This window comes from Podarcis cretensis (assembly GCF_951804945.1).
Source record: "Podarcis cretensis genome assembly, chromosome: 5".
In the NCBI taxonomy this organism is placed as follows: Eukaryota; Metazoa; Chordata; class Lepidosauria; order Squamata; family Lacertidae; genus Podarcis; species Podarcis cretensis.
In genome coordinates this window covers 20,439,070-20,689,351 of record NC_137174.1, presented here as the reverse complement: position 1 = coordinate 20,689,351, position 250,282 = coordinate 20,439,070, and the positions used below count along the sequence as shown (strand labels likewise).

General features: G+C 42.9%; 3 protein-coding genes and 3 long non-coding RNA genes across 14 annotated transcripts; 3 read left to right on the top strand and 3 right to left on the bottom strand.

Moving 5' to 3' along the window:
* Positions 1-6,871: 6,871 nt before the first annotated feature.
* LOC307215894 (heparan-alpha-glucosaminide N-acetyltransferase-like) lies at positions 6,872-187,801 on the bottom strand. Of its 5 annotated transcripts, XM_079975681.1 has the most exons (18): positions 187,183-187,398; positions 186,418-186,512; positions 184,698-184,834; positions 179,710-179,828; positions 144,110-144,179; positions 143,105-143,159; positions 123,763-123,845; positions 82,992-83,068; positions 80,259-80,289; positions 77,055-77,215; positions 66,243-66,355; positions 61,204-61,328; positions 55,814-55,940; positions 51,833-51,919; positions 28,866-28,943; positions 12,941-13,011; positions 10,147-10,259; positions 6,872-7,812 (listed from the first exon to the last, which is right to left on the bottom strand). In XM_079975681.1, the coding sequence occupies exons 1-18, from the start codon at positions 187,250-187,252 to the stop codon at positions 7,631-7,633; spliced, it is 1,794 nt and encodes a 597-aa protein (XP_079831807.1). In that variant the 5' UTR covers positions 187,253-187,398; the 3' UTR covers positions 6,872-7,630. The 5 variants fall into 5 exon arrangements, with proteins under 5 accessions (XP_079831807.1, XP_079831809.1, XP_079831808.1 ...); XM_079975683.1 differs by lacking the exons at positions 184,698-184,834; positions 187,183-187,398 and adding an exon at positions 187,506-187,801; XM_079975682.1 differs by lacking the exon at positions 184,698-184,834 and having other exon boundaries at positions 187,183-187,390.
* Positions 17,051-33,525, top strand: LOC307215950. Of its 3 annotated transcripts, XR_013838780.1 has the most exons (4): positions 17,051-17,456; positions 18,163-18,278; positions 19,044-19,159; positions 32,696-33,525. It is a non-coding gene; the product is annotated as an uncharacterized lncRNA (long non-coding RNA). The 3 variants fall into 3 exon arrangements; XR_013838781.1 differs by lacking the exons at positions 19,044-19,159; positions 32,696-33,525 and adding an exon at positions 25,933-27,203; XR_013838782.1 differs by lacking the exon at positions 32,696-33,525 and having other exon boundaries at positions 19,044-19,178.
* On the top strand, positions 99,875-125,858 carry LOC307215986. 2 transcript variants are annotated; one of them, XR_013838844.1, is made up of 4 exons: positions 99,875-99,955; positions 100,497-100,547; positions 120,685-121,010; positions 125,721-125,858. It is a non-coding gene; the product is annotated as an uncharacterized lncRNA (long non-coding RNA). The 2 variants fall into 2 exon arrangements; XR_013838845.1 differs by lacking the exon at positions 125,721-125,858 and having other exon boundaries at positions 120,685-121,140.
* Positions 187,802-189,215: 1,414 nt separating the features above from the next.
* BMS1 (BMS1 ribosome biogenesis factor) lies at positions 189,216-216,585 on the bottom strand. 2 transcript variants are annotated; one of them, XM_079975572.1, is made up of 23 exons: positions 216,458-216,585; positions 213,893-214,105; positions 211,820-212,010; positions 211,069-211,148; positions 210,117-210,305; positions 209,106-209,248; positions 208,883-209,004; positions 207,892-208,088; positions 207,541-207,677; positions 206,179-206,924; positions 205,236-205,337; positions 203,890-204,044; positions 203,021-203,102; positions 202,339-202,415; positions 201,475-201,660; positions 200,843-201,031; positions 199,695-199,875; positions 198,559-198,617; positions 197,862-197,984; positions 194,161-194,308; positions 192,779-192,954; positions 191,105-191,266; positions 189,216-189,673 (listed from the first exon to the last, which is right to left on the bottom strand). In XM_079975572.1, the coding sequence occupies exons 2-23, from the start codon at positions 214,066-214,068 to the stop codon at positions 189,443-189,445; spliced, it is 3,852 nt and encodes a 1,283-aa protein (XP_079831698.1). In that variant the 5' UTR covers positions 214,069-214,105; positions 216,458-216,585; the 3' UTR covers positions 189,216-189,442. The 2 variants fall into 2 exon arrangements, with proteins under 2 accessions (XP_079831698.1, XP_079831697.1); XM_079975571.1 differs by having other exon boundaries at positions 216,323-216,495.
* Positions 205,344-211,592, top strand: LOC307215963. The gene is made up of 2 exons (XR_013838804.1): positions 205,344-205,853; positions 211,401-211,592. It is a non-coding gene; the product is annotated as an uncharacterized lncRNA (long non-coding RNA).
* A 10,079-nt stretch (positions 216,586-226,664) lies between the features above and the next one.
* Positions 226,665-229,529, bottom strand: LOC307215923 (uncharacterized protein). The gene is made up of 3 exons (XM_079975753.1): positions 229,140-229,529; positions 228,400-228,563; positions 226,665-227,333 (listed from the first exon to the last, which is right to left on the bottom strand). Exons 1-3 carry the CDS (start codon positions 229,159-229,161, stop codon positions 226,770-226,772), a joined length of 750 nt encoding a protein of 249 aa, XP_079831879.1. The 5' UTR covers positions 229,162-229,529; the 3' UTR covers positions 226,665-226,769.
* Positions 229,530-250,282: the final 20,753 nt, after the last annotated feature.

Here is a 250,282-nt window from a genome sequence, read left to right as displayed (position 1 = left end):
GCAACCTGAGGGGTTCAGCACACGATCCTGCCTTTCCTGGGGAGACCAAGTGGAATGGAAGTGTTGGACAGCACTTCCGGAAGGCAAGCTGCCCTCTACCCACCTTTCCCTCCGGAAGAAAAAAAAGGTTCCCCACATCTGCTATTCATGATTACTTAGAAAATAAATCTGAGTTCAACAGGGCTTACACAGGGTTGCAGCAAGCCTTGGTATAGTTGTAACGGCAGTTTAAATATTTATTTAAACTGTTCTCTTGTCAATCAATGACCAACCAGTCATTGAAATAGTAAAATATTTTCTCATCGGCGGGAGTAAAAACCACATGCAGCCATCTTGCTAAAGCTTAAGGAGGTCTGGGACTGGTCTGGGAAACTCAGCATATGCTCCCTTGAGTGCTATGATGGAAAGAAAGGCTGTATGTTAATGTAATAAATATGGTAAAAGCTAGCAACTTAATTTCAAAGGTGCCCAAGGCAACTTTTAAGTACTGTAACTCTCCTATTGGTTTCTTTCCCTGATAATCTCCAAATAAGTTCCATAAGGGCAACTTTGTTGGTCTTTTTTTTAAAAAAAATCTTCTGGTACCTTAAAGACATTACCAGAATAATCTTCTGGTACCTTAAAGACTAACACACTCATTATGGCATAAGGAGGTGGATGTCAAAGATTTCTAAGGGTCCAGTGAAAAGCAATTGCTCAGTTTAGCAGTCATTGCCTTCCTTTTGTTACAACAGTTTTGGAAGATAATCAGCTTCCTGCTTCTGAAGGCAGGAATTTGAAAATATGCTTTTTGTTCTGCATCAATCAAGGTGGGGCACCATCATAAAGGAATATATGCACTAAGCAAAAATAGTGATCATTGAAACTCACCAACCATTGTCCATGGAAAGTTGGCCACAGTCCTCTTTCCTTCGCCAAATCCAATGGATGCAGCCAGTTTTGTGCCTCTGCCCTCAACCTGTCTTTGCATCTCTCTCCTAGCCCACCTATGCACAACATGGAAGAGTGAGGCCTTTGCATTTGTGTGTTCAGTTTGGAAGTTCCCCACTGAAACTTGGTAAGACCGCCATTTTGACTGCTTAGAGTAGGCTGTGTTTATAGGAAGCTTAGTGCTTTGTTTATTCCTGTTCCAATACAGGGGAATACAGGTGGAGAGCATCAGATCTTGGGACTCTCCCTAGGCTGTACCTTCTCTCTTGCCCACTTTCCATGCCAGCCCTGCTCCACAACCTTCCCTGAGTGTTTCTGTGTGGCTGAAATGTGATACTGAACAGTGATGATGCCTCTTGCTTGTCTGTATGGAAAATGTAACTGGGCTTACAGAAACCTGTTCTTTGCTGGAATATATAACCTACCATGCAAATATAGGAGTCATACCCATTGCCCTGTCCCCTTTCAACTACAGGCCCCTGGTTGACCATGAGGAAATGTGGTTCTTGATTTAAGATCCAAGCCTTGTCTAGATGATCAGCAGGATACATGGAGGAGAGGCTGGTTATCATGGTGACAGACCCTATTCCCAGCCTTTGTCCATTCAGCCAAATATATCTATGTGGAACCTATGAATATGCAACTTGTACAGACCACTGTGGTGTAGTACTGAGCATGTCAGATGAGGACTGAGGACACTAATGCAGGAGTGTCAACTTGGCCCTGTGACCATGGGTGCCCTACAGCATGTATGACACTGAAATTTGCAGGTGTCCAGTCCCTTCATGAAGAATTTTGTGGGTGCTTGGGCACCCAGGGCACCAGGAAGTTGGCACCTATGCCCTAATGTCTCACCCTGCCATTGCTGACCTTTTTCATTGGCTTCTGAGGAACCCCAGCATTGTCTGGAATGGAGCCTGAAAACCGCTCTTAAATTCACCATTAATCCATTGTGACTCTGCCCTTTGTACAGTTCAGTCCGTGCTAGTATACTAAACTCCATAATCCAGTCTACGGCTGACAAACCAGTAGACCTACAGCTTGCCCGGGTTCTTCAAGATGTGGATCCCTATATCACCCTACAGGTTGCTAAATTCCTAACAGCCGTCCTCTCGTACAAGAGACGGAATGGAATGTTAGCTGATTACTGATAGGTATAAGAATTTTCTATAATGACATCAGATATCGATTTTAGTGTAGTGCCAAAAATTTTTAAAATCCTAATTTTAATCCTAATTTTAAACTTTTCTTATGAATGGCTAATATCTGTCCTTATGAGTTGCGAACTGTGTTATACTATTTGTGGTTTGTACGAGTTCGCTGTTTTATTTGATTTGTTTTGTTGTATTGTATTGTGGTTTATGATGGGCGTAAAGCCGAATAAACAAACATTTCCATTTCCATTGTGACACTACATTGAGAGCAATGAGGAGAGATGAAAATGTTGGCTCCCTCTTTTGCTTGCTAGTCACCCAACTTTCCTTTCAGCGCTACTGCATATGCCCATACTACCACTACCATTGTCACCTGTCACCCTGTAAAGTCACCAGGCACTTTGTCCAGCCCCCAAAGCTGGATCCGTCAGCAGCTGCCTTTCCTAAGAGAAGCCTCCCCCTCTGCCACCTCCCCACCCAGAATCGTGAGCACCCTGAGAGTGTGATGGCAAGTGGCTTATGATTTCATTCCTGCCTTTGTCATTTGTATTTCTAATATTCTACTGTGTTTTTCTGGCTTCAGCTTGTAAAAGGGAGGTGGAATAGCCTTTATGGTTTCCCCACCTCTAAACTGTGAACTGTTAAAATAAAACGACTTTTAAAAAAACACTGTAAAATGAGCAAGCAGCCAGCTCTGCAAATAGGACCAAAAGCGGTATAACATAATCTTCCAGTATTTGCATATTAATCCAACACCTACAGATACATCTGATACACCATTATATGGTCATATAATCAAGTTCATGGCAAGCTGCTCCAGGGGATGGAAAATTTCTGCTCTGCATTGACCTCAGCTGTGGGTCTACGGAGAAACAGACTCCAGAAAACACATTTAATGTCTTTTATCCAGCACAGCCATTTCCCACTTTAGGAGGCTAGTGGCAACCAGATAATATATCATTGGTCAAGCACACATACTTTTTATACAAGTCTATATTAGATTCCCCCAAGGTTGTGCAATTTAAAAACATTGTGTTGCCAAAAATCTGCTCTGATGCTTTGCAAAAATCTAATGAATTTTAATTTATTTTAAACTTTATTTCAACAAAGTATGAAGGGACTTGGGACTTTTAATCTCCTGTCACACATATTGGCCCAGTGTTCAGGCAAAGATAATGGCACAGAAAAATAAGAAGTAAATCACAAAAAGAAGTTTTTAAATGTCAGTTGCCAGCAAGTTCATGTCTATTCTGACTGCTGATGAAGTTAGCTGTAATAATAATTTTAAAAATTCTACAGGAAGCTGAGATGCAGTTTGAATTTTAATAACTTGCCTTCATCCTTTGTCCCCTGATTGATTGGTCTGTCTGCAATTCAAAACCACAACGTCCCTTTTTATCAATGGCTTGTCTGGCCAGCAAAGTGCAGGAACTGAACAACTCAATGGCCATTCACAGGCCAACAGTTGCAGAAAAAGCAGACCACTGCAGCAAGTTAATGGCAAATCAGGCAGAATATGCTATAAGTGCCAGTTTTGTGTTATGAATGATCAATGTTTAGTTTTCAGCCCTTGATTGCTTCTTCCCTGCAATTAAAAGGGAACATATCAATTCAGATTAAAATCTGAATTGTATGCAGAATGATAAGGCTAAGTGAAGGTGGCATAAGCTGTTACAGAGAGTAGGGATTGTGTACTACTAGTATTTCATAAGTGGGTAACACAAGGGGCATCACAATATCAGTTGTTGTTTTCAAACAGAAATATTACATCAGTAGTGGGAAATCTGTAACACCCCCGATATGTTCTTAGACTCCAATTCCAAATCACTGGCCATACTGGAGTTGGAATCCAGCAACCTCTGGTGTCCCACAGATTCCCCACCCCTGAGAGAGAAATTGCTAGAATTTTGCAGAGCAAGCCAACACATTAAGAATTGAAATACATTTGTAGTATCTGGCATACCTTCCTGCGCTGCTTGCGAGTTTTCAGAAGTATCTGGATCTCTGCTTTTGGACTAAGATGAATTTGGTGTACTTTTGCTGCAGTGGTCAAACACAATTATCACCCAAACATACAGAAAACAGCTTCTCTTTTCACAGTTTAATTTCCCTGCCAAATTCTCTTCTGACACCCCTACCCCACAAATAATGCCTTTCCAAGCCAGGTCCTCAGAAATAATTTTCCCTTTCAGTATTAATTCTCCCCAATCAATATTTTACAATATTCCCTCAAAAAATAAGTTTCCCTTGATTATTTGACTGTTTTGATATGTTAGGAAAAAAGAAAAAAAAGCTATGTTAGAAGTACAGGGAATTCTTATAGCATCAGCCAGCTGTTTTTGAAATATTTGTGCTCTCTATTCACTGTCTTTTGCTCTTACTGAGTTTAAAAAAAATGAAAATAATATGATTTAGGATCCCAATTTTGTAAACCACTTTGATGTTTTTGTCACAATTAAGTGGTATATAAATTTAAACAAACAAACAAAAACTTCCATACAGCAGCAACTGGAGGGTTTAGGAAACATTGTTGATATCCCACTTACCTAGAGTCAAGTCCGGCTGATTTCCTCTTCAGAGGCACTTATACACTTCTTTTCTAATATCGCCAACCATATATTGCCTAGCTGTCATATTCACATTATAGCCTCTTCCAGGCTGGGTTGCCAGAGAGTACTCTTCATATGACTTTGGAATACAAACAGAAATTGGCCACTCGCCGACTCTTGGGATTTGGAGCTAGGACTCTGAGAACTCCAAATAAAAAAGAAACCTAGTATAAATCTGAATATAAAAGGTAAAGCCCTTATTTGAAAAAACAAGAAGAAGAAGAGTTTTCCATTAATTGAAAAAGTAATACTTGACATACAATTCCTTCTTTAGGATTCTGCTTAAGAAGTCCAGTGGGCAGATTAATCATGGGAGTTCTCCTCCATTGTGTGTTCATTCCAATGTACATGTAAGAGTCATCCAGGGCCAAAGACTCTGCTGCAGCCTTCGTTCCTGTAGATGATACTCTCCTAGTCATCCTCCAGTAAATAGCACAAGGGGCTAAGGGAGGATCCCATTCACAATGTTAAGGCCACAGCAGGATCAGGTAATTCCAAGTCCTTGTGCGTGGTAATGGCGCCAAGCTTGCTAAGAACTTCCACAAAAATGAGCTTCTGTACAGGTATAACCCAGTGGTCTTCCAACAGTGTTTCAGGGAATCCTGGTATTCCTTGGAAACATATAAGGCAGTAATGGCAGACATACAACTCACTTGTAACTCCTGATTTTCCCCCTGCAATGTGCAGCCATGAGCAACGTTTGGCATAGGATACACTCTCAGATCACACTAGCTTATTCTCTGTTCATGTTAGATGAGGCTCATCAGGCAAGGCCAAATACATGCTCCATAACACACACCCCCCCATACAATATACAGTGATATCCAGGGGGTTTTGAGTAGAGAGGTTCGTATGAAAATATTCCTGGATAGCTTGAAAAACACTAGTATAAGCACATAAATTTCTTTTAAAAAAATAACATTTAATTATCTTTTATTATTAATGCACACCCCAAGACAATATTAAGATATAACTTAACAAGTCTGCTGAGAGAAAGTTCCCTATTTTGAAATATATTAATATTACCCTGTAGTCTTAGTTAGTGGCGACATTCTGGAGGCCTCACAATGCTGAAACAAAGTGACTCACTATTTTCCCTAGCTCAGATTAAATATAAATGGTTGAAAATTTTAAAATTAAATAAATCCCATGGAGTACCATAACCCTGACCTATGCGAGGCACTTAAGATCCTGCAGTTTCAGCACTGATTGAAGGACAGCGCAATTAGGTTCTCACCAGTGCTGGAGATCAATGTAGTGATGTGATGCTAGCCATGCTTAACTGAAGAGCAAAATAAAAAAACAAGGCCCTGCCTTCAACCATAGAAAGAACTGTAGCACATCAAATGATGGGAGAGGACCAGAGGGCGGCAACATGACAGCGGAGCCTTTTCTGCGGTGGCTCCCTGCATGTAGAATACTCTGCCCAGAAGGGCTTATCTGGTGCCTTTGTTACATATCTTTTGGTGCCAGACAAAAACATTCCTCTTCTCCAGGCCTTTGGCTAATTAAACAACCTATGGTCTTCAAACTGTATGTGTGGGGGGGGGTATTGTTTTGGTTTGTTATTATAGTGTGCAGTTTTGTGTTTTTCTATTGTAAACAGCCCTATGATCATTGGAGAAAGGGTGGTATAGAAATTTAATTAATAATAATAATACTTATTTCTTGTCATGGATGGAGAAAAATGGTGGCTTCCTGGGTAGGGGAATCAGTTTTAGGCAGTGATAGATTTGGGTAACCAGTGAATAAAAACAGTTTATTAGCTTCTGTTTTCTGGTCAGAGAAGTAGGCTGCTGACATAGGATTGTAGCAAGGAGAATAAAGATTTCTGCCTCAAGTACCAGATACACTAGACTAGTAAATGTAACACCACTAGAACACTTGTGGGGGATACTGCAGCCCCAAGCTGTATTAACATAAAGTTATCAAAAGCATCACTCCCTAAAGGTAGCAGATATCAGATGTCCGCGGTCTGGTTGATACTGCAACAACAACATAAAGGAAGAGTCCTCACTTTTAAGAAGTGAGGTGACAACATGCTGTCCTTACATTAACCCTGTTTCCTAGGGAAGTATGTCTTCACGTTTCACATGACTTGAGATTTGCTAAACACAAATGTGCAACTATATGGCTTTTTACGTACATCTGTGAATGAGGGAAACGACATCTTGAATCAACAGTTTAAGCTGCTTGTTTATTTATTTTGTACCTTTGAGACACACATTTGATAAAAGGGAGCAAGTACACAAAGAATCAGTGAAACCAGCTAAACTTCAGTACCAACGTATTTGGTTCATGGCAGAAGTTCATACCATTGTTGATATTTGGGGCCAGCTCCAATACAACATTTTGCATCATGTGGAGAACATGTGGATTCTGGATGTTGATGAACTGCAGCTCCTATCATCCTTAACCTTTGGCCATGTTGGCTGGGGCTGATAGGAGTTTGAATTTATCTAACACCTGCAGGGCCACAAGTTCCCTATCCCCCATCTTTGGAATGGATTCATTGTCAATTCCAATGGGTGTCCATGAGAAACTGTTTTGGCAGAATACTTCCTTACCTGTCTTGCTGCTTGGTGCTGAGACTGGATTCCTGGGACTGATTTGGGAGTGAGCCAGATGCTATATGAGACAAAGAGCTGCTGCTCTCTATATATTCTGCATCTTTGCCTTGTAATGTTTAAACAAAGTGAGATGTAATGGCATTGTGACTGAAGTCTCCCCACTCCAGCCTCATATTATTGTGATGCAGGGATGGTGCTGTTGCATCACACATTTTTATGTCACATGTTGCAAGAAGTGATGGAGAAGAGACATGGAGCGGCAGCACCACCATATCTTGTGTAGGATTCAGGTTTTGAGATTGTCAGTTATCATAATCATATTACAAGAGCTGGGGGCAGGGAAATTACGTTCCTGAATCCCAGGATGTCATATTTTTAAAAAGAACTTCTTCCTATAGAGGAGATAAGCAACTAATACCCAAAGTGAAGTGCCTAGTAGATTCTGAAACAAGGGTTCGGCATGGGAGTTCGGAAACTTCATTTCCCAGTTGAAAGGGAAGTATGTGCTCAGGAGGGAGCTTGCAACGTAGATGAGAATTGAATTCATCCCTGTAAATTCATAGGAAGAAACATAGTTTAGGATATACCATTATGAAGAAGAAGAAGAAGAGGAGGAGGAGGAGGAGTTTGGATTTGATATCCTGCTTTATCACTACCTGAAGGAGTCTCAAAGCGGCTAACATTCTCCTTTCCCTTCCTCCCCCACAACAAACACTCTGTGAGGTGAGTGGGGCTGAGAGACTTCAAAGAAGTGTGACTAGCCCCAGGTCACCCAGCAGCTGCATGTGGAGGAGCAGAGATGCAAACCCAGTTCCCCAGATTATGAGTCTACCGCTCTTAACCATTACACCACTGTAGCTTGCATAACCTCTGTGTGACAATCTGTATATTAAAAATCACTGCATTGCAATTCTGAAGGATAGCTAGTTATTTTGCCCATACATTTCCTTGTGGGGTGTGAATCATTATTGTAATTGGCCTTTTCGCCTTACCCAAAGTTTAAGGGTGAGGATGCTAGCGGTGATTCATTTTGCCACCTCCAACATGATCATGTGACAGAGCCACTTTATTCTTCCACTTCCACACCAGGTCAGGTGATATTTCGTTTTATGGGTCTTAGAATTTCTAAACCTGCCTTTTGACCTTATTGGGCCCTTTAGACAGCTTACAAGAAACAAAACCATTAGAACCACAGTCAATAACAATTGCAAAAGGGGCAGATTTATTATTATTATTATTATTTAAAAAGTTTTAAATTGAAGCATGGTCATTGTGACTACCATCATTCACACTATATGAAGCAGCAGTGGATACGAACACTAACATGGGCTACACTTCAGATAAGCTGCACCTAACAGAGTAGGGCTTAAGCCCACTTCTGCAGCATTCTGATGTTGTGCACCTATAGAGGCAGAAAGGGGACACTGCAGGGGATGCTGCAATGTGATTTAGAATGGAGTGTGAGAGGTGGGGGAGCACCAAACTTTGGCATCACACAGGGCACTGCGGAAATCTGAGACGAACATTAAATTCCGGTGTTGACAAGTCCTTAGGATCTAGAATCTAGAGGCACTACTTGACAGAGGGCTGTAACCTGAAAGGTGGCAACTCTGACCATTCACATTAACAATGTTTTATAAAAGCATGCATGACATTGCCTCCAAAGGGAAGATGGAAATAAAACAGGGACACTGTTTTACAAAGGACAGCTGTCAGGGGCAACTGCAGCCTACACTCTAATGAGGCTATGTGCAGTGAGAAATTGTCTGGGAGAACCTTACTCTAACTTGCATTGTCCAGCATGAGATCAGCAATGTATAGCTAAGCAGCATTAGAGGGACTGCTGAGAGCAAAAGTCTAGCTGCTTAGAGACTTGAGTTATGACCTATGATAGACATAAGCCATTTGGCATAACAGCTTCATAAATTACTAGTCTGTATTCCTGAACAAACACATAATTAAGTAGAGATTGCCAAGTGGCTCCAGAGGAAGTCTTAAGACTGAGCAAAATACAGAATGATTTATCCTTGGCTTCCACCAGGTACAGTCACTGCACTCTCAAAGTAGCATCACTTGTTAATGTCAATAAGCACTTAAATGAATCACAGAGCAGCCTTTTCATGTGTTTTGGAATTGACATTGCGCAATTCTCAGGCAAGGGTTTGTGGGGTGTCTATGTGTACCACCACCAAGCTTCATTAGTATTAATTCATTCATTAGTCATTTTTCTGCCCTTCTACAAAAAGCAGGCACAGCAACTTTCAACAGGCTATTAAAATCTAATAGTTAAGAACAAAAGCAAACCCACAACCACATAAAAACAATCTATAAAATAGATTCTCAATAAAACGTTAAAATGCACAACAGCCACAATCAAAACAGAGACTACACTGCTGGGTCAAAAGCCAAAGCAACATAAGTAGCCAGGAAAGGCTCTGGAAAATAAGAGAAATAAAAAAGAAAAATATTTCACTTGCTGTCAAAAGCAGAGGAGGGCTTTGTCCTTTTGGCTACTCTAACTGAAAAAGGTTCCTCAATAGTCCTGGGTTGATGTTTGATCCGTGCAAACCTGTACATATGCAAGGGAGTTGGGACTTGTCAAAATTCATAAGCTCTTTATGTGCAGATCTGTAACCTCCATTTTTACAAAGCACAGATTGCATGTCAGCAGTGTATGTGGACAGGTCCCTGTAGGGACAGACTCTTCCATGCATGGAGGCTATGGACAATGATGGGGCAGGACCAGCGGGTGTGACCCTGACCCCCTACGCCATGTCATTTTCAATGTAGATTAAATGTCTGCACAGGGCTACTCTTAGAAACTTACCTTGGTGTTAATGCCCCAATCAAATGTTATAATAGGCCACAGATGCAATATCTTACCTGGGAAAATGAAAGGTTGACCTCCCCACCAATTTTTCACATCGATAACATAGAACATGATTCCCAGCAGGACAAATGAGAAGCAGCTCAGGGTGGTGACAAAGGACAAAGACCTAGCAAACACAGAAAACAACCAGAAAGGCAGAACTTCACTGTGTGGGGCTATACTGGCCTATGAAACCCACCTAGCCAAGTGCTATGGAACAGAGAAGACACAGGAAAAGGGATTATCATGGTCCCATTTGAATTGCTCTTAATTTTATCTGTGTTATAGACTACTTTGGTGGAAAGGCAGCCTAGAAATTCATTCAGTTAGTCAATTAATGAAATAAAATTGCTCCCCTTCTCTAGCCATGAGCTAATGAGCCCACTCTCATATAAATGTGAGAGATAACACCATTGTTAGCTGGTCTATCTTAACCAGTCTTGTAGCTTTAACCATAAAATATTGAGGGACACTGAGTGTGGAATTCAATGTTGTGTTGATACAACTGTTCTATCAGTGCAAGCATTTTTGCTTGCCAGACGTAATGGTCTCACCACCCCAGTGTGCTGTTCTGGGGATTCTCCCAATCTCCCTGAGCTGATTTAGAGGTGAGCAGTGGATGAGCAGTGGCGTGAAAGCCCTGTTGCACTAGCGGGACTTGTAGCACAATGGCTCCCCTTAGTGCAGCCATTTTGTTGAATCTGCCCCCAAAAATTTGTAACGCTCCTGCACTGGAATACGTCAACACATGCAAAGAATGCATGAATGGCCATCATCACTCCCTGAGACAGATGCAACTAGGTTAGCCATGCCTGATTCTTAGTGGGCCTTACTCCCAAGGAAGCATACATGGGCTACATTTGTTAGTCACTAGGCTACATCACTTTAACAAGAACAGTCCTTTGCCATTATCTACCCCAGGATATCTTCAGAAACTGAAAACTCTCATTCATCACATTAATTTTTTTTTATAGTTAGGTCATGTCCTGTCAATTTCTGTGCAAGTTTCATTAAATCTCTTAATTTTGCTGCCACTGTAGTAAACAAAAACAGCAAGCAGATGTAGCAGTTTCACTTCAGTAAAGCTATACGTTTACTTGCGGCAGCATATTTTTCCTCTTGGCTCAGAAGTCCATTGTCCTACGTGATATTTTTTTTCCATGCCCTTCCTTAGACCCAGCCAGCTAGGCTGTTCATTTGCATACTGCAAGGGCTGTAAGTAGCTATTGATTTTTCACTTTCCCTTTAAAACCGTCAAGTGCTTCATCCAAGTGTTTCATCCTCTCTGATAAGCACCATAAAAAGGGCTGGAGATAATGGCCAGACTCATTTGAACCCCTATAGGTGTTCAAAACTAGTTAACTCTCCATTAGGAGTCACTGCATATTCTCAGTCTTTCTAGAAAACATGAAAGACGGGCACTGTGTCTTTGCTACAATTCCCTTGCGCTTATTTAGAAGGGGGGGGGAACAAGGCGTTTGAGAGCTACGGTATCAAGTCACACTACAGAATTGGTTTTTAAGATAAATATTATTATATGGATTTTCATGAGAGGATCGTCACTGTACCATAAATTTTCAGTCTAACCCACTAAAAAAGAGAATGCTCTGATTCTACCATCTGAGGTCTAGGCCAGCCTCCTCAATTGCTGGCAGCAGAATGGTAATTGCCACCAGCCTGTGTTTCCTGGTAATGAGTGCAATGTCTGCCTACACTGTCAGGGTGGATAGTGTGAATATATAGCACATTTGTGATCCTATCATAGCTGTCAACTTTTTCCTTTTTTAAAGGGAAATTCCCTTATTCCGAATAGGATTCCTCGCAAGAAAAGGGAAAAGTTGACAGCTATGGATCCTAGCCCCACCTTCCCCAGTGAGAACCAGCTCTAACCACATATTATTACCAGTTGAATGGATGCCACTACCAGATGGCCATCAGTAAATATGAAAACAGTAGCTGGTAGCAGAATTGCATGTTAACCAATGCCTGACACCCTTTGGGAGGGGGCTCTGTAGTGGAGAAGTGACAAATAGGGAAAAGGTTAAACAGACTCCCATGTACCACTGGTGTTGCTCTATATTCCCCCTTGGAGCAGCTTTTCTCCAGAGGAACAGAAAGCTGCCTTTATACTGTACCAAGTGAGGCTGGAAGGGACCACCAGGGTCATCTAGTCCACCCCCTGCCATTCAGGAATCTTTTGCCCTATACAGGGCTCAAATCCACAACCTTGGGTCAGTCAAGATTTATTGCTGCTACTACTCTCTCTTGCAAGAGGACCCAGACTAGAATCTGCCTCTGTTTTGGACATGAGCAAGGACAGGCAGTAGCTTTCCATGGATGCAGATAGAGGCCCTTCCTGCAGTGATGCCAGGAGTTCAACTTGGGACCTGTTACATGCATTGGCAATGTGTGGTTAGACCACTCAAAGGTGTGGCTCGTACATGCATGCTCATCAGCTGTTGCCTGTAACAGCAAATGAAGCCTTGCATGTGGGAATGAGCCAATGCAGATCAACCGCTGAAGCAATGCTTTCCAGTGGAGCCAATCTTCAAGCAGTGAGTCATTGTTCAATGGCAGGAGATCAGCTGATGAGCATCAGCATTTGTAATACAGCCCACATCACACCAGGGAATAACGTAAACCCAATGAAGGCGGGGGCAATACAACAGAAGCATCTTAATAGGGCAAACCAAGTGGTGTCTGGTATCTCACATCTTTCATCTTATTCTTGGCATGATGCAAACTATGAGCAAATTTTGCCGTGACTTGCATCAATCAAACTTATAAGGTAGACTTGAAAGCACTTACCAGAGATTTTTATTGATGGGGATGAATCCTTCATTTTGTGTACATTTGGTTAGGATGGCAGAGATAATTCCCTTAATAAGAAGGAAAAGAGAACAGGTCAATAGCAAGTGATAACATATCTAACTCAGGGAAAACAGAAAAGAGAGGGGAGGGGAGGCAAAGGAAGAGGAAGGAACAGATTGTGTGCCAAGTTCTAAGTGTTTCCATTGATTAACTAATCAAAAGATGCATTGCAGAGCAAAGAGAGAGGCACTGAACTGAATAGAAGACCTTGATTTGAAAGTGTGATTGTTTTTATTTTATTGTATGAGGTTTCCTAAAACAATGCCCTTTCCAGAAATTGGATCAGCCTGAGTCAAAGAACCTCAAGGATGCCAGAGAGGCTGAGCCCAATAGTAACATTATTTTGTACAGTTTGGTGGGAGAGATTGGTCAAGGGTACTGACAAATGACAGCTCAACAGAAGACAATCTTATTATTTTTAAGCATCATCTTGGATGAGGTTGTTGTGTTCCGACATCATGCCTACACTATGTTCTTAGCATAAAACTTTGCTATAGTGGCCAGCAACTGCTGGACTCTGGGACAAATCTGCCTTCAGAAATAGATGCCAAGGCCTGGTTCACATGAATCCCTTACTGCAAGCTGCTTAAATGAGCTGCCAGCCAGCGTTACTTGCTCTTTCTTGGACCTTATTATTGAAGACACATTCTAGAATTAAGCCATGGCTCAAATGAAGCCCTTTACTGGCCTGTTCATGAGAATAGAGACCTGGACATCTTTATCCGAAAGGCTCCCTATAGTCCTATATCCTGAACAAGATGGTAAGGAAGCAAGCTAAGTCTCCACTGCAGTAGCTTTGCTGTCTCTAAGCCTCAGGAACATTTGGCCTGGTTTTCTTCTTTTTCGACACCAAGCTGTTGGTGTTTGCACCACAACGAACAGCAAGGCCAGAAAGCTGCCTTCGGTATTTTTTCAAATAAATCCTGGCAGACAAAACTCAAATAAATCTATTGCTGAAGGAAATTGCTAATGCCACACTCTGTCACATACCCTCTGTGTGGTGTTAAAAACGCTAAATTAATTAAATAAATCAATTGATGAAATCACCCTATAAATGTGACAGTGCGTCATAATTCAAAGCGGCCGTAGGAGCAGCGAGTCAGATCCAGGGTGCGGGGAGAAAAAGAAATGATTTGCTGCTCTGGTTTGGTTTGGTTTGGTTCAGTTTGCTTTGCTTTGCTTTGCTTTGCTTTGAAGTGAGAGGGAATTTAACATGTGGAAGTCCCCATTTTGTGGTGCCTCCCTGTCCCTCATACCAAGGGGGGGGGACATTACTCCTTTCTTTTTTAAAAATTAAAAAAAGCAGCAGAGAGAGAAGTACAGAATTTTATACTATACCGGTCAAGTTCCCCTCCACCCCCTGTACTGGAATTGAACATTTAAGCTGAGACTGCAGTGATACCACCAGAGAAGTCTTATACAATATGAGACCCACTAACCAAACTCTGTCCATCAGCCATGTGCAGCATTGTGGCCTAACAGCTGCGTCTCTTTGAATCATATACTTTACTACAGGAACCTGGGACCCTCCATATGCTACAGCAGTCCCAGCCAGTATAATATAATATAATAATTTGAGTCCAACAATATCCGGATGACCATAAGTTCCCATTCCTGCTTTAATCCTGCACGCATGGACACAGACTCAGTAACTAGGCTGAAACATGAAATTGTGTGGCTATTCCCTCCCCCCCACAGGTGGAATAAATGAAGACAACGGACACAGAGTTTTAGGTTAATGGGCGAAAATGGCCACAACTTTATTGATTACAGGAAAGAAGGGTATTGGCTTTAGGCATTGGCCCTAACCGACTATCCGGTCTGACCGGGAAGGGTTAAACACCAACAGGGGGAGCCACCCGAGATGCATATCCCTGGGCGCTCCCCGAGGGGTTACCGCTCGGGGGCGCGCTTTAGGCCCTAGCCTCCGTAGGTTTCGGACGAGGCGTCGCCCCTCGGAGTCCTTTAACGAACTACCCTTCAAGCATTGGGGGAGGTGATGGCGTTCCTCCCCCCCAACCTCATCTGCATGATAATACCCCGGCCAATGCCTACCGCCAAAACCGAGGGAGTTGTGACGATTTGCTACGAGGTAGGCGAAAAAACCAAGTGGCTCACAAAACCAGCCAATTAGCCAAATGGAAAAACTCCTACCAGGCCCCTTGCGGCGACCAGCCGAAGCCCATAGCAAGGTCAGTGGCAAAACCTAAAGGGCGGGTGGGTGGGAAACTGCGTCGTCTCCAGGGAAGAAAGGGGGCGAGCCAGGGGCTGCCCTGACCTTAAGTGGCCCTAGGAAGGCCCGCCCCTGCCGCCAGCCAATTGGCTGGCGCCACAGGGTATGCTAATTGGGTGAATCCCAGTCTCCTGCGAGGCTGACGCCAGCCTCGCAGAGTGAGTGTGGGCGGGGTCGTGATCCCACAACCCCCCCTCCTCCTGAAGATCGGAAGGGGCATTGTGTGGCTATTCCCTCCCCCCCACAGGTGGAATAAATGAAGACAACGGACACAGAGTTTTAGGTTAATGGGCGAAAATGGCCACAACTTTATTGATTACAGGAAAGAAGGGTATTGGCTTTAGGCATTGGCCCTAACCGACTATCCGGTCTGACCGGGAAGGGTTAAACACCAACAGGGGGAGCCACCCGAGATGCATATCCCTGGGCGCTCCCCGAGGGGTTACCGCTCGGGGGCGCGCTTTAGGCCCTAGCCTCCGTAGGTTTCGGACGAGGCGTCGCCCCTCGGAGTCCTTTAACGAACTACCCTTCAAGCATTGGGGGAGGTGATGGCGTTCCTCCCCCCCAACCTCATCTGCATGATAATACCCCGGCCAATGCCTACCGCCACCGAGCCGCAAGCCGGCTCGCCGCCAATACCCGCAGACCTGTAACCAATCCCTAATGCCTTGAAAAATATCTGCCAACCAAATATCATTGCCAGCATCAGATAGATGCACGCCATCCCAGCGATAAAGCATTTCCTTGTCAAACCGTATGCATGGGTGCTGAATGACCCGACCGCCCCATGCGGCCACTCTACCAGCCACCGTGCGCTCCACAATCCTCCTGGCTTTATTCACAGCCACGGGTTTCTCTGCATCCCGCCAACATCGCCTTTCCAGCAAAGAAGACCAAATTATTGTAATGTTTTCATGGGATGCCCTCAACAATTCCAAGTCATTGATAATGTTCCATATCAAGTCCACCCCTTTCCTATACGCCAAGTCGTTCTCGCCCAGCTGGATGACCATGGCACTGGGTGGGCCCTCGGCAGCGATTTTTCTGGATACGACTGGGAAAAACTCTTCCCAACGCATACCCCTCCTAGTGATCCATGACAATTTGACCCTGCTGGGTAGCCATAGCTCCTTATCCCAGCCCCTTTGTTCGGCGCGCCGCTTAGCCCAATATACGATGCTGTGGCCGAGGATCCACAGTCGAACCACACCAGTACCTGAAAAGAGAGAATCGGAGAACCGGATCAGGAGGAGTGCCCGGGGAGAAAGCTGAGGGGAATTTAGAAGGGCTTACGGATATAACCCTGGTATGCGTTAGATTTCCATCGACCCATGTCCATAATTCTTTCCGCCGGTAAGCCCATATGGGCGGCGGTGGTCGCTGCTCCAATGCGAAAGGAGTGCGCGGCGTACTCCTCTTGGGGAAGCCCAATGGCGGCAATTGCTTTGCGCAAGACCCTGGTGAACTGCTGCTTTGAGAGGGAGGAACCGTCGGAATGCAAGAAAAAGGGGCCCCGAGATTCTGGTCTTACACACAGGTATTTTCTAGCATCCTTTACAGGGCAAGGGCCCGCCTTTTGAGTCGCCTGAAGTCGTCTCCAGGGAAGAAAGGGGGCGAGCCAGGGGCTGCCCTGACCTTAAGTGGCCCTAGGAAGGCCCGCCCCTGCCGCCAGCCAATTGGCTGGCGCCACAGGGTATGCTAATTGGGTGAATCCCAGTCTCCTGCGAGGCTGACGCCAGCCTCGCAGAGTGAGTGTGGGCGGGGTCGTGATCCCACAACCCCCCCTCCTCCTGAAGATCGGAAGGGGCATTTTCTTTTGTTAACCCTGGGTGTCAATAAATGACTCATCTAGCAGGTGTTTCTGTTAGTATTTGTATTATATTTGCATTGTAAATGTGTTTCACAAAGAATAAATGGTAATGGGGAAAGGAGGTGGCAGTTAGCAGTTGGCAGTTGGATGGTTATCCTGTTAGCTGATTCTTTGACTGAGAGTGTGGAAGTGTGGTGACTTCAAGCAGACCCTGTCTGGAGGATTTTTGTGAGATTTAAGCAAGCTATGGATTTATAACTTATGCACTGTTATGAAGGAGTTTTGAAAACAAACAAAGACTAAACCCTCTGTTGGGCTCAAGAGAGAAAAGCACATTGTATTCATGTGAATAATACTTGTTGTTCAACTGTTGCCAACCTGACATGTAAAGATTTATCTTCAAGTCTTGGGTAAGGCATCTATTTTATCACAAATAGCTAACAGTTTCCCTGTTGCATATAAGTATTATACTAATAGCTTAATGGATATAGTTCCAAACGTTTAATCTGTAGTGTGTGGGAAATTCAGGACTTTTACAAGCTGTATCAACTGCCTTAAAGTGTAATGGATTTGTGGTTAAATCAGCTTTGAGGTGGTTTAACGAATGCTTCAGGTTTCATGTTGTAACACAAGAATGGAGATGCTTTGAAATCAAACATCAGGGCAGTGGGAGGCAGGAGGAGATGGAAATAAAGAGAGATTTTCTGTGTAATTAGAAAATGATCATACACAACTGTTTTTGATAGTTTCCCCACGAGCCAATAATGAGCAGCTGAAAAAGCCAATGGCAAAATAGTCTACTTTCATGCATGGTTATAATCAGAAATGAAAATTAGTTCCTTTACCTACTCTTTCTTTTGCTCAGGCTGGCATAAATGACCAGATTTCAGGCATGGCAATGGCTCTGATGCTCTGTTCAGTCCCACTGCTCTCAGCTGGGAGTTAGGGTTGGTCCACTACTTTTTATGGACTTTCCAAACAAAGGCCTGGTGCAGATATAATATTGTTATCCCTTGACCACAGGTTAAGCATTTGAATGTGCTCTGCAGGCTCACAGACAGCTTCCTCCTCTTTCCCTTTTGCATGTGTGAACTCCCCTGTCCTTTCTCTTTGCAGAGAAAAATCTCTTGGTGATGAACTGTGCCAGCACCAATTTGAAAGACAATCACTTCTAGCTTCAAAACAGACATTGCAACGAGAGCCAGAAGCTTGCTTGCAGACCCTGATTAAAGGTAGCAAGTTTTGTGTTAATATTGGTAATTCAAAAAAAGGGAAAGGGAGAGGAGATTTCACATATGATTTTGCCTGTGCTTATTTTCTGAATGCCTGATTCCTGTTGAAGGCACAGTGGTCAGTAAATGGAGGTGGCAAGGCAACCCTATTTGCAGGGAAATTGCATTTTACTAGCACTTAAATATCACGTGTGTGCTACCACTGAGCTACTGTCCTTGAAAATCTTTTGTGGGTTGCTTCTGTAATAAAAGGTTGGGAAGAATCTCAGGATTAGATATATTACTGTGGTGTGTTCAAACGTACACAAGCCCACCTCAAACTCATTTAAAACTTAGTTAAAGATCACCAAAATCTATATTTGTTCAGTTTCTGTAGTTTAAAATCAGCAAAACAGAGCACTGCAATTTAGGTGGAAAGATGAGTGAGGAAATGGCATGTTACTAGCATGAAAATAAAAGCAGTGTGTGTGTGTGTGTGTGTGTGTGTGTGTGTGTGTGTGTGTGTGTGGAATGAGTTAGAAATGTACTCATGTTGCAAATTTGGGTGTGGGCTCCAAACATGATTGGATCCTGAAATATGTTTGAAATTCAAGAAGTTTGGGTGGGGAGGAATTGGCGTTCCCAGATTATACCCCTCTCTGGTCTAGTTTACAAGGTCTTGCAGAAGCTGCACAAATATGCAATGGCAAATTTCACTTCCCATCCCTCCTGCAGAGAAAAGTAGATTAAAAAATGCTGAAACACAATTTTATTTATTTGTTGCAGAGATGCTTTTCAACCTATGTGGTCCTTGAAAAGGCTTACAATGAGGAAAACAGAAAAGAGCCAAAAACATGCATAATAAAAGCCCTCATGCTGCAGTTAAAAGTGCAAAATTTAAGGTGCAAATACACAACCACATTACTGCAGCAATCATTGCTCGTGTCCAAGAAATAAATAAAAATCATGTGTGCAACAAATAGCACATGCAAAACTGGCTAATGTGCATTGACACACACGTTATCCAGTTCCACAAATGTTATTCACTGGCCAAAAAGTGGCTTAGCTGGGACATGCGATCCTGTACTGCACATTGACTGTCTTTTAAAAAGGGCAATATATTGAACTATCTCACAGTACTTCGAAGACTACATTGCAGTGGTCCCACTTAAATAACAGCTCCTCCATATGCCTGACCTTGAGAGATCCTCTGTTTAGTTGATAATATTAGCTTATGGTATATTCAGGAACTGAATAACAGGATAATGTCAGAAAAAAGAACCTGCCAATACCCCCAGTAAATATTTTGCGTGTGTCACCAATGCCAAAAGGCATGGAGTGTGTGTGTGTGTGTGTGTGTGTGTGTGGTTCCCTGAAACAGGTGCAGCCGAAAAAATGTATTACATAACCCAAAACTGAGGTGGAGGGAAGTCAAAAACTTACATGTTTGTCTTTGTCCTTGTCTTTTTGTTTTCTTATAATTAAGTTATGTTGTTCTTATTATTGGTTTTTTTTCCGTGAAGAATTTATTTTCTGTACATATATGTGTATATGTGTGTATGAAAATTAATAAAGAGAAATTAAAAAAAGAGAAAGAAACAGGTGCAGCCAACGTAGCCCCCTCCAAGGTTTTGGACTACAATTCCCATCATCCCTGACCATTGGCCATTATGACTGTGGCAGATGGGAGTTGTAGGTGAAAACATCTGGAGGGCACCACGTTGTTTTTTCCTGCTCGAAAAGCTCCAACTCACCAAAGAGGACACATTCCAGGCAAAAGCACTTAAGGAGAGTGCAGAGCAGATTCAGGGAGATGAGTGGTCTGATGAAGCAAGACTGGCCTGGAGAGAAGGCAGAATGGCCATGTGCACTACTGAACAGAGGAGAGTCCACTGTTTGAAGGGTTGTCCGGTCCAAGTGTAGTTTAAAAATAAAGAATGATAAGAAGGGAGAGGAGGAGTTGGCCTGCACTGTAAGAAGCTCACCTGCCCACAGTCTTGTTCCCCACCGTGGCAAGATTTACTATATTCTTGTTTAAATTGCAGTACTATTTCTACATCTATATGTAAATTAGCATATGCAAATCTTATGCAAATGATAAGTCCCTGTTCTTTTTGGTCCTCTCTTTTTTGATGATGCATGTTCTCTGGGGGCGGGGGGCGGCAATGTTCAACTGGCCAACCTAGGAGAGAAGGAGCAGCCCTAGAGATAGTCCTCAGGGCAGGATAGAGAGGCAAAGAGAAATTATGGGATGGAGGCTCCCCATCCTTGCCTTACATTCCTCCTTTAAGTCTGCAATTGTTATATAGCACTAGCATAAGGAAATGTTTCTTCCTGCCTTGAGCCTTAGAAAAATGACAAGCTTCTTTTAATGCCTTTTAAAAAATGGGCTTATTTCACATAGGCTTGTACTGACAAGTGATGGCAACATTTCTTAACAGTACATGCAGCTATCCATCACTGCAGCGTGCACACACCAAACCACAATAGGATCATATTTACAGCAAAAGTCACAGCTGTCCCTCACAAAATGAAATTAGGTTTGATTTTGTGTCATGGCAATGTTCATTAGTGCCATCTAGTCTGCAAGGGCAAGATCAGATAGCTGATGGCGGACCCATAATTCATTGCAAAGGCACAATCTGACTGGCTGTTTGAGGAAGAGACAATACTAGCTCTGACCTCTTTGCAAATAAAGTGTTACCCAGCACACATGAAGCTGAATTTCACTTAGGTGCTCTAGAAAACCAGAGGCACCATTTCATATTTTGTTAAGGGGAGCAAAAATTTCAAGAACTGCATTTGGATACATGCACGATTAAATTGTGAAACTCTGCCTATTTTAAGAGCAATGGTTATGGTTACTTTTTTATTAAAAAAAAACCTCAAGAGCAATTTCAGCCATGTTTCCAACACTGACCAAATAGTTTATCCTGTTTTGCTAAGCAAAGGGATCTGCATGTTTATAAGAATAGCCATTTGATGTGTGGAACCACTAATGAATTGGGTGGAAATATAGGTGATTCTAAAGGATAATCACATGTGGCATGAAACACAGGGCAGTAATCCCCCTCGCTAAATGGAGTTCCCTCTGTGGAACTGTGTTACTAGTGGAATTAAACATTCACTTTGGTCTTCTACATGCTGAGCAACTGGAATATCACAAAATAGGTGCCCAAGCTGAAAGGTTTGGCAAGGCTAACTGCACCACTGCGAATGTAAGTGACACCCAGAAAGAATCAGACCTGTTAAAAAAGCCATTCTAGATTGTGCTGTGTATGAACACTAGACATACTGCACATGCAAAGACAAATTCAAGGTGACATGAGTCATGTGCGCTGCCTATGTCAAGCCTTTGAGATTGACAAGAACACTTGTTAATTGACAAGAACACTTGCCCCCAAGAACAAAGGACAAGAACACAGAGGAGGAAATGTAAATAAGAAGAGTGCTTCACAGTTGGCCATTAAGAGTTAAATCTTGCATGGATATGGCCCATCTTCAATTTCTATCATTCCCTTCACCGGGCATAAGAAATAATGCTGACATGAAATTTTAGTTCATGAACAAGGCAATGCCACGTTCAGCTATGATGGCCAGCTTTCAATTTCAAGAATACTGGCCCCCTTAGCAGTTTTAGGTTAAGCCAGGTAAGTTGGAGCCATAGCTGAAAATGGAGTCTATTGCGATACAGTAGATCATGGGCAGAGGGAGGGTGTGGAGGAGCAGAGTCTGGGAGAATCTTAAGACTTTTTAGATCTTGATACTGACTACCTAACAAAACAGAGGGTTAGTAAAGGTAAAGGTACCCCTGCCTGTACGGGCCAGTAATGTCTGACTCTGGGGTTGCACGCCCATCTCGCTTAAGAGGCCGGGGACACTTCTGGGTCACGTGGTTACTGGTGAGTAAAATGCTGCCTGCTGGTAACCCAACGCTCAACCTAATTATTCTTTATTTTCTGCAAACCAAAACGCTTTCCAGTGTTGCAAAGATCAAGGCTAACAAGGACTGTAGGTGGAATCCAATGCAAAGCTAAGGAAACCATTTTGCCAGTGCAATGATTTTCACGGCACATGCTCTAAATCTGTTCTAGGGGTTCCCCCAACCACCTGGAGCAGATTTGGGAAGGGTGTGGGAATGTGCTTGGGTGTGGGAGAGGAGGAAAAGGCCCATTACAAAAATGGAACTGATGCTGCTTCAAGATGAATAACATCTATGTGTGCAACCGCTTTCCTTCTTTCTCCCACACAACTTGTCTGTTGTAAATGGATTATTACAGAAAGGCCTTACATTTCTACTCATAAGAAATCGACCCCATTAAGAACTGCATGGAAGATCCAACCATGTAACTAGAGGAACTGTGAAACAACATAAGAACCGATGAAGCAAACCTGTTTCCAAACACTGGTACTCATCTTTAGAAATCAAGGCCCCCTGCTGAGCAAGGCCCAAGAACAGATCCTCAAGGAGGCAGCTTTACAAAAGCCATTGCTAACTGCCTCTGACAAGCTGCAGACTGGGTTTCCTGCATGGTGTGTGGAGCCTGGATCAATGGCTTGGAAATATTTCTGCTTGCTGCAGTCAATTGTGCCTTCCAGGCTTGTTATACCATGGCTGAGCAAACACATAATTTCCAACTTGTCACCTACAATGGTCTCTTTCTATTCCCTACCATTTTGTGCTGACAGCCAGAGAGAGAGAGAGAGAGAGAGAGAGAGAGAGAGAGAGAGAGAGAGAATGGCAGAAAGCAAGGAGCACCCATTCTGCACAGATTAAGGCATAGTTTTTTAAAGAAAAATAACCCAGTTGACCCACCATTTCCAATTAAAAGGCTTTCTTGTGAGATGGTTTGAAAAGACAATTGCCTGTGACCCACAAGAACCTGTTCTAGTCACAAATGCCAACACTGGACAAAATGGACCCAATGGCTAGACACAGTTTTGTAATTTAATATAACCGTATACTGAACTCATCAAAATGATCACAGAGGCAAATTCACTACAGTTCATGGTAGCAGATAATTTTATCTGCTATTTCAATTACCTTTAATGGTCCCCAACAGGACCGGTCTAAGAGGTTTTGCTGTGAAGTGAAATGTCAAGATGTCCCTCAATTCCATGTTCAGAAGCCAAATGAACTAGCAGTTGAAGCTTACTTCGCTATTGGCGATTGGACAGCTACAAAGCACCAGGCAGCCAATGTGGCACACACAGTTCTGTCCTCCATAATGTCAATGCTGCCCCCTGCCCTGCACCACCTGCCCCCCAAGACATCCACCTTGTTCTAATCTACCTAATGGTAGGGCCAGCCTTGGCACCTATGCGATCAGGGTAGTTAAATTTTCCTCCTGCTGTGCAAGAGCTGCTCATCAATAAATTGTTCCCACATGGCTGGGAGAATATCTAAAGGGCATCTACAGTCAACTGCAATTTAACAGCAGCTACACACTTTATGTAGTAACATTGTGTGAAGAGGGAGTTTGCAGCAGGCATGCACCCTTAAACATGTGTTTCAGCCTCCCGCACATCCATCAAGCCTCTCTTATATATGTATATATACTTGCTAAATGGATGGCATTTGTTTAATTGATAGTCCACTCTTCCTCTGAGGAGCTTGGAGCAGATTACAGCCGGTTCCCAAGTGTTCTCCCATCAAAGCAGTTTACAAAGCCAGGCCTGATTAGCTTAAGGTGGCCTATCAGCCTTCAGACCATTCACCAGGTCAAGTTCTGGTAGCCCAGGAGCAGTAATAAGCAATTCAAACCACATAACAACTACCACATGTGAAATATTCAATCCACTACTCCAAATAATTGAAATACTTTTGGTGAACAATGCAGGGGGGACAGAAACCAAAAGGTATAGAAGGAGAAACTGTTTTACTTCTTGATCAGCTTTTCCAGCATGTCTGATCCAAGTGCATTTCAGCACACTTGTTAGCTCATTTGCTGTCACTATTAATCAGGCATTTGCCTTTTATGTTGAAGCAAACAAGACTGCATTGAGAACTATGCTAACTGATTAATTTTTTGTAAATGAACATTCCATTGATTTTCTTAATTTGATGCATCAATCATCCAAGTCCTCATTCAAGTAAGTGACCAGGGAGGTACTCTTCCCACCTCGGAGTCAAGATTGGGGATCTTTGAGATTGGCATAATCAGTCTTGACAGACTTGAACCATCATCCTGTTCAGATGAACTGCAAGATCTGCCATTCAAAAAAGTGGGGGGGGGGTGTGGCAAAGATCTTTATCACTGTGCTTTGGAAAATGGAGAAATGCTTGCTGAATGGGCAGGATGTAATCGAAAGATGGTTGCTGGTGGTTCTATCTCAGTGTTCACTACATGGTGAATGTGGCTTATTAGGATTTTCAGAGATATTTAAGGTCAAGTCACAAAACTATCAGTCCAGGGAAGCCTGAAGGGAATCAAATCTGTGTTATAGATGGCAACATGCTGAAGCAGTCATTTGATATAAGCTTGTTGCATCTGAGCATGGAAACACAATTAGTGCCGCACGGTTTTCAACAGCAGTCAACCAGATGTCTATGGCATCTCATACAGAGGGCACGGAGCAATGTTCTTCTCTGCATCAGTGACTAGAAGGTGACTAGCTGTTGGAGGCATTAAAGGTCCTTTAAGTCCATATTTGATAGCGCAGGTCTCTGGGAAATCATGCTGCAGCATTCTGCACCAACTGCAGATTCCAGAACAAATGTGAGTGAAGTCCCACATAAAGTGCATTGTACTGCAGTAATCCAAACTTGAATTAACCAATGCATGATCTACAGCAGCCAAACAAATGGTCATGGTTGTTGTAACCATTGCAGTTGGTAAAAGGTGCTTCTAGTCACAGAAGCTACCTGGGCTTCCAGTGACAAAGATGGATTCAGAAGCACCTCCAGGCTGCAAATTTGCTCCTTCAGAGAGGGTGCAACCCCATCCAGGGTAGTAATCCATACGTTGGTAACCTCGGCTAGATTACTGCAATGTGCTCTGTGTGGGTCTGCCCTTGAACCTGGTTTGGGAGCACCAGCTGGTGCAGAATGCAGCAGTCAGACTGGTGGGGGTGGTGAAGGGGCTTCTGGCTGAGAACATGTGACTCCATTGTTACAAACATCTGCACTGGTGGCCCAACTACTACTGAGCCAGGTTCAAAGTGCCTGTATTAATTTACAAAGCCCTGAACAACTGAGTTCCAGCATACCACTGGGACCACCTGATCCCAGCTCAATCACTGCAGGAGCATTGTTGGCAAGGCTCATCTGACAGCAACAAGAATCAGAGCTGTAAATGTCATCAGCACAATATGATCTCTGCCAACAGAGATTCAGCGCATCTTTGGTTTCAACTTGCCTGCTAACCACCACCACCCCGCCAGACCTATGCAGGCAATTAAGAATATGTTTTCCCATAATAGTTGATTTCTGATTTTAACATTTCAATATGGGTTTTATTGCATAATGTTACATATAAGTGTTACAAACCACTCATATTTTTTTACAATGAAAAGTGGTGTATAAATATTTTTTATAAATAAATAAATGTTTGCAGCTTTAAAATGCAAGGGTGAAGACTGAACTCCAAATGAGTTTTAGCTGAAATAAGCTGACAACGGAAAATTACCCAAATTATTAAGAGCTGACATCTATGGTATTATTTTACTATCACAGATGTTCAGGAAGAATTGAGAAATTGTCCAGTAAATGCAAAGCCTAGCAGGAAATTTGGTGCACAAAGGGGATGATTCAAAGCTGTGGTTTTTGGACAGGACATGGAACATTTTATTTTGAGTTACCAGATGGAGGTAGGGGAGTTAACAGGCACAGTAAGGCATGAAAACAGGAGATGCTAGCTAGTTTCAGAGCATCAGATTCCAGGAGGCATTCATGAAAGGAGGGCTTACATAACTTCATAAATAGGAATTATCCAGTCATGAAGTTTTAAAGCTTGGCATCATAGAGGCTGGGTCTAAATCAGTTTTGAAACCCACAGACATGAAATATACAGTATATCGTTCTGAGTGTTTTGTCAGTTTTTCTTGCTAAATAATGAAATGTCTTAATCTACACTTGTGTTCCAGTTGATATATCTGCTATTCCTCACACCTACAGACTGGGGAAGTTGCTGGTTGTTTGGGAGATGTAGCCCATTGGCAGCTCTTGAATTATCAATAATTTTAACCCCTAGCACTTGGACGGATATCATCAGATGACTTTACTGTGACCATTTAGATTAGGTAAAAATCTAAGTGAAAGCACACACACACACACACACACACACACACACAGTTCCTAAAACATCCTTCATTGTTAAAAACATAGTACCAAAAGTGGATCACTAGCTTGTTGCAAAAGGTATTGGCTGTCTCAGAGACTTTCCTGTGTTTCACGGTCAATGATGTTAAACATTTGGCATGCCTACAGCTCCTGAGAGGAGCACATAGAAACCTGTCTGCGTCTTGGCAAACCATGCCTTTGGACCTGAAGCAGGCCTCAAAAATTATGTGCATAAGTTAGAAGGTGAATGGAAGGGAAAGGACATGAAGGAGAGATTTTCAGCATTCTAGCTAAGTGCTTTAATGAAATATGGTGAGAACTGATATAATTTTTTTTAAGTAAAATGTCGCAATGGGCCCCAAGCCAGGCGAAAACAAAAATAGAAAGGGAAGGAAGAGGATGAGTACTGTGTGTTCTCTACCCTTCCTGGGTTAATACCTCAGTCTGGCCTTTGAATTCAGACAACAGAGTTTTTCTTTCTCCAATAAAGTGACTTAATACATTAACTTATAAAAGGAGGGAAACTGTTATATGGAAAAGGACAATATGAGTTTGGGAGTGCCAGACCCCTTTAAATTCCTGGATCCCGTAAGTGTTAGAATTTAATCAAGTCTTGGTAGGTTAAACTGGGTGCAAGACACATAATTTCTGAACCCAGCAAGTGTTAAAAGGTTAAAAGCTAATCAAACCAGGCGCTTCCTATGTTCAGGTGATCACATTAAGAGAATAATGGGCCATTAAGAGAATAAAGGAAAGGTGATGGGGCACTGTGAAAGCAAAGGAGAGGGAGCTCTGTGCCAGACAGCAAATGGGTAGGTCCCCCTCCCTCAACTCATGAATAGTGAGTTCAGAGTTGTGTGTGAGAAAAAAAGCAGCAAGCTGGAGATAGGGTCAGAGAACAATCCTGGAGGTCTGTTTGAATCCAAGGCTGTGACTATGGGAGAAGTAAGACCCTTTGGGGGCGTTAATGCTGTGAACCCCTCCATCATAGGCTCAGGTTGTATATATAGGCTGTGACTGATTTACATGCGTCCAACTGACATGTGACCATGCACGCACACATCATGGCAATCCGACTGTGGCCGGAAAAGGGGCAGAATGTAGCGTAGCAGTCTTACGTGCACTTTGCAATCGCATGCGTTGACCCAGAATACAACACCCACACACATTGGGGGTTGCCTGGATATGTAAATAAACCCTATATTATAAAGACACCACAGTCTCCACTATGCCTCATTCCCAAAGGGAAACACAAACCAGTTTTCTGACAGGGTTCCATGTGCACAGCTACAGAGGGTGGTGGGAATCCAGGCAACCCACCCACTTGTTTCCAGGGTTCCTCTGCTGAATGTGGCTCTTTGCTGAATCAAGGCCTCTTTTCTTGAAATCATGAAATCCTGAATTCATGAAATCCTGACTTAAATAATGAGATCCTGAATTAAATCAAGAAATCATGAATTCATGAAAAATCATGAACCAAATCATGAATTCATGAAATCCTGAATTAAATCATGGAATAATGAAATCATGATTTGATTCATGAAATCCTGAATTTATGAAATCCTGAAATCATGAAATCATTTTCTAAGAAGGTGAACTGGGGTGGTCCTAGAAATGGCTACCATCAAGTCAAATAAGCCCTCTTCACTCTCTGGAAGCTACAGGGACATTAACAGCCCTGTGTCTTGTTTTCAGACTATGCTTGATATTCAGTAATTAATATTGATTCCATTAAAGCCAGCTAGCAGAATGATGATAAATAGGCTAATGGTAACTATTCGATCTCCAATGATGTGGGGGGAAATGGGAACTGAACTTTGAATTTTGAGGGGATTTTTTTAAAAATCCTGTCTGCTCGCACAACACTGCCCCTGCCAGAGAAGCAAGAAGAAGCACCTGGGGCTTCTGGTTTCTGTAGAGATCTAACAGACGTCTTGCAAGACCTTGCCAGAAGTTGAAGTTGTGTGAACCCAGTAAGCAAGGCTTTGGCGTGAGGCATGAGGTATGAGGTATGAGGCACCTACCCATTTTGCCTTGGGTGGCAAAACAGGATGGACCGCCCCTGACCCCACCAAGAAAGAGGGAAGAGCTGAACAAGGGTTATACCAGATTACTTCCAGTTTAGATACCTTATAGCAGAAGTAGATGTTTTGAAGAGCAGTTGGAGATAAGAAGATGGCATGCTGCAATACTTTGGGGCCCTGGACCATTTCCCTTCTTGTTAGATTATCTGCAGTTTGTGAGCAACTACTGTAATTAAAAATAACGAGGGCCTGGCAGCACCGCTAATGCTATTATCTTTAAAACATCAGGCTTCAACGACTCACCAGCAAAACAGCCCAGATGAGAAATCTCTTTAAAATGCTCAGTGGTTGCTGACGGTACATTAGGATAATCTTCCCCGCCTGGAAATCAGAAAAAACATAATGAAAATACAAACAAAAAATCAGGGAAGCAGTGATTATTTTCAGTAAGCTAATATGGTTTATTTTTCACCTTGTACTCAAAGAGGCAAGCTAACTCGCTAAAGTGGTGGCAAAGGGCAGCTTGAACACATACATTTTGCCACAGGCAGAAGCTGGCAGAGAGGAATGTAACTTGAACAAAGGCAGGGAAGTCTTCTAGATCAGACCGTCAGTTTTCTGTGCCTCAGACATGGCTCTCTGATGCTCCCACATTTTCCCCCAACCATTCCCCAACAATTACTGAGAGAAGAAACAGCATTCATAAATTATCAGAAGGAAGAGAAAATTGCAATGAAATCCTCAAGACAGAGCACAGGATTTTTCTTATGCTTGCCTTTCTTTTGAGGTAGGTCAAGATGTTTTGTGATTGCGCCTTCATTTCATTCTATAAATAATCACTGTGCTGGCTGGCATGGGAAGGTATCATGATCTAACTCTTCCTATGGGGCCTTTTCAAAGCAATAAGGTATGGGGAGTTGGGGGGCAGGATGCAGTGTACTGGAGAGACATTAATGACATGAAAAACAGACAGACCAGCCTCAGCCACCTCACAATGAGAAGTTAAGTTGAAACTTGCACCCACCAGAATTATGAATAAATTCTAAAGCACCCTGAGAGTGAGAGAGAAGAATCATAGACCCAAGGAATTGTAGAGTTGGAAGGGACCACAAGTCCAACCCCCTTTCGCCCAACGTGGGACTTGAACCCACTACCCTGAGATTAAGAGTCTCATGCTGTACTGACCTGATCTGTCCCATACACAGAAGTCCCGTTATTCTTATTCTTATTCTTACATTTCTATATTGCTTTATATTTTAAAGGAAAAAAATCTCAAAACTCTGTACAACACAGAATAAAACTTACAAGGAATTGGGAGGGCAAGTTTCAGCACAGCACTAATGCTGACCCACTTCAGCTTTCAGCCCAGAGTTGGTGTGATGGCCTGGGATTCGGACTCAGAGGCTGAACCTGAGGAATCCCAGCCTGCACAGGAGTCCCCGCCTCCAGAACCAGCTGAGCCGGGGCTGGGGATTGAGACTGAAGGGTCTTCACCTGTGCTGGATCCTCAGGTGCAGGCACCAGCTGTCTGCTCTGGCTCCGGAGATGATGGAGGACCCATTGCCTGCAGGCGCTCCACTCTCAGCCCCATCAGGGGAAGCTGAGGTTGCCTCTGGGTCCGGTAACCCTCCAGCCTCTCCTGAGCTGCAGAGGCTCAGGGCAGAGAGGCGGAGGGAACTAAGTTCCTGCAGGAGGAGTGCTCGCCTCCAGGCCAGGAGAGGCGAGTCACCTGTAGACCGGGACTGCCCTATGCCTCGGGGAAGATAAAAGCCAGTCAGCCCCAGTCCCAGGTTGTGGGAGCAACATTGTTGGTAGCCTGTTCCTGCCTGCACCCTGTCCTGCTCTTCTGCCAGAGTTCCTGACCTCATCCAACTCCCTGCCTTGGACCCCGCTTCAGCTTTGATGGACAGCCTCCATACCACACCCTTGACCTAGGACTGGACTCAGACCTTGCCACACGGTTAAGCCTCAGGACCAGCACAGTTGGGATGGGTAAAGTGGAGGATCAGGATTGAGAAGGGAAGCAGAACTGACAGAGGAATGAATGGGGGAATGAGGAACAGAGAGAAACTGACTGGGTGTGGGCTTGATGAAAAGGAAAGCATGTCTCTGGCAGTAAAAGTTAAAGGTAAAGGGACCCCTGACCATTAGGTCCAGTCGTGACCGACTCTGGGGTTGCGGCACTCATCTCACTTTATTGGCCGAGGGAGCCGGCATACAGCTTCCGAGTCATGTAGCCAGCATGACTAAGCCACTTCTGGCGAACCAGAGCAGCGCACAGAAACGCTGTTTACCTTCCCGCCAGAGCGGTACCTATTTATCTACTTGCACTTTGACGTGCTTTTGAACTTCTAGGTTGGCAGGAGCAGGGACCGAGCAACAGGAGCTCACCCTGTCACGGGGATTCGAACTGCTGACCTTCTGATTGGCAAGTCCTAGGCTCTGATACCCACAGCGCCACCCACGTCCCTACATCTCTGGCAGTAGCCGTTACTAAACATAAACTCAGCCAGGCGCTGCTCCCTGCAAACTTCTTCAGAAGAGCTGCTGAACATGGCTACTGCATATTAGTCAGGCCACAAGTCATGATGGCTACATTCTTGTTCCAAGGCAGCATAGCAGCTGCTGGGGCACAACAGTGGAGGCTATTGCACTTATGTCCTGCTTGTGGTGTTCTGTGGGCATTTGATTCCCTGGTTTAGGAAACAAGTGTGGTGGACTATGGAACTTTAGTCTGATCCAGCAGGGCTCTTCTTAAGGCTGTCTAAGTCAGGAATATTCACAATTCATATAATGCCTGCACTGCACCAGTGTACCCTGGCTGCTGTCTCTTCCCTAGACCTTTAAACACTTCCTCATGAGACCTGGGGAGGGAGTTCCAAACTCTGAAAGAGATAGTATTTAAATGTCTTTTTTTTTGGGGGGGGGGGGACAAACAACAACACCATGGTGGGCATTTTAAGACATGGTTAGGAAGCACATAGGTTGCCTTTGGCAACAAACAACACTTTAGCAACAAATAAAGGAGAAGCTGTATACCCCCCATGAGTATGCAAATAATGCACATTGCAAAACAATTTATGTATCTATCTATGTATAAATTGTGCATGCATTTAAAAAGTTAACTGTAGAGAACTAAGAAGAGCAGCTTTCCTGGCTAGAGTCCAATAGGTGTTGAAAAGGTGGAAGAAGGAAATTTGCTTGATAGTCCATTTTCACAGATTCCTCCAATGTCCCTATGGCTCTCTCCTTGTCCAGACATATGTTTATTCTAAAGTGCAAATGCAGCAGGAATCTAAAAACTCTTGAACTTCTTCTCACTATAACCTCTTCCCAGGATCCTATTCCTGAATCAGGCAGTGTCTCCATCCATATGTCAAAATTGCACTGTCATCACCTAATCGATTTATGAGCGATTTTGTGATTCAGGGCTAAGTTGTGTGGTGAGAAGTCTGTTTGCAGAGGAAGATTATTTGTTTTAAGTGAAATCAAATTCTCAGGCAGAAAGAGTCTGTGGCATTTTTCCATAACGCATCTTGAGTAGGGAGCCATTCAGGAAGATAAGCAGAAATCTTTGCCAGCCCTGCTAAAAGTTTCCAACTGGGACCATTAGAACCAACAATACCTTAAGCCAATGTAGGCATCAATATCCATTATTTGTGAAGGAAACTTGTTTCTTTCTAGTAATTAATGGTATGAACGTCCTGATCCTGCAAATGTAGTGATGAATGGAATATTTACCTCCCTGTAAGGCCAGACATGCAGAATGCCGCCATGTTCCAAAGGTAGGAAAAACACTTGCAAGATTCCAGAAATGAATGGAGGTAATAGGGACCTCTTTTAGTGTGGAGTCTTATTTTGCAAATTTCAATTCATCAATGTGCCACTAAAACACACACTGAGGATACTTTTTTTATACACTTGCATGTTCCTACATTTAGAGCTGGTTTGTGTATGGATGTCAGTTTTAATGTGTGTAATATTATTTATTTATTCAGATATTTTTATAACATCTTCCAGAGCCAAACCAGCAGCTTTTCAAAGCAGTTCATAACATAAAACCATTATAAACCAGGTCAAAAATCAACTATGTATCTCATAATAATAAACATATGAAAACAATCTCTTTCCAGATAGCAGCCGTGCTTAAAATCACATCACTAAGAAGCAGTGGAGCGAAGCTGAGTGGAGTGAATGAAGTTCACTGAACTAGTTCAAAAAATGCTGAACAGCATCCGAAAGTCATTCCCATAACTACAGGACAAACTAAAGGTGAATTAAGTTGATTTTCGGGTAGAACTCTTGTTCATCTTCACACTCAGTTTCTGCTCTCCAGCCAGAAGCTTGGACTCTTAAGATGGTATCCAACTAGCCCATCCTATCAGCACAAGGATTTATGCTTGAGCAATGGAATTGTCCTACTCTCCTGTCATGGACTGGCTGGATGCAGAGCACTGCTATGAGGTACCAGCTGGGGAACCCCTGAGAGAAGAAGGTTCAGAGCCAAAGGGATGGGTAGCAGGATGACTATGAGTGGTCAGAGGGGGGAGAGGGAGAAAACTGGGAAGAAGAGGTGTTGGAAGCTGAAGAGGTAACAGGGCTTAATGAGCAGGAAGAGTCTGTGACAGACAGCAGTCCAGCATCAGTGACTGGAGAGGAGGGAGGGGCAAGAGGCAGAGATGAGTCAGGCTGCTGAAGAAGCCAGGGGGTCTCCCCCTCCTGCTGCAACCAGCTTCCCTCCCTCCTGGTCTTCCAGAACCAGAAGAGGTATGAAGAGGGCAGAGAAAAGACAGGCAAGGCAACAAAGTTTCAGATTGCTTGGGGAGGAGACTTAAGGAAAAGGTGGGCACTTTCAGTCCCCACAACTGCCTCATAGGGGCAAGATCTACCGGGAAGCGGCGTTGTACTCACTAGGCCTGGCTTTCTGAGCTGTCCTGTTTCTTTGATTAAAGAGTTAACTTCACTGATTCTGTGTGAGTTATTGCTGACCTGCTCCTGACACCTGCTTGTAAAATCTCTCAAACCCCCCCCCCCCCACACACACAATACACACTCTGTGCACTCCCCAAATCTTCTCTGGAGGGTTGAGGAATCAGAACAGATTTAAGGGAGATGCAGAGGAGGAGAGGGGGCAGAGTTCTATGTACAAAGAGGCCATTGCAGCGTGACAAGGGAAATATCCTCATTGGACTTTGATGTCACAAGCACTATCCAATAGGAGCTCACAACACTTGGAATAGACAACATTCAGAATTGCTATGGGAGCAGTAGAAGGTGCAGGACAGAGGTTGCATTGTCTTAAACTAAGGAAAAGATGAGGCCTGTGTGGTTTTGAGTCTCTGAACCTCCTATCAAAACTCATTAAAACCAATGGCACTCCATAATCAGGCTTAAACATTTCATCCATAATTTTTACTTAACTTGTTAATGTACCATTACTAGAAACTGACAGATTTCTTCATGCTGAAATTTGCTCTTTGAGGCTCTGGAGCAAAATACTTGCAAGAGCCTTTAATGAGAAAAAGAATAGTATTGATTGCCTGGGTCCCATCAATCCAATACTTTAAGAAATAAGAAAAAGAGAGTCCTTTATTCAATATCTGGTCTTCTTTCGCTCAAGCTAATATCATGCCTTGGTATTTGCAAGTAGCGTTCAGTCTGAAAGAAAATGTGGCTGTCACAGTGATTAATAACTGAACGCATGCCACGAAGGCTAACTTCTTTGTGCTCCCTTCCATTTTTAAAAATACTGTTTTTCAAGTGCAGAGGGGGACTCTGAGGAGAACCAACTCAGAATTAAATGTCAGGGGTTGTAAATATAGTTTCAGAAAATTCAAGTTGTAAAAAATTCAGTTCTGCGAGAAACCTTGGGTTGTATTCTTCAAAAAGGAAGGCCAAGACACACTTTCATAGAATCATAGAATCATAGAGTTGGAAGAGACCACAAGGGCCATCGAGTCCACCCCCTTCCAAGCAGGAAACACCATCAGAGCACTCCTGACATATGGTTGTCAAGCCTCTGCTTAAAGACCTCCAAAGAAGGAGACTCCACCACACTCCTTGGCAGCAAATTCCACTGTCAAACAGCTCTTACTGTCAGGAAGTTCTTCCTAATGTTTAGGTGGAATCTTCTTTCTTGTAGTTTGGATCCATTGCTCCGTGTCCGCTTCTCTGGAGCAGCAGAAAACAACCTTTCTCCCTCCTCTATGTGACATCCTTTTATATATTTGAACATGGCTATCATATCACCCCTTAACCTCCTCTTCTCCAGGCTAAACATGCCCAGCTCCCTTAGCCGTTCCTCATAAGGCATCGTTTCCAGGCCTTTGACCATTTTGGTTGCCCTCCTCTGGACACGTTCCAGTTTGTCAGTGTCCTTCTTGAACTGTGGTGCCCAGAACTGGACACAGTACTCCAGGTGAGGTCTGACCAGAGCAGAATACAGTGGCACTATTACTTCCCTTGATCTAGATGCTATACTCCTATTGATGCAGCCCAGAATTGCATTGGCTTTTTTAGCTGCCGCGTCACACTGTTGGCTCATGTCAAGTTTGTGGTCAACCAAGACTCCTACATCCTTTTCACATGTACTGCTCTCAAGCCAGGTGTCACCCATCTTGTATTTGTGCCTCTCATTTTTTTTTTTTTGCCCAAGTGCAATACTTTACATTTCTCCCTGTTAAAATTCATCTTGTTTGTTTTGGCCCAGTTCTCTAATCTGTCAAGGTCATTTTGAAGTGTGATCCTGTCCTCTGGGGTGTTAGCCACCCCTCCCAGTTTGGTGTCATCTGCAAATTTGATCAGGGTGCCCTTGAGTCCATCATCCAAGTCGTTGATAAAGATGTTGAATAAGACTGGGCCCAAGACAGAACTTTGAAAAGGAAGAGGTCAGAACAAAGCTTTGGCCCAAGCCCAGCTTATCATTCCGAGTTTAAATCTCACCTCAGCTATGAACTCAGTAAGTAGTCTTAAGCAAGCCACTGTCTGTCAGGTCTGGCTCCTGCTTTAACCTGGTGAGAATAACTAGATCCAGCCTCAGTATCCAGAAAAGGTCCACTATTTCACTCACGCCTGACCTTGAGGGATGCTGAGGCTCGGAGCGTACATAACTTCAAGCAGAATGGCATTCTATCACTGCCAGGCCACTTCTACAGAGGCCCTGTTCTGTGTGCCCACCAGCCTAATTGTGTTTGTTGGTGGGCACCTGGGCAGGTTTGATGAGGGTGCAAGTGATTTATCATTATCACTGGGGCCAGAAATACACCTGCAACCAGTGCAACTGGTACAGTATAGATGTAATGTACTCCAACTGCCTGATCCCTGACATGGTGGTGCAAGTGCCATCTGTGGCAGCAGTGGCAGCATTATTGTGGCATTTCTTGACTACACTATGGGAAGAGGAGGTCAGAAGGAGAAGAAAGGGCAGAGCAATAGGCAGCTTTATGGAGAAGGAAAACTTAGCTGAAACAGAAACTGAAGAAAGCAAGAAATGAGGAAGAATAAAAAACCATTCCATTTTCAGTTCAATGGCAAATAACCCCAAATTCCTACCCTCTATTAATTTCTAGGGTTTAGTGTGGTCCCCCCACAAATCTATGAGATGTATTGTGTGTTATAGGGTAATTGACGTAATGCTATTAGAATTCCTAAGGGAAAGTCAAGCAGGGAGGGAGGGGGAAGAGAGAGAGAGTAGAATTCTGGTGGAGGGAGAAGATTGGTGGAGGCTTGGAAAGGGAATTTGAATGTTGCAGGGAGGAAGCAGTTGAGAGTCAGCTGAGAGTGGTGAGTTCTGGAGGGGGGCACTTAGTAGGGGACCTGAAGCTGGGTTGAGCAGCTCTTCAATGTGGGATCAGTAATTCAGTGGTCATTGCCCTTGTTTGACAGTGCCCGAAAAGGAACAGAGACGCAGAGAGGGACTGTGTGTCTCCTGTGGAGGTCAGGGCATGTGGCAGCCCCATGCCCAGCAAAGAGGGGTTCTGCTAGCTGCCCAGGAAAATAATTCTCTCTGTTTAGGTGGGCCACGGAGCCAGGGCTTGGCTAGCATTGCCAGTGCCCAGATGCCTTGCACCACCCCTCCAAGCAGCTGCAAAGCAGCTTTACAGACCTGGGCTATGCCTGATTGTCGTCTTCCCAAGCGACTTAAAAATGGAAAGCGTAATGCTGGTGGTCAACAAAAGAGGTTTAAAGACTCACTTTCTGCTCTCATGCCAGAAGGTTCTTCTCCCATTCTCTGTTTATGCTCAACTTGTAGGGTGTTCTCTCCGCCCCATGCAAATCTTTCCTTCCTCTTTCCTGTTCTTTTTTCAAGGGCAGCTTTGGCAGCAGCCACAGCAGTAATTACAGGAGATCATAGAAGAAAGAACGTATTCTTGAAGCATGGCAGAACTCTATGCCATGGGCTGCTCCGAGGGAAGAATCTTTGCACACGTGAATGGGCTATCACAGACCAAACATTCAGCTGTCTCTCTCTCTCTCTCTCTCTCTCTCTCTCTCTCTCTCTCTCTCACACACACACACACACACACACACACACCATGGAATTAAAGCAGGGTGCTGGCCGGCTGTGCCGCGGTTAAATCACCTGCGGCCACAACCACACTGACAACTGATTGGCTGGGGCTGTCCCACAAGGGTAGAACCCCAGCAGCAACAATGTGGTGAGAGTGCAATGAAAAGATGTCTCATTCCATCTGTATCATTACTATGTGAAATACGCTGCACTGCAAAATCCAAAAGTATAAGGATTTTTTCTACCAACTTTGAGAGTGTTTTTAAAGAAAAGATTGGTGCTTTTCTCTCCCCTGCTTCAGCAGCACAAGTGAACGTATCAACTCCAGGTCTTTCTAAAGGTTAGCCTTTTCTTTTTAAAACACAGTCTCGGCTATTTGGCCAGGTTTTGTTGACTGTGAAGAAATCATCAACAGGAAACTGGAGCGGCCATGAGTCACTGTTAATCGGCTTCTTAATACAGTGGTGCTGAGAGACATATTTTAGCCACCTGCCCTTCTAAGAAATTGGAGGCAACACCTGGTAGGTGATGCTCGGACTGACACCAAAAGGACTTCACAGCAATGTGATTACTTGTTCCCAGGGGGAGTACCGTTTAGCACTTGGCTGCCATGCAAAATTGCAGGGCAGAGCAATTAAGAAAGACCTGGAAGTTTTGGGAAACAATAACAACTGAATGGCCAGTTCAAAGTCTGAGGCAGCATCCAGTTCACACTTTCCTCCACTTCCATCCACACCCGCACACAAAGAGCAGAACATTTGACATGAAGTCCACATGCATAACTTGCCTGTTCTTAGGAACTGCCCTTGCCATGCAACTTTACCCCACCTCCTTTTCCAAGTATGGACACGTGGAGGAGGAAAATTGCACAAATTTGGCTCAGTGGGTCGGGGTCAAAACCTCCAGAACTGCACAAATGGAAAGGTGGGTTATTCTGTCTGGCAAGCTGATATGTTTGCACAAGTGGAGCATTTATAATAGTGCAATGTTGAAGTCTACCCATCATTTGGGCATGCGCATTAATGCTGCATGTGTAAGCCTGTGCACACATAAGCACAATACTTGCTCCTACACTTTACTGTGTGTAAGGTATTGATGCATGGTCTGTGCATGTGCCAGCCATGATTTTTCCCATACTGTGGATGATGTTTTGTGCACGCATCCTTTGCATTTCTCTCCTCACCCCCCCAAGAGATCATAACATAAGTTTGTAAAACATTGATCGATGATTCTGTGTCCTCAGAATAACGTTGTTACTTTGTAACCTGTCTGATCGTTTTTGAAGGCGATGCTACTGTAGCTTTGGGGAGATGTCTAGCAAGCTAATTTCTTATAAATTGGGGAAATGATACTCAGTCTCTAACCAGAGGGCATTTGGCCCGTGTTGTTTATGTTGTTAATGCATAAAGCTGTATTAACAGAGCTAAGGAACACCTGCAGTGACAGGAAAAAGATGGAAGCTTAAACAAGCGCGCAGCAAGAGCTCAACATCAGAGAGATGCTAAGACTTAAATTACTGCTCTAGAAGTGTGCTACTTCCAAACAAAGTACAGTGAAAGTTTGAGTCTGTCAGTTCCCCACATCATCTTATTTGTCCTCAAGTTTAGAAATGAATTCATCTCTACACATTTTGTTTCAGACAATCCTGACCTACTTCACAACTAAGTGCACAACCCATCTACTTATCTAAACATATCCACAGGGGCTTGCAAACTACAGGAGGTCCTATTAGTTCAGTGAAAATTACATATATTACATTTGCTTGGGATTGCAGTCTTGCAGTTCTAAGGTGCAGTTCTTACATATATGTTTGTCACTCACCAAATATGCCATTAAATTGCAATTTTTCCAGTCACCACATGTAGAGTTTTCATATTACTCAGAGTCAATTCAAAACACAATATTTTTCCATGGGGACATGGAGTTCACACGTTCGACTGAAATGTCCACTCCATGCTAAGTCACAAGTGATGAACATGCATGTGTGAACTGGCCCCATAAAATCACATAGGCTGCCCAGAAGTTACTCAGTGGCCGCAAATAGCTGGGCAGCTGAAGGTGAACCATTGCTGATCTGATGGCTTTGCTTACTAAATAGTGCCTTTATGCTTGAATTAGAAAATCCAAACAACACCCTCATCAGTACTAACTAACATTCACTGAGAAGTTCTCCTGTACAAGTCAGACTGAAGTGAAGCTATACAAGAAAATAATAATAATAATAATAATAATAATAATAATAATAATAATAATAATTTTATTTATACCCTGCCCATCTGGTTGGGTTTCCCCAGCCACTCTGGGCGGCTCCCAACCGAATATTAAAAACAAAATACAGCATTAAACATTAAAAAATTCCCTAAACAGGGCTGCCTTCAGACGTCTTTTAAAAGTAAGATAGTTGCTTATTGCCTTGAAATCTGATGGGAGGGCGTTCCACAGGGCGGGCACCACTACCAATATGGTTCAAGAAATGACTAGGAACAGTGTAATGTTGCATAATTAAAATGATAGTCCTCAATCAGCTATTTTAAAACCATATGCACCTGGTGGAGAGCCAAAGGAGGTTAACAATCTCTTTAAATACTTTTACTATGCATCTTAGTAAAATAGTACTATTTTATCATTTATCATCTTACTAGGTTCATAGGTTCATAGAAAGGCAGAGGTTATTTATAAACCATTGGAACTGAAGATTTCAAGACAATGCACAGTTGTATGTTTTATTTGATTTGATTGTGGAGAGATATCAAAGGTTGTATTCAGTGAAGTCATCCTTTTTGTCAGGGGCTTCTGCTATGGAAGTTCCCCCACCTCTCCTTTCCTCTGGGCTGCCCATGTCTGTTCTAGAGGTTCCCTAAAATCTCCAGAGCAGATGGGGGTGGGGCATGTGAAGAGATATGGGGTGAATTTCCATTCTATAACCAGGTTATTTTGTTGGCTACAACCCTAACATGATTATTGGCATTAATATTACAGTGGAATCTCAGTTGTCAAACATAATCCGTTCTGGAAGACCGTTCAACTTCCAAAATGTTCATCAAACCAAGACGCAATGGGCGGTCAGCAATTTCAATGGAGAAAATAGAGACCTGCACCTTGGAAGCCGTTCAACTTCCGAGGCGTGTTCAAAATTGGAAGCATTCACTTCCGGGTTTTTGGCATTTGGATTCCAAATCATTCAGCTTCTGAGACACTCAAAAAACGAGGTTCCGCTATATAAACATTATTTCCAATTACATCCCACTCCAAACCAAACATGATGCAGAGAATGTATACACACACACATTTTTACCTCTCCCTCTTTTTTCCTCTTTTCTTTCTTATTATTTTGCCCCTTTCTGGCTCTTTCTCTTCTATCTTTCTAAATAAATACGATTTCCTTGTTTTCTACTTTGTATTGTAATTGATTGTCTGTCACAGCTACACTTGTTTAGCATTGTAAACATATGACACATTTTTCTAAATAAATAATGTTTCCAATGCATACTAACATATTCTTAAACCTAAAGTGGCATCTGCAAATATGGGTGAAAATGAGAACATTGATGCATTCTTGCCTGAACGAAAGAAAAGTAACTAAAGCCATGTGGGAATGTATCATAAAATGTGTCTGACTCCTGAATTAAGTTTGCTAAGTCCTAAGCATATTCACTTCTTGTCACCCTTTACCACTAAAAACTTCAGCAAGAGAGCACAGATTTATGGGAAAGTAACCCTTTGAGATTCAGTATCTAACTTCCATTTCTAAGTAATCATTCCCATTTGTGGCTTTGTCAGAATTCATCTCTCTGTCAAATCTGAAATCAAACTCATGAGAACAGATGCCTTTGTAAGAGTTCCAATATTTATTTCTTCTGCTTGAGTCACCCTAGTGACATGTCATCACTTCTGCTTCTCAGTCTAATAAATGGATAGCCGTTACAGAAGAAAACCTACAGGGCAATAAGTACTAGCAAGAATGGCTTCCAACTTTGTGGTGCCCTGGTTTGGAGGATGCTGCCCAATTCTTGCCCATAATTTTGTTGACCGGGAGAAAGGAGAATAATAATATGGCAGTTTTTCTAACTCGGCTGCTAGGTACACACCACAGTACTACCAAAGTTGATATTCAGGGGAAAGCTGTACAAGAAATTCAATACACATTTAAAGTAAAATCTATCAAATTTGCACTTTCCACAACAATATGCGAACCAAAACACAACCTTTATTAAAAATCCACATCGGAATTCTGTGATACCGTTCTCCACCCAACCAATGCGTACAAAAATGCATATGTTAATGGAAAGTGTGCATTGAAAAGGAAGATAGTAGTGAAAACAACATTAAAATGTATTTATATTTGGAAAACTGCTTGCAGAAATATGTACTTTGGTCAAAAGTGCACATAAAAATTCATTAGGAGAAATCCAGACAAAATTTCACGAGTTGCTTTTTTAAAAGTGAATTGCTGCAAATTGGGAGAGCTGAATTAAAGATTGGGAAAATAAGAAAATAAAAGAACCGAAATTGACAAACCTGTGTCTGACTGGCACCACTGCAGACTGCGGGTGATTGGGCTCACTTGATTTTGGGATCCCTCATACAAAAAAATCCTGTACATAGAAAATAAGCACATCATGGTGAAAGGCTAGCTTTCTCCATGACATGCATTCAGTCACATAAGTCCTCCTCTGCAGTCTAAAGTTATTCAGAACTCACAATGCTGGAATTGCCACATATATTCAACAATTCTGATTCTAGCATTACACAATTGTTATGTATCAGGCACGTCCAACTCCCAAAAGGCTGTGATCTACCCATTGTCATTGCCAGGAGATGTTGAGCTTTCTTTAGGGAAGGATTGACCACTGACCAGTTATTGAGCTTTTTTTAGGGGGGAATTGAACAAAACTGTTGAGCTTTTTTTTGGGGGGGGGGGGGTTGCCCAGAGTGGGAACACAAAGCCTGGATCATGATCAGCCTGTTGGACATGCCTGCCTGTTATATATAAATTGTTGTCCAGACTCATAAAATGCCAATTTTTAAAAAAAGATCAACAAAAATAATCTCCTAGGGTTCCTTAAAATACAAGTGGAGAACCTCAAGAAATCCCAATTGAATTTGCAAGGTTTTTTATTATTAAGCAAATAGCTTATATTGCATTGTGGATTTTTATACCTGTCATTGTTAGGATAAATCCAGATGGAGGAAAATTAGAAACAAATGGAAAATATGGGTCATAAGTATTCAACTGAGACATAACTCAGTGTAAACATCCGAGAGGTTAAAAAGGAGGGAGCAGAAAACACAATTTCTGATGGAAAAAACAGAATGCTTTGAACACATAAATGCAGAATTAGTATTTCATGTCATTTATACAATTAAAGGTAAAGGTAAAGGTACCCCTGCCCGTACGGGCCAGTCTTGACAGACTCTGGGGTTGTGCGCCCATCTCACTTAAGAGGCCAGGGGCCAGCGCTGTCCGGAGACACTTCCGGGTCACGTGGCCAGCGTGACATCGCTGCTCTGGCGAGCCAGAGCCGCACACGGAAACGCCGTTTACCTTCCCGCTGGTAAGCGGTCCCTATTTATCTACTTGCACCCGGAGGTGCTTTCGAACTGCTAGGTTGGCAGGCGCTGGGACCGAGCAGCGGGAGCGCACCCCGCCGCAGGGATTCAAACCGCCGACCTTTCGATCGGCAAGTCCTAGGCGCTGAGGCTTTATACAATTAAATACATAAATAAGCCCAACCAACATGGAATGGGAAAGAATTCTTTCCAACCAAGCTCTACATCATGTTCCTCACATTTTTTCAAACATTAACTTTTAAAATTAGTGTTCTCATGGTGGAAGTAAAGTGGTCTAAGCAAATTGGTAGGCAGGGGAAGAATATATTCACTGTCCAAGTCCTGCTCCCAAATATTCTATCTTGGGACAAAACATTCCTCTGTCTGCATTTTTAAAATCCTGAATTGCAGTCTGACACTATCCATATTTGGGGGACCACCAGACACCCCACCCTCGGCATATAAACCTACTAATTTGGAAATGACTTTCCTTAATTGCCCCTGAAGCAGAAATTGATCCTTGGGAGCCATATTCTCACTGTGCGGGGAAAACCGTGCCTGCTTCAAACAGCCACTGGGGGCACTCTCTCTCTCTCTCTCTCTCTCTCTTTCTCATACACACACACACACACACACACACACACACACACACACAAAATTTCCTGTAGACAGAAAACTAGGATGTCAGGGTATAGAACTGAAGCCTAGCCTTATCTCTGGCATACTAATTTTCTGTCTGCAGGAAAATTGTTTGTGGAGGAGGATTCTGCCATGTGAATCCCCAGGTAGGGGAAGACTCATGAAGATCTACTCAGGTAGGCAACACTGCTTTCTGATTCAGAACTCCTTGAGATCCCTGTAAACAACCACCTGAACTGCCAAAAGATGCATCTGAAGTTTCCCAAGGGGCAAAAAGTGCAACTGATGAATGCTGTACTTAAATACCATAAACGTTATGAAGAATGTGCACAATGTTAACTTTTGCTTTGCTCTACATGTGCAAGTGTGCCGAGTTAGAAGAAAATAAAAGCAAATAAATACATGTAATGCTCTTTGCCAGAGCATAAGCCCCATGAGTTCCTTTCCATTCCCAGCAAGGCCTGGGCCATCATGAAGCCTGTGCCAGGATATAACAGCTCAGGTGAACTTAGCCCCTTATAGGAGCAATGTCGCCACTATCTTGGCTCTGTCCCTGGTCCTGTTGATCCTGAGCGCTGTGATCACTTACTTCTTTGCAACCTGTTACCTTGTTTACGAATACCAGCTATTCATTGCTACCATGTGCTACTACTGGGCACCTTTTCCTTCCAGGTTGGTCCGCTTGCCTAGCATGCCTCATGGGCTGCACCCCATTGGAATAGGTCAGGCCACTCAATAACTTGCCTACCAGAAATTTGAGTAAGAACAAGAATACGTGGTAATTATGTTCATAAAGGCAATGAATTCTAAAGCAATTTCCAAGGAAGGCTATTGGCTTTACCAATAGTCCTTCCTCATTGCAAGGAATATTCTTAGGACATGACTAAGTCCTCTGATTTTCTGAGGACAAGCACGTGAGCATTCAGGCTCACAGCTGTCTGAATGTTCTTTCATAAAATTACATGCCTATCTTTCCGTCAGAGTGCATTTGAAAGGCATTTGAAAGAGGAGTAAAGTTACTTTCAAAGGTGCCTGCCAGATTTCCCCCCCCCCTTTCCTCCTGTTTTATCAGATATAGTCCTTCTGTAAAAGGAGTTAGTGGTTGATGTAATTTCCTGCCAATGAGAACTTCGAATGAATACAATTAAAGAGACCACAAGAAGCATAGCTTATCATCTCCACTTCCCAATTCATCAAGGCTTTATCTCAATTTAGGAAATGTATTTGTTTTATTGTTCTGCAAAGGAAAAGAAAAAAAGGACTGATGTTGTCAGCCACTGCCTTTCAATAAAAATATTTTTTTTAAAAAAAAAAATCAAACCAATAATAATAATAATCTTTGTTTACTATGCATGTGTTTTAAAGATTATAACACATGAAATAAACATAAAGACTGTTTTTTAAAGAAACAAAGCTGAAAACCTATTGCCTCATAGTCGTTTCAGTCCACTCACATGAAAATTCTCCCTTATGCTTTAAGGGTGGGTCCTGTAGTTATTACATTTCCGATTTCCAATTATAACAAAACGTTATAAACATTAAATCATGTATCATGAAGTAAACCCACTGCTGAGGAATATTATATACTTTTCAAAACAGTTAAGATCTGAACCACACACTGCTTCACATTACCCCCATTATACCTCTGGATATAGAGTCACTTAAGAAAAGAGGAACTGTTTTGGTGGATGAGGCCAATGTCCATCCAGTCTGGGGGTTGGCAAACTTTTTTATGTCAAAAACCACATTGCCTCTGCAGTAATCTGTCAGGGGACATATATCAGTGGTGGGCTGAGATGAGGCCATCTGTGGATGAGCCCCAAACCAAACCAAACCAAACCAAACCAAACCAAACCTCCACCCCCTTCGTTAAACTACACATTCTATCCATTCCTTCATTTGCGCTTCCTTCTCCCATCACCCTTCTCTATCCATTTATTAATCCTCACGTTCCACACATCTTATATTCCAATACAGCATTCTGATCAAAGTCAAGAGGAACACACCTCACAGCAGATTGGGACTCCCTGGTCACTCTGAAGGCAACCAGAAGCCCCTTGAAGTTTGCAAGCAAGGCATAAAGGCGATGACTATCACCTGTGGCTTGTCCCCAGCACCTGGTACACATTAGTAAACTGAGGTGAAAAACGAAGGCTCAGTTTACGTAACATTCCGTATAGCTATTGACAGACCTATCCTTCGCATTCTGTTTTCCCAGTATATCAGCTGTGTGCGAATCATTCCTGTAACAAAAAGGAAAGGCAATATAGGCTCTGAGATTTCTTGGATAACCCATGACTTGGATCCAAAGATATTTCTGCTTGTGCACTATAGCTCTACTGAATCCCCCATCCCTCTACAGCTTCCCCCAGAAGGTGCATCAACTCTCAGGAGCAGCTTTTGGGGGTGTTGAAAGGGTATGTAGGGAAGTCAGGAGTCTGGAAAATACCACTGTACAAGTGGAGTTGCACAGGAGCACCTCTGCATCCAGCCCCACTGGCGGAGGAAGAGGGCGGCAGGGCCGTCTGCCCCGGGTGCCAACTCTGAGGGGGATGACAAAATGGCTCACCTGCTGCCCCTGGGTGTGGTGGCACTAGCCGCCGCCATCGCTAGCCAGCGCCATCGCACCGCCACAGCCTCATGCAGAAGATCCCATCACTGCTGCAGCTGTGGGCAGAGGATCCCGCCGCCACCACCACGAGTGAAGGATCCTGCCACCACAAGTGGAGGATCCCGCCACTGATGCAGCCGCGAGCGGAGGATCCCACCGCAAGCAGAGTATTGCACAAACACTGCTGCAGCGGAAGGTTGCCCCGCCCCCTGTGCGGCGGATCGGCCACCCCTGGGTGCACTGCATGGCTGCCGCTCTGGGCACCCATGCAGCTTACTCTGCCACTGTCCAGCCCAGTATGTTTCTCACTAGTAGAAACCTTTCCCCACAATTTATGACTTGCAGTAGGATTTGTAGAACTGAAAATCATCATTCAACTAGTTTGGGTATCAGAGGCAAAACTGATTAGATTGACTATTTTGTCCTGAGTGAATGATGTGATCCAGGCCTGGATTTGGACTGCCTTACTGTTTTTATGAAGGCAGATTTCTGCTTATTGAAGAGCACAGCATATGGGACCAAACATTGCCCTGGCTGTAGCTGATGGGAATTTTATTTTACTGTTGGTGGGAAGACAATATTACAGTCATGGCAATTGGCAAAGCTGAAGTGGCAATGAGGCTGTGTTCTGTTAATCAGCAGTTTTCACTCAACAGCTATTCAGAAGTGTGGGAAAATTCTCCTTTCCAAAACTAATTTTCCATATGCATTAATAACAACCCCAATTTTTATGCTTGGGGAGTGTGAGTGAAAGTTTCTGCCTGCTTAGTTGTCGAAAAATTATACCACCATCTAAATAATATTGGCAGAACAAATGCCACTTGACTGCAGCTGATGGGGGCATACATTTTTAAAAAAATATTTCCTAGAGGAACAAATTCATCCAACTTCATTATTCCTGAATATTTCCTACTGACATCAGGACAGCTTCTCTGGAAAAGAAATGGATTTGAAGGCTGCAGATTTAGCTAAAAATTGAGATTTCATCTCTCTGGAAACAACAAGGTATCAAATTAATACTAGCGTGCTGTAGTGAACTGAAAGTTGACTTGCATGATCACAATGCTGCTGAACCCATAAGTACTTCCCTATCAGCTAGTGAGGTTTTTAAAGAAGGTGCACGTGGGTGGTGCTGTGGCGTAAACCATAGAGCCTAGGGCTTGCCAATCAGAAGGTCAGCGGTTCGAATCCCCGTGATGGGGTGAGCTCCCATTGTTCAGTCCCTGCTCCTGCCCACCTAGCAGTTCAAAAGCACATCAAAGTGCAAATAGATAAATAGGTGTACCGCTCCGGTGGGAAGGTAAACGGCATTTCTGTGCACTGCTCTGGTTCACCAGAAGTGGCTTAGTCATGCTGGCCACATGACCCGGAAGCTGTCTGTGGACAAACGCTGGCTCCCTCGGCCTATAGAGCTAGATGAGCACGCAACCCCAGAGTCATCCGTGACTGGACCTAATGGTCAGGGGTCCCTTTACCTTTACCTTTACTCCTATTCATAGAGGTCACTTGGGCCCCTGGTTGTCAAAGATGGATCAAGGAGCATCCCCAAGCAACAGACCTGCTCCTTCAGAGGGAGTGCAATTGGCTTATTTCCCAGACATAGGAACCACCACCACAGGGCCTCCATCTTTCCAGGATTCAAGCTCAATTTACTCACCCTCATCCAGCCCACCATGGTACCCAGACTCCAGCCCAGGGCTTGCACAGCCTCACCTGCCTCAGATGTAATGGAGATGGTAAAGGTAAAGGGACCCCTGACCATTAGGTCCAGTCGTGACTGACTCTGGGGTTGTGGTGCTCATCTCGCTTTATTGGCCGAGGGAGCCGGCGTACAGCTTCCAGGTCATGTGGCCAGCATGACCAAGCCACTTCTGGTGAACCAGAGCAGCACACAGAAACGCTGTTTACCTTCCTGCCAGAGTGGTACCTATTTATCTACTTGCGCTCTGATGTGCTTTCGAACTGCTAGGTTGGCAGGAGCAGGGGCCGAGCAACGGGAGCTCACCCCGTCATGGGGATTTGAACTGCCAACCTTCTGATCGGCAAGTCCTAGGCTCTGTGGTTTAACCCACAGTGCCACCCGCATCCCGTAATGGAGATGGTACCCAACTCTATATCTCCATTACATCTGAGGCAGGTGAGACTGAGGCAGGTGACCCTACAAGTGGCAATGGAGATACCATAGAACAGCATCGCCAATACATGAATACTGTTGGGGTGGGGGCTAGTGGAACAGAATACTAACACCAACATACAAAGCACACATCTTGCCCCTCTAATGCAGCAGGGAAGCTGTTAAGAGAGCCCTAACGCTACATCTGTGCCTGCCCACAGTCTTCTGCTGGAATAGAGAGCAAATAACTGTGCTGCACTAGTAATGATTATCACCAGGAGGTGGTCTCTGTCATTAACAGTGAGGTTTGCTGCCACAGTAGGTCAGGACATGATCACCAACTGTGCAGCTGTTTCTTTAGGAATAAGAGGATTTAAGCAGTCAAAGTGAAGCTTATTTTACCTTACTGATTCCAGCAGGAGCTAAAACATTGGAAAGAAGGCATGACATGTAGGAGAACAAAAATAAAACACCTAAACTGGGATGTTTAATGCACATGTTTTCACCATTAACACTTTACAATGCTTTATAGAGGCCCAGCCAAAGCACAAAAAATATAAGCGTTACTATGGAATACTCCCCAGATAACTTAAACGGCTAAATAAGGGAAATGTCCCACAGAGCCACCCCACAAGCATTGGCTAAGTGAGTGCTATCCATTAGAGAGTTTTCAACACATCTCACCATCTTTATCACTGAATAGGGATTGCAGAAATTTGCTGCACTACAAAATTTGCAAATATCAAGAGCAGATTCTTAACAGTTCAGCCATAACAGTCAGAGAACTGAGTGCAGGCAGAATAAAAAGGGCCTAATTACCTTCAGAAAGAAGGAGAAATCAGTACAACCACCAAATGGAAAAAATCTCACCATTATTAGATAAAAAATATTCCTCAGGAGCACTAAATAAGCATTTGCACTGTATCAGTCATGCAGACCTAGAGACATCTATAGAGCGTGTGTAGTACAGAAGTAGGCAAAGGAGAAGCGTGAAACCAGTTACATGTAAGGTTTCTTTTCTGAACCAACTCTAATCAGAAAACTGGGGAGAGATTCAATAAGCTGTTTGAAAGTGGAGGCTTGGTTACTGTCACTCTGCCTGCTCCTTCCCTGAATTATTATTATTATTATTTATTAAATTTGTTAGTCATTTTATCTTGCCCTGGTCAACCCACAGTGACTTACAACCCTGAATAGCTGATCAGCACCATAACAATGATCTGTGAGTTACAGGCACACAACCTATTGTACACAAACATAGCAGGATCAGGGCAAAAGTTTGGCAGGCTCAGAATGACTCCAGAGAATGACTCTGTTTCAAACTCTGAAGAGCCACTGCCAGTCAGAGTAGAAATTACGAAGAGCCAAAAACAGACAAATGGTCCCACATTGTGTATGTCACTATTTTTCATTCCTGCAGATCTCATATGTACCTTTCCCTCACTTGACTCATGGAAGCTGATCAGCTTTGAAAAGCTCTTCCTTTAAGAGCAATAATTGGTTAAGACCGAAGTCTCAATACCCGGCTGGTTTCAAAAACCACTCTCAGCAAATTACACAGCAAACATCTGCAGGGAATTCTAGCCTGCACCATGATGTCAGGCAGCAGCTGTCCTGAAGGAGGACTCCGCTGAAAGGGTCCTGAGAGCCAGTGAGGAACATTGTGGGGGAACGAGCCTCTCAGACTTGTTTGGTAATCCTCCCTCTGCCTCTCCCAGCTGACAGACCTGACACCTCATAGAAGCCTGAGAATTAACTGTGCTCATAAAATTAGGAAACAAGAGTCCCATAAAGTTGTAATGAGCTTTGGGTTTCAAAATTCTACGGGTAACTATCCTCTGACCAAGGGAGCCATAAAAGACGCCTTTAAAAAGCAGCTTTTCCATGTATTTACGAAACACCCAATTTTCTTAAACATCTCATACAAAAGAGGCCGTGCTTTTTACTCGGTTTACTTCATGTTCTCATGATGTGCAGCATCTGCTAAACAAATTAATATCTTTTTTAAAAATGCTAAAAAGAAACAAGATTTCTTGCTCTCCTTTTTTAAAAAAACAAAACAAAAAAACAACTCTCTGTTATTGATCCATTATGGGCTTATACACAAAATGGCTGGGCCTCTTTTTTCTCATAAAGTCACTTCACAGGCAATATTAAGGGACAGGAGGGTCACAAAGTGAAAAGGTCCACACAAGCTGTTTCTGATGCAACTTTGTGTCTTACACAGAGAACTGGACATATAAAATATTTCTAGAGGGACTAATTGTGTTAGTCCATCGCAACAAAAGCAACCAAGAGTCTTGCAGCACCTTAGAGATGAACAAATTGATTGTGGCATCTGATGAAATGGACTCTGGTCCAGGAAAGCTTATGCCACCATCAATTGGTCGGTCTTTACAGAGCTGCAGGACTCTTGGTTGCTTTTGCCATATGGAAAATGTTGCCCTGCAGTGAAAAAATCCACAAGGATTATGCAGGAAAGACTCAAAAGCAGGATGCTAAATAATTGCAGATTCCTGCCTGCAGATCTTTCTTTCAACATCAACATTTCTGGACCCAAAGAATAACATGCGGTATTCCATTGTTGAAGTTCAACACCACAAGTCTGAATCTGGCTAGTAGTATACAGATGGGGGTCTACTAGGAAATTCCATGGGAGCTGCTCTCTATTTGAGGAAAGATGGGACAGAAAAACAAAGAAACATATTTAGGGTACATTAAAAAACACCACTCCTATAGAGGAAAAGTGTTGCCATCCTATCAGAAGTCAAGGAGATAAAGAACTACAAAACTTTCAGAACACATCTGAACACATCTGAAGGTATCTGTATCAGAAAGTTTTTAATGTTTGACGTTTTTATATGTGTTGGAAGCCACCGAGAGCGGCTGGGGCAACCCAGCTAGATGGGTAGGGTATTACTATTACTACTACTACTACTACTACTACTATTATTATTATTATTATTATTATTATTATTATTTCATAACTGTCCCCCACATAAAGTTCTACTGATGTGCCTGAGGATGATCCCCTTTCAGAACCACTTTCCGACATCAGACTAATAGATAAATCCCTTTGGCCTCTGGTCTGGTTCTGACACAACATTGAGACAGATTTCATTCCTAGGGAATGCAATAGCGGGAACAGAGTGTACCATCATCTCTTCACTGGGGGATATGCTTTTCAAGCGTCAAGCTACATATGATGCTCAGCCAAGTAATTGTTTTTTTCCCAAATGTATTTTTTTAAAAATACCCGAAGCAGCTGTGGGAAGTACATGAGTGTGGAGGGCTAGCAGGATGGTGGAATTTGTTACTTTCCCCCATCTGAATTGCCTTTTGCTCCATGCAGGGAAGAGATGAGTATCCATCCAATGGGGGGTGGGGGACAGTTCAAGACAGGATAATTTTAATGAGATCAAACACCCACAGGTAACGGGATAAGCAGCCCCTTCCTCTCAGCATGAACATCTGGAACAGACTGCTGCTTTTTACTGTGGCTATGAGTAAAAACGTAGGGGTCACATCCACCTGACTGCACATCCATCATGTGCAGTTTGTCTCTGGTGAACAATATTGTTCCATGTACCTGCCCTTCCTCCATTGTTCCATAACCAGCTGGTGGCTTCAAATAGCTCTGCAAACTGGTCCTATTACTGTCCCTTGCCCATCACACACACCAACAAAGCTAAGGGAGGCATCCATTCTACAGTGTAGAGTGTACCTTCTCACAACCCAGCTGCCCATGGCTGCTACTGTGTGAGATGAGGAAAATCTGGTCATGTGAATCCAAAAGAACCTCGTGTGTACAGTGCATTGACCACAGCACTTTTAACACGTCAAATTACCTGAAGTCCAAAGAAAGCCATCAGAATGGAGTTGATTGTACCCAAAATGCCTTCAGGATCAAAAGGTTGAGTGGTTTTGTACAGCTCCTAACAGGAAAGAAAACATTGCTTTGGTTACTCAAAACTCCCAAGATCTAAAACAGCAGGCAGCCTCTCAATTTACAATATTACAGGTCACAAAATAAATGTTGGCCACATAAGACAATGTGGCATACATCCAAATTGTCTCACTTCCTTAAATATGCATATCTATTCATTGAATCAAACACAGTCATTAATGCAAGAAGTTCAGAGGCAGCCGGCTCATTTGTTCATTTATCCTGTGCCAGAAAAATGTAACTCCCTTTTTAAAATAAATTACCATTTCTATACCAAAGACATCCAAACAGAGGCAGATTTAGGGAAGCGCAACCAGTTTGGTTGCACTGGGCCTGGGCCCTGGGGGGGGGGCTGCAAGGGACACCACAACTATGATTTAAAATGGGGTATGAGAGGTGGGCGGTGGATGAATTTTGGTGTGGCACAGCGCACCCCTGAAATTTGAGACCCCAATGTTCGCTGCTGATCCAAATCTTTTCTCTGAAGCGATTATACAAATACAGATGTTATATAATTGTTCACTTCATTTCATCCCCCCTCCCCCGATTTATTTTGAAGCAATAACAAAAACAATAACATTAGGAATAAGCAGGCATCACATAAATCTGTAACACTGATAGCAGTTCATATAGCATTGTGGTTAAGAACATAACATATAAAACGGTATAGAAATTATGTGAATAATAATAATAATAATAATCACAGAAGCCTCAACAAGTTGCCCATAGAAATGGCAGGCTAGTTACAGATTTGAGACATGTGGTGGTTACCAGTCAGCTTTTTTCACAAAGTGTTTTTAAACTCTTGGGAGGTTTACAGCAGCTATATGGGAAGCTGACAATCTGCAGCATCCATCCATCCATAATGAGGGAACACTCTACTATTATATATTTCAACTTCATTATATATTTATTGGACACAGCAAAATTTGCCTTATGCTACTGCTGGACACTACAGATCACCAGCTCGTAGAGATGCCATGAATATTCAGAATTCAGTAAGATTTCAAACTAAGATTGTGTATCTACTTTTGCAGAAATTTTGACAATACCAGTTATGGGGGGTTTTTGGCGGGGAGAAGTGTCAACTAAAAGCAGGGAATGAGGAAAAAGAGGTCCCCTCTCAAGTCTTTCCAGCTTTACTGATCTCAAATCATTGCACACATGCAAGTAACATGTATAAAAACACATGTACGCCAGAAAAGTGTGCATAAGATACATGTATTAGTGAAAATAACAGGGTGGGTGCACTATATTAGGGAAATTGCTTTGCAAAAATCTGCATATTAAGCAAAATTGCAAAGAGAGAGAAAAATTTTGCACTAAAATACTGATTGATTTTCACCAAGAGCACATCCTTGCCTGATATTGGGTCCTTGGCCAATTCTGTGGCACTGGCAGTTAAAGGATATCAGATGGGGGGGACAATTTTGGGACCCACTGCTAGCCAGGATTAATAAATATTCTGAACTAGATGGGCCACTGTTCTGATACAGGGTTGTGAAAAGTCAGCCCGCTTGGAGATTCAAGACCAACAAACTTCCCAGAGCTTCCTATTGCTCCCTGATCCTTATATACCTAGAATTTTACTGTACTTCGCTGCCTTTTAGTGCATAGCCATCTAAATCATTCCACAGAGCAATTGAGCAAAAATGTATACAGAACTAAAAATCTACAATTTTCTGACAGTAAGAACTGTTGAATAGCTGTCCTTGAGGCGAACCTAGCCTCTCTGACTTGCCAATCCAGAGGTTAAAAAGGAACATGGAGAGAGCAGCCAATGTAGTTTGTGAGAGTTGCCAGCATAGCATTGTCACCGGGTTAGGCTCTTAGTCCCACGCTGCCACTCAGCCTCCTTTCACTGCCTGCTTTCTTCCCACAACTGTCTTTACTTCTGTCCGTCTGCCACTCCTGTTCCTAGCATCACCGCAGCAACGGCGTTCCTTCAGCATTCCAGAAGCCAACTGCCTCATCAGAACGGCAGAGGAAGGGATGGGCTTACTGCAGCCACTTTATGGGAAAACTGGTAACTCATTAGCCTGCGCCCTGACCCTCTTAAGAAAACTAGTTGCTGTCTAAGGCCTCCAAAGTATCAGATAGAAAGCATTTTATTGCCAGTGCCAGTAGTTCTGTTTGTAGACAAGGCACCCAATGACAGATCTAAACACCACTGTGTTTGACATGCTAGTTTGCTTTCTTCTTCTGTCTATTCAAAAATGGCCAGCTGGTAGACTGCTAAGCCACATACAGCCATCAAGAGGATTTTAACGGGCCTCTAACAGTCCTCCTCCATGGGGGACGCAGGTGGCGCTGTGGGTTAAAGCCTCAGCGCCTAGGACTTGCCAATCGAAAGGTCGGCGGTTCGAATCCCTGCGGCGGGGTGCGCTCCCGCTGCTCGGTCCCAGTGCCTGCCAACCTAGCAGTTCGAAAGCACCTCCGGGTGCAAGTAGATAAATAGGGACCGCTTACCAGCGGGAAGGTAAACGGCGTTTCCGTGTGCGGCTCTGGCTTGCCAGAGCAGCGATGTCACACTGGCCACGTGACCCGGAAGTGTCTCCGGACAGCGCTGACACCTGGCCTCTTAAGTGAGATGGGCGCACAACCCCAGAGTCTGTCAAGACTGGCCCGTACGGGCAGGGGTACCTTTACCTTTACCTTTAACAGTCCTCCTAAATTCTAAGCAAGACATAGGAAACTGTCTTATACTGAGTTAGGCTATGGGTCCATCTAGCACACCATTACTTAAATTGAATGGCAGCAGCAATCCAGGGTTCAGACAGAGGACATTCTGACCACCACCTGGAGATGCCGCGGATTCAATCGAGGACATTCTGCATGCAAAGCAGATGTTCTATCACTGAAGGGGGGAAAGCAAAAAGCTCACGCACAACTTCACTTTTCAGAAAAAGATAAATGTTTGCAAGGCAGGTGCTCCACTTTTCAATGTCCCAGCTCCCTTTTGGATTTTGTATGTCATGTGCAAATGTATATAAAATGCTGAACACTGGAAGGTGCTAGATGATGCCAGCTTCTTACTATGGAGCACAGAACTGCTGTTAAGTATGGTAAGTTGCTTCGTGCAACAAAATACACTTTTAGACACTGGGTGACTCTCTGAAGATTACAGAGGCCCTTCAAGGATACAGAAATTAGAAACGCCTGATCTATATATCCAGCAACTTGAAAATTATACAGTGGTACCTCGGGTTACAGATGCTTCATGTTACAGACGCTTTAGGTTACAGACTTCACTAACCCAGAAATAGTACCTCGTGTTAAGAACTTTGCTTCAGGATGAGAACAGAAATCGCACAGCAGCAACGGGAGGCCCCATTAGCTAAAGTGGTACCTCAGGTTAAGAACTGTTTCAGGTTAAGAACAGACCTCCAGAACGAATTAAGTTCTTAACCCGAGGTACCAGTGTATTTAAAAGGAGATCCTTTTCTAGAAACCAGGAATTAATGCTCTGTCAAAATGTTCTTAATACACAGAGGTATTAACACTTCCTGAAACATCTGGATTAGAGACAGGACAGACTGAGAGCATTTGTCCAGCTAAATTGTGGTGTTTCTTATACTATTATATGCAAAGATAAATCCCAAAGAGCTGAGATTGCTTGTGAACTTGACTCTGAAACTCCTGGCTGTCAAACCTTAACACTGCTTTCACACTAGATTTCTTCTATCCTCTGGGGGTGAGGGGGGGAAATCAGTATGATAACGGTGCCACAATAAGTCTTCCTTTTGTTTGGCTGCACCTGGCTAATGTCTGACAGGAGAAGGAAGGCAATGGCTAAGCGATGTTATCATATAAAAGCCAAAGGCCAGATAAGCCCAGCACTTACAAACACTTCACCAAGCCAGCCCTGCAGATAATCAATTACCTTACATGTAGGGTAGCGATATATGTGGTCCTCTCCAAGCACCAACTTATCAATGTACCCTGCTGCACCGCCAGTACAGTTGGGGTATTTTCCATCATCTCCTATCCCCCCAGGGCCCAGGTAACCTCTGCAGAGAGAACACACAATATTAATTGCAGCTGTCAGTTTTCCAAGCACCGGAACTGATTTTATTTTTCGTCACAAGACCAGTCTGATATGACAAGAATTTGAAAACGAATTAGTGAGCTTATTTTCAACTCCTGAATAGCATTTACTACACATGCACCATTAAGTGTAATGATCCTTTTGATCTCTGAAAGCCAAAAAGCCCTGTTAATTCTGGCAATCACGGTTTTTGTTGCCTCTCTGATCTTCCCCCAGAATGGGATATAATTTTTAAAATGCATTAGAATACGGCAATCTGAAAACATGCTTCCCTAATTGAGATGTACCATCTGCCGCAAAATATCTACAAAACACATCTCTACTAATTCAAATGTTTGATGTGTCTTTGCTTTTTCCGTCTCTGAAAACAGTGGAGGATGATATCATGATTAGAATATAAAACCGGTTCTATTGTGTCAATATTTACTGTGCGGATTCATCCCCAACAAAGCTGCATTTTTCCACAAAACAAAATTTTAGCTTTTACTCACTGAAAGTATATACACTCAGAATGTAACCCTCAAATTTCAAATATTGCTTAGTAAGCAGAAAACAGGTATTGTTTACCTGTTGGCAGGGCTGCAACTGCACTATATAGCTGTGGGTGGCAATAGAGGTATAATAGCATTTTTAAAGACAAACTAAAACCCACATGGTAGTGAGCAGGCATTTGTGTTCATCTCTGGGTTTGCCATATTTTGAAGAGCAAAAAAAAGAGGAGACATTTGCCAACTTCTACTTTTAGCTATGGATTGTGATGATGACTCTGCCCATGATAAAGAGGATGTGTCCTGGAAGCAGAGGACGTATGGCAACCCTAATGTGAACCCATCCTCTAGCTGGTTCTTATGCAAGAAATGGTTAAGAAAAATGTGTTGCTGGGCAATGGGGAAGCCTAGCCTGCTGCTTCTAACACTCTTAAAATGGAACATGGGAGATTTTATGCTCACTTAACTAAATTAGACTCTGCCTGCAGCAAAACGATCTTGGGTTGCAGTAAGAAATACTAGAGCAAAGAGGCAATGGTTACTCACCCTTAGCAAACTGCAAACCAGCAGTTACTCAAATCTGTCTCCAGCATTACTTGGAAAATGCAGGACCTTGCCTTGTGAGGCACACAGTAGACTTAGCAAACATTATAGTTAGTATGTTTGCAAATTCTGCATGTTGTGTCTAAATTGCAGGTGCATTTCATAAAGTCATCAGGAGGATGAGCCACTCCTTAAGGCTCGCTGCAAAAAACCACTAATGTGGTTCACCAACTCTTGTGAGAATGAACACCCTCCCTAGAATCCTACAAACTTAACAAATCAACTTAATTCCATTTGCCTATGACTGGCGCTATAGAAAACTTAATCTGAAAACATGGAGCTAGTTTTTCACACATCTCCCCAGCTGCAGTTTCTGCACAGCTTCTAAGAGCGTGTAGAATGCATATTCCATCACTCACTTTATGCTAAGCTGATTCCACTAATACAACTGCACATATGTGCATGAAATTGGTACCAGATTGTCAGTGCTTAGAGTGGAAAACATAGGAGTTCTGGGTATTGAAAATTCATTCAGCTAGGCTTCTCCTAATTTAACTTTTTAAAAGGTGGCAGGTACACCATTTCAACAAATGATGCAAAATGAAGAATGGGTCAGGATCATAGCCTTAAATGAAGAATGAGTCACGGCCAACATGGCCATGTTAAACCTCTGTGTATGAAAGCATGCATTTCTTCTTAAATAGTTCAGGGTCGTGGTCCAATGTTCATTGGGAAAAAGAGTGTTTTATTCCTCGAGAAGTTGATGTGTGTGATTTATGGCCACATATTAGCTTCCACGGAGTGAAAGAGATTAAAGAATCACACTCTGTCATGAGCAATCTGAGATGGAGGAACAAGCTGCATCCATCTTTTTACACTTTCAAGAACACTTCTTTCTATCTATTGTATTTCTGTGGCATATCATTTCCTCCCAATCAACTGAAATCAAGGTGTCACAAGTCCTTTTTATTGCACTTCGGGTGCATCAGAAGAACCTGAACGCTAACTTCCTGTTGCAAGCAATTTTGCAAAAATTCTCTCTACCATTCATAGACAACCAATCACCACCAGCTTTAAATCAATTCTGCAGCAGAAGTATGGTGTGTACAATGAAATGTATAAACAAATAACTATTGACTTTCTCTGTATCTCATATTAAAAATCTTTGCTAACATGCAGGTGCAAGCAGTAGAGAAACTCTACAAAGTTTACCCAGAGAAAGAAGAAAAGTTTCAAAGAATCTAATGTGCTTCAAAATACTTCATTTTCTAATGGGGTAACTAGATAAAACAAAATAAAAAAATTCCTTCCAGTAGCACCTTAAAGACCAACAAAGTTAGTTCTTGGTATGAGCTTTCGTGTGCATGCACACTTCTTCAGATACCATGCATGCACACGAAAGCTCATACCAAGAACTAACTTAGTTGGTCTTTAAGGTGCTACTGGAAGGAATTTTTTTATTTTGTTTTGACTATGGCAGACCAACACGGCTACCTATCTGTAACTGGGGTAACTAGATGATGGTGTTGAGTAGAGAAAGATGAAATATGAGTTAAATTGGGAGGAACTTTGCATAATATGCAGGCAGGGAGTTCAGTCGATGTGAGGATGTGATCCTGCCTCCTTGCAAATGGGGAGGCAAAGAGCTGTGTTGATCTGGCAACATTTTGAAATCTACAGCATCGTCCAGTTTGCAGTGGTTAACTCAGGGTTTCCAAACATGGAAATAGGGGAAAGTGCAAATGGAGAGGATTGGTCAACCAGCAACTGATTTCTCCAGGACCCTTTGCTGTGTATTAGAGAGAACCTTTTCATTAGTTGTTCCTATGGTTAGGAAAGGCATATGGGAGCCCCACGCCCCACGCCCCACGCCCGTGTAAGATTCCTCAAGCACACACCATTGCTTTCTTCTCCTCTCGGGGACAGACTTTGGTCTTTCATAATTCTCAGTTCCAAGCTGCATCTTAGAAAGCTCAACGCCAGATGCAAAAAGTGGGATTGTTACAGAAATGTGTATGTCTTGGTATGATTAGTATAGGCACCTATAGTGCCCCTGAGTACCTATAACATGTTCTTTGTTTCCTTTCTCCTCTTCCTCCCCCCGCCCCGCCACCTCTATGCCTGGAGCAGTTTTGCATGTATTTTTAATTATCATTTCACTTTTTATTATGTAAATGGGCAGGTTCAAAGCCACATAATTGAAAGTGCTCTGGTAGACCTTTTTTTTAAAAAAATCCTTCCCTCTGAACTATTAGATAATTCCCCCCCCCCAAAAAAAAAAACAGCAAAATTTGTGTGAGACCTAATATTATTTCTAGCATAATCTAGTCAACTTTATCATTCCATTGACTTGTGTGGTACTAAGAAATGGGGAAACAACCCAAAGTTTCTTCAACCTCCCCTTAGTGCAAAACTTGTAAGATTCTGATGCAAAATCTAAATTACTGTCATAGTACCAGTAATGGCGTAGGGGGACGTTATTGTTTCCCATAAATAACTCTTCCTACACAGTTTTTTTCCTCTCTCTTCACATGCCACGAAAGAGAAGATTGGCTTCTTTTTCACTTCTGTTGTTTTAAGATAACAGCAGCATTTATCTGCAAGGGGGGAAAATTATTCTGCTTCGTTTTAAGTAACGGGAGGGGGAATTGTTAAGAGGTAGCAATATGTTGTTGTTTACTCGTTTAGTCATGTCCGACTCTTCGTGACCCCATGGACCAGAGAACGCCAGGCACTCCTGTCCTCCACTGCCCCCCGCAGCTTTGCCTTATTCACTAAGACATGCAAATGTTCCCATGCTAAAACACAAACTGATACATCTATTTCACACAGCTCTTCTGCAATCCCTTGCATGCACCTCAAGCTGTGTCTGCTGATGGCTAGATCATTATTTTAAATGATAAAACAGCAGGACACATAGCATATGACAGCCTTGCCTTGCCAGTGCCTTTTTAAAGGATGCATGTCCTGGGGTACATGAAAGAGCTTGGGAACCACAGCCAAAAAAACCCGACAGCGTATATTACTAGTTATGTATCAGTCACAGCAAGCCAGCCCTGTTCCCTCTTCTGCAATTCCCAAAGAATAGGGTTTTAAGGGGGCTAAATTCACTCATTTCCAAAATTGGGATTTGAAATTTAACACCACCGACACTGCCCTTCAATTTTCTGTCCAAAGAAATGAGAACTGACAGCACAACCCTAAGGACAGTGAGAGGTGAGATTCTGACTTGAATCTGGGACAGAAGAGCTCTCAAATGTTTTTTAACTGGACTTGGGGAAAGGGCTCAGTGTACTGGAGAATAATACACTTGGGCATTAAAAATGACTGCCTGGCAGGTGTCACTTAGAATGGGAGTGGAGGGTTCTTTAGGGTCCAATTATTTCCAACATGGATTGTAAATGGAAGCAAGTCTAATGCAAAGGTATGTTTCTACCAGGTCTGGCTGTCTGAACTCAAGTAGATATTGACCGAACAATCAAACTGGAAAGCAAATGGGCTTGGAAAGAGGAACATGGATAGTCAGGGGGCAGACACTCAGGGTGCAGTTTGCACTGAATCTGAGCAGCCCACTCAGAATTAAAAGCTTTTGAGCACCAGTTGCAACTCCATTGGCCCCCTTCTGTCACCTGACCAGTGGTCAGGGCTTGCTAACCAGCTGATATTTTCTCAATTGGAGATAATAACTGGAATATATTTCCTTAACGGAAGATCTACCTGACAAGTGGTGTTTGTGTGTGGCAGAAAATACAGCAATTGCCATTTAAACTGAGACAGATGGAAAGATGGGAGTTTTTTTGCTGGCGTTGGCAGAAGTAGGATGCAGATGTCACACTTTGGGATTCAGGATTGGCACTTGCTGCCCGCTCTCTGAATCTGCTTGTTTTCAATAAGCTATAATTGTGTGCTTGCAAATTAACAGATGTTACAAAGATGCTATGAGCCTCCGGTGCTTTCTCTCTCACTGCAAAGAAAAAGATCCTGTTGGGGGGGGGAGTACACAGAGAATATCCTATCACCTGGGAAATGGGTAAAACCATTGGCCTCTTTTTGGAGTTATGTACCCTTCATACAATAGGTTGTTTAGAAAATGACCTTTCATGATAGTGAATAAGACCTTTACAAATACATTTATAGAATGCCCTTTTTTCCATTACGAAAATTCTACTCTACTGTGCATTCAGACTTGCTTACCTGGGGCATCCAGGGACAGGTAGCAGGAATGTGAGGCACAGCCAAAGGGTCTCCAGGATCACCATGATTACCCACTCCGGCCAGTAGAGAACAATATCCCTTAGTGGAGCCCACCGGTTATCAAACTTAAAAGAGAAGGAAATTTACAAGATCAGAGATACGGTCAAGAAATTAAATATGGCCACTTCCAGAAGAATGTGGGTCAGAACCACTCTTTAACCCCCAAAGGTTTTCTTCCCCCACCTTTATATACATCAGTAGGAAATTGCTCTCTTAACTACATGAAAGTGAAAGCAGCAATTAGAATGTTAGCCACTTCCTGTCTCCGTCACTTGATTCACATGCAAAAAACCCTGAAGAAAATCCATCAAATCCTACGCATACCTACGGAGAGAGGGTGAGTGAGCATGCTGAGTGCTCATAAAAAGCCATAAGGTCATTTTTATCAAGCAGTTGTCCAGCTACTAGGTCAGTGATTTTGCATGTGTTCAGGCTGTGTGCAATATGCCCTCAAAAAAAGAGAGAAATTTATTCATCTCATCTCCCATGTGCTAACCAGGGGAAAGTTTGTTGTGCAGACAATAGGCAATGCAATCTACTATGCTCTCAGTATGTGTCATGGACTGGCTGGATGCAGATGAGTGGTGGGAAGCACCAGCAGGAGAACTCCCAGAGGAACTCCCAGAGGATGAAGGCTCAGAGCCAGGGGAGTGATGGGAGGCATGATGGTGAGTGGTCAGAGGGAGAAGAAGTAGTAGACCGGGAGGAGAAGGTGTTGGAAGATGAAAAGGCAACAGGGTTGAGTGAGCAGGAAGAGGCTGTAGCAGAGAGCAGCTCAAAAGCAGAAACAGAGGTGGGTCAAGAAGCAGAGTGGAGGCAGGCTGCTGAAGAAGCCAGAGATTCTCCCTCTCCTGCTGTGACCAGCTCCCTTGCCTGCTGGTCTCCCAGAACACAGAGAGGAATGAAGAGGGCAAAGCAATGAGAGACAATAAAAAGGTCCTTAGGCTGATAGGGAAGCAACCAGGGGAGGAGTCTTGGAGAGTGGTGGGATGTTGGGGACATCAGTCCTCACAACTGCCTCACAGAGGCAAGAAAGACCGATTGGGAACAGTTGCTGGGATCACTAGGCCTGCACTGTTTTGGTTTCTTTGAATAAAGAATTGACTTTACTGACACCAGGTGTTTTATAGTTACCTACTCCTGACTCCTGGGACACGGGTGGCACTGTGGGTGAAACCACAGAGCCTAGGGCTTGCCGATCAGAAGGTCGGCGGTTTGAATCCCCGCGACGGGGTGAGCTCCTATTGCTCGGTCCCAGCTCCTGTCAACCTCATAGCTGTCAACTTACTGATTTGAAAATAAGGGACCAGCAGCCAAAATAAGCGACCTGCAGCCTCACCTGTTCCAGGCACTCCAGTCTTCCTGTCCTCCTGCAGTCTGGTCAAACTCATGCTGGTAGCTTCGAGAACACTGTCCAACCAACTTTGTAATCAGAGGTTCAACTGAATAGAATCTGAATCACATGCACCACAAGGCCTATGCAGCCTCAACTTAAGATGGCTCCCCGGCCTGGCTTTGCACTGCAAAGTTTGCAGCAGCACGTGCAACAAAATGGCGTCCAGCATTCAAAAAAACCCTCAGCTTGCATTAACTAGCCACACACAAGGCATGCAAGCTCCACCCCCCAGTCGTTCTTAGACTTCTTATTGGGTGAGCAACACAGCGAAGCAACACAGTTGGAGCCTCCCTGGCCGGCAGGGAGGGAGGGAGAGGAGCTGCTTCCTTTGAAATTTAAGGGGCATCATTTAAGGGACATTTAAGGGACATCCATCAATAAGGAACAGCAGCGGGACATGGCGCTGGAATAAGGGACTGTCCCTTCAAATAAGGGACACTTGATAGCTATGGTCAACCTAGCAGTTTGAAAGCACATCAAAGTGCAAGTAGATAAATAGGTACTGCTCCGGCGGGAAGGTAAACGGAGTTTCCGTGCGCTGCTCTGGTTCGCCAGAAGTGGCTTAGTCATGCTGGCCACATGACCCAGAAGCTGTATGCCGGCACCCTCGGCCAATAAAGTGAGATGAGCGCCGCAACCCCAGAGTCGGCCACGACTGGACCTAATGGTCAGGGGTCCCTTTACCTTTACCTTTTACTCCTGACTCCAGCTCCTGACAATATAGCCCTGAGGATGGTGGGTACAGATGGGGGGGATTTAGTTCAGTCTGCATTTAAAGGTGGCCTTAGCTAACTGGCATTTTCTAAGAAGAAGATGCAAACCAAAACATACTTGCACTTTTTCCAAGTTATGCAATATATTTCTCTAGCCAACTAATGGTTCAATTCATTTTTTATGCCATCCTTTGTCACTGGATCTTTATTAGCTGAGTATTTTATGCTTGGTGTGGTCACCCAAATTCATTCCTGACACAGGAATTGGGAAACATAAATTGGGAATATATATATATATATATATATATATATATGCGCAGGAAAACTGCTAGGACTACTGAAGTGTTGCTTTGATGCTCACTTCCAAGGAGCCCTTTCCCCTGCTAAATGCTGAGAGATGTCTGGTCTGTGCATGAAATGGGACTGGAAGGCATCTTTTCAAACATGAATGTGCAAGAGAACAGCCATCTTTAAGTGTGTGCCTTTGGTGCCAGGTTTTCAAAGGTGGCTCCTGAGGGTTCTTGTGCAAGCATCTGATCCAAGAAGCATCAAATAAAACAGGAAGGATAAAATCTACCCCACGTTAATGCACGCATCGTTTTAATTTGGAGCCTGTGCCACGACACCCGTTGCCATCTCTAATGCAAACATATATGTAGGCAGTTATTAAAAGACAGTTACCCAGCAGCTTGTAAAAGCTCTATTGAGTGACTGCAGCCTGTTGTGTAATTACATACTTAGCTCATCAGCAAAGTATTTATCATTATTAGCTGATCATTATCACTAGGAGAAGACACTAGAGTCTGGTCTATAAATACGTATTTAAACCAAATTTAAAACAGGATCGTCCAAGTCAGAGATAAAAGGAAATGGAGGGAGGGAGGGAGGAATGAGGTCACTCAGTTCACTTGCTTGCCAATGAAGAAATATTATTTGTAACATTCCCTCTAATTTATGTCTTGATCTTGTCAGACTGGAAGCCAATGGAAGCATCCCCTTTTTTTAGAGGGTGAAGACAGAAACAAAACATCACAAATGGCCCTGCACCCCCAGTGCAATTCCAGATTTCTGATTTGCCTTACATACACATAAGCACAATACCAGAAAGTCAAACACTGGTTTAGCTCCTCCCCTCAGTCTCCGGGCAAGCTATCCATTTTAAATATATATATTTAAAATAAAATGCATATTGTATGTTCATTATTCACCTTTATTGAATGGAATTTGCAAAAACAGCTATTGGATTGGGCTGTGTGAGTTGGTAATGCAGAAGGTGCTAGCCAATACATTCCTTCCATTTTCTCCTAGTAATTCTTCACACTGAACTGCACTGAAAATATGCAGAGCTCATCCCGGGAAAGAAAATGTCTGTTTCTACTGAACATAGTGAGGGTGCTTTCAAAGTGGCCTCACTCGTCTTAACATGTTACTTCTGTCTTCAACCTGTGAAACCCAAACATGTACACAAGAAAACCTTGATAGAAGGTGCATGTAATAAAATCTTGATGTGTTTTTCCTAAGGAAAACAGCTTCAGTAGGGTGTGGGTGGGTGGGTGGGTGGGTGGGTGGTATACAAGAGAACAGGCCTTTTCTGTGGTGGCTCCCTGATTACGGAATGCTCCCCCCAGAGAAGCTCACCTGGTGCCATCACTACATGCCTACAGGTGCCAAGCAGAAGTATTCCTCTTTACCCAGGCCTATGGCCATTAAGTAATCTATGGCATGTGAAAGTGTGGGGGAGTGGAATGTCACTACGATGATTATTTTACTATTGGGCTGTCTGTCATTATGTTTTTTATTATGTTTTTATCACTGATGTTCTATAATGTGTTTTTAATGTTGTACACCATCCTAGAATCTTCTGGTAAAGGGTGGTATATGCCGTGGCAAAAGCTGCATGCTCTGCTACCAGGGGCAGAGAGCAGGTGGGGGTGTGGCTGGTGCCCCCTCAGGGGCATGACATGCATCCCGGTGGCATGGCACACTGCCCGCAGAGGGCGTGGTGTGCATCTGGGGGCATGATGCCCGGCGAGCAGGGGGTGCGCAGCACATGTCCAGGGAAGGCCACCGTGATGGCACCTTACTGGAATAGTGGTGCCAGGGGCGGTCCGTTCCCTCCGCACTCCCATTCCTCCTCCAGTGGGTATATGAATTGAATAAATAATAATAACAATAATATACTTGCATTATAGTGTTGTTGGGATTAATGTGAAGTCTCTCTCTTTCAACATTTTTCAAAATTACACCTTTAATGTTTCTCTGCTACCAAATTTGTTGATGCATTATCCATTTGCTTTTGATGCAGTGGATAGGTGCATATTAATTAGGTAAGTATTTAATTTGAAAACCTACTAAATACCAGACTCTTATAAGGGGCAGGGAACCCAACAGTAGCCAAGGCCTGGTATCTTACTTACTGTGCTACCAGTGTACTGCTTCTGCTGAAAACGTGACTGACTCAATGCAAGGGCATCAACAAGGCTGCAGTAATTTAATAATGATGATGATGGTATCCTGTTTTTAAGCTATTGTGAGAATGGTATTTATCTTACTTGTAAAACTTGTGTGGAGATTCAGTTTGTGAAACCTTTGAGCACAATATACCTCCCAAGAAAGGAGAGTAAGCAAGGGCATTGGTTACAGTGTAGCCAAGTAAAGGGACAATCGAGATTATTTCTGATTGAAATTTAGTGGTGCCAGAGAGTGAGATTATAGGTAAGAAAGTCAGCAGTCCTGGAAACTGGTAAAATATAAGACACCAATAACATGAGGCTAGCTGGATGCCACACACATACTACCAAATGGATCTGTTGGGGCCTAAAAAGTGAGCAAGGGTATGTTTTTCCAAGGTCAGTCCCATTGCATCTCACCTGATATCTGCCAAGGTCTTTTAAGCAAAAGAAGGTCTCCATCAAAGCCAAAATGAAGTAAGTAAATCCAAGACGCTGCAGAACACCTGGAATCCTTGCCCAGCTCCACGACACTGTAAGTACAAAGCAGAATGTTACATATAATACCTAATCTGAGAAAAAAATTCCAGTACATGATTTGCAATCATGCATGTTACATATTTTTCTATTTGGCCCAAAATTACTGAGTAATCAGATGCATCAAGGATTTGGTTCCAATACCAAGAAACTTATGGATTAAGGCTTGGAGTCCAGTAATTGTGTGCATTCAGGTCCCAGAAGCCTCTTCAGGCATAGTAAAGAATACATGGGTGCAAGAATAGCCTTTGCAGTTGACAGGCAGTATGAGACTTCTAGATCAGTATGCACCATCCTGGTGCCCTCCAGATGTTTTGGACTACCACTCACATCAGTCCCAGCCAGAACAGTCATAGAGTCATAGAACTGTGGGGTTGGACAGGACAGCAAGGGTCATCTAGTCCAACCCCTGCAATGCAGGAATCTTTTGCCCAACGTGGGCTCGAACCCACGACCCTGATATTAAGGAGTCTCATGCTCCACCAACTGAGCTATCATGTTGACTGAGGCTAGTGGGAGTGGCATTTTAAAATTTCCGGAGGGCACTAGGATGGTGAAGGCTATTCTAGATTCACCATAGATCCTAGGAGCTGACCTTTTGCCTTTCATTGACCAACTCTTTGAAGTAGCATTCTGAGCCTATTGCACATCAGGCTTCAACTCAACTCCCCAGTGTCGCCTCCAGCCAAGAACAGCAGAACCCCTGGATCCTGGATTGCAAAAAAAAAAAGGGTCTGGAATTGGGTATAGCTGTTCACATCAACAGCCTCACTTTGAAAATGCGCTCAATGAACTACAGAACATTTGGAGAAAGTTCCTCTATGCAACCTTCATTGCGCCCGTGCGCATCAATGTCTTTGCCTCCCTGTCAGCCCACCACTACCAAGAGATGAAAGTTAGCTAGTCTCCTTAGAGGTGCCCAGACATTTTGACAATTTCTGACAGTTTCAGATATGTCTCAACTCTCTCCCAATCAAGCTGTCTGTTCTCTATTCTAAAATACTGTCCTTTCCACAAAGCCACCCAGCAACTTAAAGTGCTTACATTTACAATTGTGAATCTGAGGATTAATCAGCAGGTTTCATACTTTTAAAGCTCTGGGCTCCATCCAGCTTGTGCTGTCCACTTAAAGGGGAAGTATTCCCATCAGTCCATTACTGCCATTTATTCTTAATGTACTGCTCTTTTGTTGTGCAAGCACAAAGGGGACAAAGACAGAAGAGGAGGCTGCTGAAGAGTGCTTGGCTTTCTCATTTGCTCTCAAGGAGGCGGAACTTGGCCATTCCGAACAAAAGGACAAGGAACTAAAGTCAAATTTTATGGGAATGTCATTTGTCTAAGGCAATCATTTTGTTTTATGCTCTCCATTTCAAGCTGTAGGATATTTTGGAGTAGGGGGCAGTATTTTACAGTCCATTTTCCTTGTGGTGAGTAAGCACTGGAGACTTATCTGATTATTTACATCAGGGGTTGCCAATGTGGTGACTTCCATATGTTGCTGGACTCAACACTAGCCGGGATGATGGGGCTCCCGGCTGGGGATGATGGGAACTATAGTCTAACAACTTCTGGAGGGCTTTACACTGGCTGCCCCCAATGGGGCTGGAAAAAAATCTCTGAGCCTGAAACTCTGGAGAGATACTGCCACTCAGGATAGACCATATTGGGACTGACAGACCAATAGGCTAGCTCACTATAAGATACTAGCAAATCTTGGCATTCTGTAAATTTAGCGAACTATTGCTAGCAGCTCCTCTTAGCCCTGCAGCTAAGCCTTACTCAATTGTGAAAAGATAACAGAGTCTGCACAGTCCTGACATTTTGTCCTGGATGTAGCTTGGCTTGCTAGTGCTGGAATGAGGAGATTTATAATTTTGACCTTTTGATATGAAGGTGTTCCTCCTTCAAAGGCTACTAGCTATGACACGACTATTGATGACTGCTAGCCACAGTGACTATGCTTTGCTGCCACAGTTGGAGGTAGCAACAGTTCTGAATACCAGTTGCTGGAAACCACAGAAGAGGAGAGGGCTGTTGTGCTCCCACCCTGCTTGCTGGTTTCCCACAGCCTTCTAGACATACCAATCTTTTTCTAACTTTTATGCTCTCACAGGTATTTGTGTGGAATCATTTCAGAGAGGACTGAAATTGCATATATATATATATATATATATATATATATATGAAATCGCTGTGTTGCTAAATATATAATCCTGTCTTGCCTTTCAAACACACAAATGTTGGCATGAATGGGGGTGGGCAACCAAAGACCCTTTGACTAATGGGATGAGTGTAAAGAATGCTAGAACTGAAACGTTGCTGAGAAAGTCCATTCTGATTCAGATAATGGAAAAGTGTGGTATAATATTACCCGTTTTCCATCACATTATGAAAAAATGTTAGATTGTACTGGGGTGTGATTGGGTTAGTATTAGGTTTTTTGATCATATGATACATGGTAGAAACCCTTCACATTACTCTTGGGAAACTACAAAGCCAGCTGGCAGATACTGAAAACTCAAGTCACAAATTCGCAACGTATCATTTAGCTCATTTTCAATCACATTTAGTTATTTATTAAATTATTATATTTTTGTATTTTCAGAACCCTAAAATAGTCAGGTATGATAAAATTTGCATCATGCCAATCAGCCAGGCATAGACTAAGGTACTGGTATTAAATATAATCTTTTATTACATTTCCTCTCTTCATTCCATATTTGAATATGAGACACAATCAGCCATATGAATTGGTTCAATTATTTCCAAGATTTCTTTTGGAGTCTCGGTACAAAACACATCTGAGCACAAAAGCCAATGAAAAAGGGAGGTAGTGGATCAGGAAGATAATAAAATATAATATGGAGGCTTAAAATTCATAATTCTAGATCTGTAGGGCTCAGATGCAAAGTTTTTCAAAAGAGAAACTTCCTACACTTAAGATTATTTTCCTGTTGCTCACGCTTAAAATTCTGAATTTGGCTCAGGTGAAGGCAAATTATGCTACTGCAGGGGTAGCTGCCTTGTTGTCTAGCATAAATAGCAATATCTGGAGCATATAATAAAGCTTATCCTGCAAATTCTTAACTGTTAAATGTTTTTCTTTACTAATGTTTTCGCTGCTTTCAAATTATTTTAAGTACTATAGCATACCCTCCAACATTCCTCAGATGAAAATAGGGACATTTCTCACTCCCCTCCAACTGGCCTTCATCAACTGCCCCCCCCAATTTTTTGGTCATTGTCCCCCACAGAGACTTTTCTGTCAGAAGAAGGGGCAAGATTAGACGCAGATGCACAAAGCTTTTTTAAAATAATAATAATAAATCAAGACTCCTTGCGCTGCGCTCCATTTCCTCTTTCTTCCCACCTGGGGCAGCCCTGCCCTCTGCCTGCACCTCACGGCCAACATATCACGCAGAGCTGGGTCTGAGCAGCCTTTTCTCCTGAATTGCTCCCCAGCAATTGCTGCAAACTGCCCAAGGGAGAAGGCTAGTTAGTGATGGCCACGGAGAGGCAATGGGATACGCCCTAGCAGACACCACTGCCATCACCACCGTTTCTTGGGACAAGGGCCAGCTCATCCTCCTCCTCGACCTCAGCAGTGGCAGCAGTGGCAGGGGAAATAGGGACATTCCAGGATCAAATCAGAAGCCAGGACAGCTTTCATAATTCCAGGACTGTGACTGAACAATAGGGGCACTTGGAGGATATGCTGTACAATCCATTATCCCTTTGAAGTAAGTCACAATGACATGAATTTTACAGGTAAGAAACTGAGATGTGGATACATCAAACCCTAGGCCCTATTCAGATGGAATAAGGCCTAGGGTCTGATGGAGGCAATTCCACACCCTGTTTCCTTGGCAACACAAATCATAAGGCAAGGTATTCATCCAAACACCCTTTTAAATGCTGTCTCAATGCTGTCTCAAACCCATTAGTGTCCTCTGCTAAAACTGCAAGCAGACAAAACTTTCCCAGGCCCAAGTATCTTTCTCAAACACTGAATTCATTGTTAGCTACAGTAAATTCTTTTTAACACTGGAACCTGCTGGTATGCCCAAATACTTTTACATTTCAGAAATGCAGTCCATTTATACTCTACTTAAGGTGATGTTCAACGTTGTTTGTTCTGCCAGAAATTATTCACGTCCCTTTCCTAATCTTATTCACTAGACTAAAGCTTCTTTTAGGTTTAGGACTGTCAGCTGTTGATAATCTTATTGAAGTAGGGTGCTTTTTAGAGCAATGGGAGTGACTTTCGTTATAGTCTTCTGCACACCTTTGGGAAACATAGTCCTCTAAACACCGTAGTACTTCTAAGCAAACAGGCCTGAGTTTGCTCTGTAAATCCTGTAAAAGGAACGCAAGGATGATGATGATGAAGAAGAAGAAGAAGAAGCATTGCAGTTAGCATTGCTATGGATGAAATGTCTATGCTAGAAGCTGAAGGAAAATATATTTAATTGAATATTTTGAGTTGGACTGGGGGTTTTAAGACAGCCATTGTCTCTTATATCCTGCCCTGCTATACAGAGGCGCGCTCCTCCCAAGACAGATGGATGCCAACACTCTGAAGAAAACCTATCTGAATACAGTACCACCCTCCCACAGTGCCGTCCTCTACAGAGGAAACCATACATCTATCCAGCTTCAGAATCCTGCAAATACAGAACTTTATTAAGGCTTCCATTATTAAGCTCTTCCTTTAAAGAAAGCAGAAACTCGTGGTTAGGAAGAAATATGTGTGACCCCAACTGCACTGCACTGTGGATTTAAAAGGGCAACTGTCAAGAACATAATGCATTTCGGGGGTGGAGATCGGATTTGAAAGCTGATACCACAATGGCTCCATAAGTACTCAGCACTTGGAACTGGCTATCCTGCAGTACTGAAGTGCAGAGATTTGCAAAAAAATAAAAATAAAAAAGTCACAAACATATCTAATCTAAGTGCCAAGTTCTTAGTTCCTTCTCATTTCTCTCCCTTCCCTTGGGCTGCCCAGGAGGACTCCCCTGAGTGAGTGCCTGAGGGCCCTGCTCTTGCCACTTACCATCTGGCCTGGGGCGGGGCCTGAAGCCTCACAAGGACTGCTTGCTGCTTGCTGCCTGCTGCCCAGGAGGACTCCCCTGAGTGAGTGCTTGAGGGCCCTGCTCTTGCCACTTACCATCTGGCCTGGGGTGGGGCCTGAAGCCTCACAAGGACTGCTTGCTGCTTGCTGCCTGCTGCCCAGGAGGACTCCCCTGAGTGAGTGCTTGAGGGCCCTGCTCTTGCCACTTACCATCTGGCCTGGGGCGGGGCCTGAAGCCTCACAAGGACTGCTTGCTGCTTGCTGCCTGCTGCCCAGGAGGACTCCCCTGAGTGAGTGCTTGAGGGCCCTGCTCTTGCCACTTACCATCTGGCCTGGGGTGGGGCCTGAAGCCTCACAAGGACTGCTTGCTGCTTGCTGCCTGCTGCCCAGGAGGACTCCCCTGAGTGAGTGCTTGAGGGCCCTGCTCTTGCCACTTACCATCTGGCCTGGGGTGGGGCCTGAAGCCTCACAAGGACTGCTTGCTGCTTGCTGCCTGCTGCCCAGGAGGACTCCCCTGAGTGAGTGCTTGAGGGCCCTGCTCTTGCCACTTACCATCTGGCCTGGGGCGGGGCCTGAAGCCTCACAAGGACTGCTTGCTGCTTGCTGCCTGCTGCCCAGGAGGACTCCCCTGAGTGCCTGAGGGTCCTGCTCCTTCCTGCCACTTACCACCTGGCCCAGGGCGGGGCCTGACAGGCCTCACTAGGACAGTTGTTGTTACTGCCGGAGGCGCAAAGTGTTTTTAAAATGTTTTTAAAAAAAATTTTACATGTGGGGGGTGGGGGTGGGATGGATGTTTGGTTGGGTTTGGGGATTATTATTTTTTAATTATTTTTTTGATGTTTTGTAATTTTTACATTTTTTGTTTGTATTGTTTTATTGGTTTTGTTTGTTTAAGGTGTTATTTTGTTCTTAGGGGGAGGGTTCAGGGCTGCCGGGGAGTGGGCCCCAGCCCACAAAATGGCTGGGGCATGTTCCACAGGGGGGGATGCACTGGGACAACCGATCTCAGTGATCACGGGTAGGAGGAGGAGTTACGCTAAGACCAGACCATGTCATTACAGAGGAGGCAGGTTTAATCGTTGTCTGAGGACTATCCCTGCCTCCGGGTCTGGTCCTGACCGGATGGATACTAGAATCAGCAAGGGATACCCACATGACCTGAAGGTGCTGCTGTGCAATGCCAGGTCAATGATTCATAAGACTACTGCCATCCATGACTTGATCATGGATGGAGGACTTGACCTGGCATGTGTAACAGAGACTTGGTTGGATGAAGCAGATGGGCCTGTCCTTGCCGCTGCTTGTCCACCAGGTTTCTCTTACGCACAGCAACCCAGGTCATGTGGGCGGGGAGGGGGGGTTGCAGTGATTTTTAGGAAGTCATTAGTTTGCACCAGGCGTCCTATTGGGAAGACCCAGTTTTCCGAGTGCATGTTCTGGAAGTTGGGCAATAGGGGCAGTACAGGATTCCTTTTGGTGTACCGACCTCCCCGCTGCACCAAGGATTCCCTGCCCGAGCTGCTTCAGGTCGTGGCGGATGTTCTCCTGGAGACACCTAGCTTGGTCGTCCTAGGGGATTTTAACATCCATGCCGACACGACCTTACAAGGGGCTGCTCGGGACTTCGTGGAAAGCATGGCCTCCATGGGGCTGTCCCTGAATAAGTCTGGCCCAACCCATAGTCGCGGACATGCCTTGGACCTGGTGTTTACCTCTATGGATGTTGGTGATCTGACACTAAGTAAAAGCGAAACGAAAGAAGTGCCATGGTCAGATCACTTCCTGGTGCAACTGGACTTCTCTGCGACCCATCCCCTCTGCAGGGAGGTGGGACCAATTCGGATGGTCCGCCCCCGCCACTTAATGGATCCAAATGGTTTCCAGAGAGTGGTAGGGGATGCTTTATCCCATGTTGATGGCCTTTCAGCCGATTCCCTGGTGGCCCGCTGGAATGTGGAGTTAACCAGGGCTATTGACTGTTTGGCTCCGAAGCGCCCTCTCCGATTGCATGGAGCCCGGACAGCCCCGTGGTTTTCCACGGATCTGAGGGCAATGAAACAATCGTTGAGACGGCTAGAGCGCCGGTGGCGGATAACTCATTCCGAATCTGACCGGACACAGGTTAGAGCTCAACGTCGAGCCTACCAAGTGGCGATAGCGACGGCGAAGAAGAATTTCTTCACCGCCTCTATTGCATCTGCAGAAAACAGCAGCAGGAGACTTTTTCAGGTGGTTCACAATTTAGTGGAACCACCTGCAACATCGGGGCCCAGTACGGGCCACATGTTCTCCTGCAATGATTTTGCAAAGTTTTTTGCAGATAAAATCGCTCAGATTCGGGAAGAAGTAGACTCCACCGTGGGAGCAGGGCCGGGGCGGGAGAGTGCTAGAGTTCTGTCTAGTCAAGTTGAGTGGGATCAATTCCAATCTGTTACCTCCGAGGATGTGGACAGGCTGCTTGGACGAGTGAAGCCAACCACCTGTCTCCTGGATCCTTGCCCATCCTGGCTTATAAAAGCTAGCCGGGAAGGACTGGGCGATGGGCTTCGTGGGGTGGTGAATGCTTCCCTCCGTGAGGGAGCCTTCCCAGACCCGCTGAAAGAGGCGGTTATTAAACCGCTTCTTAAAAAACCATCTTTAGATGCGGCCACGATGGCCAACTATCGCCCAGTTTCAAATCTTCCATTCTTGGGCAAGGTGATTGAGCGAGCGGTGGCCGAACAACTCCAGGCACGCCTGGAAGAAGCGGACCATTTGGATCCCTTCCAGTCGGGATTCAGGCCTCATCATGGGACTGAAACTGCCTTGGTCGCACTGGTTGATGATCTTCGGCGGGCTAGGGACAAAGGTGAGAGCTGTTTCCTAGTTCTGCTGGATCTCTCAGCGGCGTTTGATACCATCGACCATAACATCCTTCTGGACCGTCTTGAGGGGCTGGGAGCTAGGGGCACTGTCATACAGTGGTTCCGCTCCTTCCTCCTGGGCCGTGTTCAGAAAGTGGTGGTGGGGGATGAGTGTTCAGACCCCTGGGCTCTCACTTGTGGGGTGCCTCAGGGTTCTGTCCTCTCCCCCATGCTTTTCAACATTTACATGCAGCCGCTGGGAGAGATCATCAGGAGGTTTGGGCTGGGTGTTCATCAGTATGCGGATGATACCCAGCTCTACCTCTCCTTTAAATCAGAACCAGTGAAGGCGGTGGAGGTCCTGTGTGAGTGTCTGGAGACGGTTGGAGGATGGATGGCGGCTAACAGATTGAGGTTGAATCCTGACAAGACAGAAGTGCTGTTTTTGGGGGACAGGGGGCGGGCAGGTGTGGAGAATTCCCTGGTCCTGAATGGGGTAACTGTGCCCCTGAAGGACCAGGTGCGCAGCCTGGGAGTCATTTTGGACTCACAGCTGTCCATGGAGGCACAGATCAAATCTGTGTCCAGGGCAGCTGTTTACCAGCTCCATCTGGTACGTAGGCTGAGACCCTATCTGCCTGTGGACTGTCTCGCCAGAGTGGTGCATGCTCTGGTTATCTCCCGCTTGGACTACTGCAATGCACTCTACGTGGGGCTACCTTTGAAGGTGACTCGGAAACTACAACTAATCCAGAATGCGGCAGCTAGACTGGTGACTGGGAGCGGCCGCCGAGACCATATAACACCGGTCTTGAAAGACCTACATTGGCTCCCAGTACGTTTCCGAGCACAATTCAAAGTGTTGGTGCTGACCTTTAAAGCCCTAAACGGCCTCGGTCCAGTATACCTGAAGGAGCGTCTCCACCCCCATCATTCTGCCCGGACGCTGAGGTCTAGCGCCGAGGGCCTTCTGGCGGTTCCCTCACTGCGAGAAGTAAAGCTACAGGGAACCAGGCAGAGGGCCTTCTCGGTAGTGGCGCCCGCCCTGTGGAACGCCCTTCCAGCAGATGTCAAAGCGATTAACAACTACCTGACATTCAGAAGACATCTTAAGGCAGCCCTGTTCAGGGAAGTTTTTAACGTGTGATATTTTATTGTATTTTTGCTTTTTATGGAAGCCGCCCAGAGTGGCTGGGGAGGCCCAGCCAGATGGGCGGGGTATAAATAATAAATTATTATTATTATTATTATTATTATTATTATTATTATAAAAGAGCTGTCTTTGGTTTCTGCTGGAAAATGGATGCTGCATGTAACAGCCAAAAGAGAGAGGGAGGGAGGGAGGGAGGGAGGAGAAAGCATTCTGATAAATAAATGATCCACACAGGGTGTTATGCCACCATGACTGTTGCTGCCTTTCCCAAATACTTCCAGTGCTTACAGGATTTGCCATTGGGGGCAGCAGAAATGAGACACCTCCGGTCTGGTAATTGTTGTTTCTAAAAGTCTCCAGATCAGATTATTGTCACTAAAAGTACCTCTCTGTTTTGCCAAACTAAATTAGCAAGCCATTTTTGCTGAAAGCAGAAAAGTGTTAACAGTTGACATGCCCAGCACCAGCTGCTGGGACTTTAATAGGCAATAACTAGATATGTTCTGCTGGTGAATGCAAAGTTGTAATTTGCTGTTGCAGACTGTTGTGTATTTAGCAAAACAAGCAAATAAAACTATAGCAACTATTGCTCAAAAGGCCAAAAAAAAAAAAAAAACCACCAGGGACTTCTTTTTAGAAAGCATAGTAGGGTCCCCCACTCAATAAATGGTTTTAACCATTTGTTATTTTTAAAGCCTAGATCTTCTGTCTGCAGATGGAGATAATAATGCACCATTGGGGAAAATAATAGTCCTATTCGTGAATTCAAAAGGCCACATGGAGGCTCTTCACTTTCCCCTTCTGAGCAGGACGATCTGAAGTGGGTTGCAAACATGTTACAAGTCTCCTTGCTATGAGGAACTCAGTCATATGTGCTCATGAGGCCCCATAAACCTTCTCTCTAAACACAAGAAGATTGGGGAGGGAGCAGGCATCATAGGATTGTAGAGGTCATTTAGTCCACACACACACACACACACACACACACACACCCCGCGAAATGCAGGAATCTCAACTAAATCATCCATGACCATCCAACCTCTGCTTAAAAACCTCCAATGAAACAGAGTCTCCAAAACTTCCTGAGGGAGTCCGTTCCATTGCAAAGCATCACCTATTGTCAGAAAGTTCTTCCTGGTGTTTAGTTGGAATCTTCTTTATTGTAACTTGAAGCCATTGGTTCGGGTCCCACCCTCTGGAGCAGCAGAAATCAAGCATGTACCATCCTTCGTGTATCACTCCTTCAGATATTTGAAGATGGATATCTCCTCTCTGTCTCCTCTTTTCCAGGCTAAACGTACCCAGTTCCCTCAACCATTCCTTATAAGGTTTGGTTTCCAGACTCTTATCATCTTGGTGGCTCTCGTCTGCACATGTTGCAGCTTGTCAATATCCTTCTTAAATTGCAGCAACCAGAACTGGACAGAATATCCCAGAACTGCACAGAGACACTGGGGGCAGGGCCAGCAATGCCCCACAGCAAAAAAAGGGGGGAGCAGGGGGCACTTGGCCATAGAGATTTAAAGCACAAGCCATGCCTGGAAAGCACGGAGGAAAGATAAGTGTGGATATTGTACGTGATTGTATGATAAAAACACTAACGACCGAAAGGCAATTATACTTACATGGACCATCTCTTGGTCCATAGTTAAGGAAGCAGAGTCCCATCAAGAGTAAGATCACAGTCCTCCAGGTCAATTTACGCAAGAGCTGGATACGGCTCACTCCTCTTTTCATCATCACATGGAAAGCCAGTGCTACTGATGTGCCAATGATGAAAACAAACCTATAAACATCAAGGATTTGTCAACAACCCAACACCAACCATACATTCATTGATTTTCCTTTTGATTCAAATCTATTGGACTCCATTCGTCTAAGTAAAATCTCCATTGACAAGGAAGGTAAGGATGAATGGGCATTTGTTTGGGGATATATTTTCATCTCACACTTCCCAAATGAGTGTTCCTGAAGTAAATAAAATTATTTTCTAGAAAAGAAACCACCTTTCCTAGTAAATGAGACAAACTACAACTCAGATTTAAAAGCAGCTTGCCTTGTTGGCTAAGAGGGCTGTGGTAGAGGAAATGGCCCTTTTGGAAATGCCCTTAGATTGTCTCCTAGAGTTTGGGAGCTATAGTAACATGCTAGCAGCCTCCTGCTCTTTATGCAAGAGAAAGTCAGTATTAGGGCAAAGGATTCAGTGAAAGAACTGTTCCAACTAGTCTTCCTTGGGTATATCCATTTCAGCAACCAGTAACCCAACATTCATCAGTTGGAGAGTCATTCTTTTAAATTTACTTTTAATATCAGGAATGGCAAAGGGCCAAATCAGAGATGATGGCAGAAGACTAGGTCTAAACCAATCATGTATAAAGAGAAGAAGTCTGTTTTTGAGAGCTGTGGAGTGAATAGATGGGAGCAGCTGATGTGTCCAAAATAAAGGGACAGGTTTTGGTGCGTGGTAATGGTTTTATTGTAAACTAGTTATAAAACCAATACAAGTTTGCACATACAAAGAACAAAGGTTGCATTTAGTTCTAATGAATGGTAACTTTGCCATATTGATTTATGCTAGCTTTGTGTTTATTTTTACATTGTTGGTTACGTACTATTGTTTTTCATTGCTTTTAAATTTATTTTGCTTGCATTTTTTATTTTATTACTGAGTTTTGTAAACTGCCCAGAGGACAGAGGAAATGTTGTAAATAATCTATAAATTGATTTACATCTAATCAATTAATTCAGTCAAAACACAGATTAATCAACTAAAAGTTCTTTTTTAAATAGTTTGCAGTTTAATAGGCACAAAATTCCTAATAAACCAACTGGTAGAATTCAGTACTACAAGATGTGGAGATAACTACCGGCTTACATAGCTTTAAAAGTTGATTAGACAAATTATTGGAGAATTTATTTGAGTTTAAACTAAAACCTCAATATAGAGATTGAAACATGGTTGAAATCATAATTGAATACACTATTAAATTAAATACACCATTACTTTGAAGTGAACATGAAATGGAAATAATTAATGAAGTAATTGGTAACTATTTTCAATATAATGAAAAAGGGAAGTCACAGAGAGAATAGGATTGTATATAATTTGGGGTGCAGGGGAGCTATTTTAAGAGAACATTTAAACAAATACGGCAGCATTATCTAAACAAAAGTAAAGACACAGTTCAACTGAAAGGGGAAATAAAGAGCAAGAAGATGAACATAAGCAAAATGGCTCAAAGAGGATATATATTTTTAAAATGTGACTAATAACTTTGCCTTATAAAATAAGTATTCTGAACAATCAGCTATTGAACAGCATGAAAACCTGAGACGGATGTAAAGATGCTAATTCAGGATGTGGAGAGGAAAACAGTCTTCAGGGAAAGGACATTTTTTTAAAAAATGCCAAATGTGCAAATCTGTCATTCTTTGCCTTAATGGACACTTATAAATGTGCAACTTGCCAAAGATCTTCCTCCACAATATGATTGTGGTTATAAAACGAACAGCATGGTCAATAACATGATCTAATCTGATTGAAGGGGCCAGTAAGAAAATTATTACCCACTTTACAACCCATTAACATCAACCTTACATTACAGGAATGCACACGATAGATTTAAAACTTGCTTACTTAAAGCAAGGGGGTCTAAATAAACTCCATTACATTTGTTGGGGTTTGGTTGTTGTTTTTTTATTGCTGAAGCAAAAATGAATACCCCCCTGGTGACTGGACCAAAATGGGGAAGGGGATATGCTGCTGATAGGATGCTTGCTGAGTTAGGGTATTTTGACAGTCATATATAGATGTTGGAGAGAATGACTGTTTGGATAGCTTTTGCCTTGACAAACTGATACAGATGGGGAAAATATGGCACAGAGGAAGCTCAAATATCTCGAATGTCGTTACTAGGATTTAGGATACAGAGACTCTGACTTGGAACAGAATGCATCGCTTGGAATTTTTAATTGCATCTGTGTTGCCGAGAAAGCTCTATATGCACCCATCTTGGAACAAAGACTAACATTATATGTTATTATTAATCACAGAATTCAGAAGTATTAATAATTTGCCCATCATATATCTCTGGCTGTAATAGAAAGCAAAATTATGTAAGGTTACATTGACCGTTAACCTAAGAAACATGACCAAGATACTGTCATTCTATTCAGTGTTAAGTTTGAAGGCTGATTTGAACAGGAAAAAATAGTTTGAAAAGGAACTTTCATGTTAGAAAAAGGCTACTAGTCTGAGTGGGTTATTGATCAAGAAAATGGCTGTTATGAGGAAGTTAAGGGATTCTGTTCCATCACTTGTCAGGTCTATGCAGATTATGAGTGTCAAATTATAGTTTTGCCAATACAGTAAGTTCGTAATTTATGCACATTTAAGTTGTGTGCATTCAGTTTTATTTTTGTGTGGCAATATTATTATTTTAAGAAGTGGAAAGAGGGCAGGGTTCCAGGAAAAATGACTGGCAATTCCACCTGTCACTGAACCCAATGGGCTTTGATTGTACGTGGTTTTGGCTTTAGGCACGATCCCTGGATCATACTGGGTAAATTATGGGCTTACTGTTCAGTTTGGCAAAGTCCTAAGTGTGAGACTAAAGCAAATAGCAAAGCGAAATCCCTTAAGGTGACCAGGAAGGTAAGAAAGTTGGCCTTTTCACATAACCTGCTAGTCATTTAAATCCATTCATATATTTAACTACAAGGCATTAAGGTTAAAATAACCAAGTGATATCCATGCATGTGTGAACAAGTTCAAAGAATTTTTCAGAGCCGAAAGAAATGATATTGCTGAGCAGTTTTTGATAGCTTACCAGGGCATGACCAGATCGGCAACTGTCAGTCCTATGGATGAAAACACAACAATGATTTTAAAATGCTGATTGTTTAACAATACAGTTTACCAATTCATGTGGTAGATAAGAACAACAAAATGGATCTGATGTCTGACACAGCATCTTGCTACTCCTCATGGCCCTATGAATACATTTGGAAGCATACTAGAATTGTTTGCAAATACTACAGCATTTGTAAGTTTACACATCCTCCAGTCATTATGATTGCCTCCTGCTACCACAATAACCCTTGCAAAAATATTCTGACTCTTACACAAATTATTTTTGGTTTCTGAATAAGGCAAATATGCCACACCTTTTATGCAGAGTAAGCATATTTGTGTAAGTTTTCTTTACTTCTTTCATTTGTTCTGAGTTCCGAATTTGAATTTTCTTACTTCAAAGGGCAAGGGGATTTTTCACAGCAGAGTGTTGCTGAGTTGGCTCGTATAACCCAGATTCAGATATGGCAAAGCACTGAAAACCAAGATCAATGCCCAGATAAAAGCAGCATAATTTTCTTGCTGGGTCACACCCCAGTCATGGCTAGCCCTGCCATCTGCCATGATGAAGACCTGTTTCAAGAGGCACCATGAGGGGGTGGACAGATAGAGACATAAGATTAAATGGTACAGAAACTGGTTGTTATTTTTAAAGGTCTCCAATTCAGGTAGCAAAAAGTTTTGGGCTTTCACTGACCAGAGTTCATCTACTCCGTTATTTTACGTATTTAGTACTTTTGACTCAACATTTTGTTTCTAATAGAATTGTAGAGTTGGGAGGGACCCAAGGGCCATCTTGTCCACCCCCTGCAATGCAGAAATATCAACTAAAGCATCCATGACAGATAGTCATCCAACCTCTACTTAAAAACCTCCAAGGAAGGAGAGACCACAACCTGGTAAGGGAGACCATTCCACTAGTAGATATGAGTCAGAACCTCACAATCAGAGGTCAAATGTGATTCCCACCCTCTTATTGTTCCCAGAATGTGATATTGAGAGATATATTGCTGCTATAGAAGGAGGTACTATTTACCAGGCAGAGCTAATAAAACAGGTTGCTTATTTTTAAGTGTATGTCTTCAGGTTCTGTCCCCGCACATAGTAACTTCCTCCTTTGCTCCTCATATCTTTAATTTGCCTAATCATTTTTCAAAATAATGTGCAAAGAAACATTTCCGTGAAGGTCAATGCCTCACAACAGCACCGGATTTAGGGAAGTGCAGTTCTCTTAACAACTGTCAGTAGGCTTAACAACCCAAGAGTCTTTGGGGAAATCTTGTGATTGTTCAAAGTGATATAATCCTGCTTTAAATGTATAGTGCAGATGGGTCCCATGTCTTAAAACACAGACCCTGCCCAGGTTATGGCACACCAAGTCAAACACAGTAATGTATGGCAAGCAATCCAGAGCCTTATAACTCTAATTTTGCTGCCTGGACCTCAAAAACAGAAGAGTTGTCAAGGACTTGGCAAGCCACTATGAATGGCTGGTAGATTGTGCCTGGCTTGGAAGCTCCAGCTGGTCAGACTTTATGTAACATGTGAATGGCCATGCAAGTGTATACAGTGGTACCTCAGGTTAAGAACTTAATTCGTTCTGGAGGTCCGTTCTTAACCTGAAACTGTTCTTAACCTGAAGCACCACTTTAGCTAATGGGGTCTCCTGCTGCCCCTGCGCCGCTGCTGCACAATTTCTATTCTCATCCTGAAGCAAAGTTCTTAACCCAAGGTAATATTTCTGGGTTAGCGGAGTCTGTAACCTGAAGCGTATGTAACCTGAAGTGTATGTAACCCGAGGTACCACTGTACCACAGTCCACATACACATTAGTAAGTGAGGACAACATAATATGAAATGAATGACCCTTCATTTCTAGTATGCTCTTTTCCCTGTTCAGTAACTTCACAACACAAAAGTGATGAAGATATATCTAACTTTGTTTCACAGAGTCAGTGGGCCAGTGCCAATTGGCAGGGACAGAGGAATATTTCAAGAAACATTTGTTGAGCGTTGACAAGTTGTAAGAGGAGATCCACCAAACCAATACTCTCGTGACTGAAGCAGGACTGGAAAAGACGTGTGGTTTTCCCAGATTAAACTGTGCATGTAATTAAAGCCTGTGTTATGAAGATGGCAGTTCAGAAGTACCGCCAATTGATTTCTGAGCTAAAATACAGAGCGAGGCAATTATTGTACTTGGCATCATGCTAATCCATTTAACTGAGAGCCCAATAACAGGAAACCATTGTTACACAATATGTAACTCAGATTGGGGCTACTGTAACATGATCTTAAAAGCTTCTCTAGCTCTCAGAAGTCAATATACTCCTTGCAAAAAAGGAAGGGTCAGCAAAACGGAGCTGTTACAGACCTTGCTTAAACCTAAAGAAAATGGCCTCATAGACAATGCACTGAGACAATAAAATTAAAGGATGAACTCCAGCTAAATAAAGTAATGGTCCTCCAGTGGAAAGGCAAAATACAATTAGCATTCACATGCTTATTTTAAGATCAATATTTTTTCCTGCTGATTTGCTGAAGAGGCTTTTATGAAGTTTAAGCAGAGTTCATTGTTAAATACTCTTTACCTACAGAGGATATGGTAGGCCATATTAATTCCTGTTTCTTTTGGAGATCAATAATGAGTTTGCTGATTTGTATAAAGTGCTTAGGGATGCAGCAAATGCAATGGGAAGTTGTCCCCTACCATTCCACGCAGCATGCTCAAAGAACCAGTAGCCCCCGCCTCCACAGTTCAGAAAAACCATGATGGTGAGAGAAAATCTGAAAGGGGAAAAGGGTTAATGGGTTAGGAAACCAGGTAAAAAATTGCTGGTTTTGGGCAGTGACACTGTCATACCTAAAGGTTAGAAATAAGACTAAAAATCAGATTGACTAAACAGCTTAGAATGATAACATTCTTCTCTGCGAATGGGTAAGTTTGTGTTAAATAATTTGAACATAAGCTTACATTACATTAAAGAAAGACTCTTAGCATGCATTAAAAGAAAACAACAACAGGTAATCTATATATATTTTTACCATGGCAAGACAAAGGAATCTTAGCATGCTAATTTTCTATGTGCAGAAAGGATTGCTTCTCCTACCCATATCTCTGTTGGAAGCACATTCATATGTCCAACCCTAAAAATGCAGTCAGAAATGGTAAAGCCTGGAAAAGATTTGACAGGAGGTTGCCACCTTACTGAAGGTAAGCAGGTCTGTACTGTAGGTCTGGTCAGTGCTTCGATGGGTGAGTGCCTGGGAACTACATGTATGTTGCCTGAGGTTCGCTGGGATATAAACCCACTGCATATGTAGATTGCCTTAGAAATATGTGTATACCTCACTACACAACTGCAACTAAGCAATGGACCATTTGCCTACCTTAAAATTCTATTTAAACCAAGCGAATCAGGAAGAATACTCAACAAACAGGATACCTGGAGCAGCTCTTCAAAATACTCCTGTCCACACCTTAACCACAAGTTGCTGAGACTAAAATGTCAGGGCAGAATCAGTAGCTTTATCAGACCAGGTGGAATGCAATTGACCCCAGATCCCTGCTGAATTGTAGTATCACCCTTTGGCCATCCACAGTGGAGGTACATAATGAGGCCGGTAGCTGCCGCTTCCAGAAAACTACCATGTAGCGGTTAGGAGCCATATGTTTGGGTCTTGTTGACCAACTTCCGGGGCCGAGTCTGCTTGTGCCTTCCAGACTTTCTAGAGAGACACCTATGCTTCATTCAAGTTTGTGAAATTGCACGTCCGTTATTACTCTCATGAAGGTGCTGCACTAGGTTGCATGGCCAGCTTCAGGTTCTTGAATCTTCAAAAAGACACAGATCATACAGCAACCAAGGGCTGTTGTAACAAAATATTCGTATAAACAAAACATTCAGGTCATAATGAGCAGCAGCTTCCTCTGGTCCTAGATAAGGAGAGTTACGGAAATTGATAATTTGGCTCATTTTGTTTTGTAGGGAGCCATCAGCAGCTGCTGTTTTAGCCTAACCATACAAAAATATATTGCTTTTGGCATCATTTTTTTTTTTAAAGGAGACAGAGGAGATTAATTAGTTTCAGTTTAATGAATACTTTTCATGCTTGCCCTTGGGATGACAATGCACTTAGGTGCTAATAGAGAGAGCATTTTATGAAGAAGAAGAAGAAGAAGAAGAAGAAGAAGAAGAAGAAGAAGAAGAAGAAGAAGAAGGTAGAGAGGGACCCTGTTTTTGGTGTTGGTTTTGAACAATGGGAAAAATACTATTCAAACAGCTGGTTATTAAATATTCCACATTTTTCTCAATGTGAAATTGTAACCGAAAATTTTGGTTTGTGCATCATTTCAACTGTGTTGAAATTGTGCATCATTTCAACTGTGCAAGTTGCTGATGCTCTTTCTAGTCTTCCCATGTGCTGCCACCCCCAGCACTGTGCAGGTGTTATGGTGGTTCAGGAGCACAACCATTATGCATTTTCTTTTACTTAACAGCTCTTGCAGGAAATGGAAGGTTATATTACAGATCAATGAGTGGGAAAACGGAATATGACAACCTGAGGTCAGAAGCAGAAGGATAGATGGCATTAATTAATTCTTGCACTTGCTAGAAAAGCTATGAGAGATGCCTCATGCAGCCACCACAGCTGACTCCTGAAGGCTAGACTATTCTATCCATTTCTATACTCTTATTTTTCTGCCTAATATGCAAAATTTTGAAAAACAGAGCGCCTCTTAAATTGCTTTTTTAGTTATTTGAAAATATGCCAGACCATGTTTTTACAGAAATATCCAGCAAATCAGTTTTTAGTGTTAGATACATTTGGAATTTTATTCTTATTTTTGCCTAACAAAGGAGACCCAATATGGCAGTTTATTAATCATATATGAATTTTTTAAAAAATTATCTGCATCAACACATGCCTTTATGCATATTTGTGTTTGTTGTTAAAAAGAACTCTGCCACATTGCTCAACAAAGCCCTCAGGGCAGCTTGCACTATCAGAAGTATACTATAATAATAAAACCTCCCTTAATAAAATGAAGTACAATAACAGCTAAAATCATCAACTTCAGCCATCCTCTTAAATTTTCAATACAGATGTAGCTGTACTTAAAGAGAAGAGGAAACACTTAAAATCTAGCAATGGATTTGGACATCTACACAAAACTGTTTTCCCATTGGTAAGCTTTCATGTGAAAACATTGCTGCTTCATATTATTAAAAGAAAGAAACCCCGCAAGACTTCTTGTAAAGTTTAAATTTGCCCAACACTTCATAACAGTTTGTCCTGTCCCATTTGCAATGAGTCTATAAATCTTATTATTAAAATATTATTCAAAGTCTTTACTAAAACCTAGTGGGAGGCAAAATAAAGGAAAGTTGTAGTTATATTAGATATTTATTTCTCAGTAATACATTCATTTTGTATTCAGTAATGCGTACATATACAGTAAGTCATATGGTAATACATATATCTTTCAGTTATACAGAGATCTTATAGATCTCATGTGTACATCTGTTACTAGGTTCATTTTATCCATTTCTTTTTTCCTTTTGGATGGCAGGCCAACTATGGAGTGAAGTAGCCATCCAATTAAAATTCAGGAACTGTTTTCCTGATTTTCTGGTCCCATTTAACCTTGAAACCCTTAAGCAACAAATATTGAGAACTGGAATTAAGCCAAAACTTGGTCTTCTCGTAAGCAGCTGCTTCTTGTAACATGATGTTCATTTTCCAGACTATTCTGAGTCTGAATTACTTAATGATAGGTCCTTTCTCTGGGTGCTTTGCAGGCAGTATTGGGGTCTTTGTGGTATTTTACCTACCCTTTGTGTAGGGGGTGGCTTGTAAGTTGTGGCAGTATGGGATGGCTGTCATTTAACCCAGGAAGAAAAGTCCTGGAGCAACAGGTGTGCTTTAGCTCCATGAAATAGCATCAGCAGCTGCCATGATGCAAACAGCAGAATGCACCACTGACTCAAGCTTGTTTAAACTTACCCATGAAATCTTCATTGGACAGATTAATATAAATTAAATTTGGTGCATCTTTTTTTGAAAACTGAAAATGTCAAGGATACCAGCAAGAAGAAATTAAGATGAGCATTCATTCAAGTTGTTGCAGAAGCATTTAGTATTATTTATATTGCACCTTCAGTGTATATATGGTGCTTTACTGAGCAAGGTAAACTAAAGACAGGTCCCTGTCTTTAGACACTTACCATTGTAAGTGGTATATTTCACTTCCGCAGATTCTCGGGTACAATATTCCTCAAACTGTGGTCCACAGAACAGTTGGGATTTGCACCTGGTTTATTTCTTCTGACAATGAAGATCAAGTCTGTTTTGACCAGGGCTGGGGTTATGCAACAGAATAACACAGTGCTTCTGCAATCTACTATCTATTCCCTAAAAATGAATCAGTTAAAGGAACCTGCCTTAGTAGCCTAGGGACCAAGATACTCATAACATAGCCCTGGTTTTGATAATGGTGCTGGCAGTGAAGAAAATTAATTTATTAAGTGGTCCATCATCACTTACAGTAGTTTACGGGTGTGGGGCCAGTTAAGAACCATTGTTACCCATTCATCTGCTTGCCTCCTACATTTGTCCTCTTTCCTCTGTTACAGTGGTACCTCGGGTTAAGAACTTAATTCATTCTGGAGGTCTGTTCTTAACCTGAAGCACCACTTTAGCTAATGGGGCCTCCCGCTGCCGCCGCACCACTAAAGCATGATTTCTGTTCTCATCCTGAAGCAAAGTTCTTAACCCGAGGTACTATTTCTGGGTTAGCGGAGTCTGTAACCTGAAGCGTATGTAACCTGAGGTACCACTGTATATCCTACCTAACCCACTTCCTCATAAAAAAGCTATTGTTTTTAGCCTTTTGACAGGCCATGGGCCTGCTACTACTCATCTCATTTAACCACAGTGGCCTGGTACGTGGCTACTGTCCATTTACTCCAATAGCAAAGCGCACAACCATTAAGAAGAGCCCAGCTGCATCAAAGATGCACCTAGTCAAATCCTTCAAACTGGACATGTATGCAGTATTCCTTTCTAGCTCATGATCTGCAGCAATTGGTATTCAGAAGCCTCTGATAATAGAAGCATTACATAGCCATCATGACTAGCAACCATTGGCAGCCTGATCTGCCATGAAGCTGTCTGACTCCCCTCTAAATCGGTCCACATTAGCAGCCATCACTGTCCAGTGGGTGAAAAAGAACTTCTGTCTGTCCTGAATCCAACACCATTCAGCTTCAGTGGATGACCCCAAGTGCTGGCATTATGAGAGATGGAGAAAAAAATCTCTCCCCAACTACTGTCTCTACATTGTGCTTTATTTTATACATCTCTGTTTAGGGAAGCTTTTAATATTTGATGAATTATTGTATTTTAATATTTTGTTGGAAGCTGCCCAGAATGGCTGGGGAAACCCAGCCAGTATCATCATCATCATCATCATCATCATCTCCCTCTCGTTCATTTCCCCCTAAACTAAAATGTAGCCTTTCCTTATAAGGGAGTTGTTCCAGCCCCATGATCATTTTCTTAAGTATTTCTTAAGCATTTTCTTAACTATTTTCAGCTCTCTAATACCCTTTTTGAGGGGCAGCAACCAGAACTGTACACTGTGCTCCAAGAGCAATGCCACCATATATATTTTTAATGGCTTTATGATATGATTCTTACATGGTTTAAAGCAAGAAACCATACTAGCAACAACCCAACACACCAAACATATTGCCTACCAATGGCAAACATAGAAAACCATTCATTTCCTCTTTTATTCATTTGTACTGACCGTATCTGTGGGTGCTTTGACACACTTTGTAATATTACTTTTCCTACATTCTAATTTTTCACATTGTTTCCTCTCTCTCTCTCTTGTGGATTTTGCTTCAGCTTGCTCTGCAAACAAATTAGCACTTTTGTCTCATTTTCTAAGCCATTACATGCTTTTTATTATTCTTATTATAAAGGACTATTTTTGTGCTAGCCTGCTATCTCATATGATCCACCGCTATCAGCTGTATTTCTAGGGAGCGTGTCTTTGCTAGCCCAGAAAACATAAGAATATTTGTACCACTTATCTTTCCACGCTAATGCTCAGGTACAAGAAGTGATTTATTAACCATTCGGATACAAGTATTTCTCAGGCTAGGTAACAGAAAGAAGAGACACTGCTATTTTCCTTATCTGAATCCTGAAGGAAGCAGCAAAATATAGTGAGGGGAAAGTCTGCAGCAAAACTTCAAATCTACTGGCCAGCACCAGCACTCATAAATAAGCATTGCAAAATAAGCCTTCCATCAAAAAGATAGCCCTAGTCATCATTAATAGATCTGTTCACAAGTCACACTGGACTCAGGTACAAATATTTCTCCACAAATAAACAAGTGTTTGGTCAGTAATCCTAGGATCCCCAAATAAAACCCACAAACATGTCCTGGTACTGCTATCAAGTGACAAACAGCTAGATTAATGTTGGGGTGATAATGGGTAGGAAGAAACACTTTTCCTTAAGCGTTATTTAAGAGTAGTCAACATTTCAGATTTTGGCATGACTGGGACTGCAGACCAAAAACCTTTTTTTGAGATCTTCTTTCTCTTTTTACCGTTATATCTTTTCAAGAAATCCAACACAGCTTCATTGATTTCAGGTCAGTTAAATATCTTGAAACATAATGAACAGAGAGTCAAAGAAGGCATGATTGCCATGGACCCTGTCTAAAAATTCGATAGAGTTATATGGTATGATCTAATTCTTAACTCTTTTGTGGGTCAATATGAATCCATGTGAAAATGCCATTAGAGGCATTATTTTTAATCCCAGGAGAATGTGTTGCAATTTTCAGATTATATAGCAGGTTATTAAGCATTGCATTGGTGTGTTAAATGAACCTGTGTTTTTATAGGAACTTTTCAAGGAGTATTTATAAGCTTGAGATACAGGAGCAACAATTTGAGGGGGGAATGCAGGTTTGGGAGTTAAAATATGAAGTGATGAGGGAATACAATTTGGTCATATAGCATTTCAGTCCATTAATTTCATCATTATACCATAACACTTCAGAAATTCTTCAGCTCCTCTACTCATTCACACCCTGTGTCTCTTTAACATAGATTTTTCCAATTATATCCATTAGTTGTCCTAGCAACAGAGGCAGAGGTTAAGTCAATTTCGAAAAGCGGTACATCCCAAATAATGGTATTATACCAAATTCTTGCTGGTTTTTTGCCACCTTCCTTTCCATTCTGGTAGCAAGCAGCAGAGAAAGTAAACAGAGATGGTCAAATTTACAATATTTAAATCAGTCCCCTCCTCAGAGATGCACACAGTAGCTTAATTGTTGCAGGTCACTTCTGATAGAAAAGGGAAAGATTAAATTTTAATACTGATATAGTTCAATGCACAGTGAACTAAGAGTTCTCCAATGAGAAAACAATTGGGTAATTTCACAATAAGGTCATAAGCAATTCAGTTGTCTCCTAATTATTCACTTTATTCTAATGTCAAGGTATCAGTTAATGCCATGTGCCAATTAATACATTTTCAAGGTAGCCTCTGACAAAGAGGATTTTAATTGCTACCAAGTCCCAGTTTCAACTTGTAATCTCAGCTTAAAACTGTTTCAGAACTACTGATGTGTTTTCTGTGAAAGTATGCAAGAGCTTATGCTTCCAAATGACAAATATTTCACATCATTTTCAGAAAGGATCAGTTGGATTTCATTTTCACCAATTAGCAAGTTGAAGGCAGAAAACGATAATGCTTGCTGTCCTCGCCTCCTTTGCTCAATCAGCATAACTTCTGACACCAGAGGTACCCAATGTGGTGCAGTCAGTGATTGCTGTACCTCAGATAACCATCATGGATTGACTCCTGTTCCGCCTCCAGCCCATCTGACTGGAAGAAGACAGAAGAGGGACCAAGGGCAGGAAATCAAAGTTGATTATCATTCCCGATTCCTTTCACAGAAGAGTAGGAAGTCACACATTTTATCTGTATCAGGGATAGAGATATCATGGGATGGCTCTGAGTGTAGGGCTATTACTGTGTTGATGATATTTTACAACATGACAAACTGAGAAGAGGGTTGGATTAAAATATAAAGAAAACATCCGCTAAAGAAAAGCATTCATGCCTCAGCTAACTGCAAATGATAATCACTGGAATATTTAATGTAAGTGAAAGTGTCAAAGTATGTCCATTTCATAAGTTACAGTACATATTACAAGCAAGGGGGTGGGGAATTAAGAGGAACTACAAAGCTTTTCTGAGTCTCAGAGCAAAACATCAACAGTATTTGCAAGCCATTTGGATATCTGAAATTTAAAAAGGGATATAATTAGAGGAATACCATACAATCTGTTCACAAAAGTAGTGTGTTTATCTGTTAAATATAATGCTACTTCTGATCCTGATTATTTGCTTGACTGAATCACTTGAATTTTAGATTCTATCGACATTCAACTCAATATACAATTGCCTCGTTTTATAATGGATCGAATCTGCTCATGTCTTTTTAAACTTATGGAAGAGATTATTTTTAAACTGTATATTAGCTATGCACATAGGGTGACCTGGATCATCCCTGTTTCCTCTTCCCCCTAAGAAGTTGTCTCAATTCCATGACATTGTCTAAACTATCATAACATTTTAAACCTCTTAATTCTAAAATTTTCATTACAGTTCCATTTACCCTCTTTCAAAAGGCTTGCAAGTCTCATTGAGCAGATGGAATCAGCAGCTCCTGGCTTCTGAACCGCTTGCTGCAGGACACTGCTGGAAGCACTGAGGGAACAGTAAGGAAAAACAGTCCTCTTCCTCAGACTATTGTTGCTGTTGCTGCCTCCCCAAGCTCACGGTAGCCACAGGAGAACAGTGTCCCTCAAACCTTTACTGGAAGTTTACTACTACCAAACATCAGGCATGCGAAACACAATATATTAGTGTCCAAAGAGAGCAAAGGTTTCTCTTCACCTGGGCAAGTGGCAACAATGGCAAATCTCAGCAACAAACTCACCAACAATGCAATCAAATGGATATGGATAATATCTGAGAAGTCATCTCTCCCCCTGCACCCCTTCCTGGTCGCTGAGTTCTGTGGATGAAGATTTGTTGATGGTGCCATATGTTCCTCTGGGAAAGCACTGTGGCACCATTTCTCTGCAAGCCCAACATGGGTGTTTTTTTGGTTGAAGACTGTTATTTGCTCCCAAGCCCATCCAAATCAGTCTATTTTATTTCTGCAGTTTTAAATTCTTGTTGGTTCTCAGAATATAGAACAGTTTCTACTGTATAAAATAAATAAATGGGTACTCAGAAGTAAGTCCCATTTAATTCAATAAGAAATACCCCCAATAAAGCAAGTATGTTTGTAGTTTAAATGGCTTTAGGCAAGCCATTCTCTCTGTCTCTGTCTCTCTCTGTCTGTCTCTCTCTCACACCTGCAAACACAAAATAACCCCTAATGTAGTGATAATTGTACCAGTTTTAATTACATCGTAGTTGTAGGGATCGTGTTTGTGAAGCTCTTTGAGTACTTAACAAATAATGCTATCTATTAAGAAAGACAGGGCCATCATATTTGAAACCATTAAAAAGTTCATAATGCATTCTGTCTTCCATTTTGCTTAGTTATTCCTGTTTGACTGTACTGTGTTGAGTATTTTAATCCCCATTTATTTAACCCAATAAAAACAAAACTGACAAGAGATGAAGTTGTACAGTGCTTTTGATTAGGCACAACTTGAATTACATCTTGACACCTAGTGTGCTTGTATTGCTTGGAATGTATAATATTGCAGTATTCTTGAACAACCACCCAGACACATGTGCTCTGATCAAAGAGCCAGTGTTTTACTGGCTCATAATTCACCAGAGAACATGATTTTAAAGAAGCACAAATGAAAAAGCCAATGAAATTGGCCACATCGAAGCTCCTAATGAGAAAAGCAATATGCTGCTATGAGATGAGACACAACAAACTATCAGTGCTATAAAAGGCAGGAAGGTGATGCCCTATGTACCAAAATTTACTAACATTTCAGTAGCAGAAGGATTAATAGCTCCCTGGGGAATTTTATATCATCAATGAGTCAAAGTAACAACAAAAGGCATAGTGGAGTGAATAATGCCTACTTCTTTGAATCAAGAGCACTTCTAATGGACTGTAGACATTTCCCCAAGACAAATGGGGTGTTCTAAAATTGAACTTCATCTTATACAAGCACTGTTAAATCAGTCCAATGGCACAACCTCAGGTGCTAAATATGTCAGCCAGGCATACCTCCCAGTATAGCACTAGTATAGTGGCATATGCCAATGTGACCACACCAGCAAAACCTGGCATATATAATACACACAGATTTACAAAACAGCAGAGTAAAGGCCAGGGGTAGACCCTTAAAGAAGAAAACACAGGGCATAAGGCAGCAAAAGTTATGCAAAAAATATATATTCATTTTTGAGCATAACTTTTGAGCATGCTCACAATTTAGTTAGTTGTCCAGCCAGTTGTTTCAGACCTCAGACAAAGAAGATGACTTTTGTCCCATCAGCATTTCAGATTTTCCATGAAGCTAGTAAATGTACTTGGTTTTCAAATTGAAATTTATCCCCAGTTTGACAAAAGGTAAGCTGGTGCAGCAAAGGATGTATTTGATTATCTTCTATCCTGCACAAAACACTATCTTTGTTCTCCAAACGGCAGTCACCCACCCCCTCTGTTTTCATTGTATGCCTGCTGCTCATTTCATGCAATTGCTCCTTTGGGAAGATAGGCCTGTTAATTGAAATGGGCCCCCCATGCTACAGTCAGCAGCTGGGTCTGATTGCTCTGTTCCAATAAATAACTTGGCCATATTAATTCAGACAGAACAATTAACACCAGGCCAGACACTTTTGACTGTATATAGAAATTCCATGCTGAAATACTGGCTGTCATTGAAGATGAAATAAATTCAGCTGGAGCGTGATCCCTTCAAAATAATAACCTTTCCTTATTTCATACTGTCCTTTAACTCATTCACATAGGTGTCTTTTGTTGCAAATAGGCTTCATCACAATCTAAGTTGCAGCCATATCCGCTGATCATGTTGTGATTAAGAAATAATAAATTACATAATAAATTATCCACTCTCATTCAACCATCAAACTCACAAAACCAAAAACACAAACCAAAAGTGCCTGATCTATTCATCCGAATAGACTGGGAGCTTTCGATTTGTGTTTAACTCCAATGAGTAAGTCTTAAAAGCATTTTTAATAATTAACTCTTTGAAATACAAAGTTATATCTCATTGACTTCTTATCAAGTAAAACATAGGCCAAGAAACTTTTGTTACACTAGGAAAAGAGAAGGAAGAAGTCCATGAAAAGGGAGGTCTGAAGAATGCAATGGAGCCTAGAAAAGGAGGATTGGAAGAAAAGGTGGCACAGATGAATGCCAGAAAGGAGAAAATGCCAGAGGGTGGACTCTGATAGGGGGAGGAAAACTGGCAGAGAGAATGGTTGGAGAGGAGAGGTTCTCACACACAGCTAGAAACTGCAGTGATGAGGAAGGCTGGAGTTCACATATTGATCTGAAACAACCAGCCAAATCTTCAGCTTCAGACCATTACAAATGATCAGCTCTATAATCACCATCTCATTACATCTCTGTTGCAGCACAATTACTTAAAATAGTCTACGTCTGGAGCCTTTCCTTGATTGGTCCTTGCTCTCTCCTTGCAGAATTATTAACCTTTTGATTGGCACACAGTGTTTCTAGAGCACAATTACGTAAGACCTAGGAACAGCGATTGCTTGGAAGGCATGTGATAGGAATACCAAATGATAACCAACTATAAATAGAATTTGGTTATCTTAAATAGAATTTGGGGGGGGGGGTTTCCCCCTTAAATGACATTTTATAATGTATAGTTTTTGTACCAAGATCAACTGGACCATAATAAGGGCTTATCTCCAGTAATAAGCAGTGTGGACATGACTTTTAAGAATCTGTGCACTGGAAAGACTTGGTGCATAGAAGGAATATTCAAAGGGATAACCTGAGAGATCACAGGGACTGAGGGAAAGAAAACTGAAGCTTTTAGGGGAGCAGCACCATAATCTTAGGCATCTATATTGTGCTACACTTGCAGCAGTGAAGCCTTTGACAATGATCGGCAGACACTAGTACAGACAGACACAAAAGTACAGTACAGAATGTTGCTTGCCAGGAGAACTGCTCCTTGCTCCTGCCAGGGAAAAGCCAAAATGACCAGCAAAAAAATAACATGAAACCAGACAACAGCAACTCCATCCCACGCTACAGGGCACCTTTCAGGATTCACACACCCTTCAGCTAATGAACACATCCCAAATGCCCAGTTGCCCATAAAATGGCCTGTATATGTAATACAGTGTTTGTGGCTGCTTTTGTATGACCTCCAAAACCCTCTTTCTTCCCTCAAACACAAATATTGGGGGGAAACTGACTGGGTTGATTGCTTGTGCAGATGCACAACTTGGGTCCATTGAATATATATGCTCTTGACCCTGAGCAGCTGTCATGACTCTGACACAGAGGAGGAGGAACCCAGCCTGGTCAGGACTGGCTGAGATGTGCCAGAGGATTACGCCTTCAAGATTCTCCAGGAAAAGGATGAAGTTTCTGTGGGATAGCTTGGACTGATAGAAATAAAAGGCCTCAGTTGAGCTCTAGACCAAGCAAATTATCTGTTTGGAGCTGTCCAGGGTCCTGCAGCTCCTTCCTGAGTGTGCCACCCTCAGACATCCATCCAGATCCTGTGGACTCCCACTTGTGTCTATATCTAGCCTGTCATGCCCACGAGTGCTCAAAATACACTTTGTATTTATTTTAGAGCAAGCTTCCGAAACATGAGTGATCTGCAAAAGTATAATCGGGCAGCAGCCTTAGCTCTGCTATTAAAGCTATAATATAGAAATGGGAGATATTAATGATTATATTCTTCAGGGATTCAATATAAATTACATGTTTTCCTCTCATTAACAATGAGTGATTCCTATATCAATAAGCTGCAAAGCAGTTGCACAGAAAATTGTCGAACAAAAGGCCTAGCCTTTCAGGATAGGAAATTACTACTTCTGCTTCATTTATAGAATTGCTCGTCTCTGTATATATGTCACTAATTGCACAGTGACCCATTTCCTGATTGCTATAAATGATGATTGTACAAGGCGTACCACAGGGGCATCATTAAATTAATAAGCCTAGTTATATCACTCCAAATATTTAACCGCTCTCAAGAACTAAAGTTTAACCACAATAAGGTGCCAGTTATAACACCAGACCATTTATGTTAGTGTTTGGGCAAATGCTCTCAATTGTGCTATGACAACACAAAATGGCTTTTATGGAGACACTTAACCCAATCAACATTTAGATCCAAATCTATACATTATTCAGAATGAGGTGGTAGACTGTGATAGCAGAATCCTAGACTGTACGACTTAAAGATGCAGAAAGCAGGGGAGTTCATATTTTGCTCCCCCACATAAAAAGCTCCATGATGAAGTAAATTGGCAAATTGAGGAAAATGCTACAGTAAACCTCTCTCTCCCTGTCATGTGGTAGTATTTTTGACATGCAGGGATTTTGTTTCATTTCCCCCCCAAAAATAGGGCAAATTCACAGGGAGAGATGCACCCACTGATGTTTACATGTTCCATTATCTTGGGGTGAGAAGAGGTGAGCATCTTTTGTCAGAGATGTATGAGTTCTTCCTTCAGATGTTACACTGGAAGCACACACACAACCATCAAACCCAGTCCTCTGACTAATCTAATACATGCCTGCCTCAAAAAAAAAAAAAAATTCTTTATAGCTTTTTTCATCTACCAGGACCAGAACTTTACAAAAGGAAAATTGAGTTGCCCAGGCACACCTCTACCTGAAGCTAACCTTGGTAAACTGAAAAGGGTAAGTGGTTAGAGCAGCCCCCTACATATTACATATCTAAGAAGTACCTGTTGGATCAGGCCAATGCGCCATCTAGTCCAGCACTCTGTTCTTAAAAATTGGTTAAATGGATGCCTTTGGGAATCCTGCAAGCAGAATACAGGAGCATTCAGGAGCAGAAGCATGTTCGATGGTGTACTCCACCAGGGGGAAAGCATATTAAAGGAAGACGGAGTTCAAGACTGAAGCTGTTGCGGAGGGAGATAACTAGAGACGTTCGTTCGTTCATTCGTTAGTTAGTTATGTGCCACCCATCTGACTGAATTGCTCCACCCACTCTGGGTGGCTTCCAACAAATTATAAAACCTCAGTAAAAGATCAAAGATTAAAAACCTCCTCAGATAGTTTTTTCTTTCCTTGACATCTGACAGGAGGGCATTCCACAGGGCAGGCGTGAAGGCCCACTGCCTGGTTCCCTGTAACCTCACTTCTTGCAATGAGGGACTGCCAGAAGGCCCTCGGAGCTGGACCTCAGTGTCCGGGCTGAATGATGGGGGTGGAGATGCTCCTTCAGGCATACAGGGCCAAAGCCTTTAAACTGGAGGCTTGGAATGAAAAGGTGGAAGTGCAGATAGAGCAACCTGAATATTGCCAGGTTGGTGGCATGTTTACATATGCACCCCACCATCACCTTTGCATCAGTGTTTAGGCACACAACAAAAGCAATTTTTTTTCAGTCACAGACAGATTCGTGCATCTCCTGGTGGGACATTATATGTGAATAGTGAGTTACATTTAGCTTGGTGAATTCCACATTTTGCTGGCCTGTCTTAGCCATCACAAATCTGAACAGCAACAGATTTCCAGGGGAGAAGAGATTTCTAAAAGTCTCAGATTCTGATTTAGGAAGGAGTAGGTTATACTCAGTTATGGTCTTGAGTCTTTGGTGCTTTACTCCCAGATTAGATCAACAACTTAAAGTGTGTGTGCATATCACAGTTTGGGTGCATGCACTGTGTTAATATTTGACAAACTAGCCCCGGTCACAGGTCTACTACAGTTGATCTTGTTTGCTTTCCTCTGATTGTCTCTTTTCTCCTGACCCTACCAAAACTTTTTCAAACTTTCTCTAGCTTGCAACAACCAAACCCATGTCAAAAAATACCACAGCCAAGCCAACAGCACCATCACACTCTTGAGCTGTACTGCAAAGAAAATGCATGTTATAAATGATGGTTTAAAAGAAGTAAATAGAATCCATGAGCCACAGTTTGATTTGTAATCCACTCTGACAGGCAGTAGGCTGGCTTTGCTGGCCTATTAACCCTACCCACAGGCAAAGTGTGCCTCTTTGCCACAGCTAATTTTTCCAGTACTTCCCTGTCACTGGCGAAGTCCATTTCAAAACAGCTGAAAAGGTCAGCTGAACATCCCCTCCACTCTGAATGCACTCAGTTCACATCCTGGCATGAAAATTCACAGTAATTTGATATAGAAATCTTCTAGGCTTCCTCCCTCCTCTCTTCCTGGCTTATTACAGCTTTTCCCCTTGTTATATTCATGTATGATACTGATTATGGACGTCGGTTTTGCTTGGTTTAGAACTGCAGTTTGTGCAATCCATATAAGACCGAGCTTAATTCCTATCCAAAATGGCATATGGATTCACTTTAAAACGGTGTCAAGAGAGAATCTTGGGAAAGGTCTGCAGCTCTGTAACAGAGCATATTCTTCGCATGCATAAGGTTTTAGTTTCAATCCCCATCACCTCCGGTAAAAGAACTTTGGATAGCAGGCCTGGAAAGACCTATGCTTGAGACCTTGGAGAGCTCCCCTTGGAGAGCTAGGTAGGCCAACATTCTGACCCAGTGCAAGGCAGGATCATGTGTTCAGTCTTGACAGATGGTCAAGGAAAAGCAGATGGGATGGAAGGAACAAGGACCACTGATAAAGAAAATGGATAGAAACAAGTTGCAAAAAGTGATGCCTGATTGCTGCTGCTGCTGCTGCTGCTGCAAGAAAGAGGAAGTATTTATATTAATTAGAATCATGGGAACCAGGGAACAAAACAGGACATTCATTCACTTCTGTACGTGGAGGGAGAGGAAATGGTAATTCATAGCAGGCTACTGTTGTAGCGCAGTAAGGAGGCTAAGGAAGAAGCTATTCCTAGAGCATCCCTCAATACTGTTTTCAGATCAGGCTCAGTAGCACCCAACACAAGCACAAACCTAATACCAATACAGACATAGCACTAAGGTAAACTGAGTCTTTTAGACTGGCACCAAATGACTTTAAATAAATAAATACAATAAAATACAGTGTGTATGTAGGTTATTATTTTTGTTTGATTCTATGTTACGTATTTTTATGTTTTTAATACAGGCAATCCCTGATTTGCACAGCGGTTAAATTATGCCCCTGCCATGCTCCCACTCCCAATCTGCCCTCTTTTCTGGCCACTTCCAGATCACTACTATGCATGCGTGTGCAGTCGCGCACAAAACTAATGCACGTAAATCGGTCATTACCTGTATTGTAAACTGCCCTGTGATCTTCGAGTGAAGGGTGGCATAGAAAGTGAATAAATAAATGAAGTAATATCAGTTAATCCTTCTGCAATAATGGGAAGAATGAGCTGCAGAAATACTATTTTGGACTACTGGTATTCATGATTTTATGCAGCACTATCCATTAGCATGATGCATAAGTGTGGCCCCAAGGACTGACAGTGTAAAGTTTGATAATGAGGAGGAACAAAGGCAACAAGGTATGGATGTGAGCAAATAGTCTACTGATTTCTTTTAAGCAGTTTCTTCTACAGAAAAATGTTCATTTCCTTTTCAACAGCACATCTCTTGGGTTTTAGCTATAAATGCTGCAATTATTCCAAGGGGGGATATGATTCAAAATTACAGCACAGCATTCCAAAAGTACTTTGGTTCTCACCTCAAAGGGCAAAATGCAACAAAGCAGTGATACAGAGCAGGCCAACCAACCTGAGATAAATGTACTTTTCCCCAGAGCTGTGAAATAAAATTAACTCTTGAAAGGGAGTTCACTAACTGCGACCCAGTGCTAACAATTTATGGGTCAGATATTTAACTCCTGCAAAATTACAACCGCTCCTCTAAAGTGAGCACTTGATCCTTTTAGGAAAATCAAAACTTCTCGCTATGCAAACTCTAAGGATCCCATTTTAATAAAACAACTCTACCAGTTCAGAAAGTAATTTGATCCAGTGGGTGCCTCATCCCATTGTCCCTCATTTCCTTTGGAAGACAACAGGCAGGCAGAACCAGGCCAAAATATTCTGCTTCTTCATATGGCTATAGCACCAAAAACTAATTTCCAGAATCCCTTGCCAAGTCATGAAGTAGGATTGGAGAACCTATGGTTCACCAGATGCTGGACTCAAATGCCCATCAACTCCAGCCAGCATTGCAAATAGTCAGGATGATGGGAGTTGTAATCTAGAGGGCCTCAGGTTCCTCATCCCTGTCATAAAAGATGATGGGGATTAACCCTTGGACCAGACACACTTGCATGCATCTGAGAAGTGTCACCCATCAGTCTCTATGATGTCACAAGGCCTTCTGGGATACACTGATTCACTGACACTTGAAACCAACTGGCCTGCTTTCTCTTGACTACTAGAGACTAGTGCAAGGTCCAGACCCTCCCCATATTATGTGCTGGAAGACTGAAAGCATTGAATTATGGCATGTGAGTATGGAAATTAGAGATTGGGCAGTTATTGGCTCTTGGCTCCCTATTGTTTTCTGGACAAAATTTAAGATGCTCATGATTATCTATAAAACACTAAATGGCTCGAGTCCAGCATACCTAAAGCATCAACTCCTCCCCATTCTCCCACCACAATACATAAGACTGGCCTAGATCATGGGCGAGGTAATCTGTCGGGGACAGCATGCCAGTGGAGGTGGAGGTAAAAGTGGGCAGGGCCAGAGCTCAAATGGGTGGAGCCAACCTCTTTTCTCTTTCTGCACACCCACTTCCCCCCATTACTTCATGTAAGATCTTTTTGTTCAAAATGCCTTTAAGTGGCTAGGGAATGGGCAAGAAAATGTTTAAATCAATGCAAATTGGATTTTTTTTTTTATTAACATATTAACAGTGCAAATATTACTACTCAGTTACCCAGTGCACACTGCGCATATTATAATCCTGTGTAAATATGAGGGCAGAGGGAACCACTTCTACTCTGCACATCCTAATACAACTCTGTCTCTCTCTCTTCCTTGTTTCAGAGAGTTGATTCCTGAAGAGTTAACACACTCCAGCCATCATTCAGTCTGCTGGTGAGTGCCTCTGTTTGGTTCGGCAAATGAAATTTATTAAAACCATTACATGCACAACAATGCCACAAATACCCAGGCCAAAGTTACTGTATCTAAAACGTGCTTTCATTTAATCAGGAGACAGCGAGGAGATGTAATGAGCTGAGGCAGAACCTTGCTTTCTATGACTTCCCTGACAGTGCCTACATCCTTTAACATAGACCGCATCTACCTATTACCTAAGATTTGTTCTTGAAAAAGCAATCACTGCAGAATAATATTCCATTTAATACACCCAAGCTTTTGCTTCTTACAAGCCTGACAGGCATCACATTTTTCCTGTCTCCAGCTACTTCTCCTCAGCCATTTAAAAACAATGTGTAGTTCTATCTCCGCATCCATCTTGTCTACCCATACAGTGGAGATCCTGTAGCTGAATTCCAGAAAAATTATCCTCTGCAATGGGGCTGCATTAATCCCAAGATTCATTTCCTAGACAGGAATTCTCCCCCCTCTCTTTTGCAAAGATCACAGGCATAGATAACAGTAAGAGATCTGTCAAGCAGCTCTCAAAAAAGAAGAAAACAATACACAAATCGCAGAGAAATCTAAACAGTCCTAAAGAAGGATGAGGAGAGTTAAGCGAGTTTTGATCTCAACAGATGGTGCAACATGTCGTAATTATTATCAAGACACCTGGGGATTCGTTCATCCAAGGAAGATTACAATTCACTGGTGTATTGGATGCAGTGGTCCAGCAGAGGGAGAGAAAAATATATAATGTACATTGTTCTGCAAAGGCTTTCACCACAACAGAATTCCAAGGTTCAGAGAAACATTTTTCAATAATCTCTAGGTAATTTCTAAAATTTTATACATCTTAGCTTGGTCTGATACAGTACAATTAGAAATACTCACATTCTCTTCTATGACTGGAGAAAGAAGCCACACATACAAGGGATTTGCTGTTCAGTGGTTTATAAAAGAAAACAGGGAAGCTTTCTGAACACATGAAGTTTTGTGGAAACACTGGATCATCTGCCTGAAGGTTCTCACCATTGAAATGGGCCTCATGTTTTTTGCTTCTTTCTTCATCTTAGGTAATGTGTTATATAACCTATCCTCTAGGATAGCGTGAAATACAAACTCAAATAAAATAATAGACCATTGTACAGATTAAACCAAGACTGATGAAACATAGTGTAGAGTCGTAGCAAACCTTTTCTGCGCATGTCTCCTGTGCTGCAGCCTTCTTCAAAACACCCTAATCAACATTGCTTATTTACTAACTATTTTCACCCTACTTTAAGGCAATTGTTCCCTCCCAAAATGGCTAACATAAAAAAAGAGAGAGGTAACCTGCCAGGTTACCTCTCAGCAGGTAACCTGACAGCAGCCACGAAATTAAAAGACGCCTGCTTCTTGGGAGAAGGGCAATGACAGGCCTAGACAGCATCTTGAGAAGTAGAGACATCACCTTGCCAACAAAGGTCCATATAGTTAAAGCTATGGTTTTCCCAGTAGTGATGTATGGAAGTGAGAGCTGGACCATAAAGAAGGCTGATCGCCGAAGAATTGATGCTTTTGAATTATGGTGCCGGAAGAGACTCTTGAGAGTCCCATGGACTGCAAGAAGATCAAACCTCTCCATTCTGAAGGAAATCAGCCCTGAGTGCTCACTGGAAGGACAGATTGTGAAGCTGAGGCTCCAGTACTTTGGCCACCTCATGAGAAGAGAAGACTCCCTGGAGAAGACCCTGATGTTGGGAAAGATGGAGGGCACAAGGAGAAGGGGGCGACAGAGGACGAGATGGTTGGATAGTGTTTTCGAGGTTACCAGCATGAGTCTGACCAAGCTGCGGGGGGCAGTGGAGGACAGGAGTGCCTGGCGTTCTCTGGTCCATGGGGTCACGAAGAGTCGGACACGACTAAACGACTAAACAACAACAACAACAAACCTGCCATCAGGCTTATAAAGTAAAAAGGCAAGTGGCAGAAGGAAAGGGGAGTGGAAGGAAAGAGGCAGAGGAGGGAGATCGGTTCTTCAAGGCCAAAACAAAGTGGTCAACTACAAGTGGGTGATTATATTCCACTGCGGTGAGGCTGATCTTCCCTTGCTTAGTTCTTGCTTGAAGAGCAGTTGGAGGTTCTTATTCCGTTGGCATGTGGGTGGGGCCAGAGTGCCCCCCCCCACTGCCTTTGCTCCTGAATTTTCAAGGGAACTAGCAGTTGGAGCTGAACTCCTTCTTTGGCTGATGGATGAGGCCTGGTTGGTCGCCCACTTGCCTTATTGACATTTGTGGACAGCAGGGGATGTACAGCCTCCCAGTTGTCCTAGGTCGTCCTCATATTTCGTCCTCCAGTCTCAAATCAGGTATCTCAAATTACCCTAGCAGTGCAGCGAGGACTTCCCTATGGCTTCACAATATGCCACTCTTGTAATATCTCTGTCTGCTCCTGGAGCCATTTTAAAGCTGGGGTCATTCCCTCTGAGACCTACTGTGGCCCATGGATTCAGCAGCAGAGTGGCAGTTAGTACAAGAAAAGATTGTGGGGGAGGCTTATAAACTCTTTTGATCCTCCCTGTAACTCTTTTTTATTGTACTTTGAAACATACCACAAACCACCTTGAGTACAAGTTGGGAATACCAGTGAGGTCCAGTAGTGCCTTCTGGAAGCTGGTGGCACCCTAACTCTGGAATGCCCTCTCCAAGGAGGCCCACCTGGCACCCAAGCTTTTGATCTTACAGCGGGGTTTTTTCTAGAAAAAGAGGTGCCAGAACTCACCATGAATACCTGCCTTGTTCTCTTATAATAGGAATGGCACACACCTGAGAGTTGCCAGAACAGAGTTCGGGTGAGTTCCAACTGGGGGAAAAGCCCTGCTTTACAATATTTTAATGAGTTTCAGATCTTTGAGGTTTCCCTTGCATTTTAAGATCTATGATATTTGAGTGCTGCTATGAGCTTCATTGTTTTGGTTTCTATTGCTGGTTTTCTGATGTCAGATTTTATACTGCAGTTATGTATCAATTATCACTTTTTATACATATTTGTCTTACTTTTTATTAGAAGCTGTCCAAAGGACTTACGTTATTGGGTGGCATATAAATGTTGTAAATTGATTAAATAAATAAATGTTTGAGATAAATACAGTGGACGCTTGGGTTGCGAACATGATCCGTGCGGGATACACGTTCGCAACCCACAGCATTCGCAACCCGCGTCTGCGCACACATGGGTTGTGATTCAGTGCTTCTGCGCATGCACAAAGTTTAATTTAGTGCTTCTGCGCATGCGTGACCACCAAAACCCGGAAGTAACCCGTTCCGGTACTTTTGGGTTTCGGCGGTCCGCAATCCAAAAAGACACAACCTGAAGCGGCTGTAACCCGGGTATGACTGTAATCAAATGCACAGACTAGCAAAACTGTGTGGGGCATTGCCACCCAGCACAATCCCCTTGGTGGTGTGGGCAGCACCACTGGGCATGACAACGCAGTTCATCTACTTTATATGTTGCCAGATCATACCGCCTGAAGTGAGTCACTTCAGCCACAAATCTGACACCTGCTGATCCCCCGTTTCAGTTCTCGGTGGCTGTAAAACCCGCTAACATGAAAACCTCCTTGTTTGCCCTTGTCAAAGGCAACTGGTCTGAAACTCTTAATAGGACTAATACACAAATTCTGCATACCCTTAAGAAAATTACTGGGTTGTGCCCAAAGCACTTGGCAGCTCGCCGACTGCAGTCTGTAAGCCATCAGGGATGCTACAAGCTTTGCTAAAACTCAAGTTAATAAATAGGGAAAGGGGGGAGTTTATAAACAGGAAAAGATAGTCCAGCACCATTCTATGATAATATTTCTATTTGTGCAGTGGCATCAGTATTCATAGAACTTACTGAGTAACAACAACAGAGGACAGGCCCCTGCCCTGAGCAGCTTACAATCTAAACTGAGGTGTGTGGGAGGAGAGGGAAGCATATCAAATCACAGAGAAAGAGGAAACAGAAATGCAAAAATAAACCGGAAATTAAGTTTGATCAGATGGATACACAACTTTCTTTCAAGAGGAAAAGAAAGGGTGAACTGCACAGGTATTCTAGAAGGAAGTTCCAGGTACTAGTGGCAGAGCAGGACAAAATCCCATCAGGCAGCTTAGTGCTGTAGTGACAGAGGAATGAAGGTCAATGTCAAGGTGGGATATGCATTGTGGTCTCCGAGTCATGTTTTTAAAGATAATACAATTAAGAAGCCAGTCCTTTCTTGTTGGATTTCACATTCACAAGGTGCACTTTGGCTACTGCTCTTTAGCTTTCACTTGTACAGACTGCTTTCTTCACTTAGCGGCTGAAGCTCACAGAGAAGAATGAACATGGACAACGAGGAGCAGTAAATGCAAAACAAATAGCCCTACATACTTCAAAGCCTCACTGTACAGATGACAGCTTGTTTTTTGTGGCTCCTGTGAGACTCATTCTTTTTTTTTTCCAGGACCATAACGCTATAAAGCGTCAGGTTCTTTTTCACTCTTAGGGAAGCATTATTGGTTGTTTAAACTAGGAAAGATGGCTGCATACCCGTGGTTTTGCTGGGAACCACAAGTTTTTCATTCAGCAACTTCACAAACTATTGTGCAGGAGCTGAAGGTTGCTTGAATTTATTTCAAAGTCTTACATGGAACATATTTGGCACACATTTCCCACTAATGCATATGGCTTTTGCAAATACAATAAGTCAAAGTCTTTCACATAGTACCCTGTAATCTCTGCAGAGCAATGAATAGGTAATAAATTAGAGCAGAGGCCAAATGACCCGAATAGCACGTAATGCTCGGTGCCAGGTTGGGGGGCATGGAAGGTATTAACAATATGAGTTCTCATATCCACAAACAATGATGCCTCCAATACCCACTTTATAAAGGAACCCCACATTCTATTTTTCCTCTCTGCTGAGCTATGGACAGCCAGCTGTGCACACAATGTTGAAAGTATCAATGCTAGCAGGTCTGGAAGAGGAAGTGGGGCAGAATGCTGGAGCAGGAGAGAAAAGAGTCACAAAGCAAGGGGAGGAAATCTGGAGGCAAAAACCAACACAGGCCAGGGTCTAACCCAGGCATGGTGAACCTGTGGCTCTCTAGATGTTGCCAAACCACAGATCCCTAAACACTGGTCCTGATGGAGCTGGTGGGAGTATGAGTTCAACAGCAACAACTGGACAGCCACATGTTCTCCATCCATGGCCTAAGCTACTGAGGACTGTGGCCAGAAGAGGCTGGAACAGGATACAAGCACTCAGCAAGAACAAAGGCAGTCAAGGGAACAAAGGGACTGGGAGCCTGGGAGTGAAATCAGGGGGGGAAAGGAGAGGCAAAGCTTAAAATAGTGACTTATTAATACCTAAGACTTGCCTAGGGATGCAGGTGGCGCTGTGGTCTAAACCACTGAGCCTCTTGGGCTTGCCAATCAGAAGGTTGGTGGTTCGAATCCCCACAATGGGGTAAGCTCCCGTTGCTCGGTCCCTGCTCCTGCCAATCTAGCAGTTCGAAAGTGCACCAAAAAGTGCAAGTAGATAAATAGGTACCGCTCTGGCGGGAAGGTAAATGGCATTTCCGTGCGCTGCTCTGGTTTCAGTGTTCCATCGCACCAGAAGCGGCTTAGTCATGCTGGCCACATGACCAGGAAAAACTGTCTGCAGAGCGGACAAACACCAGCTCCCTCGGCCTGTAAAGCGAGATGTGTGCTGCAACCCCAAAGTCGTTTGCAACTGGACTTAACTGTTAAGAGTCCTTTGCCTTTTTTTTATCACTTGCCTAATGCATTTTGATTTTTTTTTAAAAAAAAAAAAAATCTTCAGGGGCATGTATAGATGAATAATGTAATGCTATTCACTCCCCAATTCCAAATGGCAAGAAGTTCCAAAGCAGATGCTACAGAGTTTGTTCCCTTTGGATGAGAGAGAGCTCTACAGACCTATAATATTTATTAAATTTTAGTTTAACAATAAAATACATAGATAATAACACAATCTTTTCCAATATCCACATTTCATATTCATCTTTGGACTTCCTCACAACCCTTGTTCCTGCCTTCTAAACTCATAAATTTTGCCAGCAAATTATTAACTTGGTTTAATTCATATAATATAATTTTCCAATATTAATATCTCAAATTTTGGGATTTAACATACTCTTATTGAAACTTAATCATAAAATGTTACTTATCCAAAATTTATCTTTTCGTCTTCCAATTAAATTTAAATTTATATTCTTTATACCTAGTTTGTTGAAGCCATGTTTTTGCTAATCTTACATCTTTCTTAACATTCATACAGTTTACAATGTTTTTGTAGATAGTCCTTAAATTTCTTCCAGTCTTAGCTCTACAGACCTATAGTCCCTTCGTAATATCTGCTTTGTTTAGAAAGAGACAATCAACAATGTTCCGAGAAGTTTCTTCTCAGATGCAAGAAGAGTCCACAGGGCTATGATGCACCTGACCTATATTCGCCACAATTTCCAATGTTTGCCCAGCTTGTCATAATAGCTTCCATTATGAAAAGGGCAAAGCTCCAGGGTGGAGTTGGTGGGGAAGAGTCAGCAACTCGTGTCTGTTCTAGTTATTGGATAGATTCCTTTGTCTGTTATGTAGACTACAGAAGCCTGTATCCCCATTCCCACCCCTTTCCATTTACTTTCAATTTGGGCAACCTGGACTGCTCTAGAGAATTTCTGAAACACCTGTTCCATGTCCCTCATAGCGATGTCAGGGTGACATTCTATCCTTTCGTTGACTCTCTGGTTCAGCTCTCAATCAGCATGTTACGCATCAGATGTTATCCAGCTGTAGTACATGTGGTTTACCTAGGTTTTTCTTCCAGGTCAGAGATCAGTTGAAACCAGGGTGGGGAACCTGTAAAACGCCCCCCTCCTCAATGTTTCAGGACTTCAACTCCCATCAGCCCCAGTCAGCAAAGTCAATGGTTGGGGATGAAGACAGCTGTAGTCCAGTAACAATTTGAAGGTTGTAGTTTCCACCAGACTTGGTTTAAGCTTTACAGCCTGGCTATCCAAAAACATTTCTCTAGCAGCCTCTCCTCTCACTTGTAAAATAATGGCTAGATTACATCAACAGGGTGGGTGGATAACCTTTGTGCAACTGTGAAGCATTTTAAGTATTAAGAAGGAGGTGGGCTCATAATCAGGTGGGGAAGGGGAACTCTCTCTTCGCATTTACTCTCCCAGTACCTTCTTAAAAGAAACATGCTGTGCTGGAGCTGTTCCAGGGAACATTCAGCCAAATCTATTTGGAAATGGCTTAAGGCAAAGGATGGAACCTGGATGTTTTGAGGCCCTGCTTAGTAATTCTATCCTAGCCACATAATGAAGAAGGGCAATCCACCTAAGTAATCTTGTATTTTGCTGTCTTGAGCTGTCTTTTGCCTGTTTCCTCTTTGTGTCACAGTTTTATCAGTCTGGGCCCAGGATTTATGAAATATCCTGCTTCGATTGTTTGGTTACACGCTTCTTTGAAAGAACTTAATGCCCAGATTAGAGAAGAGGGATTCAGAAATTATGGCTGGAACAGACAGATGGATCTCAGACCTTAAAGCCGTTCCTCCCTACAGCTTGAGTTTGCGTTGGACATCCAAGCTGACCTGGATAAATTTGGTGGTGGCAGTTATAAAATATTAGCAGTTGCCAATAAGTTAAAATACATATGGGCTAAGAGTGAATTATTTCCTTCCTGTGCAACCACAGGTTTGAAAGCAGTAAAAAGGAGGGTAGGAAACCTCCAACGTTGTATATACGTTGAATGTAGTAGATGTCATATCTGAAGTGCTTCTTATATATGGAAGTTACGGTCCTGAAGCATCTTTCTTTCTTAAGACATTCAGAAAGGCTATGTGACTAACGATAACATATGTACAAGTGGAGCCTTCAAGAAATGTTGCTGTATATCCTCACCCCCTAACACAGAAGCAGGGAATGTCAGTCCTCCTTTGGGTCAAATGCAGCCCTCCAGACCTCTACATCTGGTTATCAGAACTCTGTACAGGCTATACCTCTCACTGACCCTGCTGTATGCTTTTGTCTACCAATTTTACCAGGCTGGAATGTCTTCTTGACCTGTGATAATACCCTTCCCTATCTGAATGGAGGATGGAGAGTGGTATAAGTCTGACCACACCCCAGAAGAGTCCTCACAAAGGAATGTGACCCTTAGAGCATGGGTGGGGAATCTTTTTCAGCCTAACAGGAATGTTCCAGCCAGCCACCCAACCAACCAACCAGCTGTGTCTTCCTCCAGCTCAAGCATACTATAACCTGTTGAGGTGCAAGGAAATCAATTCACTCTTCCCCTCTTTGGGTTTCCATTTTCTTTTCCCTCTTAAATATTTTGATGCTCAACCTGAAACCCTTTGAAAGGATCTAACCTTCACATAGCAAAGTGCTTGAAGGCAGGCACCAAAAATCACTAGCTAGTATTACGGCGTTAGGACTTGAAAAAAGCCAGCCTTTGATCCGAGCACATACTTAACTCTCAACATCTGAGGAATCCCACTGGAGTTAAAAGTTTAAACACATATGCGGTGGTTAATTGCTTTAAAAGGTCAAGACCTTATTGTTTCACAGCAGGAGTACATCTCAGCCAACACACGGGTGTATTTCACACAGTGACATAAGCACAATACTCAACTTGCACGCTAGTCATAAAAATTGATCATTTTAAGCCTCCCCTCCCCATTCTACCCCTCAGTTAAACAAGTCTTATATCAACCAAGCCAGCTGTCATTGATATCCACTATCCAGTCCCAGTGGGAGCCTTTGAACATGAACCAAAGCAGCTGCCTTCTAGACAAAACTAGGTGATAATTGCCTATACCAGAATGAGGTTCTAGCCTTAGTTCCATCGTCAGTTCACGCATTTGTGAGTTTTTATATCTGAACTTAGGATTTTGGAAAAGTGTGCCTACTTTGAATGAGTCAAACGCAAACATGTATCAAGTGGCTACACTCTCTCAAGATTTTGCGGTGTGACTCAATTGTTTATCAAAACTTTAGGTTTGTGCATTTAAAGTGGATTAAAGCCCTCAGTTGCCATAGCACAACAAATCCACTTTATTAAAACAAAAAACAAAAAAACCCAGACTTTTTGCAGTTTGGAAAGTGACAAGGAAATGTATTGAACAAATGGCAAACAGAAGACATCTAAACACCCCACAAGCAAATTGGGATGAATGCTCATTGTTGTATAACCACCCCACAAACATCAGAACAAATGCTCAATAAATGTTAGAATTAGCTACAGCTCCCTTCCCTGTCAGCTAAACAGCTGGTTCCAAACCTAGTTTGTTGGCATGTAGTTTGTGAAGAGGTCTTGCACCCATTGTTTCTGAAACCTCAGTTGTTACATTGGTTAGCAACAATCCTCAGACTAGCACAAAAGAGCAATTGTGGCAACTGTAAAGTCTCCTGATTGGTCCTTTCTACCTCGCCACTTCTCAAGTTCCCTTACTACATCCTTAGACTGGAGTCTTAATCCTCAAGCCGCAATGAACCTCAGATCTTCTTTTCTGCCAGATCTCTTGTTACTTTCGGCTGTGCTAACACCTCCAGTTCCCCAACATTTGCTGCTGAATTAAACTGTCCCAATTTGCAGCAGCAAAGTGGTGGGGTTCAGTCTGCTTCCCTCCCTGTTGAATTCAATGGGAGTGCATGGAACGCTCTGAAGACTTAACCTGCTGGCCAAGCTCCATCAGTGTCCATGGAGGCTTCCACCATCAGCTTCCGAGAGGGGAATTATTGTCACAACCATGTTGTGGGGATATGGTTAAACCTCACTGTTATGAGTTTGTGGGGAGAGTAGGCTGTACGCTGAGACCTTTCTAATCCAGCAAGTGTTAAAATTTAATCAAGGATTCAAATTCCTGGAATAGCCATCAAGAGAACAAAGGAAAGGGGCTCTGTGCAAGGTGGAAAATGGGTGAGGTCCCCTCCTTCAACTTGTGGGCAGTTAGAAAGACAAAGGCAGAGCTGAGAGTTGAATGATGTGAGCTAGAAGCCGGCAGCAAAGCTGCTGGCTGAGAAGTCTGAGAGACAGAGCAATGCTCGATTTCTATTTGAATCCAAGTCTATGACCATGGGAGAAACAAGAGCCTTTGGGGGTGTTAATGCTGTGAACCCCTTCATCACTGGCTCAGATTGCATATATGTGTAAATAAACCATTTATCATAAAGACACTACAATCTCCGCTGTGACCTTGTGCCAAAGGAAATATGAACCCTGAGTAAGCGCCCAGAGATAGTTATTCCGCGGTTTTAGTAGCGTTTTAGCATTTTGCAGTTTGAGTTAATTTTTTCTTAATTGCAAACCACTCTTGATTTTCTTGGAACTGAAAAATAGAGTATCTGATTCCTCAAATCAATGCCAATATTGCTTACATATATAAAGCTGCTCATGTATATTTACATGTATTTTCCTAATTTTAATAGGTCCCATTCAAAAAGTAAATTAAAAGTAGAATGGCTGTTAGCCTCCAATTTTAGCAGCGGAACATTCTCACCTCACTGCATAACAGGGGTTTTTAATGGAATTACAGGAAAGTAGCAGAAGAGCGCTGCTTGGTCTAAGACCTCTATAGCTGCTTCTTTTGACACAGCTGAGTACGTTTCCATACCTCCTGCTGCACTTGGTCTCCCCCAATGGGAATAAAATAGATTGACTCTAATAGGTTTTAATGTACAATGATTAGCTCATTTATAAAAGATTTCTACCAAAGCCTCAATTATTTAGATGCAGATCAAGATCAAAAGAGATCAAAGCATATCCTGAACCTGTAGGAAAAATCAAGATGTTAATTAAATGAGGAGAAGATCAATGGACTCTAACCTCATCTATATGATGCAGGAGGAGGAATGTATTAAAATTCAGGGCAGCCAGGACACTAGCACACAGGAGAATGCCATGCTGGCTGTGCACACACTCAGTGCTGCTTTTTACTATATGAAAAGGCATTACATCAAGTCATGGACCTTGATTCATGATTCATTACCCGCCACAAACAGATGACTTCTGACCCACAAAGAAAGATTAATACAACTATTTCAGCCACATGTTTGTAAGTGCATCCTATGCTGAAAAAGTCAAAGTAGTAATGAATTATGACACGTATGTCACATGACATGTCAACAACCCAAGATTCATATACTGGGAAGCTTAAATAACATCGGTGCAATCTAGTCCTTAGGGTCATTCAAGCCCGGTGCTGGAAGTCAGTTTATCACTACCTGCCTCTTTCCAGCAGCACCATTTGCTATGGCTGAATAGCTGAATAGACGCAGCGCACTGCAGGGTTTTGGTTGTTTTGTTTCACCACTGGGGTTCATGTTGATGAAATCACCCCCAACTGTAAATACATTGGAAGTCAGCCTCTAAATCAGAGCTGAGTGGCAAGGAGTTGCACAGGTTACCCTTTTCAGCCTGAATTTGTTACACAGATGGCACACATCTGGCTAAAACTGCCTAGTCAGCATACAGGTTGCCAACTCCCTAAGTCAGTGAGAATGCTGATTATACTGCTTTGAGGTTTTTCCCTACAATTTATCAGTGTGTGCATTTTATGAGATAAATAAGCACAGCACTAGCAAAACAGCAGCCAATGCATATGGAAAGGGAAGGCTTGTTTAGTGCAGGGACTGGGGTGGGGGTGCAATGTGTCTCAATGTACAGTACTCTTTGCAAAGACACCTGAGCCTCTTACTCCCACAGAAGCCACACCAGCAGGAGTCAGCCCATCAAGACTGCTTTGACCACTCTGAGGAAACACTGTTTGACATTTACCATCTAGCTCAGGGCTAGGGACTCTTTTTCTGCCCCAAAGCTGCATTCCTTGCTGGGCAGTCTTCTAGAGGTCACATACCAAAGATGACCAGGGTCAGGGGCAAAAGCAGACATAGTAATAAATGCAAATTTTACCTCTGCACAGTGCCTGATTTCTGCAGATGTTCACAACCCCCTCCCTAACCTCCATCTATGGGGCATTGTCAGAGCTCAAGGACACATTCCAGGGTGGCTCAGAAATGTCCCCAGGGCTAGATACTGTTTGGCCCCAGGCCCAAGGTTCCCCCATCCCTGAGCTACAACATCTGGATTGAGCTGGAAAGCTCAGTTGGTTAGAGTGTCTGTCTTGAACCATAGGGTACACCCATCACCAGGATCCTCTTCCTCCTCCCCATTGTCCTGCCAGTTTATGACAACATGGTGCTCATAATGCCAAGGTTGCAGGTTCAATCCCAGTGAGGGACAGCTGCATGGTTCTGCATTGCAGGGTGTTGGACTAGATGATCCTCAGGTCCCTTCCAACTCCATGATTCAAAATGGAGGACAGACTGAGGAGTTTGTGGCAACATTTGAGGGAGCTGAGATGCAGAAATTCTGCCCACCTTCCATGCCTGCCTTTCAATGCTGCTATGTTCATTTCTAATGCCTGATGATCCTACAGCAATTTATATTCTTAGCATCCACGGTCACTGTTAGGAACTAAAGCATCAGTGCCAGGCCCAAATATCACAACCTATCCTTTAGGTCTCCATTAGGTCCTTAGATAGTTCCCCACCCTAAGCCATCTGAGATGGTTTCGGATGCTGCAACATTTCTAAGGTAGGAACCTTCACTCTTGCAGAGGTCCAGTGGCTTGGTTTAGTCTGAACTTTATTATCCCAGACACACACAAAAGGCAAAGTGGGAAGATCAGGGGAAAGCTCACATTTCTACTGGACAGTGTTTGCAGCTCAGTAAGGAAGCCAACATCACAGAGTGTGCAGCATGCCACTTACTGGCATTTTAGCAAAGCAAGCCAAAGAACTGATGGCAGTTACACAAATCTTGGAACCATAAAAAGGGCAACAGATAAAGGGAGGGGAAATGATTTGTTGAGAAATAGAGAGAGGTTCCAGAGGGAAAGAAGGCCTCGGGGAGAAAATGAAAGATCTAATTATTTGGTGAAGCAAGGAATATTAACACATCACTCATGTTTAGCATTAGCAATCATGAGAGTTCCACATCACTGCATTGTACAGCACGAAGCCGGAACCTGTTGAGAATGATAGATATATTCGGTCCTAGACAATGACAGTGTAGAAAACAGATTTTCATTAAGCAAGTGGGAATATCTGTAGATTGCCAGCTATACATCTGTCTCATCAACATAATGCATAGAGTGGGATGGGAGACTCTAGTTGATCAATGTGCTCAACTAGGTCAGTTGCCCTAAGAAGATCTTTATGGATCACATTTAAAGCATTTTAAATATATGTTTGTAAGTGTTTTAGAATGAGAACCAGGCTAGTACAATCCATAGTCTTATATGACTGATAAAGTTGCCCACTAATTAAATAATTTTAGTTGATTAATCATCTGCCTTGTAACCAAGCAACAGAGGAATTGATTCAGCATTGACTCGTTGTACCTATAAGGCTATTCAAATGCAGCTACATTGAGCATCAAATATGTCCTTGAAGAAAGGCTGAATAGCCCCAAATATTTTTGGATTTGGGTTATTATAGAAAAGTATGTATTGTGCCTACTTTTTTTTAGTTGTGTTTACATGAGGTTTTGGTGATACTGCTCTATTTTATGGGTTAGGATCAAGTCAAGTCTGCCATTTGTAACATTAAAATCCAAATGGGAGCTAGACCTGGATATTATTATATGAAGTGCCCTATAGGATTCAGATTTGACCAAAGGAATTTTTGTATATTTGGATGCCAAATGTACTAGTTGAGTATTTGGCAGCCTGAAAGTGAGAGCCTTGAAATAATGGGAAAGATACAGTGTTGAGGACTTTTACCTGGACTGTTACATATTTGTAACTAGGAAAAAAGTGCTGGAACTGGGGACTTTTTCCCCTTTAAAGAGACAGGGGGGGACTTTGAGACAATATATCTGTTGTAAGAACTGTGAACTGTGAATGCAAGTTGGGAATTCCCCCCCTAGAGGAGACTTTGTTACATTGTGAGAAACAACTAAGCAACTAGAAGCTGAGCCACTGGAAATTTACTAGTAAAAACAAATCTAGGAGTGTGGGACTGACCTTGGCCTGGCTGATAGTGGCATGGCAGATGGCAAAGGAAAGATAGATCAGACTCAGGAGAAAAACCTCAGATCCGGCAAAACTTACAGCACTACACAGCCAAGAAGGGCCTCAGTGATAGGAGCAGCTGCGGCCTCACAAACAAAACCTAAAGCTATGTCTGCAGAAGATGCTTTGGCGAAAGCTCTTGGAAAAATAAATGAATCTCTGGAATTTTTAACGAAACAAGGGACTGATACAAGTAAGCAAGTAGCTGAGATCTCAAAAAAACTTGATCTGAATACTTCCAGTCTAAAAGAATTGGGAACTCAAGTTACTGCTAATGCTCAGAATATTGGGAGACTCCTAGAGGAATCAGCTACTACTCGAAAGATTGCTGAGGAGGCAAGGGAGATTGCAACTGAAGTTCAGGGAAAAATACCACCGGTTGTAAAGAAACTGGCGGACCATGATTTATCCTTTGCTATGATAGATCTTCAAAGGAGGGATCGCAACTTAAGATTAAGATTTGTCCCAGAAAGTGAACAGGATAACCTGGTGGATTTTATTACAAAAGAATTTTATGACTTTTGGCAAGAAGGCCTGCAGGGGGAGGAGGTTAAGATTGTCAGTGCATTTAGACTTGGAATAAGACAAAAAAAGAACAAGCCAAGAGACTGCTTGATTACTTTGGGATCAAAGGAGGAAAGAGATAAAATTTTAAATTTGCACTATCAAAATACACTGCAAATTGAGCATTCTTTCGTGGAGATCTTCAAAGATATCCCAAAGCCCATTCTAGATGCAAGAGAGGACTACAAAGAGCTGGTTGTACTACTGAAAAAAAACAGAATCTTCTTTAGGTGGGAATTCCCCCAAGGCCTATCTTTCAAATACAGAGGAAAGAAAGTTAGACTAAGGACACTGAGTGACAAAGACAAATTCTTGAGAGATCACGAAGAAGACTTAGTGAAGGAAGCAGAACTTGGAGAAGAGCCAACAATACCAGGAAAAGGAATATTGGACTTGGCAAATTTATCGTTTGGACTACAGCCACCAACAGAAGAAGAGCAACAATTGGGAGCAGTAGGAGGAGTAAGTAAATAATCCCATCATGGCCCTGCGATTATTGAGCTGGAACTGTAATGGACTTAATATTCCTCGGAAGAGGAAGAACGTTTTTCATATTCTACAGAAACAACAATTGGACTTGATTTGCCTGCAAGAGACACATGTGACAAGAACACATAGAAAACTACTTATCAATAAAAAACTAGGACATGAATTTATATCATCTGACAGAGTGAAAAAAAGAGGAGTGGTTATATATGCAAAGGATAGATTGATGCCGAAACAAATATTTAAAGATGAACAAGGAAGATATCTGGCAATTGAAATCCAAGTACAAGGCCAGAAATTTTTGATTCTAGGAATCTACGCACCAAATGAAGGCAAATCTGAATTTTTTAAAAAGTTGCATGAGATTTTGCTGGACTACATGGACTCAAATATAATTTTGATGGGACATATGAATGGAGTTGTCTCTACAAACATGGATAAAGCACAAAGACAAGTAATTTCTAAAGACGGAAGGCTACCAAAAACATTTTTTGAAATGACTGACAATATGGACTTAGTTGATATTTGGAGATTAAAAAATCCTCTTGAAAGAGAAGGAACCTTCTTTTCTGAAGCCAAAATGACCTGGACTAGAATTGACCAAATATGGGTTACTAGAGGACTGGCATCAAAGATAAAAAAAGTGGAAATCTGCCCAAAGACTTGCTCCGACCATAACGCTGTGAAGATGGAGATGAATCAAACAACAGCTGGCACTTTCAGATGGAGGATGAATGACTCATTATTCAGAGATAAAGAATTTTGTAAAAAGGCCCAAAAAAACATTAAGAGACTATTTTGAAATTAACATGAGGATTAATGTGGAAAAAAGAGTAATCTGGGACGCAAGCAAAGTGGTTATGAGAGGTTTCTTGATACAACAAAATGCAATAAAGAAGAAAAGCCAAAACGAGAAAAAGGATAAGATATTAGAAAAAATTAAAGAAGGAGAAAAGAAATTGAGATCAAAACCAAAGTCTCAGGAGATCTTGAGAGAAATTAAATTATGCCAAATGCAATACATGGAACTGATGAACCAAGAAATAGAATGGAAAATTAAACAAATGAGACAGAAAACGTTTGAATCCGCTGATAAATGCGGGAAATTGTTGGCTTGGCAATTGAAGAAGAGACAAAAACTAAATACAGTGACAAATTTAGAAGTGGATGGAAAGAACATAAACAATCCAACTGAAATTAGAAGCTGCTTCCAGAGATATTTTAAACAACCATATACACAAGGGCCAGAAAAAGAGATTGATATAGAACAATTTTTGAAGAAAAATGGGATGAAGGAAATTTCATGTCAAGACAAAGTGCTTCTGAATCAGAAAATAACTGAACAAGAAATAGAAGATGCCATTCAAAACATGAAACTGGGCAAATCTCCGGGACCTGACGGACTGACTTCCAAATATTACAAGGCTTTAAAAGAATGGTTAATACAACCTTTGAAGGAAGTCTGTAATGAAATCCTTGAGGGGAAAGAAGCACCTGATACGTGGAAAGAGGCTTATATCATGCTTATACCAAAGACAGAGACTGAAAAGACCCAACTTAACAACTATCGTCCAATCTCTTTATTAAATGTGGATTACAAAATTTTTGCCGACATTTTAGCTAAGAGATTGAAAAAAGTTTTGATGGGGGAGATTCATAGGGATCAATCGGGCTTCCTCCCGAGAAGACATTTATCAGATAATGTAAGGAATATAATAGACATTTTGGAAATGCTAGAAGTTAACATAAACACAAAAGCTGTTCTGATATTTGTGGATGCGGAGAAAGCCTTTGCCAATATTTCCTGGACCTTTTTAAAGAAGAATCTCCATGGGATGGGGGTAGGCCAAGGTTTTGAAAACGGTATAGGCGCAATATATTCTGAACAAAAAGCAAAGTTAATTGTAAATAATGTAGTCACAGAAGAATTTAAGATAGAAAAGGGGACACGTCAGGGGTGCCCAATTTCCCCATTACTTTTTATTTCGGTCCTGGAGGTTTTGCTCAACATGATAAGAAAAGACCAGCTGGTTAAAGGGGTTCAGGTCGGAGCGAGACAATATAAATTGAGAGCATTTGCAGATGACTTGGTACTTACATTACAAGAGCCAGAATCTAGCACCAAAAGGGTTTTGGAATTAATTCAAGAGTTTGGTCAAGTGGCAGGATTTAAATTAAACAAATCAAAGACTAAGGTATTAGAGAAAAACTTAACAGTAGGGGAGAAGGAGAGGTTTCAGAATGAAACAGGTTTAACTGTGGTTAAAAGGTAAAGGTAAAGGTACCCCTGCCCGTACGGGCCAGTCTTGACAGACTCTGGGGTTGTGCGCCCATCTCACTTAAGAGGCCAAGGGCCAGCGCTGTCCGGAGACACTTCCGGGTCACGTGGCCAGCGTGACATCGCTGCTCTGGCGAGCCAGAGCCGCACACGGAAACGCCATTTACCTTCCCGCTGGTAAGCGGTCCCTATTTATCTACTTGCACCTGGAGGTGCTTTCGAACTAAATATTTGGGGATTAATATGACAGCTAAAAACATGAATCTATTTAAAGATAATTATGAGAAATGTTGGAATCAAGTGAAAAAAGATCTAGAAATTTGGTCAAACATGAAGCTTTCCTTGTCTGGTCGAATTGCAGCTATTAAGATGAATGTATTGCCTAGAATGTTATTTTTGTTCCAAACATTGCAAATTGTTGATAAGATGGAGTGTTTTAAGAGATGGCAGCGAGATATCTCTAAATTTATCTGGCAGGGCAAAAAACCCAGAATAAAATTTAAGATTTTAACTGATGCAAAGGAAAGGGGGGGATTTGCCCTGCCAGACTTGAAACTTTACTATGAATCAGCAGCTTTCTGCTGGTTGAAGGATTGGCTGCTTCTTGAGAACACAGACACCTTAGATTTGGAGGGTTTTAATAACTTTTTTGGGTGGCATGCATATTTGTGGTATGACAAGGTTAAGGCTCATAAAGGCTTTAAAAACCATATTGTCAGGAAAGCATTGTATAATGTCTGGATTAAATATAAAGATTTGTTGGAGAATAAAACTCCAAGGTGGCTGTCACCAATGGAGGCAAAGGCATTGAAAAAACTTAATACGGAGTCTAAATGGCCAAAATATTGTGAAATCCTAGAACAGGAGGGTAATAAGTGGAAATTGCAGAGTTTTGAGAATCTAAAAGACAAAGTGCGAGATTGGCTTCACTATTATCAAATAATGGAGGTTTACAAGCTGGGTAGAAAAATTGGTTTCCAGGTGGAAAAGTCAAAATTGGAAACAGAACTGTTAGAATCCAATACTAAGAATTTGTCAAAAATGTATAACTTGCTGTTGAAATGGAACACGCAAGATGAAACGGTTAAATCAGCTATGATTAAGTGGGCGCAAGATATTGGACACAATATTATGTTTGCTGACTGGGAAAAGTTGTGGACCACCGGTATGAAATTCACGGCGTGCAACGCCTTGAGAGAAAATATTATGAAAATGATTTATAGGTGGTACATGACCCCAGTCAAGCTTGCTAGACTTTACCACTTATCAGATAATAAATGTTGGAAGTGTAAAGAAAATGAAGGTTCATTCTTTCACCTCTGGTGGACGTGCCCAAGGATCAAGGCTTTCTGGGAAATGATATATAATGAAATGAAAAAGGTATTTAAATATACCTTCTTGAAGAAACCAGAGGCCTTTCTCCTGGGTATGGTTAGCCATGTGGTGTTAAAGAAGGATAGAACTTTGTTTCTGTATGCCACAACAGCAGCAAGAATCCTTATTGCCAAGTATTGGAAGAAACTAGATCTACCCACTCTGGAAGAATGGCAGATGAAAATGACAGACTATATGGGACTGGCAGAGATGACGGGCAGAATCCGGGACCAGGAGAAGGAGACAGTGGAAGAAGATTGGAAGAAATTTAAAGACTACCTTAATAAATACTATAAGATTAGTGAATGTTAGATTGACAGGGGTTTAAAAATAATGTGGTTTTCAGAGACCTTGATTAAGAAAAGGAATGGAATTAGTAAAAAACTTTTGGGAAACAAGGGAATGGATTTGTTGATTGGATAATGAAATTAGAATACAAAACGGGGAGGTATGAGGAAGTCGGGGAAAATAGGTTGAGAAAATTAAGGTTTGAAATTATACTTGTTGTTTTTTTTGTTTGTTTTGTTTTTATTGTTGCTGTTTGTATTTGTATGTTTTTATTGGAAATGTTAATAAATATTATTTTTTTAAAAAAAGAGTATTTGGCAGCCTGTTATACCAAAAGGGGGGGGAGTTATGCAGCAAACGTTTATAGAACATTCAGTTTTTGCATCAATTTAAATCAGGGCCTGCTCAATATTTTTTGATACCAGAAGGGAAAATTCAAATGACCTCCCTAATGCTTAACTGAAATGGAGCAGAATCTACTGGAAAGGAAGGACAAGACAAAGAGGTTGATAAAATTATGCTTTGTGAAGAAAATGGGTAGAGATAAATATTCCCCCTTACTCATCTAAAATGACAAAATGGCAGGGGCTTCAGAACAGGCAATGTGAACTCTTACATTCTGTAGCTTTAGATTGGAATATCCTACCCTGGGATGTGATGATGGCTGCCAACTTGGATGGTTTTAAAAGGGGATTAGACATATTCGCACAATGGCAGTATATGACCTACACGATCAGAGGTACCATGCCTCTGAATACCAGTTACTGGGGGAGCAATAGCAGAAAGAGTCTAATGCCTTCTTACCCTGTTTATAATCTTTCAAAAGGCAGCTGGCTGGCCACTTTGGGTAACAGGATGCTAAACTAGAGAGGAATCACCAAATCATAGAACTGTAGAGTTGGAAGGGTCCCTGCAATGCAGGAATCTCAACAGTCTGATCCATTCACAGGGCTCTTAAGTTCTCCAGAAGTTCTTCTAGCTCAAGGCTCATTGATATGCAACTGCTATGTTTTTGTTCATTTCAGTGGCGCCTGAGCAAGAAACCTTGGTGACTCACACAACATGGCAAGATCTGTCTTCTACTCTGCTGCCCTTACCCAAAATCCACACCAGAGGAAGTTGCTTCCCTTTGCCTGAAGAAGAATATGACCACCTTTGCTTTACATACTGTTATGCCTTATTAAGAACTGCCATGGACATGGCAAGGGAGAAGGTTAATTCCATCCAGACCCCACCTGGAAGGCATCTAACTGTCATCAACGTAGTTCTATCAAGTCTGATGGAATAATGCAGACATTATCACCAGCTCCGCTACTGCAGCAGCTGATCTGGGAGAAAGACTGCTTCTGGGGTGAGACTCCTTTTTATCAATGGCAAGGCAGCCAGAACCACCACTGACATTGACAGGGAGTTGTTGCTCTTGTAAAGACAGAATCTGCATAAGCAAAACTATATAACTGCATTATAAGAACTGTAACTTTTTTTAAAAAAACTTAGCTTGCTTTTCCTTTCTCCCTCCCATTCCTTTTACCTCATGTGCCATGTCTAGATTGCGAGCTGGAGGGCAAGGACCATCTTAGCACAGAGTTCTGTAAGCTGCTCTGAGAGCCTTTTTGGCTAAAGGGCAGGATATAAATGCCATAAATTAATAAGACCCTTTTGCTATCCCTTTGGGAAAAATATGTCCTAAAGCCTCATTTCTTTCCTGAGTACATGTTTGCTTAAATCTTGTTTTCCAAATGGCATAACATTATCTCTCACCTTAATTACAATACATGGTGGTGACAGCATTAGCTTTGCACCATCTCCTCCCTGGAAGAGCATGCAGCATCAGATGCCATGAAATGCAATTAAGTGTCGCTCAGGCAGCCAGACTGGGCTATATTGGCTTGCTTTTCCTTCAGAATCCACAAGCAGCTCATTGTAGTAGCTGCTCAGCCAGAGCAGGCTGATATCTTTGGTGACCTGGCAGGCATGCGGGAAGGGAACCAAATTGCCTCCTAACCAGTTCATGACCTCTGTGCCTTTTCATTATATAGGATCCCAGTTAGCAGCTACTTAGTAGGAAACCACCTAGGAGAAACTGTACATTTGCTTGCATGCATGCAGACTAAACAGAAGCAAAACAAGCATGTCACATCACTGCTAGTAAAGGTAAAAGGTCAATGACCCCTGGACAATTAAGTCCAGTCAAAGACGACTATGGGGTGCAGCACTCATCTCGCTTCAGGCCGAGGGAGCCAACGTTTTTCCGCAGACATCTTTCCGGGTCAGCATCCAGCATAACTAAACTGTTTCTGGTGCAACAGAACACCGTGACGGAAGCCAGAGCACACGGAAATGCTGTTTACCTTCCCGCCGCAGCAGTATCTATCTACTTGCATGGTGTGCTTTCGAACTGCTAGGTTGGCAAGAGCTGGGACAGAGCAATGGGAGCTCCCTCCTCCTCATGTGCACAGATTCAAATGGCCAACCTTCCAATCACCAAACCCAAGAGGCTCAGTGGTGTAGATCACAGCCTCACCCGTGTCCCCATCACTGCTAGTACTGAGGTAGGGTAGCATGGCATTGAAGAGAGTGGACTGTGAGCCTGAAGTCCTTGGTTCAAATCTTGCCTCGCTATGAACTCCCTTGATTGCCTTAGACAAGCAGCAGTCTCACCCTACCATATATTTAAAGCACTCTTTTACCACACTTCAACAGCCATGGCTTCCCCAAAGGAATCCTGGGAACTGGCTCGTTCAATATATGCTTGATCACACAAGCATGCATTGTGCCAAACCTGGAAGTAACCTGAAAACGTCACAAAAATATCACAAAAGGGCTTTTCCAATGGTGTTTCAAATATATGTGATTTCACTGACACACACAATGCCTCAGAATATAATCCCTCCATATAAATGGGGGTGTTGCCTGTACCCAATGTACCTCTAATGAATTCTGCACCTTCTTAACAGCATAACTAGCTAAGTAGTTAATGTACTCACAAGCTCCCTCTGCCAGCTACTAGACGTTAACTCTGTCCTTTAAAAATGGCAGTGTAGAACAGACACAATGGAAAATATCACTGTATCTAAAATGCCAATGGTTTGATTCTTGGCTTGGCTCCATTTCCTATTGTTGTTTACGTATTGCCTATAACAGTAATGTCTCGCTCTGAATGTAACTGACCTGTATGAAGGACTCAGTGATTTGAAAACAGAATCATATGTACCTTTGCTACCTAAGAAAAATCTTTTAATAAAGGAGAGAGAGAGAGACTTACTAGCTCATCAGGCAGTAGGGTAGGGGAAAATCCACTGCAGTAACAATGTTAACCTTTTACTTCCAGTGGGATTGTAACAACTACAGTAATAAGAAAATGAAGTTGCAGAAGCACATGGAAAAGATCTGGTCAACTGCTTATCTCTCATGTCTTTATGAATCCGAGTAATCCACCATTTTTCTCAAAATGGCATTAACATTACTGCTCTCTTACTATTTATATTATAGCAGTATCTAGGGTATTGCTCTGAAAACTGTTTTCCTCATTTAGTTACATGAGCACAAACCAGAATTCAAAACCAGCCAACAACTCTTTTGTTTTTGTTTTTTAAAACCAAGTTTCTAGACCATATGATTAAGTGAATGAGTCTGAAGGTGTGTGAGCATTTTCTGCTTAAATCCCAAAATGAACATCTCAGTAGCATTTGCAGCCATCAGAAAAGGTGGGGCTTAAGAATCCTGTATAACCCATTGCACCCCCCATTCCTCAGTAAGAAGGCACGATATAAACACTGCTCCAAGTTTAAATGATAAACTGTATAAATTCATCTACAGTGGTACCTCTGGTTACAAAGTTAATTCATTCCAGAGCTCCGTTCTTAACCTGAAACTGTTCTCAACCTGAGGAACCACTTTAGCTAATGGGGCCTCCCACTGCTGCCACGCGATTTCTGTTCTCATCCTGGGGTAAAGTTCTTAACCTGAGGTACTACTTCTGGGTTAGTGGAGTCTGTAACCCGAAGTGTTTGTAACCCAAGGTGTTTGTAACCCGAGGTACCACTGTATTGTAAAAATTAATTTTAAAGACTATGGCAAATCAACATGGTGCAGGACTTTACCCTCTAAATGTGTCCAGGGAAAGGAGTCTTCGGCATTTGGGTTTCTCCTCCACCGGTCTTGGGCTCTCTGCAGAATGAAGTTCCTAAAAGGGAAAGTGGAGAAAAGAGTGATGTACCTTTGTTGACAGTCAAGTTCTCCATTCAAGGAGGGTCAGAGCATGGCAAAGACTGAAAAAGCTGGAAGTCAGCATTGATGTAAGATTAGAGTTTTGCTAATTACTTAGAGCAAAGTGGTCCAACATGAGTCCCTCAAGGCCTTTTTTGGCAACCCCCAGGAATATTTGACCTCGGCCACAGTCCTCCAACTGCCTTCCCAAAGCCAGGTAAACAAAGTGTTGGGCTTTGAGAAGGAGGCATGAGGACTCTGACAGGTTCCTAGAGGCTTCCCACTTCCTTCCCAAAGTCTAGATAGCACTTTCCCAGCTTTGAGAAGAAGGTGTGGAGGGCTCTAGGACCCTGTCAGAGCTTCGTGCCTCCTTCCCAAAGCCCAGTGCTTTGCTTAAGCAGTTTTGGGAAAACAGCACAAGGGCTGCAGGGGGGCATCATATGTTGGCCTCTTTTTGAACTGTTAGAAAAGACAGTTCCCATTCAAGCTGGTCATTATAATAATTTTGCCACATTAAGAATTTGGAGGATGTGTCAAAGCTGGTGCAGAATGGGCCAGAATGACCCCCTTACACATAAAACTGCTGTCAAAAACTGCAATGTGTTAGAGACACTTAAGAACACACACACACACACACACACACACACACTTATTAACTTCTTCATTGCCAGAACCCATCTGGAACACAACTGAAAGGCCTAGAATGGAGACTTCCAAGCTAGCAAAGTTAGCCAAATTCGTCAGAATGAGTAAACCACAACATGTCCACAGAAGCCACATTCCAATACTAGTTCTGGGCCATAAATGGTATTCCCCACCATAAAATGGCCTAAAATGCCAACTTCTGTGCTAACTGAGTTAACCAAATTCATCAGTCACACAAGTCTAGAAAGGAATCCTGAAGAAAACTTCCACAAAAATCATGGTCAAATATCCATTCCAAGCATTAAAAGCATTTTGGATTGATGCAATGAGCCACGGTTCATCCACAGAAACCATGCCCCAATACTCATTTCAAGCATCAAGTGCTACTCCAAAAAATGGAATGTCATGTTCTGAGCCAGCAGAGCCAGCCAAATTAATGTCGCATTGGACCCAGTGGGCACGATGAAGTAAGCCACAAAACCTCCACAGAAACCATATTTCAATATGCATTGCAGGACAAAAACCATTTTCTGTGTAAACAGCCCAGAATGCCTCCTTCTGAGCCAGTCAAACTAACTAAATTCACCAGTAACGTGTGACTGGTATGGGCTGTAACATCAATTTGCAAGCCAGGCAAAGCACTCCAATTCACACATTAGAACATAAGAAGAGTCTTGTTGCAGCGGACCAAAGGTCCATCTAGTACAGCACCCGATTCTCACAGTGGCAAACCAGATGCCTAGGGGCAGCTCAGAAGTACAATAGTAGTCACTCCACTTGGTATTCCCTGCTAATGGTATCCAGTGCCACACAGCCTCTCACCATGGAAGTAAAACAGAGCCATAAGATCTTGGAAGCCTTAACCTCTATGAACTCATTTAACCTTTTTTTAAAGTCATCCCAGTCGGTAGCAATCACTCATCTTGTGGGAGCAAATTCCATACTTTAATTATGTCTTGTGTGAAGACGTAGTTTCTGTGGTTTGTCCTTATCCAAATCATATAACATTCAGGTTCATTCATTGGATGCCCCAGGTTCTGGCATTGTGATGCGAGTGGTGGGGAAACTTCTCATTTCACTAACTGTACAAAGGACTGAAACTGTGGTTGCACCATAGATTTATATAATGGTGTTATGATATTGGCAGTTTTATTTTCGGCACTGCCTAATGATCCCTAACATGGAATTCTCTTTTTTTTCCCCACAGCTGCCGCACACTCGGTCATAATCTTTATCGAGCTAGCCCCTATGACTTCCCAAGGTCACACTCCTCATCTGGCACTCATCCTAGTAGAGGCAGATTCTGTGTAAAAGAGGTGAGATTCAGCCTCGGGGATTTTGAAGGTGCAAACTGAAGTTTTATGCCTCTCCGGTGCCTTACTCCATTACTGTTAAATGGACAATTGAAGCAGTTTGTTAGCAGTTATTATTACTACTCAGAAATTTGGTTGGTTTGTCTAGCTCACAAGTTGCCATTTCAGGTACTTTTTTCCCAGAATACCATTTATGGTCCAAAGCAAGAACCCAAATGTGGTTTCTCTGGGTGTTTTACAATTTACATCATTCCAATCTGTTTCTCTGTGAATTGTGAATATGGCTCTTTTGTATTGCTCAGAGGTTGGAGTTCCAAGCAGGATTTTTCCCACCTTATATATATCCACACTTCTGAGGTATCATGAGGTTGTCTCTGCATTTTCCATCCAATCTTTGCAGCCATATGGTCTAGTCATTGGCTTTTTCCTAACTTATTTTAATAGAAAGCTGAGTTTGATGGTATACTGAATTCTACATTTCTGGGATGCACTATGTTGGGAATGCATTATGTTGGGAAGCATCGTAGCAACACATTCCTTTCAAACAGATGATTAAAAAAAAAGACCATTAATTTTAAAATGGTTTCTGGAACCTTGCTTTATGCACAGCTTCTCACGGATAGAGATTTGTGTGCCACTCTTTTACAATCACGTTTTTGCCCACTTTAAGACCTGGATGTCAGTGTGGCACTGCCCATATTTCTCAGAACAGGAAATAATGCATCAAAACCTAAGTGTGCAAACATACATCAAACACTCTTTTCAAAGGATCCAGAAGTCAACAACTGGTATTTCACAGTGTGTTTTTACCACTGAACTATTGCCCAATGTAGATTGTCTCCAAAATACCTTGATAAATTCTGCTTGACATGTACAGTATGCCCATCTCCATTTAAAAATAGAGGAAGCTTACATGCTAATGCTTGTGGGATGCAAAAGGCGAGCCGTGCTTCATTAGATTTGAAGGGACGATTCTCTCCTGGTTTGGCCTCTGGCTTGGCCATATTGAATTACAACGCTAAACAGAACAGGAAGGATCTGCCTGCCTAATTCTGTTTGATAGATTGCTTTGTCATTTTCAGATGCCAGATTGGAGATAGCCGCCGCCTCCTTGGCAAAGAAGGGTGCTTTAGAGCTCTAGGCTATCAGGAGCAAGCGCTAATGTAACCCAGCATATGCACAGAGACTGCTAGCTTGCTGTAAAATAATTGCTGCAGTTTCTCCAAAAATTATGGCAACCCATTTTCTAGCAAGTTGCTTCTAGGATTAACTAAACTGGACAAGCTAGATCAGCAGCAACAGCTTTGGGTGCTAATGTGACATCCCATTCTCAATACATACCTACAGATGTTCTATGTAGGTTATAAACAGGTTAGGTTTTTATGAACTGAAGGGAATGCATTGGTGCCACCATGCCCTTAACAAAAATGACCCTAATTTCTTCCTTAACTAGTGCCTCTGATCACACAGGTTTTTCAGGTTTGTTTGGCCTGAGAAAACAATTGGAGAAATAGATATAAATGCCACACACAACAATTTTTAGGAGTATAGAAAGTTGCCCGATACCAAGTCATACCATTGGTCTACCTAGCTCAGTGACAAACTGATGTGCTGGAATGTGGGGCAGGGGTTCAAGAACAGAGCTTCTCCATGCCCCCCCCCAACATGTAACAAATTAGCATGGATTAGTAATTAGTAAGGGGAGAGGACACACAGCTGAAAGATACATTTCCGTATGGCAGGATATATTCCTGGGAAAGCAGGGGGGACAGGTTGGCTAAGGGAGAAACAGATGATGATGTCTAAATCCTTTAATAGTTCATTCAAGCTCTGCACAGATTTAATATTGAAGTGAGGGAAATTATGAGCAAGGAAAACTCTGGGCTTAACTTCATTTACCTTTCCTCTGCTCTTTCCAAAACTTGGTGTAGAAAGAAAAAGAATTTGCTTCTTAGGTACAATATGGATAATTCCATACTTAATGGCCTGTGCCCAAACAAACCTGCAAGAGATTTAAGATCCATGGCAGAGATTCTACTCCTTTGCCTGCCACAGAGAAGGTTTATGCTACTGGGCATGAAAGATAGTGGCTCTATGTGGGTGGTCCCATGAATGTGAAACTCCCTCTCCTGAGAGATACAATCAGCCGTCTCTTTGTTCTCATTTAAATGGGCTCTAAAAACATTTTAATTTTTGATTCTATTTAACTTTTTCATCTCATTTGTTGTGTTAGATCCATCCCCTCATTTTATGGTGTGATGACTTACGGCTCTGGTATTTATCCCCCACCCCACCCCATTTTATTCTATGATGTGATGACCTAGAGTGAAGAAATACATTTGAACCCTGAAAAATATTTGTATTCATGACTGGCTTACCAAGGGTTCTTTTCTGTTCTTTTTTATGAGGCTGGTAGAATTGGATTAGTGTAAATGTTTCACCACTGCAATTATTATTGGTGCACTGTTGTATTTTTATATGTCTTTTGTTTTTATATGTTGCAAGCTACTGTAAGAAGACTATATATATTGAATGGCAGCATTAAATGAGTGAATGCATTCATTAAGCAAAGAAGAAGAAGAAGAGGAGGAGGAGGAGGAGGAGGAGGAGGAGGAGGAGGAGGAGGAGGAGGAAGAAGAAGAAATTGGATAACATTTTTTTAAAATTCCAAAAGTTCTGCTAAAACTGGCCTCTCAAAGTCATTTTTCACCTTTGGACATGGAGAATTTGCTCTTCTGTTACTGCAAACTATAATGGGTCTGTCACAACTGTGGATATTAATGGGCACCTGACCTTTCCAGTGCCTTACACTGGGGTCACTTCAAAATGGTTTTATGTCTTTGGTTGGAAGAAGTGTTCTTAAGAGAGAACTTCATTTAGACTCATCTATTTTTAGTTAATCCAACTCTTCAGACAGCAAGCAAGGTCAGCAAATCTTCACCAGAAGGTCACAAACCCACGATGCAGCACTATGTAAGTCGCCAGGCCATTAATTATTCCACAGAACAAACTCTACTCTACTTCTTTAGTTAGACTGGTTACCATCTGTAGTTAAAGTAGAAGTAGAGATACTGAAAGCTGAATACATGATATCTTTATTTTCTGGCTGGCAGAAAGAAGCAAGTGCTTGGGCTTCATTGTTAGAAATCTTTGTGTGGACAGATCTGTATGGGATTGGGCTGCTTGTTTGCAGACTAGGACATCTGTTTCTGTTTGGTGTGCATGGAACACATAGAAATGTCTTCTCCACTGAGCCGGCCCACTTTGACATGGAGTGAAGCAGCTGCCTCAGGCAGCGGAAACAGAAGAGGCGGCACTCCTAGAAGTGCTCCACCCAGACACTGCCGAGGAAGCAACCCAGGTAAGGGAGGCTTTTGTGGCAGTGAAGCAGCACAGCACTCCAACTGGCCCAGCTGCTTTATTTCTTCCCTGCTTCTAGGGAAAGAGAGGGACCACTGGGCAAAGCTCTGCAGAATGCCTCACTATCAGGAGTACGTGTAGGAGCCAGGCCCTGTGACCAGTAGGGCTTCGCAGGACTGGGGCTTTCCGAAGTTTGTTCTGAAGAGGCAAGACGCGGCCGCACAGGTGAGGTCGATTGGTAACTCACAGCACCTGGTGGCAAGAGCCGGGAAGGGATATAAGACCAGCATTTCCCATTGGCTCTTTGCCACAGCAACACGCTTCCTGCCTTGCTGCGCTTGGATTCTTGACTCCTTGCTTCCTGATCCTCGGACCCTTGGATTCTTGACTCCTTGTTTCCTGATCCTCAAACCCTTGACTCCTTGGCTTCCGGACTTATGGCTTCCGGACTCCTGTTCCTGCTCCCACCCCACCATCTTGCCCCCAGTCGCAATGTCCTCCGCCAGGACTTCGTAAACCAGACCGTGACATTCACCTCTCAACCAGTTGGCGAGAGGTGGGGAGTTCACTCACCCAGCTTTGCTGCCAGCTGGGAAGGAGCTTTGTAAAGAGGAACGGATTTGGTCTTCTTGATGACCCAATGGCCTGATCTAGCGTACATTAGACAACCCAGCCATATTTCAGCCCAGGATGTTCTGCCCCACTTGGAAAATTGATGCTTGATTAGAGATGTAGGAGGACTCAGAAATTAAAACAACATAACTAGCTTTGCTTGGAATATAAAACTCTGGCTCTGGGTCTGCACCTCTCTCATTGCAAGCAGGACCTGCAAGAAAATGTTGCCATATGGAGTGCTTCTACTCAGGGTTCCAGCCAGCTGTGTGCATTCCAGAATATGACATTCCACTCTCCCTCTTCATTTTTCTGGTTTCTATTTTTTGTCTTCCAGAAGTCAGCCAGTAAGTTAGTATTCCATGCTCACTAAGCATGCTCAGTTTTCACTGGTTTGTTTTTGAGGGTTTCCCCTTAGGCTTTTTTTCTCTAAAGTTTTTTTCTCCAAGCCTGCCTCTTCCATGTGAATGGTGTCATTTTTGCTAGATAAGGATTATAAGGATCCACAGTTGGACAAAAATTCATTATATATCGTCAGTGAAGTTGATACTTTACCAAGCAACATATGCAAAAAAAGAGACGTCCCTGCTGGATTAATTTCATTTCTAAATCTTCTTGAAAAGTACTACTAAGTAAAATAGTGTTACAATCTCTAAAACATTGTTCCTAAAGACAGAGGTCCTTTTATTGTTCAGGAAATTATTCATTATGCTAACTACTTTGCACCACAGTTGAGAGGCCAAGAAAGAGAATCATCATTTATCACAGAAAGTCTGGAGCGGAAAGAAGCCTGAATGCTAATTTTTACTGTGCATTGATTGTTTAGACTAGAGTTAGAAAAAAACAAACGGGTAGTCTATTTGTTACGGAATTGTTTTCATATCTAGACAAATGTCACAGCGGGTTTAGAAGGTTGTTTTGTTGGTGCTCTGTATGGGGAATCCTGTTTCTTGAGAGACTTTACAAATGGAAGAACTATAGTGTGTTTATGTCAGTCGCTTACAGTATTTTATTCATCTTCCTCCAATGGCTTTATCTTGTTTAAAGGGCCTCTCTTGCAGGTTGTATACAGGGTTGTTGTGAGATAAACATAACTTCTCAGTCTCATTTATTTATTAAAAAATATTTATTACTATTCATGAAAATATCAGAGCGGTTTACAACAAAACATTTTTATGTGTTTATTTAATCAACTTTTAACAAAATATCAAAAAGAAGAGTTATTCCCCTCCTTCCTGAAGGAAAATAGGCAATGGCCTTTCTAACATGGTGTTGCCAACTGCAATTTTCATAATTACTTGCATCAAAAAATTATTTATGAAAATGATTGCTGCCTAATTAACTGTGATGTCTTTTTATATTAACCGATTTTAAAAACTTCTGATAAACTAATCAGTTATGGCTACAATCCACTTGCCTAGGAGTGATGGGTAAATTGCACTGTTGCATGTTGCAGCCCTAAAACATCAGCATCTTTAAATTAAGTCAATACTTCATTTACAACTTAAGGTATATTTGAGCTGACACTTTTCCCTGCTGCTAATATTCACATGAAGAGAGCAGCAAAAGTGTAATTCAGACATTCATCCTATAGGCATGTATGCATATTTGTTCACCGTCAAACTAACTCATACTTAGATTAGACCCACTGAAAACAATAAACAGAAGTTACTTAGACCCATTTATTTCAATAGGTCTACTACTCTAAGTGTCGGGACGCAGGTGGCGCTGTGGGTTAAAGCCTCAGCGCCTAGGGCTTGCCGATCGAAAGGTCGGCGGTTCAAATCCCTGCGGCGGGGTGCGCTCCCACTGCTCGGTCCCAGCGTCTGCCAACCTAGCAGTTCGAAAGCACCTCCGGGTGCAAGTAGATAAATAGGGACCGCTTACCAGCGGGAAGGTAAACAGCGTTTCCGTGTGCGGCTCTGGCTAGCCAGAGCAGCAATGTCACGCTGGCCACATGACCCGGAAGTGTCTCCGGACAGCGCTGGCCCCTGGCCTCTTAAGTGAGATGGGCGCACAACCCCAGAGTCTGTCAAGACTGGCCCTTACGGGCAGGGGTACCTTTACCTTTACCTTACTACTCTAAGTATGACTAACAATGGATCTCACCACTTGCCGCTTGCCCTCCTCTCCTTCAAGTTTTCCCCTGTCTGCTTCCTGGATTGCTTAATTGTTTCTGTGCTATTTGGAGCGGGTTTGTTTTTTTCCCCTACATAGATAAACAGATACCGCGTTGCTTATAATTATAGTGATAACTATAAATAAATAAATAAATAAATAAATAAATAAATAAATAATAATAATATTTTTAAAAAATAAATAAATAAAAACAATAAATAAATAAATAAAAAATAAAAACAAAAAAAATTGTTTTTTTTTCCCTTTTCCAAAAAACCAGAAGAATAAACAAGTTGTTAAACAAATACTTCCTTTTGCAGTACATTTAGGTCTCATCCTAATATTATAGTATTTTGGTACTTGTAAACTCAAGGAGCTTATTCATTCACAGTTAACCTAATTGGTCAGATTTACCAGGGATTCATAGTCATACTTACTCAGTCGGTCCCGCTTTACACGAGTTTGACAACATGGCGAACAGGGGCAATCCCCGATTGCCACAATCGGGTGGCGCGCTTATGCCTGTTGCTCCCTGCAACCCTCAGGCCTTGGCACAAAAAAACACAAAGGCTTCGATTGCACATTCAGGGAACCTTTGACTTTGGTAACATTGTGCCCTGAAGGGAGCCAAAAGTTGGCACCCCCAAGTATTTATTATTTTCACAATAATTCATGCTGGTACAGTTGCTTTTTAATGGCTCTTTTCAATAGGTTCCCAAATAAGGTGGTATTGTTATTTTTTATTATTATTATTATTTTGCACCCCTCAGCTCAGTGCCCTATACAAGGGAACCACCCACACCACCCTAAATCCAAAGTTGCCTTAGGACTTGCCAATCAGAAGGTCGGTGGTTCGAAACCCCACGACGGGGTGGGCTCCCGTTGCTTGGTCCCTGCTCCTGCCAACCTAGCAGTTCGAAAGCACGCCAAATTGCAAGTAGATAAATAGGTACTGCTCCGGCGGGAAGGTAAATGGCGTTTCTGTGCACTGCTCTGGTTCGCCAGAAGCGGCTTAGTCATGCTGGCCACATGACCTGGAAGCTGTACGCCGGCTCCCTTGGCCAAGAAAGCGAGATGAGCGTTGCAACCCCAGAGTCGGCCAAGACTGGACCTAATGGTCAGGGGTCCCTTTTCCTTTAAACAGATTTTAAAAACTTTTATTTTGCTTCAAAAACCTGCAAAACCTTTTTTACCAGAGACTACATTGGGACAAAAGAAAATATGAGTGCTTATGCCACACACAATAGTTTTATCACACTTTCAACACTGGAAAAATCCTGTTCTGTCTTCTCTTCTCGGACACCTTTGTTTCTGCTAAATAATTTTATCAGAAGCTAAACTGGACTAATTGACCATCCATTTTCAAAGTGTCCCTCTTTTCTAGGGAACTGCATAAATATATTGCAGGTGTATGGGTGTGATTTGGGGCTGGGTGAGCCTGCAGTGCCAGCATGCGGGATCTAATGCTGGAGGAAATGAAAATATTTGTGCTAGAATAGTGAAAAACAAACTGAAATGAAAGGGACAGTGCAGAGCAGACTTTTAACAGACACTGACTTGGAGATCACACTGGAGATGTTAGGAGCCTCTTCCAAGCCAAGGATGTCAAGCAAATCGATAATCAACTCAGCATTTCCCAGAAAATTAAATTGGAGTCGGTGCTCTCCTATTTTGAGAAGGGATTGCAATTGCATTTGGGAGATTCCTAGACTCCAAAGAAGCAATGCCAAACGCTTCTGATATTCCAAACATAACAAGTTGAAAGTACAGTATCTAAACAAAACATAAAATATTATGGAGCCAAGCCAGGTATTGTCTCATCGGTGGGGCTCCCACTTCAATAGCAGTAATACAGTCACGGAACACTAAAGAGCATATGCTAAACAAGATTTCCAAAAGAACTATAGCATTTTGCTATGTCAGTGCTTCCCTCCCAAGGAACTTAACAATCCTTCTCACATGAACACAGAATGGAAGATGTCAGCAGCGGCGCAGCATAGGTTGTCAGCACCCAGGGCAAGGCAAGTAATTTGCGCCCCCTAACCCAGGGCAAGGCAAGTAATTTGCGCCCCCTAACCCAGGGCAAGGCAAGTAATTTGCGCCCCCTAACCCGGGGCAAGACAAGTAATTTGCGCCCCCTAACCCAGGGCAAGGCAAGTAATTTGCGCCCCCTAACCGGGGCAAGGCAAGTAATTTGCGCCCCTAACCCCTAACCTGCCGCCGCTGCCAGCTTCTTCTTGCTGCTGCCTGGGCTGGTCGGGTGTGGTTCTCTCCCGCACTCAGCGCTGCGCTGGGCGGCCGCTGCACTGTCCCTACCCCAGATAGTCCCTCCCTCGCTCTCTCTCCGCTCCGCACGCCTGGCACCCTCCCCCTCCACAGTGGGCGGTGACCCGGCAGCTCGGATCGGATTTGCACAGCCAGCACTGCAGTGAAAGAGAGTGAGTGAGCCAGGTAGGGGCAGAGAGCTGCGAGTGCGAGCGCGCCCCCCCAAATGTTGCGCCCGGTGCGGCTGGCCCCCCCTGCACCCCCCACGCTACGCCACTGGATGTCAGGATCCCCAAGGATGTGCTCTGCGGGGAGATGACTTCAGGCACCAGGCCCATCGGCAGACCAACTCTGCGATACAAAGATGTGTGCAGGCATGACATGAAGGCTGGGAATGCCAACCCCAGCATGTGGGAATCCCTTGCACATAACCACAGTGCCTGGAGACAGGTTGCACATCCATAGCAGTGACCAGAGGAGGAATGACCGCTGGGAGGAACACAGAGAGAGGAAACACCATGGTGCAGCTGCACCAGCACAACTGGACACCTTCATCTGTCTCACCTGCAGCAAAACATCTCTCTCCCATATCAGTCTCTACAGCCACAGCAGGCACTGTAACCATCCAACAGTTTGACTTCACCCCCAAAGGCACACTCCTCCCTTGCCTCCCAAGACAGAAAGATGCCAACACGCACCCCACTCTTCCTCTAGGGCAGTGATAGGGATGCATTTTCAGACTGATGGCTACATTCCCTTCTGAGCAACATGCCAGCTACTTTCTACACCCCTCTGTCCTCCATCAAGGCAAGAAAGAGGCATTCTCAAAGCTTGTGGGCACATTCTAGTCAGGCAAAAACTTTCAGGTGTGAAGCAGAGCCAGTGAGGGGTGTGGCTTAAGGAGTGGAGGTGTGGCCTGGAGAGAGTTCTGTGCATCAGATAAAGAGGCCTGCATTTGGACCCTGGGCCTGAGGTTCCTCAACCCTGGTTCAAACCCTCCAAGTGTCCCTATTTTCCAGGGACAGTCCCAGATTTACAGAAGCCATCCCCATTTCTGATTTGATCCCGGAATGGCCCACTTTTCCTTAGGGTGTCCCTATTTTCATCAGATAAATGTTGGAGGGTATGGACTCCTGAGTCAAGGAGATAAGTAACTATACAACCATTAGAAGCCATTTGAAAGCAGCCCTCTATGGGGAAGTTTTAAATGTTTGGTGTTTTATTGTGTTTTTACATATGTTGGAGGGGACGCGGGTGGCACTGTAGTCTAAACCACAGAGCCTAGGACTTGCCGATCAGAAGGTCGGCGGTTCGAATACCTGCGATGGGCTCAGCTCCCGTTGCTCGGTCCCTGCTCCTGCCAACCTAGCAGTTCAAAAGCACAAAGTGCAAGTAGATAATTAGGTACCGCTCCAGCAGGAAGGTAAATGGCCTTTCCGTGTGCTGCTCTGGTTCTCCAGAAGCGGCTTAGTCATGCTGGCCACATGACCCGGAAGCTATATGCTGGCGCCCTCGGCCAATAAAGTGAGTTGAGCGCCGCAACCCCAGAGTCAGCCACGACTGGACCTAATGGTCAGGGTTCCCTTTACCTTTACCTTTACATATGTTGGAAGCCACCCAGAGTGGCTGGGGCACACCAATCAGATGGGTGGGGTATAAATAATAAAAGTATTATTATTATGGAATAGGACATCCCTATTTCCATCAGAGAAATGTTGGAGGGTATGCTGTTTTAAGGAGACCACTGTGGGGTAAAACATGAGTTATTTTAAATCCATCCAAGTCCAACACTGTGCGTAGAATCCAGTGTTTTTGTTCTGTAAATGGAAGAAGTGTTGTTCCCTCATTCTTTGAATGGAAGCTCCTTCTGTTCACAAAGTAAAAAGGTTAGGTACTAATCTATATCTACTATTTCCATACTGGCTGTGCAAAAAACTGGGAAGGCATCTCCCCAAATTAGAATGCTTAGAAGCCTAGGTGGATCTTTTGTCTTTTTTCTACTGCAGTTACCCATTCTGGGCCTTTGGGATGGGTCAGATCAAATTCTAAACACACACAAAAATAAGGGGCAAGGGGTAGAGGTAATATAGACAGCCAAGCAAAAACAGTGGAAAAGTACAGGTTCCTGTGAGACATTTTGACTTATGATTTTGTGTCCAAAGACTTGGCATTCCTGCCTTTCTCATCTAATAAAGAGAGATGATTCACTGATAATGGAAATGGTTCCTTAAGTAAATTGCTGCCTCATCTAGGCTTTTGTATTTGTAAGCAATAACTGGAAGCTACGGCACATTTTTACTCTCTTGTCTGGAAAGTATATTGACCTCAACTTTTGGCTCATACCTGTGTTCTGATATATAAAACCAGCAGCATCATGGGTTTAAAAAAAATGTTCCTGGATTAAACCACCCCTAACTGTACATGTACATCTAACCTAGACAGCATCTTAAAAAGCAGAGACATCACCTTGCCAACAAAGGTCTGTATAGTTAAAGCTATGGTTTTCCCAGTAGTGATGTACAGAAGTGAGAGCTGGACCATAAAGAAGGTTGATTGCCGAAGAATTGATGCTTTTGAATTATGGTGCTGGAGGAGACTCTTGAGAGTCCCATGGACTGCAAGAAGATCAAACCTATCCATTCTTAAGGAAATCAGCCCTGAGTGCTACTGGAAGGACAGATCCTGAAGCTGAGGCTCCAATATTTTGGCCACCTCATGAGAAGAGAAGACTCCCTGGAAAAGACCCTGATGTTGGGAAAGATGGAGGGCAGAAGGAGAAGGGGACGACAGAGGACGAGATGGTTGGATAGTGTTCTCGAAGCTACCAGCATGAGTTTGACTAAACTGCAGGAGGCAGTAGAAGACAGAAGTGCCTGGCGTGCTCTGGTCCATGGGGTCACGAAGAGTCGGACACGACTAAACGACCAAACAGCAACAGCAACAACAACAACAAACCGTACATGGGGGACACGGGTGGCGCTGTGGGTTAAACCACAGAGCCTAGGACTTGCCGATCAGAAGGTCGGCAGTTCGAATCCCCGCGACGGGATGAGTTCCTGTTGCTCGGTCCCTGCTCCTGCCAACCTAGCAGTTTGAAAGCATGTCGAAGTGCAAGTAGATAAATAGGTACCACTCTGGCGGGAAGGTAAAGGGCGTTTCCGTGCACTGCTCTGGTTCGCCAGAAGCGGCTTAGTCATGCTGGCCACATGACCCGGAAGCTGTACGCCGGCTCCCTCGGCCAATAAAAGTGCCGCAACCCCAGAGTCAGCCACAACTGGACCTAATGGTCAGGGATCCCTTTACCTTTTTAACTGTATATGGAGGGAATCACATCATTGAATACCACTGCTTATAAAAACCCTATTGAAAACTAGTATGTCCTAGAGAAATTTTATGTGTTCAGAAAGAAAGAAAAAAGCTGGAACCCTTCTCCTCACATTCAGCTTTCCACACGAAGAGTTATTGATATGGGAGGGAAGTCTGTCATGTGATTTCCTCATCTGCTGTGACATAATCAAAGAACCACCTTGCCATGTGATTATTTGTTTCCTTATCACAGAGAGGCTTCTAAATGCAGATGCAGGAAAGTTGGGGTGGCATGAATGGGAACTGCACATGCTCTTAAATGTACTATTCCCACACTGTTTGGGACAACAGTTCTATGTAACAGGACATTTTCTAGGATTTGATCATGGTTAAGATTTTCCAGGGAATCAACAGGTAAACCATGTGGTGACATCAATCAGTCCTCAGGTTTGGTTTGGCTTTTTTAAATGATCTCCAAGAGAGAAGTTGTCAAATTGTGTGTTTGGGCCCCAATATACCGTACATCTTATTCATATGCATTCCACCTAGTCTTAGCTCAGGAAGCAGAGAACACAGTGCAGAGTTGTTTTCCATTCTCCACATCTCAGAAGCAGATGTCTTTCTGGATGCAATGCTTGGGCCCGCCATTCCTAAAAATCTACCTCCTCCCCTTTCTATGAGCCAATTCACATGCAATTATCTTAATTAAAGGGTGCAATGTAACAAAGCCACCCTGTGCCTGTATTCGCTTCTGAAAGAAGGCAGCAGCCAATTTTCCTCCAGTGGCCGCTGAGGCAGCTGGAGAATACTTCCAAGCATGCTCATCCTTCTGTCATTCTGTACAGTGCAACTGCAAGAGTTCTTTCAGTCACTGCCAGTACAGCTCAATTAAATCCACAACAGGCAGTCTGCTCTCCAAATATACCTCATTCTGGTGATGGAGGCTTTCCCCTAAGCCAGTGGTTTTCAACCAGTGTGCCGTGGCACCTGGGGTGCCTTGAATGATGGTCAGGGGTACCACAGGCAACACTGGCCTGTGTCCCTCTTTCCCTCCCTCCGTCCTCCGATGCCCTCTTATGTCTCTGCCCCCAAAGGCTTGCAGAGCTGTTTGTTGCAGCAGCCCTGGCTACAAGCTCCTCAGGTGAATGGTGCCTCTGGGACTGGCCAGGGGGTGCCTCCCAGGCCCTTGTGGGGCAGTATGAGGAGGCAACTCTCTTTAGGGCAGGGGGGCAGCTCAGAGACCAGGGGTGGCAGCTGCAGCTGCTCAAAGGACTCCCAAGGAGAGGGGAGAGGAGAGGAGGCTGAGGGAACACCCCACAAGGGAAGGTGTTCAAAAAGGGGTGAGAGGCTGCCAGCTCTGCAGGCAAGGGGTGGCATAACTGGACTCTTGAGCCCCACAGAGGTGCCACAGAAAGAATGTAGTTCGCCATGGAAGCTGTGGACCCAAAAAGCTTGAAAAACTCCGACCTAAGCAAATGGGAGAGCAAGACTTTCCTCTTCCTGACAGCTTGTGGCAAGCTGTTGGTGAGGATAAATTTGATGGGTTGTGGGGGGTGGGGGGAAGCAGCCACCACCAGATTGGGGAAGAATATGAGCCAATGCATGGTAAGTGAAGAACAGCTGGGTAGCTCTTCCTCTTCTTGCCAGGAGCTCCAGGTGAAGGGGTGTGCAAACATGTTTAAAAGTATTCTCCAGCTGTTGTGCCTGTAGTAGGTGCCAAGGCAAGGGACTTCCTTTTCTCTACTAAAGGCAAATTTTTACATTCAACATGCTAGTGTAGAGTAGTTAAATAAACCACTCACAGTGCTTCCTTTCCATTTAGTGCATATTGTTGGAAAGAGAGTTTTGTTCCAAGCTGCCCCAGGACCTTAGGGTGAAGGGCAGATTTAAAATAACAGTAATGTAGTAGCATTGGGGGAAGTATTACAGAACAAATTAAGGCAGAATAAATCCAGCACTAATGTGCAGGTGCACTCTTCCATTGTCTCCCAAGGCAGATAGATGCCAACACAAACAAACGTTTGTGTGTGTCACACACACACACACACACACACACACACACACACACGTGTGTCAAGAACGTGTAACAGAATGCACGAGTCTGGAGGGTCCCCTCAAACAAACAGCAGGTGAACAGATGCCAAGACTGATTCTTTTTCTTGTATGTTATAAGTACATACGAAGAACCTGCTGAATCAAGCCAATGGTCCATTAAGTCCAGCATCTTGTTCTTACAGTGTCCAACCAGATGCCTATGGGAAACCTGCAAGCAAGGCACAAGTACAAGAGCACTCTCATCTTCTGCAGTTTCCAGCAAGTGGCATTCAGAAGACTACCACCACAGCTAGTAGCTCAGCAACAATCTGTTCAACAAATTAGAATATATAAGGAACAGCTAGACATTTCTTTGCTAGGTATGTTCCAGCTACTTCTGCCTGGAGTAGGGTGGACACAGCATTAACTTTGAAGAGGCCGAATTTTAACACTGGTAATATTTTAGCTGTTTTGATTTAATTTTAATTTTATTGTTTTTATAAAAATATTTATATACTACTGTATCGTAAAAGATATATCACATCAGTTTACAGTAATATAAAAACGTAAAACCAAACAATGAAATCATAAAAAGTTTAAAGCAACTTAAAACCAAAAATAAGTGAAAAGCAAACTTCTGCAGATCATTGTGTGGGATGTATCCTTAATTCATTTTTATATTTGTTTAAAAAATATTTGGGCACAGCATTTGTTTTAAATTAATTAATAGGTTGTCCTTAAAAGTCTAACATCAAGCCAAAATGTAGGCATCTGGGAATTTTAGATTCTGGAATCGTATGTTCCAGTCGTTGGTGTGTGCGTGCTTCTTTTTCTCTTTAAAAATGTTAATTTCCTAAAACCTGCTGTGAAGTATTATTAGCAATCACATCATGTTAAAAAATGCCCTTCAAGATTAAAAGCCTGAGCTAGAGGCCAGATTGCATCTCTCCAAACTCAATTTTTCCTTGCTTGATATATGGCATCACCTACTTTATTTCCGTTTTATATCATTATATCCACCTAGCCAACTGAGGCCCATTCCGAACCAACTCATAATTGCGATCCATTTTTCTTTTAGAAGGATGAGAAATACTTTATGAACTACACACAAGCTGTACCACCTAAAAAAGAAACCAGCAGAACATTCTTATCCCTGGTAGTCTCATACTCAGTATTTTCTGAGTACATATGATAGACTACAAGTTGCTGTAGGGTACAAACATTTGCCTATTTCCTGCAAACAAATTTACTGCTAATGCCAGTGGACAAGCAATCAGTATTAAATCAGGAAGTCTCATTCAGTTTGTACAAGTTTTTACAAACTCTAAAAGGGCATTGTATGAGGGCTAACAACTTGGCAGAAGTGGGGAGTAGTGTTACTGTAAGCCGGGAGGAAAGGAGCATTATATCAGCCACTGTGATGGGTAAATAGAATGAGGCCTCTGGGTATTTGTACTAGTTGCCTGGCCTATTAACTTTGCCTGGTCAACAATGAAGGTGTCAGCTCCAGCCCTAGCTGAAGCTCCGGCCCTAGCCCCTGACTACACAGATCTTGAGTTCTGACACACACACTCCAGAACTTGTTCCTCATATGGCCACAGCCCACTAACAAAGCACAGTGCCCGTTCGTAGCCTGAATATCTCAAGCAGAGGCTAGCAAAAAAGAAAGACAGACTTAAAACCACCTGCTGTAGAAGAATACACCCTGAGGTTCTTCTACAAACCTGCCACGTATATTTTTAAACACCTCCATCTACTCTGACTGCTCTTGACAGCAGTTCAAATCTGTCTCCAGCAGTGGCATTCTCTCATTACTGTCAAGTTAGCTGCCACATTAAGCAAAGAAAAGTACATCACCCAGCATCTTGTCTGACAGCAAGCACTATTGAGCAAGACAGGGACACAAACAAGAGCCCCAAAGCATTTTATCTGCTTAGTAGGGTTGCTATCAGAGAAGAACAGACAGTCTTCTAAGGGTGCTTCCAGGCTATCGCCGTTTTGGGGTGGTATCACAGATTGGCAAATTCAATCACATGCTGGAAAATTCAAGTTGCGCAATTAAATTTGATGCAGAGCTCTTGCGCAACAAACCTCCTTCTCCCCAAAATCAGACATTTTGAGATAAGGAAAGTGATGTAGAAATGTAAAGCGTAAAAACAACACGGGTTGATGTAATGCTGTTTGAACTTGCAAAGAGATCAGAATGAATGCTGAGTAAAGAGCTGGTGTCATCTAGCATGCCTGCAAACTTGGTAAACCCAAATCATGATGCATGCTCAATAATCAGGTGGTCTGGAAGCAGCCTAAAAAGGCCAGTAGGAAGGAACATTCCTCTAAGCAGCATAAAGATAAAGGTAAAGGTACCCCTGCCCGTACGGGCCAGTCTTGACAGACTCTGGGGTTGTGCGCCCATCTCACTTAAGAGGCCAGGGGCCAGCGCTGTCCGGAGACACTTCCGGGTCACGTGGCCAGCGTGACATCGCTGCTCTGGCGAGCCAGAGCCGCACACGGAAACGCCGTTTACCTTCCCGCTGGTAAGCGGTCCCTATTTATCTACTTGCACCCGGAGGTGCTTTCGAACTGCTAGGTTGGCAGGCGCTGGGACCGAGCAGCGGGAGCGCACCCCGCCGCAGGGATTCGAACCGCCGACCTTTCGATCGGCAAGCCCTAGGCGCTGAGGCTTTAACCCACAGCGCCACCTGCGTCCCCAACTAAGCAGCATACTTAGGGGCAAACTACACTGCAAAAAGAACATCAACCCGTATACTAGGATCAGAGGGGTGAAGAAATTCCCCCTTTAAACCCTGGAAGCATCACCAGATTGTGAGAGGTGGTTTTGCAGTGGCAACCAGGAACATATTAGTGTGGAAAAGTGCAAGCTGTGTTCGCAAGTGCTTGGACACAACTCACTTTCTGGGGGGGGGCATCAAAATGGTAAAACATCCTTCCATAACAAATAGAAAGCTGAAACGTAGTACACCACACAGGTCAAGGCACTCTGTTTAATAAAAAGGAGGGTGCTTTTAGGCCTATCACTCAAAACTCAAGAATAAGCACTCTTAATTACTAAATCCACCACTCCAGCAGGGATCGCTCTAAAACATGACAAGGTTAGGAAAGGAGGTATTTGCAGAAATTTATGCGCATTAGAAACATATACAGTGCTACCTCGGTTTACGAACTTAATCCATTCCAGAAGTCCGTTCTTAAACTGAAACCGTTCCTAAACCAAGGCTTGCTTTCCCTAATGAGGCCTCCCGCCACCAGTGCCCTTCCACCATTCAGCTTCTGTTCTTACACCAAGGTAGAGTTCGCAAACCAGGACACTACTTCCAGTTTTGGGGAGTTTGTAAACTGAATAGTTCGTAAAGAAGCCTGTTCTTAAACCGAGGTACCACTGTACAAGACATGCATATTTCACAATTAAGGGTAGTTCAATTAAGTTTTAGTCAGAGTAGACCTATTTAAATTAATTGTCCTAATTTAGTCAAGAGTTATTCATTTCAATGGATCTACTGTAAGTAAAACTTAGTTGAATACTCCCATAAATGTTTAAAGAATGTGAAGCGGTACATATACTTACAATGGAAGTAGGTTTGTGTTGAAGGCAATGGCAGTGTACCCGGGTACAGTGAAGTCTGCAAGAATTCAAAAAGTAACCTGTCTATAAATCTAGGACTTGAATGTTACCTAGAATTAGAAAACCTGAATATAAGTAACAGTTTAAAGAGGAGTTTGTCTCCTGTAACTTAATAGATTTACAAAACTCAAAACTCCTTAAAAACACCGAAGGAATTTAATGCGCAGAAGGTTAGCCACTAACTTTCAAAAGATGGTGTGAGTTCCTGAATTCCCTATGTACAATGAAGAAGCTCACAATAATTTAAATTTATTCCAATTTGTAGGAAATAAAGAACAGGAAGGCCAATGCCATGATCCAACAAAGCACTCCACACACACCAGGAAGAACCACACATGTTGCCTGAGGTTTCTTTGACATTGCACTGTGGCTTCTTCTTCTGTTAAAGAAGCAAGCCAGATTTTGCACTGAAATGGTCACGACAGTGGCTGCAGAGAAAACTGCAGACACTGGTGGTGCATATGTGCATTTTTACTGAATCAAAAATATCAAGAGTAATCACACAATAGATTAAAAGTGTTAGAAATTGGCCATTTGATGCCTGTATGACGATCTCACACAAATATAGGCCAAAATCCAATTTTAGGCGTGGGCATACTTGCCATGAGCAACAATTGGTGGTCCTGGATGGATGCAGCTCCTTGTAGATATCTTTAAAAATACATTCAAGAACCAGGTCCACGGGGCAAAGCTGAACTTTGTGACTGGCAATATACCTCCATAAATGTGTTTTCACCAGCCACATACATGGAAAATGTCCACTCCTGTCACCCAGTTAAAGGGCCACACCCATAAAAATGGACTAAAACTATTACTGTTTATTCTAATTCTTTATGTGTCTCTACTTTAAAATAAATAAATGCAGAAATAAATAATTTAATGATAACTTGCAGATTTAAAACATAGCACAAAATCATATAGATCCACATATCACTTACACAGACTTACTTGGAGACATAAAGTCCAAGAAAATACAGGAGGGCCACGGCAATCATGCAGGCAAAAGCAACCAACAAAGCTGAAGAGAAAAATAGCAATTTAGCTACTTGCGGTTGAGTTACAAGATTCTCTTTCTCCCCGCCACTCCACCCCACATCCTTTCACTACATACCATTAGCAAACCCCACGCTAAATATTTTATCTATAATTTCACAATTTCATTCTGCCCCCCCAAAAAAAGCACCCCATTAAGAAAAATGACTACCTCCAGCTGCAGATAAGAAAGCATTGTGATGGGGTGATCAGTCATGGATTATTTTAATAAAGAAAATAAAGCAGACTACTTTTCTTGACACTGGAATAAAGTGGAATTATCGCAAAGAAATGTTTCTGACAAATCCGTTCATATATCATATATGTGGCCCACTTTCTAGCCCCCACACCTGCCCTTGGGTCTTCATGCTGTGTCACCCAATTGCACCCAATTGTCTCCTCACACTTGCAAGTGTCAGGAATATGGAGCCGCCAGGACAAGACTTTGGGGCAGATGTATATCTGAAGAATGAGCAGGAGGAGTCCCCCAAACACAACAGGGCTAGCTTACTACCTTCTGAGGTAAGTGAACGTAATACCTCCAACATTCCTCTGAAAACAGGGACATTCTGTTCTACGCCAGTATTACTGCTTGAGCATTTCCTCCTGGTCAAGTGTACAAAAGTTATTAGAGGAAACACACAAAACTGGGGTACTTAAAAGCACAGAAATCTTGGAATTTATATATTGCGTTTAGGAAAGCTCTGAGTGGCGAAAGAAAACCCCAAATCAATAAATACTACTAACTAGCATTGATATTGATGTAGAATAGAATGTCCCTATTTTCTGAGGACTGCTAGAGGGTAATAACATTGGGGGGGGGATTTAAGACCAGTAAGTCCAGGGGTCACACAGGCCTCCTGCAGAAGTGTGCATGCACACGGTATCTGAAGAAGTGTTCATGCACACGAAAGCTCATGCCAATAACAAACTTAGTTGGTCTCTAAGGTGCTACTGGAAGGAATTTTTTATTTTGTTTAGGCCTCCTGTAAGTCCATTACATCACCCAAGTGCACGACTGCCCTTGAATGGCACTCTGTGTCCTTGAAGGAGCTATACAGTGGTACCTCAGGTTAAGTACTTAATTCGTTCCGGAGGTCCGTTCTTAACCTGAAACTGTTCTTAACCTGAAGCACCACTTTAGCTAATGGGGCCTCCTGCTGCCCCTGCGCCACTGCCGCGCGATTTCTATTCTCATCCTGAAGCAAAGTTCTTAACCCGAGGTACTATTTCTGGGTTAGCGGCGTCTGTAACCTGAAGCGTCTGTAACCCAAGGTACCACTGTAACTGGAAGGAGAAATTGGGGGACCTGCAGCGTATGACTGGAAACAATTAGGACAGATCCACAGAGATCTTTGTGCCCTGGAGCAAAGTTGCACAAGATGAATTGTTTTGATTTGTTTGTTTGTTTCACTTGGGGCTCCACTTTCTCACCTATAGGGTCAAAGCACCTATATTTCCCACAAAAGCACAGTCTCTAGCTTGGCACTGTGATCGTCTTGGTTTTCACTTAAGGTGCAAAAGCTCATTTAAAGCCCACCATGGGTAAATCAAGGTGGCGTTTACTAAGCAAGGAGCCCCCTCACACAAATAGTTTCTATCCTGAGGAATGCTGCCCCCCCCCACCAGTGGCCTTCCTGGGAAGCATTGTTCTCATTGTAAATGAGCTTCATTTGCCCCTAATTATGTCATCCAGTACCTAAATTTGCTATGTGATAATCTCTGGTCACTTGAAGAGGAATAAAATGGATGGGTGTTCAGTATGGCAGCAAAGAGGAAATTGATGTGAACAATTATAATTAAAAAAATATATCAGTATATAACTAGAATTAACTGGAGAGGGGAAGCTTTTGGCCCGCTCAAAAATCACTACTGTACCTTTGAACAAATTAACTGGATCTGTGGAACGTTCCACTCAGTTCACAGTACCATGTTTTAGCAGCTCCCACACCACAAACCTAAAAACAGAAGTGGGACTGAAACCAAATTTAGACTACCAGATTACATTGTAAAATTGGACTGTACCACTTTAGACTGTGAATTGGGGTGTGTGTGTGTCCGATATTGTAAACTGCCCTGTGAGCCTTGAATGAAGAGCTATATAAAAATTTAATTAAAAAATAGCTTAATAAATAATTAAATACTCTACTGAGAAACAAAATCCCAGCATGCAGAAAAGGAATAAACTTGTCAGAACAGGCTATACTTGTCCTCTCTGATTTCTAGTTTTCTAGTGCAGAGGGGTTGTTCTATGAAGAGGCACTCTCCCCATCTCACCCCCGGAGTCTCAAGTGATGGAGTCAAGGAGCATTTTGATTACATGACAAATTCAGCCTCAGTTTGTGGATGCCACAGACTTCGCTCATTTTTAACTGGAAGGTTCTATTTTCCCCCACTGCCTTATAAAACCATATGTAACTTATTTCCTGTAACTGCAAACTGATGACAAGTCTGACTGGATTTAAAATCCTGCCAGCAAGCAATATCTATTCATCAAGCGTACAATGGAAGATACAAGCCCAATCAAATAAAATGCTACTGGACTATTTCCAGCAGAGCTAATAATACAAATCGAATACTTCGTTAGCCAGTGTGTCTAAGGCTAAGACGCCTCATCCCAGAATTATTTTCCATGGATTTAGTTTCTTAAATATTCATCCATCCAACAGCTAGAGTGAATTTTCATACGTATTTCTCAGACAGGGGAATTATAACACTTCAGTAACTATATCTGACTGCACTATGCATTGTAATGACATCAAACCAATGCCCAAGAACTGTCTCTCAGTATTAATTAGTAACATGGGTCACCTTCCCCATAGCCCCTTAAAATATCCCATTTTTTAAAAAAAATCAGAGCATTGATTGAGGTACCTTCGATTCTTTTGTTTCCTCTATTTAAGCCCTCTGTCTTTCTGGCTGCCTGACACAAGTGTGTTAATATGTATTTATGGGCAGGCGTGGCAATATAACACATATAAATCAGCCTCATATAACCAACGTTTAACTCTAATTACTGTACTTTTCCGGGGACGCAGGTGGCGCTGTGGGTTAAAGCCTCAGCGCCTAGGACTTGCCGATCGAAAGGTCGGCGGTTCGAATCCCTGCGGCGGGGTGCGCTCCCGCTGCTCGGTCCCAGCGCCTGCCAACCTAGCAGTTCGAAAGCACCTCCGGGTGCAAGTAGATAAATAGGGACCGCTTACCAGCGGGAAGGTAAACGGCGTTTCCGTGTGCGGCTCTGGCTCGCCAGAGCAGCGATGTCACGCTGGCCACGTGACCCGGAAGTGTCTCCGGACAGCGCTGGCCCCTGGCCTCTTAAGTGAGATGGGCGCACAACCCCAGAGTCTGTCAAGACTGGCCCGTATGGGCAAGGGTACCTTTACCTTTACCTTTTACTGTACTTTTCCATGTATAAGACCAGGGGTTTTTTTTACTTTAAAATAAAGTTAAAAATCTGGGGGCGTCTTATACATGGATAGTGCATATGTTCATTTTCTAAATTTGGGGTCCCCAAAAGTAGTGGGCGTCTTATACATGGGGGCATCTTATACACGGAAAAATACGATAATACTCTTTCCACCATCCTTTTCTTTCCACCATGTAAACCAACCAGTTAAGAATGCCTGGGCTGGTTGCTCCAAGCCCAGACCCAAGGCAGGTGGAAGGTGCTGCTGGAACTTACTTTTGACTTTCCTTGCATGCTCAGAGACAGCAGGCAAACACAGGCAGCAATAGCCAAGAGGATTAGAACAGGACCAAAAGTCTCCAGAGAATGTCAGTGAGTCCCCTGCAGGGATGTTTGCCTTGGCAGGTGCCCAGTGATGCTAAGGCTAGACAGAGGTAGGCTAGCTGCTTTGACTCCTGCACTGGTTACCTCACAACTGGACTGTTGTGATGCGCTCTGTGTACAGCTGCTCTTGAGGGATGGATTTAGAGGCTGCAGTTGGTGCAAAAAATGGGAGCAAGGCTGTCGGCTGGTTGAGCTCCTTCAAACCACATTACATTACAGCTAGTTGCACTAGCTGTGACTTCCTAACCAGGGTTGGAGAAGCCAGGCTTTGCCTCCTTTCCCTGGCAGCCCTCTCCTCCCCAGTGATCCCCTCCTTCTGTTGATATTGTCACCCCAGCAACAGTGACTTCTAGAAGCCAAGCGCCTCATCAAGCACCTTCTTTCTGGCAGTTGGTCCAAGCTAGCATCAAAAAGTCTGCTGCACATAACAAAATATTTGAATGCTCAGAGAAAACAGTTTGAATTCATCACTTTTAAAAAGAGAGAGAGAGAGAGAGAGACAGCATGGTTTTCAGGCCCAAATAATAGTTTTCAAAATTCGCTAATGAAATATGGAAGTTTCTGTACTAGGGTGTGTGCGGGTTTTTTTTGGTGGGGGAGGAGTTGCTGTGATAGAGAGCTGTAGGCTTTTTAAAAAGTCCACCAACTGCTCTCTATCTGCAGACCAAGAAGCACCATCAATAGCTACAGCAAATTGTGAAAAAATGCCAAATCCCCATGTTACTTGACACCTACATTTACAATCATTCTCCTCACAGAATTCTCGTTCATTTTATCTCAAATAACTGAGATCACAGACCATACAAATTAATTCCAGTCAGTAAAATGCAAAAAAAAACACCAAAAGCCTCTAAAAGCAGAACATTGATTAAGAAGTCAGAACTACACGACAAAAGAGGTATGTGTGTGTGCGCGCGTGTGCATGCGCACACGCAGAAACACAGGAAGCTGCCTTATATCAAGTCCAACCATTAATCTACCGAGCTCAATAGTGCATACACTGACTGGCAGCAGCACTTCATGGTTTCAGCTAGAGAGCCTTTACAGCCCTGCCAGGAGAGGCCAGGAATTGAAGCTATGACATTCCACACACAAAGCATGAGCTCTACTATTCAGCTATGGTCCATTCACTTCTAGCAAGAAAGGATGGATAGCTGCTCATCACTTCTGGTCCACAGTGTCAAGATGAGAAATGCTACCTCTTAATTTTCTGGAAAGTTTTAATTAGTGTACTCCAAAGGCAAGCTAGCTGTGAAGCCCAACACAATGCATATTACTTGGACACAAGTCCCCCTGATTTCATTGCAATTTACTGCCCTGCAAGCATGCTGAGAATCATAACCTTTGAACATTAAAGTTCGTCACAGTTTGAACCGCAAGAGAAATAACAACAAGGAGAAAATTGACAGTGAGGAAGGTAAGAAGGTAAAATAACACAGTCTGAAATTAGCAGTTTCACTAGAAACAAAACATTACTGTTGGTGCCCTTTTGTTCTATATATCTGTAAAGTAGCACCTCCAAGTGGTAAAACTCATTATTGCCAGCTGCTTCCACATCATTCAGTAAACAGTGAAAAAGAGGGAGGAGAGTTACCCTAAATCATTCAGCTAAGACTACAAGAGAGGCAAGGGAGAATGAGGCAAGGTTCTAACCCAACACAAGAAGGTAGATTTCTCCTTCCTTTCACTGCTCACACAGGTAAGTGAAAGTGTACCATGGTTCCCCAGACCAACACTCCAGCAAACCATGATTTCTTGCATGAATTCAGACTACCGGATTGCTTAACAGATGATATTTATGATATTTTCTGAAGCTCATAAAACTTTAATTTCTAAAAACCTGCCTATAGTTCATATCATGCGCATTGTACTTTCTAGATGGTTCCAGACAAAGTTCTGTTTTACAAAGAACACATTGGCCACAGTCAAACATGGCTGGGCGTGGGAAAAGGGAAGGGCACGAAACTCAGAGCACATGATGTCCATGAAGAAAGTCCCCAGGTTCAATCCATGCTGTCCTTAGGGTTAATAATAATAATAAAATAATAAAATTTTATTTATATCCCACCTCCCCTGCCGAAGCCAGGCTCAGACTGCTTTATGATCTTTTCTGATGAAAAAGCTGTCTATAAATACTTGAAATAAATAATATACTCAGGTAAAGGTAAAGGATAAGTCCAGTCGACTATGGGGTGAGGGAGCCAACGTTTGTCTGCAGGCAGCTTTCCAGGTCATGTGGCCAGCATGACTAAACCACTGTGAAGGAAGCCAGAGTGCACGAAAATGCCATTTACCTTCCCACTGCAGTGGTACCTATTTATCTACTCGTGCTGGTATGCTTTCAAACTGCGAGGTTGGCAGGAGCTGGGACAAAGCAACAGGATCTCACCCTGTTACACAGATTCGAACTGCTGACCTTATGATCTGCAAGCCCAAGAGGCTCAGAGGTTTAGACCACAGCGCCACCTGCACTAGGTACAGTATACTGATTTCAGTAGGTGTGACTGTGAGGCATGACTAAGGTTGTGTGGCACTGACTAAGGTCCTCTTTCTTGGTAAGCAACTCTTTGTTGCCTAAAATACATCTGGGCACAAAAGAACCCTGCAGTTAAAAGAGTCTGCAATCTTTTGGTTAGGTTTTTTTTTTGGGGGGGGGGGTAATACGTTTTCTACAGCTAAACATCTTGAAATGATTTTGCTTGATAAGAAAAAAGTCCAGTGTGATGCTAACCTCCCAGTTTGCCCCAGCTTAAGCAGGAATCCTGAACTCAGTAGTCTGCAGTAATCCCTTGAAACCAGCCAGTTTCCAAGCCACATTTTGAATACATAGTTTTTGGACGATAGCCTGTTAAAAATAGTCAGTTCCTCACCACATGAGAGCAATTGTTCATCAGTTCTGGAAGAGCCATAGCCTCACTCACAGTCACGGTTCATTTAAGACGCTAGAATTCATGGTCCATATGAAACAATTAACCATGTCTTTGCTTCTCAGGCAATAATAAGGCGAGCAAGTCAATGGCTTAGAATGGGGATGAAGCCAGTGAAATGTGGGCTGTTATGTATCACTGCTGATGGAATTGCTGGTAGAGCTCCCAGATACCAAACTGGCCTCTGAAGTCATGCAGAAGCAATTTCTCAAAACAGGAAACCAATGTAACTCTGGGGAATACTTCCGCAGGTTAGCACAATCAGTAACAGATTGGCCCACCAAGAAAGCTCTTGAATCTGGTGTTATGGCGTGCTGAAACAGAAAGCAAGATGGCAATTTGGCAATGGTCGAGTGGGTAGGTTTGCTTGTGGAACAAACAGCCTGGCTTTCTGATGCAACGCAGCTGGAACTAATTTTGAAAGGCGTGAATATAACTTAGTGTAATGCTGATGATGAAGTAGACTTTAGTCCATGAACCCTTTATGCCAAAATAATTTTGTTAGCATTTAAGGTGTCACAATACATTTTGCTGTTGTTAATATAATGGGAATGTGTACTACTTTTATCCTACTTGATGGACTGCATTCAATATTGGCCACATTCCAGTAGTGTAAATTTGCACCGGACAGATGCTTTTTTGGCAGTTGGAAGTTAAGTGTTCTGCAACAGAGACTAACATGAACACTGGCTTATATGGAATCAGTCCATTGGTCAATCCAGCTCAGTACTGTCTGCCCTGACTGGTAGTGACTTTCCAGGATTATAAACTAAGGTCTCTCCCAGAAATGCCTGGAGATGCCAGAATCTGAATATGGAATCTTCTGCACACAAAGCAGATATTCTATCCTTGTGCTATGCCCATTAAGGGAGACAGGGCAGAAATTCAGAGTCAGTAATATGTGCTTGAGTCTTATTTGTCACACGCTTTTCTGAGAGGGTAGAGAGATGCATCATGACTACTTATTTTTTAAAAAATGAAATATGCTTGTGCACAGAAAAGAACGAATGAATTCTGGAACTGAAATTAATTTCCCCCCAAAAGTTGTCCTCAGATTTTGCTGCCAAATACATATTGGAAATTATTTGAGTATTTGAGTATTAGGATGCTCCACATTACCACCTAGTTGATAATGGATAGCATTTGATTGTTCGCTTGTATTTTGTATCATTTGAAAGTAGAGAACATTCAATATTGGTCTCGTCCCATCAAAACAACCAAGAGAAGGCACCAACAAAATCAAAGCACTTTTCCCAATGAAGGAAAAGCAGATAGGGCCCCAGGTGCGGGCTGTTTAAATGGCCAGGGCATGGACCCAAGGGAAGCCTTCCTGCTCCATTGGCTCCGCCCCTGGTCCAGCCCATGTCCAAGCCTGCACCCCAATTTCCCAATCCCAGCTGCAGGCTAGGATCCAGCTCCTGATAGGTGGCACAGGTTTACGCCCACACCACCTATCCAGATGGGACGCCGATGCTGTGATTCCCTTGTCAGGACCTTAGGAGAGCCCTCGCTGTCCCACAACGATGCCCCACCAAGAGGGTGAGCAAATCCTTGTGCTGAAAATCCTGAGGTAATTTTTTTACTTTAGAATTTGAATTTAAAAGTTTAAATTATTCCATTCAACATTTGAATAATTAATTCTGAGATATGGCCAAAAAAAGAGAATTATCTCATCTCTAATTCATACCTGACTAGATTCTACACTTCTTTGGAGATTATAAGAATGGCCTCATTGCTACAATCATCAGCTGTTATTTTTCTTTCTTTTCTGTACAACTCCTAAGCTCTGCAGTTCTTACTTGAAATTAAAAAAAAAACATTAAAAAAGAAATCAAGCATTGGTTTGCTGGATCAGACCAAGGGTTCATCTAGCCTAGCATTTTGATTCCAGCAGCTACCTGCTAGATCCCTCTAGGAAGCTCATAAGCAAAGCATGAAGGCAATGACTCTCTTCTGCTGCTTGTTCCCAACACCTGATACTCAGGAGTTATGCTGTCTCTGAAAGAGAGGTTTCATTTTAGCCATCTAAGCTACTTGGTCCAGCATGAAGGAGATATGGGTAGAGTCATGCAGCCCTTCAGAATGTCCATTTCCTCAGTCTGCTTTAAGCTCTCTCTCTGTCTCTTGTCTGCTGCATGCTAAAATATCCTTCTTGTCCTTATCATGCTAAAGGAAAGGTTAAAAATGGAACTTGAGACCAATTAGCATACACATTACAATTTAGCGGTGTGATTTACGAGCTTGGCCACATTTTGTACTCTTTTGGAGAGCTTGAGTTCAGACCTTTTATTCCTCTGTCAAGTTAAATTTGTCTCCTTGGAAAGTTACTGGCGGGAGGGGGGGAGAATGACTCAATGCTAATTTCAATTAGAGGCAGATGAAAGCCCATTCATAAATATTGCCTTGGACAGACTCACTTTTGCCTCTCGGTGCTGCTGACCTTGAATAACCACCACACCCGTCCCCCGCCCCCAATCGTTCAAAAAGAAACAGAATTAAGGTTTTGCAAGCTCATGTTCATATCAAATATAGCTGCCACTGCTCTAAGGTGTTAAAAATTGCTGGACACATATAATACAAAAAATGTAAAATTAGGTTTCATTCTCTTAAAACCGTTTCCAAAAAACAAAGCAATTGCTTTCAAATTCCTGCAAATAAGCATTTTTACCATAAGTGCATCAGATTTTGAAGGATGTCACTGCTGATTGTGTTTCCTTTTCTGAACACAGCTGGACCATTTCCCCCAGTTTGTTTCCATAAAAGCAGATGGAATTGCATATTCCATCAGTTCTAGCAATATACATCCTAAGCAAAAGGAGCTTGCTATTTAATGTCAAAGGTGACATTAGTGGGTTAAATGTTATAGTCCTGGTCACCTGCTAAATGATTCCATAATCCTAACTCCAGTTTGTTATAAGTAAGGTAAGCCCTGTGTCAACAAGGAATTGCAAAGAGCTTCAACCACCCTGAGAGAAGTTATGCACAAGTTCACCAAAGCACATAGACAAACCACATGGGGAAGCAGGATCAAACCCTGCTAGCCACCGACCGCTGCTTCCACATGCTTGTCATAACATACAAACTGTGGGTCACACCCTGGCACAGGAAGTGATTATGGTAGAATACACCTCAAATTTTACAAATTAGTCAGGAACAGTTGGTATTTGCAAACTAGCAAGTTATTATTAAGACAAATTAGACTCCAGGATAACTCTGTAAGTAGAAGTTACAGATAGGTAGCCGTGTTGGTCTGCCATAGTCAAAACAAAAAAAATTCCTTCCAGTAGCACCTTAAAGACCAACTAAGTTAGTTCTTGGTATGAGCTTTCGTGTGCATGCACACTTCTTCAGATACACTTCTTCAGATGTATCTGAAGAAGTGTGCATGCACACGAAAGCTCATACCAAGAACTAACTTAGTTGGTCTTTAAGGTGCTACTGGAAGGAATTTTTTTTGTTCTGTAAGTAGAGCATGAGACTCTTAAATCTCAGGGTTGTGGGTTCAAGCCCTACATTGGGCAAAAAAATCCTGCACTGCAGGGGTTTGGACTAGATGACCCTCATGTTTCCTCTCCCACTCTACAATTCTGTAATTCTATAAGCAACTTGTTATTCATTTATTGGTTCTGTTCAAACCAGTTGTTCCCAGATTGGAAGGAATCTAATTAATCTGCATCACCAAGAATGCAGGCAACAGCTGCCACATCACACCTCTCTTCACCACCTTCCCCAAATTGTTCAGTCTGCTAGTACAGAAATTTGTAACTAAAGCATTCACTTTTTGCTGCCACTGTTTTCTGCTTTTCCATTCTTTTTTCTCATTAATATCCCAGCTTGTCCTTTAAGAAGTTCAGATACCATCATTGTGGTTTCCTCCATTTTATCATCACAGGAACCACCTGAAATAGGGTAGGTTGCATAATAAGGATGCGCCCAGGTGTTCTTCGTTGCTAAGCAGGAATCTCAAACCAGGTCAATCCAAAGTGTTGGACTTGTCTTGGAATCAAGTGCAACACTCTGTTTACTGCTAGTTCTCTTCAGTATGGATAATTACAGGAAGCCTTTTTTTCTGGTCAAAGTACAAATGGAGCTACTTTGGGGGAAGTGGGCCCTTCAGTGGTCTAGTAGCCATGGCAACAGCCCATCTTGCTGCCCTTTGGAATCAGCCGTGTTCACACATAACGTGGCAACAAACTGAGGCTTGACACTGATTGTACTCTGGTTAGGAAGCTGCAGTGAACCCCAGCTCTTGAGTGTACCTGAATGAGACCAAGTGTGGCACTCAGCATTGCCAAGTATCCGCAGCTTGTGCCCAGAACCAAAGAACTCCAGTGGCCAGCAGCACTGCATGGCAGGAGAAAAGGTGGCAGATTTGCTTGAGAATACCTGATCCTCAGTTGGACCATATTTTCAGCTGACCTTTGCCTCCTAATACCTGCACAGTTTGACTTCTCTCACCAGAAGGCAAGTCAGCAGACATCAGTTGTAATGGGAAATATGTAACTACTATAAGAGCACTGCTCTACCGTTGATAGGAAAAGAAATGGCACTGAAATAACATCTCACATAAGTACAGCCATTGCCCCAGTTTGAAACAGACCTCTGCCTTCCAACTCAAGCTGGCCTAACTGTCAAATTCTCCTTTTTTCTTTGTTTTGTTCTGCTTTGCTCCACTTTGCTGAGAAAACAACATCAATATAGGGCTGGGAATTCGCCCAGAATTCAACTCTGATCATCACAATTCTGCACATGGACATTATCATCTAAAATCCCCCTTTCTTTCCAAATAATGATTTGCTTGGATCCAAAGAATCACAGAGTGTTCTGCATAAGTTCCTCCAAGGGTAAGAGGAAGTTACAATGGATGCACAAGGACATGGGGGCAGAAGCAGAAGAGGGACATTGGCAGTATCAGAAAATCCTCACTGTCTCACACAGGGGACACTGGATCCAAGCAATTGTTTCAGATGGCCTTATGCAAACCACTTTTCACAGTGTCTGCCCACCATCTGCAACATGGTAGTAACAGTCCCCTGTTGGGATAGAGATTAAAGCACTCAATATACTAAGTTCGTCTCCTGCACCTGTTGGATTTCTGACCCCTTTTCTGGTTTTGGTGCTGCCCTTTCAGCATGTCTTAATCACAATATTGGCTCTCATTGCAGAGATAATGATTGGCCCTGTAAAGCTGAACACTAAGAACTGAAAAATCAGTGTTTAAAGTGATTCCCAGTAAGGACCATGGAGACAGTGGCCAAGTTTGGACACAGCACTAAACACTACATGAATTTGCCTAGCCTCCTCCCCAGCTCACATACACTCTCCCTTCCTGTACTGCCAGGAGGATTTTGAAAGCTTTTCCTCTTATTTTTAGCTATCCATTGCTTCCTGTTTCATCTGAACTCGGTACTGTGGTTTAGCACTGACCATAGTCCATTTCGAAAGAAGCCAGCTTCAAACTGCAGTTTATTAAGCTAGTTTGTTTTCAACCTGACCCTAGTTAGTGGTAACTACAAATCTCAGTTCAGATGACGCAAGAAGGCATGGCTGACTTAAAACTAAGCAATTCTGAAGTCATCCTTCAAGCAGTGCAGAATAAAGAGAGGGGAAGAAGAGCCCAGAAAGAGGTTTGGCTCATTCATGCAGTACTAAGCTGCAGTGGTGTAGCGTGGGTTGTCAGCACCCGGGGCAAGGCAAGTAATTTGCGCCCCCTAACCCTGAGTGAAGAAGAAGAAGAAGAGTTTGGATTTGATATCCCGCCTTTCACTCCCCTTCAAAGCGGCTAACAATCTCCTTTTCCCTTCCTCCCCCACAACAAACACTCTGTGAGGTGAGTGGGGCTGAGAGACTTCAAAGAAGTGTGACTGGCCCAAGGTCACCCAGCAGCCGCATGTGGAGGAGCGGAGACACGAACCCGGTTTACCAGATTACGAGTCTACCGCTCTTAACCACTACACCACAGTGAGCCAGGTAGGGGCAGAGAGCTGCGAGTGCGAGCGCGCCCCCCCAGATGTTGCGCCCGGTGCGGCCGGCCCCCCCTGCACCCCCCACACTACGCCACTGCTAAGCTGTGGTTCAGTGTTATGTCTAAACATGGTCAATGTGTGTGAAACACTTGATGAAACACGATATAACAAAGAAGCAGCCATCCTTCCCAAACTTTCAGCAACCTGGAGGAATATTTTAAGCCAATGTGAATGAACATTCTGCCTACCACAATGTTCTGAGGAACAAAGTGTGCTTTCATTTGGCAATTCCTTTAAAAACTCTGGAAGAAATAGCCACTGCCCTCCCGCTGCCCACTCTGGGAGTGGGGAAGGCGTTGGGTCATTTCCAGTAATCAAATGGATGGTTCTGCTTCATTGCTCCTTCAGAAAAAAAAATAAAAAGGAAACCTTCCACATACAGTCATTTGGTTAGCACCAGTTTCTATTAGGTATGAGAAACAGTTTTCAGTTGCCTCTTTTCAATGTGTCTATGAAGTTAACAGCATTTATTGTTATCCCAGAATTTAGTTAGGGTCATGGAGAGGAGGGGATGAGCTTTCCACATCTTACCAAAGAGACATTTCGCAGATGTTAGGCAATTGATTAACAATGAAGCTGCAGTGTAATAGCAGTGCACATGAGTTTGGGGAATTGTAACTTCCAGCTATTTGACTGTCTGACACCTTTTATTGATTACAAAAACAGACTCCTGCTCTTGATATCCTAACACGGTATTTTAATTACTGCTTTATCCAGTGTCTGACTTTCAGTATATCGGCAGAATCTTAAATCCACACAGACAGAGCAAAAAAACTCAGGCTTGCCCACAGTGGCGTAGCGTGGGGGGTGCAGGGGGGGCCGGCCGCACCGGGCGCAACATCTGGGGTTAGGGCAAATCCACGGGTTAGGGGGCGCAAATCCACGGGTTAGGGGCCGCAAATTACTTGCCTTGCCCCGGGTGCTGACAACCCACGCTACGCCACTGCTTGCCCACAGTACATAGCCTGCCTATGCCCAGCTAATCTTTGTGCACAGATTCTCCTATTGCTTTGAGATTGTTTTTTACTGCTCAGTTATCCAGTTTCATATAGGAAAGCTCCTTGCCCTTTCTGTTGGGCAACAGCGTGCAGTGAAAAATTCCAAAACGTGACCCAATTGAGTGCATGCACTTCCCCTGCTTAGTCTATGGTCATTTAGAATTGCAGCCCAACAGCAGAGAAAAATGCATTATTTGAAAGCTGTGTAAGCTAGTTGGGGGGGGGGACCATGCACACATCAGAGAGGCTCCCTGGTGCATGTAGATCTATTTATAAAACACACACCTACATCATATGTGAAGTAGCCTTTAGTCATGCAAATGGGGGGGGGGGGGACATTAACAAGCATATCAGAATCAATACCATGATTACTACATTCATATTATCTCATCCTTTCTCCAAGGAGCTCAGGAACGGATAGTGTATGCAATGTTCCCCCCTCCTTTCCTTTAATCCTTACAACAACCCTGTGAGGTAGAGAGAGGGAGTGGTCCAAGCTCACTCAGCAAGTAAGATATGTGAGGATTTAAACATGAACTTCCCCAGACTCTAGTTGCTACACCATCCTGGCTCTCAAAATAAACTTTTATAATGTGTTCTGCCCCCAAATGGGTATTGTGTTGTTTGTTATGTTGTCCCCTAGTGTGTGTGTTTAGAACTGTTTTCGATTTTCCTTCTGCAACCCCATCAGCATCTGATCAATCCTTAGTATCTAGTATCTTCAATTGGTTGCTCTTGTGTAGGTTTATCTAACCCTGTTTAGGCCTGGTTAAAACTGATCACCTCTGGCCTTCTTTGCCACACTGAGTTGCAGCCTGGTCATCTGCATTTGTAAATTATTTGCTGTTAAAATTGATTTCAAGCCATTAATAAAGCTGACGGGTTTAAATGGAAGTGTGGATTAGATGTGAGTTTAGCTGGCTAGAGTGTGTTGATGAGGCCAGAACATTACCCACATAAAAGCTGACAAGTAGTTTTCTAGTAGAAACCTAAAACGAAGTAAATCAAGGGTGAAAAACTGGTGGTCCACGTGCTGGATCTGGCCCCTTTAAAACACAACAGGTGTCCACAGATAGTTTTGCCCATCAGTGTGTTGATCACCGAACCAGAGCAAATGGTTGCAATTCTAGGTAACCATAGATTGGGCAGTGGGAACGGGAATGTGGTGTGATGGAGAAACAAAGCAGCAAGCTAGAAAGCCAGAAAGGCAGAGTACTGGTTGGTTTCCGTTTGAATCCAAGGCTCAAGCTATGGGAGAAACAAGACCATTTTGGGGTGCTAATGCTTTGAACCCCTCCATCGTAGGCTCAGGTTGTATATATGCATAAATAAACCGTATATCATGAAGACACCATGGCCTCCACTGTGCCTCATTGCCAAAAGGAAACACAGACACTGTAAGCGCCTGGAACTCCTGGAATCTCACACTGCTCAGATTGGGGGTGTTCAGCACCCACCTTTCTCCCCCACACAGTTCTAAGGCATGACAGGCTCTGTCTTACAATGTTGGATCAATGTGTTCTGGGATACAAATCACTCCACAAACTGGAAACGTCACCAACATATTACAGCGTTATTACATTAGAGGATGTGTAATAATGCTATATTTATTTTTAGAAATCATTGACTGGTTTGCCATGTATTCTGGCTGCTCTTGACTCCTGTTAGCTTAATTAACGTGCACTGCCTTAAACAAGCCAAGTAAATTTTATGTGCCATGCATTATTTAATCTTGATGAGCTTTCTTCAAAAGAAATAAAATTTGACTACACTCCAAGTACTTTCAGTGCTGGATATTTTACAAAGCAGCAACAGGGTCGCCACATTCAGTATGAAAGGAAAATGGCGATGAAGGAAGTCCAAATGGGATTACCTCCTCTTTGAACTGGGGGCTAGTCCATGCCTACATGCTTGCCGCTTGATGATGACAGTATTAAACGATGGCTTCCATGTCTGAACTCAATTGCACATCTCAGATAAAATACCCCAAGGCACAATCAACTCCATGTATACAAGATTTCACTACAATCTAATGAGTTATAGGAGTGTGCAAATGATTGCACACTTGTACCAACAAAATTGGTGAGTTATGGGCAGCTAAACTAAATATATGCAATCGTTGAACAACAATTCCTCAGAGGTGAGTACTGGCCGGCACACCAACTCATATATTTTTTAAGAGTTATTCAATACTTACACTTTCAAAATATTCAGTTGCAAAATACTCAACAAGGTTTGGGACTAACACCGATCTATCCAAGCTTCTGGGAAATCATTATCTAATGGAAAAGTGGCTAGTTTATTGGTTGTATTATCTGTGACAGCCTTCCCCAACCTAGTACTCTTCAAATGACTTCTGGAAAATGCAGCTTGCTAGGGGTGCTGAGATACCCTAAGCCTCCCTCAGAAATGCACTTTCTAAACTCAACTTGTTCTCAAGTTGCTGTATATGGTGGTCTTCTCCCTCCCTATTTTATATTTAAAATAGCCCTACAAGATGGGTTAGGCTGAGAGTTGGTAACTGATCTATGTTAATCCAGTGCTCTTTAAGGAGTCATGATGATAGAGGAGGTTTTAAACTCAGGTCTTCCTGGTTTAAGTCCAATACTCTGTTCACTACAACACACTACAGTTCCACAGGTTTTGCATAAGAGAAGAAATTACTATTGAAGCAAAGTAGATGTGCCCAGAGAGATAATAAGATTGCGTAATTGTCCATGTCATATTGTCATATATGATCCTACAACATACGAAAGACAATGAATAGGTATGAAGAAACGCCATTATTTTACCCACTGCCCATTAGTTCACTCAAATTGTTGAAATGAAGGATGAGCTATTATTAACTCTTTAAAAAAAAAAAATCCCCTTGTCCTCCCAAGTCTATAAACTAAAACTTGCCATTTTTCACAGAACGTCCCTCCAATGGAACAGCACAGAGATGACACCATTCAATTGTGTTCAGAATTAATGTAGCCTGAAATCACTGCCTCACAGAGAAGACTGCATGAAATTGAACAGAAGGATTGCTTCGTGTTTTATCTTCTTATACAGCATGTTATGCCTTGTGTTTCCTTCCATACAGTAGTTTATGTGGGACAAGGAGAAAAAAAGGTTTTTATAAAAATGGCTGCCTGTTACATGCATTTCAAATAGGTAATTGCAGACATGTGGTTCTCAAAGAAATATGATTAAAAAACAAGAAGTTTTGACTAGTGTAATACTGTGTTTAAGAGTTTGAGCTATAAGCAGGAATTCCCAGGTTCCAATCTTACTTCAGCCATGAGCAAGCTAGGCAAACTACAATCAGTCAACCTCACAGCCCTGCCTAATATGATAACATCACTGACTAATACTATAGGGAGTATTAAGAGATAAAGAACTGCTGGCCCAGAGACCTAAACTTCTAGGCTTCTCCGGTGACCTCCAGCAGCCCTCAGATCCAAAGGTACTCCTGCATATGTTTCTATACCACTTTCTGCTTTGTCAGACAAGAAACAGGTCAAAAGTACTTCAACACTCTAATCCAAAAGTAAAGAGTAACAAAAAAATTGGTAGAACCTTAGATGCTCCCTCCCAGTTAGAGGGACATTTCTCCCCTCTTATTTTGGTATGCAGGCAGATACACATACCCTTCAACATTTCTCCGATGAAAATATGGACGTCCTATTTCATCATCATCATAATTTTATTATTTATACCCCGCCATCTGACTGGATTGGCTTCCAACATATATAGAAACATAATAAAACATTAAACATTTTTTTAAAAAAAACCTTCCCTATACAAGACTACCATCAAATGTCTTCTAAAGATTGTATTGTTAGTTATCTCCTTGGCTCGGGGTCACATAACTTCATGCCCTCCAACATTTCTGCGATGAAAATAGGGACAACCTTAGGAAAAGTGGGACATTCTGGGATCAAATCAGAAACCGGGACGGCTTCTGTAAATCCGGGACTGTCCCTGGAAAATAGGGACACTTGGAGGGTCTGGATACATGGGGCAGTCACATCATCACATTCCAGATAGGCCCACCAGCTGAGAAAGAAAGACATTTACCCAGCAACAGTATATGGCAGTTTGAGTGCATCTTGATGGAAGATGCATTGATCCTAAGCAACAAATAAGCAATGATGCACATGTTTGTGAAGTTGTGAGTGTCCTTTACCTCATGTCCTTGGCACCAGAAAAAGAACGCTTTTAAAAGAGTCTCATATACCATTTGAGAGATTGATATAGTTTGTTCTTGGCTATAAACTAGCAATGAACATGGAATGGATTTTCAGAGCTAAATCTGCCATTAGCATAAAAAGTGAGCACTCAAACAGCCTCCTGAGTGCCAACTTGCATACAAAGTTATGTAGAAAAGTTTACTGGCATGGCTCCCTCTGGAGTTAAAATGAAGATGGGCTGAATTTACATGATTCCTGTTTCTAATGTACAGCATTAAAGACTGTGACTGGATGGCTGGTGTACCTGATCAGTTTGTTGTCCAGGTACTAACTGTTGATGGCCACTCTACTCACCAGCCCATGAATAGTATGAACTTTGGCCCTCATTCCTCTTGTTGAAAATGGAAAGGAAATCAAGATTCACACCATGCAGCTATTCAACATGAATATACATTACAAAGTTGCTGAAGCCAAATGGATGCATTAGCAGCAGTGAAGTGATCTCCTCAGGGTGCAAACCTGCGCAGCATGTATGGAGGTCTTGGGCTGCCAAGATAGCAAGACCCCTCTCTCGGCTTTGCTAATATGGTCCAAAGGAAAGCAGAGCAATACATTTGGCACCAGCTTGGCTGCAGGAGTTGCCAGAAGGAGGCATACAAGGCGCTATCCAACCACCTTAGGCACTCCACTCCAGATTTGTGCAGGGTTTACTCCTTAGCCTTTTCTTCCCCTGAAGATATCCCGCAAAGCAGCAGAGATTTAGGATCAGAATTTTGCTTCTTTTAGATGGGCTACCTTTCTAGATTGACAAGCCCCATCTGTAGGAAGATACATGCAAGAGAGGAGTTGTGCTTCTTGCCACCAGCGATGTCACAGGCAAATATTCTTTTGCAGCAGTTTAATGGCAGTACATGCATTCACCCTTATTTTTCCAATATAGGCATCACCATATGAAGTATTCTTTATTCCCCCACCCTCCCCCCCGATTGAATATATATTGCAACATAGGATCATTTTGTGCAACTCTGCCAAAAGCTAAATTAACAGCTCAAAGCGGTACTTTCTATTAAACAGAGCCATTTATTTTCACCGCATCACAGAGCATGCAGATTTTGCTCTGCTCTTAAGCGAAAGGACCCTGCTTTACAAACGCCTTTAGAAAAGGTCACAGGAAAGACTGTGGTGTGTTTTACGTAGGATATAGGAAGCTGTCCTTCAGAATACATAAAGCGCCTCTGCAAAAGTAAACAGACACGCACGTAATGGGAAAAGGGGATTAATAACGGAGTGGAGAGAACACAGTGAACTTGGATGATCTGATTCTTCACAGCTTATGAAGAAATCTTTAATACCCTGCTGCAAACCTTGCCACAAATGACTGGAATCTGTGGGCTTAAGTGCAGGGATTTGTCTGCTTTGAGTTTGCTTACTGAGATTACATGATAAAAGAAGATAGCAAAGGGCCCAGAGAAACTGCTCCCTATAAATACACCCTTAAATATGTACACAAGTTGTTGATTTTTTGTTTTTGTTTTTTAAGGATATTCTTGCATTAAAAAAAAATAATACCTACACTCCGCACCAGAGATGTTATCTTACATTCACCCAGTCATGAAAGAGAATCACCTTTTATTCCATTTGACGACTTGTATGTTTATTAACTGTTGATCCTGTGGTGCCTCTGTTATGTTTACATGTTTTATTACAAATTAATAAAAAAAGTATTTTTAAAAGATGATAAAGCCCATAAAACTGCAACTCATACCGTTATAGCAGACATACAAGTTCGAAAAAGTTACACATCATACATATTCAGTAAGTAAAATTTCCCATAACCCCATGGATAGTAAATATTGTATTTTAGGACAGCATCAGAACAGCCTTAAATGCATTTGTACCCATTCTTTAAAAGTTAGCTCATATAGGAGGCAAATGAGACCAAACGCTTTCAAAAGGCTTTTAAAAAAATTATTTGCCAGCAGAACGAAGCATTAAGGCCAAGCATGAAACCATTTGTTCACAGTTGCCGTTTGAAAGCCATGAAAATAGCAAGGTGTACTCCAAATCAAAATGTTCAGCACGGACTGCATTTTGTTCCTGTAACAAAACACAACTTAGATATTTTCACATGACCATCTGTGCCTGCTGGTCTATGTCAATACTTCTGGGATTTCCTTCATATTCATCAGTTGCACAGGAGCCAACTACTAGGGGCCAAGGTCCATTCAGGCTCCCCAATAAAATATTTGAGGGGGTTCCCCCCAAATTGATGGGCATTGCCACTCAAATGGTGTGGGTGCACCCTGTCATGTGATTGATTATGCGAGGTGGGGCTTACCTGATCCCCCCCCCCAATATTTTATTCAAGTTGACACCCGCTGATCAGTTGTATTAGTAAACCCAAGGAATTTAGTAAATCCTCAGGAAAGTGCCATTGAGGGTGGGAATCCATACTGCACGGGGTCTCCCCAGTGCGGCAGGCATACTGATGGATGCATCCAACATTATGCTTGGGTTTAAAATACACACTTCTGCCTCTCCTTTGGCACAAAGTTTGAAAATCACTAAACAGTTGCATCTGTCTTCTTTCATACCACAGAAAAATCTACTAAGGAGGGGAGAGAGAGGTAGAGTAGAACAATAGTGTGAATAGGAAAATGTGTGATTGGGGAACAGTGAGAGTTGTCACTGGGTGGGTGACAGTTTGGGGTTGCCCCTCCATTCTTAATTATTGCCCTGCATTTCCGGTCCTTTCTCTTGATCTAAAACAGCTCCAGCACTGGCTTTCAATTAATTCAATACTTCCTGGAAGGCTGGAACTAGACCTCCTCAATCCTCACACTTCAATTAGCTCTTTAATTAGAGGAGATACAGCTATGTCATTATTACTATTATCATTATTAATTGCATGTATTTGCTTGGAGCTGCTTAGTACTTCCCATTGGAATACATGCATAGTCCAGAGGTTTTCAATCTTTTTGAGTCCACGGCTCCCTTGACCAACTACATTCTTTCTGTGGCACCCCTGTGGGGCTCAGGAGCCCAGTTATGTCATCCCTTGCCTGCAAAGCTAGCAGCCTCTCACCCTTTTTCAAACACCCCCCCTTGTGGGGTGTTCCCTCAGCCTCCTCTCCTCTCCCCTCTCCTTGGGAGTCCTCTGGGCAGCTGCTGCTGCCACCCCTGGTCTCTGAGCTGCCCCCTCTGCCCCAAAGAGAGGTGCCTCCTCACACTGCCCCACAGGAACCTGGGACTGTCCATTCCCAACAGCAAGGGCTGGTGGACTAGCTGGATGGGCTCCCTCGCCCACTTTCTTGCTTACTCCAAGGATGCCTCAGCTCCTGGCAACCAGCACCCCCTGACCAGTTCCAGAGGCACCTTTCACCAGCAGCTGCTGCAACAAACCGCTGTGCAAGCCTTTGAGAGGCAGAGACAACAGAGGGCATCAGAGGGAGGGAGGGAGGGAAGGAGAAAGGGATGGAGACCAGTGTTGCCTGTAGCACCACTGACCATCCTTCAAGGCACCCCAGAGTGCCACAGCACACTGGCTGAAAACCACTGGCATAGTCCATAGGTCACATCCACATTGTGCTGGGAATTGTAGCTCTGTGGGGGGTAAACTACAGCGCCCAAGATTCTTTGAGGGGAAGCAATCTGACTGAGGCACAAGGAGAACTACAAGAACAGGCTCTCACCAACAAACTACCCCCGTTAAAGCAGTGGTCTCCAGAGTTTTGGCGGCTGAGTGCACATTCAGAAATCTGAGAAAAAGCATTGCAGGCAGCACGAAATATCCATTTCACACAAGAAAAATGCAGGATGCTCAGAAGTACTCTCCCCCAGGCCCCACTACCACCCCCGAACAAGGCAACCCCCTCCCAAACAAACAAAAAGCCAAACGCTCATATCTGCTACAACTTTTTTTTAATCAAACCGGTGTGCAGGGAGGAGAGGTTTATCTGTTTCCTCCCCATCCTACACCAGACGGCAGATTGGGCCGTCTGCACAGTGGGCAGTTCCCCTCCACACACACAAAGGTCATATCTCTGTGTGGGTGGGTCTGGGTGATATCTGTGTTCTGAGGAAGGCTGTGGAGGAGAACTAAGCCTCCTTCTCCCTGATTCCTCATGCTTGTAATGAATAAGAAAAAAAATAGAGATACAGCTCATCAATCAGGCAGTATTCATTAGCTAAGCTGAGAAGCCTGAGGCGTAAAAGAGGTCTCCATGCTTTGCTTACCACTTCATCCCAAAGGAAAGGGGGGGGAGTCCTCTCTTCAGATGTTTTGTGGCAAGATCCTGAGTTTCTGAGCAGATCTCTCCTTAGTCTGCAACATGAAGTTTACCTCAGAGTGGTATGCGAGCAGGCCTGCATGTCTGCGAGACTTTTGTTCCCACACATTTTTTATTTTTTTGCAGTTGCACTATAGTGCAACTGATCATTAATTAAAAAATAAAAAATAGGAAGCTCCCAGGAGCAGTTTTGAGAAGTCTTGACATCTTGGCCAGGGAGAGGGTGAAGTGTTGCCAAAAGCATTAATCACCAAGGTTTATTGCTCTATACACACACACACACGCGCGCACACACACACACACACACACACACAGAGACCCTGAGCTGCAGATCTCACACTATTAGCCCTGCCCCACAGGCCTGTCCCTAGGTGCAGAGCCCAAGATGGGCAGCTAGTGGGCTCCCATGGCCCCTATCTACTTCCTTGACTGGCATAGTTGAGGCGTTTAAGTGTCCACAACACCACCAGGGAGGACAGAGCAGGGACACACATAGCACCCTCAAGACGTGGTGGAGTTGCAACCAGGTTTTAGGGGACCTTGGCCAATGTGCACTTTGAGGTCCCTACCACACCACTCCCAGCCCCCATTTACCATCCTGGAAAGGAGGTGAGGAGAATGAGTCTCTTTCCGCCATCCCATTCCCACAACCATCTGAAATAAAAAAAGGAATGGTGGGGGGGACCACCAAGGGAAGAAGACTCAGAGCCCAGGGAGTGGTGGTGAGATGATGATGAGTGGTCAGAAAAAGCAGAGGGAAAGGACTGGGGGTGGGGAGGTGTCGGAAGCTGAAGAGGCAACAGGGCTTAGTTAGCAGTCAGCGTCTGTAGCAGAGAAAAGTCCAGAATCAGATGCAGGAGAGGAGGGAGGCCAAGAGGCAGAGATGTCTGGCTGGTGAAGAGGCATGGGTGTCTTCCCCTTCTGCTGCAACAAACTCTGCTCCTCACAGGTCTCCCAGAACCAGGAGAGGCATGAAGAGGGTGGAGGAGAAGTTAGCTTCATGCAGGCACAGTCTCAGTCTGCTTAGGAAAAACCCCGGAGAGGAGGGGACTTAGGCAGCTGTGGGGAGGCAAGGAACTTCAGTCTCATGGGGGCCAGACCTGTCAGAGATGAGTTGCTGTGCTCATTAGGCCTGTGCAGATCCTGTTTTTGCTAATAAAGAGGTAACCTCAACTTGTGAAGTTGTGATTTACTGCCAGCTCATTCCTGTCATCAACCAAGTGGGACAGGCAAATCAAGGAGGTCAAAGAGGCTGGCAGGAAGCACCATAACTGGAGATGGAGGAAGGTTCTCTGTCAGGATTGCCCACCTAAGTCCTGTTGCCAGAATGGGAGAATGAGGAAGGAGACGTACCACCAAGGAATGTGTGGGTGTGGGTGTGTAGGGCTTTATCCATGAAACTCACCTTGGGCCACTCACAGTCTCTCAGTCTAACCTACCTCACAGGGTTATTGTGAGGATAACATTGAGAGGGGGAGAATTATGTGCCCCACCTTGAACTCCCCAGCAAAACTCTCAGGGAAAGGAGGAGAGCACTTCTACATGGTTGCTCCCTCTTGCTTTGTGCTGAAGAAGGCCTGAAGTGACTGGGACATCCCTTTCCAGCCCCTTAACTACTGAGCCATCAGGGTTTGAGCTACCCTCACTCCATTTTCTTCAAAATGTTGCTGTGTGTGGAAACACAGAAGCAGGGAAAGGGTGAAGACAACACTGCCCACATGGTTACGTCACATGCATTGTGTGGAGAGAACATAGCAAGAGGCACACGCTTAAAAACTGCTGTGCCCCACCTGGCTCAAGTGTGGCTGGTCAATTACAATTCTGCTTATAGCAAAATATCATTGATTAGCAGCCCTGAGTCATCCACTCTTTACATATAAAATACACCCCACACACACTCGGTTCTTCAAAAATGAGTCATTGACAGCCCTATGTTTCCATTTGTATGTTCTTGACACTTGAATAACCAAACAATGGGCCATTTTTGATGAGGAATATTTCAAAGCCAGTTACTATGGTGCAACCAGCTTATGAACAGGTTTATTCCAAGCCTTGATTTCCCCACTTTGGAGCTTGGAGTTGCTGGAAAATAAGCAAACATTTAAGCTGTGTGCTACTTGCCTGCAACTTCTTCCTGTATGGTTTGAGCTTCAGATTTTCCCACTAGCAGATAGCAATCAAGCTTTCTTTTGCCATTATGCCAGTAGTAGCACTGACGATGCCATTTTTGTTTGCTTTAAATGATTCCGTTAAAATGAAGCGTTTTCAAATTTGATCGAAAGCAAGCCAATCCAAAAATTGTATACACAGGCTGCACGCACAATACCTTTAAAGCATATTGGAAAAACATTTCCACACATATACATCCCCAAGGAATTCTGGAAACTGGAGTTTCTTAAAGGTTGCTGAGAGTTGTATCTCTGTGAGAGGTAAACTACAGCACCCAGAATTATGTGAAGGAAAGAATATGCTTAAAAGGTAAAGGTAAAGGGACCCCTGACCATTAGGTCCAGTCATGGCCGACTCTGGGGTTGCAGCGCTCATCTCGCTTTATTAGCCGAGGGAGCCGGCGTACAGCTTCCAGGTCATGTGGCCAGCATGACTAAGCCGCTTCTGGCAAACCAGAGCAGCACATGGAAATGCCGTTTACCTTACCGCCAGAGTAGTACCTATTTATCTACTTGCACTTTGACATGCTTTCGAACTGCTAGGTTGGCAGGAGCAGGGACCGAGCAACGGGAGCTCACCCCCTCGCGGGGATTCGAACCGCCGACCTTCTGATCGGCAAGTCCTAGACTCTGTGGTTTAACCCACAGCGCCACTCGTGTCCCTATGCTTAAAAGGTACACGTTACATTTTCAGAACAATTTCCCCCCCAAAACGCTTTGATTGCTATAGCCATACACTCAACCTCAAAACCACATAACAAGAACATGATAATGAAATACCCTCCAACATTTCTCCAATTAAAGTAGAAAGGTCCTGTTCATAATTATAATTTAATTATTTATACCCTGCCCATCTGACTGGGTTGCCCCAGCCATTCTGGGCAGCTTCCAACATACAGTGGTACCTCTGGTTACGTACTTAATTCAGCTGAATTCTTAACCTGAAACTGTTCTTAACCTGAAGCACCACTTTAGCTAATGGGGCCTCCTGCTGCTGCGCCGCCGCCGTGTGATTTCTGTTCTCATCCTGAAGCAAAGTTCTTAACCCGAGGTACTATTTCCGGGTTAGCGGAGTCTGTAACCTGAAGCATATGTAACCCGAGGTACCACTGTATATAAAAACATAATAAAAGGTTAAACATTTAAAAATCTCCTTATACAGGACTGCCTTCAGATGACTCAGGGGTTGGATAACTCCATACCCTCCAACATTTCTCCGTTGAAAATAGGGACGTCCTAAGGAAAAGCGGGACATTCCAGGGTCAAATCAGAAACCAGAATGGCTTCTGTAAATCTGGGACTGTCCCTGGAAAATAGGGACACTTGGAAGGTCTGTAATGAAGGTCATCCCTAACCTTCTCCCTCATTCCAAAATGTAAAGCCCTTCTGAGTTCCTAAGCTGAAAAATATGTTACATTACACACTTATTGTAAAAGATGCAAATGGCCATTGTCTGGCGCAGAGGGAAGGCAGCCTATCCTGCTTAACCTTATCCTAAAGTCTGCTGTTACAAATTATTGTTTCCAACTTAGCACAATGTAGTTCATTCTGGAGCACTGTGGGGAAATTAGATGGTGGCTAGACCAGGCTGCCTACCATTGCTCAGAGCATTTGTGCCCACCATCACCACTTGATAAGCCCACTAACAGAGAGAGCCCCCCCCCAAGTGCACTGTCAAAGCTGGAGACCTTCCTAAACAGTTGCCAGAGGCTGGCCTCTGTTCTCTGGGTCAAACTACTCCACGTCCTGCTTATGACCTTCATGTCCTGCTTATGATCTGGCACTCGTCTAGCTAGGCTGCCAATGAAAAAAGAAAGCCACTTTTGGACTTGGCAAGAGAGGCTATTCGTATATTTTTGCTGGAGGATTAAGCATGCATTTATTCATTAATCATGAAAGCTAAGAATAGGATTTCCATAGAGAGATGCACTGTATTTCTAAACAACAGGTGGTAGGGATAAAAACCACAGGGGAAAAGCATCACCCACAGGCCCTTCCTGCAAGTTTCCAGAAGCACCTGGCCACAGGCTACTGTTGCTTTAATCCAGCCCAGAATCACAGAATTATAGAGCTGGGAGGCACCCCAAGGGTCATCTAGCCCAACCCCCTGCAATAGCATGAATGACATGGCACATTCATGTATCAGCACCTGCATTATTGCCCCCTTTTAAATAGCAGACATAAAGCAATGGCATCTACTGAAAAGGGGCATGAGCTATAGCAAATGAAAAATACATTGAGGGTGCCCAGGGTTGGCATGGTAGTGAAAAGAGAATATCCCAAAGACAAACGTATATGGATACACATGGGGATAGGGAGTAGTACAAGTCTTAACTTGAGCCACAACTTGGTTCCAGAGCCTAGTTTGAATTCTAGAAAGATATTGTTCAGCACTTCTCATTCACTCCCCTTATAAGTACAGGACAACACACACACACACACACACACACACACACACGTCGTGGAGCAGTTCTGCAACTGTTTTTTAACATATTTATCATATTTTTGTAATACAAGGGAAGAGCAGAGAGCAAGATACTAGAACTATTATGTGCCTAAGCTGGCTGACACTTAAGGAAAAGGATAGGACTCACTTGCCAAGCCAATTTTTGATTTCCTGGTGTGCAGTGTGAACCTGGCTTTGCAGATGAAAGACCTCATGCAATTGCTCAAAATGCTGCAACTGGTACCTTCAACATTAAATTTGGGTGGGTGGGGAATCCCCAGCTGCTAGTCCTTTGATTCTTATGGAGTCTTATGGCTGGTACATACGTTTTGCTTAGTTTCAAATGCTCCCTTTATGCTTTTCTCTCTGAATTTTACTCTGTCCGAGATGGCATTACATATGCCACACTGTTGGTAACAGGTGGTTACTAGACATTTTTTATTGCAGTATGACCTTAAAGTTGGCTTATCTTTCAAGTCAACCAGCTGAACAAATATTCAAGAAAAAAACAAATGGGGTTTTAAGCAGTTAATCCTTTGGCAGCCCTGTCGCCTTTTGTCTCTTTTTGCTACTTGCCTGCAAGGACCACATTTGTCATCAGGCTTGTCAGCGAGCTTTGCCTGCTGCGCTAAATTAGATATTGACCGGATGTGCCAGCTTAATAGTATAAACTTGTGAGAACAAAATGAACTCCTCTGCAAAGCAAGGCCATGAACTCGCCTTACCCCAGTTGCCTCACATGGGCCAAGTATAATTAAATAAATGGACATTCCCTCCCCCTCCTCCTTGCAGACGCCTAAGTTAACCTACATGGATAAGGGTTAAAGTGTTCTTATAAAGGGAGGAGGGCTCAGCTAACCAGTAAATGTGATAAGCAGGGCACTGGGTCAAAGAGGTCTCTTCTACGGCATCAGAATTCATAGTTTAAAAGGATTTACATGGAGAGAAAAGATGTCTCCTGCTTTCTTAGCTAGGTGCCTTTAATACTTCTGTGCAGCTCATACCTGTATTGTTGCAGGGAAAGAGAACAGTGGCTATAATCCTGGCAGTCTCCTGGCTTGAGGAACAGATTGGCCTGATCATTCCACAAATAACATTGGAGTTAATCGCAAACCCTCCAAATGTCCCTATTTTCCAGGGACCGTCCCATATTTACAGAAGCTGTCCCAGTTTCTGTTTTGATCCCAGAATGTCCTGCTTCTCCTTAGGATGTCCCTATTTTCATCAGAGAAATGGGGGGGGGGTAAGGAGTTATGGGACCTCCCCCAAGCCAAGGAGATAAGTAACTATACAACCTTTACAGGGCATCTGAAGGCAGCCCTGTATAGGGAAGTCTTTTAATGTTTAATGTTTCATTATGTTTTTATATATGTTGGCAGCTGCCCAAAGTGGCTGGGGCAACCCAGTAAGATGATCAGGGTATAAATAATTACATTATAATTATTGTTGTTGTTGTCGTCATCATCAGAGAAATGTTGGAGGGTATGTAATCATTTAGGATGCAGAACAAGAGTAGGCTGATTCCAACCACTGGCAGCTATTCTGAATAAAACAGAAAACATCTTGTCCCTGCACTCATTTCTCTCAGCCTAAGAGTTATGTGGTTTTAATATTGGGAGAACTGTTTACACCCACAAGCAGGCAAGCAGTTCCACCTTCAGTTAAAACCTGGACATGTTGGCTCCTAACATCAGGACCAGTTCCAGAGGGTGGCAGGCTTGGCACCTGCCAGGACTGCAAGACCAGCCAAGGGCCCACTTCTCAGCTGTTCTCTGTTTATACTGTACACATCAGGGGTGGGGAACCAGTGGCCCTCCAGATGTTTTTGAATTCCATCTCCCATCAGCCCAGGAAGCCCAGCTAATGGTCAGGTGTAGTCTGAGGTGTAGTCCTTCCACCTCTGGAGGGCCACAGGCTCCCCATCTCTATTTTACATGGAACCTGAAGCCTAACCCAAGCAGTTCTGAGCCAAATTAAGAGAGTTTGCATGTACATGTTGCCTTTTCTAGGTTAGCAACTGCCTGGAGGCTTATGTGGTCAGCCTACCCTCTGCAGGAAAATGCTGCTCTGAGGAGCCCTCTTATTCTGTATTCATCTGAGATTACAAAAAAAAAAGGAAGGAGACAACTCAGCCAGAACAGAGTGAAGCATAATACTATGAATAATCGTCCAAATAAATCTTAAATTGAATGTCAAATATGTCATTGATCACCGATTTAATGGATTTTAACCAATACATGGACTCATTAATTTGGTTCTTGCATTGGCAAAATGCCCAACACAATGTAATAAACAAAAACTGCCACTCACTATTAGGCCACCATCTTTAATACTTTTATCACTCCCTATTACAGTAACAGACCAGAACCAAAATAACTTCAAAATGAGCATGCTGCTAAATTTTAACCCTGCTGATTAAAATGTGCACTTGCCAGTCAGTCAACTCAAACTTTAGTTGACTAATACAATATATTCCTGGTTCCCCAGTGATTATCCATGATTTTTAAGTACCTATCCATAGTAAAGCACTCCACACAAAATTTTGTCTTTCTATTGCCTTTAGGACAGAAGCTGTTTTTTTTAATTAAAACAAAAAACACTATTGAGAGTTTTTACACTTGACATTCTTCATATTTCAGTCCAAGAGTCTGTAATTTAAAATCTGAAGGGGTTATGCATCTTGACAATAGACATGCACATTAACAAGAAATGTGTACTATTTGCTTTTTCTATTCTATTTTCTCATAACTGCATATCAGTATATGAAATGCTGCCAAATTACAGCATGTGATTTTAAGCTTACAATGTTCTTTTTTAAAAATTGGCCTCTTTTATCCCCCAACAACTTGATTTACTTAGATTGTGAGGCCCTTTTGCACAGAACAATTTACATTTGGAAAAGAAAACTGCTATAAGCTACTTTGAGCCCATGGGATAGAGTCAGAAATAAATCAAATTGCATCAAATTGTGAAATTAAAATTTCCTTGGACAGTATATTAAGCCCACAGGGCTGAACAACACACAACATAAGAGATCTTGTGCAGATCTTATGACTTCTTCAACCGGAAGTAGAGAGAGAGAGAGAGAGAGAGAGAGAGAGAGAGAGAGAGAGAGAGAGAGAGAGAGATTTGGACTGAGGCTGTGGCACTGTTAAACCTTTCACTTCCACCATTTCCACAATTCCTCCCCGAAGTTGCTATTTACCATGGAGGTAAAAAGACGGCTACGATATGGAATCCTTTCTCTGTCCTCTCCTCGCATCTTTTGCCCCAGTAGCTAGTACCAGTTCTGAGAGAAGGAGATTTACAGTTAGGAAAATATTGGGCAGGGGGTGGGGGAGGAATTAGAATCCATCAACCGGTGCTGTAACCTCAATCCAAACTAGAAACTGGAGGTGTAGCTGCTTCTGAGTGACAAATCTCCCTTATCATGGCTAGTTTGGCTCTCAGAAACCAGCTCAAGACTGACCATTGCAGAACAGGCAGAGAAGAGGGTTCAAGCCACATTTCTTGGTGAGAGAGCATGGGTGTTACACAAGAGAGAAACCATGTTTCTGAAATGCTGGACTGCATGTTATAATCTACTGATTAAATTTACAACCCTAATTTTCAGAAAGAATTGATGAACCGACAATCTATAGCTTGATTCCAATATTAAATTAAGACTGCTCTAAACCCTGAGGCAGCTTTGTTGCCCCACAGTGTGTCGGGTGACATACTACTGTCAAAGAACAGAAAACAGCTTTATTTCTTTGCAAGGACAATTTCACTTGCCCATAAAATTCACCCGCCTTTTATCAGTGCCATCCGCAAAGATATTGTGGCATCTGTAAGATATCCCCATCTCCAATGTGCATCGTCTTGCAGTCTCCAGAGCCAACAAACTGTCAAATTAGAACCGGCTCCTGACAGCTTTATGACACATAATCTTGTTCACAAAGAAAATGGCCCAAGACCTCCTGCCTGTTACAGCTGCCAGAATGGAAATGTTTTTCATGTCTCTGTGATAAGTTTACATCTCCACAAAGGAGACAATACATCTGCCGTTGCCTTGAACCAATCACAATGCAAAAATTCTATATCAAATATAAACCAGCTTTCCTCCTTTGTAAGATACCTATTTTATGAGTCCAGCAACTGATGACTATTTCACAGAATCACCTTGAACTCCGAGGAGAAAAGATGGAATAAAAATACAATGGGTGGGGTGGGGGAGCATAATTAGTTCCAGGTCGATTGGGATCCACTGAAAGATCTCTGGTGATCTGCAGGAAATCAGCAAGGGTTTCTGAAGCCCAGTTGTTTAAACAATACAAAACAGCTTTCTTTTGACTTAAACAAGGCTGTTAAAATCAAGAAAACCAGCAATGGAGTGCCATGTGAAAGGACTAATAAACGACCGTACATTTCCATGTATAAGACGAGGTTTTTTTACTACAAAATAATGTTTAAAAATGGGGGGGGCGGATAGTGCCTAGGAGGGGACTGGTGATTGGTTGTAGCTATGCAAATGCTGACTACTGTTGGTGAGAGGACAGGTGCTTATTGGCTTCTGCGACGTGAGCGATTGCAATTGTCAGCGTCTGTCATTATGGTTAGTGAATTTCTGCATCCCCCCCCCAAAAAAAGCTCAACAGCCTTAGACAATTCCCCCCCCCCAAAAAAAAACCAAGCTCAACAACTTTTGTAAATCCTCCCCATTTCGCCCCATTTTTTTTGAGTCCCCCAAAATAGGGGGCCTCTTATACACGGGGGTGTCTTATACAGGGGAAAATACGGTATGTTCAGTACTGGTCCAGGCAGGGGGTGTGGAATCCTAGACTCAGAATATGCTCAAGAGTACTTCATTAATTCTACCTGTAAGTCTTTTGCACCTGAAGTTGGTAGATCTTTAGGTTCTAGCAAATCTGACAAGCCTGAAACCCCTGCTTTTAAACATTCTGAAGCATTACAGTATATACGGTAAATTATTACTCTTTTACTCCATAATTCATTCTCTCTCCTATTCTTCACCCAAATTGTACCAGCGTGCTAGGAAGAATGCCATTTTAACTCCCCCAGTTCTGCTTTCAGCAGTGAGGGGCACTCAAAGGACAACAGCTGAGGACAGATACTTTTCCCAGAGCTACATTGTTGTTTTTTGGAGGTGTGTGGCTCCCTCTACTGGGCGGCATAGATAGCAAGAAATAAACTTGAAAGAATTTGAGGGCTAATTTGGAAGTTCATTTTTTAAATAGCTATCAATGGGAATGTTCTTTATAAAGGAAGAAAGGAAGTTAATGTACCCATACATTTTTCAGGAAGTCACCTTATCAGTACCCAAATGTTCAAAACAACACATTGATGTTTAATTTTTTTGTAATATGTCCAGGGGAGTTAATTGATGAATAGGCACAAAACCCTATATTTACTTACTGAATTAAAATAAGTGGGGGGTGTCCTTGTGGCTGTCTAAATCAGGGTTTCCCAAACATGGGTCTCCAGCTCTTTTTGGACTACAATTCCCATCATCCCTGACCACTGGTCCAGCTAGCTAGAGATGCTGAGAGTTGTAGTCAGTCCAAAAACAGCTGGAGACCTAAGTTTGGGAAACACTGATCTAAATAATATAAATCATGTGTGGGGAACCTTTGGCCCTCCAGATGTTGCTAAACAACAACTCTCATGATTGCTGGGGCTGATGGCAACATCTGGAGGGCCAAAGGTTCCTGACACATGATATAAAAAAATATAAAATTCAGTTAACAGTGAACTAAATTCTCAAAGGGTACTGGACCTTATATAGCAAAACAATACTATCCATGCACAGTAGGCTTGGGAGAATCCGAGTAGCACAAAACAAATGGGGAGGGGGAATCCTAAGGGAAGAACAAAACAACAGCAGAGGAATGAGAATTTAACATGCTCAGTGGGCAAATAATGCTGACTGACAGTTCAGGAAAATGAAGAGAAAAGTGAAAAAAGCAGGACACTTTTACAGTAAATTCAGACATTGTCATTGCTAAGCAATTGTAACCGGTGTTTTTTTCCAGGGGGTACTCAAGGTACATACTACCGGCACCTCTTTTTTGTTGTTGTTAAAAAGTGTGGCACTTACTGTAACAACTTCACAGTGAGTACTAACCAGAACCTATTTCTCTAGGAAAAAAGCACTGACCCTAACCCTATTCCACACTCCTTTTTTCAGACCTCAAGTGTAGTGATTTCCCCTCACTTAAATCACTATTGCCACCCAGCCCAGGGGTATTGGGCCTTTAATTAGAAGCCGCCTCCTTCTATTTAAAATGGCCATAACAATATGGATAAATTGTCCCTCTATTGGCCTTTAATTAGTTCCTGTTCTCAGTTTTCACAGGTGCAAATTGGCAATTTAGTATCATACATTAACACAACCACTGCATATTTCCATTGCATACCTAAAGTTTAAAGCCAGTCTAATCTGCCATGGTTTATCTGTCTCCCTGCCCACTAAGATATCCCTTGAATTGCAGATCTGTGAAAGGACTGGATATTGTTATTGCATTTCTTGTAACATGTAATACAGTTGTACAATATAGTAGTACAGCCCCATTTTTAAATCATCATACACCGCATTTACTCAAATTTAATGCTCACCTTTTTTGGCCAAAGCAGATTGCAAAAAATAAGGTGCACATTAGATTTGATGACACATTATACTTGAATAAATACAGTAATGATTTAGGCTGCAATCCTAAACTGTGTCTACTCACCAGTAAATTCTAATATCTGGTCAATTTTATTTTGTGAACAGTAGTCTGGAGTAAAGGGACACGGGTGGTGCTGTGGGTTAAACCACAGGGCCTAGGACTTGCTGATCAGAAGGTCGGCGGTTCGAATCCCCGCGACGGGGTGAGCTCCCCTTGCTCGGTCCCTGCTCCTGCCAACCTAGCAGTTTGAAAGCACATCAAAGTGCAAGTAAATAAATAGGTACTGCTCCAGCGGGAAGGTAAACGGCGTTTCCGTGCGCTGCTCTGGCTTGCCAGAAGCGGCTTAGTCATGCTGGCCACATGACCCGGAAGCTGTACGCCGGCTCCCTCGGCCAATAAAGCGAGATGAGCGCCGCAACCCCAGAGTCGATCACGGCTGGACCTAATAGTCAGGGGTCCCTTTACCCTTTACCTTTACTATTCTGGAGTAAAAATATTTTGGCAACTCCTTGTCTTTTTATAATCCATGTTGTTCCAGGAAAGTGGGGAGGGGGACTACTTTGGGGGTATTATTCTCTGCATGTTCCTTTTATTTTTCCTGTTTGTACTTTTCCATGTTTTTTGAAAATCAATAAAATATATTATTTAAAAAGGAGTAAATTCTACTGACTTCACTGGGACTTATTTCCAGGTAAGTGGGGTTAGGATTGCAGTCTATGTTGTGACCCTAATTAAAAGCATAAGGGATTACATATTTTAAGAAACAGCATCATTATTATTTGCTCCTCCATCCCTGTGGTTCATCCATTCAATCCACCATTCCTGTGGTTACTCCGCCACCAATAACTTTTGACTTTAGGCCATCAGAATGGCACCATGAAGCATTTCTCCGTGTATAACCTTGCCCTTAAATTAAGGACTTAAGTTTTCTTTTTATGCAATCAAATCAACTATGCTGAACTTTGAATTAGTATGCTTAAATGGTTTTGCAAATTTTCCCGTATGCTGCTTCCAATCACAAATCACCATATTTTGGCTTAACAGAATTTAGAGAGGTTTTTCAAGCAGTGATGAGTCACTACCTGGGCACATACTGAAGCATTCTCAAGACTGGTTTGTTACTCCCAAATCTCTTAGGAAAGATACATTATCTTACTTCCTCAATGGGGGTGGAATCACCTGGTTTTAGTTCTTACTTTTCTAATCCTGTGAATGATAGGAACATTGGTAACTTTCTGCAATCACTTCCAAAATTATGGGTTTGGAAAGAAAGATTTTCCTGCAGCGGGAAAACGACAACTGCATCTGTCAGTGACAAAACGTTGGAAACGGATTGCCTTGTGGTACTTTAGTGTATCTTGCCTTGCATTACAAGAACTCTCTGATGACGAGAGAGAGTGCCAGATGAAGAACGAACAAGGGGTGGCAAAGTCAGGGCAACATCCAGCACTGACATTATGTTCCTCTTCAGTAAATCTAGTTTGACGGACAGAACCCAAGAGATGCTAACAAGGGCCAACTATAGCAAAGGCAATGGTGCCTCACCTGCCCTGAGCCATGCTCGGCTGACAATCAGCAAAGCACAGGAGAGGTGTGGACCCATGCCCTGTGCTGTTAGGTTATTGTGTTTGATGTCCCAAAAAGTGATCTCAGCTACAGCTGATCAACCTGCAGTGCAGACGGTTTGGCTCACAACCTGCCATTAAGCACCAACAAAACACTCTATAAATTCCCATGCAACCCAAAGTCAGCATGCCAAGATAATGGAACAGACATCTAACCAAAAATAATTGCCTTTGATAATTCATTTGAAATTGTTAGCTGCCTTAGACTCATAATGAAACACAGGACATGAATTTATTACAGCACATGAATAAAACAACTTGAAACAAGCTCTTGGCAGCTCAATAGGTCCAGATGAACTTTTCACTGAAAGACACTTCAATTTAAACTCTTATCGGTAAACATATTTGTAACACATCAGTCCCTTCCCTATGTAAAGTGATTTAACAATGTTTTGGATACTTACGGATGTAACCATTCTCAGGATCTTTCTCCACACTTAACGTACAAGAGACTTCAGTTGTATTCTTGATGGGCTTGACAGTTAGCAAGTACCAGCCTTGTTCTCCATATAATGCTCTCCAACTAAACGAAAATGCATAAGAACAAATCAGAAAGAATAAATGGGGAGCAACTGTTATTCAGAGGTATACACTGCCTTTAATGGTGGAGGTTGAACATAGCCATGATGGCTAGAGGCCATGGATGGATAACCTTTTTCCTAAACTAAAAAGGCCCAAATCTTGAAACATTTCCATAAAGGAGAGTTGCTCCAGCACCTTTATTTTGGTTGCCCCCTTCTGCACCTTTTCCAGCCTTACAATATCCGTTGTGAGGTGTAGGCCTCAATAGTTGATATCCCAGACAATATCTGGGAAATACAATTTGATGAGAGCCCACTGTAACACAGCTTATTGAAATTGTATTGCCAAAGGGACAAATTGTAGCCTTAAAACATATACATATATACAATTTAAAATATTTTGAAACTAATGACATTTCAGTGATACATCTGCTGGCTCTTTTACTTCTTACATATTTCTCCTGAAAAACCAGAAACACAATACTGAGGGAACAGGACACACAAATGTATATTTTATTATCTTAAACTATTTTTGCAGGCTTAACTTCAAGCATCAAAGAGCTCCATCAGATGTACCCCAAGTACATTTCTGTTGGCTTAAAAAAAATTAAATGCATGTATAAAGAGAGAGAAGATTCAAATCTACCTTACAAATTAGTGAAAATAGAATGGTGTGCAGCAAAAAGAGAAGAAAGCCAAAGACAAATGGATCAAAATTAATATAATTCACTAAAATATGAGAATAGCAGAAAGGACAGGAAATGCATTGTCTTGCTTATCAAGGGCAAGTCAAGTACATGAAAGGACAAACTTGAGGGAGGGAACAAATCTGACAGGGACGCAAATTTGGAGCTGATGTCAGGCAGCACATTTTAAATTAGGAACCATCTGCCTGTCGCTACACTCACAGCACTGAAGTTCAACCAAAGAACAGCCAAAGGGTACGGGGAGGGCAGTGGTTTTCAGATGAGGGTGAGGGAGATTCAGCTTCTCCCTCGGTACTACTGTCCCATTTTAAGACAGCATCAGTAAATCATCCCAGTTCATTCAAGCAAGGGGGGGGGGAGGAAGAAGGTGGAGGGATAAAAGTCCTATTATGCAATGCCAGAGGTCATGATACCAATATCAATCTTCATTTTTCACACTAGGGTCAGCTTCAATTTTTCTTCCCATCCTTTGACACTGAACTGACCCCCTGATACTGTTGACTATATTACTGATTATAAAAGACCATGATAGTTATTGGGACTGCCATATTCAAGCAGAAAGGGGCAACCAGACTGAATCCGAAATCCTATGGCTTTAGCCCCAGAATTTCTTCTTCAGATTGTAGCCAGAGTTGGTTCCATTCACAGTAGGCCCAGTGAAAGGAGGTGTTGGGGAAGGAGGCTGCAACTAAATCCTCTCAATCCCTGTTCACAGCTTTTGCTTAGCTCTAAGGAGTACCAAGTCCTTGATGCTGCAAAATCTTCCAGAGAGATAGCTATGTTAGTCTTGTAGCACTTTTAAAAGGCTAACCAATTTATTATTTGTTACCGCAAAAGTATTATACTGCAGACACTACCCTAGTTGTCTTTCATTTCTCAATCTGAATTTGGCCCGACTGATTACTATGAAAAGATATACCGTATTTTTCCATGTATAAGACACCCCCATGTATAAGACGGCCCCAAATGTATTTTTTGAGCCCCAAATTAAGAAATAATTAATTGCAACATTCCGTGTATAAGACAACCCTCAATTTTCAACTTTAAAATTTTTTGGGGGGGTATAGTCTTATACACGGAAAAATACAGTATATGGTAATGCAATCAGTTCTGACAGGACTTTTGCTTTAAAATTATTCCCTGGGCTGAGGAAAGGATTTTACCATTGATTTTGGAGATGATATGTTGCTCTTCTTCAGTGTATCTGAAGAAGTGTGCATGCACACGAAAGCTCATACCAAGAACTAACTTAGTTGGTCTTTAAGGTGCTACTGGAAGGAATTTTTTTTATTTTATGTTGCTCTTAAATTCACGTGATCCCTGGCAAGAAAAAGCTAATGCTTCTACAGACCATTTCAAAATTACCTTCTTGAGCAAGGTTTTGAACCATGAAGCCCAAATTCACTCTCTTGAGCAGAGAGTGAACTCCAAGACATCAACACACTTGTTTTGGAACTTTGGCACTGAGCCTTGCAAATGTTTTAGCCTTTGTATTTCTGTTTGTCTATATTGTGTATAAGCAGATTTCTGATCTCTCTCTCTCTCTCTCTCTCTCTCTCTCTCTCTCTCTCTCTCTCTCTGTGATATATTAATTAAAGCACTAGCATGTCAGGTGTGGTCTTAGTTACATAAGTGTTAAGGCAGGGTTTGAGGCTGCAAGTAGGAAAATAAAGGCAATGTGCTGTTAAAGATTTTTTGTTGTTGTTGGGGGTCTGTCTGGATGAGTTCCTTCCAGGCCTGTGATTCTGCATCCAGTGGAATTTAGAATCTAGCAGATGATGCCCCCTGAATCAATCAGGCAGCTTATTTGTAGGGTAATAGCCTTATCTGGCCAGTTAAGTACTGTTGACCTCCTGTTGCCATAAAGACAAATGGGTGAGCCTTTTCTCACCTCACCTGGCTAGATGCCACATTATCCTAGAATGGGGAACAATAGGCCAAGGAGGACTGGGAGGATGTGAGAGACTTTTGCAATGCAAAAAGGCCCACTTTTTGCAGCAACCAACTGCTTATCTCTAAGTCACAGACAAAAAAAAGAGGCCTGCAACTCAGACAAACTACAAGAATCTGAAGGGAGTGTCCAATCATCTCTGGTTTGTAGATATGGCCACTAAACACCCAATCTGTTTCCAAGTTGTACCCCCAGTAGAATTGATTTCCAGACTTTGGATAAGCAAATTTCAAAAGTTCTCCCAGACCTCTGGCCTGCCTTAGGAACAAATAAAACACCCTTCTCTGTATACTCAGCAGCAGAGAATATACTGTATTTTTACATGTATAAGATGCCCCCTATTTTTAGGGACTCCAATTTAAGAAATCCCCACCATTTACTATCCTTGTATAAGACAACCCCCAGTTTTTCACATAATTTTTAAGTAAAAAAAACTTAGTCATATACAAGGAAAAGTACAGTAATCCTCTCAGGAAGACCCACAGAAGCCCATAAACAACTTCTCCCCAGTATGCTGGGTGTAAGGTTTTTGCCATGAAGTATCATTTTGAGTATGGGACGCAGGTGGCACTGTGGGTTAAAGCCTCAGCGCCTAGGGCTTGCCGATCGAAAGGTCGGCGGTTCGAATCCCTGCGGCGGGGTGCGCTCCCGCTGCTCGGTCCCAGCGCCTACCAACCTAGCAGTTCGAAAGCACCTCCGGGTGCAAGTAGATAAATAGGGACCGCTTACCAGCGGGAAGGTAAACGGCGTTTCCGTGTGCGGCTCTGGCTCGCCAGAGCAGCGATGTCACGCTGGCCAAGTGACCCGGAAGTGTCTCCGGACAGCGCTGGCCCCTGGCCTCTTAAGTGAGATGGGCGCACAACCCCAGAGTCTGTCAAGACTGGCCCGTACGGGCAGGGGTACCTTTACCTTTACCTTTTTATCATTTTGAGTAACACTGAAATTATACAGTACAGGAAAGGTTTCGCCTCATGATTCCCCTGTGTGTGAAGCGGAAAATAAAGGTAAAGTACTGTTAAACTTTTTTTTTGTTGGGGGTCCATCTGGATGAGTTCCTTCCAGGCCTGTGATTCTGCATCCCGTGGACTTTAGAATCTAGCAGAAGATGCCCCCTGAATCAATCAGCCAGTTTATTTGTAGGGTAATATGGTGGTACCTGGGGGTGCGAACGGGATCCATTCCAGAGTCCCGTTCGCATCCCGAACGGAATGTAAGACGTGACAGCACATCTGCGCATGAGCAGGTCATGTTTTGCCGCTTCCATGCATGCACGTGACGTCATTTTGACCGTCTGTGCATTCACGAGCAGTGAAACCCAGAAGTAACGTGATCCATTACTTCCGGGTCGCTGCGGAGCGCAACCCGAAAGCATTCAACCTGAAGCGTATTTATCCCGAGGTATGACTGTAGCCTTATCTGGCCAGTTAAGTACTGTTCACCTCCTGTTGCCATAAAGACAAATGGGTGAGCCTTTTCTCACCTCACCTGGCTAGATGCCACATTATCCTAGAATGGGGAACAATAGGCCAAGGAGGACTGGGAGGATGTGAGAGACTTTTGCAATGCAAAAAGGCCCACTTTTTGCAGCAACCAACTACTTATCTCTAAGTCACAGACAAAAAAAAGAGGCCTGCAACTCAGACAAACTACAAGAATCTGAAGGGAGTGTCCAGTCATCTCTGGTTTGTAGATATGGCCACTAAACACCCAATCTGTTTCCAAGTTGTACCCCCAGTAGAATTGATTTCCAGACTTTGGATAAGCAAATTTCAAAAGTTCTCCCAGACCTCTGGCCTGCCTTAGGAACAAATAAAACACCCTTCTCTGTATACTCAGCAGCAGAGAATATACTGTATTTTTCCATGTATAAGATGCCCCCTATTTTTAGGGACTCCAATTTAAGAAATCCCCACCATTCACTATCCATGTATAAGATGCCCCCAGTTTTTCACATAATTTTTAAGTAAAAAAAACCCCTAGGCTTCTACAAGGAAAAGTACAGTAATCCTCTCAGGTAGACTCACAGAAGCCCCGATATGATATCATTCTGGGTGTAAGGTGTTTGCCATGAAGTATCATTTTGAGTAACACTGAAATTATACAGTACAGGAAAGGTTTCGCCTCATGATTCCCCTGAGTATGTGAAGCGGCCTTTACTTCCCACCATTTTCTCTCAGAACCGCCCCCCTGAAATGCATCTGTGCACGATTTACCTGCAAACAGGGGCAACCGCATCTGCTTCTGCAAACATTGTGACTGTGAGAGCAAAGCGGGAACTAACCGCCACGCTTGTGTTTGAAGGCACTCCCATGGAAGCCGGTGAAACCGTGAGGAGAAGCTGAGGCAGACACTAAAGAAACAAGGGAAGAAACAGGCGCGTCTTTTATGATTTAAGACCCTGATGGGGAAAGTAATCTAGCTGAGGGGAAGAAGGCTGTGCTGATGGGATATTAATCTGAATGCCAGCAAACTATCTAGAATACAGTGGATCTGAGGAACTCTATTTTATTATCAAAACAAGGAGGCCAATTGTTGCAATGTATCCACAGGCCTTAACAGGTGTTCAGAGCTCCAGCTAGCTTGGCACAATAAGATAGACGCATTTGTCTTTCCCAGCATTCGTGAAACACACACACACAGAGATAGAGAGAGAGAATATAAACTGAAGGGCTTTATTTCAGGGATGTCAGCCAGGCCTAAACTGGATAACTTAATTGCAACCAGTTCTGGGTGAGAAAAATGTGGTCTCCTTCCTCTCTCCTGAGGTCTTCCTGCCTAAAGCAGGGAGATGTTTGTGGCTTTTTAACTTTTTAACCCTAATATCCTCCTCCTTCCAGTAGACTAATTTCCTCTCTCTCCTCCATTTTTATTATGTGCTACCATCCAGTAATATTTTTCTATTGAAAAAAAAGGTGCCAGAACTCTCTTGTTCTCTTATAATGGCAATGGAGTCCACCTGAGCTGTGCCAGAAGTGAGTTCCAGAAAGTTCACAGCTGAAAAATAAGCCCTGCTACTATCATTTTTATTAATTTATGAATTGCCTTTTATATATGTTTATTCAAGTTTCAAGGCAATTTGCGAGCAGACATGTTGAATCTGATCTTACGCTATGGTTTATCTCTGTAGATCATTGGCATAACTTTAAAATGACATGAGATTTTCCATCATGATAAATCTTGCATGACTTTAGTACAAGCCTGATACTGGCCTCATCTCAGATTCAGACTGTGTAAAGGTCAACGCATGCAAATCCAGTTTCTAGTAAAGTCTATTCAAACTCCTGAATGGATGGCTTCAAGCTATTGCTGGTACAGGAGGCAGACAAAAAGATTGCCAGGTTCAGTTAACCAGCATTAGAAGTGGAAAGAGGAGGGAGGAAAATATATCTGTTTGTCCTTAATGCGTAGCAAAAGTGTGCTGACTTTTGGGGAGCGCTGGGTAAATTCTGGAGCTAGAAGAACTAACTGCCTACTGGGAATCTGTTGTTTTTTAAAATAAAAAATATTATTTCTTGTAAGGAAGGGAGAGGCTTTGGAATGAACAAGTCCTGCCCCTTTCTCACTTTTCCCACCCTCCTGAGACATTGGCTAAATGGCTAAAGGTTAGTTTATCACCTTGTGTGTGTGTTACTTAACAAAAGGGTGAAAATTGGTATGTTAATGAGCCATTAACTGAATCCAGGAAGGTCTTTATTATGTTCTTATACTATCTGGTGAGGAGTTGAGAAATCCCATATTGATTTGAAATAACTAGCCTGATCTGTGGCCTGCAAGCCTGCGGTTATCTGTAGTGTTTCACAGAAACACTAGATGTTCTGTGATCAAGCAGCTATCAAATTCTGCAATACCACCAACTCTCACCCCCCTAAACTCAGCTGATTCCCCACAGATGGCACAGCCCTTATTTCTCAGTGATGCCCTTATTTTACTTACTTTGTAGCAGGCTTCAGAGACATAGAAAGCAGCAATTCGTTCAGGAAGGTAATTGCTGACAGAGAGCAGGGCCTGGTCAAGCTTCAGTTCATTATCTAATTGCACACAAGGAAAATGTTTTCTGAGCAACACATGCCATGCTAGAAACCACCAGCAAAATATTGCTTTCTGCCACAGTATTGCAGCTGTCAACTAGCAGAAAAACACAAAAAGAGCTTTGCATTTGACAACGCACTATTGTGTAGCATCTCCTTATGCTCTTGGACATTTGCACACACATTTAGTGTTGTGTACAAAATTTGGAATCATCACTGCCGAAGTACAGGTTCAATTTTCTCTATATGTAAGCCCTCCCCTCACCAGCTTATGCTTTATATTGTTAAAGAGCTAAACATGTACATGGGGGCTGGGAGAGAGATGTACATCCCAAATATTGTTGAAATAAATGCTCCATTAATAATGAGGGCCAATTCCCTGCCTTAACTGATTCATTAAAAAAAACAAAACTTGCTAAGAGACTCCATGCAAAACTCTCTCTCAAGGGATATCCTCCCTGACATACAGAACTGAAGAGCAGGTGAATCTAGCAATCATGCTGTTATGATTTTAATACATTTTAACATATATTTGCAACACAGGCAGGAATGTTTGGATTGTAATGTGTTTGCCCAATGTAAACAGAACCAATTGCAATCCATAAAACCAAACAGCCAAAAAAATGTAAGCTACCTATTTGAAAAACGCTAGGCTTCCATGTTCTCTTACCTGAATTGCTGTTTTGCACAAAGCTCACTCCTAAGAAAAGCAAAAAGACAGCCTTTGCATTTGTCGCCATTTTCTTAAGCAAACCTGTTTACCAGCAAACCTGTATGCGCTGCATTGCATAAGGATCAGAGGTCACAAGGATCAGAAGTCCTTAATTGCTTAATTACTCTCATATGTGTATATGAGATAAACAACAAAGGAATTTGGAGTCTAGGTCTCAGCTGGTAACTCAGCAAATGCAAATTACACATATGGAGGTCTGCTCCCATATTTATTTATTTATTTATTTATTTATTATATTATGTTAGAGCAGTAGGACATACTGTGCCTAACAGGTCACCACAAACTCTGCCACTTCTGTAACATACTGTACACACAACTCACCCTCAAATGGCTGCCATTGATAGGGAAACATCATAGTGACACCAAGAAACTATCAGTGTGACATCAAGAAACCAGCAGTGTGACATCAAGAAACTAAGGTAGCTGTACTACATATGGGGTGGGGATAAAAAACCTGGTTCAACGGTTGTCTACTCAGAATAATTGCTGTTAGCATCCGTCAGAGTTCGCATCTGGGAGTGAAGTCAAACCACTGGAGAATCACAGTGTCTGCCTGTGGCTGCAGAGACTGGTAACTCTACTGCCTCCCACATTGTTTTTGATGCGTTAGCAGCACCTAAGTGAATTCTCCAGGGTACAAGCCTGGGCAGCATGTATGGAGGTCCTGGGCTGCGCAGATGACAAGACCCCCCTCTCAGCATCACTAATGTGGTCCAAAGGAAAGCAGAGCAATACATTTGGCAGCAACTTGGCTACAGTTGCCGGAAGGAGGCGTACAAGGCGTCATCAAACTGCCTTAGGCACTCCACTCAGATTTGTGTAGCCTTTTTTTCTCCCGATGAAGTCCTGCAAGGCAGTGGGTAACTCAAGAATAGACTCATTGAATTAATGACCATGACTAACTTAAAGTCATTAATTTTAAAGGGTCTCCTCCAAACAGGGCTTGGGTGCCGCTGTGGTCTAAACCACATAACCTAGGGCTTGCCAATCAGAAGGTCAGTGGTTTGAATCCCCGCAACGGGGCGAGCTCCCATTGCTCGGTCCCAGCTCCTGCCCACCTAGCAGTTCGAAAGCACATCAAGTGCAAGTAGATAGGTACCGTTCTGGCGGGAAGGTAAACGGCATTTGCATGCGCTGCTCTGGTTTGCCAGAAGCAGCAACATGACCCGGAGGCTGTCTGCGGACAAAATGCCGGCTCCCTCATCCTATAGAGCGAGATGAGCACTGCAACCCGAGTCGTCCGCGACTGGACCTAAAAGTCAGGGGTACCTTTACCTTTAAATACAACCCTTGACACTGAGCTAGCATTTTTGGTGGCAGTCCTGTGTTGATGACTGTTTGATATGTCCCACCCATATTTTTTGTATTTGATAAGTTGTATTTGTGAATGTGATTTTTATGTATGTAAGCTGCCTTGAGTAAGGTACAAGCCTCAGAAAGAAAGGATAACAATTTTATAAATAAAACACAACACATAGTTTCACCCTCAGAAATGAGATCAATGTAGGATTTGTCAAGATTCAAGCAGGTCAAATGATGCCCCATCAGTTATCAATTATTCTGTTTTGGCAATGATGCAAAGACCTATCAAGTAACTGCATAATACATAAATAAGGAGCAGTATACTCTCCACAGATGAAATGTAGTCAGAAGTTGCACTACAAATTTTGCTGGATCTAAGTTCAGCTACTTGGCAGAAAGATTTGCTTTCACATTTCTTAGGAAGGATGGCCTTTCCTAGAGCAATGCACTACATTTCAATGTGTAAGAAATAACTCATAAACAGATTCAACTTGGGCTGCCCATTTTTTTATCTCATTCAAACATTAGTATTAAAACCATGTACAAACTGCATGATCCTTTTTTTACTAACAGCAAACAAAATTATTTCGAGTAATCTCAAGATCATAAATGAATCCCATCCAAATAATCACGTAAAATACTTCAATGAATGATCAGAGACCACACAGTGTGTGACACCTTCACTTCTTCCTGAAGCATACTGCAGGGTAAACACCATAAACCATACTTTACATCTGATGATGATGTTTTCAAATGACAATGTCATTGTTTTTTCTCCTCCAAGGCAAGTTCATTGGAGTCCAGAACCTTATTAACAGTATTTTGGGGTCTTGCTCTTAGCTGGGCACTCCAGGGTAAAATGTCTTCTCGCTTCCTTCAGGTGGCTGCTGAAAACTCACTTCTCCCTTTCAGCAGATCCTCTCAGGCTCGATTTCTGCCGCTTTTTCTCCCTTTGTCCAATAATGCGAAAGAGCTTCTTCTTTGCTTCTTTCTGCCTCTTTATTTTCTCTTCCTCCTCTTTCTGCCTCCCTTTGAGACGTTCTTTAAGCTGCTGCCGATGTTTCACCTTGGCTTTCTTCAGCTTGTAACTGTGTACCGTACCCAAAGCAGACAGAAGTGCTGCAATCTTAACAAAAACAATGAACAACGTGTGATATGTACATATCGAACTTCAGGGCTGACAAATGGGAGCAAGAACTGGCAAATTACAGGGCTGATTTCCCAGGATTTAATTGCTGTTAGAAAGGGAGATCCAGCACTAAAACGCTACTCACTAGCACTGAGCTACAGCAATGCAAATCAGTACATGCACTTCTGGGAGGAAGATCAAAATCTTAGCCATGACATAAGCAGGAACTTGCCCCTCTCATATCAAACAGATTCTTATATCAAACAGAACTGTTGGTTGTGTTCCATTTATCACACCCATCTCCCTCTAGGATAATTAACACAATTTGTATCTTGATAACTGTATCCACTGTTTCTTGGATCAAACACACTACACCAGTGGTTCTCAAAGGGTGTGGCAGGAGAGGATGGCAAGTTTGGTGGGAAGTTTCCAGGACAGCCAATATTATATTGTGGGAATGATTCATGTTCTCATGTAGCTGTAGCTGCATTGTTTTGTACTTTGTGGATGTCCCATGATCAGCTTAGAAAGTAGCTGTGTTCTATGTTATAAATCAAGGAATTATTTCATTTTGTTTCTCAGTGTATTTCCTATCAATAACAAAAAACGGTGTGGTGCGAGCCGCAAATTTTTATTCTGGAAGTGTGGCCCAAAGGAAAAAAGTTGGAGAACCACTGTGCTACATAAAGCAGGCCTTTAAGATTCATGGCAGTCATATACCAGTTGGTACATTTTTATTTGTTTACTATCCTAAAAGCTACAAGTCAGGTTGCTTTACGTTGGAGGACTACAACAAATCGGAAGTACCTTTACTCCCTTGGCCATAGAAATGGATGCAAGACAACCACAGCTGCCCATTTGCCTGAGAAATTTTGGATGGATGGATTTTTCTTAAAAGACAACTTACATGGCCATCCCACCCGCTCCATTTTATCCTGAGGTAGGTTAGGAAGAGGGACAGGACAAAGTCATTTAGCAAGCTGCATGGCTGAGTGTGGAGTTGAAATCTAGTCTCCTAGATCCTAGTCCAGTATTTCTCAAACTTAGGTCTCCAGCTGTTGTTGTACTACAACTCCCATCATCCCAACCTAGCAGGATCAGTGGTCAGGCATGATGGGAGTTCTAGTCCAACAACAGCTGCGAACCCAAGTTTGAGAAACACTGTCCTAGTCCAGGTTTAAGCTGCAATCCACATCTCAGGGAAATTCCTGACAAATCTGTTGATTTTTATGGGAAGGAGTCATTGACATTTAATAGAAATCTGTGTTGCAGGTTGTGAATAACTTGTAATCCTTGTAAATTACAGCAAAAATAACGAGGACTAAAAACACCAATATTGGTCAGCAGTCAGAAAGAACTCCTAACTTGCTATTTTTAAGTGGTTCTTGCACTCAATAAAGGATTATTACAAAACCTGAAACAACTTACCTTCTTTTCATGAGGCTCCCTGATCACAGCTGGTCTCCACTTGTCCTTTGTGACTTTTCCTTTTCCTTCCTGAAGCTTAGGTTTGCTTTTAAATGGCAAAGCCTTCTGAAGCGCTTTTGGAATATGCAGTTTATTGAAATGTTTCTTTTCTCGCATTATAGGCTAAAAAAAAAAAAGAGTGAATGTAAACTGAACAGCAACATTCATTTTGCTTTCTAACTTGCCCATTACATTCTGCATTATAATAAGTATGAGGAAATTAGGCAAATAAAATCTCTTGGCTTATGTTCACAGCTCCTTCCCAACCAAAATGTAATATCTGAATCCTTGACCATGTAGGAGGAGTTCATGTTGTCATTTTCCCCTGTGATGACATCTAGCTTATACTGACAAGAGCAAGAGTCGCTGGGTGAGCTCTATTTATGTTATCTGAGCAATGCAGGAAGGAACTGCCTTGCAGTGGCTCCCTTAGCATAAACGTAATTCAAAAACAGGGTCTCGTTAACAGACTTCATCATCATTTTACAGATCAAATGATGTCACAACTGTTGCAGACAGACAGAATCCTGTTCTATGTACTGCCGCATATCTAGCAAGGGGGCTGAAGGCAATTTTATAAATTGAAAGCTGGAATACTTTACTAATCAGAAGTGGGGAAATTGTGCCTTCCACTTCAACAGGTTGGGACTCCAGATCTCATCAGACTCAGCCAGCAGGACTAATGGCTGGGGCTGGTGGGAGTTGTAGTTCAACCACATCTGGAATAAGGAGCACATGTCGCCCAACCCCGCTTTACATAGGCCTGTGAAATCACAGAAGGTCCTCCCCCAGGGTTATCCTGAATCTCAGGCACAAAATCACCAGGTGGATAACTCAGCTGGTTAGAGCATGGTGCTGAGAATGCCAAGGTTGCAGGTTCGATCCCCATAAGGGACAGCTGCATATTCCTGCATTGCAGGGGCTGGACTAATGACCCTCAGGGTCCCTTTCAACGCTGATTCTATGGGAATCACCGACTCTGCAAACACAGCACCAAACTCATGAATCTGGAGTAAGTTATACTACTAAGGAAAGAGGCACACAATAGGGCTTTTCCTCCCCACTCTGAGATGAGAAAGCAGAATTGTCCTATTTAATCTTTCAATGAAAGAGTGAGAAGATGACAGAGGTGGAAAAAAGATGGTGGACTGGGGAAGCTTACAAGGTCAGGACTATGCTTAATTCCCTGTGCCACTGCACATTCAGTATGTTTTCAGAGCCTCCACTATTTCACTAATAGTGCTGCTATTGAGTGTTGCTGATCAAAGGCAATTCAAGATAAAATCTATGCATACAGTGGTGCCTCGCAAGATGAAAATAATCCGTTCCGCGAGTCTCTTCGTCTAGCGGTTTTTTCGTCTTGCGAAGCAAGCCCATTGACGGCTTAGCGGATTAGCGCTATTAGCGGCTTAGCGGCTTTTAGCGGCTTATCAGCTTAGCGGATAAGCAGATAAGCGGCTTAGAAAAAGGGGGGGGGAGGAAAAAAAAGTCAGAAAAATTTCCCATAGGGAAATTCGTTTTGCGAAGCACCTCCAAAACGGAAAACCCTTTCGTCTAGCGGGTTTTTCATCTTGCGAGGCATTCGTCTTGCGGGGCACCACTGTATTTTGACATGAAACAACATACAACCCCTACCTTGTAAAGAGAATCTTTATTTTGTTTTAGTCTGATGCCCTTCTCGTGCCTTAGCTGGCCTGTTGTCTTCATTCCTGCCCAGGAGTCTTTTTCACCCACAGCCTTTAGCAAGGAAGTCACTGGGTTATAGAAGGCTGGGGTGGAAACAGGATACCAAGTCCGCAAGAAAACAATATCTAGAAAGGGAAGAAACTGGTTAAGCTTTTAAAACTGTTTTAAGCAAGCAAGCTTTGCAGAGTTGCAGGTGAACCCCCATGCCCACATATCTGGATGACAGCTTTGCATCTCAAGGGGTTCCCCTCCTAGACCTGCAAGCAGAGTGAGGCAACGGAGCCCTGAGATGAGAAGAGTGGCAGGAGAATGTCATTTCTGGATCTCCCTTATGTGAAAGTAGAACACAATACAAAACCAGCGCATCAGGTTCTGGCTCAACCTTTGCCCTGTACCACTAGTTTTCCACTGACACAAAGGTTTTCCCAGCAGAAGGTGGCATAGCCCATTCTACCACCTCACTCTGCTGTTATGTGTAAGACCCCGGTCCTGCTGTCACACAGTAAAATACAAAACTGTAGCCCTGTACAGAAGCTGAACACACCAACTGCCACCAAAGGAATATCTGAGACGGTCATGAAGACGACAGCAATTCAGAGCACAAAGCAGAAACATAACTTTATTGAGTTTGCCTCTTACTATACAGTGGTGCCCCTCAAGACAAATGCCTCGCAAGACGAAAAACCCGCTAGACGAAAGGGTTTTCCGTTTTGGAGGCGCTTCGCAAAACGAATTTCCCTATGGGCTTGCTTCGCAAGATGAAATGTCTTGCGAGTTTTTCCGACTTTTTTTCCCTTCGCCCCCCCTTTTTCTAAGCCGCTAAGCCGCTTATCTGCTTATCCGCTAAGCTGATAAGCCGCTAAAAGCCGCTAAGCCGCTAATAGCGCTAATCCGCTAAGCCGTCAATGGGCTTGCTTCGCAAGACAAAAAAACCGCTAGACGAAGAGAATCGCGGAACGGATTCTTTCCGTCTTGCAAGGCACCACTGTAAATGTAAAAATCAGAATGATATTGTTGCAACTATTGCAGTTAGGGAACACATGTAGCATTTCTGAAACTGACCCCTTGCTACCAAGACTTTTTTATAGGGGCACTGAAACTATGATCAGAAACACCAGCCTGGTGTGACAACTTCACTGATCACCACTAGAGGGCAGAGCTTTTTTACATTAAAGGAGGCATAGCAGAGTTTCAGAAACCTGCCCTCTCAGAAATGACTGTGCAATTCATTCCACAGATATGACAGGAGTGCACCCTCACACTTGGCAATTCCTGAAAGGAAAGGCTCCTGAAAGAATCATCCTGTAAAGCAACTGGAAGGTGCCACTTACCGCTCATTAGCAACTTATCTTCAAAGGTGGCTCGGAAGGCACCCTCGGGTGTCCGCAGGGCTTTTTTAATCTGACCTCGGATGCCGCTCACAGTACGAATGGCTGCGCCTTCAAACTTGGCCACTTCCAGTACAGAGTTAAACATACCCTATGTTGACGTGAAACAAAGTAGCAATGAAAAACTTCATACTGAGCTTGATATTGCAATATCACCAAAAGCACCCTTCTATACCAAAGCTGTGTAGGCTTCTGTGAGGCCTTGGGGAACAGAGGAGGACAGCCAAATGACTGCCCTGTATGCTTTACTGATTTATTAACAGAATTATTTTTATACCACCATATCATATTGGGGCAGTGTGCAACATTAAAACGTGAAGCACCATTCAGAACAGAACTTTCCAAACTGTGTGTTGTGACATGTTAGTGTGTCAGCTGCAGTGTGAATACTTCCCATGCTCCTTCTGGGGCTGGAAAGGGGTTAGTTTAACCTCTGGTTTAATAGTAAGACTGAATTTCCGTGTCATGAAATGATGCACGTCTAAAGTGTGTCACTAACACGAAAAGTTTGCAAAGCTTTGATTTAGAACCATACAATCATTAGTGACTGGCTTATCACAAAAATTCAACAGCTGCAAAGGCCTGCTTGAAAGAGACGCTTGAAAATCAAAAGTGAGGATGCCTGCCAGATCTCTGCTGGGACTGTGCTCCACTCCACATAGGACAAGCAGTGAGCTCAACACAGCAAGGCCTCTGTAAGACAAGCCACAACTTACAGCGCTCACCCAGTGACTGAGCAGAGACAAAAGGGCTCATGCAGGCCTTAAGAGATCCTGCACCCAAGGTGTTCAGGGCTTTCTATACTGATGCAAGAGCCTTGGACCTGATATGGGAGCAAGTGGGCAGCCAATGCAGATGGTTAAACAGAGGTACAGTATGTTGCCCCCATCATCTGCTGCGTTCTGTGCCAGTTGGAGCTTCTGCATGAGGAGCAGCCCTACGGAGAGTGCACTGCAGTAATCCAGCCTTGATGTTACAAAGGCATGGGCTACAGTGCCCAAGTTATCCCAGTCCAGATATGGTCATAGCTGGCACACCAGACAAAGGTTGTAAAAGCCTGCAGGGGAAGTGCTTTGCCAGCAGGAGTTCCTGGGTTCAATCCCCAACATCTCCAGGTAGGGCTGGGAGAAAGTCCATGTCTAAAACTCCGGAGAGCTGCTGCCAATCATTGTGGACCATACTGAACAATATGGGCCAATGGACGTGTTATAAGGCAGCTTCCTATGTCCCAAAGAAATTCCTAGCCACATACAGTGGTGCCCCGCAAGACGAACGCCTCGCAAGACGGAAAACTCGCTAGACAAAAGAGTTTTCCATTTTGGAGGTGCTTCGCAAAACGAATTTCCTATGGGCTTGCTTCGCAAGACGAAAATGTCTTGCGAGTTCCTGCGGGGTTTTTTTCCTTTTCCCCCCTTTTTCTAAGCCGCTAAGCCGCTTATCCGCTAAGCCGCTAAACCGCTAATAGCGCTAATCCGTCAATGGGCTAGCTTCGCAAGACGAAAAAACCGCTAGAAGAAGAGACTCGCAGAACGGATTCTTTTTGTCTTGCGAGGCACCACTGTATGTCATTTGTGCCTCTAACGACAAATGTGTATGCAGGAGTACCCCCAAGCTATGGATCTACTCCAGGCATCCCCAACCTTCGGCCCTCCAGATGTTTTGGACTACAATTCCCATCATCCCTGATCACTGGTCCTGTTAGCTGGGGATCATGGGAGTTGTAGGCCAAAACATCTGGAGGGCCGCAGGTTGGGGATGCCTGATCTACTCCCTTGGAGGGCATGAAACCCTGTCCAGAACAGGCTGCTGGTCTATCCTCTTGACACAGGAGCAGTGCTCAAAATTAGCCAGGCGCCAGGTGTGTTTTGCAACTGGTGCGCGTCCAATTGCAATCACATGGAGATCTCTGGACACCAGGTTGGCAACTGGGCGGGGGGGGGGGAATGTCACTTGCAGGAGGATCTCAAATATTTCCCTTGAAACCTGAATTAGTTTTATTCCGGTTTGTTTGAATGTGTTGTAAACCGCTTTGAGATTTCGTCTTTAAAATATAAAACGATATAGTAATGCAATGGGTAATAATACTAATAAAATCCCATCGGGGAGGGTGGGGGATGGCACCTAGACATTCCATTGTGGCAACCATAGTCTAGGTTTAAGAAGCCATTTGGTGATTAGATTATATATCTGAGTTTCTAACACTCTGCAGGAGCCACTTACCTACGGAGGCTCCATTTCATCAGAGTTCAAACCCAGTTTATTGGCCCTAACTGATTTTGAAGCTCACACGGGAGGGTCATTCCATATCAAAATACTAAGAAAATTGGAAGATGTGGTGTAAAAAAAAATGGAATTACTTGATGTGGAAGGACTACCTGCACTGCAAAAAACCATACTAGACTTCTTGTCTGTCTTCAAAAAACATACTGAAAAGAGACGCTTGCATCACAAAAGGGAGCTAGGTGAAGACTTTGAATTTCAAAAAGGAAAGATACTGTCTTTGCGGGAGGTGCCTGTTCCAAACTGTCTCCTAAGAGAGATAACAGCAAAGAATGGAGCCACTGAGTGAGTCATAGCACCCAGGAATCACCCATCTGACTTCCAAGATAGGGTCTGAAGTTCAAAATGGAGAATGACAGATAAAAAAAGCTCCTTCCCAAAGGAGTTTAAAACACAAGGAAGTTTTTAAAAGGTGGGGGGTGGGGGAGCAACTTCAAAATGGTCCTGGAAAATACATTTTATAATGACCAACACATTTCAATAAGGTCCTTATCGGAGGCTCAAGGAGGCAACACAGGAGATGTTGCCTTAATAGGAAAATTGCATAAGGCTTTTGGAAACATGCATTGGGCGTTTAAAATATCCATTACGCATTCAAGATCATTGGGTGTCACCCGGCACATGAAGCTTTTGCTATTCTTTCAATGGAGTTGAGGGCTGTAGGGAAAGGTTAGGGACAAAGATTCAGGATCCTGGCTACCATTTTTGGTAGGTACAGCTTTGCTGGATCAGGCCAAGGATCCATAACACCCTGTGCACAACAGAAGCCAGACAGATGTTTTAGGGGCAGCTGAAGCAGGGCCTTAGTTCATCACCATTGTTGGCAGCCTAGGTAATAATAAGAATAATTTATTATTTATACCCCGCCCATCTGGCTGAGTTTCCCCAGCCACTCTGGGCGGCTCCCAATCAAGTATTAAAAACAATAGTGTTAAATATTAAAAACTTCCCTGAACAGGCATTAAGAGGTATGCTGCCTCTGGAAATAATAACAACAGCAGTAATTAAATGTACTCTCCACCCTTCACTAGCAACTCCCAGGGTGGGTTATAATTAAATATTTAAAAACAGCTACAACAAATTAAAGCTGCAGGAATAGGGCAAGTCCTGAGAACACGCATCTCAGGTGTCAACAAGCAAAGGTTGACATCTTCTGCATTTGCCAAAAGCTGCATATTGGTCGTGCCAGATGCACTTCTATAGGGAGGGAATTCCACAACTCAAGGGCTGCCACAGAAAATGCAGCTTTTTGGTGGTGGTGGTGGGACCCACCCACCCACACACCAAAATTCTGAAGGCGGCGGAACTACTACTCTGCTGACCCCCAAGAGGGTCCTCAACATTCCTACTGCTCAAACACATACCTTGATAAATGCTGTATTCTTGAAAATTTTGAATGGGAAACCGGTTAACTTTAATTTCTTCACAACTCTTATGGACTTATCTAAGTCAAGCACAACTCCAGTGGCAGCTATCCGAAAATCAGGCTGAAATATAAAGCACAGAAACTTGCTTGTATTTGTTATAAGCTATCCACGTGTGCCCATGTACAAACACACATGCGGGCAGACAGGGTGGGGTGTGCACATGCATTGGAAAGTGCAGGTTTCAGGGTGCTTATCTCCATTTCTCATTTATTTTGCTCATGGGTCTATAAATTTTGGTTTGGCTTACTGTATGTGTATGCATACCAGAGAAGCTGGGGAAGAAGAGGGCCTCTCACATCGCACTTGGCTTCACACAACATACAGATACAATGAGACTCACACATTGCTTCTGCTTGGTCCAAAACTCAGCAATGCAGCAGGAGAAACTCCTCCCTTCCTCCCCCTCTCTTGACTAATGGAAACATTTCACCAAGGAACTTGCCCTAGCAAGCAGAAGCCGAGTACTGTATCTTATTTCCTACATTACTTATCTATCCATATGGCCATCCTGCACACTTCACAAATAAATCCACCAACAGAATCATAGAATTGGACAGGATCCCAAGGCTCATCTAGTCCAACCCACTGCAATGCAGCCTAGGCCAACTATAAACCGTCCATGGTAAATACTTACTGTTGCTCCGCTCACTGACTGGATTGCCAGACATCCTGCTCCTTGTGGCGTGATAGGACCTAACAAACAAGATTGACCCAAACCTTCAGTGTATGGTTCAATGGTGCATATCTTCTCTTAAAAACGTAGTGAGAGAAGTAAAACCCAGAGCAAACTAGGGAGTTAAAAGCAAATACAAAGTGCTTCCTTTCAAAACTGAGGTAATGTCCTTAATACAGTCATACCTTGGGTTACAGCTGTGTTTTTTCAGGTTGCAGACCGCCAAAACCCGGAAGTACCAGAACGGGTTACTTCTGGGTTTCGGCGGTTCTGCATGCGCAGAAGCGCTAAATCGCACTTTGCACATGCACAGAAGCGCTGAATTGCAACCTGCACGTGCGCAGACACGGGTTGTGAACGTGCATCCCGCACAGATCACGTTCGCGACCCGAGCGTCCACTGTATATCAACCCCCTGGCACAAGTAATAATCAAGGGAGCATGATTTAAGGTAAAGAAATATGAAGCTTTCTTGGACCTGGCTCTTAATACGGTGGCCAGGTTCACATGTAGCACTAAACCAGCCTTCTTCAACTTTGGGTTTGCATATAATGTTGGAATCCTGGCTCCCATCAGCCCAGATCATTGGCCATGCTGGCTGCAGATTATGTGAATTACAACCCAACAATACATAGGGATCCAGAACAGGAAAAAACCATGCTAAGCCATGGCTTAGCCTTATTATTATGAACTAAATTTGTTTTTGGCTCAAAGCTTGACTCACACGCTCCCCCTTCCTCCCCCTGCATGGCTTCCAGTATCTACTTATCTCAGTTTTTATCAAGTTTCCCTTATCTTGGCTTACCATTGTGTGAACCAGGGATGATTTCTTATCCTACACCCTGGCTAGGTAAACAAGACATAATCCATGCTTTGAAATAGCAAACCCTTTTTCTTGACTGTGACTCAGTCAATCTCCTTCTAGCCCTGTAAATTTGATAAACGAGGCAGAGGTGCGGGTTTTGCATTTCCCCCTCTATTCCACCACTGCTCTTACATAAAGTTTCAAACAATTCCTCATCATCATTAGGTGGCTTTACCAGTGCTGTTCCTGAGGCTGGGAAGTTGCAGAGTTTGCTTTAGAGAGTTTGCTCTTACCCCAAAAAGTTGTGCCACAGTGCATATGCTGTGGTGTATACTTGAGCAGCCTGTGACGGCCATTATGGTCTTCGATGTAGTACATAGGGATCGTCTGAAACCTCCTCCAGCCCAATGAGAAAATGAGAGGATCGCGAGTCTTAAGTATTTTCTTATACCAACGATGCTTCTTCAAGCGCATCTGAGGAAAACCAAGGATGTTTCATCAAAAGCAAACTCCTACATTTATGCCAGTAATTATTTCAGCAGTCCCTTATCCTGTCTTAGTACTGAGGCCACCTTGCACTATATAAAATGCAGTGAGTGGTTCGGTGCTTGGCGTTTTGAGAACCCTTGGAAACAGAAAATGATAACAGGGGTCAAGGAAACACATAGAATATTTTGCAACTTTCACCCTTAAAGAGACCGATACAAAGGACCATTGAATGGAATGACAGTTCTGCGAAGTCTTGCCTAAGAACTAGCTGTGAGCTGAGTATAATCTCTCATGAATATCTTTATCATGAGGTGTAAGATAGCCCTTCTGTGAGCAGAAGAGACATTCCACACAAGGGCTGGCAGCCTTGGCAGAACAATTATGTTCTAGAACCAACTTTGACAAGGGTCTGCAGAAAGGAGATGCAGGCAAGGAATCTGGAGGCACACTGAAAGCCATCTAGGATGGCAAAAAAATGGAGGATTGTTATGTAGCAGCAAATTGGAATGCCATTCATGTGAAGAAACAGCTGGATATGATTCCATGGAGATAAGAAGAGCGGCACTGCTCAAAGAATCTCCTTATAAGAGCTTCTTCCACACTCAGTTCAATTGCTCTGGCACTGAATAAGCAAGATCAGCCCAGCCCCAAATGTGGATAAATGCTTTCTTCTGGACCTGATGGGTGAAACTCCCTCCTCTACCTTCCCTCCACCCACTTTCCCTTGCAAATATTGCCTTTTTAGTTGGTAAGCCTGATGCCATGGCATCCCTCTCTCCTTGAGGAAAGCTGCATTGCGGGACAATAATTATCTGAAAAGTGGGATAAGCAAGTGCTGCAACCCTAACCCAGAAGTATGGGAGTGGGGAAATGTGGTCACCCAGGAGGTGATGAACTGAGACACAAAAGAATTCTGCACCATAAAGGAGAATGTAGTGTTGTGACTGCATACCTGCACATATCCCACATTTCCTTCGGTGTTTCCCAGGCCACCCAGGATAATTGGGTAGTGTGGGTCAAAATGCAGCACCAGCTCACATGGCACGTTCTCCAGTTCTATCCGTACATACATTCCAGGCCGGAATCCCTCATACTGAACTCTGGTCTCGTCGTCTTGATCTTCAAATTCAGTCCGGTTAAGCTGTGTGACAGAAGCAGTTCGGAGATCCATTAAACTGACAAAAAAATACTTGGAAACCAATAATGACAATAATGAACATTTGCATTATGAGCCTCCTGGTACAGGTTAATGAACTAGAAGGAAAATGTACACATTCATTCAAATTATAAAACATTGTCATCAAGCCGTATAATACTTCGTGCCTTACAGCTGGAGAGTGCTTGTTGGAGAGTTCAAACCATTTCACATACATTGTGTTATTTTTCTTATGATAAATAAGGGTTGAAGATGACATGCAGGGGTTACCTAGAATTGTGGAAAAAGAGGGAAATTCAAACCAGAGTATCCTGAACCATATTTCAACCTTTTAACCATGTCTACTCAGAAGTCCGTCCAATCTAATTCAGTCTTGCAGTTCTGGCCACTAAGCTACAGAAGCTCCCGATCAGGTATGAAATTTATACCTGTGCCTGTTTCTGCATCTCCCCTTTTAGGTCATCAAAGTAGGTGACATCTCCTTCATCATACACAGCATCAAACATCCTCTTCAGCTTGCGTTTCTTATCCATGCGCTTCTTCTTTTCCTCTTCCTCTTCACCAGATTTGTCCTCTTTCCCATTATTATTCTCTTTCTCTTCTTCGCTTGATGCCTAATGGGGAAGGCGGGGGGAAGAGGGCTTTATTCTGTGTGTTTGTTTTGTCCTCAGGGAACAAAATTACAAGTCATTTTAATACTGCAGCTTTTTGTTTTCAACTTAGACCTAAGGCCTAAGAAAGATCAAAATTTATGACTTGCCCATTCAAGTAATTAACTAGTGATCATCAATAACAAGGAGTCAAAACGGCAAAGAAATGTTCAAACTCAATCTGTGCATCATTGACAGATAAACATTATTGGGTTTATAGTGTCTGTGAAACCTTTAAAAAATTGCCACTGTAATCCACCTGACAAGTGTCTTATGTGAGAATTTAAGCAGTTCTGACAAGAGCTGAAGATGAGCTACATAGTAAATGGCTGAGTAAATGGCTGCTGATATCCTACAAAGTAAGGAAAAAATTGTAGGGAAAAAGTTGTGGGCTCTGAACAGTTCAAAGGTAATTATGAGTCCCACAAAGAAGAAATGCAATGACACTCATAAACTGCAAACAAAGAACAAATACACATTTGCTAACACTGAGAAAAAATATGCTGAATATTTTCAAATTCCCATGATCTGCATCATATATTTGCTGAAGAATTTGGGTCTCTCTTGACAATAGAATCTTTAACTTCCTAGCTTTGAACACCTGTTCAGCAAATGAATCACAGTTAATTCTCTCAAACCTACTTCATCTCCTTGATCAGCTGCTTTCCCTTTGTGTACAATTCCTGTCTCAAGATCTTCAAAATCGCCATATAATTCTTCTATAAAAAATAAACATCAGCAAAATCATTAATATTTTCTGCCTTAGTTTCTCCTATACAGTAAATCTTTGAGCTTGTTCATCATCAATAAATTTTACGCATGCATCTGAATGTGTTTTCATTTAAACACACACACACCCCAAGCCCCCATGGTCCCTTCATTTGTGATATTTTCATAAGACATGAAAAACTGGCAGGTGGGAGGTGGTATATTTACTTGGACTGATTATCTGCCCTTCCTAATAAAATCAGACTTGAGTTAAAACACTACATAAATGTATGGGCTTTTTTGTGCTCTGTCTTCTATGTGCATACATTCAGTGGCTATACGATGTCTTCCACTAAAACAAGGAGATGAGTGCACTGGCACTCAAATCTTCCAATAAAGGAAATCAGCCATTTCCAGAGCCCATTCCTGCTCCACAGGTCTCCCAAACCATCTCCCAGATACTGTTTTTCTACTGTTTTCCCCCCTGCGGAAACCCATATTTTCATCAGCTCTTATCCACTAAAGCTGGCCCTGAAGCAGGTTCACCCATAGCAGCTCATACCTTTTCTTCCAGCTAGTAAGAGAACAACTAGCAAAGGAAAAGGCTCCAACTTACCATCCTCCTTCAACAGTTTTGCAGCATCTTTATCAGCTTCCCAGTTTCCAGTCACAAAACAGTCTCTGATACTGTCCATAACCTGCAGGCAGAGTAGCAAACTTGTTTTCTGCTGCAAACGCACGTTAATTATAGAAGTGACCCAATGTAGCGGCAATTATTTTACCAGTTGCAACAATCTGTGTCCAAACTGTGTCCAACAATCTAGCCACTGTGTTTTCAAGAATGAAGGGCTATCAGGTACAGTAAACTGGATACTCAACATGTAAGTGAGGCATCAAATAATCTACAGCAGGCATAGGCAAACTCGGCCCTCTAGATGTTTTTTGGGACTACAACTCCCATCATCCCTAGCTAACAGGACCAGTGGTCAGGGATGATGGGAATTATAGTCCCAAAACATCTGGAAGGCCGAGTTTGCCTATACCTGATCTGCAGTATCATGCCTCAAAGTGGCTTTCTTAGTCTATGCACCCTTCCACACAGAAAAGACTACCTGCCCTAAAAATTATCCTTCCATATGACCAGCATAGACAAACATAAACCAAAAAAATGCCTGCACAATTCAAATACTGCCACTCCTTCCTTAACCATCCTCCCCAAACCAGTTTAGTTCCCTACTGATCTCCACCCTACTGCTTGTTGCTTCTTTTCCTTTCCAAACTCCAGCTCCTCTCTTTTTGCAAGTCTAATCCACAATTCTCAAAGATCCTCAAATTTGTGGGAGTGGTTAATTATGTTTCTACCATCATCACCACTTCTGCTCCTCCCAACCTCCACTGATACCAGCAAGTGAGCATATACTGTATGCACTGTCTTATTATGAATACAGTATCTGGGATATAATCTACAGAATCTGCAGTAAGCACCTCATCTAAGTCCCAATCTTGTGGGGTTTCCACAGGGAATTTGGAGCAGTCAAGGGCATCGGCTTTTCGCTTCGATTCTTCGTTGGGACGGCTGATGCGGAACAACCCTCCAAGCTCATTGTTTTCTTCATCTTCCTCCCCCTCATCCTCAGCCACTGAATAAAAACAGAAGTGCTTCACAGTTATACTTTGAATGGAAGCCCTGGGAATGTTGCATCTTGTAATATTTCATTACTAGGGTGCAAGCTTAAGTAGTCGGGGGCAAGCATCCACAAATCCATTCCCCAGGACTGAATGGGTCTTGTCCTCTGGTGAGAAGAATGTTCACTGACATACATCCCCCCCCCAACCACTCACTTGTCCAGTAGTTTAGGATGCATAGTGAAAATGTCTGCACAACTGAGAAACAGCCCCATCACTCTTCCAGTCCTCTGAATATGCCAGAGAGCTTGAGAGAAAGGCAATTTGTTTTTGTGCAGTGAAAAATAAAGACAGTGGCACCTCAGGTTAAGTACTTAATTCGTTCCGGAGGTCCGTTCTTAACCTGAAACTGTTCTTAACCTGAAGCACCACTTTAGCTAATGGGGCCTCCTGCTGCTGCCGCACCGCCAGAGCACGATTTCTGTTCTCATCCTGAAGCAAAGTTCTTAACCCAAGGTACTATTTCTGTGTTAGCGGAGTCTGTAACCTGAAGCATATGTAACCCGAGGTACCACTGTATCCTCTATTACAAAATGTATGACAAAGATCTTGACTCTTATTCTTTGAATTCCAAGTCTCTTCTCCTATAAACATAGCAATATTATATCATAATCAACACTTAATAACGCCATCTTAGTTGCTCTTCTTGCTTTTGTTTTTAAGTTGATCCACCTAAATTGATCCACCTCACTGGAATATCTTCTGTCTTTTCCAACTATAGCCTGCCAAGCTTCATAATTTCAATCTGTGTTATTGTTTGCTGAAGAAGTAACCTGCCCTTAATCATCAGCGTGGTTGATATGCTACAAAATAGTCAATAACCTCTTAAGAACTTGAAACTTGATTCCAACGATCTGATTTTGGGCTGAGCCAACTGCTGGGAAGCTGGTCAACTGTGTTGAAGGACACAGATTAGAACCCAGAAAGCCTATCAGGGACCACACTTGGTTGCCTGGTTGCAAATAAATATTCTGGGACCAACCAAAGGAGCTATCATAAGATGGGAAAGAGTTGGACCTTTTCTTCTTTCATGCAGCCAATGTACCACAAATGATTAACATGTTATTTTTCTCTCTTCTTCCACAACCCATTCTGTTAGTCCCTTTTCTTCAACTGTATAAGGGAATGCAGTGTATTTACTATACCTGTTCCATAAATAAGTTTGCGAAGATTGGGAGCCGATTGTTGTTGCCTCAGAAATGCTTCAGCTGCCTTATGAGTAATGCCTTCTTTCCATTTAAGTGCACCTGGGGGGGAAACAACATGGTTTCTTTAACTGAGCAGATTCAATGCTTGCTTGGATTCGCAGCTGTTCATTCTACCACTAATATAAATGGTCCCTGCTGCTATTAATCTCCAAAAGATTATTTACTTTCTCCAGTTCCTATGTGAGTTCACTTTTTCTTAATCCCCTCTCAAATGCATGGGCCTGGATCCAAACTGAGGCTTCAGTCCTAACTACACTTAGCAGGGAGTGAGCCTTATTGAATTCAACAGGACTTAAGACTAAGTAGGTATGCAAATTAGTTGTCCACAGTTCACATTGTGATCACTGAGACTACACATTGTGATCATTGAGACTAACAGCACAAACCCAACCATGTCTACTCAGAAGTAAGAGCTACTTAATTCAATGGGACTTGCTCCCAAGTAAATGGGATTAGGATTGCAGCCTAAATTAAGTCATGACTAACTTTTCAAATTGATTTCAATGGGACCTAAGGGCAAGTAACTTAGTCTGGATCCAACCCATGGTTCACAAGGTAATCTTATACATATCTATTCAGCTCAGTGGGACTTATTCTCGGGCACATAGACCTACAGTTTTATCCTCTTCCACTAGAAAACAGCAAGGTAATATGAAAACAAAAATACAAAAGAGCAATTAAACTGAATTACATTTATGCTACAGAAATGATTGGCAGACCATCATAATTCCTAAGTAGCACAGCTCCTTTTACTAAGTAGCACAGCTCCTTTTACTAAGCAGCACAGCTCCTTTTACTAGCAAATGAACAACACGATAGAAGGTGGGCAATTTCAATTGAATGTCATGCCAAACATGCCAAGAGAGCAGTGTGTACATACCAACTGTATCTAGAGAAAAGTCAGAGGCTTCTTTATACTCCTCTTCCTCTTTCAACAGACATTCAACATCATCCTCGCTTTTGTCAAACTTTGATTCCTGTGTTTTAACTCCAGCACACTGCGGCTGGGAATCTTCCCCGTCAGATTCTTCCGTATCAGAATGTTCCATTGATTCTCCTTTGTCCTCCGCAGATGATTCTTCCATCTCAGATGCTGATGCTTCTTCTGCTGTCGCATTTCCAGAATCTGTAGCGGCAGCCACCTTTCTACGCAGATTTCTGCTATTTCTCTCCTCTTTGTCCATTTCACCACATGTAGACCTATTCAATAAATCTGTGTTTCTGGCTGTAGATTCAGAATCGGCAACTCTCTCCTTCTCGCTTTCTTGTCCATCTCCTTCTCCATCTTCCCCGTCCCCATCAAGGCCCATTTCTTCTTCCTCACCTGAACTTATCTCAAGATTGTCATCGCTATCAGCAAATGCTGGAAGTTCTGTTAGGGTTCCTTGTTTAGGTTCTTTTTTAAAACGCTTGGAAGATCTCAGGGCCAGCTCCGGATCTGGGAAATCTTCATCACTTTGTTGCCCATCCTCATCATCGCCATCGCTACCACTCTCAGACATTTCTTCATCTTCCTCCTCATCACTTCCACCATATTCTTTTTCCTCGTCTTCAAATAGTGCCTTCCGACGTACCCTCCCAGTATGTGGGTCAGTTTCCTTCTCTTCTTTAGGCATCTCAAACAGACTTCCAAAAGAAGCAAAAATCAAGTATCACGAACCATTCGAAAACAAGCATACTGCAGAGAATATTTGGGGAGCTTCCAGGCCATAGGTCAAATTTGGTTTGTGAGGCTGTTTTTGGAAAGCCACACTCACCCGCTCTGTCGGGGGTGGCACAGGTAAGGATGAGGCTTCAAAGGAACAATTGGGAGCTTAACATCAGTTCCTGATTGTTTCTCTGCTGGAGCAAGGAAAAGCCCCAGTCACCCATCAGCTGGTGGGCAGTAAGAACGCGCCTTGCACAAGAAAGGGAAACCCTTTCTCCCTCCCAATGCTGCTCTTTGAAAACTCCCCAAAATGGCATTTCTCCACCTCCAACATCGGGGTGGAAAGGAGAAATAGGGGGAGACTTCCAAAACAAAGAGCTGTCAATACCCTTGTGCTGCGGTTCTTAAGCATGGGGACCCCATGCAAAGGATTTTGATATTGATTCCGGAGCCATAAACAGTTCCCCACCCTCAAAAAGAAAAACTTTTTTGGACTCATCAAAATCTGCTTGCTAGGCTGACTAAAACTGCTAACAGCAATAAGTGAAATATTCTCTCAACTGCCCCCTTGGTAATCAAGGGTTATCAACTTACCCTTGGTTGTCAATGTCAGTCTCTAGCGGTTGGGAATCCATGAAGAGAGACACTTTGCTTGACGCCATTTTGGCATCAATAGTGGAGTGCGTAGAGATGAGGCTCTGGACTAGTTCATGGTTTGGTCTTGTTTCCTCCTGAGAAACCAAAATTCTGTTAGCAACTATTTTCTAAATATACTTCTTTTGCTGTTTGCGTAAGTTAGCTGAGACCATAGTGGTACTTATGCCAAGAGATTACACCTCATCAAGCAGGCTGGGGAGAGAAGTCTGTCAGGGGTACATACAACTGGCTTCAGTACTGTACAAGAATTAACACTACATTACCAACTGCTAAAGAATTAACCCTCACCTCTTCTTCTTTATGTGTGTGACTTCCTCCAAGGTCGATATAAACCGCATCTTTATCATAAACTAAGCCCCCAACACCTGACAGTGGTGCATAAATAAGCTTCTCCTTCTCATTTAAGGACCGCTTCTTCTGGTGTTCAGGGAGCGCACAGGGATCTGGCAGGAAACTGACATCACTCACTGTGAAATCCCCAACACCTGGATGAGAAGAAACACAGAAAATCAAAACGGGGTCCAAGTAGGAATTGCTAAAAATTAGCCACGCATGCAGCGAACTGACCACAGTGATTTTTCTGTGTTAGTGATCTTATGTCAATGAAGTACTGTATGGATGAGACTTCCTACCACATTTTTTATTTATTGTTAAGATACAGGAATCTCATGAAGAGAGACTGGCAAAATTAGCCCAGCTGGCAAAATGTCTATATGAACAAACCCCAATTTTTAATTATATATCTCCCATATTTGTTTTTTACTTTTCTGTATTTTCTATATTTACTTAAATAGCAGGTTGCAATACAACTTTAAAAGCAATATAGAATTAAAGTAACAGGCTACTCAGTAAAAATTTTAAACAACTGCATAGGCCTATAAGCATAAAAAAGTCTCAAGAAACATCTAAATGTCAAAAGCAAGGGTGTCTGCCAAATCTCTTCTGGAGAAGAGTTTCACAGCAATGGACTGGCAACACTAAATGCCTGACTTCCGGCTCAACAGGTATTCCCAGCAAAGTGTGTATAGGATTACAGCCTCAGCCTTCCAATCTGCAATGCCCTAACCAGAACACCAGAAAACACCAGAAAAGCCCTAAAATATTGCTGACTGGAAGAGAGCTGTTTGCAGGAACATAGTCTTTTAAAAAGGGCTCCATGTACACTTCATTGGAACAATGTATGTGCAAATTGTATTATTCTTAATACAAGGTTGCCCTTTGACAACAAGACACAGCGCTGCAAGAACTAAAAAATAAGAAATAAGTGGTGGCATCCAACCTGGCATATGTATTTGACTTTTGTTTTTCAAGTGTGTTCCTCTCAAGTAACCATAAAGTGAAACCTTCCTGTCACATTTTGGATTAACTCTGATATCTTCTGGGTTTGTCAAGTCTTCCATCCTACAGAATATAAGGAAAGATCCACAGTAAAAAGTCATCTAACAACATTGCAGAGTGCTGGGAGGGAAACGGGAAATGAGAGGTGTGTGGTATGGAATTACCTGTCTGCTAGTACGTAAGGATGAGACGTCTGCCACATAAGGGGACGGAATTTCATTACGGAAATAAAGCGCCCCAGGTTGTGGATTTCCTGTTTTTGATATTCTCCATGTACCATCCCAGAGAGATAGAACAATTTGGCACCCTAAATTGACAAATTAAGAGAATAATTCACAGAGCAACTGAAGCAACACACTACACTTCACTGTTTCTCTAGCATAAGCGTGATTTCCTCTGAAAATAAACACAGAGTTGTGTACATGATGCAGTTTTGCACAATAAGAAGAAAAAGCACCTCAAGTATATTGCAGGTGGAATTCAGCTTCCTGAGAATTTCAGGGAGAGCTATGTATTGGCCACAGTTTGTCATGCCAGATGACCAGATGAACAATGGCTAACTAAAGCAAAAAAAAAAAATAATCACTTCTAAAGTCCCCCAGGAGGAGAAAGAGAAGCCCAACTGCATTATCAAGCAAGTTATGCTAACCTATGGCCATTATAACCAGCAGGATTGCCACCAGGACTGCATCCTTCCCCCTTAATGTTTCTGGATATCACATTGTGTTTCCCCACCTGTGATCCATACACTTGGCCTGCACTCTCTGGAAAGCACAATTTATACAAACTGCAGCAAACAGTTATCTTGCCATGTTTTTCAGTGCACTGCAGTCCTGCATCAAGATTACTGGTTAAACTAAAATGCTATACAAAGAGTGCACCTACAGCGAAGTCATACAAGTACCAAAATCTGTACTGGGTTCGAAAACTCATTTGAACTGTGGAAAGTTCATTACACAACACTGTAGATAATTATCTTCCAGACTTCCAAATTTGTGACTTTAACCATGAGTGGCTATGGAACTACATAAAGGACAAATTTTCAGGAAGGATCCAAAGGAAATTGTAACAGAAACACACTAAAGAGTTACAATGCAGCCTTCTAGCTTCACTGGTTACAACTCTAAATGTTTTACATTCAACTCACAGGGTGAGCCACTGATGCAATATCATACCTGATAAACCTCTGTCCAGAATCTGTGCTTCAATCTCTTTTTAGTCTTCTTGAGCTGTTTGTTATTCTTGAAGGTATCCAAGTGCGTAAGAACACCCATAATTTTGGGGAAGCCATGTACCTGGCAAATGTTTAAAAATTCAAATGTTTCCATTTCAAATCCGAAGCTGGCATCAATGAGCATTAAAACCTGAGAAATGGAAAGAAAACTTTTTTCAGAACATTACTAGCATATATTGAGAATTTAATAAAGAAAAGAATTTGTGTTATGATCTAACTATCAACAACGGGTCACCTGAATCAAATAAAGTGCATGTTGCATAAAAGGTAAAGGGACGCCTGACCATGAGGTCCAGTCGTGACCGACTCTGGGGTTGCGGCACTCATCTCGCTTTATTGGCCAAGGGAGCCGGTGTTTGTCCGCAGACAGCTTCCGGGTCATGTGGCCAACATGACCAAGCTGCTTCTGGCGAACCAGAGCAGCACACGGAAACACTGTTTTACCTTCCCGCCGGAGCGGTACCTATTTATCTACTTGCACTTTGAGGTGCTTTCGAACTGCTAGGTTGGCAGGAGCAGGGGCTGAGCAACGGTAGCTCACCCTGTCACGGGGATTCGAACTGCCGACCTTCTGATCGGCAAGTCCTAGGCTCTGTGGTTTAACCCACAGTGCCACCCGCGACGCACGTTGCGTAGAAAACAACATTTTCCTTCTTTCAAAGAAAATATGCCTAATCCAGTGTATCAGTCCAATTTATTCACTGAATAGGACTTTTTTCTAAGCACACACATAGAATTGAGGTATAACTAATGTTTATAGAGCTAAGCTCTAGAGAAATATACAGTTTGACTTGTATCCATCTTGTAATTGGTGTATGATGTTTTCCCAAGTTTATAATTAGCGTATGTTGTTTTATAGCATGAAAAGCTTGTCATATACTGATTCAACTCACCAGATCGGCAACTTTAGCTAGATCAATCATTGTATTAATATCACATCCGCATTCAATTATGGTAAGCCTACGCTTTTTACCTGTAAACAAAGGTGAAGAGCAAAACATGACAGATTTTAGTACTACCATTAAAAGCGTAACAATACTTTTCAGCTCATTCATTGAGAACATCAGATCACACTACCATGTGAAAATTGGTTTCCTGTCAAAATCAGATAGGCCAGCAGGGAAATCAAAGTGATTTTGGCTTATTTTAATTTATTCAAATTTTCTTATAGCACATGTTTATGTACAGCACACTTCACTCCTCTAATTATGTCCTTGCTTTTCAGACAAATATGGACCACCTGTATTCATGATCATTGGATGCCCTGGCCCCAAGTACTTCTTCCCATCCAAAATGCAGCAGGAGCCAAAGGGCCAACGGGCCTTCTCTGTGGTGGCACCCCATTTGTGACACTCCCCAAGAACACTCAGCTAGTCTAACTTTCAGGCACTAGATGAAAGCTGTACCATTCTCCCAAGCTTTTAACTTTTTTTATGTAGGGTACGGTCCAGTCAAAGTACTGTACTTTAAAGCCACAATTATTTCAAAACAGCAGAACTCAGTAAGCACCTCCATTTTCTTCCATGAAAATCAACAGTACTTAAAAACATGCAACTGTTAGTAGATCTGAACTGAGGACTGTTTTAAACATAAACCAAACACACACATGTACATAAGCTTTTGTTTATGTGGGTCAGTTCTTACCTGACACAATTGTTACAGGACCCCGGATTTCAACTAACTTCTGCCTGGTGAAATTCTTAATAAGACATTTTATCAAGGTGCTCTTTCCAACTTTCGGAGGGCCAACCACAACCACAACCACAGGAGGAGGATCTAATGGAGTGCGGTCAACCACTGGAATGTGATGTTTTTTCGTCTTCAAATCCTGGGTCCTGTTTTTAAGAATAATGTTTACTGTAAGCTACAAAGTATACAGGACAAGTGCCCTTCCACACAGAAAAACAAGAATAACACCAGTTGTTCAGACCAAAGATTCACCAATCCTCAAATTCCTCCTCCCACCCTGCATGTACCACAATAGCCTGGAATCCAAGGAAATTATCTCATGCCATCTACCGTATTTGTCGCCCTATAGGACGCAATTTTTCCCCTCCAAAAATGAAGGGGAAATGTGTGTGCGTCCTATGGGGCGAATGCAGGCTTTCGCTGAAGCCTGGAGAGCAAGAGGGGTCGGTGCGCACCGACCCCTCTCACTCTCCAGGCTTCAGGAGAGCCGCAGCGCGGGCCCCAGAAGGTCGGGGGACAGCGGGGAGGCGGAACGCCGCCATCCCGCTGTCTCCCGATGTGGTTTGGAGGCTGACGGTGGGGAGACAAGTGCTTCTCCCCGCCGCCAGCCCCGCAAGCTCCGGGGACAGCGGGGAGGCGCAACGCGTCCTCCCGCTGTCCCCGGACCTGGTCTGCAGGTGGGCGGCGGGGAGAAGAGCGCTTCTCCCTGCCGCCTGCCCCGCAAGCTCCGGGGACAGCTGGGAGGCGCAGCGCGTCTTCCCGCTGTCCCCGGACCTGGTCTGCAGGCGGGTGGCGGGGAGAAGAGCGCTTCTCCCCGCTGCCTGCCCCGCAAGCTCCGGGGACAGCTGGGAGGCGCAGCGCGTTTTCCCGTTGTCCCCAGACCTGGTCTGCAGGCAGGCGGCGGGGAGAAGAGCGCTTCTCCCCGCTGCCTGCCCCGCAAGCTCCGGGGACAGCTGGGAGGCGCAGCGCGTTTTCCCGTTGTCCCCAGACCTGGTCTGCAGGCAGGCGGCGGGGAGAAGAGCGCTTCTCCCCGCTGCCTGCCCCGCAAGCTCCGGGGACAGCTGGGAGGCGCAGCGCGTCTTCCCGCTGTCCCCGGACCTGGTCTGCAGGCGGGCGGCGGGGAGAAGAGCGCTTCTCCCTGCCGCCTGCCCCGCAAGCGCTTGGGGGGGAATACATTTTTTTTCTTTATTTCCCCCCCCCAAAAAAAATGGTGCGTCCTATGGGCCAGTGCGTCCTATGGGGCGAAAAATACGGTAGTTACATCCATTCACATCAGGATTGCATTGAGTCCCATAAAATTACATGGAAATGATTTGGGAGTCCTATACAGCACCATGAGAACTAAAAGATCGGCTGCGACTCGTGGACCTAGATGTGAACAGTCATCAGCTAGTTACTCAGTGTAATCGTTCTCATAAGATTATTGTGAGGCTAAAAAGCTGATTTCCCTAAAGAACAGGATATAGATTAAGAAAAAACACATCATACCAAAATGGAGAGAGATCTATCATGTGAATATATATGAAGACAACTCAGAGTGTTAAAGGTAAAAAAGGTAAAGGTACCCCTGCCCGTACGGGCCAGTCTTGACAGACTCTGGGGTTGTGCGCCCATCTCACTTAAGAGGCCAGGGGCCAGCGCTGTCCGGAGACACTTCCGGGTCACGTGGCCAGCGTGACATCGCTGCTCTGGCCAGAGCCAGAGCCAGAGCCAGAGCCGCACACGGAAACGCCGTTTACCTTCCCGCTGGTAAGCGGTCCCTATTTATCTACTTGCACCCGGAGGTGCTTTCGAACTGCTAGGTTGGCAGGCGCTGGGACCGAGCAGCGGGAGCGCACCCCGCCGCAGGGATTCGAACCGCCGACCTTTCGATCGGCAAGCCCTAGGCGCTGAGGCTTTAACCCACAGCGCCACCATACAGTTACAAATTCTAAGCTGAAGAACGCAACCTGAAGCTAAATGCAAGAATAAACCATTCTAACAGGGAGGAGGAAACCAGTATGCTAACCAAGTCTAGCAGTTCCATACCTGTGGAAAGTTCTGGCCATTTTGACTGCAGATTGGACTGCAAAGGCCTTTGGGTTTCTTTTCCGGGCATCCTCCTCATCTTCAAGCCCTAAATCTTTCAAATAACGCTTCTTTTTCTTGCCAGCCTTTGGCCCACTGTGTCTCTTGCGGTGATGTTTCTTATCGTTTTCCTCCATCGCTTTTCTTGGTGTTCTATCACTCAGGGCAAATTACCTGTTTTTACCAACGTAATGTTAAGATAAACAAACAAATGTCCTATATATAATATGCATCATTCAGTGGGTGAGAAGTGAAGGTGCTTCAACAACTGTCTAAAACAAAGATAATAATAATAATAATAATAATTTATTATTTGTACCCCGCCCATCTGGCTGGGTTTCCCCAGCCACTCTGGGCGGCTTCCAACAGAGATGAAAAATACACTAAAATGTCACATATTAAAAACTTCCCTGAACAGGGCTGCCTTCAGATGTTTTCTGAATGTCAGGTAGTTGTCCATCGCCTTGACATCCGATGGGAGGGCATTCCACAGGGCGGGCGCCACCACCGAGAAGGCCCTCTGCCTGGTTCCCTGCAACTTGGCCTCTCGCAGTGAGGGAACCGCCAGAAGGCCCTCGGAGCTGGACCTCAGTGTCTGGGCAGACCGATGGGGGAGGAGACGCTCCTTCAGATATACTGGACCGAGGCCATTTAGATGATAAAATAAAATGACCTAATTCCCAACTTTCAGTAGCTGGCAACTGACTGTTTTCCCTTTGTATATCCACTTGGGTGGAATAAAAGTGGAGGAGAATGTTTGCTCACTTTGGCTAGTAAAATACTTGCTTCCACACAAAGTGTGGACTGAACACCACCACCCACGTTTACTTGGAATTAAATCCCACCGCACTCATCAGGGGAGGTTAGCTCCAAACCCATGTTCAAGGTCTTGCTATTGCCATATAAAACCCTAAATAACTTGAGACAAGTAGTCTGCTTCCCCTTATATTGCCTCCCCTTATGTGCTTCCAACCAATCATTAAGTTCTTCAGGAGGCAGCATTGCTAGCTGTACAGTGGTACCTCGGGTTAAGAACTTAATTCGTTCTGGAGGTCCGTTGTTAACCTGAAACTGTTCTTAACCTGAGGTACCACTTTAGCTAATGGGGCCTCCCGCTGCCACCGCCACACGATTTCTGTTCTCATCCTGAAGCAAAGTTCTTAACCCGAGGTACTATTTCTGGGTTGGTGGAGTCTGTAACCTGAAGCATCTGTAACCCAAGGTACCACTGTACTATAATCAGTGGACTGCCACTTTATAATATCTAGGAAGCCTTCTGGGTGGGTGCAGCCTCCCTCTGGAACACCCTCCCAAATGCAATCAGGGAGGGGAAAACAGGACTTAAGACACCTCTGGAAACCTTGCCTTTTTATGCAAAGGTCCCCGAGATTAATAAGTTTTACTACAATGTTTTGTTTTTAATTTTTTTTAAAAAAAATATTGGGATAGTACTTGTATCTTGGTTAAAGCATCTCATGTAAACCGGGGATTGTGTGTATTAAATAGCATAATAAATAATCGCAGGTAAATAGAACCCTAGGTGCTCAAGCAACATTCCCCACTAACAGGTATTCTTTTGCCAGCTGGAATGCAGAGGTGAAACCTGAAGAATGGCAAATCAAGCAGCACCACGCAGATTTCTAGCCAGCATCGATTCAGCACCTCTTCCTGGCTAGACCAGCTAGACTGGTGACTGGGAGCGGCCGCCGAGACCATATAACACCGGTCTTGAAAGACCTACATTGGCTCCCAGTATGTTTCCGAGCACAATTCAAAGTGTTGGTGCTGACCTTTAAAGCCCTAAACGGCCTTGGTCCAGTATACCTGAAGGAGCGTCTCCACCCCCATCATTCTGCCCGGACGCTGAGGTCCAGCGCCGAGGGCCTTCTGGCGGTTCCCTCATTGCGAGAAGCAAAGCTACAGGGAACCAGGCAGAGGGCCTTCTCGGTAGTGGCGCCTGCCCTGTGGAACGCCCTCCCACCAGATGTCAAAGCGATAAACAACTACCTGACATTCAGAAGACATCTGAAGGCAGCCCTGTTCAGGGAAGTTTTTAACGTGTGATTTTACTGTATTTTTGGTTTTTATGGAAGCCGCCCAGAGTGGCTGGGAAGGCCCAGCCAGATGGGCGGGATATAAATAATAAATTATTATTATTATTATTATTATTATTATTATTATTATTATTCCTGGAAGACAAAATAGGGGCGGCAGCACTTTATTAATGAACCGTGAGGGGAAGCGAGAGGCCAGCAAGTCGCAAGCCTCGGAAGAGGTGCTTCGTTCGGGAGCGGCAATGATTTTCTTAGCCTTACACGTGGATGAGCGCTTTGCTCGCCATCCCGGATATGATCCGCGATTTTAAATACCCTGCCTTAGTACTTCTCTTACCATTCCTAGAAGCGCTTTTCTTACGGCTTATGATTCGGAGAAATCGCTTCTACCGCGAGGGGGGTGGGGCGGGAATCGGGATCTCTCGGACAACCGCACTAACTACCGAGACAGAAACCGCCGAGCTCGGCTTACCAAACGGGTCCGTCCTCCTCATGGGCAGCCCAGACGGAAGAAGCGTGTGGTTGCCGGTGCTCACTTCTCCTGGCTCCTCCCGGAAACAACGGCGCGCGACCATTTGTTCCGGGGGGACGGGGAGCTGAGGGAGAGAGGAAGGGAAGGCAATGCCTGAGGCACCGGAGGGGGGGGGGGGCGGAAACCATAGCAGCCGGGATATTTGAAACGGGTCGGCGTTTGGCGCCCAGGTTACCCCGAGGGGTGTTTTGCACGGGGGATTTCCGGGTGTTATGAGTCCAAAGCAGCCTCAGCCCTTCCCTTCCCTGAGCAATAGAAAGCAGCTATAGGGTGACTCAGTGCCGGATTTACGTTTAAGCTAAACAAGCTACTTTATAGCTTAGGGCTCCACTCTCTTGCGGGGCCCCCAAAAAATTAAAGGGAGAAAAACAGGTTGTACATTTCCAAAATATAAGATAAAAAACAGATAAAATAAAAATAAACTTACATACAGCAACAGTGTTTTGTGTTGTGTAAGTAATGGGCACCGCCTGCTAGCCTGCTCCCTAAAATATCACTGGTTTCCTTATTTCTATATATATAGGGTCATATATATATATATATATATATATATATATGAAAAACCTAGACAGCATCTTAAAAAGCAGAGACATCACCTTGCCAACAAAGGTCCGTATAGTTAAAGCTATAGTTTTCCCAGTAGTGATGTATGGAAGTGAGAGCTGGACCATAAAGAAGGCTGATCGCCGAAGAATTGATGCTTTTGAATTATGGTGCTGGAGGAGACTCTTGAGAGTCCCATGGACTGCAAGAAGATCAAACCTATCCATTCTTAAGGAAATCAGCCCTGAGTGCTCACTGGAAGGACAGATCCTGAAGCTGAGGCTCCAATACTTTGGCCACCTCATGAGAAGAGAAGACTCCCTGGAGAAGACCCTGATGTTGGGAAAGATTGAGGGCACAAGGAGAAGGGGACGACAGAGGACGAGATGGCTGGACAGTGTTCTCGAAGCTACTAACATGAGTTTGACCAATATGCGGGAGGCAGTGGAAGACAGGAGTACCTGGCGTGCTTTGGTCCATGGGGTCACGAAGAATCGGACACGACTAAACAACAACAGCAGCAATATATAGGGTGCCTACATTCTGCATATTTTGTTATGTTCAAATGACTTTAGATTCTTATTAGGTCCATAAATTACCATATAGCATATATTCAACACAAAAAAGAGCGACAGTTTGTTATTGACAAAGGACAGCTGGACATATAAAGGGCCCCATTACCTTCAATAGCTTAGGGCCTCATCAAACCTAAATCCGGCCCCAAGGGTGACACCCCTTCCAGCACCGCTTTCCCCTGTCAGAACAGGGACAAGACTATATTGTTGGTTTTGTTATTCATCACTTATTAATTTTATCAGCCCAAAGCCATAAAACGCAGTAGAGAAAATCAAGGCGGAATAAAATACATTACAAGGATAAAATAATCATTGAAACCAGACATTCTGTCAGACAGAGAGCTTGCTTCCCTGGAGAATGTAACTTGCCACCTCCACAGTCATTTCTCCTCAAGTTGCTGCTCTTTGGCAAAACAGGCCAATTTTTCAGAGGTGTCTGGGCGGGCTGTCCTGTAATAAAAAGGTAATGGAATACCCAATTGATTTCCTCGCTGGGAGTTTTAAATAATTGAATAAGGCTGCTGGAGTCCTTGAATAGATTGGGCAAACCAGCAAGGAGTGAGGCGGGGTCAGCCCAAGACATCCTGGCACTTGAGGCAGACCCCAAAATGGCATCTCCCCCCTCCGGGAAGATTTGCATCAGGAATAGGTCGTGGATTCTGTCGCCTGGCCGTCACCTCACCTCATGGGTGAGCCGGCATTGTAGAGGGATAAACCCTCAGACACACCACATCCCCATGAGCAAGCTCTCTGCTCATAGGGGATCCTGCAACAGTGTCCTTCAACTATGGCAAAGTGCATTGGCTGGAGCCGCATGGCGGTGAACCCTTAAAAACTATGAACTGACCCTTGTGGGAATATAAATGCAATAAATAATAATAGTAATTTCAAAAAGTAGAGGGTAAAGGTGCACCCTGCCACCCTGTACTCCTGTGCACTCCAAAGACCACTATGTGGTTCCTAATTAAGGCTCACTGGAGCCCTGAACAGAACACCACAACTTTCTGTTGGCAGTCACTACTTGTCTCAGGCTTTCCCAAGCTGGTGCCCTCCAGATGTTTTGGACTGCAGCTCACATCCGCCGCAGCCAGCAAACCTGTTGTAGTCCATCTGAAGGGCACCAGCTTGGGAGAAGGCCAACTTCTACTGTTGCAATTATAAGAAGTTGGTTTTTGTTTTAAAATCTGATGTACAAGCTTTTCTAAAATGTAAAGTTATCAGGTTATGATTATGAAGATTCTAATTTAATGCATTTGAGCAAAAAATACCTTTCTGTAATCCTTAAACAACCCTGTAAGATAGATCAGCATTATCTCAGCTGCAAAGGTCGGGGGGGGGGCAGGGGGTCTTGCTCAAGGCCACCTACAGCTTACATCCCAGACTTATCTTTGGCTGTGTACACATTACCATTTACTGTGGCTCCAGAGCGTGTACGTGTATTCCAAAGTTTATTGAGAAATGCTGCTGTTTGATACATTTGCCCTGAAACCAGTTTCCCACCATGTCAAAAACATAATCCACATTCACTTTTCAGTTAAGAGGAGGTGTGTGCATCTGAGACAGTTGTTGCAGATGACAGCTTTGTGGACAGGAGTTGCAGGCAAGGGGAAACCAAACAGGTAATTCACATCAGATGAAGACATCAGACCTAAACCCTTTATCTGGTAGGTACAGCAATGTGCTAAAATGATGTGAAACACAGCAGGGGAGCATGACCTCAATGTGTTTTAATCCACTAATGTCTACATAGCCTGTGTCTTATGGGGTTTACTCTGAGAGTAGTGTGTGCATAGGATTCTGACATTAGTGAGCTTTTAGCAGACGTTAGAATTGAACCATGGACTTCCTGAGTCATAGCTGTTTTAAATAAGAAACAAAGGTAATCATTGATTAATGGTCATAACACCATGATATTCTTCACAGCAATTTTCTTTTCAAAGTAGGTCTGCCAAAATAATGCCGGTATTATAGAATCGTAGAAGTTGGAAGGTACCATGAGGGTCATCTCTTCCAAGCCCCTACAATGCTAGAATCCTATTGTTTTTCTACAAACAACAAATGGGTAGTTTAAAAAGACCCTACCATCAGAAACCATTTTCTCCATTAAATGCATAGTTTGGAAACTGAAAAAACCACACTCATTGAAGACTGTTGGGACGCAACCAGAATAATAAACCAAACAAACAACGAACTCTGTAATATTATTTCCTTGTGGTCTCAAAATATGAGCAACCCATAATAATCATGAACAGGTGACAACCCTATCATTAAAATTTGCAATGTAATCCTTATGATTATGATTAACTATTAAACAATCAACATTAACTTACATAACAGCACACAACAATACAAGATTTACACCACACACTACATCCTTACAATCTACAACTACTTTTCAAAGAAATAGGGAAAAGGAAAATAAAGAAAAAGGTAAAGATAAAAAATTAAAGTAATTAAAATATAATTCCAATTATTCTCATTGTACTTTTTCTCATTTTGTTATTTATCACACAGTGCCTTATTGTTGTTCTGTTTTCCAAAATCTTATCAAAGAAGTTCTATTGTTTTTCACCTTTATATTACAAGAGTCACTCAAGATCTGCCAGGAGGTTTTTATTATCACAATAGTTTTTTTAATATTCTTTAAATACTATCCATTCCTTATTGATCTTCTGCATCGGGTATCCTCTAACTCTCCCTGTCATCCTTGCCAATTATAAGCATTGTATCATTTTAACCTGCCATTCAGTTTTTGTATGGGGTCTTTTCACTTTTCCAATTCTTCGCCACCAGGATCCTGGCTGCTTTTGTTGCGTACGTGAAGAGTGGTCTGCTATTTTTTAAAATTTCTGTTGACATTATTCCTAAAAAGAAGGCTTCTGGTCTGGTCTCTTTGTAAATGGAAATTTTAGTATCTTTTTTAATTCATTACTGTATATATGATGTCCCAAAAATCTCTTATACTCTTACATTCCCACCACATATGCATATATGAACTTTTACCCTTTTTGCATCTCCAGCACACTTCTGATCTATTTTAACACAATTTGGTCGGGGTAAGGTGCCATCTGTACATCATTTTCATGATGTTCTCTCTAAGATTATAGCATGCTGTAAACTTCATGTCCACCTTCCATAATTTCTCCCACTGGTTCATGTGAATATTATATCCAGGTTCTTGGGCCCAACGCACCATCACCCCTTTCTTTTACCTTTTCTTTTACCTCCCACTCAATGTTGTTGTTGTTGTTTAGTCGTTTAGTTGTGTCCAACTCTTCGTGACCCCATGGACCAAAGCACGCCAGGCACTCAAGATATAGATTGTACATTTTTGAAATAAAATTTCCTTTGGATTGGATTACTTCTTTTTCCAAATCTGATGTCTTATTTTTAAATCCTTTTTTTAATCTATACTTAATCTTTCATTTAATTGAAAATATTGTAACTAATCCGTCAGGTACAACCTAATTTCTTCAAACTTCTTCAGTGTCAATTTGTTATTGTTTTCTTCTAATATTCTATACATTGGCCAGTCTCCTTTCATATTTTTCTTTTTTACTGCCATGGCTTCTGTCGGTGAGGTCCACCAGGGGGTCTTAGGTTCTAGTATTTATATTTTCTCCCATATTCTATGGGATTTTGTCACTATATGGTTTTTTTAAAAACTGTGTACTGTCAGCTTCTCATAGGCTAAATACGTGTGCCACAAAAATAAAATCCACTGAATTAAATGGTACTTACTCCATAGTGTGTTTAGGATCGTAGTCTTAATTTAAAAAATGAAATAAAAAATAAGCTTTCCTTGCAGTTGTGGCTGTAAATGCCTATTTTATTCAGTTGTATTTTATCCTTTTCAGATACTCTCCAAACAGCTCTGAGACTTTGGTAATCATCCAGTTTTGGTTAACCTGTTCAGAGGAGAGGATTGATCACATCAGGTCAATTACCTACTTAGTTCAATCTGTTATAAAACAAGACTGACTACAGAAATGAAAGCCTCTCTTCTATCTGAGATGCATTGGTGACACTTTCCTATCACAGGCCTTGGGTGACAGTCCATTAACCTAAAAACACCTCTTCATGAGTAACAGGCCATATAACAGTATTGTGGACAAGAGGGACCAGATGCTGTGGCAGAGACAGGTACCAACTTTATTCCCGTATCTAGTTTAACATAATTATTACAGGAGCTAAGAATGTCAATACAACCTGAGGGGCTAATTCACCTGCTCATCTTCCAAAGTAATATATGCCATCAGTTGCCTTCTAGCTGGTCTATGCAAAAGAATGAATGAGCACAAATCTGAAATGGCAGTATAGAAAAGCCAAAGAGGGAACATTTCAGCTTCTCAGGATGCTCTGTCACTGACCTTAAGGTGTTCATTATTGAATGAAGTGACCTCAAACCATGAGACCATTGTATTACAATGCACCAATGCTATTATTTGCAGATGGAATCAGTACAATAGGTGCTGGGTTTATGTTTTTTTAAACCACAGTGGATGTGCTAAAAACTGGCTTACCAGTGCAAGGATGTCTGTGTTATCAACTACTGTCTTTGGTGCATCATTGCAGTTTAAAAGGTCATTATCCTCAACTGTATAATTCAGCATTTAGTTTCCCTCTGATCTCTTTTTCCAAACTCCCCACCAATTGTGTCCCTGCAACTCAGGATAACCCTTTATGCATCCAATGAAGTGAATTATATGGTGTGTGTCATAATAAATTTGTTAATCTTTCAGGTGCTACAAGACTCTTCTGTTGGTTTTGCAGGATTGAAAAGATTCCCCCTGCACCAATTTTACAAATGATTGCTTACCGATTGAAATGGTGATCTGAAAAGGCCATTGTGAAATGGGTACTAACTTTTGTGCTAGATTCTACTGCCTCAAATGAATGGCATCTCAGCCCGTGGTCTTTATCTTGCAGGTCATGATTACAACATCTGATTGTGCTTAAATAAGAAAGAAACTCTGATCTCCCTCACCCCCTGCTTTGTGAAACACCTTGTCTGGTGAAGAGTTCTGGAGAGCTTGCCATACTTGTTTGGCATTCCTGTTGGTTTCAATAAACACATTACCCTACTGTGGATTGTGGAGTTGTTGTTGTTGTTGTTGTTGTTGTTTTCTAATGGGCCAGCATGCCTACTTTTGCTTTTAATTGAGCTTATTTACAACTGATAGAGTACTCTTCATCTCCACTACTTTTGCCTACTTTTGCTTTTAATTGAGCTTATTTACAATGGATAGAGTACTCTTCATCTCCAAGAGAAAGCAGCTTTTTTTTTTTTTTTAGGGATGAGGGACATACAGAATCAGTATAGACTGAGTGCATCTTCTGAAGGGAAGGATATGGTTGGTTTGTTAGCTATTTTATTCATAGATCTCTTGTATCACATCTAATTTGTGCATATGTGACCACCTTTCTGTATATGAGGTCTGTTTAGGAGAATGCCAGGTTTTCCAAGCATTCTGCTCTACACTGTAGCCAACCATATCACTATGCAATACCAAAAGCAGGACACAGGTCAGGTGAGTACCCTTTCGTCCTGTTTTTTCCCAGCAATTGATATGCCTCTGATAGCATATATCCATAACGATCAGTAGCCACTGATAGTCTTAGCATTCATGAATTTGCCTAATCTCTTGAGAAAGCCATCTAGGTTGGCAGCCATTATCACATCTTGAGTAATTCCAGGGCTGTGCTTACACACACACACACACACACACACACACACAGACAGACAGACAGATGTGGACCCAGATCAGCCCTATCCCAACCTAGGTCACACCCAACCCAGATCTGGTCCTATATCAGGGTAGGACTAAAGGGGCAGGGCAGGGTAGGACAAATCCACTCGATTCAGTTTGATCTGCCCAATCTAGTGCCCAGCCCCATTAAATTCCATAGTGCAGTGTTGAGAAATATAGTGGACTGGGCAGGTGAGGTATTATGACGTGGATTTGTAATATATTCCAAGCCTAAAGCCTATATCTCAGTGAATGGAGTAAATTCAGACTCATGCAGATTATTACCAAGGAGGAGACAGGGGACTCCCCTGAGAAGGAGGCTAGTTCACCAACACAGGAGCCAGATACATGGCGAAACGTGACTCAAAGAAATAGGAGGCACACAACTTCATTGTCCAGAAAGTTTGAGAAGCAACAAGAGGAACAGCCATTTTAGATCTGGTCCTAACCAATGTTGATGACCTGGTTAGTGGGGTAGAAGTGGAAGGATCATTAGGCGCTCTTCTGAAGTTTACTATACAGCGGAAAGTAGCAGCCAAGCATACTAGGACTCAATTTCTTGACTTTAAGAAAGCCGACTTCATAAAACTTAGGGAAGTGCTGGGTGAGATCCCATGGACAGTAATACTAAAAGGAAAGGGAGTTCATGATGGCTGGGAGTTTGTTAAGAGGGAGATAGTAAAAGCACAACTTCAGGCAATACCAATGAGACGGAAACATGGAAGGTGCCTAAAGAAGCCAGGGTGGCTATCTAAAGAACTTTTAAGTGAGTTAACATTAAAAAAGGATGTGTACAAAAAATGGAAAAGGGGGGAAACCACCAAAGAGGAATTCAAACAAATAGCCAGCACGTGTAGACACAAAGTCAGAAAAGCTAAAGCACAGAATGAACTCAGGCTTGCTAGAGAGGTTAAAAGCAACAAAAAAGGTTTTTATGGTTATGTTCGTAGCAAAAGGAAGAACAAAGTAACAGTGGGGTCACTCAGAGGAGAAGATGGTGACATGCAAACAGGGGACACAGAAAGGGCTGGATTTCTGAAAAATAAATCATGTCAGACTAACCTGATCTCGTTTTTTGACAGAATTACAAGCCTGGTAGATGAAGGGAACGCAGTGGATGTAGCCTACCTTGATTTCAGCAAGGCATTTGACAAGGTGCCCCATGATATTCTTGTAAAGAAGCTGGTAAAATGTGGTCTTGACTATGCTACCACTCAGTGCATTTGTAACTGGCTGACTGACTGAACCCAAAGGGTGCTCATCAATGGTTCCTCTTCATCCTGGAGAAGAGTGACTAGTGGGGTGCCACAGGGTTCTGTCTTGGGCCTGGTCTTATTCAACATCTTTATCAACGACTTGGATGATGGACTCAAGGGCATCCTGATCAAATTTGCAGATGACACCAAACTGGGAGGGGTGGCTAACACCCCAGAGGACAGGATCACACTTCAAAATGACCTTGACAGATTAGAGAACTTAGCCAAAACAAACAAGATGAATTTTAACAGGGAGAAATGTAAAGTATTGCACAAAAAATGAGAGGCACAAATACAAGATGGGTGACACCTGGCTTGAGAGCAGTACATGTGAAAAGGATCTAGGAGTCTTGGTTGACCACGAATTTGACATGAGCCAACAGTGTGACGCGGCAGCTAAAAAAGCCAATGCAATTCTGGGCTGCATCAATAGGAGTATAGCATCTAGATCAAGGGAAGTAATAGTGCCACTGTATTCTGCTTTGGTCAGACCTCACCTGGAGTACTGTGTCCAGTTCTGGGCACCACAGTTCAAGAAGGACACTGACAAACTGGAACGTGTCCAGAGGAGGGCAACCAAAATGGTCAAAGGCCTGGAAACAATGCCTTATGAGGAACGGCTAAGGGAGCTGGGCATGTTTAGCCTGGAGAAGAGGAGGTTAAGGGGTGATATGATAGCAATGTTCAAATATATAAAAGGATGTCACATAGAGGAGGGAGAAAGGTTGCTTTCTGCTGCTCCAGAGAAGCGGACATGGAGCAATGGTTCCAAACTACAAGAAAGAAGATTCCACCTAAACATTAGGAAGAACTTCCTGACAGTAAGAGCTGTTTGACAGTGGAATTTGCTGCCAAGGAGTGTGGTGGAATCTCCTTCTTTGGAGGTCTTTAAGCAGAGGCTTGACAACCATATGTCAGGAGTGCTCTGTTGGTGTTTCCTGCTTGGCAGGGGGTTGGACTAGATGGCCCTTGTGGTCTCTTCTAACTCTATGTAGAGGTACTCAGCAGAGATGTCCTCTATCCCCACTGCTGTTCGCACTTTCCATTGACCCATTAGCAGAACCATTTAGATCATAATGATATGCCAATAATGTAGCATTATTTGTGGAAAAACCCTGAAAAAACCATTTGGAGATGTCTTAGGCTTTGATAGATTTATACTCTTAGGCTCAGTTGTTTCAGGGTTTTTGCTGGGCGGCGGGCGGGGAGCATGTTGCAGCTGTTGTTGATTTGGTTGTGTATTAGTAAGTTCAGTGGGACTACTTCTAAATTAGTTGTCCTAAGAGGGTCCAATTTAGAATCTAAAATCAACTGACTTATTTTATTATGACTAAACCTGGTTAAATCAAGGCTGAACGGCACAGAAGGCAAACTGTATTGGGCACAATCTAGTTCACAGGCAACTTCATTGAAGCTTCACTGAAGGCAGTAGAGCACAAAACGGGGGGGGGGGGGGGATTAAGAGCAAGAAAATGAAATAAAGTGTTCACAATATCCCCCCACAAAGTTTTTAATAGATATAAATGCCCATGTTGCAGGCTAAGGCACATACAAGTTAAACTTAAATGTCTCTAAAGCTTTGGAGAGCAACTTAACACACTCATGGTAGAAAAATCAATTAAACCTTATATCCCCATCTCAAACTTCTGTGTTTTAAAAAATGGAAGACTCATGAATGGAAACCAAACTTATTAACACAGAAAAGTGTTACTAAATCAGTTTATAGCAGGATCTACAAATATACTTTTGCATACAAAGAAAATACAGCAACTTCCCACCACATTTATTGCCACCTACTCTAGCCTCAGATACAGAGACTTAAAAAGAAAAGGCAAGGGACAGAAAGCCATTGGCACATTAAAATGTGTTTCAGGAATTTTCAGCCATTAGTAGACCTGACCTTTTATCTCTAGAACCACATGTACCACACAACTGAAATTTTTCTATGGGAAAATTAAGCTTGCACACAGGAAAGTGAATGTTTCAGTAAATGGAAAGTTAAAAGAAGACTCCAGACAAGCTATTAAAAGAACAAACTTTATTCAAAACATCCAAGTCATACATTAAAAGGCATTAAAAGAGGGAACTTGGAAAATATGTACAGGATAGCAAGGAAGGAGTTGGGATGCTAATCTGGAACCTGACTTAAAGAGAAAAACTGAGAGTCCGAAGCACTTCCATCAACATTCAGCATTTGTCCAGGATTTGTAGCTGAATAATTCCCCGTTGCAGACCAGGGAGTGTAAGTGCTTGATGCCATGAAGAAGTTCCCAGCTGATGGTGGAGGCTGCCTCACCACCTCCGCACCGTAATATGGAACTGGGCAGTTGCTCGCCTGGGAAGTCTCATAAAGCCCAGGTCCACAAAAAGCAGCTTGGTGGTAATAAGCAGGGTTCAATTCCGGGGAGCTCTGCTGTTGCGGGGCACACTCTCCTGGTTGCGTGTTGTTGAGAGGTGGCTGCCACAACCCTGCTCCTCCATAGCTTTCAGCATAATGCAAGTTGTGTGGCTGACAATATTGTTCCACATGAATATTTTGGCTGCTTGCTGGACTGCTTCTTGGGCTGCTGTCCAGGCTGCTTCTTGGACAGGTTCTCTCACTGTGGCTATAAGGAGCTGCAGAAGGGTTCCCGATCCTTATCCTGGAACCTATCGTCTTTGGTGTTCTGGCCCTTCTGTTTTGAAACCAGACCTGAACAGAAGAAAGGAGAGAACCAATACAGAAGACATTGTTACCATGAATATGTCTTTTTGATCCAACAGAGAGAATTACATTTAATAAATTATGCTTATTCCTCTGGGGTTTTTCTTTAGTTCTCTGCAGCATTTGTCTACTATCTTCAGCTCCGCATTCATATATCCCATGTTCATAATCTCCAGTTACTGTTAAATATAAACCTTCTAAGTTGGAATGACTAAATGCTGCTATTTGGCTGTATTTTGTTCTGCAGTATCAGAAAAAGCCACCTTTAAAAGCTGCACAAGTGTACAGTTCCACAAGACTCGCTTTACTGAAGTATAACCTGTGGATGTGAGCTTCACATGTAAGAAATTGTCAAGCATTTGTTAAAGCCAAGTGGATGCCTGCATACAAGACTTAACATCTCTGTGTGCATTTGTGCTGGAAGGCAACACTTCATGCCTGGCAATTGTTTTAAAAATTCCATAAACTTAGCAATAGTAATTTTAAATGGCTCACTCAGATGACCTACCCATTTGTTGTGCCCTGTTTGGGGTCTTCTGCCACAGCCTCCCAAGTGTCCTGGGGGTAATGGACTAGGCAGGGAACGGTTTATATACTAAAGGGTTTATATTTTCTAAATGCCAATTTCTCTGTAGGAGAGAACTAAGTACTTGCTCAACTTTTGCCAGAAAAAGCAATGCAGCTTAACTCGTTTTAGTCTCCCCAGTGCAAGCTGCTTATGCCTGCAGTCCTCTGCACATTACCTTGCGAGTTAGTGTTAACTGGATCAGGTTGCAAAGGCAGCCTATAAAACCAGATTTAATGTACTTTTAGCACTAAGCCCATCCATTGCAGAAATTAGATTTCTAAACTGGGTCTCTGAAGATTTTTAAGAATGATTTAAACCCAGAAACCACGATACGCCCCCCCCAAAAAAAACACACACCAAGAAAGAGGAACTTAGCTCTTGAACAAGGCGCCTTTCATGATAAGCTGATTATTCTGAGCGTTTCAAATTGTTCCAGTATGTGCGGTTTAGGGAAGTCTTGGGAGCCCCCACCATCCCGATTCTTACGTGCACACGATCTTCTTCAACTCCAATGCACCTCGCCAGCGCCTCCCTAGTCTCGTATCCGGGGTACCGGTTCTCTTCAAATGACTTTTTAAGGAGCTCGACGTGAGATGGGCTGAAAACAGTCCTTTTTCGCCTTTCTCCTCTGACTTTGGGGTAGCTTCCTCCTGAGAAAAGACAAAGCGGCAAATCTGAACGAAGCGCTCGGCATAAACTGAACCGGCGCTTGCAGATCTTCCTCCCTGAATTGGTTTTGGCATGGACACTAATTTTAAACAAACCCCGGGTTGCTCGGAGCAAGGCTTGCATGAAAACAAACCAAAGAATTTTAAGTAAGAAGTTTACGCTCTTATTTCTATGCCTGCCATCGTTTTCCGTAGCCGATCCTAACCACGATTACTGGGAAATTTAATCCCGTTTATGTGAAAGGTTTTTATCAATCAGAAAATGTGTGTGTAAATTCTTCATGCAGTAAAATGCAGTAAATGTTTCATGCTCACAAGTAAAGATGTGCAAACCAATCTTGCGAAATGTTTCCAACCGAAGACATTTGAGCCCCTGTGTAATCCCTCCACGGCTACCACAAATGGGTCTTTCCTATACCCTGATCCTGACTCAGAAACAAAAACACCCTTCATTTATAAAAACCGTTGAATTTATAACCCTTAATTTATATCATTCATTTGAGCATTTTTTTAAAGGCAAGTGAACTAAAAATCGTTTTAACAATCCTCTATTCTTACCTTGGCTGTTGGTAGTTTTCATCTTGCAAAAGCGCTGCCTCGCTCTCTTCCAACAAAGCTGCTTTTCGCTTCCACAAAGTCCCCTTGCTCCTCAAGGCCCGCTCCAGGTTTCTGGAGTTCGGCGCCTTTATAGCCCCTCCTGGCTGCCCATTGGCCGGCGCGTTTTCCTTGGAGAGAAGCGCTCCAATGGGGAGGCGGCTTTTGGGGAGGAGCGAGTTTCAAGTTCACTTTTCAAGCGCTGCTTGACCAATCTAGATGGACTGGAGCGCACCCTTCCCTTGGCATCACCCCTTAGCAAAACTGGAAAATAGCCCCATAGGCTTGGAGATTAGTGTGCACAGTTGAAGGGAATTGAGAGGATGGGTTGAGGAGCGAGAGAGCCAGACAGAACTGTGGTTTATTTTAAAAAAATATTATTATGAGGCTTTAATTTTACATACAGAGATGCGCCAAGACTTAGGCATGTTGAAAGGCATGTTGGGCTTTGCCCAAGAAGCCAAGACACTCTGAGCAAGTACACTCTGAAACCCCCTGCCTTTTGAGATGAAGCAGGCGCCTTCACTGTACCCTTTTTGGCGCCTGCTATAAACTTTGTTTCCTTTCCTTTACCTTTAGCTGCCATGCCTTTTAATCGGTGGTTTTAGTTTAACTGTAATTGCATTTTGCATGTTTTTCACTTTGACTTTTATCGATCATGTTCATGCTTTCGTAAGCCGCTTAGAGGTTTTCGTTAAGGTTAGGCGGTGCAAAAACTTGAAGGGAAGAATGTGAGTAACACCATTGCAAATAAAGGGAAGGCAAACTGCTCTTGCCAAGAAGTCCGTAGGTCTTTCAAGCCCAAGCGGTTGATGTTAGATGCTCAGAGTATTCAGCCCCGGACAGACGTCGCAACCAAATCCTGAATCTACACAGTCTCAAGGCACTGTCGCTTGTAACTGCAAGGGGGTTGCATTCTCTTTCTTTCTTTCTTCTTCTTTTATTAATGATGCTTCCTTTCTTGTTCACTTCAACTATTTCTCTTTCTGTCTTTCTATCCCCACAACTTTCACATGGCCATCTTCCTCTGCCTTTCAGGGACTTTCGGCATCCAAATAGCTTGCCGCTCCACCCTGCACCCGGGGCAGAATAGTTGCCTCCGATCCTCAAAGGAACTGAAAACTTTCTGCACCCTTCCAGCTCATACAATGCATGTTCCCAGTCCCTGGCAGTTTGTTAATCAAGAATGGTTCTCTGATGGTACATTCTTTGTTATTTTTGCATAAGATAATTAAAACAAGGGACCCTCCCTAGGTGTATCTATAAACCCTAATCTTAAGTATGCTGACTCAGAATCGGCAAGGAAACTTTGTTTCGAGTAAGAACTACATGTTTTACGGCTGAAAAAAAAGCTTCCGTGAAGGTTGGGGGCGTTACAGAAAGATGTGGAAACCTCAGCAAACATATCAGTACTGTCTCAGGAAAGATTATCCCTGAACAAAAGAGGGCTCACATTGGGGGTGGGAGAGACACAGTGAAATGTCTCTAATTTCTGCCATCATCATCGCTTAGAAGCCCGGTGTATTTCTGAAGAAGGCAATTGATTTAAATATGTATTCCTGTAAGGTACTTACAGTAGGGACTAGCAGAATTTCCTGGAAAACATTTACTTGTATCCTTTGGGATACAATACGTTGCGATCTATCTCAACATATTCTTCATCATAGCGGTGGAACATCTACCTAGAATATAAGGGGGTTCTTATTCGTTCCAGAATATAGAAATGTGTCCAAACTAATTTGCTTCAAAATTTTCTTATTTTGGAAGGGAGATTTAGGATGCTGTGCTAGCCTAACTTACTTGGGACTTAGGACCTACTTCTGAGTAGGCATGGTTAAGGTTGCTCTGTTAACAGCATTCCCAATATTGTGTATTTTGGTGTGCTGGTGAAAAGCTGCAAACTGTACCACATGGGTTACTGTTGTGTGATTTTTATAGAGTTAAAAGTATAATACTTATTTGTCTGCTATATAACTTTCTGTTTGTTTGTTTGCTTGATTGATTGATTTAGATTCCACCCTTCATCACAGTATCTCAGGACAGTTCACAAGACTGATAAATAGATAGATAGATAGATAGATAGATAGATAGATGATAGATAGATAGATATATATAGATAGATAAAACTTTATTCGCATTAGCGGAGTCTATAACCTGAAGCGCCTGTAACATTAAAATCTAGGGATTGCGGCACGTATTAGCTGTGAAGTAGCCTTTTATTTTTGATTCATCAACCTTGGAATCCAAGTATGTCTGTTTATGATGATATGTGAAGTGGATTCCAGACCATTTATACTTGATAGTAAATATTTCCAGACAATTTGGCCTCGGCTAGGGACATTAATCTTCCATTTTTGAGAATCGTACTTCTGTCTCACTTGACAGTCCTGTGAGGCTCCCACAATAAATGAATAAAAAGCTCACAATCAAGCTGATTTCCAAGTCACGTCATCCTCAGTATTCGTTTCGTATCTCAAAATGGGACAAAGATATGGTCTTCCCAAGAGGGTTACCAAACCGGGGACTGGGGGTGCAATGGTGCTCTTGAGGACTTCCTCTGGCTCCCCAAAAACATCTGAGACACACATCTCCCCTGCTCCCTGCCCTCTTCCTCAGCAACTGGGAAACTTTTTCGGAGAGAGGAGACCGTCGTTCACGAAAGCATAGGACACAATAAATTTGGGAGCCTTTGGCGTGTCAAAACGCGGTTTGCGCTGTTAATTCAACACGTATTTTTCCGAGCAGAAACGTGACCTCCTGCTCCGTGTGTTTCGGTAGCCATGAAGTTTAACTGTTCATTCAAACAACCAGCACAGGGCTAATCTCACATGGACATTGCTGCTGTTCGTATTAGGAAGTTGCTTTGTGGTACATTGTGCTTGGAAAGTTGCCAAGTTACACTTTACGCGGTGAAACATTGTGATCTTTGAACCTTGGAGGAGAAAGGGACATCATGTATAAACGAACTAGTAATAGGTTGAAACGCAGCTATGTCTTTGATCCCTCAATCCCTGCTTGCTGGTTTTCCTATCCTCGTCCTCCTACAAATAAACGCAATTCAATGTTCCGGGTTGCTATGTTCTCATGGTTCTTATTTACGGAATTTGTACTCGGAGCCCAGATCGGCAGGACACACTTTGTGTGTGTGTGGAAGGATTGTGGTGTTATTTTGTGTGTGTGTGCAGGGAGGCCCTGACACTCCCACGAGGGAGACCAGCCTGAGAGGCGGCGACTTACGCCAAGGCACCCGAGTGAGCTTCAGGGCAGGTAGTAGGGTGTGTGCGTCTGTAGGGATTTGAACCCTGTCTGCCTCAGGCCAACACGCAGATACGCCGCCAAATATATATATTCCCTGAGGGAAGATGGCGCCGCCGCGCCCTGTGGTGGCGCCTGGGGAGCGGCTACGAGATAGCTCGGAAGGGCTTCCCTCTCGCCATTGTCTTCCCTTATTACGTTCCCGCAGCATCAGCGCCATAACCAACGTCTTGCTGGGGCAACGGGGGGGGGGTTGTGTGTGTGTCGCCCTCCTCCTCCTCCTCCCTGGTCTCCCCGCTTCCCCCCCTCCCCTCGGTCTCCTCTTCGCTCCCTCTTCACACAATGACCCCCCCGCCCCACCCCGCAGGGGGGACCCACCCAGGAGGCGAGATAAGCACATTAGCATGTCTGGCTGCCCCCTCTCGCCTTCCATGCTGCTCCTTTCATTCCTTCATCCTTCTGCTCCCCTCTGGCCCCTCCAGGCTCAGCACGGCTGGGCTGCCCTAAATCCGCCTCTTCTTGAGAGCTGGATCTTCCTCACTTCCACTTCCCACTCCAAATCTGCCTCTACAGCAGCCTCGGGGCAAAGAGGAGGCGCCACTGGTCTCTTCCCGCCTTTCTTCCCCATTTGATCTTGATCCCCAACAATCTCCATTCTTCCCTGGGGGGGGGGGAACAGTTTTGGGACTCGTCTCAGGTGACCAAATGTCTTGGGCCGGCCCTGCTGACCCCCCTCCAGGAGAAAGTCTGGCCAAGGGGGCTGGGACTTCAGCTCAGGCAAATGCAACCCAGGGAGGATTTCACCTGGAAGCCTGTGCCCCCTTTTCATCTTTGCCTCCTTTTCTGAACCTGCCCCTGGGAATTCGGCTGGTGTTTCTCTCCCTCCTCCATAAGGAAAGCCCTGAGGGCCCTGAGCACTAGCATTCCCTGGGCGGTTGCCAAATGCTGAGTGGTGAGCACTCTGCACATGCCTGGCAGTAAACCACCTACCAGCTCCTCTTAGATTTCCTTAGGTGAGAGAAAGGGTTTCTAGAGTGATAGCCCAGTAGGTGCCTCCAGAACTCATTGGAGGAAGAGTAAATGGTGACCACCACAGCACTCTCGAAAACGAGGACACAGATAATCATTCAATGGCTCTGTGCTAATTTAGGTAATATTAATCTGTATGTTTTGAAGTATGGTTGATTCCCACCCCCCTCATTTTTATTATTTTATCTGTTAGTAAACCACGTTGCAGTTTTTTGTTTTACAATCAAGTGGTGTATACATTTAATGAAATAAATAAACAAATGGCCAAAGGCAACTTAAAAACAATTACTGTAATTTAAATAGAAATATAATACTTCTCACCGTATTTAGCTGACCTGAATGCCTGCTTAGTCTGCTGTCCAAATGCTGACTGTTGGCGGGCATTTGTTTGAAAACTGCAGCTAGACAATAAAGCCCTTCAAAGAATGGTGTGTCTGCTATCTCTCTGTTCCAGCACTCTTTTGTTTAATCAAATTACCACTATACTTTTCTTCAAGAAGGCTACACTTTCTGAATAACAACCTATTCACAATGGGCTTCAGAAACCACAAAGTTACTGTCTAACAACCTGCAGATTATCATACTCATACACATTAATTAATTAATTACAGATCGTTCCATAGAGCACCCACATTGAAGTATGATTTCTGGTAAAATAACTTAAGGTGAAAAGAATTTTTAGGCAAACTTAATGCATGGAAGAGTTATGGGTATTTAAAGAGCTTTGATGGATATTGAAAGATTACTCTTTCAAAATATACGTTGAGCTTCTGAAGGAAATGTCAAGACACAACTCCACTTTTTCTGATACCTGCAGGCATAACACATTGCTCACAGTCAAACTGGACTTATTTGAGTAATATAATTTTAATATTTGAAACGGAAATGAAATGAAGTGGGTGTCGATCAGGGAGAGAGAGCTTTATTGGCAGTAGTATCCCAGCTATGGAACAGCCTCCTCAGGGAGTCTATCCTGGTGCCTTCTTCTCCAAATCATCTAGTGAAGACCTTTTGGTTCACCCACATGGTTTAATTCTTTATTGAAGCTTGGGTGTTTTATACTCTCTGTGATGCCATCCATATAAGTTGCAAAAGATGTTTTTGGTTCTCTTATCTTTGGTTGATGATGATTTTTAATTATTATAAATCAAGACAGATCCATTTAGTCAGAAATACCTCCCTCTCAATCCCTACCATTTCATTTACTTATGTACTGCTTTTGAAATGAACCTCACAAAGTGGTTTACATCAATATATCAAAACAATAAGCATCCAATAAAAATGTAATAAAACAGCAAAGGCAAACTGCAAGGGGGGAAAGTTCAATGATTTTAGGATTGTAGCTTTTTAAAGTGTAGTTTAGTGGGAGAGATATTTTTCTCTATCCACTTTCTCCATGCAATGCAAAATTTTATAAATTTCTGTCATGCCACCTCTTATCCAAATTTTCTCTAAACCAACAAGTCCCCAGTGCTCCGACATTTCCTCATTGATCCATCCCCTTGATCACTCAGCTTGCCCTTTTCTGAATCATCTGAACTGGAGATCTGTGATAACGCATCACCTGCTTGTATGCATAGGGTGGGATGGGGGGAGCAATTAATCCCTGTCCCCCTCCCTCCCCCCCCAGTCCTAACTGCTTTCTAAATTGCTGTTTCCTTTGCATGGCAGGGGTGGGAATAAGGTGGGAAGAACGCTGGGTGTTTTGCAGTACATCACAAAGGATTGCTGACTCACCTCCCCGTGTTTATAAACACAATAACCGCAAAATAATCCCCCTTCCCCTCTACATTATATTGCTGAGATGAAGAATACTTGAGTTAACTCGGAACGGATTTATGTGTGGAAAGCCTATTAGCTCCCATTAATTCTGATTCTCAAAACAAGTTCCTGGGCTCATAATTCCTGTATTCTAAGTGTATGACTGCATGGTTCCTGTGACTTCCAATCCCCTTATTGGGCCAATATTTGTTCTGAGTGGGCAACTTGGATGGGTATTTACACCTCTTCGCCAGTGTCACAAATAGTTCTGAATCTCTACTCCCCTCCCCTCCCCTCCCCTCCCCTCGTTTGCTGTTTTCAAACCCAACAGCAGATGTCTATTACTGTTCTCCCAACATCAGCCCCAAGCAGTGACAGACCTACATTTTGGGGGTCCTGAACTTGAGCTGTTCTGGGGGCCCCTTCACAACTAGCAATCAGTTCTGGGTAACCACTGTTGTTGTCTTGATGGGGTTGTTCCCTGACAGATCACCACATTAAAAAAATAAGATTTTGATTAGAATTTCTGTTCTGGGTTGTCACATGTATCAAAGTCACTGGTGTGAATAAAAATGTTTATGCTTGTGAACTAAATTCAGGTCTGGGGCCCCTCTTGGATTTGGCGCCCAGAATCTTAAGATTCATTGGTTTCGTAGGAGATCTGCCCCTGACTGCAACTGCTCTCTGTTTAACATAGGCAAAATGCCAGGATCTAGATACTAGAACAGCTCTAGAGAGATAGATAAATGTAATACAATAGATAAAAGGCAAGATTAAAACAACTCCCAATTGAGATTAAAAAAGAGAGCTAAGACTGGAGGATAAAACCTATAATAAGAACAAGATGCAAAGTTGAAGCTATATCTAAATGTCTTCACCTGATACATACAAAAACATCAAAGTGATGTCTCTGTGAGTGGAAGGTGCCGGATTTATTTCCCCACATCCATCTCTCTGAATGAGGGAAAGAGTTGAGTGGTGGTGAACAGAGGGCATCATTACGCAGGAGAGACTGCTAAATAAGAGGGAGTCCCTTTTTTCCAGTTGTTTTGCTAAACTGAGTCAATCCCCTCCCTCCCTCCCTCCCTGGCCACCCCTTTGGCAGTTGACTTTTCGGCCGCCAGTAATAACCAATTGACTTTGACCGACTTTAGTCTGTGATTTCGTCCTTAGCCCTTGGTTTTAAGCAGTGGTTTCAACTTTAAACTGCTGTTGATTCCAAGAAACAGCAGACTAGCTGACGTCGTTTATTGCATTTTAAATTGTATTCATTGCATGTGAAAAAGCAATAAAATACATTTTAAAAACCGGCGTTGATATGCTTAATATTTCGCTTCTGGCACGTTTCGACTTGGAGCATTATCCAATGCAGGTAACTGAAGAAAAGAGAATTCAGAGGTGAGGAGAGAGAGCGCGCGCCTGCTACACATTTCCTTTGCCAAGCCAGTGCAAGTAACTACCCCAGAACTGAATAAAGTGGGGTGTTCCACACCTGCATCGTACATAAATCACACTTGCGGTCCAACCAAAAAACACGCGCCCCCCTTTACAAGGTAGCACACACTTCGTATCTGAAACGGAATGCAATCCCAATGCAATCCCTTCTCCGTGGGTTTGAGGGGCTGACACAACAGCCCTGCAATGCAAGTCTGTCGCAGCTCAGAGGTTGGGGGTGAGGTTGCTCTCGGTTTCCTGCCCAAAATCCCTAATAGAAAACACCCCTCGAGTTACAGCAAAGGTCAGCCTATTGAAACCGCCCCCTTAGGCGTCCTCCCAGTGTTACTTCAACACTTCAACACGTATTTCCGAACAGACACCTGACCTCCTGGTCCGTGTGTTTCAGTAGCCATGAAGTTTAAATGTTCATTAAAACAACCATCAGCACAGCGCTAATCTCAAATTGGCATTGCTACTGTTCATATTAGGAAGTTACTTTGTGGTAATTCTGCTTTGAAATTTGTCAAATTATAATTTATGCGGTGAAACATTGTGATCTTTGAATCTTGGAGGAGAAAGGGACACCTAAAAGCAATCCTAAAAGTAATCATAGGAGGTTTGTTGGTTTGTTTTTTCAACTATTCTTCTGCCCGCTGATCTCGGGATTGTCAGGAACATTATTCTGCAGCCACCAAATGCCTGAACAAACAGGAATATTTTCAAATTCCTAAGGAAACGCAATAATGATGAAGACGGGGCAGCTCACTAGAGAGAGCATTCCGCAACCGGGGAACCTCTTTAAATGGGCTGAGCGTCCAGATTGAATTAAAGCAAATTAAACCAACTACAACGGCACTGTCGTCTAATTTATTTATTTGGGTTTATAAAAGATTAACATACGAGTCCTAACTTGCAGGTACCAGCTTGGAAAAGGCATTCTTAGTGCAAGGAATTCCTCTTCTAAGATGGCGGGTGCCCTTGCATATCCAATGCACCGTTTTTAAAAGAACGTAAGCTGTTTCCTAAGTCTTCAAAACTAGCGAAAAATGAGTGCAAATTTAATCATATGTTAATAAAATATAGATTGGTTACATAGCTTAGATTTCTTCGGTTGCCACCGCTCTTATGTATACCGTCTTATTCGCATTTGATGCGATTCCTGGCCGTTGCCACTGCCTCCATCCAAGGCGATGTACAAATCTATTTAGACGAGGCAGGATGCTATGAGAGGTATTGGAATTAAGTTGTTCCAAGCTTCTGTGTCGATATGAAATAATTTATACTTGGTTCTTTTTAGAACAACAACAAAATCTTTTTAAAAAGGAGAGTACCCGTTTAAGATACGAAGTGTGTGCTAATGTGTGTGTGTGTGGGGGGTGTTGTTTGGTTGGACCTCACAAGTGTGATTTTTGTACAATGCGGGTGTACAAAGAAAATGCGTAGCAGGCGCCCAAAATCTCTCTCCCTCTCCCCTCACCTCTCAACTCTCTTCCATTCAGATGAAGAGTCAATTGCCAAAGGGGTGTCGAGGGAGGGAGGGAGGGGTTAGACCCAGTTTGGCAAAGCAAGCGATTTTTTGAAAGAGAATGTAACTCTTTCTATTGGTTGAGAAGAAAGGGTGGGGTGACTCCCTCCAATTGGTTGAGAAGTAAGGGTGGGGTCGCCTACCGGAGATAAATGCCCAGACCGAATCCCCTGCAGAGTGAACGAACCTGAGGGAGTATTTTCATGATGGCAACCAACAAGGAAGGTAAGAGAAACTTTTTAAAGAAATGATTATTATGCCCTGAGCTTTCCATGTCGGGAGGAAGATCTGCAAGCGTCGCTTCTGTTTAAGCCGAGGGCTTCCTTCAGATTTGCCACTTTGTCTTTTCCCAGGAGGAAGCCACCCCAAAGTCGGAGGAGAAAGGCGAAAAAGGACTGTTTTCAGCCCATCTCACGTCGAGCTCCTAAAAAAGTCCTTTCAAGAGAACCAGTACCCCGGATACGGGACTAGGGAGGCGCTGGCGAGGTGCATCGGAGTCAAAGAAGATCGTGTGCATGTAAGAATCGGGATGGTGGGGGCTCCCAAGACTTCGCTGAACCGCACATACTGGAACAATTTGAAACGCTCAGAATAATCCTTGCGTAGTCGAAGGCCTTAGTTCACCCTGGTGCCTCTCAGCTTATGGCGAAAGGCGCCTTGTTCAAGAGCTAACTTCCTCTTTCTTGGTTCTTTTTTTTGGGGGGGGGGCTATCGTGGGTTCTGGGTTTAAATCATTTTTAAAAAATCTTCAGAGACCCAGTTTAGAAATCTAATTTCTGCAATGGATGGGCTTAGTGCTAAAAGTACATTAAATCTGGTTTTATAGGCTGCCTTTGCAGCCTGATCCAGTTAACACTAACTCCCAAAAGGTAATGTGCAGAGGACTGCAGCCACAAGCAGCTTGCACTGGGGAGACTAAAACGAGTTAAGCTGCATTGCTTTTTCTGGCAAAAGTTGAGCAAGTACTTAGTTCTCTCCTACGGAGAAATTGGCATTTAGAAAATATATAAATATACTTCCCTGCCTAGTCCATTACCCCCAGGAAACTTGGGAGGCTGAGGCAGAAGACCCCAAACAGGGCACAACAAATGGGTAGGTCTTCTGAGTGAGCCATTTACAATTACTATTACTAAGTTTATTGAATGTTTAAAACAATTGCCAGGCATAAAGTGTTGCCTTCCAGCACAAATGCACACACAGATGTTAAGTCTTGTATGCAGGCATCCACTTGGCATTAACAAACGCCTGACAATTTTTTACAGATGAAGCTCACATCCCCAGGTATACTTCAGTAAAGTGAGTCTTGTGGAACTGTACACTTGTGCAGCTTTTAAAGGTGGCTTTTCCTGATACTGCAGAACAAAATACAGCCAAATAGCAGTATTTAGTCATTCCAACATAGAAGCTTTATATTTAACAGTAACTGGAAATTATGAACATGGGATATATGAATGTGGAGCTGAAGAGAGTGGAAAAATGCTGCAGAGAACTAAAGAGAAAACCCAGAGGAATAAGCATAATTTATTAAATGTAATTCTCTCTGTTGGATCAAAAAGACATATTCATGGTAACAATGTCTTCTATATTGGTTCTCTCCTTTCTTCTGTTCAGATCTGGTTTCAGAACAGAAGGGCCAGAACACCAAAGACGATAGGTTCCAGGATAAGGATCGGGAACCCTTCTGCAGCTCCTTATAGCCACAGCGAGAGAACCCGTCCAAGAACCAGCCTGGACAGCAGCCCAAGAAGCAGTCCAGGAAGCAGCCAAAATATTCACTCGCAACAATCTTACCAGCCACAGAACTTTCAATACGCTGAAAGCTATGGAGGAGCAGGGTTGTGGCAGCCACCTCTCAACAACACGCAACCGGGAGAGTGTGCCCCGCAACAGCAGAGCTCCCTGGAATTGAACCCTGCTTATTACCAGGAAGCTGCTTTTTGTGGAACTGGGCTTTATGAGACTTCCCAGGCGAGCAACTGCCCAGTTCCATATTACGGTGCGGAGATGGTGAGGCAGCCTCCACCATCAGCTGGGAACTTCTTCATGGCATCAAGCACTTATACTCCCTGGTCTGCAACGGGGAATTATTCAGCTACAAGTCCTGGACAAATGCAGAATGTTGATGGAAGTGCTTCGGACTCTCAGTTTTTCTCTTTAAGTCAGGTTCCAGATTAGCATCCCAACTCCTTCCTTGCTATCCTGTACATATTTTCCAAGCTCCCTCTTGTAATGCCTTTTAATGTATGACTTGGATGTTTTGAATAAAGTTTGTTCCTTTAATAGCTTGTCTGGAGTCTTCTTTTAACTTTCCATTTACTGAAACATTCACTTTCCTGTGTGCAAGCTTAATTTTCCCATAGAAAAAAGTCAGTTGTGCGGTACATGTGGTTCTAGAGATAAAAGGTCAGGTCTACTAATGGCGGAGTATTCCTGAGACACATATTAATAAGTTAGGTTTTCATTAATGAGTCTTCCATTTTTTAAAAAACAGAAGTTTGGGATGGGGATATAAGCTTTAATTGATTTTCCTACCATGAGTGTGTTAAGTTGCTCTCCAAAGCTTTAAAGACATATAGGTTTAATTTATAAATGCCCATGTTGCAGGCTAAGGCACATACATCTATCAAAAACTTTGTGGGGGGATATTTTGAACACTTTATTTCATTTTCTTGCTCTTAACCCCCCCCCCCATTTTGTGCTCTACTGCCTTCAATGAAGCTTTATAGGTACCACTGTATATGCCTGAGGGAAGGTAGCCGTGTCCTGTGGTGGCGCCTGGGGAGCGGCTACGAGATAACTCCTCCTCCTCCTCCTCCTTGGTCTCCCCGCACCTCTCCCTCCCCCGCCCCCCCCGTCTCCTCTTCGCTCCCTGTTAACACAATGACCCCTCCACCCCACCCTTTCATTTCTTCATCCTTCTGCTCTCCTGTGGTCCCTCCAGGCTCAGCGCGGGGGGGGGGGGGGGCTGGCTGGCTGGGCTGCCCTAAATCCGCCTCTGCTTGGGAGCTGGATCTTTCTCACTTCCACTTCTTCTCCACTCCAAATCTGCCTCCACAGCAGCCTCGGGGCAAAGAGGAGGCGCCACTGGTCTCTTCCCGCCTTTCTTCGCCATCTTGATCCCCCAAATATCTCCATTCTTCCCTGGGGGGCACAGTTTTGGGACTCGTCTCAGGGGACCAAATGTCTTGGGCTGGCCCTGTTGACCCCCCCCCCCAGGAGTAAGTCTGCCCAAGGGGGCTGGGACTTCAGCTCAAGCAAATGCCACCCAGGGAGGGTTTCACCCGGAAGCCTGTGCCCCCCTTTTCATCTTTGCCTCCTTTTCTGAACCTGCCCCTGGGAATTCGGCTGGTGTTTCTCTCCCTCCTCCATAAGGAAAGCCCTGAGGGCCCTGAGCACTAGCATTCCCTGGGCGGTTGCCAAATGCTGAGGGGTGAGCACTCTGCACATGCCTGGCAGTAAACCACCTACCAGCTCCTCTTAGATTTCCTTAGGTGAGAGAAAGGGTTTCTAGAGTGATAGCCCAGTAGGTGCCTCCAGAACTCATTGGAGGAAGAGTAAATGGTGACCACCACAGCACTGTCGAAAACGAGGACACAGATATCATTCAATGGCTCTGTGCTAATTTAAGGTAATATTAATTTGTGTGTTTGGAAGTATGGTTGATTCCCCCCACACCTCAATTTTAATATTTTATCTGTTAGTAAACCACTTTGCAGGTGTGTGGGTTTTTTTACAATCACGTGGTGTACACATTTAATGAAATAAATAAACAAATGGGCAAAAGCAACTTTAAAAAAATTACTCTAATTCAAACAGAAATATAATACATCTCACCGTATTTAGGTGACGTGAATGCCTGCCTAGGCTGCTGTCCAAATGCTGACTGTTGGTGGGCATTTGTTTGAAAACTGCAGCTAGACTATAAAGCCCTTCCAAGAATGCTGTGTCTGCTATCTCTCTGTTCCAGCACTCTTTTGTTTAATCAAATTTCCACTATACTTTTCTTCAACAAGGCTACACTTTCTGAAAAACAACCAATTCACAATGGGCTTCGGAAACCACAAAGTTACTGTCTAACAACCTGCAGATAAACACACTTGCACACGTTAATTAATTAATTACAGATCGTTCCAAAGAGTACCCACATTGAAGTATGATTTCTGGTAAAATAACTTAAGGTGAAAAGAATTTTTAGGCAAACTTAATGCATGGAAGAGTTATGGGTATTTAAAGAGCTTTGATGGATATTGAAAGATTACTCTTTCAAAATATACGTTGAGCTTCTGAAGGAAATGTCAAGACACAACTCCACTTTTTCTGATACCTGCAGGCATAACACGTTGCTCACAGTCAAACTGGACTTATTTGAGTAATATAATTTTAATATTTGAAACGGAAATGAAATGAAGTGGGTGTCGATCAGGGAGAGAGAGCTTTATTGGCAGTAGTATCCCAGCTATGGAACAGCCTCCTCAGGGAGTCTATCCTGGTGCCTTCTTCTCCAAATCATCTAGTGAAGACCTTTTGGTTCACCCACATGGTTTAATTCTTTATTGAAGCTTGGGTGTTTTATGCTCTCTATGGTGCCATACACATAAGTTGCAAAATAAGTTTTTTGTTCTCTTTTATCTTTGGTTGATCGTGATTTTTAATTATTATAAATCAAGACAGATCCATTTAGTCAGAAATACCTCCCTCTCAATCCCCATTTACTTATGTACTGCTTTTGAAATGAACTTCGCAAAGTGGTTTACATCAATATATCAAAACAATAAGCATCCATTTAAAATGTAATAAAACAGCAAAGGCAAACTGCAAGGGGGAAAAGTTCAATGATTTTAGGATTGTAGCTTTTAAAAGTGTAGTTTACTGGGAGGTTGGATCTTACTATTTTCTGTTAAATGTGAACCTCTATTCACCCAGACCAAATGATTCTGCCACCCTGACCAGTTAATAGTTAAACTCTTGAGTATTGCTTCATCAATGTGAAACTATTGACAGAGAACTTTGATCACCATTTTAACATCTATGATGTCATGAATAGTTCTATCTGAATTGAAATTTACATGGATTTGCTATCTAAATAGTGTGTGAAGCAATCCTAAGAGAATGATAACTTGGGAAACTGCTCTGCTTGGCTGTCCTACAATTGCATACAGTAGGGCAGGCAGATCTCTGAAGCACCAGGTGTGTATCCGTTCTCCTCAAACTACTTGCCAGCTCAAACACTGCACAGAATTTCCCCCACCGATTGATCTACATTGGATTATTCCTGTCTGATTTTGGGATGCAGGAAGAGCTGCTGATTTGTTCTATTTGTCTAGTTTTAGGAGGGTTTTAAAAACAATTAATTAATTAAAAATATTTAAGGACAAACGAGAGAGAGAGAGAGACATTGCACATACTTTTGTAAACCAAGAAAATCTTTAGTAAAGATACATTAAAAAGAAACATTGAAAGACCACTTGATTGTAATAGAATCTCTGTAAACAAAACATTAAAATTACCAATGACTGACAGTTAAAAACAAGTATTTTAAAAATTTGGAATATAATTTAATTCAGCAGTAAGCTAAAAAGATATGAAAACACATTCCATTTCTACATGCCTAGATAGGCTAGCCTAAGTAAAAACACATTTAGCAGGTGCCGAATATAGTACTTTTTGTTGCTATTTTTTTCCCAGTGCTTTCCAGTTTTTGTAGGTCAATGCCAATAAAGATTTGAATAAAGGTAACTATTTTGAGAATCATTTCTGAAAATGGCCTCTCTTCATAGATGTATTTTTTTAAAAAAAACCAACAACAACAAATAGCTTGTCTCTACTTCAGTTTCATACTTTCCAAATTTCTCAGTTAAAAGAGGGTTTCCTATTCAGTAAGACAATAGTTACTTTAGTGTGAGTGAATATATATGTACAAGTAAACACACACACCCACACACCCACACACCCACACAAAGTTTTATTCATGTCCTGTTAACATAGCATGGAAACATTCCTTTCATTCATGTTGTCTTTTGTTTCATTCATGTTGCCTTATCTAGCTATGAACTCAAGAGATGGCCCTAGACAAGTTCTGTCTCTCAACCCTAGCCCCTTGGAATGTATACCAGTTAATGATAAGGTTGGGCTTGATTGTGTCCATAAAGAAGATAATTATTTAGAGAGACAGAGTCATCTCAGGCTGATTTGGAGTTGATGGTCCAACTTCCTTGGCCTGAGCACAAATTATCTATTCAGTTAACTGTGAGAGAATTCCTCATCTGAAAATTAAGATTACAGGATTTCTTTGTATTACAGCCTTATTCCTGGCATGATGAACCATAATTGATCCTGAGATTGATCACTGCCATTGTGTGAGTATGTTTTAACATGCAGCCTGAAAAGAAGAGGAGTTCTGAAGCATGTGGACTACCCCTACTCATTGGCAGAGTTTGCTTGGAAATGTTTTGCTTTGCTGATGGCAGTAAGCCCTTGTGACTTCCAGCAACCTGCCTAGCATATCAGTTTGTATAGAATGCGAAACCATGGCTTACTAAACTATGGTTTATTAAACCATGGTTTAGCTGCATTGTGTGTGAACCCAGCCCATAACTATGGTTTATTTACTATGGTTAAATGTTCTAGCTAGTTTAGAAATCTTAGCTAATGTTAACCATAGCTTAGTGTTACATGTGAACCTGGATACCCTCCTTAAAGGTAAAGGTAAAGGTACCCCTGCCCGTACTGGCCAGTCTTGACAGACTCTGGTGTTGTGCGCCCATCTCACTTAAGAGGCCAGGGGCCAGCGCTGTCCGGAGACACTTCCGTGTCACGTGGCCAGCGTGACATCGCTGCTCTGGCCAGAGCCAGAGCCAGAGCCGCACACGGAAACGCCGTTTACCTTCCCGCTGGTAAGCGGTCCCTATTTATCTACTTGCACCTGGAGGTGCTTTCGAACTGCTAGGTTGGCAGGCGCTGGGACTGAGCAGCGGGAGTGCACCCCGCCGCAGGGATTCGAACCGCCAACCTTTCAATCGGCAAGCCCTAGGCGCTGAGGCTTTAACCCACAGCGCCCCCTGCGTCCCCTCCTTAGCTATGGTTAAAGTGCCATCATCCAAAAGTTGCAATGCTGTCAATGAAGTGCTGCAAAATGATCAAACTGCTCTCAAGATACATCTGCTCTCACTGTGCTTTTAATGTTTCTATGATGCATTGAATCAAGATTTAACTGATTATCTGCCTGATGCCACAGTTGTAACCATGGTTTATTAATGATGGTTAATGTTAATAAGGGGTTAGTGTTACGTACAACCAGGCCAATGACATGTTCTAAGATCTGATCAGTAGCTTCAGCAAGAATTTATAAAGTAGGTTGTGAAGGTTTTCCTTCTGATGGTGTTTTTTAATTTCTAATGGTAAGATGCCTAAAAGAAAGATCTCTGGGGTTTTTTTTAAAGGTGAGTTTGAATAGTTTCTTAAATTCATTATAGATGTTATCCCAGAATTCCCCAATGACCACATATGGTAAAATAACCCCACATCTGTTTTACATCTCCAACAAATCGGTGATCCTCCTTTATACATTTTTGCTAGTTTCAAGGGGGTATGATGCCATCTATATAGCATCTTGGGACACGGGTGGCACTGTGGGTTAAACCACAGAGCCTAGGACTTGCCGATCAGAAGGTCGGCGGTTCGAATCCCCACGATGGGGTGAGCTCCCGTTGCTCAGTCCGTGCTCCTGCCAACCTAGCAGTTCGAAAGCACGTCAAAGTGCAAGTAGATAAACAGGTACCGCTCTGGTGGGAAGGTAAACAGCGTTTCCATGCGCTACTCTGGTTCACCAGAAGCGGCTTAGTCATGCTGGCCACATGACCCGAAAGCTGTATGCCGGCTCCCTCGGCCAATAAAGCGAGATGAGCACCGCAACCCCAGAGTTGGTCACAACTGGACCTAATGGTCAGGGGACCCTTTACCCTTTACTTTATATAGCATCTTCATGGCGTTTTCCCTAGAGGAACCACATTCTAACATGCAGCACATTGTGAAGACTGGGCCTGATTTCTGAGTTCACATAATGTGTATAGATATCCATTCCACTGTACATTCTATTACCATTGCCACTGCCATTTCTAGAGTGCTGAGAGACTAGAGTGCTCCAGTTTTCTCAGGGACAACATTTTGTGTTCTTCACAATACTAACAAAGCCTTGGCAGTTTTTTGTTTTTGTTTTTTCATTAGAATGCCTTTGCTTTATTTTAATTCATGACAATTTACAATTTTGTGCAAAACAAACCAGACATTTTAACACACAAGGCTTTTGCGATCAGTTCCTGACAGTACTGAGTAATCAGTATTTAAGCAATCTTTATTATTATCCCTTAACAACACAGTTGTGGCAGTTTGACTCCTCCCACCAATGGGAACAAAGGCTTGCTAGACAGCTGATATCAATCTAGACTCAATGTCTGGAGATCAGTGATAAGGCATCACATGTTTGCAGCTGAGGGGGTGGGTGGAGTCAGAAAGAGCTTGAAAGGGGATTTTTAACCCTTTCTGCTTTGTTTCCCCCCCACCAATCTGAATGGCTTCCCAAGCTTCTATATTCTTCACATGGCAGGGATGGCCAGAAGGTAGATGAGCTCTAGGTGATTTTAAGTAGATCAGAAAGGATTTCTGACTCCCCCATGTTTATCAATAACAGCAACAAAGTAATCCCCCTCCCCTAAATTCAGAATTGTAGGTTCTATACAGTAAAAAAATAAAATAAAATAAAACGGGAAGGGGGGAAACCAATTTGCTGCATGGTGCCTGCAACCTCCACCCTTCCTGTTGGGTAAATACTAGCTCTGAGGGGGCAACTTGGGTGAAATGGCATGGTGTTTTAAACCCATTCCTTAGCACCGCAAACAGATCTGAATCCGTAAATACCACCTGCCCTCCCCCAATGTTGTGTTTGCCATTTCTAAAATTAACAAGAAATGAGTTTATTACAGATAAACTTACAAAATTAGGTCTGGCTTGGTTCCAAGTCACTCTCTGTGTAACACAGACAAACAATTTTTAGTGTAGGAAGTAGATTTCACATAGTGCATGGAGTAAATGTATGGAGGTGTGGGCTTTGGAATTTGCATCAGGATGATATATTTGAATGACTCCCAATACATGGATTGAGTTCCCAGGCCATTAGTTGTTTATCTCTACTCAGTAAAGAAGTAAGGAGTTTTGTTTTGTTTTGTTTTGTTTTTAAAAGAAGCATGGTAAGAATCAGAATGTATTACATTCTTTTTTTAGTTACAGATAGGTAGCCGTGTTGGTCTGCCATAGTCAAAACAAAAAAAATTCCTTCCAGTAGCACCTTAAAGACCAACTAAGTTAGTTCTTGGTATGAGCTTTCGTGTGCATGCACACTATCTGAAGAAGTGTGCATGCACACGAAAGCTCATACCAAGAACTAACTTAGTTGGTCTTTAAGGTGCTACTGGAAGGAATTTGTTTATTCTTTTTTTATTCATTTTTGCTTTTAACAATTATCATCTCACTTAAATCATAGTCATTCTACACACAGGATTCTCTGAATCCCAAGACTTCCCTCCACCTTTCCATGGTTTCCCAAGATCTTCTTTTCCAACTGCAGCATATAATATTCTCCATATTTTCTTAAAACTCAGCTTTTAGCATAGTTCCCACTACATTGCAAGAGCTGTTTGGAATCCTGCCAGTGTTTTTAATTGTTTGCAGTGTTCTTTTAAGTAACTTATAAGGTTTTCCCATTCTTTATTAAATTTATTGTCCCCTTGATCTCTGATTTTCCCAGTCATTTTTGCCATTTCAGCATAGTCCATCATCTTTATCAGCCATTCTTCTTTTGTAGGTACTTTGTCCTCTTTCCATCTTTGGGCAAATGGCAGTTGTTGTAGCATACATAAATTGTCTATTCTGATCCTTAGGTATTTCTGGATCTAAAATTCTTGGTAAGAAAGCTTCAGGTTTTTTCACAAAGGTAATTTTAAACATCTTTTCCAACTCATTATAAATCATTTCCCAATATCCTTTTGTCTTCTTGCACGTCCATCGTGTGTGGTCAAATGTGCCTTCTTTCTCTTTACACTTCCAACATATATCTGTAGCTGTTCTATACATTTTTGCTAACTTGGTAGGAGTTCAGTACCAGCGATACATCACTTTCATATAATTCTCTTTCAACATTCAGCATGTTGTAAATTTTAAATCTTCCCTCCATAATTTTTCCCATGATGCCAATTGTATATTATGTCTAATATCCCTTGCCCGTAAATCTACCACATTCTGATTCTTGCAGTGCATTTTAAAAGAATCTCCTTTTGAAATATGTATGATCAACAATCCCATTTCTGCATTGATTGTGAAGACCTTCACTGCTGCAAGAATTTGACTATGCACTTTGGAAAGTATGATGGTTGCATTGAAAATGAGTGCCTTTTGTCTTGCCAGCCACAGAATTTTAACAAGGCCAGCAAGTTGCTAACCAATCAGAGAATCAGGAAGCCATCTTAAAATGCCTACAAAATAGAAAAGGTTTCGTCAAGTGTCTGAAGTTCAAAAGGCAGGAGAGCTGTCTAAACTCAATCAGGACTGGCCCCATAATATTGAATGCATAGAATCTGTAAATTACAAGCTGTTCATCTGAACCATGGGGGACCACCACCAATGTCTTCCCTGAAAACCTCAGTCATCAAACTGTGATATAAGGGATCAGATGGGCTGCATCCTCCAGAAACTCCTGTAACAGCTCCTTCACCACTCTCTTCACCATGTTGCCCTAGAAGGGGATATTTGCAAGCAGATGGTGGTTGTCGTAAAGCACAACAAAAGGTGCAAGAGGAGGGTGCAACGGGCACAACGACACTTTTTCCTCTCATGCCTTTGGGCCTGCTCTCACTTAGATAAATTGCCCCCACCTCACTGAACAACCCTTTACCCGAAGGTTTATTTCCCTTTTCCCTTAAAAATTCTAGCCCCAGAGTATCCTGTGGAGGACCTTTGTGAAGGGGTAACTAGTAAGTTGGAGTCTCAGACAGGTTTTCTTTAAATAAACAATAAAGATTTATTTAAGGCAAGATAGTATATAACAGAAATGGATTCAACTTAGGTTAGTTCAGAAATAAAGTGCGATTTCACTTTAAATTTGTCCTCAGTTGTTTTTGCATTATTGGTTTGGTTCCTTGATACTTTCTTTCAGTTATCCACCCGCTTTAGCAATCCTGCTCCTGAGGTACTTTAAGGTACTTTTAAGTAATGGACCACAGGGTCTTTTCCTTAGAAGAATCTATCTCTGCCCTCCAGACTAGATTTGAGTCCCAAGTAGGCTGTTCCTTTCCAGCTCCTATTTCTCCTGGCTCAACCTCTGCCTCCCAGTAAAATTCTGGTCTATTCCTCCTACAGGACACCACACTCTGTCCTTCACAATACGCTCAGAGTGGAAGTTGTTTTTTCCAGAGCCAACTCTTTCTCCCATTCACTCTTTATACCTCAGCCTGTCTCCTAACTGTCTCCCTAGCTATCTCCCTCCCTCTCCAACCACAATTCAAACCCACTTCAACCAACCCTCTCATCAAACTAACTGTCTCTCCAAAGCCTCTCCTTTTAAACTCTCCCTCCTGGAACCTCGGCCAGTCAGAGGCTGCCATTCATTAACAATCTGCAGGCAGGAAAAAAGAAAGAAAGAAACACTTGTTGATCCTGTTGATCCAACCTGCTCAGAGGAGCGGATTGATCACATCAGGTCAATTACCTACTTAGTTCAATCTGTTATAAAACAAGAGTGACTACAAAACTGAAAGCCTCTCTTCTATCTGAGATGCATTGGTGACACTTTCCTATCACAGGCCTTGGGTGACAGCCCATTAACCTAAAAACACCTCTTCATGAGTAACAGGCTATATAACAGGATTGTGGACAAGAGGGAACAGACGCTGTGGCAGAGCCAGGTACCAACTTTGTTCCCGTATCTAGTTTAACATAATTATTACAGGAGCTAAGAATGTCAATACAACCTGAGGGGCTAATTCACCTGCTCATCTTCCAAAGTAATATATGCCATCATTTGCCAAGAATGACCTTCTAGCTGGTCTATGCA

Excerpts from the sequence above, each read along its gene's own strand:
- BMS1 (XM_079975572.1), bottom strand. The coding sequence starts at position 214,068 with ATGGAGGAAAACGATAAGAAACATCACCGCAAGAGACACAGTGGGCCA. Across the intron at positions 209,249-210,116 it reads TCTGGACAGAGGTTTATCAG|GGTGCCAAATTGTTCTATCT; the intron begins GTATGATATTGC and ends TTGTCAATTTAG. Across the intron at positions 208,089-208,882 it reads AAGTCAAATACATATGCCAG|GTGTTGGGGATTTCACAGTG; the intron begins GTTGGATGCCAC and ends CTTCTCATCCAG.
- LOC307215923 (XM_079975753.1), bottom strand. The coding sequence starts at position 229,161 with ATGAAAACTACCAACAGCCAAG. Across the intron at positions 228,564-229,139 it reads GAAAACTACCAACAGCCAAG|GAGGAAGCTACCCCAAAGTC; the intron begins GTAAGAATAGAG and ends GTCTTTTCTCAG. Across the intron at positions 227,334-228,399 it reads TTGAAGAAGATCGTGTGCAC|GTCTGGTTTCAAAACAGAAG; the intron begins GTAAGAATCGGG and ends TCTTCTGTTCAG.
- LOC307215894 (XM_079975681.1), bottom strand. The coding sequence starts at position 187,252 with ATGGCGACAAATGCAAAGGCTGTCTTTTTGCTTTTCTTAGGAGTGAGC. Across the intron at positions 186,513-187,182 it reads TGTGCAAAACAGCAATTCAG|ATAATGAACTGAAGCTTGAC; the intron begins GTAAGAGAACAT and ends GTGTGCAATTAG. Across the intron at positions 184,835-186,417 it reads TCTCTGAAGCCTGCTACAAA|TGTCTGCCTCAGCTTCTCCT; the intron begins GTAAGTAAAATA and ends TTGTTTCTTTAG.